The following is a 288,358-nucleotide window of genomic DNA, read 5'->3' as shown; positions in this document are numbered from 1 at the left end:
ACTGGCGGGAACTCCCTCAGCTCTGAAAAACTGATACTTCGGGCACCGATAGCTGCTCCTTGTGAACCAGCAGCATTTCAAGAGCCCACGTGAGTCTGGCAGATTGCTTTGGCAACCAGGCTTACTACAGCCTATTCCAGTTTGGCATTTTGTGGCATTCAATCCCGTATCCTGACTTGCTGGAAGTGGACACTCAGCAATGAATATCTTATGATGAAGTATTCAAAAATATGTATTTTATGTGCAAAAAATCTCAGTTGGGACTATTTAACTAAAATATATATATCTATAATACACATGATATGTGACAAGATGCTGAGTGTAACATTCTTCAGCACTCATTCAGGATGACTTGCATTGCTTACTCATAATTAAGGGTACGATTTAGTCACGGAGGTCATGGATGTCACGGAATCCATGACTTCCAGCAACCTCCATGACTTCAGCCTGCAGTGGTTGGAAGCTGCAGAGTCTCCTGCCACCTATGGGGCCAGGGAGCTGTGGGGTACCCCCAGAGCGCCAAGGCGCTGGGGACAGCAGAGGGGAACCCCTCAGGGGGGGTTCAAAGGGGAACAACTCCAGGGGTGGCAAAGGGGAACCCCTCAGTTCCCAGCCGCTGCGGGGGCCCCGCAGCTGTGGGCAGCAGGGGTACCCTGCAGCCTCCAGCTGCTGCAGGCAGCTCCTAGCCCCTGCGCAGCTGCCCGCTTCAGGCGATATGGGGACCCACAGATCCCCATTTTGTGAGAGATATTTTTTAGTAAAAGTCACAGACAGGTCATGGTGTCTGTGAATTTTTCTTTTTTGCCCACGACCTAAGTTCCCAGTAAGCTGCATGGCCACGCCACAGCCTATTTAGTACCATGCAGGCGCTCAGGGAACCCACCTGAGGACCCACTGCGGTGGTGGGAAGGGCGCCTCTTCCCCGGACTTGAACCCTGCCGTGGCCAGGGTGGCCTGGCCTGGACCTGTCACGGGGCGCCCCTCCCCGAATCCAGCCCCAGCCCAGACCTGCGGGGGCCAGGGGAAGGGCGCTTATCCTGCAGCCCCAGCTCCCAAGCTGCTGCAGCAGGGAGAGCTGTCTCTCCCCCTAAGCCCAGGTGCTGCTGCGGGGGGACAGAGCTTGGGGCAGTCCTCTCTCCCTGCCATAATCCTGGAGCACCCTCCATCACCGGCCTCACCCCAGAGCCCGCACCCCAACCCTCTGCCCCAGCCCTGAGCCCCTCAACACTGGTCCCACCCCAGAGCCCACACCCTAAGCCGGATCCCTGACACCCTTGTACCCCAGCCCTCTGCCCCAGCCCTGAGACCACCCCCACTCCATTAATTTTGTTATGTGCGCCAATATGACGGTGATGTGTCACACATCAACTCCATATTGGTGCACGTAACAAAATTCATTCCGCACGTGGGTGGGAAAAATTCGAGGGAACGCTGCCCGTGACCTGTCCATGACTTTTACTAAAAATATCTGTGACAAAATCTTAGCCTTATTCATAATACTATCTGGTGGTAGTAGCAGCAGCAACCTCGTCTCTCTCATTGGAAACAAGAGTTTCTATGAATATGCAATCCTGTTTGTAACTTTCATTTGGAAATGCTCTCTTCACCCCTCTACCAGTTCCCTGTAAACAACAGCTGTTTGTACTTACCTGTAGGCCTGTGGCCACGGCTTCCACACTTTGCCATTCCCAGGTGCGTTTTTCAGAAATAACACCAATTTTCACCAGCAGTGCAATAAGTACAGCTTGCCTATAAAGATTATTTATATTATAGTAGCACCTAAAGGCCCCATTATACTAGATACTGTACAAACACATTTCAAAATAGTCCCTGTCCTAAGAACTTACGATCTAAACAGATGAGACAAAGAACAGCGGAAACAGGCACAAAGTAGTACACTTTCACATGGGATCACACAAAAGAACAGTGGAAGAGTCTGGACAAAAACCCCAAGCTTCCCAGAGTCCCAGATTCAGTGCCTCTGCACTAGAGCACACTGCCTCTCATAATAGAAATAGAGCAAGTTATTTGTTAACCTTATGTGACCTAGCACTCATACTGATCTGCTGACTAGCATACAGAGTCATGCGTAAGGCTTTGAATACAAAATTCTAGTTTTGTAGGTGAATAAAAAGTAACAAATCTTAGTCTCCCACAATACAAAGTTTGCCTAGATACTCAGTATTTCTTTTAAACATGCTTGCTAGTTAAGTCTTTAGACTAATTTAAAAGATAACTTTGAATTTCAACAATGGTAGATTTTTATGGTTTAAACATAAGAACAGCCAAACTGGGTCAGACCAATGGTCCATCTAGCCCAGTATCCTGCCTTCCAACACTGGCCAGTGCCAGGTGCTTTGGAGGGAATGAGCAGAACAGGGCAATTATCGAGTGATGCATCCCCTGTTGCCCAGTCCTAGTTTCTGGCAATCAGAGGTTTAGGGGCACCTAGAGCATAAGGTTACATCCCTGACTGTCTTGGCTGACATCAGTGACCTGAACATTTTCAGTTCTACTGCAATAAGCTCTGGAACAAGCAATACTGATTAAATATTTACTTACCAGAAGGAAACAAAAACTACCATCTTCACACAAAGAAACTTGCCAACAGGCTGGATTGGGTTTAGCTCTTCACGCAGTACTTTATAAAACAGCACAAGGCAATACATTGCAAACTAGAGGAAAAGAAAAATTCTTACCTTTTTACAGTTTTTAAATCATTATGTTTACTTTTGCAAGCAGTTATTTTAAAGCAACTGTTTTTATTATGTAAAATATGTTACTTTACAATGCAAGAAAAAAGCTAAACAGATTAGAGTTTTTCTTTTGGGGATTTAAGAACTTCTACTTTGTTTATCATTTTAAAGACTACACTTTTTAGAATTTGTTTAAGAAATGTGTCATATTGACAGTCCTAAAGAGTAAAGTCTTCTATCCAAAGAATAAGATAAAGCACGGGAAGCTGCCATGCAAACCTCATGGTGTTTCATCACCAGTACAAATCTAACATGGATAGACCATCTCTACTGATACATGGATACAATGCCACACCCATTCAGATGTTGGACTCTGCTGAGAGCGCCAACAAGGCTGTAAATTAATGCCAAATGTGGCAGTTTTTTATGATGTTCACCCAAAACTGGAATGAGTTTTAATTATTTAACTTAAACTGCAAGGAGAAAAAAGTTGCACGACTTGCAGTGACTACGGACAGACTGGACTTGAACCAGTGACCTAGAGGTGAGAGGCTATATATTACCTTACTAAAACACTAAGCCTTTTAGTTCTCTCTCCACCTAACCACAAAGGCAAATTTTGTGTATTTTCTACAGAAGTGTTTAATAATGAAGAAATCAAATACTAGAGAATGACATTTTTTCCTTCCATTATGCAGGTAGAGAGGATTTAGTAGGTATGGTTTTGAGAAGACTTTAATAATTACTATTAATATCTTGAATCAGAACAAAAGTTTCAGGTGATACTGACAATATTTTAAAATTGTAATTTTAAAACACCAAAAAGAGACATTCTTGGTACTCACCAGTTGTGACATGTTGTTAAGAATAACCAAGTAAGTCCAGGCATTTTTGAAGCTAAAGTTTCCTTCATCATATACACCAACCAACTCACAGATTCTGGAAGAAAGTTTGATATTAACCATTGTACAAGTGAGCCTCTTTTCTAAAAGTGCTGCTAAACTGGTATCCCATTGATCAGCTGTCAGAATGTAAAACCTATGCTCACTAATACCAGTGCTGAGAGCCTATACAAGAATGGAAGAAATTACAACTTCCAAAAATTTACATAACACAGCAAAGTTTACAGTTGTACTTCTAGAATGGAAAAGGAACTGCGCCTTCGGATCTGGAAAAAAAACACTCATTCAAGTTTTTTCTGGTGAGCAACAGGAACTTAAGGCAGCAATTTTCTGGCAGAATTTGTTTCCATTTAAAGAAATTAAACTTCTAGCCATTATGGTTGTGAAGGTAACCTTTCAAATATGAACCAACTTTAAACTGAAGAAGAGTTGTCTGATGCTACTCATATTTTTGCCAAGCATAAGAGCAGCTAAATTGGTAAAAGACATTGAAAAGACTGAGGCTTCCCAAGCTCCCTCACCAAGATCCAAGAACAACAGCAAAAAGAAAATCCCAACATCCTCCTTTTTCCTCGGAGCAGCATATGACGGTGCCCCCCATACGCCTTTATGGAAATATGCTTATGAATGTATATATGACATAACTGGAATATGTTTTATGCTACATATGCCACGTAACATATCTCTATAAAGGTTATGATCTACTGACTCTATTCATCCTATTTGTATGCATGTATAATTTTTGAAGGAATATTGGCTGTGTACTGGCTTGATTTTTAAGTAGCCTTTGTAAAGCATTTGGTCAGCTTCTTGAGAAAGGAATGTGCAAATTAAGTGCCCAATTAAGAAGCACTTAAGGGACAATGGATCTTGGGAGGCTCAAATCCACATAAGAAGTCTACATGACATGAGGACTTTCAAACTAGCATGTGAGCTATGGCTGCTACCTGTAAGTTCTGAGTCATGCGACTTGCCCATATGACTCCAAAACTCCATCTTGTAGCTGGACTTTGCATAGGAGAGAGGAGGGGATCTCCACCCACAAGAGAGAGTCTATTTAAGCCTGTGGGAGACCCCTCCATTTTGTCTTCAGCTGGCTAAAGAGAGCCTCTCCACCCCCAAGGATATCTGAAAACAACTGGAACAAAGGACAGTAACTACAGGGGGTGTGAGTGATTGCTGGACCCAGACTAGGAGACTAGTCTGTAAAAGGAAGCTTACTGGGTGAGGTTTTTATCTGTAGTCAGTTTTCTTAGACATAGACTTGCACGTCCTATTTTATTTTGCTTGGTAATTCACTTTGTTCTGTCTGCTATTACTTGGAATCACTTAAATCCTACTTTCTGTATTTAATAAAATCACTTTTTACTTATTAATTAACCCAGAGTACGTATTAATACCGGGGGGGGGGGGGGGGAGCTGTGCATCTCTCTCTATCAGTGTTATAGAGGGCGAACAATTTATGTGTTTACTCTGTATAAGCTTTATACAGGGTAAAACAGATTTGGGGTTTGGACCCCACTGGGAGTTGGGCATCTGAGTGTTAAAGACAGGAACAGTTCTTAAGTTGCTTTCAATTAAGCCTGCAGCTTTGGGGCATGTGATTCAGACCCTGGGTCTGTGTTGGAGTAGACTGGCATGTCTGGCTCAACAAGACAGGGTGCTAGAGTCCCAAGCTGGCAGGGAAAGCAGGGGCAGAAGTAGTCTTGCCACATCAGTTGGCAGTTCTCAAGGGGGTTTCTGTGATCCAACACATCACACAGCAAATTGGTGGAGCTCGGCTTTTCACCTGGCCACTGTCTCAACTATATATTTCATATCTACCTCTGGTCCACAGTAAATTCTTTTGAGCCCTATTACAGGAGGCCTGAACTGAAATACATGTTTACCACCTGCAATGGATATAAACGTATAGAAAGAGTTCCCATTTGTTACCATGTGAAACCTGACATTGACACACTTTATCTGTCCACACACATACAGCTGGTTTAAATAAGGTCTATACAATTCACAAAGGACAGAGATATTTGGAAATTACGCAACACTAATAGCAATTACCGTAACTTTAAAGTTAACTCAGTTTTTACAGGTGACATCATTCTGTTATGACTAAGTTTAGAATTTAAAATTATTTCAGTTCTCCAAGAGGGCACACAGTCAAATTGCTTGCATGCATAGTTTAACCCACCTTCAATGACTAACATGTAATCTGATTGAGAAATACTCATTTTTCAAAAAAGCAAGGGGAAGCCTGCCCATCCTTTAAGATTTTTCAATTCAGCGTTTTTATGGGAGATTTTATATGTTTCTTCTTTCTGAATCAGAAGTTAAATACTCATTACCAAAGCTCAGGAAATGGTGAGCAGGGGTCACAAAGAAGTCACAGGTTGATATAGTTAAGTCAGCTTCAGCTCCACTTACAACAGAGCAAAACAAAAAAAGTTATGCTTTTAGATTCCATCAATTCAAATATAAAAACCAACTGTGTAAAAAAAGTCTTTTCCAGTGTAGCTCAAAGATTATATCCTAAAGACAACATAAATTCTTTATGGGCATACTTACAGAGCAATAATGGTGGTAAGTGGTCTGACAACAGTGTATTGCAGCACGCCTAGTTTACATCTAAATAATAAAACTCTGCAAACAAACACAGAATTCATCACTTAAGAAACATAAGAAAAATCAATTTATGAAAATTCCTTACCTTAGTGTGTTCACTAAATTAAAATTTTACTTCAAGCTAATCTACTTCCAGAATGTTTCAACATTTAGCTCAAATATCATACAACCATTATGCAACAATTCAGAGAATCATGGAAATGTAGGGCTGGAAAGGACATTGAGAAATCATCCAGTCCAGCCCCCTGCATGGTGACAGGCCCAAGTAAACCTAGACCATCCCTGACAAGTGTTTGTCCAACCAGTTTTTTAAAAACTTCCAATGATGGGGATTCTACAAGCTCCCTTATCTATAGCAGAGCTTAACTAGTTTTTCCTAATATCTAACCTGTATCTCTCTTGCTCCAGACTAAGCCCATCACTTCTTGTCATACCTTCAATGGACACAGAGAACAACTGATCATCATCTTCTTTATAACATATTTCAGAACTTATCAGGCGCCTCTCCCCACCCCCAGTCTTCTTTTCTCAAAACTAACCATACTCCTTTCCTTATAGGTCAAGTTTTCTAAACCTTTTATCATTTTTGTTGCTCTCCTCTGGACTCTCTCCAATTTGTCCACATCTTTCCTGAAGTTTGTTCCCCAGATCTCGACAGAGTACTCCAGCTGAGCCCTCACTAGTGCCCAGTGTAGTGGAACAATTACCTCCCCTACCTTTTAAACAGCACTCCTCTTAATGCAGCCCAGAATAATATTAGTCTTTTTCAATGATTTATTAATCATTCAATTTGTGATCCACTGTAACCCATATATCCTTTTCAGCTGTACTAGCACATAGCCAATTATTTTCTCTTTTGTAGATGTGCATCTGAATTTTTCCTTCTGAAGTGAAGTACTTTGCACTTATCTTTACTGAATTTCATCTTGTTGATTTCAGACTAATTCTCCAATTGGTCTGAAATCATTTTGAATTCTAATCCTGTCCTCCAAAGGGCTGGGCAACCCTCCCAGCTTGGTGTCATCTGCAAATTTTATAAACTTACTCTCCAGTCCACTATCCCCGTCATTAATGAAAATATTGACTAGTACCAGACCCAGGACTGACCCCTGTGGGATCCCACTAAATTTGTTATAGAAATGCCCAGTTTGACAGCAAACCATTGATAGCTACTCTTTGAGGATGGTCTTTGTACCAGCTATACACTCACCTTAAGAGTAATTTCATCTAGACCACATTCCCATAGTTTACTTATGAGAATACCATGTGGGACTGTGTTAAAAGTCTTTCTAAAAAGAAAGATAAATTACAACTACTACTTTTCCCCCATCCACTCAGCCAGTAACCCCCTTAAAGAAGGAAATTACGTTGCTTTGGCATGATTTGTTCTTGACAAATCCATGCTGGCTACTTCTTATAACACTATTATCTTCTAAGTATTTACAAAGTGATTAATAATTTGTTCCAGTATCTTTCCAGATATCGTAGTTAGACTGACTTATCTAGGATTCCCTAGGTGAAGACAGGTACTATGTTTTCCTCTCTCTAGTCTTTTGGGACCTCACTCATCCTCAAGTAACTCTCAAAGTTAATTGCTACAGGTTCTGAGATTGCTTCAGCTATTTCCTTAAAGTACCATCAGATGAATTTCATCAGGCCCAGCCGACCTGAATACATTCTAACTTACCTAAATATTCTTTCACCTGTTCTTTCTCTATTTTGACTCGTATTCCTTCCCCCTTGTCATTAAAATTAATTGTGCTGAGTGGTCACCAATTAACCTTTTTAGTGAAGACTGAAGCAAGAGGCATTAAACACCTTAGCTGTCTTCATACCACCAGTTATTAGCTCTCCTTCCCTGCTAAGCAGAGGACCAACACTTTCCTTTCTGTTTCTCTTACTCCTAATGAATTTAAAGAAGGTCTTTTATTGCCTTTTACATCCCTTACTTTTTGGGTTTTAGCCTGATTTTGTACCGACATGCTTGTGCTATACTTTTGTACTCCTCCTTAGCAATCTGTCCTGATTTCCACTTCTTTTAGGATTCCTTTTGGATTTTTCAGGTCCTAATGGAGCCATATTGGCCTCTTACTGGTATTCCTACCTTTCCTTCGCATCAGGATAGTTTGCAATTTTGCCTTTAATACTGTCTCCTTCTGGAACTGCCAAATCTCCTGAACAACTTTTCCCGTAGATTTTCTTCCCTTATCTCTCAGTTCTCCGAGTTTTCACGATCACTTTCACCCAAATTGTGTCCCACCTTCAGATTTGCTACCAATTCTTCCCTATTGTGCCAGAATCCAGTCTAAAATGGCTATCCCCCTAGTTACCTCTGCCACTTTCTGGAACAAAAAATTGTCCCGATTACGTTCCAAGAACTTATTAAAAATTTTCTATTTTGCCCTATTACTTTTTCAATGGATGTCTGGGTAGTTAGAGTCCCCCATTACTATCAGGTCCTAATGTTTTGGATATTTCTGTTATTTGTTCTAGAAATGCCTCATCACCTCCTCTTCCTGATTTGGTGATCTATAGTAGACCTGTACCATGATGTCACCCTATTTTTTAGCCCCTTTTATCTTTATCCAGAGACTCTCAACGGGTCTGCCTCCCACCTCCCTCTGGATCTCAGAACAAATGTATATATCTTTGATGTATAATCCTACATCTCCTCTCATTTTACCCTGCCTGTCTTTTCTGAAAAAGTTATACCTCTCTACACCAATATTCCAGTCATGAGATTTATCCCACCATGTCTCTGTGATGCCATTATACATTACACAATGGTGGTAGCTCTCAACCTTTCCAGACTACTGTACCCCTTTCAGGAGTCTGATTTGTCTTGTGTACCCCAAGTTTCACCTCACTTAAAAACTTGTAAAATCAGACAAAAATACAAAAAAGTGTCACAGCTCACTATTACTGAAAAAATTGCTTAATTTCTCATTTTTACCATATAATTAAAATAAAATAATGTAAATAATTTAAAATAAAATAAATCAATTGGAATATAAATACTAGTCTTACATTTCATATACCGTAAACAAATCAGTATAAACAATTCATTGTCTATGAAATTTTGGTTTGTATTGACTTCTCTAGTGCTTTTTATGTACACTGTTGTAAAACTAGGCAAATATCTAGATGTGTTGATGTACCCCCGGAAGACTTCTGATTATCCCCAGGAGTACATGTACCCCTGGTTGAGAACCACTGCACTATGGAATATAGACAGGCAGATTGTTCTGTAGGGTAAGACAAAACACTGACATATAGAAAGAAATATTTAATGCTTCCTTTCCATCAGCCACAAAAAACCTATTACACAGCACAATAGAGTTCTATTCCCGATGTGTTTTAGGATACATTCACTAACATATCAAAACATTTGCTTAGTCATAAAACAAGGTCATTCTGAAAAACTCATGATATTCCAGCTTATCAAAATATCAAACAGGAGAAGGAGGGCACATTATTCATCAGATGAAGCAACTAGAAACATGATCAGTTAGTGGGCCAAATCCTGCTCATCTTACTCACATTAGTTGCTGAAGTGAAGTCAATGGAGCTACACTGCATGAGTAAGTCTACAGTAACAGGATTTGGCCCCTGCTCTAGGGTACTGCTGGAAAATAGTGTGCCCCAAAAAGAGGCAAATTCAAGAGAAGCACCTGTTCTCCATGATGAATGTTGCTTTCATACCTATTTTTGGAAAATAAGGAAGTCTCTTTCAGTATCATATAAGTTAATTAGTTTATCATCTAAAAACATCTAATTCTGTAATTTTTACAGCTAATTGAAAAGACTTTCCACAACCAGCTCAGAAGTGGTAAACCAAACCCTCTGTACTGTGTGCACATTATAATTGACTTAGCCAGGTAGCATCAACTATAGTACTAAATATGAGCAACAGTATCTTCTGTATCAAAGTACACAGTATTAAACATTCAAGATATTATTAATATAAAGATACTATAATATACTTACTCTCCCATAGCCCATGATGGACAACAACAAAGGGGAGGTAGATGTCTCTGCTGATCTTTGGCTTCTATGATTAATACCAGATTTGGATACCGGTTGGTTAAATAATTTGAAAGGAATACCATAAAATTGTAGATGACGTATGCTTCATAGCATTCTCTACAGGTATCCACATATATTGCAATGTTGGGATATTTCAAAGCTATCCACTATAAGAAAACAGGGAGACATTAAAAAGTTGCATTCAAATAAAACAAATGAATCCAAGTATAGACTGAATACTTTTCATATAAATTACTTTTATGGACAGTATCCCTGGCATACCCAAAGACACTACCATATGCTATGCATAGGTATTTAAGGTTGCGGAAAATTATATAAACAACAGTATGCCAAAGTAATTGAAAACTGTGTATTATACAAGGGAGGGAGTTAAAGTTGCACTTTTTCATTCCACAAACTGCCACTAATTGGCTAGACAATACTGGAACCCTACCGTTGTTGCCTAACACCTTGGTCAGAGCTTAGAATTTCCTGTCTAGTGGACACCTGGTCTGAGAGCCCCACAATATGGATTTATTCTCCCATGGGCTTTGTGAGAAATAGCATTATCGCCATTTTACATATGGGAAACCGAGGGACAGATCAAGTAGCTTGCCTAAGGTCACACAGGGAAAGAGTTAGAACATTGAACTGAACCCAGATCTGAGTCCCAGTCCAGCGATTTAATCACAAAAGCATCCTTCTTTTTCAAAGGAGCTAAAATAGATTATGAAGTGCAGAGAATTAAGGCCAACCAGTGAGAGTCTGAAACAGAACTTGTGACATCCCAATTCCCATTCTTTTTCTCATTGCCCAACAGTAAGCAGTAGCAGGCTCCCTTTTGCCAGGCATGACATTCCCCCAAACATTTGGAAAGAAGTCCCAATTATTCTACAGTACTAGAGGACTTAGAAGCTGTATGTATGCATTCTAGTGTAGCCTACTTCACTGTTTTAGGAAGTTCTATAGACCAGTAGTATTTTTTAATATATGAACAAAGTTCAGTTTTCAGAGGTTCACAGCTCTTTCAAAAAAAACAATTTCCCCTAATGTACCCAAGCACTTTGCAGTGATAGCTATTTCCATGAAAATTTCAACTGTCTACTCCCCTGTTTCAGGGATGAAGCTCTTAAAAAAGTTGCAAGTTTTTAATGTAAAAAGCATGTTTCACACAGAAACCCCATAACTCCACATTAAAGATTTTTGTTTAATGTAAGTAAGAAATCTTACTTTCAGATAGACTCCAAGACAAAGTTTCAGAAATGTATAAGCAACCAAAGACAGAGGATTAGACCAGAAATTATGCAACTGTATCTTAGAGGGAGCCATACTTATGAACTTCTTTGGTTTTTTCCCCCCCCCAATTTTGCCACCCACTTGGCTGCCAGCCTCTGTGCTTCAGTTAGACCATCCATAATGTGGGTATAAGTTTTAAAATATGGTCGTCACATTTCTAAAAAGATACTACCTTTTACACAGCTGAGACATATTTGTAGCAGACAAGTCATGTAACAACGTGAGCTATAACAACAGTATTTGTTTAAATAACTAATAACTTCCATTAGGTTTGCCTTCCTGCTCTTTGCAGATATAAGCTATCTGAAATATTCAAGTTTGGACTGAAGTTTTCTAAACTTGGTCTCTAGCCAAAGGCAAATTTTTTGTAGAAGTCTGAGCAAAATCCCCTTCAGTTAAAGAGGGGGAAGAGACAACTTCTCATTCAAAAAACCCACACGTCTAATTTTTTTGTGTATCGAAAACACTGAAGAAACTTGACAAGAACACAGTCCTCACAGAAGAATATGATATTTGTGATTTTATGCAAGGCAAAAATGTACAATAATTTTCCTCTACCACCTCCTTTTCATGCTATTCCTCTTCTCAGAATGTCCCTGCTAGCCTCTATTGCTGTTCCCTCCCTCCCTCAGCCAGCTAGCTCCTTTGCTTGGTCACTCCACATTCCTCTCTTGAAAAGAGATTAAGAAATGGAAGAATTAAGTTCTTTGACTGCAACACGATGTACTACCAGGGTGGATCTAGAATAGCGACTGTGACCCTGTAGTATCTGAAAGGGATTTGGAATGTTGCTTGGCTCTGCTAACAGAAACGGTGTATTGTGCAATATACTTATTGGGAACCAAAGGAGTGCACTCATGAAGACTGGCTCTGCTAAAAGAGGCTGACACGTGCGATTCTGCTGTGTCCAATACCATGATCGGATGGCTTAGGATCCTTTGGTACTGATGGTTTTGTTTTCACTCCAGGAATGGAGAACAGAACTTTCAGTGGGATCTTAGGCTGCTCTTTTTATTCTCCAAGGTGAAAGGAGCCAAGGAAAACCTTATAGTATTCACAAATTCTGAGTATCTGGAACCAGGTTAAGCTGCTAGAGCCTCCTAGACCAGCAAGATTTGGGGCTCAATTTAGTACTCCCTGTGAGCACTTGGAGTGAAGGTGCTGTAGATTGCATGCTGCAAAAGGTACTATTTTTCTTCCAAACATGCCAGACACCTCATATGGGTGTTCAGATTGGGGAATACAGCATGACAAGAAGCACCCCTCTTGAATCCAGGCCTCCTCTCTCTTTTGGATCTGTGAACTCATATCAAGATGCACGAACTAATAAAGCTTAAAAGAAATACCTTTATAAATAAAAAACAAAAATCCTACCAAAAATTACGAATCCTGACTTATTAATAAATATAACTAAGGCACAGCATCTCTGACGAGGCTGGAGAGGTTCCTGGACCGTCTGGTACTGCAGTTGAAAGGAACCGAGGACACAGCACCATTCCCCTTTTACAACCTTGCCCTCAGAAAGTTCAGGAACGGTGAGGAGAAGGCTAGGAGGGTACATGAGAGTGCTCCAGCAGTCACTGCTAGAAGAAGGTTCCACCACCAGACTGCATTGCTGGCACACTCCACAAGTAGGAACGTGCAGAGGCCATTGAAGAACCGTCAGGTTTATAGCCATGATTTCACATTAGCATTGTTTCTGTGAAGTGTTACACTGGTTTCCATTTCCCCCAGAGCAAGCAAAATACACTAGTTCAGTGACTCCAAACTAGAGACTAGAAAGAATACACTTACACTGTCTAAACTGTAAATCGGCACCATCCATAGAATCCTGTATTGATGACAAAAGAACATCTGAGATTACTGCAAGTATTTTCATCACCAGGAATGAAATGTAATATTAGCAGCAAAGAACATGTAAAGTGTTACCTTATTATTGGTTTCTGTAATTCAGGTTGAGTATAATGAACTAAGTGTTGCAATATATCCCAGAGAGAAATTGGTATAGTCATCAGTAGAAAAATTCCAGCAATAAACCATGCCTTGGTATGAATTCCAACCTTAGAAAGGAGGGAAGGAAGAACAGCATAAATAGAAAAAACGTAATGTTAATTTACTGTACCTGTATCACTACCATTTTAATCAGTTTTTGAAGTATGGGTTTTTTTAAATGGGAGTAGCCTCTTACATGATACAGCAGGATTACGCACTGAACATATAAAATAAAGTGTGAAGAGCGGGAATTCCGCAAACATCCGTGAGAGTGAAACTGGTGTGTTTAAGTGTTTAAAAGTGTTGAGCATCAGGAAATAAGAATTACCAAAATAAAATCAGAGCATCAACATTGATAAATGGGAGAAACAAAACCAAAGATAGAAATATTGATAGTTCAGTTATGAGACTAATCCAGGGAGTGATCCCACATTAAGTTTCCTTTAGTTCTTCTTCTCATACAGTAGGGGATGCCAACCAACCAAAAGAAACTTAACTTTATAATAAATTAAAGTTGTTAATAAAATTAATAATGGAAGGAAATTAAAATGAATATGGGAAATATGGTTGAAACTATCAGAGAAAGTAGATGTATTACACAATGTAAAAGGTAAATTAATGATACAATATGTTGATTATATAAAAATATTTAACAAAAATAAATTAAAAAACTATCAAAAAATAAAAATTAGCATAAAAATTCATTGAAAATTTGAGGAAACAATACCACAAAGCAAGTGTATGTTCAACAAAGAACTACAACTAAATAACAATATTATTCTATTTCATTTATGACATGTCACTTTAAAGAATCAATTAAAAGAGCACAGTAGTCAACTGAGGTAGACAACCCTCCAAATCTTTAATGTAATTTAACAACCATACTTAATTAATGAGTATAGTATGATAAATATAGATTAAGATGGGGGCATCAGAGTCATAGACTTTGTGGATGCAACTTCACTTCATACCACTAGGTTTCTATACACTACTGGTTTTCAACTTTTTTCATTTGCAGACCCCTAAAAAATTTCAAATGGCGGTGCAGACTTCTTTGGACACCTTAGACATAGGGGGCCCTGGACCACAAGTTGAAAATCACTTCCATACACTAATGCAGTTGAGCTTTACTAGATCATTAAACTGAGTCAAAGGGATTCAATAAAACTAAAAGCCAAAACCACCATTAAACCAAACAAGCTTAGTATGGCCAAGTGGTAACTTTTGAGAATGCTTTTAGAAAAGCACTTTTAACATTGCCTGTGAGATTGAAGAGAACAACTTTAAATCAGGTAGTCACTCTAAGCTCAATGCTAAAATTTTAGTGCACACACATCTAATTATTGTTTCAATAATAATAGCCACAGGATGTATAGATATTGAATAGAAGAGCCTCAATATCATAAAGATTGTGCAGGGTTAGTTAGCAGGTGTTAAAGGTTTGAAGTTACTGTCCAATGCAACGGTATAAAGCTGAAGCTTAAGTCAAGCAAGGTGAGGTGTGCTTAAGAAGCATGGTGGGATGAGACAATGCAGTCCCAGGAATATATAGAGAGGAAGATAACATTTCTGAGAGAAGCTTTTACGTGTGAACAGAGAATGGTCAAATTTAAAATGCAAAAAGGAATACTGAAATGCAGCTTGCTCTCAGAGCTTGGGTAGAACAAGGAAATTTGAGTTATAATCTAAGAAGGAACACAGCTGTCTGACTAGTGAGAACTCACACTTTAGAATGAATTCTGATAGTCAGGAACACTTATAAACAAGATAAATAGAGAAGAAAGCATTTCATGATCTGGAAAACAGATAAGGTTGAAATAAGGTAGAAATTATGAGAAGTTATTTTCTCTCACACACACACACACAGCATAAACAGCAGGCAGTGAAAGTGGAGGAAAAAATGGAGATTACTTGTCTCTTACTCACTTAGGAATGGTCTAAACCAGTGCTTCTCAAGCTATCTGATGTGGGGGACCAGCAATTTTTTTTTCCAACGTGCGCACAGACCGGCAGCCGATGGCTCGTGGACTGGCACCGGTCCGCGGACCACCACTTTGAGTAGCACTGGTCTAAACTACAGTTAGGTCAACATAAGACATATGTCAGCGTCTACATTACAGCCTTCCTCCCACCAATATAAGCGCTGCACTACACCAGCATAACGCCACCTCCATGAGAGGCATAAGGCTTATGTCCCTATAGTTAGGAGGACATAGTGTCTGTGTAGACTGCTTCCCTTTACATCAGCTGTTGGTTCTCTTGTCAATTTCATTGCAGGAGCTGTGAAATTGACAAGGAAGCTGGGCAGCTAGAGCCCAGCTGAACCCTGCTCCAGGCTGGGAGTGAGAATGGACCCCACTCCCAGCTCGGAGTAGGGGGCAAGAAGCCCTGGTGGCACCCCAACTCCTGGCTCCTAGCTGGGAACAAGCAGCCCCAGCACCTTTGGGCCCAGCTCCCAGCTGGGAGCCAAGGCAGAAGCCCCAGTGCCCATCCTCAGCTGGGAGTTGAACAGCCTTGTCAATTTCAAAAAGAGGGAGCAGGGTAGAGGAGCCAAGAAGCCGGTGCAGCTGGACCCCACTCCCCAGGGGTAAGAAGCCCAGGGTGGCTTCCCTCAGCTCCTGGCAGGGAACGGAGAGGGGAGAAGCCCTGGTCTCCCAGCCCTGCTGGCAGCTCCCAGCTGGGAGCCTGGCTGGCCCACAGGCTCCCAGCAGGTTGCCCCCCGCTTTGGCTTCAACAGAAATCAGTCTTTATTAAAGTGTATTTCTAGTTTAAATTAACGGTTTTTATTTTTATACATATATACAATATATGTTTTGTTAAAAAAGTTGACTTTTTAAATAATTTATTTGATTAGACTATTAAACTAGTATAAAAGCTTTGAAACTTGTTAAGCATGTTGCACCGACAGACTCCCATCCATGCTTGAGTGGCAAATGACATCCCTTTTAAAGGGAAACAGTCAACGTAATCACTTATGCCTGAATGTTTAACCCACTATTGTTAAAATACTTAAGAATATTGATCCTGAAGGGGAACAAAAATCTTTTTTTCCATTGTTTACTTTGTGCTTTTATCAGCACTTAAATACACTTAGTTTTCAGTTTCCATTCATTCGCTACTGTTTTTGTTATCTTTAAAGCCACAAAAATTGGCATAGCCTCAAGAGAAAGGAGTAACTTTAATTTTTTTTTACTTAGCAGATTTTGAGTCTGTGTCCTTTCAAGTAAGTTGATACTAGCACCAGGCAGAGAAATTTCAGACTTCTAAGAGACCTGGACTTCATAGTTAATGGGCTTTACATTGAGAACTTTCAATTAACTTTTCTGATGTCACTATCTTTTTATGACATCACACAAACTATAAGTCTACAGACAGGGTTTATAAATAAGATTTTATATTTATGAAGGCAACATTAGGTTTAACTACAAGGAGTAAATAAGAGGAAATGAGCCTCAAGATGATTGTTTTGAACAAGATATTAGATTTGTCACTGGAACAAATGTAAGACTGAAATAGGAGACCTATTGCCAAGATGCTCAGCATGTGCCCCTGTGGACAGGAAAGCGACAGGATATTACACACGCACTTTTATTCGTGGCAGCTGAAGGTGTGAACGTTAATTTTGTTTTCAAAGCCTAGCGCTCGTGCTGATGCCAGCCTACCAAAGGGGGAAGCCCATCGGCGTGTACGCAGACCAGACGAGCCCACGCTACGGCTACAGCCTTGTTTATGTCTTGCCCGGAGCCATGCCGCGGTGCTGCCACTCTCGCCCGGCCCAGCCAGGCCCCGCACACGCACACCCCGGCCCCTCGGTTCTCCGGGGGGAGGGAGGCAGCGAGGGCCGCTTACCTCCAGTTTCTGCAGCTCCCACACGCACAAGGGAACCGCCACCAGCAGCCCCACAACGTAGAGAACAACGACCAGCGGCCGGATCCACCTCCGCCAGTTGCCGCAGGTGCACGGCATGGTCCCGGCAGCGAGCGGGGCGCGGCGCCTCCCGGCCTCCACCCACCCCCGGCCCGGACGCGGCGGGCTCAGGTGCTGGGAGCCGGCCTGGAGCGCGCGAGAGACGGGGACAGCACCGGCCGAGACTCGTCGGGCGGGCGGCCCATCTCACCGCCCCCTGCGGGGCGCAGCCCGGACCTGTCCCGCCTCCTCTTCACTCGGGATCTCGGCTCCAAGCAACCCCTAGCACCACTTCCGCCCCGCCGCCTAACCACACTTCCGGCTTCTCGCTCAACCACGTCACAGCCCAGCGCTGATTGGCTGCCTGTGCGGCGTACCTTTCTCTAGCCCGCCCTTCGGGTTCTCTGATTGGGCAGCACGGACGTCAGTCTCTGGGATGGAGGGGTTCTATTGATCCAGGAATCAGTGATTTGTTTATACGTGCTTTTATCCTCCCTCCACGCTGGTCTCTCCCACCTGCTCCCCCCCATCACTCCAGAGCAATGGTTTCCCCTAGCTCCTCCCAGTCGCAGACTTGGAGTATTGCTCTCGGGCCGTTGCTCGGGCAGCGCCTGCCCCAGGGGGCCCCTACTCCCCCCGGGCGCTGCCAGCGCATGCTCAGAGCCGGGCATCCGCCAGCAGCAGGGCTGGCTCTCGGGGTGACTTGTTAAGTGAGAAGCGGGGGATGCTTCAGCGCTAGAGGTGATGGTGGCCGCTCCCTCCGGGATGGTGCTTGGTCTCTACAGCCTGTTCGGGGTTAAATCCCTTGTGCTCGCTTACTGCCCAGTTCAGTAGTAGGGAGGTGCCGCTATGGGCACCTGTTTTTGTGTTTTTGCTTTTTGTTTTTCAACATTCTTACATTGTTTAAAAGAAAGTGGGCTGGTTTCAGTCCTCTTATTAAAAAACAGGCTCAAATCACCATTGCCCCGCACTGTAGACTGTGGCTAGATTAGGGTAGAGCAGTATGGTGTTAGATTGTGTTAGCCAACTAACAGCTTCTAGCCCTCTGGTCAAGAGGACAAGGTACTTAAAACACATGCTAAACTGGTGGGGTTAAATGCTAAACTCCTGCCAGATTTTAATTTGAGCAGTGCAGCATGTTAAGGGAGGCAGGCTTTATTTACCTTTGACTTTTCTAGAAGGTGGTAGCTAACACCAGCTAACCTTTCAGCCTTTTATTCTAAATTAGATAATGTTTAAACGACTACAAAAGGTACTGGGTAAGCAAATTGGGGGCTAAATCTTTTTATCGCTATTGGTAATTTGTGGACATGTGTTTTCCTGCATCACAGAGAGCAGGAGCTGGGAAAGCGCTAAGGGATTAATCCTGCAAGTATTTACCCACATAAATACTTCCACTCAAGCTACATATATAAGGATTGGTTAGATTTGACCCTAGCTTTGCATTGTGCAAACTGTGTTTCCGAACACTCATGTTCCCCTGGCATTTAGGCATTGAGGGAGAGAATTTCATTTCACAACATAACATGGCAGCAGGAAAACCAGAAACTTGTCAGACTGCTTAGCCAGAGGGCAAGCTAGTAATATGGAGAACTGGCTGCATCTGTAATATTCATTCCATGCATCTGAAGAAGTGGGATTTTTACCCATGAAAGCTTATGCTCAGATAAATCTGTTAGTCTTTAAGGTGCCACTGGACTCCTTGTTGTTTTTGTGGATACAGACTAACACAGCTGCTCCCTGATACTTGGCTGTGCTCTGTTTTCCTCCCACCACCCTAGATTTAAGGAACAAAGCAACCTAAAATACCAAAGATTACATCTCAATAATTTACACAGGTTTCCTAATGTGAGGAGAGGAAAGAGAAGAGAGAGGTTGAGGCCTGAGGCAGGAGCCATTGCTGTTCAGAGGATGGAAGGAGAGCTCCACACAGATGACTCTTCCTGTATGCCTCCCCCACAAAAAACCCCAAACTATATGGATTACTAACATCCAGGCATTTTGGTTCAAAATCACCAGCAGCTTCTGCAGTGGACTGGGAGAAGCAACCCCCGCAATGGATAAATGAAAAGGGTAACTGCACATTCCAAGATCCACAAAGGTACTTATGCACCCAAGTCCCTTTTTTAGATGCCTCTGCAATCCACAAAATTCCTGCTTGGCTACCACCTAAACTTGTAGATGCCTAAACTTACTTGGCTCCTATTTGTTTCCATTTGGGCATGAGCATGACAGCCTCACTCTTAGGTGCCCAGGCACCTGTCTTCTGCATAAGCTGCAGAGCGAGTCACAAACTGAGAATGACAGGTGTTCAGCTGCTCCAGTTGTATGCAGGGGCCTGCCTACTAGATTATGCCCCTCAGGCAAGTTCATACAAAGCAGCTTGGGAGGGGGGAAAGAGAGAGGAGTCTTTACCCTTTATAATCTTTACCTTAGTTGTTAGGGTACTCACCCACCCAGGATGTGAGAGACCCCCCAGCTTAACAGGGATTTGCCACCTCTTAGGTGAGTGCTGCAACCACTAGGCTATAGTGTCCTTCTTACTCTTTATCTAGCCCAATTCATGTTTAAGTATAACATTGTTTAGTTAAAGTGGAACAACTTCAATAGCAGAGATTGAGGGAGATTCACATCAGACTATCCCATAGCCCACAGTGACTAGAGCACTCATCTGAGAGGTGAGAGATCACAAGGGAGCTTCCTCTCCCCCCAGCTGTTTTGTTTCAGGTCCTGCATACAACGTAGGTGGCCAAGCATCCATCTTCCCCCACGTTATGGATCACTAGCAGAGCTAGGCACCTCTTTCCGAGCAGGGGTGCTTGTCACGCACCCCTCTGGTCAATGTCTCCCACCGGCTAGCTTAGGCAGCTCCCTTGTAGCTTGCATTCTCGTGTGCCTGTCTCTCCACATTCATTGTATAAGAGCCTAAGCACCAAACTCAGGCTTTGTGGATCACAGTGATTTTCCAGGTACCTAAAAGCTAGGTGCTGTGATGCTCAGTTTTGTAATGCCTAAAACCCCTTGTGGATCCAACCCTGTGTCTTTAAGGCATAACCGTTACTGAGTTTGTACTGCTAACACTACAGCCCTAGAACACATATAAAAGGGATGATGGCCAGACCTGTGTGGAAAATAAAGCCAAGACTGAAAAGATCCTACCGCTGCGAAGGAACCCTCTTCCCCCCTAAAAAAACAAATACACAGAACCAAAAAAACCTACTGTCTTCATATTCATAGGTATAGGGGTGGAGAGAGTAGGAGGTTTAATACAAAAATTCTGGCAGCACCATTGCCATTTTGTCAGGCAGTCACTGAGTTTTACAGCTGGGAAATCAGAAGCACAGCGAAGATATGTAGTTTGCCCAAGGTCACACATGAAAGCAGAGGCAGAGTTCAGAACAAAATCCTGTTCTCTGGTGCGGTCACTAGACAACAGCTTTTCTGTAGAACCTCAGAGTTACGAACTGACCGGTCAGCCACACACCTCATTTGGAACTGTAAGTGTGCAATCAGGCAGAAGCAGAGACAAAAAAAAAAAAAAAGCAAAGACAGTACAGTACTGTGTTAAACGTAAATTACTAAAAAAATAAAGGGAAAGTTAATAAAATATTTGACAAGTAAGGAAACTGTGTCTGTACTTGTTTCATTTAAATTAATATGGTTAAAAGCAGCATTTTTCTTCTACATAGTAAAGTTTCAAAGCTGTATTAAGTCAATGTTCAGTTGTAAACCTTTGAAAGAACAGCCATAATGTTTTGTTCAGAGTTACGAACATTTCAGAGTTACGAACAACCGCCATTCCTGACGTGTTTGTAACTCTGAGGTTCTACTGTAGTTGGGATTATGTTTTCCGGTGTACATTATTTTGCATTAATCAACATTGAATTTTGCATTTTGTTGCCCAGTCATCCAGTTTTGTGAGATCCCTTTGTAACTCTTTGTAGTCTGCTTTGGACTTAACTAGCTTGAGTAGTTTTGTATCATCTGCCAATTTTACCACCTTGTTGTTTGTCCCCTTTTCCAGCTCATTTATGAACACATTGAACAGCACTGGTCCCAGTACAGATCCCTGGGGACACCACTATTTACCTCTCTCCATTCTGAAAACTGACAGTTTATTCCTCCCCTTTGTTTCCTGTCTTTTAACCAGTGAGAGGATCTTCCCTCTTATCCCATGACTGCTTAGTTTGCTTAAGAGCGTTTGGTGAGGGACCTTTCTGAAGGGACCTGTTTGTTTGGCAGGTTTCCTGTTTCTGATGTAGTGAACATTTTTTTTTGCTGTTAGTTTTTGAGTCTGCTACTAGGTGCTCTTCCAATTATTTTTTGGCTTGCCTAATTATGTTTTTATACTTGACTTGCCAGAATTTATGCTCCTTTCTATTGTCTATTAGAAAATGTTAAACAGAAAAAGTTCTCTTAAGGAATTTATTTAAAAGGACAGTTTCTGGAATAACTAGGGTAAAGCAAACCTGCGAGTATATTAATCTCCACAGTGAATTTTCCATAATAAATACATACAAACTGATAGCAAGCAGTTTTATTTCTTGGTAATTCATGATTTAACAATGAATTTAAAAATTAACACAATTTTTCCCATCATTTTGGCTCTTTGAAGACCAAACCCTCCTCCCTGTTTTAGTGTAGTATAAGTATAAAACTAAAGTTAGTTTGTTTCATTAAGAAAATATATATATGTTGTAAAGAAAGGCCCTGACTAACAAGTAGAAGGAAAACCTTGAAAATAATAAGGCCAGAAGGAATAAAGTAGGGAGGATGTCTGGTTCAAAGACTAACTAACAAGATAAGGGGAAGTTTCTAAAATGAAGGCCTCTGGCCAGTAGGGGTGACTACAGATGGTTGTAAATTAAAGAGAATCTGTCTTAAAATGAGCCAACACAGCCATTCCCCAACCCACACACTAGTGTTAAAGCCTCTGTGAACCCAGATAAAATTGGGCAGCAAGGAGGAGAGGAAAGGCCTTAGGAAGAAAGGAGGTTGTAAATCTTATCTAGATTAAGACTGGAAATAAGGGTGAACTGTCTCCAATTGGTTTCAGAGTAGCAGCCGTGTTAGTCTGTATCCGTAAAAAGAAAAGGAGTACTTGTGGCACCTTACCTGAAGTCAGTAATTGGCAGTGACATCACTAGTTTGTTAAAGGGTATAAAAAGTAAACCCTTAAAGGGTTCATTGCTTGTAGTTGCCTGACCATGCTGGAGTCAACCAATATGTGTCTAGCACTCCTGGGTTTAGCCCATTAGTAAGTATCTTGATCAAATGCTATTAAATGTTTTGTTACTGCTTGGATGTAGTAAATTGCTTATTGTTTGGTCTTTTTAAGCGTATATAGAGCAACTGCATAAAATACCATTTGGCTTTGGATTGAATAAAGAAATGTATGGCTAAATTGGTGTTTAGAATTATTAATGGGAAAATCACCAATGCCTAGTGATATTAAAGGAAGCTGAGAAGCTGGTTATGATGAGTCTTCCTTAAAATTACTCCTAATACCAGAGCACAGCACCAGTGCCCCCTCAAAATCTGCTGCTGGAGTGGGAGCAGGCTGCCAGCAGTCTTTGGGCATAATCTGATTCTACAACAAGGAGACAGGTGCTGGTCACTAGTGGACTCCTTCAGGTTTCTTCAGCAGCAGAGCCTACTGGTATAAAACTCCTCAAGGATTGTGCTGTTCACGGGGTTTGGCATAGATTTTTATTCTGAGCTCTTGCAGTTCTTATCTGTTGCTCACCGTTCTGTACCTTTTTGTTTCATGCTTCAAGGCAGCAATATCTCCCAGAACTAACCCAGTATCTTTTTAAGGTTCTGAGCCTAACTGGGCACAGCTGACCTGATTACTCCCTAGCTGGGAGTTCCTCCCTGAGCTGACTTTTAAAACTTCTGCTTGGCTATAACCCAAAGAGCCCCATGCCACTTATACAGCCTTTTTCTGTATAGCCTCCTGCACATCCTCTGTTCCTGAAGACTCTGAGGTTCTGTTTAATTTGCAAGCCTCCATCTCTGTCAGACTATGATATAGTTTCTCTTGGTTCCACATTGCCTTTTTTTCTGCTTGATTCTCAGGGGTGTAATTCTTCTTTTCCCTGCTACTACATTTTATTTTTAAAACAATACAAGGGGTCATTCCCTTACTGATGACCTGCAGCAAGCACTGTTCTTTAATGCAGGAGCTGAGGAAAATCAGTTCACCATCACCCCATTGTTACTGTTTCATGCCTTCTCTCTGTAAAGAACTTTTTTTTTTTTTCCCCCCCCTTCCCCAACTCTGGTCCTCCTGCAACAAAAAACCAAGCCCCCTACCTCTTTTAAACTAGGGGAAAATTTCTATTCATCCTTTGTAGTGTGCAGTCTGTAACATGCTGTTGATTAGTCCTGATTCCATCCAGAAGAGAACACTGTTATCATATTTTTATTTTATTAAAACTTCATAAACCATTTTAAAACTGAAACAAAAATAATTTTTAAAGTACCATAGGTTCCGTCTTTATCAACACAAACCATCCCATTCTTTCCCATCACTGGCTTCTGTCATGTTTGAATATAACAATAGTGACACCAGTTCCAGAAAGTTTTGATCTTTGCTATGAGAATCTGGTAAATTGCCAACCTTGCCTGCCTGCTTCCTTGTTTTTTTTTTTTATGGATGGTGACTGAGGAGAATGGGTGGTGTTCAACTCCAGAAGCATCTCTCACCAGCAGCTTGTGTGATAATTTCCAGTGTGGCTCCTTTGCTCAAGGTTACACTGATCTGGGGACTTGTTTCATTATTATTATTGCTAGGTTGATTGACACTTTTAATCATGAATTCCTGTTATAGTGAATGAGCATCTGTATTTCCTTGGTACAGCACTTACTTAGTTTTATTTTTTTTTAATTTAAGTACAGTGACTCAAAGTATATTATTGAACATAAAGACCAGAGGCTGTGTAACACAGAAAATAGTGGCCATAAAGCAATCAAACATAAATAACTCCTCTCACACCAGCCCTCAGAAGGGCACATCTATCAATGTTCTGACTTGTTACAATATACAAAGGATGGGTGCCAAGTGTTCTTAAATTCAGCAAGCTTATTATGAAGTCTTGCTCCAAGGAAGTAATGTCACACTCCTGTCAAGTTCAGTAATATGAAAACCTTTCCAAAATTTCATCATCTGTGTCTAGCAGCATAGAACAAATGTCTTTTAATTGATCCCATATATCTCTTAGCCCAAAGCCCAACAGTCACCTAGGCAGCTCCAAAAGAGTGACAAGTTAGGATTCACAGAACGTTGGAATGCTTTCTGTAGTGAGGAGGACTGTTGGGTATGATCTGGTTTAGAGTGGTGTTTAATATAAAGGAATGAAATCTTGCCCAGAATAGCACAGGCAGGGGGTAAGCGATGCTGTCTAGCACATCCTCAGCAAACAGACTTCAACCAACTATGGCAGAAGGAATAAACCGTAATTGCCCTCTCACCTGGCAAGGTCATGTGACGAGTAAAGAATCCGCCCCCCTCCAGTTGTTTTTCTAACATTAAACAAGGAACTTTATTAGTCTACAGAAAATATGCTCTCCCTCTTCTAACAAGTAATTACCTATTATGTACTTATTGGTGAGAAGATGGCAGTTTCTGTGTCTCTCTCCCTTTGATTCACTGTTGAGCTTTTGTTTAGAACATTTTGTTTTCTGCTATAGTTTTAAGGAAGTAGAACACCTATCTACCTATGGTTGGTGCTGGAATTAGAGCTGCTGGGATTTTATTTCCCATTCCTCTTTCTAGGGAGGGAACAGATGGGTGGGATCTTCACATCCCTCCCAGCCCTGGAAGGAGCTCATGAGCAGGGGGTCTTCTCTTTCATTCCATAGCCCTGTAGAGGGATCTGTGGCAGATAGAAGCAGATGGGATTGCTTGCAGGAGAAGATTGTTGGGTTAGAACAGGGGATGCTGTTGGCTCGACCTTCACCTCACCCATATTGGGTGAGAGATTGGTAATACCAGTGATGTTGGATCATATTAAAGAAGTTCTGTATTAAAATCACAAATGAGTTTGATTCCCCGTAGTTTAAATTCCAGGGTATTACTAATTAAGAGGGAGGTCTCTTGGTTTTTGGCTGCTAATTGTGTTAGTACATCCTAAGACAGAGTCTGTTCTCAAAGCAATACTTTGTAACAACAACTACTCACACACAGAGAGACTCAAAGCGTTACTTTGTAATAACAGAAACAGCACAAAGAGGCTCCCCGCCCTTTTGTTGTATTTATCTCGCTTTGTTAACAATTGTGATTAAAATAGAGAGAGAGGATGTATGTGGATGGATGCTTGGTGTGGATAATAAATGAATGATCAGGGAGGTGCCAGCCCAAGAATCCAATGTCCATCGGCTGAAGAAGGCGTCAAGTGGAAACAACTAGAGGACCGCCGGAGGGCAGACTAGAATCCAACAGCCTCAAGGATGGGAGAACCGAAGAACAAGATAACATCTGGCAGCACGGAGCCATCAGGAATGTGCCATCTGCTGATTGATTCAGCAACAGCATGATGAAGCAATTCCCACTGACTGGCATAGGAAGAAATTCCTATAAAAATGGACTCTAGAAAGTGAGAACTTTGGGATCTGATTCTGCAAACCAACTTCCAGGAGCATCAGATGAGCATCTGACAAGGCCTTGCTCCCTCCTTGTGTCCAGGCCGCCTGGCCAGTGGCTTGGCACAAGCAACTCTAAGGCTGGTAACTATGATAACAACCTTGCAGAACCTGTGTGTATGTGTATGAATGAATGTGTGAATAAATATGAAATTGAATGGAATGTTAGCTATAACTAACTGCTTACTATGATTCTTTCTGTATTCACAATAAATGTGGGATTTTGCCTTTTCCCCTTTAATAAGATCCTGCTGGTTTTTATTTTATTGGTATAACAGTGACAGTGTCCAATATTTCAAAAACATGTCAGGCACCAAAAAATCATGAAGCTGGCTTAAAAAGTCTGAGAAAAAAGACATCATTTATTTATATCGTCTTATTTGCTTTCTGGATTTTGAGTCTTTAGGAATCACCTTTTAAATCATTTATCTGAAATCATGAAGATTAGAAATGTACTTGTTTAAAATGAAAGTTGATCTGTAAGAATATGATTCCAGGAGCTAGCACATTAAGAGAAACACTAAATATCATGAGCCTTGCAATAAAAGTATAAGGGTTGCCAGCACTGAGTCAGAAAGGAGCAGCAAGGAATCCAAATAAGAAGGAACAGCAACTGGGAAGGGTCATGTCCCTGAGTGACCTGCTTCTCCTCCACAGCAGCAGCCCCTGCTGAAAAGGATTCTTGTAGCTAACTAATACCAGATTGGGAGAGGGGACTAGACCAGAAGTGTAGCAGCAGGAAGCAGACCGTTTACCAGGCAAATATCCAGCTGGCCTGGTGGCTCAGTCCGGACCTGTGGGAATCATTTTAACAGGGCAGGGCAATGTGCTGTGGAAGACAATTTTTGCTAATTCTCTGAACAGGAGTAAAAGCACAGCCCAGGCTAGTGTGTGCTGCTAATGGCAGGATTGGCACTAACCAGCTGGGGTACAAAAGATACCACATTCCCCTGGGGACATGGGCCACCATGGTGCATTAACGGGCAAGTTAGCCAGGCCCACCTCTTGTGGTCACCCTCTCTGGGATACTATGATAGGGTCCTACCCTACTACTTACCTGGGAGGAAGATGCACCTTATGCCCTCTATCCCACATGCCCAACAGAAGTAAAGAAGGCAGTTTTAGCCCCTATAATAATATATAAATAATACTCTATTTACAGATCTATTCCTTTGTGCCAGGTATAATGTATACTTGCTAGTCTTCTGGAAAGAGAAATACTCTTATAAACCCATTATCTGTGTTATCAGAGACTCTGAGGTATATACTGTTCTGGGAGAACGTTTTGCAGCCATCTAATCACACTGAAGTTACCTGGAATGGAATTGGGCCCATGATGTTCAAGATTTTCAGTGGGTTTAACATTAAAATATCTAGTTATCATTCACAGTTTCCCACCTCAAAAAAGATACCTAAAAAGCTACTAAATTGGTGTATTCAGAGATGTCACTTATTTGTATTTTAAAAAGATCACTAAAATATTTTTAAATATTTTTAAAACTCTCATAATAACTCATGATTCATCACTTCAACAGACTGATTTCAATGATATAACTGTTACAAAATGCATTAAAACATTTGATACCCTTCATTCCTCAGGTTAGCATTATAGTTTTATTCAGGGTGTGAACTTTTAATTACTATCTTGTACAACCATTCTCCCCAATTACCTAAAAAAGGATGCTCAGATAGAAACAAAACTCATATAAAGGATATCCTTTATGAGAAAATGAAATTTACTGGGTGTATTGTGCCACTAACTACTGTGAATTCTGCTTAAAAACTAATGATATGACAGAGAGGTGTGTTTTGAACTTAAAAAGACAAATAAAAGGACCTGAATACAGCAATATCTAAAACCTCCATACTCCTGGATTATCTCAGTTCAGTCATTTAACCCTTGTTACTTTTAGTTCATTAATAAAGCAAGGACAGGAAAAGACCTGAAGCCTTCCTAGTGCAGAAAGGTGACAAATAATATGCAAGAGAAATGCAGTAAAACAGCAGTAATAACCACTAGGGTGTGCTATAGTTCTAAAATTGAAGCCAGTCTATGTACAAGAGGTGAATACTGAGAAATTCTCAAGTGTAGTGTAAACATAATACACTAGTAGTCTCTTTTAGAGACCTCAGAAAAGAAGTACAGAATACAGATTTTCATAAGGAAAGGGAATAGAGGATTTGACTGCTGAGAGAATCTTTTAGTTTTACAGATATGTATAGCAGTTATGCATTAAAATGGGATTTTTATTAAAGGATGGTCACTGCTGTAATGACATTAATTCAATGTTAATCCTATTATATACCCTAAATTACATGTGAATATACATACAGTAGATATATCAGATTACAATTATGCTAGGAAAATATATTGATTCCTCCATTGGAAACCAAATGTATGTGTACAAAACAGAGGCAAAAATTTGGATAACATACATATGTAATCTGTACAAATATGTATAATGCAGAGAACTCAATTTGCGTTCTGTGTTCAAAATTTTCAGGTGACATAATAGAAACTCTGTTGTGTGGGTCTTCTCTGGTTTGCACCAAATGTAAGACTATTTATTAAACAATGGTTTTGTAAATGATATTCATAAGCATTATTTCTCTTTTTATGATTTTACATTGACTTACTGGGTATGAAATAATTCATGTGTTTTTAATGAAAATGTTGGAACCATTTGTGATGATGGAAATATTGTTTTTAGAATTAGCCCATTTGTGTTGTTTTTGGTACGTTCATCTCTAGAATGTTTGTTTAAAATGCTAGAGTTCTTCAATGTTAATTTTAGATGCTGTCACTGTGGACAACACATTTTTAAGCAGTATAGATGGAGAAAGAAGATACAAAGGGACACAAAAAATACAAGTAAAATATTTATTCTCTCCTGTATGAAATATTTTAACAGTTTTTAAAAATAAGACACCTTCTCATTACAAAACCAGTGGAATTATTTTCTAGTTTATTCTATCCCTGATCTTGCAGTGCTGATTTCCAATCTTCTATCTTTAGATTTGTTTTAAATAAGCAACTTTAATAAAACAACAGCACAAAAGAAAAAGGATTTAAGGATCTATCATGGCTCTACAAGCCACGGCAATGCTGTGAACAGGCTGGAAAGACCTTTGAACCAGCATCGGTTCCCGGAGACATTCAGCTTGTGGAAAATCTTGGGATATGCAATGCCTCTGAAGGCATGGGGGAGAATATGCTACTTCATTCCCTTTCTGGACTTTCGCTTAGTGTTGTAAGTTATACAGCAAAAGCATAAAGCGTGGCAAAACCCTGTCAGTGGTGTTCTGCATTACTCCAATATATTGCAGAGGGCAGAATGGGCAAAATGACCTAGTAGGTCTTTTCTGTCTTTAATTTCTATGTTTCTCTGACTGCTGTTACTTTCACCACTCCCTCAAAAATGTTAAAATAGAGTACTTCCAATCATCCTCCCTATCACCACCCAAAAAGGTACAGCTTATTAAAGATAAAGGTCTTGATCCTGCCCTTTGAAATCAATAGCAAAACTTCCTTTTAATTCAATGGAAGTGGAGTGTTAAAGAAAGAAGAAACTGTATATCTGTGGGGAAGGCATACCATTTTGTACCTAGTTCTTGAGGCTCCTACATTTCTGCCAAATCTATGCAGCTCTCTTCACTTTAAAACAAATCAATTAAAAGGAATTACTTTGTGAATTTTAACCTGAATCCTTCCCAGAAGTGTTCTGTAAAGTGGCTCAAAGAGCTGCTGAAAAGAGGACAAGAAAAGTAAAAAGGCTTTTGTTTTCAGAATATGTGCACGATTCTTCTTTTGTCCTCACATAGATTTATTTAGCTAAAGATACTGTAACAGCTTATGCATGTGATTAGATTTAATCATTCATTATGGAATAAAATTATAAAGACAAATGCTCACTTTCTTTATAAACAGGAGGATAGAAAAACCCAAAGCCATATGAGGATGACAATAGACTCTGATCCCAGCAAACATATAGTATAAGCAATCGTGACTGGAAGACATTCTTGCTAAATACATTTCAAATGAATAGCTATTACTGGAAAAAAGTTTTAGTAACCATGAAAACAAATAAAAATAAAAACCTCCTTTTGAAGTAGCAACACTGATTAAATATAGTAATACTTGTGGGTTTGTGGGAGCCTGTAGCAAATTGTTAGCTTTTGTGCTGCAGTGTAAAGAAATCTATGAAACAGATTGAAACCCCTGAACTGGGCCCCTGAAAAGGAAAACTTCAATATTTTAAAGTGACTTTTTGGGCCTCCTGAGTCTTTCTGGCACATCATTCTCAGATCCTTATGGACTGGGACGCTGCCAAACAGCTCTTTTCCCACAAAACTCTAGTAAACTTTGAGTGCTGGACAACAGGGTAGTATGTTTCCCAAAGAGAAATATATTGTTTTAAAATACCTAAATTACAGGAATTAGCCTTCAAATGAATCCAAGGATCTTTTCCTCTGTTTTTGTATAAATACAAGAAATTAAATATCTGTGTCTTGTACTGGTTCAGTATTTTTCTTGCTCATGCTGAAGAATTTTTTTTTTTTGCATTGATTTACATTGTATCAGCAATGTGTTCATCTGTCCATCCTGTTTGATAAAACAGACACATTTATTTTAATCAAAAACATGGTTTGATTTTATCAAGTATTAAAAGCCTTTCTGAGGTAATTACAACCACATTAAAGTACTGTGTAACTACAAATATTTCAACTCATCTTCAAACAAAAGAGGAAACGTTATAAATATTATGGGCCAAATTCTGCTCTCGGTTACCAAGGCTAGTTCAAGCAAGTCTCAGACTCCTTGCATTTAGCTAGGCCACTTGCTATGGGTCTTAAGATTTATGACTAGATTTTCAAAAGTGATCAGTACCCAATAACCTTCCTTGAGAATAATGGGTGATCAGCATGTCTGAAAATCATGCTATTTATGTGTAATTTCATTTGCACCCACACACTTGCTTCAAATGTATATGCCAGCTGAAGGAGGGAGCTGTTCAAGCCCACAATGGAGTGGCAAGGAATGTGGCATGTATGTGTAACAGTGGATGGAAATTTCCTTTTAAATAGATTGAGGGAAGTTGCTGTGATGTGCTCCCAGCCAGCTACAACAAAGGGGCAATTTAAGTTCTTAGTCAATGTGCCACAGCTTGTATTCCACACCCCACAGAATTGGGGAAGGAATATTGAACATTAACATTTCAACTTGTCCCTTGTGCTTTCATACCCTCGTGACCCAGGAGCCCACTGCTGTGATGGGTTTGACAGCATTGTCTGAACCAGCACTGTCAGTTCCCTGAGTACAGTCCCTACTGATTTCACTGGAAGTTGTTCACCTGTAAGTGAGAACGGAATTTGGCCTTTTGGCATTTGTAGTAGTGAATGTCACCGCTAAAAAGCTAAATTCAGCTCTGAGATATACCAGTGCAGTATCTGAAAGGAGAAATTGGCTCAAATTCTAAGAGTCTGATTCTACACTACTTTACTCAGGCAAAGCTTCCATTGAGTCTGATTCTCTGAAATCAAAGTATAAAATTGCATTTAAATCAAATGTAGTGAGAGTAAAAGTGCATGACTGGCCTAAAGATTACACACTTCCATTGTAAAGTGCTGTTTCATTTGTTCATACATTTCTGAGAAATTATGCTTTGCAGTCAAAACTTTCTATGCTTCTTTCAGCCCACAGATGATTTTTTTGAGAAAGTTTGAGGAAAACCATTCAGCTGTAGCTGCCGTTATTGTCAAAGGATAAAATGTACTCCTTCAGCTTTAAAAAATGAAGACATTTTTGCTTGCCAATACTACAAAAACAAACAAACAAAAACCCAATCTTGAACACAATTCACATTTGATATTCCTCAGTGAGAAGCTGTGCCTTTGTAGTTTTGAAGAAAAAATACAAATTTTTAAATTAATTCTTTTGTGTGCATGAGCATTAGCTAACTCTAAAAACAGTTGAGTCTGTGTGCTGCACAGCAGTCAGATTGAGCTGGAATGTGGTGGTGAACAGGACCAGATCTTTAATATCAAGTTTGAAGAATCTATCTTTCACTTAGAAAAAAATGAGATGATAGCCACAGTGGTTGTGAAGAAATCCTTCCAAATGTAAACTGAATATGACATGATGCTGTAATATCTGAGTCCACAGGGAGCCAGAAAGCTCAGGTCCTAGAGGTGTGAAATGTCCCCTTTAGCTGGACGTGTTAATTCTGAAGCCTAATTAAGACAATTTAAATAGGGATTATACACACAAATGATTTTAAAAGAACATTATTAAAGCTGCAAAGTCAGTCACTCACAAGTTAGTCAATACTAATATTAAAGTTGCCTGTATAGCCTTAATTTGCTTTTGTGTGTGTTTGCATTACTATAAATCTTTAATTACATGATCGCCTACTGTTTTTTCCATATGACCGCTGCATCATTCAGTGATGGGCAGTGTTAATTTAATGAATAGTTATTCAATATTTTGTTTTCTCCTTGTTCAATGTGTGGCCTCATGTCTTATTTACTGTACATTATTTGAAACCTGTTCTGAAGACAGAATTATTAATTTTCTTTTTTATGGCACTCATACTCATCAATATGGTATCGGAGTGCTTCACTACCATTGATTAGTTTATCTTCTCCACACTCCTGTGAGATGAATATATCATATTATCCCAAGTTTGCAGATGGGAAGCAAAGGAACACTGATTAAGTTAAAATTATCCACTAATTTGGGTGCCCTGTGTGAGACCATTAGGACTGGATTTTAAGAGTATTTAGCATTATATAACACTTACATGTTCAAAGCACAGCTTCCATTGACTTCAACTGCACTTCTTCAAATCAAACGCTGGGATCTCAAGTCAGGCACACAGAAACAGAGGAACAAACAATTAGTGACCAGGCATCACATAGGAACTCTAGGAGAGAGGCAGGGATTGACTCCACTTCTTCAAGGCAGCATTCAATTGCCTTATCCATGAGACCCTCCTTTCTCTTCCAGTAATCTCATGCCTCTTTCACTACACACCTTCCAACTTCTGGGACAAAGGAAACCAGGGTCCTGCACACAACAGCCTCCTTTACTACACAACCATGAGTCATCCCCAGAGCAGGTACATCCTGGGCACTGAATGAGGCAAGGGTCCTGAGGAAATAAGAGTATGTGATCATGTAATTAAGTATCATAATGCATGCACACAAGGGGGCCAAATGAAAGTTACATAGGCAACCTTAATTGTAGCATTTCCTAACTTTTGAGTGCTTGACTTTGCAACCTTAATATTATTCTTTTAACATAGTGTCATGTGTCTAGTAATTTCATAGCAATTTTTAAAAAGCAACCTGAAAAACTAAAATTCTATCCTGTGGCAGCTTAGTGACACCCCATGCAGTGTTGGAGCCTTTAGATATACTGTACAGACCTCTGCCACTTGAGCTAATGGAGTAATTGATCATCGTAGTAGGTTGTCAGCCTCTATATGGACCAGTGCTAAGGGGGCTGACATATGAACTTTGCAAGTAGGTTTCACAGATATTTGCTGACAGCACCAGAATGGCAAGACTGAGAAGTCTTAGGTTCTGTTTCAGGCTCTAGTGGGCCCAGACTCTTTTGCCTGTTTCTCTAAAGCTTGAGCCCTTCTACGTTATCCCTGCCTCAGTCCTTTCTCTTCCCCGTCCCTGGGTCCTTGTTCCAGTCTGATTCAGGTCACCTAGCCAGTCCCAGTTTCCACTTCTCAGGCTCTTCATCCCACTCCCAGTGCATTTTTACTGATTAATATGTACAAAAATATTATCTGTGTAGCACCCTCCCATCTGGATCAGTTCAATAGGTCTTGCATTCAAGCCCAGAGCTAGAGCCACCGGGCAAAAAAAGATTGCTACATTATTGAAGATCCTGTCCCTTGAATGAGAGGCTAAACCCAGATTTCATCATCCTGTTTTGTATTTGTCGAGGTGGACGTCAAAGATGCTGCTGCTCTGTTTACAGTTACTGGAGGATGGTAGTTTTCAGGCCAAAATTCCTTAGTAATTAATACATCAAAGAATATTTGGAGTCAGTCATTGTAACCATTGAGGATTTGACATCTGAAACCACTTGTTAACTTGCTGGCTGATGCAAATACGTTAAACACCCTTATTCTCCTTTCCAAAAAATTTAATGGAAAGAATTACCAATTATTCATTATGGTCATCATAACCATAGTTATACTTACAGGCAAATACCAGTGTAAAGTCTGCAGGTATTTTCCTGTGGGACTTTTAAGATTACTTTCTTGCCTTCTTCCTTGTGACTGTGATAGAAAACAGAACCACAGACTGTAATGGTGTCAGCATTACTGCAGCCACAAAACAGAAATCTGGCCCCTCATGGCAGGAGTGCCTGGGGGCCATGAGTTGGAGGCAGCATGTAATTCCTGAGGAACAATAAGTGAAAGAGCTGAAAGATAGATAGTGCGAATCATAGGAGCTGGTTCAAAATACCCAGCATCCCTAGGAATGAACTTGAAATATCCTGTGAACATGTAACTAAAAATTGCATAAAACTGTATGTCTAACTACTTATATGGCTCTCCATCACTGTAGTATCAGAGCATCTCACAAACATTAATTTATCACCATTTTACTGATGGGGAAGTGAAGCAGAGAAAAATTAAGGCCAATTCTGTGCCCCTTTACAGTGGATTCGCTGCTGCAAAGATGCTGCAAAGTCAGTTTAATCAGTTCTTGGGGAATTCTTCCCGCCTGGGGTATGCCAGGACTGCTTTACATTCCAGCTAATCTGGGACAGTGGAGCAATCCATAGGTGTCTCTTCAAAGACTCCCATGGACTGCTCTAACTTAGGGCCAGAATCCCTGAGCTGCTGTAGTAACCTTTAAGTGATGCAGCACAGAATCAGGACCTAAATGTGTTATCAAATGTCACACAGAATTCTGTGACAGAGCCAGCAATTGAATCCAGGTTTCAGAGTAGCAGCCGTGTTAGTCTGTATTCGCAAAAAGAAAAGGAGTACTTGTGGCACCTTAGAGACTAACCAATTTATTGAATTGTTGAATCCAGGTCTCCTGAACCTTAGCCCAGGGCTGTAACCACAAGACTAGCTATATTCAGTTTAAGAGCTGAGTCACATAACTGATTGGTGGGCTAATAAAGAGACTAAAAAATCCCTGTCAATCATATAGGAAAGGAAGAATGAATGTATCATCTAGAATTCAGTGGAGTTAAAGGCTGGGTATCAAGTATCAGGGGTAGCCGTGTTAGTCTGTATCCACAAAAACAACAAGGAGACCAGTGGCACCTTAAAGACTAACATTTATTTGGGCATAAGCTTTCGTAGGTAAAAAACCACTTCTTCAGATGCATGGAGTGAAAAGGCTGGGTAGTGAAGTCTGAAGAGTGGGTTACATATATTCTCTTGCAAAGATCTGGTTTTTCAGAGGAAATGTCACGCTCTCATTAAAATATGCTGATCCAGCAACTTCTTGCTCAGGACATCTAACAGGAAAGGCTTTTATTATATTTTTGTCTTATTTCTTAATTCTGTTGGTTTTGGCATCACCCAGTAACCTTCTAAGCAACAGTGCCTTCTGCAATACCAGGCTGACAGCTAAAGATGTTGAATGCAGATGAACGTATAAGTGTACAGCTGTTACATCAGCTTTAATTAAACCAGATATGGGTGGGTGAGAGTGTTAGGCTGAAACGCTTGCTGTTCTTACCTTGCAGATGATCCATTAAGTAACCTACAGAAGTAAAGGTTTGATACTCCTATTTGCTCCTATTGAATTGAAGTCAATGGACCAAGTTCCATCTACTTCAGTAGAGCAGGAGCAGGCCTTAACTGCATAAAATACAAATATTTTTTAAAAAACACTGATTTTTTTTCTTGAAGGGATGAGGAAGAGAGAAAATGGTTAGTTAGGAGGAAATATAATTTAACTCTTGAAGGTACAGTATAATAATACTTTCATATTATTCAACAGATTACAGTTACCAGCATCACTGCAACAGTTCTGTTAGCAGGGGGAGTCCTGGATATTCCATATCTATTGTGTAAACTTAATCTAGATGAGGATAAAGTCAATCCATTCTATCTGCTACCCAAGATCCATAAACCTGGAAATCCTGGACGCCCCATCATCTCAGGCATTGGCACCCTGACAGCAGGATTGTCCGGCTGTGTAGACTCCCTCTTCAGGCACTACGCTACCAGCACTCCGAGCTATCTTCGAGACACCACTGACTTCCTGAGGAAACTACAATCCATTGGTGATCTTCCAGAAAACACCATCCTGGCCACTATGGATGTAGAAGCCCTCTCCACCAACATTCCACACAGATGTACTATAAGCCGTCAGGAACAGTATCCCCGATAATGTCACGGCAAACCTGGTGGCTGAACTTTGTGACTTTGTCCTACCCATAACTATTTCACATTTGGGGACAATGTACACCTTCAAGTCAGTGGCACTGCTATGGGTACCCACGTGGTCCCACAGTACTCCAACATTTTTATGGCTGACTTAGAACAACGCTTCCTCAGCTCTCGTCCCCTAATGCCCCTACTCTACTTGCGCTACATTGATGACATCTTCATCATCTGGACCCATGGAAAAGAAGCCCTTGAGGAATTCCACCACGATTTCAACAATTTCTATCCCACCATCAACCTCAGCCTGGACCAGTCCACACAAGAGATCCACTTCCTGGATACTACAGTGCTAATAAGCGATGGTCACATAAACACCACCCTATATTGGAAACCTACTGACCACTATACTTACCTACATGCCTCCAGCTTCCATCCAGACCACACCACACTATCCATTGTCTACCGCCAAGCTCTAAGATACAACCGCATTTGCTCCAACCCCTCAGACGAACACCTACAAGATCTCTATCAAGTGTTCTTACAACTACAGTACCCACCTGCTGAAGTGAAGAAATAGATTGACAGAGCCAGAAGAGTACCCAGAAGTCAACTACTAAAGGACAGGCCCAACAAAGAAAGTAACAGAACGCCACTAGCTGTCACCTTCAGACCCCAACTAAAACCTCTCCAGAGCATCATCAAGGATCTACAACCTATCCTGAAGGACGATCCCTCACTCTTACAGATCTTGGGAGACAGGCCAGTCCTCTCTTACAGACAGCCCCCCAACCTGAAGCAAATACTCACCAGCAACCACACACGACACAACAAAAACACTAACCCAGGAACCTATCCTTGCAACAAAGCCTGTTGCCAACTCTTTCCACATATCTATTCAGGGGACACCATCATAGGGCCTAATCACATCAGCCACTCTATCAGAGGCTCCTTCACCTGCACATCTACCAATGTGATATATGCTATCATGTGCCAGCAATGCCCCTCTGCCATGTACATTGACCAAACCGGACAGTCTCTACGTAAAAGAATAAATGGACACAAATCAGCCGTCAAGAATTATAACATTCAAAAATCAGTCGGAGAACACTTCAGTCTCCCTGGTCATTCGATTACAGACCTAAAAGTCACAATGCTGCAACAAAAAATACTACAACTTCAAAAACAGACTCCAGTGAGAAACTGCTGAATTGGAATTAATTTGAAAACTGGACACCATTAAATTAGGCTTAAATAAAGACTGGGAGTGGATGGGTCATTACACAAAGTAAAACTATTTCCCCATGCTTATTTTTCCCCCCTACTGTTACTCACAACTTCCTGTCAACTGTTGGAAATGGGCCATCCTGATTATCACTACAAAGGGTTTTTTTTTTTCTCCTGCTGATAATAGCTCACCTTAACTGATCACTCTTTTTATAGTGGGTACGGCAACACCCATTTTTTCATGTTCTCTGTGTATATCTATATCTTCCTACTGTATTTTACACTGCATGCATCCGATGAAGTGGGTTTTAGCCCACAAAAGCTTATGCTCAAATAAATTTGTTAGTCTCCAAGGTGCAAGTACTCCTCGTTCTTTAAATTTTCACTGTGATTCATCGTATACACTTCACATTAGAGTGGTGTAGTGGCACGCTCTTTTGAAGAGTATCTTCACAGAGCATTTTGAATGCTTTTAAAAATGGAATTAGAAAAAATACCTATTTGCATATATTGATTTGTTTACATTACTTGGCCAATGGAGCATAGAATTCTACGTCTATTTTGGAGAGGAAAAAAAGACAGAAAATAATGCTTTTACTTCTCAGCAATTTCCCACATATTCTATTTACTGACTGCATTCAGCATAGTTAGTTAACAGAATACATTGAAATCCCCCTCACATCCCCAAATCACCTCCTGTTAAATAATATCATTAAATAGGCAAGGCACACATTTAACACAGAGGGATCTTTTGTAGTGGAACCTACTCCCCATATAAATCCAAGAGGTGGTTTAATGTCTAATTTACAGATAATCCTTGTTCAGATCCCTGGATCTTTTGCTGGTTAGTGGTGATGGCACAAGTCATAACTTGATTGATGGGAAAGATTAATCTCAAATGAGCATACTGTCAGTTCTCAAATGTAAAACTTAGTTGTACTCAAAAAACTGGAGTGGACAAGTTAGATTGCGCCATACTAAAATATAATTATGGCAATACTTAATCCAATGACTCACTTGTCCTGGCATGGAGGCATGTTTAACTTTATGTACAGATGATCAGTTTTTAAAGAACTCATTTTATCTGTATTGTCTTGTTTTATTCTTTCACCTAATTTTTTTATGAATCACAAAAGGTATAAATTGAAAAGACCTATTAGGAGATTAGCTTGTCTACCCCTTTGTGAAATGGTGTACACTCAGTTTCTCTGTTATCATGACTGAATGTGCAAATCAAGGGATCAGCTCAACTGCCTAATTGGACACTTAATTCTCAAGCTGCGCACACAACCATCAGGACTGGCCTTAGAGGTGGGTGATCAGGGCTGCTGCCCTGGCCACCAACATTTGCGGGCACCAAATATCCTGTCTCTTTTAAAAAGTTTTGCTTGTATCTTTTGGATGTACGGAGGGATGGTGCCAAAAACATTTTCTGCCCTCAGTGACAAAACACCTGGGACTGGCTCTGACAGTTGTGATAACTGCATATGTAAATTGGGTATAAAACTGAACACACATTTTTCCACACTGGCCTTGTGGAAAAACCTTTAATAAAAAAAAGCTGGGGCCCTAAATGGCCAAACTAATGGGACTTCCATTACTTCCCTTGGGAGACTATTCCACTGCTTTCATTCAACAATGCTAAAGAATCACAGAAAGAGTTTCTTTCTTCTCACTGTGACCAAAAATCTTTATTAAAGCAAGGAAAAACCATCTTATCTCTAAATCTATACTCTGTCTCTCTGATTCACTGTAGAACTTCTGTCTAGAAATTCACCAGCCCCTCTACTGCTTGGCTTCATCCTCCAGTTTTAAAGAAAATGTGTGCATATAAGTGCAACAGCCTAATACATACCACTGTCACAAAGTTTTCTTCATAATAAGCCAAACATTTCCTTTTCTTAATTTAATTCCATTGTTCCTACTTATATCCTCTTTATTATCCTAAATAATTCCTATCCCTTTTTGGTATTTACACCTTTCAAATATTTGTGGACTGTTGTATTTGGGAGACTGTTGCCTCCATTAGTCATTACTTACCTAAGTTATAACATATTCAGTGCTTTTAATCTTTTTTATAAATCAATCCCTTCAGCCGCCTTAAAAAATATGTTGCTCTTCTCTTTGTATCCTCCAGTTTGTCTGGTACTGTGGTATAGGGATCTGAATGCATTATTTTACATACTGTCACACTGCAATCATATTTTAAATTCCTGCCCCAAGACATGATGTCTCTGCATGTGCAGCTCAAAATTGCATTTGTCTTTTTTGCTGCCATCTCACATTACAAACTCATAAGTTATTTGCTGTTCACTGTCAACAGTAGGTCTATTTCACATACGTCCTAGGTTCCATTATATAGCAACTTAATTTCCCCCTAAATGTATTAGTGTACATTTTCCCAAATTAATCCCTTTTATTTTCTGCCCATGTTTCTCTAGGTCTAATCTCTTCTATGATGCTAAAATAATCCCACTTTCATTTACTTATTTCAGTGTTTTTATTCAATCCTTCATATTCCCACCCCTCTTTTTTAAATTAACGTAGTGCTTGTGAAAGGTGCCAGATCAGCAGCACTAGAACCTGAAATTCCCTCCCTAGTCTGAGAATATGCACAACACAACCACTATAAGGGTAGTTAAATTCTGGAATAGGCTTCCAAGGGAGGTTGTGGAGGTTTTTAAGAACTTCATTGGAGGTTTTTAAGAACATGTTAGACAAACATCTGTTAGGGATGGTCTAAGAGGTATACATAGGGGGCTGGGCTGGAGAACCTCTCGAGGCCCCTTCCAGCCTTACATTTTTATGATTCTCTGATATGATGCTTTACAGAGGAAAGAAAGACATGAAGCCCAAATTCGCTAAGACTCCTTATGCCATTTTGATAGCATAAAAGAGCCTTAAAGGGGATGGAAACAGCCACCAAGAGTAACCCCTGCTCAGGGCCCTCCCTGGTTGATGTAGAATTAAGATAAGAGCTCTGTGCTGGCCCTAGCAGAGGGGTGTTTCAGGGGTGGGCTGGAGGAGAAAAAGGGAAGGCAGGGCGTAATTTAATGCAACTCGAGAATTTCAATGGCAGGCATTATTGTTGGACAGAAAATGGAAAGAGTTTTGAGGAGGGATTTGAAGGAGGAGACTGTTCGGACATATAGGATTGGGGAGCCATTTCAGCCATGGGGGACAGCATGGAAATGCCTGTGGGACAGAAAATGAAGAGTTGTGTGAAAGGACATGGAATTAGTGGAGTTTGAGGCCTCTGCAGGAGCTGAGATATCACACTGACAGGTTTGGTATGAATCCCAGGTAGAATGAGAAGGTGATGGGAGATGTGAGAGACAAGTTGTAATCTGGGGGAAAGCCTTGAGGCTGAGGAGTTTGAATTTAATGCAGAGCTTGTCACCTATTCTGCTGCATATAGACTATTCAGACAAAAAGAAAGAGATTTTATTGTTATTTGTATTGCAATTTTTTAACCAAAGCAGCACTTAGAATACATTTCGTAAAGTCCCTGGTGAGTTCAGTATTGGTCCTGAGCAGCATTGTTTGTTTATTTAGTTAGGATAAGCCTTTCCATTTTCTCCTGGAACCCACAGTAAATAAATTACTCCTCACCAATCTAGCCGATATTAGCCAATGGTAGGAAACACTGTAATGGCAGCATAGTTGCAAAGCAATGCACAGGGCAGATCTAAAATTATATTTTCAAATCAGAGATAAACAGATAATCCATTAAAAAATAACTATTTGTATTCAACTGGGAGAATGAATGGAGAAAAAGGCAGTTAATTATCCAGCAACTGAAACATTGCTCTACATTCTGTTCTTATCTGAGGCCCGTTTTACTCCAAGGATTATTTAAAAGTATATAGCAGAACTCTGTGGCATATGGTAAGAAGTGTGTCAGTTTGGTTAATTCATAGGAAGCACCATTTTCTGTGTGGCATAATTCTTTCCCCACTTGACAATTTTCCTTGCATACAAAGCAAGGTTTATGAGATCACTTACACATGGTAAAAGCTGCAGAGTGGGAATGACTGTACATTTCAGTTCTCATGCAATGTTTAGTTAGTGTAAACTGTATTTTCCCAAAGCCTACATAACACATCTTTGGAACAGCTAAATATATAATCGGCCACAGGAGATGAAACTTTCAGAAAGTGCTGTATACATTTAATAGGGAAACTGAAAGGATGCCAAACCCAGAGGTCAGGTCTATATCAACAGAATTGAAATGGTAAAACAGGATAAAACCCCACTGAGATGCTTTTTTTTCGTTTGTGTATCAAGTGCTTCAGGAATAGAGCAGGTTATATCCCCTGCAACAGCAAATACTAAAGCCTGATCTTGCAATCCTTCTTCTCACGACTAGTCCTAGTGATGTTTATGGGATGATTTGTATAAGTAAGGGCTACTCATGTGAGTAAGGGTTCCAGGATCAGGCCCATACCCTTTACCTGAGGAATATAAAATTCTACAGTGCCTCCTGGGGCTTCATGATAATGCAGGCTTTGGAGAGAAATCTATGACCCTCCTTTAAGGAGTGCAGCATGCTTCCCCCCTCCATCTCTCATGCGGCTAATTATGTCATTCACTGTGGTTGCATGCAGATCTTTGTGTAAGAAAATGAAAATATCTTGAACAAATGCAGCTAGATTGGCTGAACCCCGCTGACTTTTTTATGTTTTTTTTGGCTGATCATTTCCAAATAGAAAAGATTTAAAAATGTAATATGGCCCCTATCTGGAAAAAATAAATTAGTTATGCAACACAAAACTAGGATACAGTTGATATACTATTTTAGGCCATTTATGGCCCAAAGAGTTTGGAAGTCTTGGAAATGGGTCTGATCATTGTTCAGCTGGGTTTTGTACTAAATACATTGTTGATAATAATCTTTTATAAATTAGCTAGCAGTGATCAAACTATTAATTGTGAATAAGTTACCTTAGGATAGTAGTCATTTTTTTTGTCTTGTGAATTGTTAAAACAGACTGATTTTTATGCATGTATTCACTATTTTTCCTTGCTTAGCAAAAGCTTATATGAACAAAGTTTAGACTTTTGGCTGTCTATGAACTGTTCACGTAAACTAATTACTATTTGTGGTATGTGACTGGTCATTTAAGTCACATGGCACTGTTCCTGCCCTCTGACTGAATAACTGACACTTTTTAAACAAACAGAACAGGTAATACCTTAGTTCAGACACAAAGAGCTTGTTTTTTTATGCGAATAAAAGGTATTTGCATGAAGAATAACCATTCCCTAAACAACTGTGCAAAGAAAATCTCATTTGTGCAAATGTTCACAAAAAGGGACAAATCCAGCATTTTCCTCTGAGGGGAAGGGCTCCTTGGCATTGGAACCATTGTGTTTCCACTGTGGTAAAGGAGAGTTAGATATGGGGACTGGTTGAATACTGTTAAAGTTATTAATCAGATAATTTATCAGGTACAAGAAAGACAATGTTAGTTGAATAATACATTTGAAAATAATATTTGACCAGCTCTAATGACAAGTCACAAATAGATCAGAATACAGGAACTACCATCAGATTAGTGGTCCACACTGTTCAATATCTTGTCTCTGACAATGGCCAATACTAGATGCTTCAGAGGAAAGTAGAAGAATCCTGTACTGGACACTTATGTGCTTGTCCATAGAGGAAATTTCTTCCTAATCACAGGAAGTTAATAGTTGGGTTATGTCCTGAAGTATGAGGATTTATATCCCTTATTTTTTTATCATAGCTAATTTAACTGTGGATGTTCTCATTGTCCATATAAAAGTCTAATCTCATTTTTTAATCCTGGCTGAATTGGGAAAAGTGATGTTGGCAGGGACAGTAGTTACTTTTCCTGGAAGAAATCAGTAAATTTCCCCTGCCAGTGACAAACAGTAGTATTCATCTGTCCCCAGAGTCATATATTACTTTTCTGTTTAAAAACTGATCCTAAGAATATGTGACTTTTCTGGTCATGTGATTTATTGGTGCTTCTACATTGCTATATACCATAGACCATAAAGATGGATACTTTATTGATATTTTTGTAACTATTTAAAACCAAACAAAACAAGAAATGACATGAACTTTGTTCAGAGGCACTGTACAGGAGGAGGTCTCTTTCTGCATATTTAATATTTACAAGAGCTTAAACCTTGGTTCCCTCTATGTCTAGCGAATTTGGAATGAGATGGGATATTTCCACCAGTGTTCTATAGGGTGAGTTCCCAATTGCTGAACTGGTTTAAAAAAAAGGGGGGGTTGGGTTAACCAAATTTGAGTTGTTTACATAGTAGGGTATCAGAACTTTTAATTTTAAAATGAAGATTGTGGGTTATACCTTCATTATTGGATCCTGGTATTTTCTCTTCACTGTACAATGATTTTATGCTTAAAGAGGTCATAGGTAGCCCACTGTGGCAAAGTTGTGCATTCCTCTAACTGTACTTGCCACTGAACTTGCACATGCAGTTGTAAAGCTGCTTATTTGCCAACTTTGCCCACTAATCCACTTCAAGGACATGAATATTGCCCTGATTTTTGTAAATTTAATTTTAATCCATGTGGGGCTATGGGGTAGTGACTACAGAAATCTGTTTCGTAATTTAACTTTATTCTGAAATAAAGGTTTTAAAAGTACAGTATCTTTCCTATGACTTCTGCACAGTTCCAGGATGTGGAAAATTATGGACTCTGTAGCCATAAATGACAATGATGGCCAGAGTTTCCCAACTTGCCTGGACTATTAATGAGGATTGTCTCTGGGCTACTAGTGATATGTAACAGCTATTGCAACAATATGGTGTAGTGTGGAGCTGAAAGGAAGCTACTCCTCTAGGCCACCTGTATGGGCAGCACACAGTCAGCAAAAATGAAAAAGTAACCCTATCATACATTAATTACTGCATGGACTTATTGGGTGCCAGAATGGACAGGAACATATTGGTCATTCTGTCATGTAGTGATACTAAATACCATGGCACTTGCAGTTACTGGATGACATTCTCCTGACAGTATGCCCTGCATTTTACTGTTTAGTCTTATGGCGGTTTTATTCAGTGAGTAACTTCAGTCATTTGACCAAATGCCTGATCCTAATTTTCAGTCATTAGACCAAAGGTTTGGTAGTTTTAATTATTTAGTGAAATTCACAAGTGAAATGTTCATTTGACTGACTGAAGTTTGACAGAATGTTGATAACTTACTGTAGATAACCAAACTGCAGGCCTTGATTCTGAACTCCTAGGGAAACCTTAGTAAAAGTATCAAAGAATCCCAGTTTAAAAGCTGCTTTGATAGAGCTTAATAGTGTTGAGTTTCTCTCTATTCATGTCTTGGGTAACTGACTTTATCTGTACTTTATTCTAACAGAGCACAATTCAAAGGTGTAATTCCTTCTTTCCCTTTTCTTTTTGGTTTCCTGTGACTAATTTAAGAAGCCCTGGACATAACACTGGTACATTAACTGAATGCTCAGAAAAAGTATGTGATATTACTGTGTTTGAGTATGAGATTCAGGGGATAAATGGAAGGGCAAGAAATGAGTTGGACTAGGTTTGTTCCTATGCTACTGAAACAGCAGCATTGGAGGATGAATTCTATGATCTAGGTAAGAGGTTTGTCAGTGACCCTGCTTGCTGTAGCTGCTGTTGACATTGTTCACATGGGCGGTCCCTTCTCTTGTCCCATGACTATAGCTGTAGCTGTTGCCTCCTTGCTTTGCAGTTTAGGAGAGGAGTCTCAACCTGTTCAACTGCTGCTATCTGGAGATTGTACAGAGACCTCTGCCTAGGGTGGGGCTAATAGGCCCTAAAATCATAGAATCATAGAACCATAGGGTTAGAAGGGTCATATAGTCTAATCCCTTGCCAAGATACAGGAGTTGCTGTGTCTAAGCCATCAGATGGCTATCCAGCCTTCTTTTGAAAACTTTCAGTGAAGAAGATTCCACAACCTCCCTAGGCAGTCTGTTCCATTGTCCTACTGTTCATACAGTTAGGAAGTTTTTCCTGAGATTTAATCTAAATCTGCTATGCTGTAGTTTGAACCCATTGCCTCTTGTGTTGCTCTCTGTGGCAAGAGAGAACAACTTTTCTCCATCTTTTTGTGACAGCCTTTCAAGTATTTGAAGATCTCTATCATGTCCCCCCCTTAATCTCCTCTTTTCCTAAACTAAACATACCCAGCTCCTTCAGCCTTTTCTCATATGGCTTGCGTTCCATCCCTTTGATCATCTTTGTCACTCACCTCTGGATCCTTTCCAGTTTAGCTACATCCTCACTATACATTGTTGACCAAAACTGATCACAGTACTCCAGCTGAGGCCTAATCAGTGCTGAGTAGAGTGGTACTATCACTTCCTGAGACTTGCATGCTATGCCTCTGCTAATGCAACCTAAAATTGCATTTGCTTTTTTTGCATTAGAATTGCATTGTTGACTCATGATGAAGTTGTCATCCACCACAACTCCCAGATCCTTCTCAGCAGTGCTGCTCCAAGCCAGTTAGTTATCCCCCATCCTGCATTTGTGCATTTGTTTTTTCTTCCCTAAGTGTAGAACCTTACATTTGTCTTTGTTGAATTTCATTTTATTGTCTCTAGTCCAGTTCTCCAATGTATCAAGATCCCTCGGAATTTTAGCTCTATCCTCCAAAGTGTTGGCAGCCCCACACTGTCAACTTTGTGTCTGCTGCAAATTTTATCAGTTTGCTCTCTGTTCCTACATCCAGGTCATTAATAAAGATGTTACACGACACCGGACCCAGAACAGATCCCTGTGGAACCCCACTTGAGACCTCCCTCCAATCTGACATCATTCCATTCATTCCACTCTTTGTTTGCGGTTGTTTAACCAATTATGTATCCACTTAATGGTAATTCCATTGAGCCCGCATTTCTCCAGCTAACTTATCAGAATTTCATGTGGGACTGTGTCAAAAGCCTTGCTAAAGTCCAGCTATATTATGTCCACCACATTCCCCCTATCCACCAAGCCAGTTACCCTGTGAAAGAAGGGAATCAAGCTGGTTTGGCATGATTTGTTCTAGTAAATCCATGCTGGCTGCCAATGATCACCCTTCATCCTCCAGGTTCACAAACTGAATGTTTTATGTATTGCTCTAGTAGCTTCCCAGGTACCGAGGTCAGGCTGATTGATCTATAGCTCCTCTTTTCCCCCCTTTTTAAAGATGGGCACTACGTTAGCCCTTCTCCAGTCTTCTGGGACCTCTTCTGTCATCCATGAGTTTGTCAAATATTATTGCCAGTGGCACCAAGATTTCTTCAGCTAATTCCTTCAGCACCTTGGGGTGACCTGGGGTAGGTGGCTAGCCTATGTGACCTGAAATCACTGGGTGTGGTGGGCTTGGGAGTAGAGTGGTGAGAAAAGTGTCAGAGAGGCCCTGAAATAAGAAGGTGGGGTGGTGGATCTGGGAAATGAGATATGAGGTGTCAGTGGCATGGAAATGAGTAATGAAAGGGCAGGAGAGTCTTGTGCATGTGAGCCATAACCAGTGACTCTTGTTCCTTTTGAAATCTTTATTAAGCAATTAATAAATATGATTGTATAAGATTTCAAAAGGAATAGAGTGTGAGGGTTCCTGAATGTCATGTGTTCACTGTGTAGAATAATGGCTTATTAATAGACTTGGATAATTGAGCTGCTTTGGAGTTATGAAGTGTGTTGATTGTGTAGTGTTATAGGTTTATAGAAGCATATGCAGACTAGAGCTGGGCAACATTTTTTGTGCAACTCCCCACCCCCACTTTATGCCAAAAAATGCAGGGGGGAAAAACAACAAACATTCCAGAAAAATGAAAAGTTTGAAAATGTTGAAACAAAAATTAAATGTTTCTATTTGTTGATTGGAAATAACTTTTTGTTTTGAATTTTAGTGCAGTTTTATTTTTAAAGAAGTGAAAAACCTGAGAACAAAATGAAATGTATCATTTGGAGCTAAACAAAATGTTTGTTTTACCCAAAACAATTTTTTTCCTAGTTTGGCCACCAAACTGAAAAATCAGTTACTCACACAGCTCCAGTAGAGACCTTTCAAATGTATATTTTTAACTATAATATGTAGCAGCTAACATAGGTAGCTTTCTTCTAACTGTAGATATTAGTATTTTAATATACTAGAGATTGATCCCTTGAATAGCAAATACATTTTATAATCTCCTAGAAATTTATTTTGACCTTTGTGTATATTTTTCCACATTTTAGGAAACAATATTAAGGTTGGATGAGACATATAAGTTAGGTGGGATATTAGTAAGTGCTGAAGGATTATGTGTCATTGAGGAACAGGCTGATTCCATAACTATTCACTTCCAGGAGTCCAACATTTGGATTTTTAAAAGATGCATTTTAATCTTATAAATGTTAATTTATTTTTGGGTGTTAGCTGGACTCCAGTGAAGCACACATTTGGCCTGAAGTCTTATAGTATCTCACCCTCTGCTTTTCCCTTTCATGGTTTCAACTTTCCTTCCTGATTTTATGTCAAGATGTATTGAATTACCATAGGCCGATTTTATTTATACAATACTTTTAGATTACTAAAGAGCAGAAAATATTTGAGACAGAGAGAGAGAGAGAGAGAGAGACTCCTACCTGTTTTGCTGAATTGTGTATTAGCAGGAATACATGTAATGCAATACTTTCATTTGAATATAAGGGACAAGAGAATTACATTTGCAGCTCTTGGTAACAATTGCAGGAGGGATGTGATATACCTTCTGTTGATGCACAGGCAGTATAACATAATCAAATACCATGCAATGGCTTGCAGTACACGTTAATGAAATAAATAAAGTGCAGAAACAAACTTTTCAGGTTACTTCCATGAATCTAAAGTGGCACTGTTCTGACACTGTGTATGCAGTTTGCTTTACTTCTAAATCGGCATTTCCAACAGTACTACAGTATGCAGCCTTTTCAAACTGGAGCAATTTGTTCCCAGGCCAACTCTATCCTCCTGTTGACACTTCTGACTTCAGTTCTAAAAGATGTGGTGAGGCAGCACAGAGGATAAGAATTCTAGAAGCAGAGTGAAACGCTTGGTGTGTCCTTTTACATGACCTTATGTACAATGCTTTTCCAGCTCAGTGATTTCGTGTCACTACTGGCATAGAGCTGTGTGTTTGTATGTGCAGGGAGCTCTTAGACAGTGTGCTTTGTAAGCAGCAAGGAGAAGCCTTTTTGAAAGAGGGAAGGAAAGCTTGAGGTATTAATCTTTAGGGTCTAAAAGCGGAAAGTGGCTACTACTATATGGACAGCTTGTGAGAAGGTTCACAGTATCTTATGCTGAAAATCTGATCAAGTCACACTGGGACTACTTGAGTTTTGTGGTGTCTGGCTATGACCAAATCTTACAGGTAAACAAAACCTGAGCATCATGATCTTTACCTTACTTCACTGGTTGCAAGTAAAAGATGGACAGAACTGGAAAAATACAGAGCTACAGTTTAATGTTTGTAAAGGCCCAGAGGAATTTGGAATTTAGAAACAGTATTTTTAGACAGAACAACAACCCGTGAGTAACAGTAGCTACTGTAACCTATGAGACTGCAGAAGTGTAAATCAAGAAGCAATTGATTTTGGCAGCAATCACGTCTGCATAGAGTCTTGCTGACTGAAGGTGGAGTCTCGGAGGTCATTTTGTTTCATCTTCCTGTAGAGAAAGTGCAGGTAACCTACATTTTAGATCCGTTTTTCTTTCCCTTTGCCCACACTGTACTGTGTTTATTTTATATCAGCATTATAAACATTCCATGATTTTTTTTTCTATATAGTTTGGGGTGGTAGTTATGGTGGTTTCTGTTTTTATAAACCTTTTATGCTGCTTCACACACTCACATTTTGAAGATAATTGCCCTTGTTGAGTCTTTGGCAGGCTGAGGAGTGTAAATTAGGGATAATTGCTGATCCAAGTTTTGAATGGCAGCTTCCCTTGAAGGAATCAGGGCAATGTTAGTATGAGGCCTGAGTGTGTCTTCTAATGAAAATGTTTGTCGTGCCTTGAGGAAATTTCAGAATATTCAAGCAGAAATCTTTGCTTGTATATAATTCTATAGAGTTTGATTTTGTATCATGTCTTCATGCAAACTGTATCCCACAATGCTATAAGAAACAAATAATACAGTTACAAAGTTACAGTAAAAATGAAAACAGTGGGAGATGGACAAGCTTGTAGAGCCCAGTCTGCCATACCTTCACTGCAATTGGCCACACTAGCTAAACTGGAGCTAGCATGGATATGTCTACACAAGGGGCAATCAGATCTCTCACTGCAGGATAGACATCGTAAATAAGGGAGTATAGGTCAAGAGAACAGAGTTTACTAGAGACATCAATTCATGTTGAACTTTGTCACATCAAAATGCATTCAGTCACTGTGGCACTGGTGATGTCAGAGTACAGAGAAACTCCACTATGCCAAAACTTTCAGAGAATTATCATTATTTGTTCCCTCTGATTATTGATACAGTTTGGGTGATAGGCTGTTTTGAAAGAAATTCATCCAGGTCTCATTCAATAGCATGCTCTTGAGCACCATTACAGAGCATTGTCAGATTATATTTAAGTTTTTAATATATTAGCACACATTCATATGTGTATGTATATAGACATGCAAATATGCCATAAAGACAAAAGCACACAAAAATACATAAAGTAATTTACGGAGCAGTTTTTTAATATACACTGTGCATGTAAACATTTGAGAAATTGTGCAGTGGAAGTCACTGTAGTCACTTAATATTTTGACTTTGTGAATAATGTGCAGGCTCATGTCTTCCACTTGAAACACAACTGGATGTTAAGAACTACATTGTGTAGCTGTGGCTATTACCTTTCAACCTGGCAAAACAGATGCTATAAATCTTATGGCAGATTTCTGCAGCAGGCATATTGTATATAATAGTGCTATATTTCATTCCACTATTTAGTAAAATGCGACCTAATCAGCAGATGTAACAGCCAGACAATGATTTTCATGCCATGTAACCAAAAAGTTGACAATAACAAAGAAAAAGTTATGTCACATGTTTACATGTATGCGAGCAATAGCATTTATACATTATATTGTCAGTTGCATTTATATGGTTAATAACCCCAATGAAAACATCAAACTCATTTTAAATGTTTGAACTTTGTAAGCATCTCTCTCTCTCTCTCACACACACACCCACCCCCTTCCCCCCCCCCGCTTCAGAACATACGCATGCACAACTCCTATGGACTCCAACAGGAGTTTTGCCCACGTGGACTTAAACTTCAGGTCCACAATTTGTAAGCAGTATTCTGCATATCTGTAATTTAGTGACCATCTTCTAAGAACAGTTTTGGACACTTTTTGTAACACTTTACTGTGTTCCATTGATATTGCTGCATTCCACTTCAATTTCAATCCAAAACAGATACAGTCTCTGCAGAATAACAAGCCTAAGAGATAAACATGACTGGCTAATTATAAATGTGCTTCAAGATTCTCTTTTATAAATGATTGCTCTTTTGCTGATATAGAAAAATATATGTTTATTTTGTAAAGAGGGTTAGAATAAATAGCACATTATAATACCCTGCTTTTGGTATCAGTCTGTGCTGTAAGTGCCTAATGTTGGTGCTATTTTTAGATGGTCTATTCCTATCTTTGAATAGTGAAATGCTAATTTCCCAGCTAATGGATTGTCTCATTCTGTAAAATTAAGTAAATAAAATACAGGTGTGGACTGACACATTTCCAGATAAAAGCTTTTAAAATTCATGCTAAACATACTTTTATACAGAATATATTCACCACTCAGTTAAATGTTTCCTTTAAAAAGTGGCAGAAAGACAGAGATAAACTATATCCTCACAGATTCCACATTCAACATCTTCTGAAAATCCCATGGTGACTAATTCTAATCGGCCATCAAGTAAAAAGATGGCTAGGTCCAGAACACTTCGGAACACTTCCTGCTTGGGTCAAAGACTGCAAACATCCTGCACAGTGCTGTGTGAGACTTTCATTTTTCATAAGAAGGTGATGTAATTTTCAGAGACAGCAACATTGTCAAGAGGATCCCTATTTGCAGATCTTTAAATTTATAGTCAATCCATTAAATCACCTCTGAAATTAGGTAGAAGGGCAAAGAACTTCTGAATGGATTATATTTTGTGGAACACTCAGTGGATTCCTGCTTAAACAGCTTTCATGTGACATTTTTTTCCTCCTGGATTCTGAAGTGGTCTCAGTGTCCTTCAGTCTCAGTTTATGCTGTCCTTATGGCTGCTTCGATCTGTATTGTGGTTATTTAGTTCATGGTTTTTCCACTGAATGCTTGTTCCATTCATTGGCACTGACGTCACTAGACTTTTGGACTGGTAGCAGCAACAGCAGAGACATGACTGGAAAGAAAAAGGGTTCCAAATAACATAAATCTAGCAACTCTCTATAGAACTATATTCTGTCTTCAGATGTGTGCATAGGATTCCAAGTGAAGAAGTGGGAGCTGCACATAGGCAGAGTTTGGCCTTAAAAATGCAGGTGATTCTGTAGTTGCCCATCTCTATGCCACAAAATTAAGGCCTGACCTTACACTCCTTATTTAGGCAAAATTTTCACTTCACTGAATAGGAATTTTGCCTGAGTAAGGTGTGCAAGTTGAGATCCCACCACACTTCTGAAGTGTAATGCATTGGGTGATACATTCCACACTACAGCAGATCATCCCTTCCTGTCCTGCAAACTACGGCAGTGTTCCAAGACAAGGACTAGTAGTAGCAGACTGGCGGGGGTGAGGAAAACAAGAGGAAACCTTTAGATCCTCATCCTCTGCCTTTCTTTCCCTCCTTCTTCTTTCTTCCCATCCTTTCTAAGAAGCAGAGAGAGTAAGAGCAGGAGCATACTTTTTTTTTTTAGCCAGGGGAATGGCGAGGATGGTGACTCAAGCCTATGCTGCTGGATTCTGCACTGGCTGGGAGTCTCCATTACCTCTTTTGAAAAGTGCAACAGCACAACCTGCTCCCTCAGGCTTTCTCCCCCTCTCATGAAATACAAAGTCTGATCCTAGGCACCTGGGATTTCTGACTGCTCTGGAGAGGGAAGGGGAATGAGGACTGGGATTCCAGCAGCAATAGCAGGACTAGTGACCTCTCCGGGACATAGCAGCAAAAGAGCTTTGCAGACAGGCAGAGCTAGACTCAAGTTAACTGTATTGCGTATCTGTGGGTTGGGATGTAAAATAATTGTATTGATAATGCAATTTAATTTAATTGTAACATGGGAGAGTGGATTGAATTTATTGTTTTTGGTATGGGAGACAAGGGGGTGGGTTGTAGTGAGGGGATGAGAGGCATAAATTAATTGTCTGACAGGGGTGGGGGCTGGCCTGAACTAATTGTATTGGGGCAGGCAGAGGGACTGAATTAATTATATTGGAGGCAGCCTGGGTAGGTCCAACTCTATTTCCAGCCCCATTTCTCCAGGTATCCAATGAGAGGTCCAGGCAAAGATCCTTTCCACAAACCCACCAGTCCCCAAGCACCCTGGGCAGGGATCGCTCTTGCAACCCCCCGCAATTTGTAACCGCTTGCAAACTTGGTTTTATTTCATTCATACAGTGTGGAAGTATCCTAAAAACCCCCTCTAAATTAGTGCACGTAATGCTGAACAAAACACAGGTGTTCCACATTGTAACCATTTGTCACATGATTCATTGGCTTGGGTCACACATTGGCAGGTTTGCTTTCTTTCCTTTACTTATAATCATAGACTCATAGAATATCAGGCCCGGGTAGAGACTGTTGAATTGTGGAATTCAACAAATGGCTATGCAGGTGGTGTTGGAGAGAAGGCTTTGGATTCTTTGACCATGGAATGATGTTCCAAGAAGAAGGATTGCTAGGCAGAGACGGGCTCCACCTAACAAAGAGAGGGAAGAGCATCTTCACAAGCAGGCTGGCTAACCTAGTGAGGAGGGCTTTAAACTAAGTTCACCGGGGGAAAGAGACCAAAGCCCTGAGGTAAGTGCGGAAGTGGGATACCAGGAGGAAGCACAAGCAGGGGAGCACAAGAGGGGAGGATTCCTGCCTCATACTGAGAAAGCAAGACGATCAGCAAGTTATCTTAAGTGCCTATAAAAAAATGCAAGAAGCCTGGGAAACAAGCAGGGAGAACTGGAAGTCCTGGCACAATCAAGGAATTATGATGTGATTGGAATAACAGAGACTTGGTGGGACAACACACATGACTGGAGTACTGTCATGGATGGATATAAACTGTTCAGGAAGGACAGGCAGGACAGAAAAGGTAGGGGGAGTTGCATTGTATGTAAGAGACTAGTATGACTGCTCAGAGCTCCAGCATGAAACTGCAGAAAAACCTGAGAGTCTCTGGATTAGGTTTAGAAGTGTGAAGAACAAGGGTGATGTCGTGGTGGGAGTCTGCTATAGACCACCAGACCAGGGGGATGAGGTGGACGAGGCTTCCTTCAGGCAACTAACAGAAGTTACAAGATCACAGGCCCTGGTTCTCATGGGGGACTTCAGTCACCCCGATATCTGCTGGGAGAGCAATACCGCAGTGCACAGACAATCCAGGAAATTTTTGGAAAGTGTAGGGGACAATTTCCTGGTGCAAGTGCTGGAGGAACCAACTAGGGGCAGAGCTCTTCTTGACCTGCTCCTCACAAACAGGGAAGAATTAGCAGGGGAAACGAAATCCTAACAGCTAAGGAAACAATACATATTTTGAAGGGTCAGCTGGTTTCACAGACCCCACCCCACCATTCTACTTCTTTCTACTGTGCTCTTCACTCTCATCTTCTCTCTCACTTTACTACTTTTGTTGTGAATGGGTACTTTAGGAAACACCGACAACAGCAATCTGGAGGCACAGTGTGATAAGTAAAGCAGGTTACTTTAGCCCAAAGTTTTCAGGTGTCCATTTTGAGTTCATGTGAAAAATGGACTATACAGCTGTCCAGCAACTCTGAAAGCCATTCCACTTATATAACTTCCAAAGTTTTGGTTTAGTTTCCTAACTTTGGGCTTCCAAAGTTGAAAATTTGAGCCAAAGTGTGGTTTCCTGATCACAGGCAGATTGGGATTTCTGCCAGACATATTCATCATTCTAAATAGATGCTAATATTGGGAGAAATGTGATCAAATGAATTCCACTCCATGTATGCGCATTAAGTGGGTAGACAGTACCTAAGATGTACATGCATAGATCACTGAATGTTTGCCTTGGTGGAGTTTGTCAAAATTCTGTTTTACTGGTTTAGTGTCAACACTGCATGGATAGTTCCAGCTCTCAGTCTGGTATGTGTGCTATGTGACCTTCTAGCTAATAAATTAGATAACTTCATACCTTTACATGCTCTTCCTTAAACTTTATAAATACCTTTATTTATCATTAAGTACATTAATGGAGCATGTCTGCGGGACATCTACATAAAAGTGTCTCATGCCAGAAGTCTTACCTGGAAACAGTTTTTAAACTTCTTGCTCACAAAATAGAGAGCTATGGGGTTTATACAAGAATTCATGGTTGCCAGGTTAATGCTGATGTAATCCAGTGGCAACAAGAAACTAGGCAACGAAAGAGAAAGTAAAATAATTACAACTCTTTACACATTGTAAGGGCATAAGCATAGCACATGGATACTTTTCTCTGATGCATAGGCCAATTCTCTACTGTCTATACTGATCTTCTTCTAGCATAGGCAATGTGTCAGCAAAGGCCTGTCTGAAATAGCTAGTCAGACATTCCAGTTTGGAAAAATGAGAGGAAGGTGAACAAATAATGGCAGTGGTCCAAATTCTGCTCTATCATGAAACCTCATTGGAATGGAATCCCCTAAAACTGAAGGATATAATGGAAGAATCAGAAAATGGAAGAGTCAGCAGTTATAACCTTCTAGTGTCTGGCTCTGACTGCTTAAGTTACCAGTTCTCACAGCTGCATGAGCAATCACATTAAACTCTAAGTAACATATCACCCTATATTTTTTCATTCTAAATGGTTGAGGTAAGAAGATACAATACCTGAACAGTTCACATCTGTTAGGGTCCAATTCATTGTATACCATTTTCTTCAAAATTCGGCTCAAATGGAGAGGAAACCAGCAAAGGGCAAAAATCACTACCAGACAGAAAACTGTCTTTGCAACTTCTCGACGCTGAAGGAAGAAAGCAAAGAAAAAGATTACTGATACATGTCAGTCACATTGCTGTGTAAGGGCAGGGAAGTGATAGCAGCACAAAAATAGGCAGTCTAGATAAAAGCATGCACTTAAGATTTCTTGTGCCCAATCCTGCAGTCTTTGCTCATGCAAAACTCATGTTTATTCAGGGACAACTATTACACCGAGTGGGAGTTTTTCATGAGCAAAGACTACAGGCTCAGGCCTTTACAAATGGTTTCACCTTGTCAGTGCACACGTCCTGTCCAACAGGTGTGGGTTAGTGAAAGGAATTGTGGGGGGGGGTTGAGAATATAGCTGTTGCCTCTGCAGCTGCCACTGGAGTATAACATGCAGGTTAAGCCTCTGTCATTACAATTTTCAACCACGTAACTCCAGTTAATCTCCAAATATGACTTAATATTATTATTGCTTCTTTCTTGTAATAGCAGTTATCAAAATATGAAAACTGATGTAACTTTGACTTCTGTGATAAGAATGGGGCTGCTGCTGCCATGAGCACAATTAAGCATTAATGTGAGGAAGGGGAGAAAGTGAGAGAGCAAAAGTGACAATTGAAAGGACACATTTTTATAAACTGAGGCACAAATCCACTTTGGCTGGGCTTTGGAGATCACAGCAAGGGGGAAGTGGTGGGAGGAGTCTGAAATCTGCATGGTGGAGGATACAGTCTTTCCTTTGGGCCGCCTGACTCTGGCTCTATCCCCTTTCAAGCACAGCTGTGGAGAGCACTCTCATAGAGCTGACTTTGTATTATGAACAGGGTATAAGCCCTAGCACTCCCCCTTGTGCAGTGAGATTGCACTAGGTACAGCCTTTAGAGGGTCATTCACAGCTGTAGACAGAGGGTCAGGATTTGAGGGGGTGAGGAAGCAATTGCAGCCTCCTCTCAGACCATAATTGCAAGGACTTGCCTAAAGGTTTTAAAACAGCAGTCCAGAAGGTAATCTAGAAAAGAGCTGCAAACCAAGCAAAGTACAGTCTGATATTACTGTGAGTGACTTTGCACCGTAATCAGTGTTTACACTAGACTTCTTTTTGCCACTCATGGTTGCAATGATGGGAACATCAGTGTAAACAAGACATGGGTGTTTTTATCACTATCTAAAACTGTTCAGAGTAAGAAGAGATGAGAGAGTGGTAAAAATGCTGATGGCAGCCCGAACCCTATCTACACTAGTACTCTTACTGTTTCTACCACCAGTACAACAAAGGGTGATTTCCCCAAAAAGTCTAGTGTAGACAAGGCCAAAGTGTTTATAACCAGGATGCATGATCCCTAGCTCTAGCTCTTTTCAAGAAATGTAAAGTATTCAGCTGTAGTTAAAGTGGAAAGGACCAGCAGAGCTTTATGTTTAGGGGCAAAAATTCAGAAAACATATTTTTGCCAAATCTTTGTAGCAGCATTCCAAGGAATTTAGCCAGTAGAGATTTAAGGTTAAAGAGAGGGTGAGCAAGACTCTCACACTTTCTTAGGAAAGGAAATAACATGCAATCTCCAATATCTACCTAGTCTATAAATTACTCTTGTGTTCTGGGTTTGGTTGAATACCTCATGATCAGAAGTCACCGGTAGCCTCACTTTCTATTTCTGGAATTTATTTTATTAAAACCTGTTTTGAAATGTTTATAAACTAACTGCAGACACAGCAGCAGTGTTTTCCCGACATTGGATTCCCTAATATTTACCTGCTTAAGATGTTCACTGAGGGCAATTCTCAAATTGCTGTTCCTTCTGTTTAACATTTCACAAGTCATTAGTGTGTAAAAGACAGCCGTACATGCTAGTGGCACGCAGAAATAAAATCCAAACAGCCACCAATCCTTTGCGTTTTTGTAAAACTGAAGATGAGAGGAAAAAAAGAGAATTAATTTTTTCCAAATGCAATGCAACAGACAACAGAATATAACTGAACATGTGGTGGTTGATAGTCGTTCTTCTGAGCCTATTAACTGGAGTGAACTTTGTGCATTCTTGTTCCTTCTAAGATGTGTTTGCGGTGGAGTAGGATTCTGACTGTTTGCAGAAGATTTTTTCTGAGGCATCATCAAGACATTCTCAGGGAACAAGATAAATATATCTAATTCCTACTCCTGATTTATCATCACTTGTTAATTAGCCCGAAGTTTTAAAGGGTTTGAATTAGTCATAAACCTGTATTTTAATCTCCATAATGGTGTGACTAAACTCATCCCTTATGCTAAACTGAGTAGTTACAAGGTATTCTTTCACCAAGGTTTGCACCTAGCATATTACGCCCTTGATTACCATGCTATTTCTATATTTAATATAGAGGAATCAGGGAGATGACCTTTAGTCTTGAATACTTTATAGAGATAAAACAGGCATTTGGTGGCAGCATAAACATTCAATTTACCCTGGTGATAATCTGTCTATAACTTTGTTTCTATCTGTCTTGGGTTGGAAATTGCTGCTTGAAGAAGTGCTTGCTGGGTATTTATGCTCATTCATGTAAATCAGTGCTCAACGCTTACCACACAACTGACTTGCCGCATTGAAACAAGCTGCAGGTTGACTCCTAAGTCCCAATAATAACACAAACACTAAACTGCATATTAAACCTCTAGGATAACAGGACTTGATAAGAGCCTTTCTCAGCAAAAGTAATTTACCTTTTAAGGCTCCTGTAAACTGTTTTGGATTCCAAAATGGGCAGGTTAAAAATGTCTTGTAAGTGTAATCATCCTCAGCTATCAGTGGATAGATTACTAGTTGGTGTGCTTATGTAGTGGGCAGATAGAGGCCACTTAATGTGTGTTTGTCTGGAAAATGTGAAGCTTAAGACTGGCTGCTTCCAATGGCTTCAGCTGCCTGGTTAGTTTTACCCTTTATTTACCTGATACGCGTGCTATGTGACTTTCATGACAGGAAATCAGGCCCAACAATAACTTCCCAGTATTTTGCTACGTAAAGTTAAACTGCTGGTAGTGATTTAGGAGGCATATTACGTTTGACAAAACATTTACATATTTTATTCCTCTGTTGGCAGCTATATTTGCACTCTTGAGGACATGCTGTATTCTATTTTCCCTTTTTAAAGAAGAGCTGTTTTAATCACCAAAACTCTCCATTGAAATATGACATTTTAAATACTTCCTGTCTCTAGGTTATTAGTCGCTGAGCCAGATGTGTGTAAAAGGGGACCACCCCCTTTTTTTTCAAACTCTTTCCCGTAGCTTCTTTATTCCTAATGGATGTGATCTTACTTGTAACATCACAGTTCCCACACCAAAATATCATGATGTTAATAATGGAGGATTATGTGTCTCCTAAACTACTGTAGAAAGAAGTCAGAGGTCTGAGATCTTGTTTACGTATACTTCTGAACAATGCTCAGCTTCTGAAAAGGAACAAAATCAAAGCTATATTGCAAATTAATTGACATCAATTTAATGAGGTTGATTTTTTATCCACTCCATCAGTACAGCCATGGGTTACATGAGAGAAAATATACGTTACTAAGGGAACGCTTTCTCTTTGGACAGGTAGAAGGAAAGGAGGGACCACTGGTCATAGGCCTGATTGTGAAACCTTCATGCATGTTGACTATCACACAAATATTCCCATTGAAGCCAGTGGGACTGTTAGTAAGAAAGTACTAGTCAGAATAAGATTTTCAGAACTGGGCCCAATAGCACTTCTCCTTTAGAATGATTTTGGGTGTTAAGTAGGGTTTTAAAGCCCAGTGCACCCACCTTCCAATGGACCTCCCCACTAGCTAGGATATAACCAGGTCAAACTTTAGTGAACTTACTGCTTCTCCTGTTGCAAAAATAAAGTCCAGAACTGAGATCTGAGAGGTGGTATTGGGAGGGAGGGAAACAACTTTACATTCCAGATGGGACTTCATAGGAGCACACCTAGAAAAGCCACTCAGGGCATATGATGAATCAGCACAGACCCCTCGTGCATTGGCCAAACTCCCTTCGCAGCTGACTTTCTGAATTGTGTTAGTTGGCTCTTTTCTCATCATCAGCATGTGGAGGAGGGGATGGTGGGCTCTTTGCATAGCTGTATTCTCTGTGGGCAGAAGTTCCACCACTAGGGATGCACAGCCTGGATTCTGGTAGCAGAAACCCAAAAGAGAGTCAAGCCTCACATTTTAAAATTTTTGCTGCCTGGGCTGGGCATTTGGAGATTGCCATTTGTCACCTTTTTGGCAGAGAGACAAGGACTGAGAAGACACACACAGAGGGAATTATTTTCCCTGCTCCAGGACGTTCCTCCAGGTCATGCTTGAAGCATCTTGGTAGGGGAATATAGGAAAACTTGCACTGCTGTTACCCATGATGGACCTGTTCTGTGCTCAAAAGGAACACCTCACTTTCTACAACTCCCATGAGGACTACATGAGTGTGAAAAGAAAAGTTCAAATGAACAACAAAAAATACCCCCAAACCCTGACCAACTTGTAGACTCTGTATGCAGCATTTACTTATTGACATGTCCAAGTTATAAAACCTACAGCAAGATGTCTGTAAATGATTAATTAAGGAATCTGAGCTGCAAGAAGCTTATTACAAAGTACAAAACTGGGCTGATTTAAGAGAAATAAGGATCCTTTTGTTTGCCTTGTAAGTCCACATGGAACTAGTTTTCTACAGGAAATGTGCATTTTAAACATGTTTCCTAATGCTCTCAGCCTCCTGGGATTCATGTCCTCACACGAGTCTTTCAAGTCTTTCAAAGGATAATGCTTTGGGGTCAGATTTACTTTTATTAGCTGCGGCTGAATATGGGAACTCATGACTAAAACTGAAGTTCCCTATCCCAGTTAATCTACTTTTTTTTATGAGTCTCAAACTTTAATGGATAAATAAAGCTTTGTTTCACTTTTCAGTCCGACATCCTGCAAGTGTCTATATTCTAATCTGTTGATTGCAAAAGAAGGAACTTTGATTACTTTAAAATTATACATACCATCATAAACTTGTTTGTAGCATTGAGCATGCAGGTAATATGATCTTCACCTTTGTATTTGAAAGGTATCATGACAAAACCAATTGCTTCTGGAATAGCCAATATAAAGGAGAGAATCCAAATGGAGAAAATTTCAATAGCAGTGATCATGGGGATACCAATTCCCTGAACACGACTCCAGGAGGCAACTGCTCTGTACCTAAAATAAAGAGATAAGCATGACATTCCAGACTATTTTCTTTATTAAGATCTAGAGCTCTTGGGTTGTCTTAACATGTCAGGAATGGTTCTAGATTCCTTAAACTCCCTCAGAATGGCAGCCTGAGATCTGTGTTGCCTATGTAATAACAGAGGACCCTACTCATCCAGGAAACCTGCCACCCATAATGCCACCAGCAGCATTGTGGAACAGATCAGGAGGCTGGTGGTAGACAGCTGAATGCAAATGTTTACATAGGGCAGCACTGTATCTGCAGGCAGTTAACTAATATTTTATATCCAGAGTAGGGTTGTCAATCTTCCTGGACTAAACTACTGGGAAAAAAACCAAACAAACTCATCACAAGCAGGAAAATACGTGTGTTTTGTTTACTCTGCTTAAAGTGCAATCTTCCATATATTTTAAATGCTAAAAATACTGGGTTTTATAGTATGGGGCAATTTCTAGCCTGGCCTCAGAATACAAATAGTAAGGGTGCTAGATAGTGCTATTGACAGCATGTCAGTTCAGTCTCAGTACCTACATCACTTTTCCTATGAGAAACTGCAGCACAGGGTAAGAAAGTCTGAAAATAAAATCCATGCTAAAAACAGTACACTCTTTTCCATAACGTTATCCATTTAAAAATAAAGAGGTTATTTTCCAGAAACAGGCTGTGGTTCTCTGGCAGCAGCAATTCACATGTACTTAGCATTTGTAACAGGTTAGCAAAGGCAGTGCAATGTCAAAAGCTGGACTTCATCAAACATTGTCCCCCTGTAATAATCTAAAGTGGCCTGGTGGGCAGAATTCTTTAATCTGTTCAGTTCTGCTTTGCAAACTGTTTATGCTTAATTTGTTTGTTTACTTCCCCAAAATAGTAATAAATAAATATAGTATAGTAATTCCAGATGGGTTTATCATACTGTCTGTTGAAGAAGCATTTTTCTGAAGTTTGGAAAACAAAATAGGAATCCTAGAAATACTGTCCAACTCCTTATGCAATAGTTATGTACAATATGAATATGGGCCCACTGACACAGTAAAAATACCAATGGGAGACGTTGTTAGTCATTGTAGGGCCTGGCGTATGTTCCATATACAGTCTCATTAATGTGATGAATTCATGTCTCATACAGCAAGGATGTTTGGGAAATAGACTGAATCAATGGATGCAGGATTGGGCCCTTACTCTCAGAGGAAAACTATTGGACAGCAGGACTGTAGAATAATAGCAGAGAATATAAAAGTGGTAAGGTGCAAAGTGCTCAGTTTTTCATCAATTTAATAGTATACACACTAGAATCTCTCTCTCTGGTGTATACTGCCGGGTCATATAGCATACTTGCAAGACATGCTGGGGAAAGGCTCTTAGGCTTAAGTTATATAAGCTATTAAAACAGCCTAGGCCATTTTAGACTTGTGGGGGGGGGGGGAGGAGGAGGAAAAACTCAAAAAACCCTTATTTTAAATGTATTCCTATGCTCTGAGAAGGCCCTAAGAGTTTCAGGTGATCGCTCAGTCCCTGGAGGGCATATGAGACAGAGCTATAAGATCATCTAACTGAGCAAACTGTATTTGAATGATTTAAGAAGTTACCCTCAGTAACAGAGCGACTGAATAGCGAAAGAAATGTTGCCGTAATATTTATTCACTTTCAAAATCAAGTTTGTTTGATCACATCTTTGACCCTTTTCGATGTTGTTTTGTGAAAAAAATTTCAAGTGCTTGAATTTTATTAGCAGGATAATTTCAGCACATGTACATGAATATTCACAGAAACTGAACTTTGAATTGTATGTTTGGTTGTAAAATTCTCATTCAGTCATGTGATATTATTTCAGTTCCCCAATTGTATGATGTATATAACTAATATTGTGTAATTGTGAACTGCAAATTACAGTCAAATACACTATCTGAAGTTCGTGCTGTTAGTTACTCATGTAACTTTTGTAATTGAGTGAATTGCAAGTTGTGAACCTGATTCTCTACTTCCCCACACTTTGTGCCGTCAGTTACACTTCTGCAAAGTAAACTATTATTCAGATTTGGTCATGTTTTACAACCTTTTTGCACAGCTGTAAATCACTATACAAGAGGGAGGGCAGTGGAGAATTGGGTCCTGCATATTCAGTTGTGATTTTTGCAGCTCACAATTCAAACGACTCATCAGACCAAGAATTATTTATTGAATGTGAATAATTTCAAATAAAGAAGAAATTTAATAATTTGATTATCAGAATTTGTTGAATACATTTTCATACAGAAATTATATGGTCAGCTGTACTCAATTGGTACGAGGATAACTTCAGTAAAATAGTGGTACTTTAATTTTACAAGTGTGTGTACTATGAACTATTTAATACACAGGATCTTTGTCTAGCCTCCAATGGCCTATGATTAGGAATGTGAAAATGTTGCAGAGTTTGATGCCTTCAAACTTACAGAAATATAGTATGTATATGAGGGAAGTATAATAAAACAAAGGAGCATAATACAGTGCATTAAATTCCCCAACCTAAAAGCCATGTGTGTGTTTTCTGACTTTTCTTTTTCTTTTGTTTTTATTTTCTTTTTCTCGCCATTAATGTCCAACACATTCTATTCATCTCCAGATTGTTTTCTTTTCTCTTTTTCTGCATTTGTTATTCTCTCTATTCTTTGAAAAGCCCGTCTTCTTTCTTTTCAATCTTTAGCTTTCCTATTATGTTGTTTACCCACTTGCTTGCTCTTATATTGTGTCCATCCCTTGCTGTCCTTCTCCTGTGCTCTCTGCTTTCTTTTACTCTACACAGTCTTAATTATTTATCCTCACTTGGTCTTCATTGCCTCTAACCAGTCCTCCCTATTATTTGGCATGTATATAATGCTTTTAGATTCATAGAGTTTAAGACCACAAGGAACCATTAAATCATCTAGTCCAGGGGTGGGCAAACTACGGCCCGGGGGCCGCATCTGGCTCTTCAGACATTTTAATCCAGCTCTCGAGCTCCTGCTGGGGAGCAGGGTCTGGGGCTTGCCCTGCTCAAGCAGTCCAGCCAGGGAGCGGGGCCGGGGGCTTTCCCCACTCTGTGCATGCCGTGCCTCCACACAGCTCCCAGAAGCAGCGGCATGTCCCCCCTCCAGCTCTGCACACTGCTCCGCCCCAACCCCGCAGCTCCCATTGGCCTGGAACTGCGGCCAATGGTAGCTGCAGTGGCGGCGCCTACAGACGGGGCAGCATGTAGAACTTCCTGGTTGCCCCTCTGTGTAGGAGCCAGAGGGGTGACATGCCTCTGCTTATGGAAGGTGCTTGAGGTAAGCACTGCCCGGAACCTGCACCCCTACCCCTCTCCCATCCCGTGCCCCAGCCCTGATCCCCCTCCTGCCCTCCAAACCCCTTGGTCACAGCCCAGAGCACGCTCCTGCACCCCCAACTCCTCATTCCCAGCTCCACCCCAGAGCCCGCACCCCAGCTGAACCCCGCCCCCTCCCCCCGCATCCCAACCCCTATCCCAGCCCAGAGTCCCGTCCCGCACCCTGAACTCCTCATTTTTGGCCCTACCCCAGAGCCTGCACCCCAGCCGGACACCTGACCCCCTCCCACACCCCAAGCCCCAATTTTGTGAGCATTCATGGCCTGCCATACAATTTCCATACCCAGATGTGGCCCTCGAGCCAAAAAGTTTGCCCACTGATCTAGTCTGATCTTCTGTATATAACAGACCTTTAAATATAACCCAGGTACCAGTGTTCCCTCTAATTTTTCCCACGTGTGGAATGAATTTTGTTATATCACCTTTATATTGGTGCACATAATAAAATTCATGGGGCGGGGGAGGGGCTAAGGGGTTCGGAGCGTGGGTGTTGGAGGGATAGGCGCCCCTCCTCTGGCCACGTCAGGTCTGAGCCAGGGCTGGGTTGGGGCCACGGGAGGGGCACCCCAGTCACGGCAGGTCCGGAGCTGGATTGGGGCTGGGGAAAGGGCGCCCCAGTCACGGCAGGTCCGTGCTGGGATTGGGTTTGGGCCACTCCTCCCCCGGCCGTGGTAGGTCCTGACTGGATGGGTTCCCTGAGCGCCTGCGTGGCACTTCATAGGCTGCTGCACACCTGTGCAGCCGCACAGCTTACAGGGAACTTAGCTGGGTACCCCTGCATTGATAGTTTGCCCAATAGTTTGTGTTTGGCTAAAGTATATGCTCCAAAAAAGCATTCCGTCTTCATTTGAAAACATCAGGAGTTGGAGAATCCACCACTATCCTTGGCAGTTTGTTCCAATGGTTAATCACCCTCACTGTTAAAAATGTGTGCCTTATTTCTGATTGGAATTTGCCTCACTTCATCTTCCAGCCAATGGTTCTTATGCCTTTCTCCACTAGAATAAAGAGCCCTTTAGTATCCGGTATTTTCTTCCTGCAGAGGTACTTCTACACTGTAATCAAGTCAGTCTTAATTTTCTGTTTGATAAACTGAACCGACAGAGTTTTTAAAGTGTCTCAGTGGAAAGCTTTTCCCCGAGGCTTTGAATTGTTTTTGTGCGTTTTTCCTGCACCCTCTCCAATTTTTTGAAATGTAGACATCAGAACTGTATGCAGTATTCCAGTATAAGTCTCACCAATGCTGAATACAGAGGTAAAATCATCTATCTGCTCCTACTCACTCCTCCCTGTTTATATAGAAGTTAACAAACATTATGTAATCATCACAACAACCCTATTGTAGTTAAGTACTACCATCCCCATTTTACAGAACGGGAAACTAATGCAGAAAGGGGAAGTGATTTGACCAAGGACAAAGAACGAGTTATTGTCAGAATCAAATTTAGAATAGAAATAATCCCTTGCTTTCAATGCTGTGCTAACTCCACTAAACCACATTGGTTCTCTGCTATTGATCTGGTTTTTTTGGGAAGAGACCACAATGACTGCTCACTAGAAAAGCCAGCTCAGCTGCAGCTGGCTGGTTGGTGGCTGGGAGGATATTTATGGTGACCACTCAGTGCTGTGGTTTATTGGCATAATCTTGCCCATCTGCATAGATACTGAAAACTTGGCTACCAGATGAAAGCATATAACCTGGAGTTAGTGTTCCACACAGTACAGTATGCAGCAAAGGCTAAATAAGACCTTACACATAGGGGATGAGATCCTTACCTTTACCCTTCACCTTACAATCATTGTCTGGGACATGAGCAAGAGTAAAAAACTCAGTGGGAAAAAAAAGCCCTGAGTGACCTAAGTTTTCCCAACATTAGGCAGTACTGTAGATATAGCCTTAGTCACAGTCAGGCACTGTTTAGAAAAGACTCAGACTGTAGCCATCAGCATGAACCAGAATTTAAAAATGCCTGACAGGGAATTGCAACAAATGTGTGTTTCCTTTGAAGGGTAAAAGACTGGTGTGGCACTGTCTGTCAGCCTCTAAAAACCTTCTCCACATATGAACAGTATTGTCTCCCTGGGTATAAACAGTTAAACCTTAGTTCACGATCCATGCAGGCCAGTTTCTGTGTGGGCCTGGGTAATGGGTAGGGTTTCATAATAGACAGATGTAGTTAAAGGCAGGGACAATCTTGCAAAAAGGAGCAAACATATGGTTCCTAAATCAGGGTTAACATCCACAAAAGATGATTAGAGGAGCAACAGTGACCAAAGATGTGGAACACTGGGTTTTTCTGATTGTTCTGCCATTTGAAGTCAAGGATGTATGTGTAATTGACACCAACTGTGGGGCTTGAGGCATAAAACAAAGCTGTTTTATTAATGACCATGTATAACTTTTTCAGATATTTAATTACCTATTGCTCTAGAGAAGTAGTAGTTAAAGCAGCAATGCTTTGTCTTGACTTCCCTTTCAGACAGAATTTCACTGGAGTTTGAATCAGTGTTCAGACTTCTTTTCCAGTAAGCTCTCAGATTTATTTTGTATTTTAACAAGGCTTTTAATATGACAAAGGAGTTTGGAGGGTTGGGTTTTTTAGCTTGTTACTTATGAAGTGAGCTGTAGCTCACGAAAGTTTATACTCTAATAAATTTGTTAGTCTCTAAGGTGCCACAAGTACTCCTTTTCTTTTAACATGATAATAGTTATAATGTTTATGAATACGGTTATTTTACCCCCAACCCATGTTCCTGTGCTTTGCACAATAAGACCAATTAATTTGGCAATAACAAATGAAACCTTTACTTATGTAAAGGCTTCCTTATTTTGTTCTCTGCTTTACTTCCTCAAGTTCTAGTTGAAAATGTTGATAACTTTGATACACAATTTGTCCACAAATATAAGAAATGATGTGTTAATGCAATGATGCCAAGCTCAAAGCAGCACTTCCAAAAACTATGTTGGCTTAGTTTTGCACCATGAAAAACAAGATGCACAATTAAAAAATTTATATAATCCACAATTAGCATGGGTAACTTAGTAGTATCTGTATCTGAAATGGAACATAACATTGCGCTATTACCTCATATTTCTTTAACTGCACCCCAAAACTGAAAAACTTAAAACTCCATCAAGTTTTGGGTCTGAGCACTGGAAAAATAATTTTATCTCCCAAAAGATGTGGGAATGATATTTGCCTCAGTGTAAAACTTTGAAGTAGAAATGTGAGATCGTGAGAGAGTGCTCTAAGGAACAGATCCTATATCAACAACGTATGTGGAATGTATAGTTTATGGGATACATTCTGAGCAGTGCGATCCCACTGGGCCCTACGCTACTCTCACTAATACTACAGTAAATTGGGAGTAACTCCATTATAGTCAATTATCACATATATAATACTTTACAAACATTAACTAATTAATCACCAAAACAACCCTATGCTATTTCCATTGAAGTATAAAGCTAGTGTGGGATTAGAATCAGTATTGTGTTAGTTCTCAACACTTAACATTCCTCACAAGGGTATTGTTATCCCCATTTTATATGCTTTGCCAAGGATACATTATTTAGCATCTCATGCTACTACAGTAAATATTTGCAGGGAATATGTTGGGGGCAAACAGATATGTAGGGTCCGATTCAAATTTCAGTTGCACCAGAGTAAATCTCGATTAACCCCAGTGAAATCAGGAACTGCCCCAGAGAGTCAGTTTTCAAAATTTTCAAATGAGGGTGTGTAAAGTTAAATACTTACATAAAAGTGACCTGAGTTTCAGAGATGCACTCAGATCTCCCACTGACTTCAACACTTTTGAAAACCAGGCCCACTTTATTTAAGTCAATTGGACATCTACTGACATCAGTAGGAGCACTGGATGCTTTTTGAGTGCACCCCTAAAAATAAGGACACTTTTATTTAGGGACCTACAAATGGATTTAGGTTCTTGACCTTAGGCACCCAGGTTTGAAAATCTGGGCATGAGTGATTTGTCCATGGCTACAAAGGAAGTAAGCGCAAGCCAGGATTAAAACACAGGGATTCTTTGGCCCATGCTGTGCTTTTAGATCATTGCCCACAATGACTTGCGCCTAGAAAGCTATTTGTCCTTTGAGTGAGGAAAAATTGGGATTTTAGTACATACATTTAGTACATACATACAAAAAAGACGAAAAATTGCCACACAACAAATGTTAACAGTAAAACTGAATCCTATATGTTTTTGAGAGCATGAACAAGACGTATTGTTAAGGTATGCACTTATACCTGTGGTATAACCACACCATTCACGGCTCTCAGTTTTAGAACAAGCGCAAGTGAAAGGTCTCAAAGAACAGTGTCCAACAAAAGGATGAGAGATACTATACCTGTCCACACTAAGGGCACAGAGATTGAGGACTGTGATGCCCACTGATGCCTTCTGTATAAAGGGGAGGAATTTGCAAAGAAACAGCCCGAAATCAGAATCCGCAAATGGCCACCGCTGAGCATGAAGCTAAAGAAAGGACATAAGATAATCAGAAATGATAACGTAGACAGTGAATATGTAACAACCTGTAATCATGACCTATCTTCGGATCCAGCCCTGATAGCCCAAAATTCTAAATGTTTAAGCAATTCTCTTGGTAATGAATGAAAGTGGGAGGTAATTCTGCTGCCGTAGAAACATGGAGGAATTAAGGAGAGTGTTTAAACATAAGCAGTGGGAGGATGTATTGATCCTCTCCAACTGAGGTAGTAACAGTTTCACTGTTAAAGGATCCTTTCCTAAAATGCTTCAGACACTGTTATGCTCACAGAAAATCAAATTCAGCCCTACCTTGGCATAAACTGGAGCAAACCCCATGTGTCTGCTTTCATCAGGGCTGAATTTGGCCCAGAGTCTAGCATTCAAGGCATGACTCACACCTCATAATGGGACACTTAAGAGCCTAATTCTCATTGTTGCAAACAGATTCTTATCATTTTAAATTTACCACTGGAACTTGTGACAGTTTTGGATGTTGGATTATGAAACCTGTGGAAAGATCATTATTACATGTATACAATTTGTATCATGTTATATTTTAAAGGGCAGGCATCCCCCAGGTGGGCTGCGGTAGGTGACAATAGAGAGGCAGTTTTAAGTGAGTATATGCATGAGTGGCAGCAGTTTGGACTAACATTTTTCTCCCCTAGGATGTATCAACATAACAAATGTGAATAAATTGATTCTTGTGCACAATTAGGGAACCAACAGTAATCTCCATCCCAGCTGTCATTTATGCTTTGAACAAGTAAAGATGCTTGCAAAGCTTTGCTCCTTGTATTACAGTTTTTTCACATCTATGAAATAGGTTATATAACTCAAAGCCTTATATATAAAATTGAAATACAATGCATCTGAGCCTGGGATGAGATTCTGTCAATGTCCTGAAGTCTGCATAACAGCATTTTTTGAAGGAAGTACAGAATAATAACAATACGTTCATTGTTTTATTTATACCCGAACTTACTAACTAAAGGCATGGAACACAGAGTATTTATATGACACTCTGCAAGTGGTGATCACAAATGTCTTCCATTTGTTTCAGGGGAAGGTGGGAAGTAATACCCAGTTACTTTGGAGAGTTGTAGAGACTATGCTGAGTTTCTCATTGTGCATAACTTAACTAACAGCAATGATGGGCCCAACCAGCCCCCATGGGTCCTAATCCTCTGAACATTTGAGGAAGTTCAGATCCAGATCTAGATCTTAATTTTGTGGATGGCTGAATTAAACCCTGAGATTTGAATATCCCCAAGTTTCACCTCAGAAAAGACTAGTCCCTGCACTTGTGCTTTTCTTCCTCTCTGCACACAAGCACCCAGGTCAGGCACAGTCTGACCAAAAACCTTAAATCAGACCAGCCTTTTCTAAACATTGGCCAACCACAGTGTGAACTGGTGCCAAATTAGAATTGATAATGAAATCCAAAACCACATGAGTTTCATGACATTTAGGTTTTGCTGTGTACATTTCCTACATATCTGCTAAGCACACAGAATATTATTTTCAAATGTCAACGTAATAGCCTACAGATACAACTGTGGCATTTCCAATCAAAAATTTGTGGAACGTCATATTCCGGCTGCCACTGATCCAGGGCACAATGGTGAAATGTGGGAGCAAGGAGTCATCCTTTCCCCTTGTACAGCTACACAAGAATCAGCTGGAATCTTGGTGCTTTTGCCTTTTGAATACAAAAGGAAAAGTGAGTGTTAGTGGGTCAAGACTCCATCATTGCTGCAGTAGGCTTAAAAGTCATAGAATAATCTTGTATATTAACTCTGCTACTAAGAGAGCAACCAGATGAGGTCTTTGGTATAATGTCTCAAGGATCTTCTCAAGATAAAATCACTCAGAGAAAAAAATTGTATAACATCTTTTCTGGTCGTGCTTGTAGAATTGGAATAGATCCCAATCTCTCCAATTCCCAGCAGAGCCTTTGGGTCTCTTTGTGCTCTCTCTTATGCCAGTTTTACATCATTATAACTCAGTGGAATTACTCTGATTACATTGGTACAAATGGTAGCAGAATGAGACTTCATCCCTGTAAACTGATACTGCCTATCTGTACAACAGCCCACCGTCTGAGTGCTAGCTTGAGCTTGCTTGTTTTTAGATTACAAAACTCTTGAATTTATTTCCACAAATTCTCTTTTTTCCCCCTCTCTTCCTTTTTATTTTCAGCCTGAAATCTGGGGAAAGAGAATATCTTGGACACTTCCCAGCCAGCATCTTTCCTCACGTGAGCCCCAAACAGAACTCTGGTCACTGTGGAGGCCAGGGAACTTTTTCCAACCCTTATTGTTTATTACTGGACACCATAAAGGCATCTATTCCTGAAGTGCTTTTATACCGAGATTGGCTCCTCAGGTAAGTCTAATTCAGAGCTTTGACAATCAGATAGTCCATAAACATCTGTCCTCTTGTTTCCTGACTGGAGGCCAGACAAATGATTACTCTGTGGTATTAATTGGGTCATTCATCAGTGCATAATTGTTTGTTATGGGGTTTCTTGCACCTTCCTTTGAAGCATCTGGCTTAATAATGACAAAATCTTGGAATAAACTGGACAACAGGGTTTGATCTGGTATGGCAATTCCTATTGTTCTCAGCCAATTCTAAACATCTCTCCACTACACTACTTTGTTGCTAAAGCTTTTTATCTTTGGAGATATTTTGAAAATCTGTCTCTTCTGTCTATGCACTTTGGTTTCCAGGCCATCAATTCTTCTATCCACCTTGATTATCTGGTTAGTAATTTGGACTGTCATTTTTTTCAAGATTACATTCCGGAATCCACATATGATGTGGATGACCATCAATGTTGGTAAAGGGAAGGTGTGTATGTACCTTTGAGCACAGGACTGAGAATCATGACTCCTTAGTTCTATTCCCAACTCTGCCCTGACTGCGGTGCAAACTGGGCAAGTCACTGCACGGCTCTGTGCATCAGTTTACCATAACAGTGTTATGATAAGCCTTTGTTAACCAAGCCTGTGTTAACCAAGCCTTTGTTATACTATAACACTGTTATGGGTAACATACCTTAGTCTCATCTCAAGCTCTTTCCACCTATGGAATGCTCTCTGGTGATTTGCTGCCTCCTCATGGCATGCCAGATTTCTAGCCAGATTTTTCCAGTCCTTTGTTCCTGTAGAATGCAATGTGGCTGGAACATTAGACTGGAAGAGTTTGCAACAAAAACAGCATGCAGCATTCTGAGATTTTGAGTACATAAGCCACGGCCTCTACACTTTGTCACCATTGGGGATTTCACACCAGTAATGTGTTGGATGGAAACTTCTATTTTCATTGTCTTTGGGGAACATGAAATTTTTCACTTGCTGTTGCCCATGCAGTACAAGGAAGTCCCTCAGGCTACTGCTCAAGAGGGTCCACAGTCCTGCATCATCTAGACTTAAGGAACTAAACTCAGCAGCAGCTGTTTCTTGTGCCTCCACCACAGTCTTCTCTGATCTACACTTTTCTTCAGGAATGTGCATGGTTATATCCATTTGAGATGGAGATATGGATGCTGCAGTAGCTGCCAGGTCACCTGCACTCTAACTGGAAGATCAGGTATCGCCTCACCACTCACATCCTCACTGGGGCCAGAAGGCTCACCATGAACATTTGTGTCTATGTATCTCAGGAGAGCTCCTTCCTGCTTAGATAGAAAAGCTTCCTTTGCTTGCTTTCTTTTTCTGAATGCTGCCCCAGAGGGGCGTTTTCTTCTTTCACTCTTGACTGCTGTTCTGTGTCAGCTATAGTGGCTCTCAACACTCAGTTGAAGGGGACAAATAAGCAGGGTGGTAGCAGGGCCTGTGTGAGGGAAGATGTCTGTGTCTTAAGGGCCTAACTGACTCCTACTACTTCAGTTGACTGCCTGTTTTCCTGAAGTGGGTTACGGGAAGCAGCAGGAAACAGGAAGCTTCCTGAGAAGCTGGTGTTAATCAGTCTAGGCTCCTGGGGTGCTAGAGAAGTACATAAGAGGGTCCCCCTCCTCTCTCTCCCTGCAGCTCCTGCTGCTTTCTGTTATTCCCTCTCACCTTTTCTCCTGCCTGCCTGTTATGTCTCTTGTGGCCTCATTCCTCCAGCACAGCACTCCACCATCTCTGTGCATCTAGTGCAGGGAGAATACATATGCACCAGCAGCAGACACAATTTTCTACACTCTGGGTCCTAGTGGCGCCCCCCACAGTCTGGCACCTGAGGCGACCACCTCAGTTCACCTCAAGGTAAGGCCAGCCCTGACTGCATTTTAGAAGCTGGATGGGAAGTGGGTGGGGGAAGCTCAAAGTTTTGATAGTTGGAAGTTTTACTGCCTGGGAAATGCAGGAGGCAGCTTAATATATTGGGATAAGCATATTACCTGAATGCTTTTTCTAACATAATAAGCAGTAAAATAGTTAATAATGTTGACAATCAATGTCATTAGGTTTCAGAGTCAACACCCAGTTTCTGTTTCGGGCTGTCTGCATACTTGGATAGACTCTACTACTTTGGCATATAGTAAATTCATATTCTGAAAGTTATCTTTGCAGCCATATGGCTTAGAACCCTTTTTTCTAAAAAAATGAAAGCTTAAATTTTGGAGCACAATTCTGCAGCATGTGTGGGTGAATGCTGCACCAAATTCTGCAGCAGCAGAATTACAGAATAGACACTGGTAATAGCTCTGCATTGTGACATCCAAGGTAAACACTTTTTTTCTCTCTATTAATATGTTCCAATTGTTAAAAATTATTTAATCAGAATACGACAAATGATATATTAAATATTCCTATGGGGTCAGCAAAATTTACATCTGGTTTAATCTTACTTATAGTACAGGCTACTTATCTAGTATTTCTGAATTAAAGTTCACAGCTTGTTGTTGTCAAAGCTACTGGCTGTTGAGTGGGAAAAGTTTGCATGACACAGCAAAATATTCAGTATTCATTGAATACTGAGCATTTAGGTATTCATCCTGTCCTTTAAGGATAAGTTCTGATCTGGCCCATTGAAATTTTGCCCCAGTTTACACCCATCCGCCACAGTCACTCAGAATACTTGAATTGCTTCTATTTATGCTTTTTGGCACATAATAGTTTTTTTTTTTAAAGTGCCCCTTCAAACATTTGAAAAAAATCAGTGTGTGTGTGTGGAGCATCTGCTTTCCTTCATTTCAGGCCCACCTCCATGTTCTAATTGGATTACTCAGATTTTGAGAGATATTTTGATAGTTCATACCTTTCAGCCCATTCGAACGTTTACATTGTTTAAGGCCAATGACATGTTTCTGTATAAATCCAAATCCTTCACATCTGAAGGAAGTTGATCGTGTAACTGCAAGTTGAATGGTAAGAGGCATCATTTGATATGTATAGTTTTAACAGGAATATTTTGTTCCTTTAACTGTATATAAAATATATAAATACTAGAGAGAGAGAGGGCCCCAGACTCAGGTCTCAGTACCCCCTACTTCTGGAGAGGTTAGAATATAAGTTTGGTTTCACTTGCTATTATACTAAAGGCATGATTCTACAGAGTGCTGAGCACTTCACCTTCCCCAGGAAATGCTCAGCACTTTCAGGTGTGATCTGTAAAGCAGCATACTTGTATTTAACCAAACCACAGCAGACAAAATGCTGTCATCTTTCCAATGGTTTCCCACTTTGATGAAAACATACACGCTATGTACCAACTGCTGATATCCTAACTAGGATTTGTGCTTGAACCATTGTAAAGAATAATGAATGATAGGATGAAGTTTCACCAGCAAGTTATTGATCAGTTCCTCTGATTCCAGCTGAATTTACAGAATATATTTAACAAACTACAAGCCCCAGTTTTGTAAAGGGATTATTATGTGCACAAGAAACACACTCTACCTACACTCCCATCTATTAAACAGGGAGGGGTGGAGTCTGGCTCCCACTCATTGTACTCGGAGTAGCCCAGTTAACTTCTTAATGACCACTTTTCTACAGCCAGCAAGAATCTATTCTATATGGACTGGCAGTACTCCAACAAATATTTGCCAGGTGTATATTTGGTTTTTTTCAATAACTCTTCTCTTGGCTGAGGCCTTCGATTCATTTCAGAGGCCACAGAACAGCTGCTAGAGATGGAAGGGCCTAATCTGTAAGATTTCGATTTCCAATGCCCCACAAGATAATTGCCCAGCCAGTTATGGAGACATGGCTCCAGCTGCAAAATTCAGATCTAGGTTTTGATTCCAGACACTCAGTGTTTGGATCTGGGCCAAATAACTATTGCTTTCAATTCCTACTGCTGAAGGTAGGATTTGAAGTGGCACTGTCAAGGGGAAAGGCTTTGCATGCTGTTATCAATCCCCTTAGCCGTCCAAACATTTATTTACCATTATAGTTAACACTTAAGAGTTAGTAGAAAGAAAGTCAGATGTTCTTTTATTTGCACTGTATATGGCCCCAGCATATTTCAAGCAATGGAAACGAATGTGCACTTTGTAGTGACTATCTGAAACTCTGCTACTACAAAGAAAATATTGGCATCAAAAAGAAAAGTCTTGTACTTGAAAAAGGTTCATTTAGTCACTGGTTTTCACAGTGAGACCCTGTCATAGCTGCAGCATGTACACTTCCTCCTGACACCCCAGGAATCTCTCCTTTTGCAAGATGAAAAGTATTTTATTCCTTTTGTTTTGTCCTTTCTATTTTTTCCTTAACTGAAGTAACACTAGTACTGAATCATTATACATCCCTTTTAAGTTGATTTTAATAAAAATCACTGGAATCAGAATTAATTTATTTCATTTTTCAGATGAATTTTGCAATTATTTTGGTGGGTAGTTTCCATTATTATTCAGCCCTGCTTATGCATTCATTGCTTTCCTTTGGATAAGGTGTCAGATTTTTCCTCTTCAAATATCTTTAGAATCAGTAGGTCTGATCCTGCTAGCACTTGCATTAGTTTTACACCACTGCAAGTCCAATGCCCTCTATTTTCCCATTAGGGTACGAGTAATTCCTAAAAACTTCAGTACGAATTACTCATATCCTTTGCATGGGACTTTTGGACCCATTGATTTTAATGGAGTTACTTCTGATTTACATGGGCATGAGATAAAAATCAGACCCACTGAGCCTGATCTTCCACTGCCTTGCATGTTATATAGTCTGCGCACAGTGGATGTGTAATGCTACCTAATCAAAATGGCACTCAAAGGAACAAGACAGTGGAGAATCAGGCTCAGTATCTCTCCGGGTATTCTGACACTCCATAATACAGGCCACATCTGCCGCACAGGAACTATAGGGACACATCTACAGCACCACAGCTATGCCAGCATAACCCACTAGTGTAGACACAGCCTACAGCAACAGAAGGGGTCACTGTTGGAACCACACCTCCCTGAGCGATGGTAGCTAGGTCAATGGAAGAATTCTTTCATTGCCATAGGTGAGTTTACACTGTGGTTATGATGGCACAGCTACAGCACTGAGGGGTGTGGATTTTTTTACCCTTGATTGCCATAGCTATGTCGACCTAAGTTTTAAGGCCCACCATCAAATGGATTCTGCTTTTGCAATACCATTAGTAAAGTCTCCAAGGTTTCAGGACAGGAGAGTTCCCAAAAGAAACATGTTTTCCCCTTGTGCATTTCACAGCCACAGGGTAATCTGTAAATCAATCGATGGTGCAATTCCTTTGAGAGAACAGAGTGTCGTCAACAACATATTTTTACACTGAAATCAGAAACTGAGATGTCAAGGTTCTACTCTTGGTATTCAGAAAAATTGACCAACCAGCCACAACTTCCAGAGCATCCCCCTCTCTTCTTACAACAGCCTCTCCACCCAGATTTTGGAGAATTGACGCAAACAAGGAAGAAGCGTTGAGAACATTCCACTGGAATGATTTTTAAATGTCACCCGGTTGGTTTTACTTTGCTGTTCTTGCTATTTGTTAAGCACCATTAGTGTGCTAGCTGCTGTACGAAACACAGATAAAGACCCAGGCACCTAATCCAGGTCCCAAGCAACTTACAATCTAAGAGACAGAATGTTATAGTCCTCCTACATGTGTACACAACAGTACATATTCACATAGGAAAATCTTGAACCTAGAGACAAGTACATGGGCTGCATTGGGTACTCAATGTGAAATGGCTCTGGGCTGCTCTGTAGGTGCAGGTGGCCACTGCCACATCCCCAGAAAACCAGACATTCCAGTATTTCTAGGAACAGCGTGGGCCCTCCCCTGCCGGTGTGACCTCAGACACATGGTACATATAAGGTTACACCACATGGAGGATGCCATTTTTCAGAGGATGCCAAACTGGACCTGGCAGCATGACCTCATGCTCTCTTGAAGCTGAGCTCTGTTTAACAGAGGGTGTGTGCTTTTTATGTAGCACACTTTCCCCTTATGCAGTAGAATTGCATAGGTTCCTTGGCCAAAGGACCCTTTGTTGTTGTGGAGGTGGGGCTGGATTTGCCCCTTAGTGAAGATATCTAGATGGAGCTTTGTTAGGCATTGTACTCTCCAATGGCTGTACTTCTGGGACTGCAATCTGCTTGTCGCAACTTGCTAATATGGCCCTCATTTTGAAAAAGTCTCAAAACCCTTGAAATGAACCATGCAACCTGAAGCAGAGCAATGTGCATTTTTTGCTTGCAACTCTGCTGTTTGTATAGTACAAGAAGATTATTTTGGCCCTTATTTCTCTCTTGCCCAAAACTGGATGGATGGGGACAAACTAATATAAAATATCTTTAGCTCTTCAAGAGCCACAGTCCTGGTGTACCCTCCACCTGGTGAGGTTAGTGTTGGAGTATGGACGAGAGACAGGGAGTTAGTCTGGGACCCAAGCTATCCCAAGCCTCAATATTGCAGATACCCAGCCAGCTATGTGTTGGGACTCCCTCTACATGTCTCTCTGGTCCTCCACCAGGCACTTCTGGCCAGTATGCTATCACTGGTTGTCTCCCCTTATGTTTTATAGGTCAGTCATTCTCAACCAGGAGTCCAGGGACCCCTGGGGGGCCCTGAGCAGGTTTCAGGGGGGCCACCAAGCAGGGCCAATGTTAGACTTGCTGGGGCCCAGGGCAGAAAGTTGAAGCCCCATCACATGGGACTGAGGCCCGGGGCTCTGAGTCCCACCCCCCGGGGCTGAAGCTGAAGTCTGAGCAATGTAGCTTTGCCAGGACTCCTGTAGAGTGGGGCCCCAGGCCATTTCCCTGCTTGCTACCCCCTATAGCCAGCCATGGCTTTTATATGCAGAAAACGAGTCATTGTGGCACAGGTGGGCTGTGGAGTTTTCATAGCATGTTGATGGGGGCCTCAGAAAGAGAAAGGTTGAGAACCCCCGTTATAGGAAATCAGAAAGCATGGAGCTTCAAACAACACTAACTCTCCACAGTGCATATTGCAGTTCTTTGTGGGGAGCATATTGTTAGTTTTGCTCCTCCCTCCTATTCGATTTTCTGCGAGGACAATGGGCAATGCAATTTTTTTGTGAGGGGTGAACAGTCCTGTGGAGAGGTAGGGAGTATCAGCAAGGCCATTTCATTTTCTCCCCTCTGCACTGTCCCATCACAGTTTTTTCTGCAGCTTTTACTCCCCTTTGTCCTGCTCAGCAGAGGTGGGAGTGAGCAACAGGGCCTCTGGCAATAATATCCTTGGATTCCTAGTTTTTTTCTTCCCACTGAGGCAGTGAGATGTAAGTATGGATGGGGCTGTACAGACCTCACTGTGAAGCAGAAGGGTTACATTTCACAGAGATGCTGAAAGCTCAGATAACGAATGCCTGGTTCTGAAGCAAACAGCAGGTAAAAGTTTTTGAGTTTGTTTTTAAAATTCTTGTACTATTATTTTACAAAGTCTGTGTAGTGGTAAAGCATTCCTTACAATTCTAGACATCTCCCTTGTGGTATTTTTATTGTTTACACAGTATGATTAGTTGCTCTTTTTATTTGGTCTGTGGTGTTGGCAAACGTCCTCTTCTTTTGAGGTGTACTGTACTTCAAGCTGTGCTGCTCTTCTTCAGAGGAATTATCTGTTAGGTATGCTTGTGTGCATGGTGGTTTGTTGAAAAGATTTTTTTCCCAATCCCTGGGCAAAGTGCCTCTTTTATTTTATTTCCAATTGTGTTGCCTTTTGTATGTTGCTAAAGGAGAGTGACAGTATTGCTAACGAACTACTGCAGAACTCCTGAACCCTGGATATGCGCAATCAGAACACTCCCTTGTTATCTGTCTATTTCAGCTGATTGAGGAAGGAACAGAGAGAACATTCTAAAACATTCTTGTTATACCTAGGGCACCTAGCTACTACAGTGATCAATGCACTACAGATCCACAGACACCATATATTAGAAGGAAGGGCAGGGAGGAATTGGTTATGTGCGGGTGAGGAGAAGTTACCTCTCAAGGGGTCTCAATACTGCCTACTAGGTACAGCTGTGAGTAAGAGGTGATGCAGCTCTGCACCACCACAGGGGGAGCTCTGGTAGGGATTGTACTGCAGGAGGCAAAATCTCTTCCCCCAGCTCTTTGGAGTGCAGTGCAAGGGTACATGTTGTACTTTCTTTTAGGTTGCTATAATCTGCTTCCACAGTGCAAATGGGGAAGACAGATCCTTGTTTCTGTCTCTTCCTGGCCCCTGTTGACCCCATTTGGGGTGATTTGTGCCACCAGGTATGTTTGGATGGAGCAATTCCTGTATCCTCTCAGGACTGCTTTTGTACCCGGCCATTGCATGTGGGCATCAGGAAGGGAAGACTCATTTTGCCCCTCCTCTCCCAGACACCCAGACTCAGGAACATTCTTACCATTACTGTACCGAGTTATGCGTAACTTGCAGGTACCAAGCCACTACTTCTTAAAATCACTGATCTGAACAGAGTGGAAGTTCAGATGCAATCTGTATGCAATCTACCCTTGAAGGAGCTAATACTTAATGGAAAACATGTATTGCACATGGGCGAAATCCTGCTTTAAATTGGAGTTTCTCACCCGAGTATGGATGGTGGGGTTTAGATTTATATTTGCAGTGGGCTTGGTCCTACACCCCTTTTGCACATGCAAGTCCTTTAGACTTCAGTGGATGCTACTTGCTTAGAAGGACGATAGGATCAGGTCCATTTTGTTTCATTATTATCCATATTAATTGTGATGGTAAAAAGAAACCCAGCTAAGTGTACCAAACTGTTAAACATTGTGACTTTTAATTAAATTCTTGTGCAGGAGGTAGGGATAGGTTGGGTTAGCTCCTCACCCCACATTCAGACTTTTTGCTGCCCCAAAATGCTAATGACTAGGAGTGCTGCAGCATAAGACTTCGTTCAGCAGAAAGAAAAAGGCAGAGATTTCATGCTATTTACCACAGGCTGGTCACATGCTATTTACCAGAGGCGTGCCATTCACAATACTCCGCCTAATGCTACTCTACACGAACCGCTGAGGTTTGGATGCTGGTGTGACTAGGATATGAACCTACCAACAGAAAACCTCAGTCCATAAAAGATAACACCCTTTTGTTCAGCTTGAGCACTGGAGATATATATCAGCTCTCTGGATTGGGGTCATTGACTTCACCACCAATGAAATGAATATGAAAAATACCCTGTTAATCAGATTTAAAGAAGAAAGGTACAGAAGGGGCCAGTTTGGCCTCAGTTATTTGTATGTAACCTAATGGTCCAGAAAGTTAAAACTATTAAATGTAAGGCAAGGAGTCATACATCAACCTTATTTCCTAGGTTAGATTTGAATGATTAGATCTTTGTTTTAAGTATACATTAAAAACACACAGAGGGTGGAAGGTGAGCTCATGTTAAAATTGTAACTTAATGCTTTCCAGGGAAGCTAGGTTGCATTAGACTATTTAATTTATGTTTTAATCATAAATATTTATGAAATCCTATTTCAACCTCCATCAAATATTACTCAATCCCGAACACTTTGCCATATTTTACATGTTATGTTCACGGCTCCAGCAATTTTTTACAAAAAATAGTGATAGGTTTTTTTTATTCCCTTGCTGGATTCAAGTAACTCTCATGGACTTGTAGGCATCGGGAAGGGATCCCTTTGCAGGGAGATTTGGGCCCCAGCAGTGTAAACACAATAGAAATTTGATTAAAAACAAAACTAAAAGTTGTCTTAAGACCAGTGTTTCAGTCTGTTATGGCTCAGGCAAATTAGTGAATATTGCTAATGTCTAGAACATTTTTGTAAATCCTTAGGGAGAAGCAGTCATGAGGAAAAGAGGTTATAGGGTAATAGTAGTTGGAGTCAAAAAAGTCCTAGAAGATATTTGAGTCCATCTTCCTGACAAGGCAGGTTTAGAAAATAACTTAAATATAAAGGACCAGATCCTTAGCTGATATATGGCTCCACTATGTCTGTTTGCAGTATTGCTTCACATTCAATTAGTTCAAACTGCGAATTACAGGAAGGATCTCAATTGGTAATATAGTGGTAGACTCTTCAAGAAGAGATAAAGGTTCAGATTGTGAGAGTAAATCCCATAATTTATTTCCTGGAAACCACTTTCTGGCATTTTGATTAGGTTTATGGAAAAATATACCCAAGTTCTGAATATATTCTTCACTTTTTATGATTGTGTGTGACTGGCAATTAGTAAATTTGCTGTATTTGAAATTTACATTTTATGACTATAATACATTTAGGTTAATTTATATTTTCATGATTTCATATACCTTATAAATGCAAAGAAACACAAAAGAAACAGATTTTGATACAGCAAACAATAATGAAATAACCTGCCCATAGAGGAAGCTTATTCTTAGACCCAGTCAGTTAGTGTATGGTTTATGTCTTGAAAATTTCTATCTCTTATATATTTTTATCCTGTTACCTAACTGTGGAAGTCTTATTATCTAGATAAATGTTTGCACTCTGATGTCCAGGAAAGTTTGTCTGGCTAAACAGTGCGGGATCTATAACTTACAAAACATTTGAAATCATTTATACATAAACAATTGTGTTATATTAATTTGTAATGGAAACAATTAATACTATCGACAGCAGAAAACCGTTCTGGTGCCTCCAACTCAAACTGGTATGGCTTTGCTGAAGTTTATATGGCTCAGCATGAAGCTGACTTCTGAAATATAGACGCTTAAAATTTAGATCAAAACTGAGTGCAGAAAACCTTTCAACTGGTGTTTGACCCACGAGGAAGAAAGCAAACTTTGTTTCTCTGAATTCTGATTTTTCATTAAAAACCAGTCACATCCATTTCCAAGTTCCAATAATATTTTCAGCAGGTCCCAAAGAAGATGCCATGAGTTGCAGCTGTCAGAATGCAGTTAAATGCTGCTGTGGATTTTAGGATTCCTGTATGTCCTAAAGACAGAGCGTATTTTAAACTAAATTATAAAGTAGAACATTATTTTTAGAAGTAGTTACTATTTAAAAACAACTCTGCCTTTGACTAGTAATATCACCATGTGTTTTTTAAGTCATGGAATGGTTTATATTAAAAATGTACTATAATAACATTAACATTTGTTAGGGGAATTGCCAAGGTGCTCAGTTCTAATAAAAGCTTCTCAGCCAACTGACAGTACACTTCAGGGATAGAAATATATAATATATTATATTTCAAAAACTTGTTCAGGTTGCAAAGTCAAGCACTCAAAAATTAAGAAGTAGGAGAATTTACTTTAATGCAACTTTAATTCTGCTCCCTGTGTGTATGAATTGAACACTGGTTGAAATCCTAGCTCCAGAAAAGTAAATAGCAAAACTCCCACTGACTTCAGTGCGGCCAGGATTTCAACTACAGTCTTTAATTACATGATTATATACTATTTTTTCCACAGTGCCAAAAGGGTATTTTGATAGGGTGAGCAAGGACCATTTTGTTTGTATTCTGTGTGGCTGCTTTAGAATGATGCATGAGATACAGCAGGGCCAGCAAGCATGCATAGTGCCAGTGGAATATTCAGAGATATAGGGCGGGTAATATCTTTTATTGGACCAACTTCTGTTGGTGAGAGAGACAGGCTTTCAAGCCAGAGAGAGCTCATCTCAGGTCTGAAGAGGAGCTCTGTGTGGCTCAAAAGCTAGTCTCTCTCACCAACAGAAGTTGGTCCAATAAAAGATATTACCTCACCCACCTTGTCCCTCCAATATCCTGGAACTGACATGGCTACACCTACACTGCACACAATAATGGAATATTTAGAAAGTTAATGAACAAATCTCTAACAGGTTCTACGATGCATCTAAAAACGACAACTTTCTCTAGCTTGTAGCTTGACTACATTTCAATCGATTTTCATAAAACCGGCAAAATGTCCTCTGATCCAGGACTATCCTCCTCCCAAATTTCAAGTTCATGCTCTAAGTCAAGGAGGCGCTAGAGCTCCTTAAAAAATAGCTTGAGGAAAATTTTTAATATTATCAAAATTACCTCTAAACTCATTCTCAAAACACCTGTACCACTTCTGCTGAAACTTTCCAGTAAAATTCCATCTCAGGCAAAAGCAGAACATAGAAAATATTCCAAGATGCACCATGGCAGTTCAACCAGAGAAAGACTAGAGATCATATAGGATGTAGTCCAGCCCATGGAGAAGAATGGGAGCATGAGGCACCTGAATTACATCTCCCATAAGGCACTAAAGCAGCTCAGGCAGATGTATATTAATGTCAAACTGACCCAAATCTAAACCTTTAGAGTCTATTCGATAAGCTAAAATATTTTGATTTGGGTCAGCTCAGCCTGAAACAAAATATTTCATTTTGATTTTCCCAATGGAAAATTGAACATTTTTGGAAAAGTTAAAATTTTGCCACAGAAGATTTCGATTTTTCAGAATTTGTACTTTCCATTGAAAAACAATTTTAATGGAAAATTTTCATCCACTGTAGTTGCTACCAGCTTCTAATACAACGCATGTATTTTTATGACCACAACTTTGGCTTGATTCTGATTTCACTGGTTTAAAACCAGGGTAATGCTATTAACTTAATAAGCTTTAATCTATACCAGTGTAAGTGAGATCAGAAACAGGCCCTGTGTTTTATTTCATACATATACACATATATTTGATTAGTTTTATAAAAAAACAAAGTAGAATTTCTTATAGCCTTGTGGTATGTACAACTGTATTATAGTTCTGCCCCTAATTATAATTCATAGTATACATTTCTAGAGAGAGAGATTTTCAAAATCTGAGCTATTTTCTTTTTATTTTAAAACCCATTTTTAAGCCCTAATAGGCAAACATTTACTATATATTTTATGAATGAGAAAAGATATATATGTGAGTGTGAATGAAATCAGAAATTTACCAAAAATCTTTGGAGGTTAAATTGTTTATTTTATAACAGTGGTTTTCAACCTATGGTTTATGGACACTTGGGGGTTCACAGACTATGTCTAAGAGGTCCGTGAAAGGTTGTTGTTATCATAGAACAGTGGTTTTCAACCTGTGGTCGGCAGACCCCTGGGGGTCTGCAGGCTATGTCTGAGATTTCCAAAGGGGCCCACACTTCCATTCAAAAGTTTTTAGGGGTCCACAAATGAAAAAGAGGTTGAAAGCCACTATTTTATAATATTATGCCTTGTTTGAGGTCCTAGGGAAAGAATAGTCATAATAATCTCAGCAGTGTGTTTGCTTTCCAGACTCACAAGGCTAAAGTGAGAAAAACTTTACAAACATATTTCAAGGGTTTCTAAAACACATTCAGGCAAGTTTCAAGATCAGCCAAATATTTTGATCCCCATGAAAATAACCAAGGTACAATCCTGTTCTTATTCACATCAACAGCAGCTATATTAGGTCCCACAGGAGTCTTTTGCTTAATTAAAAAAAAAATGTGTCTTTTAAAATCTATTTCTAATTGTAGTTCTGTCCTTCCAACCCACAGCATATATCAGTGAAGTCTAGACCTCTTTGGGCCCAATATAATCATATGATATAATCATGCAAGTTTATGGTCAAATTTGGGCCAGTAAATGTACAATTCAATATAAAAAGAAGCCTTTTATGGGTTTGCTTATTATATATTAAATCAAGGCTGCACTGCGTAATTTAGTTACATTTAAAAGAATTGTTTATAATCCTTCATGTATTTTGACAAATCCAGCTGCCAAACAGTACTTAAACACTATTCTGATGTATAAGTGGCCTTAACAATCATAAACTGATTTGAGCCTCTGCCATGACTGAATGTTAAATTCAAGCCCTACCACTCAACTCTATTGACATTCTGGAAGGGCTAATAAATCATCACATAAAGACTGTGTAAATCATGGGAAATATTTTCTGTATAAACAAAGGAAGACTAGGATATGTTCCCCAAATGGTAGCTATCAATCTGATCCATAAAGAGAACAGCCGTCTTTTCAAAAGCTGCTCTCTTCATTTGTTTAATTCTGTCCTCAGCTAGTTGTCTGAAGGACACCATCCAAAATCTAAAAATGATGTCTTGACGTTTGCTTTTGAACATAGACTGAGTTACATTTCCCTTTCCTTTATAATTAATAAATAGAAAAGCAGTAATTAGAAACAAACACACTGATACGTTGTCACCCTGTTAAAGAACAGCAGTTAAAGTGTACCCGTTGCTGCTTCCTACCTTATATACATTGATAGGAATATCAATGACAATATAGATAAGATCTCCTAGTGCCAGGCTAGCTATCAGCGCATTGGGGCCATTCCTCATACACTTGTTCTGGTAAATGATCCTCAGCAAAGTTGCATTCCCAACCAATCCAACGATGAAAATAATACAAGCTATCACTGTGTTAACGTATTTGAAAGTGTCAACAATTTTAGTCCGTTGGGAGCAATAGTTTGTTTTGTTGGGTACCATGGGTCGGCTAGTAGTAAGGAGTAAGCTGGGCTCTATTCCAGAGTACGTGGTCAAATAGTTTCCAGAATCACTCAGATTGGTGTAATATCTGTCAGAACTGTCGCTGAGGACACATCCAGTGACAAGCAGTAGCAAGGAGACTCTTAAACAAAAGGTTTCCATGCTAAAGTCTTGAATAGCAGGCACATTCAATGAAATAGTTCTTTCAATATTTCAGTATGATCCTTCTCACTTCTTCACCTATATGGAGAAACAAAACATAAACAAAACACAGATTAACAATTATCTTATTTCTCATTTCAAAAGAAGTGCTTGTTCAGCTTGTTTTTTATACTAGTTAAGCTATCTTGAATAATAGATTACAAAATGAGACAGAAAATCCCCATGGCATCTGAGGGGTAGTGCTAAAGGAATCCTGCCATATCACAAAAGTGTGTAGGAGTATTTGTCTATATAAGGGATAAAGCATTCCAGACAACAAGTGATGGATAAGAGTTTTGTCACAAGACTTAAGCTTCCCAGTCGAGTAAATCAGCATGGGGTGTCTTGGCAGCATTACTGATACTTTAATCAAAAGAAAATTTAAATTTTTCCATAGCTGGAGTTCTGCTAAATAACAAAGCCACAACCCTAAATTCATAAATTCTATTTAAGGCCAGAATGTATTGTTATTATTATTTGTTTTAATATTTGTTGGTTTACTGCAAAAATGATGCTATAGACCTATTTTTCTTTGCCATAATAATTAGCTGGCTTTTCAAATTTAAAAGCCCTGAATATATCATTTTCAAATCCAGTTCATGAATAAGTAGTTCATTTAGTGCCAGATCCAAAGCCCTCAGAAGTAAATGGAGAGACTCATATTGACTTCAGTAGGCTTTGGATCAGGCCCTTAATGCTTTTAAATCTGCTACATATACTAGTAGGCTAGTAGAAATTTATCCTGGATATTTCAGAATTCCAATGCAGCTCATGTTCAGATGTTAATGGTAGATAAGTTAATTATAATTGTATAAAAAGCAAACATGATAGATATTGCATACTAAATACTTGGCATGACATCCCAAGGAATAACCCATGAAATCTGCTGCTTTTAAAGGGCACATCAGAAGTAGGACATTCTTCCACCACAAGTGTGACCCTGAGTAACAGAAAAGTCTGTGGCCTATTTACTGCAGTGGAGGATGGTTATCATCAATATTAGTAATGCTGCATCATGCTTCAGGTCATAGAGACCACTCTGGGATTCTCTTTTGTGAAGTTTAGTGCACACTCTCAAGCCCCAAAGATTTTTTCCCCTTCCCTTCAGCTCAGTGTGACAAACTATCACAAGACATCTCTGTGTGAACTAGGATAAAGTCAAGGGCAGTGCTGAGCCAAACTGGAGATTTGAAAGTCCAGTGCTGCGTAATATTACTAGGAGAACTGGAATGAAGGATTTGCAGAGGTACTTTTAAGTTAATTAATTCCAGTATATGTGGAGATTCCTCTCCTATTTTTCCCTAAAGGATTATTAAACAGAATAACAGAGAAGAATTTACAGTAGAAGGCAACGAGAGTTCACTGACACCGGGCATTTGGGCACTATCATAATACAAATATTTAGTGCTACTGCCTACTATGCTCTTCCATTCCAGTAGGTGGTATGTAAAGAGTCTTGAGTGTGTAACAGGAGCATACACATCCCTAATGTCTGTATGCGTGTATTTTGCATAGAGTATGCCTGTGTTTGTCCTCAGTGGTACACATTCTGACCTGCTTCAGTGGTGTAGCTAAAATCACAATCCAGCTCACTATCTTAGTCTATGTATATGATCATAAACCCAACTAACTGGTATCTGTCTAAGATGTTTATTTTAAAAATGCTTGTTCTACTGATGTCTCAGGACCACTAGCACTACTTTGCACTGGTTTAGTGCTTTCAGTTTAGGATTCTAACGCACTTCATAATAATTTTACAACCACAATTTTACAAATGGGGAAAACTAAGTCACTGAGAATTGCAGCGTCTTGTCCTGTTCATACAGTAAATCAGTGATACAGCCAGGTAGAGAATCCAGATTTTCTAATACCTAGTCCTTTGCTTAAACCATGCCACTAACCTTCTCTTTCTCAGTTTATGAACTTTTTATGTGCAGATTTGATATATTACTTATATCCCACATAAATGTGATGTCAACATGGTAGTCATATAAACAACATGATGAATGATGTACAGAATACCCAAGACCCCAAGAAGAAACTTTTCCTGAAGAGGTAGCAAAATCAAAATAAAAAAAATTCCCATATACTAATTCCAAGAACATGGATTCATGATATACATATTCCAAGATATGGAGTCACTGACAAATCCTCCACTACTGTGTGCGTATTTTCAGAGTGCCTGTATGATGTGTAAGAGCAGTGCAAAAGCACCCCACTGCATGCAATATAATAATACTTGTGTTAACTGTCTGTGAGACTACAATATAATAGCCCATTGTATTTACGTAATCTCAGTATCGAGAATAGCTAAGGAATTTCTGTGCATCTACAGGCCATATGCATGTGGTGTCAGTGTGTCACTAACACAATGACAGGTTTCAGAGTAGCAGCCGTGTTAGTCTGTATTCGCAAAAAGAAAAGGAGTACTTGTGGCACCTTAGTACACTTCGTACTACAGCTCACTTCATCGGATGCACGAAAGCTTATGCTCAAATAAATTGGTTAGTCTCTAAGGTGCCACTAGTACTCCTTTTCTTTTTACTAACACAATGGTACACAAAATTTCTTACAACCAGCATGGGACGCTGAGAATAAAACTCCTAACTTCCCAGCAACAAATATCCTGCTAGGGAGAGTAAAGCCAGGACAGTCCCCATGTCAAGATTTTCAAAACCAAACCGGGCAGTTTGAAATGAATTGTTTAATTGATTAAACACTATTGAGATTTGTAAACATGTAATTCATTAAATTAAAAAGGCCAAAAGACACATGAGGTTTAAAATGGAATCTAATAAACTTAACTAGGACAGAAGTTTCAAAGCAATTACAATAAAAAGTACTGAAAAAAATAATTTTCTCCTAGTTAGATCTCACTAAACAAAGTGTAGTTGGTTGTGGGATATCTGCCCTTTTCCCTTCTTCCAACACAAAAGAAAACACCCTCCCTTCTAGCACTGTCAAAAGATCAATTCCAAAATGCAAGTGGCAAAGCATTACCATCCACAACTCCCATTCAGTACTGGGTATCTGTTATGCTCTATACATTTTAAACTTTTTAAAAAAATATTTATTGCAAAGGTAAAATAAGATTCCTGATAACTAACACACACTTTTATCATCATCACCCAATCCCTTTCTGAATTGTTAAGGATAAGTGCTAAAACCATACCATGAAGCTCCCTTGGCTCTCTTCCAGGGACCATACAGCTGCTTCTGCCCCCAATTCCGTGCATAGAAGACTGCAAACTCACTCCAAGTGTAGTTCAGGCTGCTGCTGAGAATTTCCTCAGTGTGGCTTCTTCTGGGGAAGCCTTACCAAATCCTTTCTCAATGTGACTGGGTGGGATTGGAAATCTCCACCTCCGCTGTATCAGCAAGAGAGAGAGAGAGAGAGAGACAGAGATGTCAGAACGTCCCCTCTTTCTGTCCCCTCCCCCATTTAACCCCCCCCTCCAAACCTTCAGCCCAGACTGAGACCCTGCCAATGTTAAACACAAAGGCTGCTTCCCGGGCACAAGGGAACAGTGAGTTGTTTAACCATTTCCTCCCTGAAATGGAGTTAACCTAATATGCTGGGTTCATTTAAGCAATAGATCATAGAAATCCACTACAGTAGCTTTTTGCTAAAGAAGCCCAGACAGTCCATTGAAACACTGGACAAAAGAGCGAAATAGGAGGCATAAGACAGATAAGCACAGTGGGAAAACATTGGCTCTTGAAGATTTCCATAACCTTTGCTTTGTAATTTCCCATTTGTTATGATTAAAAGACTTTTACAAGAGAGTGACTAAAATATGATTTGTAAAGTGTTAAAAAACCTGAATCCAGAAAGTCAGATTGCCCAGAGGCAGAATTCTCCAAACTGTGGTCCATGGATAGCTTGGTGGTCACATGTTGCTATATCTCCTCCTCCCGATTTCCAAAGGCTAAACATTAAAAAAGTCAGTGAAAATACATTATATTTCCTAATATTGCTGTGTTTCCTAATATTTCCTGGTATTATTCTTCCAGGTGAGCAATATCTTGTGTAGGTGAAGTTGCCTCAGAGATGTTAAGCATTTGTGAATGGGAGGGTGTACTGTCCATGGAATTGCAGATGAGAGGGGAGGTGTCCATGAGACAGTCGCTCTATTCAAATGAAATCCATGCTCTCAAAAGTTTGAGAAGCCCCACCTTATGGTCATGAACCTTCTTCACTCTGAGAAAAGTATGATTATCTCACCGAAGGCACCTGTCTCCACTCATAGGGCCTTCGGCACAGTAAAAAATTTGGGCTAGGATAAGTGTCGTATTAAAGCAGTCGAGGAATGCAAGCACACTACAACCCAGGGCTCTGTGGGTATGGCTACACAACAACAAAAACAAAACCCCTCGGCTGGCCCATTGCCGGCAACTTGGGCTCATGGGGCTTGGGCTGTGGGGCTGTTTCATTGCTGTATAGACTTCTGGGCATGGGCTGGAACCTGAGCTCTGGGACTCTCCCACTGCACAGAGACATAGAGTCTGAGCCCTAGCCCGAGCCCGGACTACACAGAAATGAAACAGCCCCGCAGCCCGAGCTTGAGTCGGCTGTCGTGGACAAGCCATGGTTTTTTCTTTGCTTTGTAGACATACCCTATCTGGTCCAGACCCCACCTGTGGTTGGTATGGCAAGAGCAGAGGGGCCCACTTCTCTCTCAGAGAAACGGAGGTGTCAGGGCCTTTCTCCAACCCCCATGAATGGCAGCAGAGGCCCATGTCTTTTTGGGAGAGCAAAGGTCCTCTTTTCTCCAGTAGAGAGGCAGAGGAAGCGGAAATTGATAGTCTGGTCCTTACCCCAGCAGTTGAAGTGCACCTGATTGTGTAGGTAGGAAGGTCCTTCCCAGAATGTTCTTCTGGGATGGTGCTGATAGTGCCTCCCCATCCCAACCTGAACACCCTGAGCAGTAGGTCTTGGAGTTAACACCCCCATTTAAATTAATAGGGCAGTTTACTCCTCTTGGAGCTATTGTTTCAGGCTCTCTGCAGACTCATGCAGATGTCACAGTATCAGTTACATTTTAGTTTATGTTTTCAAACTTTTCTTTTAAACCACGAGAGCTGGAAACATTTTTAAAATGAGAACTCAGATTTTGATGTAACCACATGACTCCGAGAGCCTGGGTCTAGGCAAAGGCCTGTAGTGCCCATGTTTTCATCCGGCTCTGGCTGAGATGATCTGATACTCCATGAAAGCTAACCAGTGTTGTCTTTGACCCCTGGCTGAAGCATTTTAAGATCTTCATTTCAAGAGCTAATTTTGGCTTCCCAAGTGGTTACATCAGAGGAATAGCTTTATAAACTTTTGTGAATTCCTTCTTGAGCACTGAAAGACAGCCCTGCTCAATTTGATGTCAACATTTGCAGTTCTAAAAGATTAGGAACAGATTAGGAAGAATGGATCAAGATGGTGGAGCCACACAGTCTGCAGAACGTGGAGATTTGGTAACCAGGTCATATGAGAAATTCATTTACACTTGCTCTGAGTATTGGATAGTAAATTTTCAGAAACTGAAATTTCTCTAAAATACTCTTTTAGACCAACTAAGTGAAAAGATTGATAGATTTCAAAATCGGCTAACAGCAGTGGGAAAAAGAGCTGTGGCATCTGAATCAAGTCCAAATGACAGGCACTTTTATGTATCTCCTAGAAAACCAGCTCACTTACTTGATGAGTAAGAACACTGACTATCTTAAAAGAAACAAAATCCCTTGTTTAGAAACTCTTCAGAAGCCTGAAATTTGAAAAGTCAAGCAGAAAAGCTTAACTCAACATATCTTAAGGTATGTTTTATATTAAATTAATGCCGGTATGTAATTAAACTGGAAATATTGTTTGTTTAAATGAAAGATATTTAAATAATTCATATTTATTAGTTTTATTGTACATACTTAGAGTCACTGATATGTTTTTATTAGGAATCATCTCGTGCAAAAATTGTATTGACAATTATTGATGATCCAGACTGAGTGCAGTCTGCACTTTCCATGTAATCAACAGACTATGTATTCATTAAGGAGTACCATTTATATCTTTCTCATAGACTCTCTAAACAGTCTCAACATCCTGTTCCTTTCCTATGGCCTATTGATCCTTATGCCTAACTTGCTGAATAGGAGTAAACTTGAATTTCTGCTGTCATTCAAGCCCACATCTTACCTTACTGATTTATAACTAATCCAATCAATTTGGAAGGTTCAAACAACACACTCCAAATTATGCCATGTTTAATTATATGTATTGAATATTAAACAAAATAAAAAAAATTCATAGTACTTGTAAAGCTCTCTCCTACAAATTACAATAAAAATATAAAAAGAGAAAAGAGAGAGAGGGCTGTTATCGTAGGACATAATTCTATTATTGCCAGTCAGCCTATCTAGTGTTAACTATGCAGTATGACAATATTAATGTATGGTTAATAATGGTTCTGTGTTCTTTAATGACTGGACCTTTGTTCTGTCTTTAATCGCGACAGTTTACCCTCAGCAGGGTTGTGTATTTAGTTTTAATGTATATAAAATCTGGTTTAATTTAGAAGTTTCATATAATTAGTTAACCAATTACCTGCTAGTTTACCAATGGACAAGGCTCTTAAGTTTTTGTTTTTACCGAAAAATTCCCGACGTTTACAAAAGTTATTTGCTTTTCACCAGTTTTCACCTGAATTTTGAGTACATGTACTCAAGTACATGAAATTACTGCTTATATCAAGAAAATAGAATAGATTACAGTAGATAGATGTGTTTATGCTAATAAATTAGTTTAATTGTAAATGTGAGGCTGTCTGTAAAGTGAGGAAATGTAGTGGAAGGTACACACATGCAGGCATATGGCAAAAACAACTCCCCAGACCCAGCTTCCCTGTGCTGCAAGGAGAGATGGCAGCTTGGTAACTTGGGCAGACCCTATGGGAGACCAGGGGGATTCCCCCATACCCAGCTCTCCCTCCTCCACCACATCCCACCCCCCGGAAAGGGAGATAGCTGCTTGGTGACATGGGCAACCCAGGTTATCAAATTGCCATCTCTCCTTCTGGAATGGGTAGCAGAGTCAGAAGTACTCTTTCTTTTCCCTGTTTGTTGCTTTTCATCTGTTCTCCCATCCCCCAATACTGACCTTGATATTTGCCCAGAAACTCTGAGTTGATTTTTTGTAGTGTTTTTCATCCATTTTTTATTTTTTGTAATCAAGACATGGAAAATTTTAAATTAAATAAAAACCGAAAATGAAGGGCCTTACCTATGAAAGGTACCCTACAAAGTAAAACAACATTAAGCAAAATGCAATCTGCCATAGATGCTGAGAAGGTATTCTATACGGTTCTTTGGGCCTACATTCTTTTAGTACTAGAGAAATTTTGGCCTTTGTTATCTGTAAGTCTCTGTATGCATTCCTTTATTTGAACAGATCCTGATTAGAGAGTTTCTCCTGAAAAAGTGGCACAATGCAGGAATGTTCTCTCACCTCTCCTGAACCACTTGCAATAGCTTTAAGAGATTCAGCGCATCATAACATTCATGATGACATAATTATTGGCTGTGCTGATAGACATCCTATTATATTTCAGTGAAACACAAGCTTTCATTCTATACCTTAAATAATTCTTAAAGGCGTACAGGACTATGTTTTGAGAGCTGAATGCGATTGACCTTTCAATGAGATGCTAAGTACTTTCTTATGCTGATGGTCCCCTGAGGAATTCAGGTGTCAAAGGGGCACAACTTTCACCCAGTTTAACTAAACTAATAATGCCAAACCTGCAACCCCTTTTATAAACTTGCCCTTCAAAGGTGGCATAATTTATCATTATCTATGTTTGGATGAGTTAACTGGATTAAAATGTATGTTACCTGGGTACTCTAGTACCCACAAGTCTTTCTAGTACTGCTACCTGGTTGGTATAAAAAAAGGAGTAGATAAAATGAATATGCTACAATTTTTATAGCTTGAAAAGTGCCCCCAAATCCATTTGCTGAGGTTCAAAATAAAGAAAACATACAAAGATACTAACACCCTCCCTGTCATTGCAATCTGGACAACTGTGATTTAAGATGTTTGGAACAGGTTGGATTTTACAGAAACTCAAAACAGCCCTCCAGGGCAAAACACTGAAACAGCTTGTTACTCTTATTCTTTCCAACTTGATTTATGACAGATACTAGTCTCCCTCAGGAGATCAGACAAAATCCTATCCGAGGGACCATTCTGCAAATATGGAGAAAAATAATTGGTTACCTTGGTGTAGTGCCAGAACTCACAGTGGCTTCCTGGGTGTATGGGCTGTCAGGTTTTCCTCCAGGACCAGATGATGCTAGCTTTAAAAGATGAGATGCCAAAGGTCTGTGAATCATTGGAGATATTTTCCATGGCATAACACTAACAGAACTTTGTACAGCTCAGAATAAAATTTAATCTACCTTCTTGAGCTTTCTCTGCGTATCTACAAGTTAGCCAGTGGTTCTCAACCTATTTACCATTTTGGGCCACATCCAATACTACCTATATTGCCCTCAGGATGTCACATGGGTCGCAGCTCTGTGTTGATTGGGCCGCAAGTGGCTTGCGGGCCGCAGGTTGAGTTAGACACTTCCTAGACCAGGTTATTTAAAAAATAAACTGAACAATGAAGAAGAAGCAATTAGAAGATGGTGGCTAAACCAAGTAAGCTTCTATCTCTCCCATACAACTGCATCTCTGAGAAACACATAATGGTGTATAAGCCAAATTCTATAACCTGCACTCAAGACATTAAAATTCCTCTTAAGAATAATGAATAGCAGAAAACATTTGAAAACTCCATTGAGGTCTGTATTTGCAGCACCCCAAGCAAGTGCAGTACTTTGTGGTGCATAGACTTTAGTATTTTCCTCCATTTTTGAAGGAAAATAATCCAGATATACATTTGTTCATGTTCCTAAATGTGATTATCAACCACCCTCACTCATACGTTATATATGAAATTGCTGTAACATAAACCCATTTTGGGCACTGATCTCCACCTTTTCATATATCCAGCATGGCAACTGCCTCAAAGTTTACACCTGTGATGGGGTATACAAACCACGTACCACCAAGGAAGGGGTTAAGCAGCTGCTCTGGGCCTCGGTAGCCCCAACCCATCACACCTGGAAAAGCATGCATGGCTTGGAGGAGGAGCTTAAAAGGGGAGCAGGCCAGCTCAGTAAGGCTGCAAACTGTGGAGGTGAGCTGACCTACATTTCTGAGCTCCTGCAGCCTGAGGCCTGACTGTAGTGTGGCCAAACCCAAAGAGAAGAGACTTGGGAGTTGTAGAAGGTCTGAGAATTTATCTTTGATTTCCACTTATTTGATGTCTTTACTTTACCCATTGGAAAAGAGAGGACTGGTAGGAAGTGTGATCTAGGGAGGCAATAGTATAGCACTTTGGTAGTGCAGGATGTAGCTGCCTACACTGGGTCCTGCATCGGAACACGGTGGATAGGATTGGCCTTGGTTCTCGTACCATCCCCTAAGGTGTGCCAAAACAGAAGCAGACCCCTGATACCATGAGTCTAAGGAAGAGAAGGTCCTGAAGCCTGAAGGACAAGACACTGAGACCCTCAATTAACCCAGAAGGCTACTCTTTTCTTGAACTCTTTGTGTACCCCAAAAGGGGCAGACCTGAAAAACGTGACCTGATCGGAGGGGGCCAGGTCATGGAAGGACCAGATCTCCACAGCACCAGAGCAACTGTCAAAAAGGACATACTCTGGATCCCTGATTTTGTACTTATAACCCTCATTCTTGACCCTGTTCTTCATTAGCTGTCCACCATCCTCATTTGAATCCTGGGTCCAGTAGCTCCCTTAGGCAGGGGGAGAGGCCTTCAGATGTGGATGGGCTTGTGCCCACTCGGCTCCCAGACTTCAATAGGCGTGAACTGGGGTACCAGGAGAGAAGAGGACCTGTCACGCCCTGCGTGACCACTAGATGAGTGAACCCCTTCACAAAACCATTATTATACATTCTGGGAACCAACCTTATCTGTGGCTAGCATTGTAGGTAACGGAATATAATGTGTGAGGGAACGTGTATATTAGTAGAGATGCAAAGAATGAAATATTTTAACTGATCTAATATCATACTCATTGAAGTTTGTAAAAATCTGATTGCTTTTCATAAAATACACAGAAAATCACTGTTTCCCAGTAAGTGCTTCATTTACAGTATGGTTCCTGTAATGACATATTTATTAATCCTACTCCACCTAAATGATAAGCACAAATAAACCCTCTATTCCTGTGCCAAGTGCAGTTTATTCTCTCCCTCCTTTCATCACGTTCCCAGAGTACTACAGCCACTAATAACATTGATTTATAATTCAAAGTAAATTCTAAGGAGGACATTTTTATATTAGATCATCATAATTAGGTAGATGTTCAGAGTAGTGCCACTGAAGAATCTCCATGATGACCTTGTATGGGCTTAGGCAAAAGGCTGTGGTGGAATTTGAGGAAGGGATAGAGGATCCATGTTTACATGACATAGTAGAGCCAACACTTCATACAACTGGTTCTGGAAGAGCTGCAGCTACTATTCCAGCCCATGGATGAGAATATTAGTCAGGGGCTGAGGATGTGGAATGGGTTTTGGAGCTGTGTTGCAGCCTGTTGTGGTCTCACCATCCCAGAGCATCGCACCAAGGTGTGACACAGTATTTCAGAGACACTGCTTTGCTCTCCTCCTCAAGACTTCAGTGGTCTGGTACAGTGGTGACTAGGTCGTCCTGCCAGGTCACATTATAGTTCCACCCCTTTTGGGGTATTTATGTGCCAAACAAATAGTGTCTGGCAAATAGTGATAACCTACACAACCTCGTCTGTCCCTCCTGGGCTCCTCTTCAGCCTCACTTTTCTTCCAGAGTAATGGAGTCCCTAATCAAATCTTAAAAAAAACCCCAAAACATTTCTTCTGGTGCCCTTTGTCTTGAGCTTTTAGTCCATTTTACACTCTTCCCATTGCTCCACTCTTCTGCAGAACATCAACCTACCTGGCTACCTCCTTGGAATCTTGCCACTGTTTCAAGGCCCACAAAGAGCTAACTCCACCCCTTTCCCATAGATATCTGGCTACCTGGCTTCCATCAGGCCTTTCCCACAGAAAAAGAAGTCCAGGCCACCTCTTTCCTGGATCTACTTTTCATACAGCACTGAACTCCTTCCCTTAAAATCCTCCCTCCTGAGTCTGTCTCACCCTCGAGATGTAACAAAATGGGGCTAAAAGAGATCTTGGGCTCTTGGTTACTGTGCAGTTTATACACCCCATCACACAGCCTCACCCAGTGATCCTGATTTGGGGGTGTGTGAATTTTACCTTCCAAATCTCTTTGCACTCCACTTGTATAGAGTGTGACTTCTCCGGCTTTCTGTGAGTGAAGTGGATTTCACCCTCTATTTCAGCGGTGGGCAAATGTTTTGGCCCAAGGGCCACATTGGGGTGTGAAACTGTATGGAGGGCCAGGTAGGGAAGGCTGTGCCCCCCAAACAGCCTGGCCCCTGCCCCCTATCCACCCCCTCCCACTTCCCACCTCCTGACTGCCCCACTCAGAATCCCCGACCCATCCAATGCTCCCTGCTCCTTGTTCCCTGACTGCCCCTCCCAGGACCCCCCACCCCAAACCGCCCCCCCCAGGATCCCACCCCCATCCAACCCCCCCGCTCCCTGTCCCCTGACTGCCCCGACCTATCCACACCCCCGCCCGCTGACAGGCCCCCCGGGATTCCCATCCAACCCCCCCTGTTCCCCATCCCCAACCGCCCCAGAACCTCCGCCCCATCCAACTGCTCCTTGTCCCCTGACTGCCACCCCGAACTCCCTACCCATCCCCTCCACTGCTGCGCAGGCGTGTGCACACGCTGCCGCTGACCCCTTACCACGCCGCTCAGAGCGGCAGGAGCTCGCAGCCCCGCTGCCCGCACGGTGGCGTGTCTGCGGGGGAGGAGGGACAGCAGGGGAGGGGCCGGGGGCGAGCCTCCCTGGCCAGGAGCTCAGGGGCTGGGCAGTATAGTCCCGCAGGACAGATGTAGCCCGCGGGCCCTAGTTTGCTCACCTGTGCTCTATCTGAAAGATGTAAAGCTCCTTCAGTTTAATATACCTTATTACAGTTGTGCTAAACTTGGTTACCCATAGATTACATTATTTGTATATAAATGAAATGATTTTAGAGAAGAATGATACAATAGCTATAATAAGAAAGGAGATCACTGGCCGTTTAGCATGCAGCTTGGAGAATCGCTAACCTGAATCATTTCCTGTCTTCAATTCTGACCCTTTCTGCATCCCCCAGGAATATTTTTGCATATTTTGTTTGATATTATAGTCTAAGAATAAACTCAGGAAACAATGTCTGGGAGAGGTAGGAAGTGCTGCTCTGTGTTATAGTTTGTCAGCATCAAACCACTGGGGATATAAAACAAAATGTTACGTTTATTTTCCTCTTTAAACTTGAAAATTGTTACAGTAGTTTTTCATTTATTGGAAAAAAACTATCATAAACAGAGAGTCTCAGCATCACAAAGAATATACCATGTCAAATCATGTCCCCTCCTGCCAAACATATTTCATCCAAGATCCATGGTTTGCAGAGACGGGAGGGGATTTTGGGAAAGAATATAAGTAGTAATATCTCTATACTTTTACTCTTTGTATATTTTTGACAGGTTTCTATGCCCCCTGTTTTATTTTGTCCCACCCCCTTTTTGCCCCAAGAGTTGACTGTATGGTATCAAAGTCCCTCTTACCTGTCCCAGGAGCCCCAGGTATCATGTTTGGATATGTGCATTTTTGGTACTATTGGCCATTTTGAGGGGGAGGGATTTTTAGATTTTATTTAATTTATCCTTACTGGAATCATTAAAATAAATAAATACCTATAGATTTCATGCCTTTTCCTCATTTTAAGAGGAACATGTACTTGTTATGCATTTAGTACACATCTAAAATTATTAAAATTGTACAACGTCAACAAAGGAGAAGTGTCAATACATATATCCATGAAAGTTTTTTTTTAAAAAGCACAGAAAGGAAAAAAGGCAGAGAGAAGAGAAAAGCATCTCACCTCACAGACTGTTACTAGCCAAATGACAGAAATCCCTGTTCTTTAATCAGATGGAATTATATATCATAAAATATTAAATTGCATTACATTTCATGAAGGTTTTTCTAACCCCATGGCCTTTTGTGGAATTATTCATTGTGGTACATTAAATTGTAACTGAAAGATAAAATACCATCCAAAATGAGCATGTATGTAGATTTCTTTAGAAAACTTTTTACAAAACTTATGCAAATTTAGCACTTAGCCTTATTTGTTTTTTAATTCTGGATCAGGAATAACATTTCCTCTTTTTATACAATTCCTTTAGCAATTGTCTTGAAAAACAGATAGAGAACCTAATGTAGTTAGATGCCGAACCCTTATTCAAATTTCCCTTATTCCATTTACTCAAAGTAATGTCTTCCTTCATAACATTGCATATTTACTAGAAATTAGGCCTCTTAATTTTAGAAAAGTTTTTGAAGGACAGATAAATTAAAAGAATATTTTAGCAAAATATACAACATACGTTTTAGTAATAAAACAAAAATGGAGTATTCGGGACACCTATATTTTAGTTTTTGGGAGGCAGTAGATACATACAAAATGTTCTCCAGAAAATTCTGTATATCTTTTCTTGACTTTTTTAAATTAAAAACTGCCATTTTTTCCATATTTCTTCTGTTAAACATACAATTTTTAATCATGTCTATGAAATAAAAAACATCAAATAAAGTCTTAAAAAATAAACTATACTAAACTTTCAAAAGTTTAACATGTAAAAACAGAGTATGGGGATACGAGAGCTGACTTGGATTTTAGGGGAAACTTTGACAATGGATTGAATTTTTTTTGGTTTGACATTGTTTTGTACCCATCCTTTCATAGTTGTCATGCTATAGCATGGACAAGTGTTTGTCATGCAGAAACTCTACCAAACTTCCTGAGGCATTATTGTTTTGTCAAACTATCTAATTGCTCTTTCACAGGGTATCAGAATATATATGGAATATATAATATTCAATAAAAGCACTGGGCAGATGACCTACTTGGTGATACTTTGTAATAGTGCCTGCAAAGCAACTATTACATTTTATTTGTTTTTGTTTTATTTTTCGTCACACTGAAGGGGCCCTAAAGAATTATTTTTCCAGTTCTTATAAACAACTTTACATTATACTTTTATACAAGATGTAACTCTAGTTAATTTACAGTGTTAAATAATGTAAGACAATATACAACATACATGAGAAATTACTGAAAAAAAGAGGACTAATGGTGACTAAAGCCTTAATGCAGGTCATTAGACCTTTTATGATAACCAGTATGTCTAACAGAAGGATATGGAGAAGATGGAAGTTTTTGATTAAAAAAGAGAATTTGGGAAAAGAGGAACGGAGTGTGGGGGGATAGCCTTTACCTCTATCCTTCATGAAGTTACAAAGCTATGGCTTGTCTTTTTATTTTTATTTTTTAAATAGTAAAACCCCTGGGTAAAGGATGGCTTTTTACACTGTATCCCGGAATCTTGAATTTTCTTCACAATTTACAAATGATGAGCCTTTAGTACAGTTATCTCCTATCTTTGTATTTAGAGAAAGTTTTGTTTGGCTGGTTTTTTTGTTTGTTTGTTTTTTGCATGCTGTGCAAAATTTTAAAAACAAGCTAACACTATTTTTAAAGGTTGGTAGAATGTATCTTTTAAACATTATAATGGAATTTTTGTTTTATACCACCTCTTCCTCTTAGATTAAGATAAAATGTTGATGAGAGGTGTTGTGTATGCGTGTGAGCTGGAGGTTACAGTTTGTGCAAAATGAACCATACAATTTAAAGTTTTATACAAGTTCAGAAAAATTAATTATTCTGGGCTGCTTCACTATGATGATAAATAAAATGGAGAAAGAGTAATTGGTTTGCAGATAGTTCTATTCTTCTGCCTTTTTATTGCAAGAGAGGTGATTAACAGTCAAATAACCAAACCCAGATTAGTAAACCAGTGAATAACTTTGGAAGTGGATTGGTTTAGCTTGGTGGAGTTACCTTGTAGCTATAAAATATTGCTACAAATGTAAAACTGTTTTGTTTCGACTGTAATACAGAGCTTTTTTATCAGTCAAAAATGTCTGGGCTTGGAGATGTGCACCAGTGTGGCTCCCAGTGCTTTGCCAATGGCTTTCCACCCCATCATTCTGTTAGGTTTCATTGTAAGTCACAGCTATTCTTTTAGGGTCCAACATGTGTCTAATATACAAAAGTTGTTGCTTTTGAGGTACTTCTGTAAAATACCACTAATGTGTAATAATGAGCATATTTGTTATGTTACAGTGTTTTTCTTCCCAGTCAGAAATGTCCATTTGTGCTTTTTTGCCCTTGTATATATGCCCAATCCTCCTGATGCAAATTTGCAAAGAATATCATTTGCAATGAATAATTTGACTGACTCTATCAATTATATGCAGGGTATACTGGAAAAATGGAGCTTGCTGTGGCTACTTGTAATTCAGTCAATTGCAGTTTCTTTTGGAGACATTCTGACTCGCCTATGCTTGACTGATTTCTACTAGAAGCTTACTTGTTCAGATGATGAAATCTGTGTACAGAAGCCAAATGCTCAGACGAGCAGGACTAAGAGTCAAAAAGTTTTTGAATAGTAGAAAACTTTCTAACAGCAAGAAGCCAGGTTTTTTTTTAAAGGGCCTTGAGGTTAGGTTGGTCAGGCCGAATGGTTATTTATGATTACAGTAACTCTTCAGTGAAATACCCTAATTCATAACTATGCAGCGGAGAAAAAAACCATTCTAATGTCTCAGGATTAACAGGCTATGGAGCAAAGAGTTTAGGGATCATTAGTGTCTTTAAGGTACAGTCATGTATTGGGGGCATTAAGAAATTGCACTGCTCTAGGGAGAGCATGCTTTCTGATACACTCTTCAGGATTACCGCATATTCACCCCCAAATGGCTGACCAACTCTGTGGCCAATGTGTGAAATGGTAGGCTCCTGACAACTCATCCTCCCTACCCTTTTTAGGGTAGCTTATACCTGAGGAGGTTCATGGAGGGCTCAAGGACTGATATTGTGCCCCCCTGCTGGGCAGGCATGTAAAGGGAGGGGCTTCTTGCAGCACCCCCTCCTCCCCCCTACTCTACACTTGTGAAGCAGCTGGGCGCAATCTGGCCTGATCCTAATCCCTTCAGCCCTGATTCAGTAGCCCATCCTAATTTAAATTCATGTTTGACTTTAATCCAATTGACTTCAATGCACTTAAATTCTTTGCTGAACTAAGATGAATTTTTGTATGTACTTAAATATGCTTTTCTGAATTGGAGCCTTTGAGGGCAGTAAGAGTTTTTCTATTGAGCAGGTTTGGTTCCTTTTATCATAAAATCACAGTCCAGAAATGATCTCTCTCTCTCTCTCTCTCTAAAAAAAACAACAACCTGAGTTTTTGTTCTGTAGGGTTAGATTTTAGTGATTGTGGTCTGGATATACCAGCTAATTCAGGATGAAAGTCATAAAAGACCTGGAATATTTCCCAGTAGATAAAGCTCTTAAGTTAAAGTCTCCGGCTATGGGTGCAAAATGTTTCTTGTCACACAGAGCACAATGTGTTGACTGAGTCTATGCAAGCGATGTAGGAAAATAAATATGAATGACCTTTTAAATGTTGTGGGTTTCAATGTTTAAAATCATTATTTTCTTTTAAAAATTGTGTTTATTGGTATTTTTTTGTCTGCAGAGTATGTTAATAAGTAGACATATGCCATTGCAGATACACGTAATATGTAACAATTGTTTATTTGCAGAGTGAAATGATATAGGTTCTCTATACATTGGTCTCCTAGTTGATTTATAAAGCTTTGGTATTGTTTGGCAGTTTTACTTCTTCTCAGTCTGGCTCATTCCATTTAATTTCCGTTAATCTAGTATGTATCCCTTTCTCATCCACATAGGGACTGTTCACTAAGGATATTTTTATTATTGCTATAAAACATATTCAATCACATCAAAGAGCTGGGAGACCAAGTATGGGAATGCCTGAACACTGAAGGGGTCATGCCCCTCTCAGCTCCCACTAGTTGTGGTGGTGCCTCTGTACATCAAATCGTCTTTACTTGTTCTATATTACAGAAATACTGATACTGTAATTCCAGGCAAAAGAACCAAGAGACAGTTTCGCCATTTTATTTTTTTACTGCATCAAATCAAACATTTCCTGGATACTTGAAATTAAACTGCCATTTCATTTGGAAACCTATTAATGATATGCATTTACAATAAATAATATAAGATCAAAATTAAGGAATTATTTTGAGAACCTCCACATTGATCATGAACACCATGCAGAATTATGCTTGGTTATTTACTGTAACAGAAGTTTTATGGGTTTGGATTTTATTGACTCAATCATAATATTTTTACAGCGCAGCTATGGGCCTTTTTCCCATTGGGAGCTGCTCAGTACTGATGAAAGTCAGGCCCTGTATGGAACTAATTCACTCATCAGTACTTGGCTACATTAACAGAACAAAATGTATGTTAAGTCTTGGAACCCTCAGGATAATTGCACTTATCTTGAGGATTCTAAACTAGGGGTTGGGAGTCAAGGAGAATTGGCTCTCATTTCACTCTTCTTTTCCCTACCTCCCAGATCATCAGGAGCCTTGTTTCTCTTCCTGCTCCTTTCTCTCTAGCAAGGCCCTCTCATATCTTTTCTTGCTTCATATGTGTACCAGAAGGCCCCACAACCCCAGTTGGCTGACATCCTCACATTGTTGATCCCCATTCCCTCTGCTGAGGACCCAATGACTTTTCTCTTCCCAGTCTCTCACAGCACTGGAACTGTGCCAGTTCCGTCTGTCACAGATCCTAGAGATTACACCTTCCTGGCCACTAGGATAGCTGGGAGGGGAATCGAAGCCTGTGTCACTCTGGATCCTCAGGGTGTTTCAAGCTCCTGAAGGCTGAACGGAGTCCAGTCACTGTCCCAAATTTGAGGACCCTAGGAACAGTCTCCAGATTCAGACTTTCTATCTAGCACCACTCTTTTGCATATTGGAATCCGTCGCCCAGATGCCCTCTGGGCACAGCACTCACCCTTCAGACTTTCCAGTACTTACATGCACCCCACACCAAGAACTCCACCCAATAGGTGTGAAGCTTTAACTCTCTCAGGGGAAAACAACATTTGTGAAGCAGTCAATATGCATACACTTGTACAGTGTAACATCTTTATACTCTTTTATCCTTAATCATGTGAAGCAGAGGAGAATAGAAATGATAGGAAACAATAAAACATCCTAAATGCAATGTCCCTCAGTAGCTCATCTTTCCCTTTGGAATTCTTGGGGGACAATCTGTGTTCTGGCAGGCAGGGTCCTCTGCCCCCTTACTTACCCTGTCCTCGCAGCAACCTCCCTTATCTTAATCTGGTACAAAATGGCTCTCACTCCCAGTTCCCCCCTTTTATTAGACTGCTACTGTTCTGCCTTTTGGTGATTTTTCCACTGCTCTCCAAACCTCCTCCCTTCAGACAGGAGGAGGAAGAAGTATCTTCTCCCAGTTAGAACAAACCCATTGTCCCAAGGCGTTTAACTTGAATAGACCACCATTGAGTGGCATGGTACAATCCTGCTAAGAAGTGTTGTTGTAGCTGTGTTGGTCCCAGGATATTAGAGAGACAAGATGGGTGAGGTAATATCTTTAATCAATGGACCAACTTCTGTTGATGAAAGAGATAAATGTTTGAGCTACACGTACCTGAAGAAGCTCCATCACACCATGGGGGTAGGGTGGACCATTTTGAAGAATGCACCGCTCCTCCCCTGCTGGCATTCAAGGTCACACTGGAGAGGGTGGAGTGGCACACTCTTCAAAATGGCATGCCCCATCAAATACCAGACAAAACCAAACCATGTCTGGTTTTGTCTGGTATTTGATGGGGCATGCCATTTTGAAGAGTGTGCCACTCCACCCTCATGTCTGGTTTTGTCTGAGTACTGTACGGGGGACAAATTCTAGAAAAGCAGGACTGTCTGGTTTAATACCAGATGAATGGCCTATCTAGGTTAGGCATGATCAGTGGAGGAAAGCAAGGATATACGGAAGGTATGCATGGGAAGAAATGGGGTTCCCAGTAAGACCGCGGTAGAGTCAGTCAGGAGAGAAGAAGTGGGGTTCCTGTGGCAGGTTCTACTGAGGTTATAAACATTCTAAACAAGAGATCCAGCCTAGTCCTGCCTCCCGTTGACCAGAAACACTTTCTCCTCTGGGGGCAGTCACCTTTAGTCACTCCCCCAAAGTATTTTGAAACTGAGCAATCTTCCAAGTGTTAAACAGTTGGGAATTAGAAAGTATCTTAAGAATTAAAAGAAAATTATGGAAGACCTTTCATACTAAGGAAAATGGTTAACCATACTAGACCTAATTATACGCTCATCATTTACTTTCTATTTGGTTTTCATTCTTTTCTTGCCACAAGTGCTAATTCTCAGAAAGACTGTTTTTAAACAAGAAATCTGTTCCTTCCCAGTCTGTCTCCTCTTCTTATTTGATTCTGCAGTGAAGTCATATGAGCATGACTTTTTTAGAGGCACGAACCAATTGTGACTCCGGATGACGGCCATAGGAGCTGCTGAAGCTCAGCACTTTACAGTCAGGCTCATAATATTACATTTTTGACAGCACATCAGTTTCAGAGCAACAGAATTACATGTCACAAACAGGAAAAAACATTCACAACACAAACAAGGCCACATTTGTCTGTCAGGATGAAACAGAGAAGAATTTGATTCACTGTAGAAAAAAAATAATAATAAAAATCAGGCACTGTTGGGACCTGTGCAATACCTGGACACAATAGGCTGCATAATGAAAGGAGCTTTCGACTTTATTCAGAGTTATTGTGAATACAGTCAAAAGCACTGCCATTTTTTTGCTATTGTTAGTAATTAAATAGAACTGTATATTTTATTTGATGTGACAACAAGCAGAATAACTTACATTTTTTAAAAATTAACTTTTACTTCTATTTTTCTCAGTTCCTAACTTTAATTTTATTAACAGTAATTGCTTTAGTGTGTTGCCCTACTTAACTTATTAAAAGGCAGGTTTTTTTAATATAAGGAATGAATACACAAATATGAGCATATGCATGCTTTGAACCACTGAGTTCATAATTTGCATCATACCTTCCTAAGGAGAAACATCTGGGAAAACACTTTCAAGTGCCTCATAAATATAAAACTCATCTTTCTTAATCCATAAGTAAATGATGTCATGCTAAACCTTAAGTAGGCCAAATTTAAGGCAGTGGGAATTAAATTTTCTCTTTAGCAAGATGCAAGCTCTATGGCTGTCTGGCCTTTAGCAATATGAATATATGAAGACCATACAGATCCAAATCATATTTTGCTCAATGTGAGGTTTCATCTTATTTCCACTTCTGTATTAGGAATAAAAACACTAGCCTCCCTGAAAACCTTTTTCAAAATGTTGTTCACTCAAGTCCCACTGAAATCTTTATGGTGTAAAGTTTATGCTTCTAACCCTGGTAGGTTGTGAGATGTCACATCTTACTATCATCAGATTCTCAGTTGGTGTAAATTGGCACAATTCTATTGAACAAAATGGAACTTTGCTGATTTGCTGACAATGTTTCTTTATAAGCAGAAAAGTAATTTTAGGTTAATTTTTAGGGATTTACAAAATTTATTCTTCCTCTTCCTCTTTTGGTATTTACAAACCCCAGAGATAAAAATATAGTTTCAATAGTTTAAAAAAGATGTTTTGTAAAACATTGCTAAAATCGCTTTTCTTTAAATATATATCATATAAAGAATCAATTATGTATGTGTTTGCCACTTTGGAGTGATTATGGTCATCTCAGACTCACGCCAAGAAGACTTTATTCAGAACTACGCCATTGTGTGCATATATATATGTAAATATATTTGGACCTGGTCAAATACTGCAAACAGTTTTTCACACAAAGTTATTTCAGTTTTTAAATAAATGTACTTCAACCACATTCATAACCCTTTTGTGTTTATATTTCATGAATGTTCTGCCAAATGAATTTATTATGGGTGGAAATGTTTGCCTATATCAATAGTGTTGAAAAGTTTTGGTAATCTCTGCGTTTCTGCCAGAAACTTTATTCTAAGAAACAGAAATTTTTGCCTTGCGATCTGGGTCCAGTCAAACCAGCTTGAATTTCAAATAGTGAATATGTGCACTGAGCACTCTGTGAATGAACTTTAGATAATATGTATTTACAGAATATTTTCTGTTCAATAATTTAAAAATGAATACGAGAGATGAGAATACAAGAATAATGAATTGAGAAAAAAATCACAATTTTAATAGATAATTAGCAAACAAAGAGATGAAATTCATTAAATGAGTTATTTGTAAAGGAGGGATTGAAATCATGGGGGAGGAATAGCTCAGTGGTTTGGCCTGCTTAAACCCAGGGCTGTGAGCTCAATCATTGAGGGGGCTATTTAGGGATCTGGGGCAAAAATAAGGGACAGTACTTGGTCCTGCTGTGAAGGTAGGGAACTGGACTCAATGACCTTTCAAGGTCCCTTCCAGTTCTATGAGATAGGTATATATCTCCATATTAACTGGTTATTTGCATAGCTGTATCATGAATAGATGAGGGGCCAAAACAGAGACTGAATCTGAATGAATATAGGTGTCAGAAGTATTCAGATTCAAATACCTGGATCAAAAACTGCAGCTAGTGTTTTTGATCATGTGTTGCATCCATTTAGAAAATTCCTATTTTCTAGTTCTTGTTTTGTGGCACTCAAATCACATGCAAATCACTTCTTATGAAATTTTGGTCAAAAAAGAGTGGAAAACTCACAAGAACCACTAATCTCATGAGAGTTTAATCCATTTAGGACTGAAATCTCATGGGAACAGATTGTAAGATTTTGGTAAAATTGAATCAAGACTAGAACCCTAACTCCAATTTGGCCTTGAACCTGCACTTCAGATCTGAAGCCTAACCTTTACCTGGACCTGGGTTTGAATACTGATTCCACCTGTGGAATCTATATTAAAAATAGAGCTAGTGGGGCGGGAGGAGCAGTAAAAATGAGAGAATATATTTGGCATTTTTTACTGTTTTCTTGACATTTCAAAAAATGTTAAAATGTCAAGATCTTTCTATTGTCAAAAAAATATTTACCAGCCATATAGCTGGTTGAAATCCCCAAAATATTTAGACACACTTTTTCTCGTTCTTTTTTGTTTGTTTTTGTTTTAATTGAAAATTGAATTTTCCCAACAACAAATAATCAAGAGCTCTATATTTGGGAAATCGTAACCATTTCTATTAAACAGTATTCCGTTTCCAGCTACTTTCATGGTTTATTGCTTTCCCTTAGATTAAAGAACTTAAATTCACATCCATGTATATTTAAATATGCATATCTGTATAAAAATACTAGATTATTGGAAGAACTTGCCTATTGTTCAAATTCATATATAAAAATACCCTCTCAAGTTATACAGAAATAGAAAGAAAGCCTATATGATTGTAGTTGCTAGCATTGGCTAGATTAAAGAGAAATGAATCAAACAGATATCCTATTGACTGTCAAAACATAATGAGTGTGGTATTAATGAACATGTCTCGACGAAGTACTCTCTGCAGATAGTGGCAATAATTGTTGCCTCCACAGAAGTCACGTAACTAGTCTGTACAGTTTTCTAATGGGTACAAATACTCAATTGCTTTTTATTTTTAATAAAAAACTGCTCTTATTATAACATTGTCTGCACATTAACTAACAGTATCTAATGTTGTATCTCAGAGAACAAAAAAAACTTTTTAAAATATAGTGAATAGAAGCTGATAGTTTAATGCCTTATGTCCTGATGGGATTGCGTAACATGGTATGTTGAGGAAATGCTAGTTTGAATAGACGTGTTTGGTATCTTACTCTAAAGGTGATGAAATTCAGGCTTAGCCTGTTTCTCTGTGGAAATTTGTTCTATAACGGTGGACCCTACCTCCACCATCATAATGGAGCTGTTGGTTACCAGAGTGTCCTGACAGAAAGTAGTAAGTGTGTTGGGGACTGGAGTGTGTGACTGTCCCAGGGACAACAGGGCCCTGTTTTATTCAAGGCTTTGAATATGAGATTGGGAAACTTTTAAGCGTCCCAGAATTCTATTAGCGGCTAATACAGTGTGCAGAGCAGTGGTTTTAACCCTAGTTCGCATTGTTTAGAAGATAAAACATAGCTTGTTGCACCACCTATAGCTTCTGCATAGCCCTTGGGTCAGTCCCAAGTAGAGGGAATAGTAGTAGCCCAGCTTCAGTATGATTAGAAGTTGTCTATTGTGGTAGGAATGGGCATGGCTCATTGCTCTGAGCAGATAATAGGTAAGGTATTTAAGGTCACTCTAGCTACCAGTGTCTGAAGAGCAATGAGGAGCTAAGGAAAACCTTTGATCACTGGGGGCCAGAAATAATAGGAAAGGTCATCTTAAAAGCTAGTTCCTCAAAATTCTTCTTCCTACTGAAGTGGGGTCCATCTTGCCTGGATTGTGCTTGAGCTAGCTGCTCTTCATGTAAGTCCTCATTTCACACAGCCAGGGGGATCACTGTGTCTGAACTAGTTGAGGATGGCTTCACATAGATGCTGAAGAGGAAGCAGGATGAATAGAGAGGGAACAGGATGAATCCCTGAAGGACTCCACATGTGAGAGCCTTTGAGGAATAGGACAAGTTTCTCTGCTCTACTCTGGCATCTCTAACAAAGGAACAAAACTAACCATCTTAAAGGAGCTTTATCTACATCTACCAAGTCCTACTGGTGGCCATATTACTACTACTAATTGTTATTTATTATGTTTGAGTGCTTTACAGAATCTCTGTCTAGACGAGTTTGTAACCTAAATTCAGACAGGACACAATAAAAGAAGATAATAAACGGAAGGGAAGGGTGAGATAAGACAACAGTTACAATTGTGAGATCACATGGTGTTTCAGTTAAGTTTTATACATATCTTGACTGTATATATATAGGCACATTTAGGGCACTCAAATGCACTCATAAACTTTGTACAGGGACTCCCAGAGGGTACAATAAGACACTGTCTATGTACAGTTACTGCAGGCTAAAGAACATACTGCTTTATTATTGGAAGCACATACTCAAAATGGTGGTGCAACTCCCACCAACAACAGGAAGTAAGATCAAAGGGTGAAGCATACCTCCATCCCTTAATAGCCACTTTACTACAATGAGAATGACCTCCACACTATCTAGGCAGAATGCAGGTATCTACCTCAGTGCCTTCAGAAAATGTCAAAGAAAGTCACACAAGTAAATTCCTGCACACAACACTTGTTCCCTCAGCTTCTACTACATAAATCAATTATAACTGACACATACACATAACATATAACTGGCATAATCATGTTGGCAAGCTGAGCCAAGAACAAAGGACTGAATGGGCATATTTCAGAGTAACAGCCGTGTCAGTCTGTATTCGCAAAAAGAAAAGGAGTACTTGTGGCACCTTAGAGACTAACCAATTTATCTGAGCATGAGCTTTCGTGAGCTACAGCTCACTTCATCGGATGCATACTGTGGAAACTGCAGAAGACATTATATACACAGAGACCATGAAACAATACCTCCTCCCACCCCACTCTCCTGCTGGTAATAGCTTATCTAAAGTGATCATCAAGTTGGGCCATTTCCAGCACAAATCCAGGTTTTCTCACCCTCCGCCCCCCCGCCCCCCACAAACTCACTCTCCTGCTGGTAATAGCCCATCCAAAGTGACCACTCTCTTCACAATGTGTATGATAATCAAGGTGGGCCATTTCCAGCACAAATCCAGGTTCTCTCACCCCCTCACCCCCCTCCAAAAACCACACACACAAACTCACTCTCCTGCTGGTAATAGCCTATCCAAAGTGACCACTCTCCTTACAACGTGCATGAAAATCAAGGTGGGCCATTTCCAGCACAAATACAGGTTTTCTCACCCCCCCCCTTTCCCAAAAAACACACATACACAAACTCACTCTCCTGCTGGTAATAGCCTATCCAAAGTGACCACTCTCCTTACAATGTGCATGATAATCAAGGTGGGCCATTTCCAGCACAAATCCAGGTTTTCTCACTCCCCCCCCCCCCACACATACACACAAGCTCACTCTCCTGCTGGCAATAGCTCATCCAAACTGACCACTCTCCCCACAATGTGCATGACAATCAAGGTGGGCCATTTCCAGCATAAATCCAAGTTTAACCAGAATGTCTGGGGGGGGGTAGGAAAAAACAAGGGGAAATAGGCTACCTTGCATAATGACTTAGCCACTCCCAGTCTCTATTTAAGCCTAAATTAATAGTATCCAATTTGCAAATGAATTCCAATTCAGCAGTTTCTCGCTGGAGTCTGGATTTGAAGTTTTTTTGTTGTAAGATAGTGACCTTCATGTCTGTGATTGTGTGACCAGAGAGATTGAAGTGTTCTCCGACTGGTTTATGCATGTTATAATTCTTGACATCTGATTTGTGTCCATTTATTCTTTTACGTAGAGACTGTCCAGTTTGACCAATGGGCATAAAAACTGACAATCTTCTCATCACTAGATGTGGTCCCTCCAGGACAAGGTTGAGGCCTGTTGGCAAATCCATGTGGGTGGGCTTAAACTGTCACTGCTATTCTGTTTTTGTTGTGTGGATAATATCAGGTTTCACTCTCCAGGTGTGTCAGTGTGGCATTGTAAGTACTAAATTAACCACACACAAAAATCTACTTACATAATGGGTTTATCCTGGAGAGTCTTCAAAAGAATAAGATAAGTGCCAATTTAAACAGAGTTCTGTTGTTAAGTGTTTACCTTTTCAGTCACCTCTGATATCTCATTCTCACATATGCACACACAGAGTAGTTAAAACTGTTGACATTTTTAAAATATCCTGTTTGTGTCTAATGTAGCTGCAGTATTTCAAGAAAGAGAAAGGTTGTTTTAATGGATGATACTTTGTTTTCACCCACTTAATAAAAGTCAAGCTGATCCTGAGCTTTAAATTGAGACCAAACATGGTTGGTGCCCAGAATAAGATCAGTGCAAACAGTTAACAGTTGCATTGGAGAACTGGTGTAAAATATCTGCTATCCGACTTCTTACAATGACATGGCTCTTCTTTCCTAGCTCAAATTAGAAAAAACTACAAGAAGGGTACAAGGTTGTGAAATAGTATAATTTGATTAGAAAATCACTTAAAAGATATCTCTAATTAATAAACTGATTGATGTATGCAATTCACATCTACTAACAACTGCTGTAACTTAAAACTGCCTTCAGAAAGTCTTCCTCAGTGAATAGTAGCATACATATTATAGTAGCAAGGCAAACAATCTTGGCTGCTTTTACTAAGCACTGGTATATATTATAGAGTTAGGTCAGCATAAGGCAGCTTACGTCACTCTAACTCTGTAATTGTCTACACTAAAATGTAGTTCCCACCAATGTAACTCGCTCACTACACCAACTTAATAACTCCACCTCTGCGAGAGGCGTAACACTTAGGTCGATGTGGTTAGGTTGACACAGCGTCAGTGTATATACTGCATTCCTTACATTGGCTGTTGCTGCCCTTCAGAATCCAGCCCACAATGCTCCACACTGACAGTTAAATAGGTGCAAGTGGAACTGGTGAGAATGCGCACCGCTGACACCAGGAGCATAGTGTGCACATGCAAAAGTGATTTAATTACTGTGGTGGCTGTTTGTCAATGTAACTTATATCACTTAATTTTGTGTAGAATTTCCCTAAGTAAACAGGGTCCAGTTGTGAAGTCTTTATTTAGGCAAAACTGCCACTGAAATTAGTCATAGTTTTGTGTGAGTAAGTACTGTAGGGTCAGATTTACAATACTTATGCAATAGATAATATCAAGGGCTTCATAATTGTTACTCCATTTAGTGATGGCACCTTTTTACTTTTTTACTATAATTTAATATGAAGATTTAGTTGTAAACTAGTTTACAGAGCCTTCCCAGAATACAGGTGGCAGGAAATAGCTATTTACACAAGGAAGCAACTGGTTAAGAAGATTCTTGTATTTCTGGAACACATCTTTTCAATGTAGGGAATGTTTCCTATGTTGGTCAGATCAGATTTGTGTTGAACGGACTTTGTTACTAGACACTGAATCAGAACACAAACTTCTTCCTCACATAATCTTCAGCTGATTCTTAACTAACACAAGGATGTATCGGGCTGCATTTATTTTTGTCACGTTGCAGGACAAATAGGAGGCAGTTCTGCTCACATTATTATCCTAAAAAGGAATATGACATTTAGGTCTGGCTAAAATCCCATTGCATTTGCTTTAAAAACAAAATAAAAAACCCTTACATAGAAATTAGTTTGTTTCTCCACAGATGTTTCCTGTAACCCTATGCCATAGATTCATCAGGTTAAAAGTTTATCTAGACTCAAATGTTTTAATGTCATGGTTGAGAATCAGTCAAATCTGAAGAACTATTTGAGAGTAAAGAGATAATCTTCTACTCTTTGAATGAGTATTTTGCTCAGTAAAATGTACTTGGTATCAGATTGGGAAGATTTGTCTCTTTCCATCTATCCATGACAGCATCCAATTATAGAACACATCCTAGTAAGGGTAATACATAACAGTAATAAGAGGGGTGTGAGGGAAGGGACGACATGGTCCAGTTTCAATGGTGCCAAATAAGACCCTTTAATAAGAGCTCTTTATATTCTTTTGAAATTCACATTACAAAGAATTTTTACCTTGTTAGAGAGGAATGGTACTCTTCTAACTTCTTAGTGCATTTGAAAATGAACTAAATGAAGCAGCATTTTAGTTTTAACACCACAGAACAAAAATCTGAAAAATACCGGGGTGAAGTCCTGGTCTCTTTTGAAATCAATGGGAAAACTCTATTGACTTCAAAGGAGCCAAGTTTTCATCCCAGGTGATTGAAATACCACACTGTATTCCAAGAAGTGTTTTAGAAAATAATCTTTTGATTGAAGTTAGACTCTCCTTTTATGTCATTATCCTGTTATAAACTTTACAATAAATGGAAACCTGAAACGTATTCATACTTGTTGTAGAATAGGTGACTCACTTCAGCTCTTCCACTCATCCATAGATGTTTGAGAGCCAGTAAGGAAGTTTAGTGTTTTACAGTGGATGAAAGAGGTCAAAAGAAGGGTCCGTGCTCCTACAATTGCCGGGAAAGGATTATTTACTGTGGGACTGATCTTGTACTGAAATATCAAGATTATCCAGTACACATCCACAGGAGCAGCCAACTCAAAACATACCACTTCTAATGTGTCAGTAGAGCCTTGGCTATTCCATGTGTTGCACTAGGTAGCAAAGGACTTGCTTACCTGTTCAGTGCTGTACCCTGCAGAGCAACAAAAATAGGTTTGTAAGGGCTAGAGGGGTGGGAGAAGTCAAGAAGACATCATGCTGTTCTCCCAAACCGATTGTTATGCCCCCATTTGTTATGCCAGTTACTTAATTTCCAGACCTGGAAATAACTATGCTTACGCATTTATTCCTGCCAGGAATCTCCCACAGCTTTCTAAGGCTTGTGGAAGACATGACGCCAATTTTGCAGAACCCTAGATTGAAAGGAATGGTTCAATGGATCAAATGTTTATAAAGCAAGGGGTCACTAAATTTATGACTTCACAGAGACATGCCTGTACAAGGGGTCAGAAATATTTGTGAAGTGTCTGGAGCCCATCGGTATGTTTATCGATTGATTATCACCATTTGAACTTCTTACTCCCTGCTCTTTCCAGCTTGAGATCCCTGCAGCTACAGACTTGGTAGCTTGTCTCAATTTGTCATATGACATGCCTGTTCATTTACAATTTTTTTTTCGTTTTCCTAATTTTGATCCTCTTGTTGGGGAGAATTATTTCCCAGTACTTGTGGTTTTATCCAATACTGGAAAGGCAATGTCTCACTTATACCTTCTAATATCAAGAAACAAACAAAATAAGAGTGATTTTCAATCACCTCTATGCATGTGCTTGCCCCTTATCTGTGTAGTTCCTCCCTGATGACTAGTGTAGTACGCACTCAGAGCAGAGAGAGTATGCACCTCCTCCATGCCCTTCCACTCCCATTCCATTATTATTATGGTTTATTATTTGCATTCTCATAGTATCTAGAAGTCCTAGTCATGGATCATTGTGCTAGGCGCTGTACAAACACAGAACAAAAAGACAGTCCCTGACCCAAAGAGCTTATAATCTAAGTATAAGACAAGAGACAACAGATGGATATGAACAGATGGGGGAGTACCAAGAAACAATGAGACAATATTCTTCAGCATGCTAGGCAGTGGTCACTGAACACCAGGGAGCTAACTGTGGTCAATTTTTTTGAAGGCATTACAGCAAAGGAGAGTTTTGAGGAGGGATTTGAAGGTGGATAATGAGCTTTGTGGATGTTTTGGGGGAGCAGCTGCACAGCATGCGGGGCAGCATGGGCAAAAGTCTGAAGGAGTTTGTTTGAAAATTTAACAAGTGAACAGTGGAGGCTGGCCTCATGGGCAGGTCAGAGACAAGCATCGGCAGCTAAATAGTGACTGACAGATAATTGGTAGGACGGTGATTGTCTTTGAAGGGCCTGTAAAGTGAATACAAACAGCTTATGTTTGATGTGATAGAGAAGGGGGAGCCAGTGGAGGGATTAAAAAATACGAGTGACATTGTCAAAACAACAGGCAAGAAAAATTATCTTTGCAGCAGTATTCTGAATGAATGTGAGTGGTGCAGGGTTGCATTTGTCAAGGCCAGAGAGAAGGATGGTTGCTGTAATCAAGACTTAAGATGATGAGAGTCTGGATGAGAGTTTTAATTGTGTGGATGGATAGGAAAATCCATATCTTAGAGATGTCACACAGCAAGAATACAATGATTTAGACATAGCCCACATGTGAGGACCTAAACAAACATTATGCCCAGTTTACAGGTTTCAACCCATCCCAGATCTTGATATGTATTTGTGTGTCTGTTTTTTGCTCGGGTTAGAAGAGTGTACCATGCGGAAGATTTTTCCTCAACATGGAAGTAAACTCCAACATTTCTAAAATGTACAGGATAAAAAACCCTGTATTAATACATTTGTGTTTCTCATTAGCTTTAGTACTGCGTATTCAGTTGACCTAGAGGAATAAAACAAAAGCTACTACGAAGATTCAGTAGGGGGGTGAGAAACACAGCATGTCTCATGGCAAGAAAAGTGATTTCTGTTTCCAACTCTGCAGGGAAAATAATGTGTTACTTAATACAAGTCCACTCCTTTCAACAGCGGGACATATTGTGCAGTATACCAAAAAATGTAGTGCCTGGATAAGCAAAACCAGAATAAGACCACTAAATAGCCAGGTGATGGCTTGCCAAAAAGTCAATGTATAATTGAATGTATAATAATTATTATTTATATAGCATCATTATAGTGGAGTACTGCCTCAGCTACACTTAAGGTTAAGACCAGCTTTTCTTTTAAAATTTGACTCAAAGTGCTCTAAAATTATCAGGGTTACTCAGATTGCCTTGAAATTTGGCACATTTCATGGGGCCATGGGGTTAAGTTACTGATATAAACTTTGGATCTTTTGACCAAGTGGTTCCCGAAATACACTCACCTCCGAAGCTCCCTCCCCTATTCCTTTTTAAAGTTGACGTGTTTTGGCAATGTCTTTTTGTGCACAGATAGAGATCAAATCAGAGCTGAGATCATCACACCACAGCCTCAAATGCTTGAGAGTTACCCCAATAGTACATACTACCCACTAGGCCTTTGGGGGAAATCAAATTGCAACTTTATTAGCCAAAGAATTTGGTTCACCAGTTAAGTTGCATGCCAAACAATTCTAAGGCTCACATGCCAAATGGATAACACTGTGCATGTGCAGAGAGTGACACTAAGGGGGTTGAAAGTCATTTACAACTCACAGAATCTGAATAGTTCAAGTGTTAATGTTATGCTTATGGAACCTGAGTACCAGCTAGACACTGGAGTTCAAATCCAACCTTAGGTAGCAATTTGAAATAAAAGAAAGAGGTGTCTTGCTGCAATTGACCTCTGTCAAAGTGACAGTGGTGGAGTTTTGGCAGGGGAAAATGTAATCTGAGTACAGCAGAATTCTTATAATGTGCTGAAACTCTTTTTGAAAAGAGAATAATTACACATACAAATTCTCACTGGAAGGGGAGGGTGATTAAGGGTAGAAAAGTAGGTGGGAATGGGGGAGAGGGGTTTGGGTGCAGAGAGGGATGGAGTGTGATAAATGGAGTGTGTGGATAGGAGAGGGCTTGGGGGCTAGGTGGAGTGGGAGGGAAGGGATATTGGGAAGGGGGAATATGAGAATGTGAGTGACAGAAGGACTGGTGAAGAATAGGCACAAGGGTGCCTGTGACCCTCACATACAACTTTTTGTCTGCTTAGGAATTTATCATGAGGTCAAATTATTTTTAATAAAGAATGTTATAAATAAGTGCAAGAAAACCAGACAGAAAAACTGAATCTGTCCAAACAGAAAGGCCTACTGGTATAACTCAAGGACTGTGTTAAGATCATGATTGATAAACAAAAAAAAATGTGGGACTGAAAATTAATGAACAAAAATTGGTGTGTCGAAAACTAGGCCTTTGCATGGGACTTGTGGACTTGTTGACTTTAATGGAGTTACTTCTGATTTACATGGGCATGAGATAAAAATCGGACCCACTGAGCCTGATCTTCTATTGCTTTGCATGTTATATAGTCTGTGCAAAGTGGATGTATAAAGCTACCAGATCAAAATGGCACTCAAGGAACAATACAGTATAGAATCAGGCTCAGTATCTCTCCGGGTATTCTGACACTCCATAATACAGGCCACATCTCCACTACTGGGACACATCTACAGCACTGTAGCTATTGCCAGCAGAACCCACTAGTGTAGACGCAGCCTATAGCAACAGAAGGGATTTCTCTGTCACTTCTGGAACCACAACTCCCTGAGCAATGGTAGCTAGGTCAATGGAAGTATTCTTTCATTGCCGTAGCTGCGTTTACACTGCGGTTATGATGGCATAACTACAGTGCTCAGGGAGGTGAATTTTTTATATCCTTGATCGCCGTAGCTATGTCGACCTAAGTTTTAAGGTCCACTGTCAAATGGATTCTGCTTTTGCAATACCATTAGTAAAGTCTCCAAGGTTTCAGGACAGGACATTTCCCAAAAGAAACATGTTTTCCCCTTGTGCATTTCACAGCCACAGTGTAGGCTGTAAAATCAATCTATGGTGCAATTCCTTATAGAGAACAGAGTGTCATCAACAACATATTTTTACACTGAGACTCAGAAACTGAGATTTCAAGGTTTCACTGTTGGTATTCAGAAAAATTGACCAGCCAGCCACAGCTTCCAAAGCATCTCCCTCCCTTCTTATAATGGCCTCTCCACCCTGATTCTGGAATATTGAAACAAACTGGCATCACAGGCTCTCCTGGATGGGGAGGGGAACACCCACTTACATGAATGGGGCAGTTCACGCATCTCTGAGCTATTTTTTGAGGCCTGTATTCATCTGCATGGGCTGTTCTCATTCTGCTGAGGCTATCACATCTCTCAGAGCCTCCCATGGTTTCAGGACCATCCTATACTGTGGTCTGCATATGTAATAAGGCAACTACTAATGATTAATTTAACAAATACTACAGAGGAGCACTAGTTTTGCTACAGTTAAGATTGATAAGATTTTTCTGTTTAAAGGAAATTTTTTCTAAATATTCCAAAATCTTCATGCATATCTAATTGTCTTGAAATTTGCTGTGTTTTATGAGGGGGCAGGGTAGGATTAGTGATCCAAATTGGGGGTCATATGAGCAAGAGGTTCCTGAGATATAGCACCCCAGCTTTTCTTAAAATTCACAGATTTACCAACTTTTTTTGTGCACACATGGCTTTTAAAGTGCTAATGGTTTAATTGGACAGGAACTGGAGGGTGTTCTGGAAATAGTGGCAGGGGAGGGAGGCTAAATGTTGTGGTGAGGAGGAGAGAGACACATCAATCTTCTTTCACATGCTTAAGGTTACTGTAACTACCATGTATTAAAGCCATCAAGTTCTTGGGACATAGACCATGTCTGAGATGTCTCTCACCAGCTCTGTTAGCAATTAAAGAATCAAAACATTTCAAAGCATGACCATTATTCCCACTTCACTACCACAAAGTGTACCTTGTGTGAGGAGGGGGGTGCTTAGGAATCACATGGGAATGATGTGGCCTAGTGGAGAGAACCGTGGACTGGGATTCAGAAAACCTGGGCTTTATTCCTGGCTCTGCCACTGGCCTGCTGGGTAAATTTGGCCAAGTCATGTCTTTCTGTGCCTCAGTTTCCCCATCTCTACAAGGGGAATAATGAAATTTCCCTCCTTGAGATCTACTGATGAAAAGCTCTATGTAAGAACTAGGTATTATCATTACCTGTCCACAAGAGCTTCTGAACTGCATATTGTCATGATAATTACAACTGCTTAAATGACCACGAACCCCTACCAACAACATTTCTTTCTGTTAAAAAAACTAGGAAATTAAATGTCAAAAAGCTTCATTAATACAGATTTAAGATTACACTCAGTTAGCTCGTGCCCTTCCAGAAAGATGAATTCAGCAAAACTCAAACTTAAACCTGGAAATACATAGTTGAGTTACGTGCCCATTCAACCATAACTCTGCTCTCTTTGAGAAATGCCGTAGTGCATAACACATTCTCACACTCTTCTTTTGCCCTCTACTGAGCTCCCTCCACTCATACACTTAGCTTTATCCACAGAAAAAAACACAGATGCTAAATTTTACAGTGCCTTCAAACCCTTGTACAACCCCTATACCACTATGCACATGACATCATCAAACACTACTTTCACTTACCCTTTGTTAAATTCACAGATCAAACTCATCTCCCAACTAACTGCTGACAACCCCCATAGTAGGAAGACCTCAGTGTCCTACTAGTGCCACAGCATACACAATGCAGTGAGAAAATGAGGTATACTGGTTCTCTCAAGGTACCCATGCACTTCTTTCACATATACAGAGCTCAAGGAGAGGGGCTCACCCTGCCCACCCCCCCCGAGAGCGATAGCCCTTCCGCTCACCTCATATCAAGCTTCCAAGCTGCTCCAGCTTATTCCTGTACTATTCAATAAAGCTACAGTTTACACAGTGAATGCAACTGTAGTGCATGCAGAATTCCCAGTGACTATTGCAAGCTCCAAGGGGACTGAGAAAAGGTTTCTTGGGCCTGTACCGTAACTCTGCATTTCCTGGTTTTCATATATGTGAGTTTTGCTGAACTCAACATTCTGAAGGGCACGAGCTATCATCAGGCAACCTTAACTCTGTGTTAATGAAATTTTCTATCATTTAATATGTATACAATCCCTGCCCTCTTGAACCTCAGTGCAGGGTTCAAGCACAGGTTGTATCCATGTGCTCAGGCTATTGTGTGAGATATATTAACCATCCCAAGAAGAAAATGAGGCCAAAGCCAATACATTCTTTCCACTGAAGGCTGGCAGAGGGGAGTTTGTGCAGTATCTTCTTAAGTACCCTCTGAACACTGGGGACTTTATGCAGTATCCTCTACATCCTGAAAAGCTATAGCAGACTTTGTATCTACCCAACAGGGAGCAGTGCCTACAAGATGTAATTCAATCACTGTAACTTCAGTACTGAAACCACACATCCAACAACTAAGTCTTTATAAAAAGGAAATTATATATAAAGTCAATTCAAGGGCCAAGCACCTAACCATACGCAAGCATAAAATATTACAATAATCTTACAACACTATTCCCAAAATACAGAACACGGTGATTATACTGGACTTGGTTGGTGGATAAATGCTGTGATAGAAGAGACTAAAATCATCCTATTTTATAGTTGAAAGAGTGAATCTAATTTGGTACAATAACTTCTGAGGACAATTGGCTTTTCTATGTAATTATTTTTATTTTTCTTTAGAAAAAATACACAGCATATTAGCATATGTATAACATGTTATTTGTGGGATATGTTAACTATCAAAAAGTCTGTGATGTACTTGAATCCAAAAGCCCAGTCCTGAAAAGACATGTGAATAGCGAATGGGGGTGCTTACACAAATAGTTGCTCAAATGTGCACCTTTTTTTTTTTGCAGGATAGCACCCAGTGCTATTGAATCTACTGAAATTTTGTACATTATCAATGTACAGAACTAATGTAGTACCCATACTATAATGATTCTTTTACAGTACAACTCCAAATTTTGTTAGAGCTCTTCCTGAATTATGCAGCTATTGTATTATTATGGCATATAATTTCAGACTCATCTTCAGGGCCAGATCCTCAGCTAGGGTCAATAGATGTAGCTCCATTGACTTCAGTGAAGCTATCCTTACTTATATCAGCTGATGATCTGACTCACTGAATATAAAACACATATGTGGCTTTAGATCACGACCTGCCTCTTATAAGTTCTATGCTGTTGTTTATATTCTTTACAAGAAATAAACTAGTACATAAACACTATTCGAAAATGTAAAATGACACAAAGATATGGGTACAAAATGTACTTGGCTCATGGGAAAAGGGCAAAACAGGCAACACACAAAGGAAATTCCTACAGTTATTCATATCAAAGTGTCCAGAGTTTCTGCTAAGAAGACATGTATCATAATCCCATAATTCTGTTTATGGTATTTTTAGACGATCCCTTTTTTTTTTTCAGAACTGTTCCATTAAGTTATCATCACTGACTTTCACAATTTTTCTTCAGAACAGAAATATACAGCTTTGATTCTATGAACTTAAACCTCAGAAACCAACACAGCTCTTCCATTTTAGACAAAGCAATCGTGTGTTTTGTATGCTACTTTCTCCTGTGTTTATGAGAAGTAGTGTATATATAGCTTCTTTTACTAAGAAGGTCAAATAAATAGTATATCTCCACTTTACAAACCAATACCCAAAGGTAGCCCAATGTATATAGAGGAACTAAATGTGTAGTAGTCCTTTAATACTTCATTAGCTAAGGGCTAGATTGAGAGATTATTCGCAGAGCTGTGTAAGGAGCAGCATGGAACTCTATCATTCCAAGAGTTGCTCTGGAAAGAAACTGACTCAGAGACACCTCTGAGTAATAAATTTTCTATTACTCCTGTTTTGCGCAGGGGAAGTATATGACGTCAGCCCACTACCAGGCACAGCATAATCTCTCTCTCTCTCTCTCTCTCTCTCTCTCCCTCCTCAGCCCACCATTATATCCTGCTAGCTTTTCTGCCTAATATATAGTGGGGGGCTGAGCCATGGATCTGCCTTCTCCCTGCTATTTGTCACATCTCCTCATCCTTCTAGGAATATTGGCTGCATAACTCCTGTTCTCCTCCCCAGGCCTGACCTCAGCTAAGTTCTATGCAGTGGCCATGCATGGGGTGCAGTTGGGCTTTACCTCCTTTATTTCCCCGCACAGCTGTTTAGGACACTTATTCCAGCCCTTAATGAAAGTTTTTGCCTTTTCTCTTTTAGAGGGATTTATGAATTAAAAAGTTGACGCATGCCTTCTTAGCGATCTCACGTTTGAATATTAAATTTGAATTTTATTTAGTTATTTTTTATGAGGCCACTGAGCTTTAGGGTACATGTATACATCTCAATGTCCATTATGGTTCTTGGGTCCTTTAAAGCTGGGAGCAGTAGTTACCAGGCATATGACTAGAAGCAAGCCTGTGACTTACAGGAAGTCAGTTTCAAAGACATACTGAAAGTACATCTTAAAAAGGGAGGCATCAACCCAACAAACTGGGAGGACTCGTCGCGGAACAGAACACAGTGGCGCCACGCCATACACCAGAGGTGAGCAAACTATGGCCCGCGGGCCACATCCGGGACCCTTCTGCCTGGCTCCTGAGCTCCTTGCCCCAGAGGCTAGCCCCCGGCCCCTCCCCTGCAGCCTCAGCTCACTGTGCTGCCAGTGCAATGCTCTGGGCAGCAGGGCTGCAAGATCCTGGAGCAGTGCAGCTGCAGAGCCTGGCCTGACCCGGTGCTCTGTGCTGCGCGGTGGCGTGGCTGGCTCTAGCTGGGAGGCACGGCTGTAGTGCTGCCAGCCACCAGGTGCTCCAGGCAGCGTGATAAGGGGGCCGGGGAGTTGGTCAGGGGGTGGGGGTGTGGACAGGGGTCGGGGTGGTCAGAGGGTGGGGAACCTGGGGGTTGAATGGGGGCAGAGGTCCTGGGGGGGCAGTCAGGAAGGAGGGGGGGTTGGATGGGGCAGCGGGGGGCAGTCAGGGGCTGGGGTTCCAGGGGCAGTCAGGGAGAAGGGGTGGTTGGATGGGGCAGGGGTCTGGTGTCGGGGCAGTCAGGAATGAGAGGAGGGGTTGGATGGGCGCTGGGGGGCATTCGGGTGGGAGTTCCAGGGGCGGTCATGGGACAGGGAGCGGGCGGGGGTGGATGGGGTAGGGGTCCCAGGGAGGGCTCATCGGGGGCGAGAAGCGGGGGAGGGGGAATAAGGAGCAGGGGCTGGGACACGCCTGGCTGTTTGGGGAGGCACAGCCTCCCTTAACCAGCCCTCCATCCAATTTCCGAAACCCGATGTGGCCCTCAGACCAAAAATTTTGCCCACCCCAGCTATACACCAAGCCACAGCTCACTTTGAGGAGAACAGACATGCTCATGAGACAGAGAAATGACAAAGGAGGAAAGAAAGGGCACAACACTCCAGCCAACAACTCTATCTCCTCTAAGATTACACCGTGACTTCTGTGAGAAAATCTTCAGGGCAAGAATTGGGCTCCTCAGCCACTTAAAAACTCACCAATGAACCCCCTTGGCAGACATCATCCTTGCATCGAGAGATAGATGAAAAAGAAGTTATAAGACTTCTGCTTCTTAGGCAGGGGCGGCAGATGGGAGAGCTGCCAGGAAGGGCTACTAAAGGGTGTGTGCTCTCCCCACGAAGCCAGAAGACCTTGGGTGGTTCTTACCCACTAGTTTGAGTTGATTTGTTCTGGTTTTGAGTTTGTGTTTTAGGAATAAAGCAAGCCCTGAGGAAGGTGATATGAAGAGACCTGTAGTTGGGACTTAATTTTTCCATCCCTGGTTGGTGAATCTGCACAACCAGCCTACACTGCTGTCTTTGAGTTTTTGATGAAGCATATCAGAAATGCATTGCATGAATAAACTGCAATGATATTTCACAAACTGTTGTGCTGCTAAAACTGTAGAAACATCTAACTAAAACAGCACCCTACTACAAGTATAGAAGTCCGTAAGATCTACTTTGGTGGAGCAGATAGGCAACAAGAGGGTTAAGGAAAGCCTGTGGACCCAGTTGTCCCTGTCCTGCTATACCTGCAGACATTGTCAGGCAAGGAGAGGAGAGTTAAAAGAGGAGACCTAGCCCAGTTCAAGGCTGACCAGGAAGGCTCGCAAAGTTATCCTACACCCGCAACAAGGGAAGCCTGGTTTCAGCTAAAAGCCTCAAACAGCTTGTTACCCGGATGAGACATTTGGTGAATGGGGTAACTAGGCCAAGGAAGATGGACAGTAAAGGATTCACTGCACAGAGACAAGCCTAGAGCAGAAGGATAGAGTCCTGTTGGTGCGTTCTAGCATGACTGATTTTTAGTTTGCTGTTTTCCTTTTTTTTTTTTTTTTAACATTAACATTCAAGAAGCTGTAGGACTTCAATGTTCCTTAGCTAGAGGGCAAAGGCACCATGGCACCAGCTCTGTGAGGGGTGACACCCAACTATCCAACTACCCAACCTGCAGGGGGACATCGTGCCCTGATAAGGCATAAGAGGGCGCCGCCTAGAGAGCTCAGTTACAGGCATAATGAAGTCGTTGGGCCAAATTCTGTATAAGGCAGAATGAAGTTCAGAGGAGCTGCATGAATATACTCAATTGAGCTGAATTTGAACCCTGACGATTTTTCATTCCAGTTCTTCTGGCCTTAGTCACTGGCTTTGAGAAATAAACAAGGTGAAATATATTGGAAAACTAGTAATTTACATTTAGGAGAAATGTTTCTTTTATAATTTTTCTTCTAAAATGTGTTCTGGCATATTAATGTAAGATATTATTAGCTATGTAAATATTACCATTTGCGCCACATGGCTGAAACTGCTCTCTGAGCCTTGACAGAAAAATAATCTGGTTTTTGTATAAACGCTGCAAAACTGAACTTTTTTTTTTTTTTTGAAAATTGGAATAGAAACATGAAAATATTTAAATTTTGAAAGGATCAGATGTCGTTGTGAGAGTCTCTCACACTTCTAATTGGCTCCACCCATCACCTATAGTAGGTTTAGCAGAATTATATATATATATATTTCAAATGATAATATCATGGTGTATTTTAAAGCATTTTTTCAATTTTAATCAATTTAAATTTTCACAATTTTAAGGAATTATGGAGAGGTTGTCAGACAATAATTATTTAATAAGCGTAGATGTTGAGATTCCAAAAGGAAAGCTTTATAACTATCAAAAGGCAAGTTGTCAACCTCACATGTCAAAATAGACAAAATAAATATCCTTAAATCAAACTCTAATAAGTTCTCAAGCAGCATTTTTCTTATTTTGCTATGTGTAAATTTCAATTATTATTGATGGAAATATTTTTCTGTTGGTTTGTGTGTGTGGTGAAATTGACATTTAGCAACATTTACCTATAAAAATCGAATCCTTCCATGCCTATCTATGGGTAACAATTTTTCAGTGGGAACCACAGTATTCACTAAGGGCTGGATTGGTACCTTGCAAACAACTCTGAGTGAAGGACAGCGTGTAGTAGCACTGCCCAAGGAGGAAAGCAGAGACAGAATTGTAACTGAGAGTCATTATTTGGTCTTTGTTTTCCCCTCCCTACATCATGGAGGCAGTAAGCTATGCCAACCCTTTTTGTAGTCCAGTTTACTTTCCCCTTTGTGTTTACTCAGCTGCAGTAGCTGGTGCATTGGGGTGGTGAAACTAAGGTTCCACTCCACTCATCTGCATGCTCTCTTCCTAGCACCATCCATGCTGCTGATAGCCTACACAAAGGAGTATGGGATGCTTTACACCCCTTTTCTGTCCTCAATGGCAGGGGTTCTCAACCTTTTTCTTTCCGTGGCCCCCAGAACAGGCTATAAAAACTCCATGGCCTACCTGTGCCACAACTATTTTTTTGCATATAACAACCAGGGGCCAGCATTAGGGGGTAGCAAGCAGGGCAGTTCCCTCCATCCCCATGCACAGGAGGCCCCACAAAGCTAAACTGCTCAGGCTTTGGCTTCAACCCTAGGTGACAGGGCTCGGCATGGCGGGGGTTCAGCTTTCTGCCCTATGCCCCAATTAGTCTAATGCCAGCCCTGCTTGGCGAGCCCCCTGAAACCTACTTGCAGCCACCCATGGGGCCTTGTATCCCTGGTTGAGAACCACTGCTCAGTGGGACCATAGCCAGGGTTACAGTATGGTCCTAAATGAAAAAATAATCACAGATGTTGGGCAATGGATGTCCCTTGAGTTCCTGAATACCCTTGGTTCCCGATCGGAGTTGAGGGTATTCAGCACCTTGGAGGACCAAAATCTTAAAGCCTGAAACTGCCTTCTTTACTCAAGCTGAATATTGGCTTACTCCAGAAGTGTTGACATATATGGAAAGGCAACACGCTCCAGAGCAAAGATGGAAGAATCAGGCCTTCAGTTATCACTTTGGTTCTTAGATAACATTAATGCAAAGGGCCCATCCTGCTTCAGTTCAACGTCGTGGGTTTCTTGAAATTGGCATTTCAATTTGAAGGGTGAAAGATTTCAAATACTTTCAAAATGGTAACAGCATTGTGGGAAGGAATGTTTCTTGTTCTCTATAGAAACTTGTGGTAAAAGGTTAATAAGCCTTTAATGACAACACAAGAGAAGATAAATACACTGGTGACTTCAGTTCTCAGGTCAGGGACATCTGAAAGCATTTATCTTATGAACGAACTACTCCAACATTGAACTTTCATAATAATTAAGTAAACAGTGCACATTGCTTTATCTTTTCAGGTCCAGGTGGCCAAACAGTTTGCTAGGAGAATGCCAGAGAACTGGGGAGGTGCAAGGAGGGAGAAGAAAGGGTCACCAGTATTATTTGCTAATGAAGTGATCATTTTGGTGTTCAGTCTTTTACAGATAAAATACCTTTTCATGGAAATTTTTGGACATTGTGACATTGAGTAATGCAATGTGTCAAACCCATGGAAAGCCATTCTCACTATTAAAGAGCATTCCATGTGAGTTTAATACGAATGTGGTGGGACCTAAATTGCACATGTTCAGTACAGAGCAAAAGTCATTACGATTCAGAAGGACTGAAAGGAAATAACAAGAAAGGCACATGGTTCCATGGCCTGCAGCAAAGCCAGGGCAGAGGTTAAAGGAGAGGGCACCACCAGCATAAACAACTATACTGAAATTCAATGAATGGTGTATGAATTGGCTGCAGTGGTAGGTTCCATTTGCAGGAGCAGCTATAGGAAAGAAGCTGTGTACATCATTGCTGACTCTGGGAATATATAACATGAAACAATGATTGATTTTCTGCTGCTATTTCAAAAGTATCACACACACACTAGGCCAAATTCTTCTTTCACTTACACTGGCATAAATCCAGAGTAATTCCATTGACTTAAATTAACTTGGTAGGTCCTAAATTTGCAGATATGTTCCAAATACTGTCAGCATTGACATTAATGGGGTTATTCTAGATTTATACCAGGGTAACTGAGAGCAGAATTTGTTCCAGTATGTGTATCACAAGAATGGGGATATCTGTCTTTTAAATAGACCTTCATAATGAAACCCCATGCTGCCTAATTTTCAGGTTTTATTAACTACCAGAAATTCAAGCTTAACAAAAAATTGAACAAGGATTGTGAACATTTCAGGCAAACCAGGGCTGAGACATCCTTTTTCACATGTACCAAGTTTGGATTTATTAGTTTCAGGCTGAAACCATATGAAACCAGTTTAGGCTGATTTTCACTTTTGTTTGAACCTAAATATCAAAGCAAAATTCAGTGGGTTGTGGATTAAAATCTAAAGAAAAAAAATATTTACCAAACCCAACATTAATTGAAACAACTGAGCTTCACACAACTTTGCTTTGAAATTGAAAAAATTGTTCTTGATGCAGCCAAGTGAAAACCTTTCAAGATGTGAAGGAGCTTGTGCTTCCAGCAAACTGTTTGAGATCTGTATGGATCATTGGGGCTTTTTAGAGTTCGGTGATTGAAACCCTGCTACTGCCCAAACCTCTTTTTGTCATGATCCCACAGGTCTCAAACCCAGCTCTACAGAGTTTATAGGCATAGCCCTGTACTAATGCTATAGCTAGCAACCTGTTATGATTGCTTACTTCAGAGTCATGAAGACCAGCCCCAGTGTGAGGCTCCGCCCCTGAGATCCAGTTGGCAGAGTCTCAGAGCAGCTGATTAGCCCACTAGCCCTATTTAAGCCAGCAGCAGGAATAAGAGGCTGTCTAAACAACTGGGTTATGCCTTGCTCTGGACTATGTGCCCCCTTGGCTTGATTTCCTGGTATCTTGTCCCAGTGTGACTCCTGGCATTGGACTTGTGGTTCTGACCTCCAGTTTGTCTCCTGCTTCAGGTATCTTCACTTGTGTCTCTGACTACTAGGTATGTCCAGCCATGATACTTTTGCTCTTTACACAGCAAATACGATATGAAGGGAACACAGGGGGATGGTGGGGTCTAAATACCCATGTTTGCTAAATATATACAACATGCAAGGCCTACCTATCTATACACTACTGCTGCTTTAGCTGGTAGAACACAGAACTTGGCTAAAGGGCTTACAAACTATTAAAAGAGATACTACCCAATTCCTGTACAGTGTGGGTGGGAAGTGGCAAAACAGGCCCATTGCTTCAGGGAATTTTTCTCTCCTTCTCCCAACCCCCTTTCCAAGGATTTTTCCTGAGATAGGTTGGCCTGGCTCCTTATGGTGGATCCAGCCTCCCACTTGTTCTATATGCCCTAGAGCAGTGGTCACCAACCAGTTCATCGCGATCAACTGGTCGATCCTAGAGGATCTCCCAGTCGATCACGATCTCTGGCAGTGCAGTGTGGCTGCCACTAAGGCAGATTCCCTGCCTACCCCAGCCCCACACTGCTCCCGAAGTGACCCGTGCAGCCCCACGGCCTTGGAGGTGGGGGGTAGGGGGTCTCTCTCTGTGCACTGCTCTTGCCTGCAATCACTGCCCCTGCAGCTCCCATTGGCCAGGAGAACTGCGGGGGTGGTGCTTGCAGAGAGGGGCAGCGCGCAGACCTGTGTGCCCCCCACTTTCCCGCCAGGGGCTGCAGGGACACGTTGGCCCCTTCAGGGAGCGGTGTGGGGCTGGGGTAGGCAGGAAGGCTGCCTTAGCCTCTCTGTGCCCACTGCTGACTGGGAGCCGCCGGAGGTAAGTGCTGCCCAGCGGAAGGCTCCAGCCCAACTGCCATTCCTGAGCCCCTTCACAGAGCCAGGACCCCAAAACCCCTTCTGCACTCCGAACACCCTCCTGCACCCCAAGCTCCAGCTCAGCGCCCCCTCCCAGAGCCAGTACCCTGTACTCCCTTCTGCACCTCAACACTTTGCCCCAGCCCGGAGCCCCCTCCTGTGCCCAAACTCCCTCCTAGAGTTTACACCCCTCACCTCCTCCTGCACCCCAACCCCCTGCCCCAGGCTCAGCCCAGAGCCTGCACACCCCACCCCCCCCCCCGGAACCCCAACCCTGTGAAAGTGAGTGAGGGTGGAGGAGAGCGAGCAACGGAGAGAGGGGGGATGGAGAGAGTGGGACAGGGCTTCGGGGAAGGGCAGGGCCTTGGGGAAGGGGCGGGGTAGATCCTGGGTTGCCTTTAGATTCAAAAAGTGATTTGGGGCATAATAAGGTTGGAGACCACTGCCTTCTAGGCATGAGGAGACTTTAAAGAATGTAGGGAATGGTATGATTTGCACATAAAATTATTCCCTAGTTCCTCATTTTTAAAAAATAATCTCTGCATAGCATACAAGAGAAGCAAGCCAAGTAAAAGGTGACCCTTAAAAAGTTCCAAGATCAGCTTTGATTTGGATAAATGACCAGTTTTTGGATGTGCCTCTGAAATGCATCCAAACCTCTTGGATGAGCAAAATTGGGCTGGAAGCCTTATGGCTTTCTCATAAGACTTCTGGCACTTCTGTGTCCAGTCCTAGCTGGAAGTGCCGTAGGAGCTGCCTTCCTACAGCATTTTGGCACCATCCGTTCTGGCTCAGTCTGGGGAGGTTTCCTGAATATTTCAGAACCTCTGTAAATTTAGTTCTGTAAATGAACAAAGGTTTGGGGTCAGTGGGGATACTGTGTTTAATACGGAGTAATTTTCATTTTCCTAATAAAATTTTAATTGTCTTCTTTATGTTCTGTTAAGAGCAGAATACAAGTGTCACACTGAACTGTGAATCAGTCTTTTTTCTTAAGTTTTATTTTTGACTCATTCTCTCAGCTGTTGACTATAGTTTTAACTGAGTCAAACTCCATGTTTTCTTCGTAACATTTGGAAGCCTTAATATATGGTGCACAACAGACAAATGTGAACACAAACAATGCATTTATTTCACTCTGTGTTGACTGACTTAGCCTTTAACTTGTGCCTGTGCTAAGCAGACTGAGTTTACACTATATTTGAAGAAAATAAGTGAGATATAATGGTAGATAACATGACCATGAGCTATATGGTTATACTTCTGAGAAATATCAGTTTACTTTTGCTGGCAAAGAATTATTAAAACAACTCAACTTAAAACCCCTTGATTTCACCAAAAATCATTGACTATACTAAACCCTTCAGCTAATTCTGTTTTGTGTCGCAAATGCTGACAGTCCACTAACAGCGACTAATACTTGAAAATTTCTATTTGGGCCAATGAAATACCTCAGAGGCCTCATTAAACTCGCTTTGTCAGTCTGGGTCAGATAAGGCAAAACCTCTGTCTCTTTGCTTGCTGTTATTCATGATTTTAAGGTTAATCCATGTACATGTGTACAATGATGTTTAATTCAGATTGCATTTTCCTACTGAGATGTTTTTTAGCTATGTAACAATGTCTTTGCTTTTTTGTGTGTATCATACTCTTAAAAATAAGATTTTCAAAAATAGGTACCTGGAGTTAGGACATGTCTTCGCCACAAAATGCAGAAGAGAAGAGTGAGGGGGGATTTGATAGCAGCCTTCAACTACCTTAAGGTGGGTTCCAGAGAGGATGGAGTTAGGTTGTTCTCAGTGGTGACAGATGACAGAACAAGGAGCAATGGTCTGAAGTTGCAGTGGGGGAGGTCTAGGTTGGATATTAGGAAAAACTATTTCACTAGGAGGGTGGTGAAGCACTGGAATGGGTTACCTAGGGAGCTGGTGGAGTCTCCATTCTTAAAGGTTTTTAAGGCCCATCTTGACAAAGCCCTGGCTGGGATGATTTAGATGGGGACTGGTCCTGCTTTGAGCAGGGGGTTGTACTAGATGACCTCCTGAGGTCTCTTCCAACTCTAATATTCTACAACTTGCGTTGTCGTACAGCCACCTCAGTAAGTACATCACTTGTGCATGTCTACACATTGCTCCTTGTGTCAGCAGCGTGTGACCTCACCAGGAGCGCTTATAGTGATTGAACTGTCAGTGTGGGGCACTGTGGGAGGGCTTCTGAAAGCCAACAAAAGTCAATATAAGCAATGTAGTATCTACACTGACACTGCATCAACCTAACTACATTGACATTGATTCTATGCCTCTCATGGAGGTGGAATTATTAAGTTGCTGTAGCAGGTGAGTTATGTTGGCAGGAGTGAAATTTTAGTGTAGACACTTACAGAGTTAGCTCGACATAAGCTGCCTTGCATCAACCTAACTCTGGGCTTAGGCTTGTACATCCACAGTGAGGCACCTAAATAAATACCTTGACTTTCAAAAAAGAGCTGATTGCCCAACAACTCCTAGTGGCCTCAAAGGAAGTTGTTGAGGACTCTGCATTCTTGAAAATCACACCCCTTAATCAGGTCATTTTGAAAATCTTAGCCTAAATCTCTAAGGACTCTGGGGTGGAAAGTCAGTGGGACTTATGCTTCCTAAGTCACTTCTGTGCTTTTCAAAATCCCAACCATGGAGTTTGCAGAAACAGGAAGTCATTTTGCTTTACAGAGAACACACATACATTGGTTTCTTCAGAGAGAATTTACTTTTGTTTACTGTTAGATTTATTGTTTGTTCTCTTGATCTAAAAGAAAGCTCATTCTTAAAAGAGGGACTCGCAATACATTAGTATATTTGTACCTTGAAAGGAATGGACTGATCATGCACTCCATGGGGGCACCAGCATACTGCTCCCACATTCCATGTAGTACAAGGAAATGGTTACATACATGCTAGTTAATAGCTGACACATTCCCATAGTTAGACAAAGCTCATCCTGTACCATCTGGTGTTCACAGGATTCCACTTTGTACAATCAGGCAGCAAGCTGCGATGATTCCGTGGCCACCTAGCACTTCACTATGTTTACTACTCTGGGTGATACTGTTGTGGGTGTGGTGAGATGTCACTGAAGCTGGAATGTGTAACTGCCTTTCATTTAAGATAGCTATAAGTAACTGTTAAGCTCTTTTATGAAACCATAGTGACCTCCACACTAAACTTAGGCACATGTAACTGACCAAAGCAAAGGCACATTAAATTATGTGAGAGGGGCTTGGGGTGTGTGTGTGTGTGTGTGTGAGAGAGAGAGATATGCAGAAGGAATATCACAGAAATAGAAAAAGAGCAGAAAAGCCAGAGACAGCCTGAATGAGCCCTGAGAGCATGGACCTGAGAAAAGCCTAGAGATAGAAATGCTGGGCTGAGTGCTGGCTGAAAAGTGGCTTGGAGCTGTGAGGAAATAAACTGTCTTCTGTTTGATTCCTCCTATGTTCAGGGGAACAGAACTTCATCTATTCTTTGTAAACAAACATGATTTCATGAAAGCCATACCTGACTTCATCATCAAATTCTCCTCCTAACAGAAACAACCACAGGGCTCTGAACTTTGGTTAACCACTAGGATTAAAAGGGGTAACTATATATAACCTGAACTTTCTAGTTGTAAGGAAGTAGTAAACTTGCTTCTGGAGATTCTCCCTTATCCCCAACATTTGATGAAACTTCATGAAATCCCGAAATCAAAAACTGTATATGACAGTCTGGGCAATTTTTCAGTCTTCCCCTTTTTTGAGAAATTGCTTGGCTTTAACTCTTTGTTTGTTTTTTAGTTTGTTCCAAGGTTTTTGTTTTATTTTTCTGTCAAACTGTGAACTTCAGAAAATTTGTGATGAAACCTTTCTTTCTCTATGGCCACTGCAGTTGCTGCTTACCTGTACTTAGCAAAGTTACAGCATGCTCTCTGCTCACAGTTCAGAAAGATGCACCCATCCTCGGTCTAAGTGGGCCCCAGAAACCTCAACTGTTTTTCATTTGCTTTTTGTCATTGGCAAAAAGCCAACTGTTTGCAACCCATTTTGTAAATACTTTTCTTGAGATAGGTTTACATACAGATTACAAATCTCAAGGTTATCATTTGCTTGAGCAACTTTAGTGAAATTGGGGTGGGGGAAATCAATTAATGCTGACTCTTCATAGAATCATAGAATATCAGGGTTGGAAGGGACCCCAGAAGGTCATCTAGTCCAACCCCCTGCTTGAAGCAGGACCAATTCCCAGTTAAATCATCCCAGCCAGGGCTTTGTCAAGCCTGACCTTAAAAACCTCTAAGGAAGGAGATTCTACCACCTCCCTAGGTAACGCATTCCAGTGTTTCACCACCCTCTTAGTGAAAAAATTTTTCCTAATATCCAATCTAAACCTCCCCCATTGCAACTTGAGACCATTACTCCTCGTTCTGTCATCTGCTACCATTGAGAACAGTCTAGAGCCATCCTCTTTGGAACCCCCTTTCAGGTAGTTGAAAGCAGCTATCAAATCCCCCCTCATTCTTCTCTTCTGCAGACTAAACAATCCCAGCTCCCTCAGCCTCTCCTCATAAGTCATGTGCTCTAGACCCCTAATCATTTTTGTTGCCCTTCGCTGGACTCTCTCCAATTTATCCACATACTTCTTGTAGTGTGGGGCCCAAAACTGGACACAGTACTCCAGATGAGGTCTCACCAGTGTCGAATAGAGGGGAACGATCACGTCCCTCGATCTGCTCGCTATGCCCCTACTTATACATCCCAAAATGCCATTGGCCTTCTTGGCAACAAGGGCACACTGTTGACTCATATCCAGCTTCTCGTCCACTGTCACCCCTAGGTCCTTTTCCGCAGAACTGCTGCCTAGCCATTCGGTCCCTAGTCTGTAGCGGTGCATTGGATTCTTCCATCCTAAGTGCAGGACCCTGCACTTATCCTTATTGAACCTCATCAGATTTCTTTTGGCCCAATCCTCCAATTTGTCTAGGTCCTTCTGTATCCTATCCCTCCCCTCCAGCGTATCTACCACTCCTCCCAGTTTAGTATCATCTGCAAATTTGCTGAGAGTGCAATCCACACCATCCTCCAGATCATTTATGAAGATATTGAACAAAACCGGCCCCAGGACCGACCCCTGGGGCACTCCACTTGACACCGGCTGCCAACTAGACATGGAGCCATTGATCACTACCCGTTGAGCCCGACAATCTAGCCAGCTTTCTACCCACCTTATAGTGCATTCATCCAGCCCATACTTCCTTAACTTGCTGGCAAGAATACTGTGGGAGACCGTGTCAAAAGCTTTGCTAAAGTCAAGAAACAATACATCCACTGCTTTCCCTTCATCCACAGAACCAGTAATCTCATCATAAAAGGCGATTAGATTAGTCAGGCATGACCTTCCCTTGGTGAATCCATGCTGACTGTTCCTGATCACTTTCCTCTCATGTAAGTGCTTCAGGATTGATTCTTTGAGGACCTGCTCCATGATTTTTCCAGGGACTGAGGTGAGGCTGACTGGCCTGTAGTTCCCAGGATCCTCCTTCTTCCCTTTTTTAAAGATTGGCACTACATTAGCCTTTTTCCAGTCATCCGGGACTTCCCCCGTTCGCCACGAGTTTTCAAAGATAATGGCCAATGGCTCTGCAATCACAGCCGCCAATTCCTTCAGCACTCTCGGATGTAACTCGTCCGGCCCCATGGACTTGTGCACGTCCAGCTTTTCTAAATAGTCCCTAGTTCATGTAATGGATTCATTCCTTTCATCTTTTGATGGGGGTTCAGTATGAAAATCTGTTTTGTCTTGGCACAGAATATGTTCTTTGCCTTCCCCCCTTTCTTCCCTTTAACCAAAACATCAGGATCACTGTTAATCTTTTATTGTGGTAGGCAGTCAAGTAAAATAGATCTCACTCATATAAATACTTAAAGTTCTGTAAGGCGGTTGACTTGTTACAACATGACATTTTGATTAAAAAAACTAGAACAACATAAAAATAACATGGCACACATTCAATGGGTTAAAACCTGGCTAACTGATAGGTCTCAAAATGTAACTATAAACGGGGAATTGTCACTGAGTGGGGTTTTCAGTGGGGTTCTGCAGGGATCAGTTCTTGGCCCTGTGCTATTTAACATTTTTATCAATGACCTGGGGGAAAAAAACAAAAGCATCACTGATAAAGTAGGAAGTGGATAAATTGGGGAGGGTTCAGAGAAGAGCCACAAGAATGATTAATGAATTAGAAAACATGCCTCATTGTGAAGGTTATGATTCTGTCACGGAGATCATGGAGGTCATGGATTCTGTGTCTTTCCAGGACTTCCAGGACTTCTTCTGGGGCCGGGCTGCAGCAGCTGTCAGCCGCAGGGCTGCCAGATGCAGGTGCAGCGGGGGGTGCGGGGGGGTGCGGTGGCGTTGGAGCAGCTGCAAGCCCTGACAGCACTCTGTTTGTCTCGCCGTCCCACCCCACCTCAGAGTACTTTTAGTAAAAGTCAGGGACAAGTTGTGGGCTTCTGTGAATTTTTGTTTATTGCCCGCAACCTGTCCCTGACTTTTACTAAAAATACTTGTGATAGAATCTTACTCATAGTGATAGACTCATGGTGCCCAATCTATTCAGCTTAACAAAGACAAGGTTAAGGGGTGACTTGATTACAGCCTGTAAGTATCTACATGGGCAACAAATATTTAATAAAGGGCTCTTCAATCTAGCATGATCCAATGGCTGGAAATTGATGCTAGACAAATTCAGTCGGCAAATAAGGTGTAACTTTTTTAATGGTGAGAGTAATTAACCATTGGAACAATTTACCCAGGGTCATGGAGTATTCTCCATCAGTGACAATTTTTAAATTAAGATGTGATGTATTTTCTAAAAGTCATGATCCAGGAATTATTTTGGGAAAGTTCTATAGCATGTGTTATACAGGAGGTCAGACTAGATGGTCACGATGGTCCCTTCTGGCCCAAAAATCTCTGAATTTATATCTTTACCCACATACACATGTGTGTGTGTGTGTGTGTGTGTGAGACATGTGTGAGAGATGTGTGTATGTATAAGTGGGACTTTTTTTTTCCCCTAATATTCTTAGTCTCCTAGGAGGACTAGGGAATCCAGCAATGAGCTGTAGCCAGCCTGTGGAAGAACAGTAGTGGCAATGGCAGGGAATTGCTGGCGGACTTGCTATCTCTGTGCTATGTATTCGTCACACTCTCACAGTGTTGTGTTTTCAGTACTCAAAGAGCAATAGTATACTTTCATAGGAATGACTTTCAGATTAAAACATCAAAGGAAAACATCAAACAAGAATCAACTTTACTTTAAAGTCTCCCTGAAATAGCCCAGAGTGTGTCCCCGTAACAGGATAAATTTGCACTGAACACAAAATAGCAGCTGCCTCCAGCAGACTTGTAGAAATATAAAGGTGCACATTTCATAGGCGTTGTGTATTCTATACCGAAAAGCAAACAGCACTGGAGCTGTAGCAGCCAAAGAGAAGCACATCAGATGGGAACTAAAGAAACAGGGCTTTTGAGGTCCTGTCCCTGTCCCTTGTTTTGCAGGAAAGGGCGTACAGTGCTAAACCAGCCTGGACATGGAAGTCTTAGCACCATTTGGTGGACTCTGAGCTGGGTCATAATTCCAGCCATAGAGATTATGAGTTTCACTTTAAAAATAGAATTAAAACAGGTACAGATTTAAATCTGTCTAGATTAAATCTAGGTATAGGAAGGTAAATTCCCTCTTCTATGTAAATACAGGTTATTTATGTGCAAGTTATATCTGCCGGTAAAGTAATGGTAATATTTAGAAAGGTTAGATCATATGTAGACCTTTTTATAAGCGGAAGGGTCATGTGTTTAAGCTCTTGGTGGTCTCTTTTACCATGTGTGTATAATTCCCCTTGTGGTAGTCTCATGGATTTGCCTTTCTTAACATGTGCCAACTTCTCTAACTAAAAGCTTACTAAATAAACTTTTTTCTGGGCTATACCTTATTTGGAGAATCTTTCCTCCCTTTGGGAAGAAGCCAGCACTTGCTCTTCTCAGACATGTGCAGCCAAACTCATCACTTTCCCATATCCTTTCTTTTCCTCTTCATCCTTTAAATCTTCCATTTAAAATAATGGCTTTCTGTAATATTTACTTATCTTATATTTACCAAGTGCCAGAATACTAGGTGTTACTTATACTTTCAGCTTTGTTTCAGTCTTCTCATTCTACCCCTTAAGTGAACAAACAATGTGATAGATGGTAGTGGATTATCTGATTACCAGCTTTGATCACTTGCCTACATGAGTCATGGCTGGATATTGATTTCTGATTACAAAATTTTGTGGTGAGCCTATTTCTTCTCTGTCTGGGATATGAGATAAATAAATAAATCCCCTCAGCAATTTATTAAAATGTATGTAGTTATTTTTACATTTTTTCTCTACGTCAGAACATCCCATTATGATGAAAGTCTCCAGAGGACAGCACTCACCTAAACTAATTACAACAAAACCAATATAATGCAGGGCACTTAATCTAAAACAGAGGCAACAGTATTTCAAAATAAACGAAACATTTCATTGAATTCAATGGCAGTTGTGACACTGCAGCCCATATTCTTCATAGTTGTCTGTTTATGATGCATCTTGTACAAGATGGGTCATGTAAGGTGTCATTGAAAAAGTTATGATTTGTTGAACGATTATCCTATTTGTATGTATGTATCATTTTTGTATCTGAAGTTATGAATATTGACTAGATATCTTTATTTCAAATGTGCTTACTCTGGAAAACATCCACAGCTAGACTTTTGGGTACAACTATGAAGAAACCACAGTGCTAATGGCTCATCAACAAAGATAATGGGCTATGGAAGAGTTTAGCCTTCCTGTAATGTTTCAGCAGGCCTGTAAGTAATGGCTGCTATGATTCAGCAAGGGCATGTGACCAGACCACATGATACCATTTTGGGTTCCTGTATTTTTCCTCAAACTGGATGGGAACTGAATTTGGAATGATGGGTTCCCCCCCATATGTTAAAGGTATATAAGGTGGGGTGTGACATCATCTAGTGGCCTCATTCCCCACACAAAGAGACTTCTGGAAATGTCTGAGAAACAAAGACTGAACTGGGGGACGTGTTGGTCCCAGGCTGAAAGGATTTCTAGCTGGTGTATGGAAACCTGGTGGACTGCTTGTATGATCAGCCAGGGTGAGACATTGCTAATTCAGATCCAGTCTTTCTAGTATTTTAGGCTTAGTTTGCAGTTTTGTTTATTTACTAGTTAATCTGCTTTGATCTGTTTGCTGTCACTTAATCTATCTTTTGTAGTTAATAAACTTGTGTTTTGCTTTATCTAAACCAGTGTGCCTTTGAGTGAAGTGTCTGGGGAAAAAATCTCAGCTTGGTTAACACAGGCTTGTTGCATAGTGTGATGTTGCACTCCATATGTTTATGGAAATATGCTTATGAGTGTGAATATAATGTAACTGGAATATGCTTTATGCAAAAAGACTCATGTAAGATACCATTACAAAGCTTATAATCTACTGAGCGTGTTCAAACTATTTGTATGCATGTATCATTCTTGTATCTGAAACTAGAAATATAAAGTATTACTCTGAAGTTCTATTGTAATTATGCAAAGTGTGGGCCATTAATGGTGGCTTGGAATCTTGATGGCTCCCATTGTTTAGGAAAATAGGTTCTGAATGGGTGTATTTACCTGCAAGCCTTCCTGTGTACGTGAGGTGGGTAATGAAGAATGAGGTCTTACAGTGATATGTGACCATGTAATATGATACTGGAATCCATCTCAAATCTGGTGCTTTTCCATTTAGAAGGAGGGGTGGGGACCCAGAGATACAAAAGATTCCTGCCTTGGGCAAAAGCTGTAAAAGGGGTGGAACAGAACAAAGGGGGGGGCATACATGAGAAATCCCCTAGTTACCACCTGAGCTGGAACTAACAAGGACTGTACCAGGGGAAGGATTGGGCCCAGACTAGGAAGGAGTCTAGTCTGTGAAAGAAGCATATTGGAACATCTCTGAGGGTGAGGTTTGTCTGTATACAGTTTCTTAATGTATTAGGCTACAGTTGCATGTTGTTTTATTTTGCTTGGTGACTTACTTTGTTCTGTCTGTTATTTCTTGAAACCACTTAAATGCTACTTTTTATACTTAATTAATAAACAAAAGTGATTTTATTAACCCAGAGTAAGTGATTAATACCTGGGGGAGCAAACACCTGTGCATATCTCTCTATCAGTGAGGATGAACAATTTATGAGTTTGCCCTGTATAAGCTTGGTACAGAGTAAAACATATTTATTTGGGGTTTGGATTCTTGACTGGGTTCTGGAGATCGAAAACCACTCAGCAGGTTACTTGTTAAAGCCTGCAGCTTTGGGGGCATTGTTCAGACCTGGCTCTGTGTTGCAGCAGGCTAGCATGTCTGGCTCAAGAAGGCAGGGTTCTGGAGTCCCAAGCTACCAGGGGAAATGGGCTCAGAGGTAGTTTCAGCACATCAGTTGACAGTCCCAAAGGGGTCTCTGTGACCGAATCCATCACACATAGCCTCTCCGCAGCGTGGGAGTGGCAAACTAGGTAATAAATTCATACTGGTCTGGGTTTTGACGAGGGCAGGACAGTATAGCTCTGGGGTCTTAGGCTGGGAAGCTGGGGGTTATCTTGGCTGTAGCCTCTCTATTGTTGGTTCATGCAATGGCTGGTTGGAGTCTGTATGTAACTGCAGCTGGGTGTGTCCCTGCCTCTGTGAATGCTGGTGGGAGTATAGGACTGGGAGCTTGTCACAGCAGCACAGTGGGAAAGGGAGCCCAGGTTGGTGAGTCAGAGGGCTTGGTGCTACCCAAGTTCCAGGTGCACCCCGGGGAGAACCCATCACAGGACTTTTTCCTGGATAATATTTATTTTTTAATATTTATATTACTGTTGTGCTCAGGGATTCCAGTCGGGACTCCATTGTGCTAGGCATTGTTCTAACACTTACAAAGATATGGTCCTTGCTCTGAACAATTTCCAATATAAAGAGATGAATAACCTGTGGAGAGCAGAAGAGAGGGATGCAAACAAATATACACAGTTGTTATATATTTATATACATTTTCAATTGAAAAATATCATAAATAGACAAAGTAGATACTTCATCCTAATCCTCATTAATGACCCAATCTAGCAAACACTTATAAAATGGTCATAAAGTTGAACACATGTGTAAATGTTTGCAGGAGCAGGGCCTACTTGAATAATTTTTGCATAGATGTCATGCCAGAGGTTGATCTTGAACAGAGACCTGAAGGGAGAGAAACCAGAAAGGATTACTGGTTACATTAACAGTCCTTCTTTTCTTTTAATCATTTGAAAAATATTGACTTGAAAATGTGCACATAGTTAGTCTGTGTATCTGCATGTACCAGTCACTGTAACCCTAGCCTTCTCTTTCCCAATGTTTGGTCCTGATTCAGGAAAGCACTTAAGCATATGCTTAAAGCTAAGCACATACTTAAGATTCCTTCCTGAATACAGATGCTTTGCTGAATCAAGGCTTTTGTTTGTTAAACCCACGTTATCTGTCTTAATTTAGATTGCAAGCTTTTAAGGGCAGGGACTTTTACTACAGGTCTTCACTGCAGTGTTAGCTTGAGATATAACTTGAATGTTGCCCCTAATCTGGCTCCTTTACACACACAAATTTCTAGCGCAGGTAAGAGCTTTAAACTCCAGCTAGCTGGCATGTCAGCGAGTGTTGGCTGAATGCTTGAGTGCCATAGGTGCTGGAGCTAGTAATGGAGTGGGTTGCAGCTACTCTGTGATGCTAATACAATTACTCTGTGCACACTGGAGTGTCATTTAATAGTTTGGTTGTTCTCACTCCAGCTAGACTAAATCAAGAGGAGTTAACTTTGAGTGTAGTTAACCCTACAGTGAAGGCATATTGTGATGGGGTATATAAATCCTGCACTGACAGGAAAGGGGCTAGGGACACTGTGTGCTAAGGTAGCGTGGTCAATTGTGCATGGTAGGGAGGAGGTCTTTAAGAGGAGGAAGTTGAAGTCAGCAAGGGGGAAGCCCTGAAGCACAAGTTGGAATATCCATGTCAGAGAACCTTCAGCTCTGGGAAGAGTCCAGCCCAACCCCACAGGCAAATCAGGTAGGGAGAGACTGATCCAGCTCTCTTCCTGGAAGAACTCAGTAAAGCTGCTAGGCAGGCACTCCTAAACTAAGGTGGTGCCACTCATCTTTTTCTCTTTTTGCTAACCCTGAGAGGGGCTTGTTCTGTGAGTTTGAACTTTTGCTTTCCCCACATGTAAACAAAGTAAGAAAACCTGCAAGGATGGGGCCCATTGCAAGGCTGGGCTGACCCTGTGGTAGGGTTGCCAGCCCTCCAGGAAATAAAGGAATTAACCTTTAATTAAAGATTAATCGTTATGTCATGCGATGAAATCTCCAGGAATACATCCAACCAAAATTGGCAACCCTACAGGTGGTATCTGGGTGTGGCAAGGGGCCCCAGCCCAGCTAGAGAGCTGCCCCAGAAAGACTCTTTTGCACATACGCTATGTGATTATACAGCTCTCAGCACAATGGGCTGCTGCTCTGACTGGGTCCTGTGGGCACAACTATACTATGTGATTTATGAGGGCTGGTTTATGCTACTGCAGTAAATGGATCTAACTTATGCAACTTCGGTTACGTGAATAACATAACTGAAGTTGACGTAGTTAGATCCAGTTACCACAGTGGCTACACTGCACTGTGTCAAATGGAGAGCATCTCCCATTGACTTCCCTTATGCTTCTTGGGGAGGTGGAGTACACAAATCGAGTGCTCTCCCATCGATTTAGCGTGTCTTCACCAGACCCACTAAATCAAGACTTGCTGCACGATTGCAGCAGTGTCGATATACCGGTAAGTGTAGACTTGCCGTAAGAACAGCACACTGAGATCTATGGATGAAAAATGCTCTGAAGACTTAAGTCTTATTACCGGCAATAATTTGAATCTAATCATGAAATAATCTAAGTATAACAACATCGGGAGTTTCCCACTGAGTTGAGTATTGTAACAATATTGTGACAGGGTCGGGCCAGATGGCTACAGGAGAGTAATAGAAGGCAGATATATTAGCCCCAGGTTAAGTAGGTCCCTTTTCCCTGGGTAAGGTGACAGGGAAGGTTCCAGAGCAATCAGGAACCTCCTGGAGACAATTAAGACAGACAGACTGATTAGAACACCTGCAGCCAATCAAGAAGCTGTTAGAATCAATTAAGGCAGGCTAATCAGGGCACCTGGGTTTAAAAAGGAGCTCACTTCAGTTTGTGGTGCGCGTGTGAGGAGGTGGGAGCAAGAGGCACTAGGAGCTGAGAGTGAGAACGCAGACTGTTGGAGGACTGAGGAGTATAAGCATTATCAGATACCAGAAGGAAGGTCCTATGGTGAGAATAAAGAAGGTGTTGGGAGGAGGCCATGGGGAAGTAGCCCAGGGAGTTGTAGCTGTCGCACAGCTCTTCCAGGAGGCACTCTAGACAGCTGCATTCCACAGGGCCCTGGGCTTGAACCTGGAGTAGAGGGCGGGCCCGGGTTCCCCCCAAACCTCCCAAATCCTGGTCAGACACAGGAGTCATGGACCTGGGCTGTGGGTTCAGAAAAACGACCAAGCCGAGGGCTGGTGTGAAGCTCCAAGGCGAGCAAATCTGCCAATAAGCGCAAGACCCACCAAGGTAGAGGAGGAACTTTGTCAATGAATATTAATATCTAATTCTTCCCACATCTCCTTCTCTCCATCTAGATATGTATGCTTACATATTTTGTGTATGTGTACAGTTATACTGTCTTTCTTGTCTGGAAATAGTCATTTTTCACCAGCATCTTTTGATAACTTCTCTTTGTGATTTTAATATTTGGACCCATTAGTCTTATATCTTATCAAATGTTGATATTAATACCAGAAAAATATATTTGGCAGGCATATTGTACATGTTCTCATATTTTAAACAGCTGATGTTCAGTGCAAAGCCTTTGTACTTTGGATCTCATCATTAATATCCATGTGTAGTCCTTTCACAGATACTCAACCACACATCAAGCATGTCAACAATAAATCATTCTCACTCATTCATTTATCTCTTAATTTCTTGGGTCATGGAAAATGAGCTCTTTTTAAAGAGTTCAACTTTTGAACCAATGAGTTAATAGAGTTAGATAAACTGTGGCTGGAAATACTTGTTAAACTACCTATTCCATCCTCCTATTAGGATTTGCAGGCTTGTGCCCTGTAGAATTCTGTGCAGCACATTGTCTACTGCAAGTTTAAATGATCAAAACAATGGGGTTTCCACCACTTCCTTTAGGAGTCCATCTGATGGTCTAATAAATATCATTAAGAAAATATTTTGGTTCCATTGTCTTTAAGGTATAAGCTGAAATCATCATTATATCTAATGAATCCCAAAAGCTACTGGATAACTGCCTCTTCAACGGAGGCACAGTGAAGAAATCAAAGTATAGTTACTCTGCAAAGTGACCATAAAAAATACGGTTCCATGTCTGTTCTCTCTCAATGACTTCTATATCCAATCTGCTCAATTTACAAGTAAAAAATATACTTTTTCTAATTGCCAGCCCTGCAAATTCAGCTTGGGATCCGTAAATAAAGCTGTGTTCCGTCTGGCTTGTGTAGTAATTACACAAGATCGTGCATTTGGAACTTAATTATCAATTCTGCTGATGGGTGAGTCAGAAAACAATCCAGGGTGCTCTTGTGTGTAGCTTTATTCCTGTTACTAGGCAGAACAGCACTCTCATTTATAACAGCTTGGCTTTCCCTGTGCTCCCTGTCCTGCACATCACTCTTTGTCTAAAGTTACACACCCAGCACTCCACCTGCACTGTACAGGTATGGCTACACAGCTCATGGCAGCGAGTCACCCAGCCCAGGTCGACAGACTTAGGTTAGCAGGGCTCCCACTAGCACTCTAACAGGCTTCAGAGCCTGAGCTCCAGCCTGGTCTGCAACTTCAAAGCACTGTCTACCCAGCTATTATTAGAGGGCTAGCGTGAGCCCTGCTAGCCCAAGTCTGTCAACCTGGGCCTGGAGGCTCGTTGCTGCGTGGAGGTACCCTGTGGGATCAAGCCCACTCAATACAGATGTCATCTAGAGCTTTACCTTTCTTGTGTCTGTATGTAACCTCAATCCACACTTATACTGGAGTGAAACAATGCTGAACTTTCTTTTATATCTTGCAAGGAATGTTATAATCGAGGCCTTTATGGTATCTCCTACTTATATTATTTCCCTGCAAGGTAATTATAACTTTTAATGATCTTCCTTTAGATTTAAGAGCCTAGTTGTCAAAGAATGCAATCCAAACCCCACTGATGTTAATGGGAGTCTTTCAATTGACTCAGTGGACTTTGGATCAGGCCCTTAAGGAGTCTAAGGGAGCATTTTAAAAAGGTACAAGTGATATTAAAACTCATCTGTTTTTAATCTGTTCATAGGTAGGATAATCTGTGTACTCCCTCTGATATTTCTTAACCTCTATATTCATTACATTTATATGTGTTCTAGATGTTTGAAAGTACAGTTACCAGATATGTCTAAAGATCTGGAGGTGTCAAATGCAGAAAGGTTCACAGCAACATATTAATGTATAAATGAGAAATGGTAAAGAATCTTTATAAATAAAGATCACAAAAGAGGAAATACCATATTCAAAATGTCAGTACATGAGTCTGATACCAGTTTCACTTGTGTAAATCCTCTGAAGGCAGTTACCTCCTAACTGAAGTGTGAATCTGACTTGAAATTAAGTACAGTAGAACCTCAGAGTTACAAACTGACCACCCACACACCTCATTTGGAACTGGAAGTACACAAGCAGGCCGCGGCAGAGTCAAAAAATAAAGCAAATACAGTACTGTGTTAAATGTAAACTACTAAACTGCTGCTTTCCCTTTATATTTTCTTCTGCATAGTAAAGTTTCAAAGCTGTATTTAGTCAATGTTCAGCTGTAAACTTCTGAAGGAATAACTGTAATGTTTTGTTCAGTTATGAACATGTCAGAGTTACGAACAACCTCTATTCCCGAGGTGTTCATAACTCTGAGGTTCTACTGTAAGGCAAATTTTCAGAATTGATCAATTATAGCTGAGCTTTAAAGCCATATTTAGGCACTTCTAATGAAATGGAGTGATTTTCAAAGATTTTGAACACTTGTAGATTCCACTGAAGACCGTGGGAATTGTATACACTCTGAAAATCAGGCCACTTTATTAAGATGCCTAAGTGTGGATTTAGGAGCATAACTTGAGAAAACCACTTCTGGAAATTTTAGCCTTAATGGCTTCACATCCAGACAAGAAATGAATAAATGAATTAGTAGCATGAAATCCCATTTTGTGAGTGTCTGATCTGAACTTATCTTGTGACTTGAAATATACTATAGTTCCATCTCATTAACAACTTTATTAGCCAATGTGCTTTAATTACAGAGGTCAATTACTGCTAACTCATTATTTGTCTCCATAATCTATCGAAATATATACAATACCCTTTAAACTTTGCATTTGTCTCTTTCATATGGTGAGAGAGAAATCTGCTGTCCATTTGTGTAATGTAATAGGTCAGCTGAGACACATTACTAATTTCACTCAGCTGTGTGCACCATTAAATTCTTCTTCACCCCCATGTTATACATCTACAATGCAAAAGAATCTGTCAGATTCATGAGATGTAAAGTTATGTTTCTGATTTTGATGTGCATAACAATTAAATAAAAATCATCCATACATATTGATAGAATTATCCAAGCATTCTGATGCCACAGCTGCGAGGCATATAATTGTACACAGAGCTATAAAAATAATAGCTATTTTTTGTTCTGTGTGGTAAGATTTTCTCATTTCAAAGAGTTTGTGTATGGATACACCCAGAATTATACATCTGGAAGCCTCTTTCTTTTCAATAGTGTTTTTCACTGTTTCCAGCATTGTTCTGGCCTTAGGTCTCATCCCACTATAGTCAGTGTACCGATAAATCCCTTTTGGACTTGATGATCTCTGAGGTCCCTTCCAACCCTGATATTCTATGATTCTATGTCACAATACCTTTAGTTACATAGACTGAGACACCTTTGGGTAGAAATGGAGTACTAGTTATTGAAAGGTTTAACTTTGGATGTATATCCAGACTTTGTTGTTCTGGAAATTAAGAACAGGCTTTCTTACTCATTTTTATTACTTCTATGTATCAGCCGGGTCGGAAATACTATGAGAGTAACCTTACTCATGAGCCTTTTATTTCACATTTTTTTTCTTCTCATATTTCGTTCACTTCATGCTTTGCATATTCCTTAAGGGAGAAAGGTCTGAGAACAGTTCTGTATTAGAATGTGTAGGCTTATGTGCTTAGCTTTAATCCTAAAGGAAGAAAATAGTTGTGCATATTAATTACCCTTGTGTATCAGAGATGGGCCTGAATCAATATTCAAGAACTGAACTTTGTGGGAAGGGGAGGAGGAGTGTTTGAATTCCACACCTAGATCAAGAGAAATGTTTACAGATGGTCACTTTGGGCCAGATTTTCAAAGGTATTTACTCACTTAAAGATGCAGAGAGGCACCTATTAGGATTTCCAAAAGTGCCTAAGATGGTTAGGCACTTAATCCCATTGATTTCAGTGGGATGCTGGCACCCAACCAAATTGGGCATTTTTGAAAATCCCACTAGGTGCCTACCTGCACCCGAAAGTCCCAAAATGCCTTTGAAAATCTGGCCCTTTGTCAATAGTGGACCAAACCAAACCCCAAATCTAAACACTGCCAAACGTCGGTCTGAAATTCATATCCAGATCTGAATCTTACACCATGAACTCACCTCTCCTGTACACCTGTATACATTACTTGCATATTACATTTCAAAGTACTATAATTGAGTTACGATAGACTTAAATAACAGGTATTTTTCCATTCAAATATTTTACAATGCTGATTGTTTGTAGTATCTTACCCGTAGAATGGGGTCATATAACCTTAATGGCTAAAAGAATTGTGCTGTACATGCAGTTTTCCAATACTGAACACGGCTTGAGGTTTGTGGTCTGCAATATTGGGAGCTGAGTGGTCTATGTGCTTTCATCAGTGCCATGATGGCTTTGGTCTGCTTACAGTACTACAAACTGCTGGAGTGTCTGGCATAGTGATTGGCAATGTTTTTAGCTACAATTATTTTTATATGAAAGGCTTAAACTTGCAAGTTTTTAATATTTTGTCATCTGAGGGTCTAAGCTGATGAAAAAATTTCCATAATTGGCTCAACAGGAGGTATGATTAAGGGCCTGACTTACAAAGGCCTGTGTACACTGCTAATATAAGTGTACATGAGCAAATCAAATGATTGGCTTGGGCTCATGGCCAATAATAGTATGTCCAGTGTGTCACCTCCATTTGCAAGTACTCATTTTGATACAGTTGTGCTCTGGAGCTTTGGCTCAAGGACTCATTTTATAAAGGGTTTCAAGTGAGTAGTCCCAAAAATGTTTGTTATTAAAATCTTCGAACAAAGCACTGTTTTACTACTTCTGCTCTGATCTCAACATCTGCAGGTAACTGGCTCCAACCTTTGTACCACCTTGACCCTGAGAGGTGCAATATTATCCACATGACTAGCTGCCTTCAGTGTCAGTGGGAATTAAGAGTTCATTGTCTACCAAGAAGAAAAAGAGTACTTGTGGCACCTTAGAGACTAACCAATTTATTTGAGCATGAGCTTTCGTGAGCTTTCGGATGCATCCGATGAAGTGAGCTGTAGCTCACGAAAGCTCATGCTCAAATAAATTGGTTAGTCTCTAAGGTGCCACAAGTACTCCTTTTCTTTTTGTGAATACAGACTAACACAGCTGTTACTCTGAAACCTGTCTACCAAGAGGTGCTCAGCTCATTGTGGGATAAAGCTCTTAGAGACTTCTGAGAAACTAATGGTCTCAGCTCATCCTGATGGTTTTAGGCTTGCTTGCATGCACATACAATGGTATTTATTTTTGTTTTTTTTCCTGTCATTTCCTTTGATGCTTGCTGTGCACTTGTGAAACAGAAGGTGTGAGTTATGTTTATGCTTCCAAACTTTCAGCTGAAATTTACTTTCCCTTCTTACTGCTGTCTGAATTGATGGTGTATAAATGTTTTATGTTAGGCAATAAAATGAAGGAATTTTGATAGTATTGGGAAATGCCTTAATGCATCCAAAAATGCAATTTCATTAACTTGCCCAGAGATGAAATATTGCAACTGGGCACTTGTCTGGAGACAGATATTCAATATGTAGTTTCTTTTAGATTACATGAGGAAAATCTATCGCGGAGTGGTAGCGGATGCCTCTTCCAGGGGAAAAAAAAAAAGACTGGCCGAACCAGGAATTAAATGTTTGTATGTACATGTGAGTCTTGAAATAACTGTCTCCTGAAGACTTTTGAGGGCAATTATAGTTGAGAACTGAGAGATGTGGACAAAGTTAGTTATTTACTGATCTTCACAAACTGTTTATTGTATTACCACTTACAATTACTCCTAAAAATGGGATCCTATCTTCATATTTTTCTGAGCTGGAACAAATATTTCTATTTCTTTGGTGAGCATTTTTTTTAATTGTGACAAAGTTTTATTTTCAGTAAGCTTCATTCTGATCCCACTTACAACTGACTTACTCTGGTACTTCACACGGGGCTTCAGCTGATATACTCCTGAATTATACTGGTGTTAATGAGAGCAGAATCAGGCCCTATTCTTGCAGTGGGCATCCTGGCTTGTAGGGACCAAATTTGGCACTTACTTACACACATGAAACCCCCTTGATTGATCACAATAGGCTGATTAATAATAAAGGGTTGCTATGGGTTTAACTAAGGACAGAATTTGGCCCTAGCCGTTTAACTTACTGAATATCTAGATCCAGATATCACCCTATTCCAGACAATTGCTGTGAATGACAATAAATAATAACATGCCAAACTGAATTGCAGTGTTTTCACCAGATTCTCACAGTCCCATTCCCTTTCTCATTTTTAGTGGGTTCATGAACTGTTCAAACTTCGCTGGACATAAGTACAGCCCTTCAGTTAAGTCATTAGTAATTGTAGACAACAAAGGAAGCAGGGCCTCTGTCTGGCAACAATTACATTCCATGTTTGTTTCTTTATCTCTAACGGTTTGTGCTCACCGTTGCTATGGCCTTGTGCTAAAGGGCCAAGTGAGTTTACATGTAGGTCAAGATACACTCGTCTAAGGCCACGCTGTATCAGGTACAATGGCATGTAGAGAATTCCCCTTGCAGTAGGAAATTCTCCACCTTTGGAAATTCGGTGGAAGCAGCACTGCTGCTTCCTGCACCAGCCTCCCCTTGCACTGCTGATATAAGAGGAAGAAAGAGGCAGGTTGGGAACAGGGTGTAGGCAGAGCTGGGGATGAGGGGATGAGGCAGTGTGGAAATCCACTACACCCTATTCTCCACTGATGGAAAATCCTCAGGGCTGGGACTCGTATGCCAGTGCTGTATATTAAGGCTTTCCTTGTGCAATCGTAACTTCTGCTGGAGCTGAACGGCTCCAAACCAGCTTTGCAGCCCTTGGCAAAACTCAGACAGAGTGAAGAACCAAGTCCCTAGAGAACTGTGTGGCACAGTTTCAGGATAATTGCACCTGTATTCCCTGCCCCCTCCCTGTGGTCTACTCCAGGAGTGCGCAGTCAGGTCTCCAGCCATCACCTGTCTCTGGACAGGGACCCTTGTCCCATGGTCTTCTAACTGGAGGTTTTAGGGTGCACAGCTCCCTGCCTTACACTGTAATATCCCCAGAAAGCCAGTCTACTTAAAGGCTGGTGCTTGTGCTTTGTTTAATCTGAGGGCTGTGACCAGTGTATTGCCAACAGTTACATGTTACCACACAGATCTTTCTAAGCAAGCAAATTTATTCTTAAAGTTAAAAGCATTACAGAGAAAACATAAAACCAATAGAAGTTCCTCTGTGGGTGCTAATAGCATACTAGCGGTCACCCATTTGATACACCATTAGTCTTATGGGACTGTAATAGGTCAAAGACTTTCCAGCCCTTCTACAAGGATTGAGATCCCACTTTGGGCAGAAGGTTCTGTCTGTTTGCTGATCAGACAGAAGTCATGTGTTAGTTCAAGCTCATCCTTTTACACAGCCTTGAAAGGATTAGATTTTTATTGGTAAATGTTGGTAAACATCAATTTCACTATACACACATAGACAAAAAATATTTCCATTTATGATGATCAGAATTTGAAGATGGGCAAAAAGAAAAATGCTGCTTGAGAACTTATCAGAGTTTGATTTAAGGAAATTTACTTTGTACATTTTGATATGATGTTGACAGTTTAGTTTTGAATGGTTATTAAGCTTTAACTTTCTGAATCTCAATGTCTGTCATTAAATTGCCCCCTCCATAACTTCCCACAACTAAAAATTTAATAGATAAATATTGGTATCTGTCAAATTATTAAAAAATATATAAATCGATTTCCTCTAAGCCTACTTTTATACTAAAAGCTCTTTCTTTGTCTCCTAGTCTCAGGAAAACCTAGCTTGAACCAGTATATGCAAACCACTCCAGAAGGAGTACCTCTCTAGAGTTGTTTAGTCTCTTAATATCCCCACCCCCCCAAATTGTTTTTAATTCTTGTAGGAGCTGTGGTACGCCTCTCCATGAAGTAAAACATAAATTTTGAAAGGTTTATGTATGATTAATACACTGGGCCCCAAAGATACTGCCGGGGTTGCGATATGTGTCACACAATGCATTATTTAGGGCATCCATATTACAGAAAGGAGAGAATTGGGTAGGGCACTGAAGAGGGAACTATTGTATCACAATAAAAGATTTCAGGGGTATTAGCTTTGTGGAGTGGTAAGAAAAAATAGCTGCATGATCATTAGAAAGGAGAACAACAACTAAGAGGAATAAGAAAGATCATCTTCCCAATCCTGTCTGTTGAGTAGGCCTTTCAAGACACCTGACTGAAGCAGAAATGTCCCACCTTGGACTTTTCTTCTGCTCCTCTCAAGCCTCCTCTAATTTCTCACCAGTACCTGTTCAGGTAATTTTTTCCACTCACTTTCGTAACGTGTGGCCAGCACGTGGAGCTCAGTACTGAATAGGTGTATTCCTTTTTCTGTTAACACAGACATGAGCATTGCCCTGACTAGCACTCAGCACCCTGCTCTGGCTGAGTAGAGTGCTGATGATTGGATTGACTGAAACTGAGGGGACGACTGATAGTTTCTCTGTAGACTACACAAAATTAAATTTTGCTTAGTTCTTTTCTGTTGTGAATAAAACCAAAATCCACAACCTCATAACTCACACATTCCTCCAAACCACTTCAGCTCATCTCTCGTCACATTTCTGGAGTCGTAGACATTTGATTTCATGGAGAGTTCCCATGTTGACCATCCCACTGAGTTTTGTGAAGCTCTTGCTAATGGGATTACTTTTGTGCTGCCAGTGCTGCGTGGGCTTTCATATTCTGCATACAAATCCTGAGGTGCATACTGAAGGTTCCTTCCTTTCTATGTAAACAAGGCAATGAGGTGATAAATCCAGTGATTTTTCTTGAATATGGGGTCTCCAGCCAATATTCTGATGAGAGAAGATGAGAAATAAAATCTATCATGTCTTTTCTTCACTTGAATCACCAGTGCCTACTATCTGTCTTGCTTTACATTAGATTTCAACTCCTCACTCTTCTCATATGGATTCCTGAGGCCTATGCCATAGTCAGTTTTTTTGTTTTAAAATACCTTCTAGGAACTTCCATGATCTTATAAAATATTCTTTGTACATTGCTGCCTGCAGTCATCTTTTATGAAGATGACACTATCCTTTAAGGTTTCAGAGTAGCAGCCATGTTAGTCTGTATCCGTAAAAAAGAAAAGGAGTACTTGTGGCACCTTAGAGACTAACAAATTTATTAGAGCATAAGCTTTCGATCCGATGAAGTGAGCTGTAGCTCACGAAAGCTTATGCTCAAATAAATTTGTTAGTCTCTAAGGTGCCACCGTACTCCTTTTCTTTTTATTATCCTTTAAAATGTTAGTTCAGCATTGACCTTCCATTGTTTTGACCTGCTCTGAATCAATATTCAATGATGCAAACAGGGTATCAAATCCCACTCTCACTTACAGAGCTGTAGCTCTACAGAAATCAGAGGGGTTCTGCTCATGTAACTCAGCACAGAATTTGGCCTAGAATGTATAAAACTCCTCTGGGAAATCCTATAGCTTGTGGGAAACATCTAACCTCTTACATTTTCCCATTCACTGCCTTTCAGGTTTCCTGAAGGACTGCTGGGATTCTCCTCTCAGAAATCCAAGACATATAGTCCCTAATATAAATAACCTGAAACAGAACTAGGCATATGGCTTATCAGCTTTGGTGGGTTTTTTTTCCTCCCCTCAAAGGAAAAAGTGGGTATAAATTCAAATTACTTCTGAATCCCACATTAGCTCTAGCTCAGTTACTCAATATATTCTGTATTTATGAACAATAAATATGGAAAGTCATTCAAACAGAGTGTGATTTAGCTACTGTTATCTTCAGCTGCCTGACAGAGCAGAATAATGGCCTGGTTCTGTCTGCTGACTATAAATAAACCGGAAAATAAAAGGTCAGATTTTCACACCTTTAGCCAGTCTGAGTAATACCTTACTTTATGAGTAGTCCCAGAGCAAATCAGTGTCACAACTGGAATTAAGTCCTTGCTCAGACAATCGCTGCAACTCATGCTATTGAGCATCTTCACCTTGTGATCAGAGGTCATGCTATCTGCTCAGCTGGTATAGAATTGCTCCTTACATTTCTTAACTTGATTTGGGGTCTTCCCAAAAATCAAAGTATCACAGGTTAGATGGTACTGCCAACTCCAAGTATTCAAAAATAATTAGTCAGGTCCCTAAAAATCATGAGATTGGCTTTAAAAGTGAGATTTAAAAACTACATCTAGGAATATTTATATGTGTTTTCTGGTGTTGGAGCCTGTAGGGGTCACTTTTCATTTTTTCCTCTGAAACCACGAGGGCTAGAATCTCCCGCTTTTAAAGTGAGAGCTGAGATACTCTTCTAATAGCATGGCTTCAGGAGCTGCAGCTTGTAGGAAAACACCAAATAGAACTAGACTCACAATAACATTGCAAGAGTTGACAACCCTGTTCATGAGTTTCTGTACTGTAAGGGCCCACTCTACCTGTCTGTGAATAACTTGTTTTCTTTAGGCAACATCAGTGACAAGCTTTCAATCGTAGGTATTGGTTTGCATCACTTTATATTTTCAAGGTCATATTTAAAGGAAAAGGGCTAGAAACGTACTCTAAAACAAACTTTACATTTCCTGGATCTCCAAATGAGGGAGGTCCACAGCTGCTGAATGTATATATCATTACAAAAACTTGGCTAGGAATGATTTATTAAATGACAAAATGGCTAATCCATTTTTAAATATTCACAGGCCTGAGGTCAATGGTCTTTCTATAGCTTTTATCTTACTGCCATGTTACAAGGAAATTAACACTCATGGGGCTGGTCTGAGGATTTAAGGTTTGTCAGGAATTTAAGGTTTGTCAGGGCCTGCAGTGGAGCCTTATTGGAAAATAGGACATGCAGAAGTGCATTGGGCAACCTAATGAGCGCAGTTGGTCTGTAGCAGGCTGCCTGATTGGCTGCACCAGCTGACTGGTTGTAAGAGTCAGTTTATCAGCTCTTAAGCCCAGCCACAGCAGCTACTCAAAATATTTGGCCCTGGGTGTGATAGTTCTGCCCTAGTCCAGTCACTCCAGGTAATCTGGGTGCGATCTTTGGCTCTGATTTCTGACTTTGGCTCTAGCGCCTGGCCCCTGACTGTGGCTCTGACTTCTTCTCTAACTTCTCTAACAATTTCCTGGTGCAAGTGCTGGAGGAACCAACTAGGGGCAGAGCTCTTCTTGACCTGCTGCTCACAAACTGGGAAGAATTAGTAGGGGAAGCAAAAGTGGATGGGAACCTGAGAGGTAGTGACCATGAGATGGTCGAGTTCAGGATCCTGACACAGGGAAGAAAGGAGAGCAGCAGAATACGGATCCTGGACTTCAGAAAAGCAGAATTTGACAACCTCAGGGAACTGATGGGCAGGATCCCCTGGGAGAATAACATGAGGGGGAAAGGAGTCCAGAAGAGCTGGCTGTATTTTAAAGAATCCTTATTGAGGTTGCAGGAACAAAGCATCCTGATGTGTAGAAAGAATAGTAAATATGGCAGGCGACCAGGTTGGCTTAACAGTGAAATCCTTGCTGATCTTAAACACAAAAAAGAAGCTTATAAGAAGTGGAAGATTGGACAAATGACCAGGGAAGAGTATAAAAATATTGCTCGGGCATGCAGGAGTGAAATCTGGAAGGCCAAATGACACCTGGAGTTGCAGCTAGCAAGAGATGTTAAGAGTAACAAGAAGGGTTTCTTCAGGTATGTTAGCAACAAGAAGAAAGTCAAGGAAAGTGTGGGCCCCTTACTGAATGAGGGCGGCAACCTAGTGACAGAGGATATGGAAGAAGTTAATGTACTCAATGCTTTTTTTTGCCTCTGTCTTCACGAACAAGGTCAGCTCCCAGACTGCTGCACTGGGCAGCACAGCATGGGGAGGAGGTGACCAGCCCTCTGTGAAGAAAGAAGTGGTTCGGGACTATTTAGAAAAGCTGGACGAGCACAAGTGCATGGGGCCGGATGCGCTGCATCCGAGAGTGCTAAAGGCGTTGGTGGATGTGATTGCAGAGCCATTGGCCATTATCTTTGAAAACTCACGGCGATCGGGGGAGGTCCCGGATGACTGGAAAAAGGCTAATGTAGTGCCCATCTTTTAAAAAGGGAAGAAGGAGGATCCAGGGAACTACAGGCCAGTCAGCCTGGAAAAATCACGGAGCAGGTCCTCAAGGAATCAATTCTGAAGCACTTAGAGGAGAGGAAAGTGATCAGGAAGAGTCAGCATGGATTCACCAAGGGCAAGTCATGCCTGACTAACCTAAATGCCTTCTATGACGAGATAACTGGCTCTGTGGATGAGGGGAAAGCAGTGGACGTGGTGTTCCTTGACTTTAGCAAAGCTTTTGACACGGTCTCCTACAGTATACTTGCCAGCAAGTTAAAGAAGTATGGGCTGGATGAATGGACTATAAGGTGGATAGAAAGCTGGCTAGATTGTTGGGTTCAACAGGTAGTGATCAATGGCTCCATGTCTAGTTGGCAACCGGTATCAAATGGAGTGCCCCAAGGGTCAGTCCTGGGAGCTGTTTTGTTCAATATCTTCATTAATGATCTGGAGGATGGTGTGGATTGCATCCTCAGCAAGTTTGCAGATGACACTAAACTGGGAGGAGAGGTAGATACGCTGGAGGGTAGGGATAGGATACAGAGGGACCTAGACAAATTAGAGGATTGGGCCAAAAGAAATCTGATGAGGTTCAATAAGGACTAGTGCAGAGTCCTGCACTTAGGACAGAAGAATCCCATGCACCACTACAGACTAGGGACCGAATGGCTCAGCAGCAGTTCTGCAGAAAAGGACCTCGGGGTTACAGTGGACGAGAAGCTGTATATGAGTCAACAGTGTGCCCTTGTTGCCAAGAAGGCCTATGGCATTTTGGGATGCATAAGTAGGGGCATTGCCAGAAGATCGAGGGACGTGATCGTTCCCCTCTATTCGACATTGGTGAGACCTCATCTGGAGTACTGTGTCCAGTTTTGGGCCCCACACTACAAGAAGGATGTGGAAAAATTGGAAAATGTCTAGCGGAGGGCAACAAAAATGATTGGGGGACTGGAACACATGACTTATGAGGAGAGGCTGAGGGAACTGGGATTGTTTAGTCTGCGGAAGAGAAGAATGAGGGGGGATTTGATAGCTGCTTTGAACTACCTGAAAGGGGGTTCCAAAGAGGATGGATCTAGACTGTTCTCAGTGGTAGCAGATGACAGAACAAGGAGTAATGGTCTCAATTTGCAGTGGGGGAGGTTTAGGTTGGATATTAGGAAAAACTTTTTCACTAGGAGGGTGGTGAAGCACTGGAATGCGTTACCTAGGGAGGTGGTGGTATCTCCTTCCTTAGAAGTTTTTAAGGTCAGGCTTGACAAAGCCCTGGCTGGGATGATTTAGTTGGGGATTGGTCCTGCTTTGAGCAGGGGGTTGGACTAGATGACCTCCTGAGGTCCCTTCAAACCCTGATATTCTATGATTCTATGATTCTGTACTGGGGATGCCTGTCCACTTCCCATGTATCCACATGCTCTATTCTTGCATGTTGTTATTTTGAGGTGCAATGGCAAGACAGAATATGCATGTCATGGACAGCAATGAAGACAAATGAGGACAGAGTCCTGCACATTAAATGACCAGTCAGTGTAATCCAGAGATTAGATCTGATATGTATTTCAAATTATAATATTTCTGACCCTACTACTGAAAATTACATTTGTTTTTTATTTAAATGTCATGGCTATCTGGCTTATCTTGTATTTATAATGACACTGAAATTCTTGCTTCCCACATTAATTTTTTTCTTGCAGTAACCACTAAATTTTCTATCAGCTGTTTCCCCTCCCCTATATCCACTCTTTTTAAATTACCATATGTACAAAATTCAGCTGTGAGATTTCTGACTCACCCTGGGTCCTGGGAACGTACTACCCTTGTTTTGATTTCTCTGAATTAGCTTCCTGGACAATTTCCTGTCAAACATCATGAGACTTGTCCTTGAATATGTGAGTGATCCTCTCTTTTCACTGCACTTAAACTTTCTCTGCCTTGTTAGCTGAAGCCTATTCCCTGAGCCTTTCTTATGTGGGCAAACACAAACAAGCCTTCCTCTACTAGGCATGTACCAGGTTCTTGGAACTGGACCCATAGACATATTCCAGGTTAATACTCAGCACATAAACATTAAGCAAGGGGTGTGTGTCTTTTTAAAAAAATTTCTAATATAGCATTTCCTGGCATCTTAGAAGTTATTTTGATATTATTTATTAAGATCTCAGCTGTATGAACTTCGTTACATATAGATAACATAAAACCAAATTGCAGGAAGGAAGCATGGCCTAGTGGTTAAAGCACAAGACAGGGCTAGACAAGTCAAAAATTTTCCAAAAGTAGAAATTAATTTTGGGTAAGTGTATGGTATCAAGATTATTTGGGTCTGATTTTCAAAGTTAGTGCACACTGTGGCTCCCATGGACATCCGGTCTCAGGTTGGACATTGAAAGCCAGCAGCTGGTTTTGAAATGTTTGACCACAGGAGTTTTGTGAGGCTTTATTCTAGAAACAGGTGTGGACCAAAATTCTTAATCTGAAGATCTAGATCCAAATATCCCATTTGATCCCTACAGTCCCCAGATCCAAATTTTGCACCTCACAATGATCTCTAAATTTATGCTATTTTAAGTCACTGGATGGAAGGCACTTACATAAGGGCCTAATCCAAAGGCCATTGAAATTTATGCATGTGTTTCCACTCTTTTTCAGTGGGCTATGGATAAGGTTCCAAATCTGAAATATAGATTTATGCCAAGTTTTGCTCCTGTGTGTTCTGGTGTAGCTCTGTAGAAATGCCATCGATTTATACCAATGCAACTCAGAGTTGTATTTGGCTCATTATTATCTGTTCAGTTTCATGGACAGTGGTATTAATATCCTCACTATCCAGTTATCAATTTAATTAAAAATTCTTCTAGGCTGTGGTTAAAAATATAGATTCAAATGGAAACAGTAACTGGTTACAAATTGCAATTAAAAATGGAAATAAGTATATTTTGCTTTTGAAATTTCTTAACTCGACCTAGATAAAGTGGAAATACGGGGCCTGATCCAAAGTCCACTGAATCAAAAGGAGCCTTTCCATTGGATTTTGTATCCTGCTCAAGCAGAATTTTAGAACACCAATCAACCAAACCTCACTTGCCTCAGCATCCCAACCACTCCTCTCCAACTTTCCAAATACAACAGAAATCACTGCTAGTTTGTTCAACCACTTAGTATTATCTGTTACCTTATTCTTTGCTGCTTCATATCTTTTTCTATAATTTGTTAAATCTGCTTGTTGTCCCATTGTAAGCCATTTGGGGCAGGCAGAACCTCTTATTCCAGTGGTCCCCAAACTTTTTACCTTGCTTGCCCCGCCACTTACCCCTGTCTGCGTTGTCTCTTCCCCTCTCCCCCACAGCCAGGGCCGGGAGCAGGGCTGTGGCTCTGGGAGGGGGGATGTAAACAAGGATAAGGGTGCCGAAGCTGGGGCAACAGCTTGATTGGTCAGGTTGAGTAGTATCTTACTACTGAAGCAATCTTGAAATTAGTATGACTACGATAATACTCTTTTTGTACAGCGTATCAGGGCCATAGAAAAGACTAGTACTATATGGTACAGCCCTGATATTGCTGCATGCGCTTACTAAGCACAGAATTAAGTGTGACTCTGGCCAGGTCTATTCTACAAACTTACATTGGTATTATAATGTTGCTCAGGAGTGTGAAAAATCCACACCCCTGAGCAATGTACCAACCTAACCCCTGGTGTTAGGGTGACCAGACAGCAAGTGTGAAAAATCAGGACGGGCGTGCGGGTTAATAGGAGTCTATATAAGAAAAAGATGCAAAAATTGGGACTGTCCCTACAAAATTGAGACATCTGGTCACCCTACCTGGTGTTGACAGGATGGCTTCTCCCATTGACATAGCTGCCACCTCTCGGGGAGGTGGATTAATTACACCCACAGGAGAAACTCTCCTGTTGGCATAGTACGCCATGTCTACACTACAAAGGTACTCCGATTTTACAGAAGTCGATTTTTGGGAACAGATTGTATAAAGTCAAGTGCATGCGTCCACACTAAACACATTAATTCGGCGGTGTGCGTCCACAGTACCGTGGCAAGCATCGACATTCCGAGCGGTGCACTGTGGGTAGCTATCCCACAGTTCCCGCAGTCCCCGCTGCCCATTGAAATTCTGGGCTGAGCTCCCAATGCCTGATGGGGCTAAAAATTTGTTGCAGGTGATTATGGGTAAATGTCGTCAGTCGACCCTCCCTCCCTCCGTGAAAGCAACAGCAGACAATCATTTCGCGCCCTTTTCCCTGGATTGCCCGAGCAGACGCCATAGCATGGCAAGCATGGAGCTCGTTCAGCTCACCATAGCAGTTATGACCATTGTAAACACCTTGCGCATTATCATGCAGTTTATGCAGAACCAGCACCTGAAAAACCAGGCGAGGAGACAACGGCAGCACGGTGATGAGGACATGAACGCAGATTTCTCTAAAACCGCGGTCCCCAGCGATTTGGAGATCATGGTGTTACTGGGGCAGGCTCATGCCATGGAATGCCGATTCTGGGCCCGGAAAACAAGCACAGAGTGGTGGGACCGCATTGTGTTGCAGGTCTGGGATGATTCCCAGTGGCTCCGAAACTTTCGCATGCGTAAGGGCACTTTCATGGAACTTTGTGATTTGCTTTCCCCTGCCCTGAAGCGTAAGAATACCAAGATGAGAGCAGCCCTCACAGTTCACAAGCGAGTGGCAATAGCCCTGTGGAAGCTTGCAATGCCAGACAGCTACTGGTCAGTCAGTAATCAATTTGGAGTGGGCAAATCTACTGTGGGGGTTGCTGTGATGTAAGTAGCCAATGCAATCATTGAGCTGCTGCTAAGAAAGGTAGTGACTCTGGGAAATGTGCAGGTCATACTAGATGGCTTTGCTGCAATGGGATTTCCTAACTGTGGTGTGGCTATAGATGGAATGCATATCCCTATCTTGGGACCAAATCACCAGGGCAGCCAGTACATAAACTGCAAGGGGTACTTTTTAATGGTGCTGCAAGCACTGGTGGATCACAAGGGACATTTCACCAACATCAATGTGGGATGGCTGGGAAAGGTTCATGATGCTCACGTCTTCAGGAGCTCTGGTCTGTTTAAATGGCTGCAGGAAGGGATTTACTTCCCAGACCAGAAAATAACTGTTGGGGATGTTGAAATGCCTAAAGTTATCCATGGGGACCCAGCCTACCCCTTAATGCCCTGGCTCATGAAGCCGTACACAGGCACACTGGACAGTAGGCTGAGCAAGTGCAGAATGGTGGTAGAGTGTGCATTTGGACGTTTAAAGGGTCGCTGGTGTCTGACTCGCTCAGACCTCAGCGAAACCAATATTCCCATTGTTATTGCTGCTTGCTGTGTGTTCCACAATCTCTGTGAGAGTAAGGGGGAGACGTTTATGGCCGGGTGGGAGGTTGAGGCAAATTGCCTGGCCGCTGAATACACGCAGCCAGACACCAGGGTGGTTAGAAGAGCACAGCAGGAAGCACTGTGCATCAGAGAAGCTTTGAAAACCAGTTTCATGACTGGCCAGGGTACTGTGTGATACTTCTGTTTGTTTTTCTGTGATGAAAACCCGCCCCCTTGGGTGCCTCTAAATTCCCTGTAAGCCACCCACCTTCCCCCCTTCGATCACAGCTTGCTTGCAAAGGAAATAAAGTCACTATCATTTAAAAAACATGTATTCTTAATTGATTATAAAAATAGGGAGATAACTCACAAGGTAGCCCGGGTGGGGTGTGGGAGGAGAGTAGGAGGGAAGGAAAAGGCCACTTTAAAACTTCTTGAATGACAGCCTTCTGTTGCTTGGGCTGTCCACTGGGGTGGAGTGGTTGGGTGCTTGGAGCCTCCCCCCAACGTTCTTGGGCATCTGGGTGAGGAGGCTATGTACCTTGGGGAGGAGGGAGGGTGGTTAAACAGGGGCTGCAGCGGCAGTCTGTGATCCTGCTGCCGTTCATGAACCTCCACCAGATTCCGGAGCATGTCCGTTTGATCCCGCAGTAGCCCCAGCATTGCCTCATGCCTCCTCTGATCTTTCTGCCGCCACATCTCCTCACGTTCATCGGCCACTTTCCTGTACTCTGCTATTGTGTCCCTCCACACATTCTGCTGAGCTCTGTCAGTGCCGGACGACTGCATGAGCTCAGAGAACATTTCATCGGGCATGCATTTTTTTCGCTGCCTTATCTGCAATAGCCTTTGGGATGGAGGAGGGAGGCTTGAAACATTTGCAGCTGCTGGAGGAAAAAAAGGGAGTGAAGTATTTAAAAAGATACATTTTACAGAACAATGGCTATACTCTTTCACGGTGAACAACACTATTCACATTAGGTAGCACATGTGATTTTGGTACAAGGTTGCATTTTGCATCTTATATTGAGTGCCTGCGGCTTTGGTGTTAGAGATCACACACGCAGTGCCGGGCAACAGAATTCGGCTTGCAGGCGGCCATGGTGAGCCATAGTCTTTCAGCTTCTGCAACCTTCATAACAGCAGCGCCCTCCTCTCCCATACCAAGCAAAGCACGTTGAGTTGGCCATTTAGTGCTGCAGTTTTCCTGTTAACGTGCAGCAGCAGAAACCAAAGTAACCCCCCACCCTCCATCCAATTCTCTGGGATGATTGCTTTACCCCTCACCCCACCGCATGGCAGGTATCAGGGAAGATCCCTGCTAGCCAAATGCGAACAGCTCAGCGCCTGTGGCCCCCCCTCCTACCGCATGGCTAACTGCGGGGAGGATTTCTTTTCAGCCACAGGCAAACAGCCCAGTAGGAACGGCCACCTCTGAATGTCCCCTTAATTAAATTCCCCTATTTCAACCAGGTTACTATGAATGATATCACTCTATGATACTATGAAGGATAACACAGAGAGATAAAGAATGGATGTTGCTTGAATGCCAGCAAACACTGGGACTGCCAGGCTTTGTCATGCAATGATACCAGATTACTTGCCACTAGCATGGCGTGGTAAAGTGTCCTACCATGGAGGATGGAATAAGGCTGTTCTCCCCAGAAACCTTCTGCAAAGGCTTTTAGAGTACCTCCAGGAGAGCTTCATGGAGATGTCCCTGGAGGATTTCCGCTCCATCCCCAGACACGTTAACAGACTTTTCCAGTAGCTGTACTGGCCATGAATGCATCCCAAGTCCTCAGGGCTACTTAATCATTAAAAAACACTTGCTTTTATAACATGTATTATAGTTAAAAAGGTACACTCACCAGAGGTCCCTTCTCTGGCTTTGTTGGGTTGGGAGGGTATTTCAGTCAGGGTGATAAAAAGATCCTGGCTGTTGGGGAGAATGGTGTGCTGTGTGCTCTCCTCAAGCTTGTCCTCCTCCTCCTCATCTTCCCCGTCCACGAAATCCTCAGGCATGGCGGAGAGTACCCCATCATCAGAGTCCACGGACAGGGGTGGGGTGGTGGTCGTGCCCCCCCCCCCCAGAATTGCATGCAGCTCAGCGTAGAAGCGGCATGTCTGGGGCTCTGTCCCGGAGCGTCCGTTTGATTCTTTGGTTTTCTGGTATGCTTGTCTGAGCTCCTTAAGTTTCATGCGGTGCTGTGTTGCGTCCCTGATGTAGCCTCTGTCCCTCATGGCCTCGGAGATTTTTTGAAATGTTTTGGCATTTCGCCTTTTGGAATGTAGTTCTGATAGCACGGATTCCTCTCCCCATACAGCGATCAGATCCAGTACCTCCCATTCAGTCCATGCTGGAGCTCTTTTTCGATTCTGAGACTGCATGGTCACCTGTGCTGATGAGCTCTGCATGGTCACCTCTGCTGATGAGCTCGCCTGGCCAAACAGGAAATGAGATTCAAAAGTTCCCGGGGCTTTTCCTGCATACCTGGCCAGTGCATCCGAGTTCAGAGTGCTGTCCAGAGCTGTCACAATGGTGCACTGTGGGATAGCTCCCGGAGGACAATACCTTCGAATTGCGTCCACACTAACCCTAATTCGAAATGGCCATGTTGATTTCAGCACTAATCCCCTCATTGGGGAGGAGTACAGAAATCGGTTTTAAGAGCCCTTTATGTCGAAAAAAATGGCTTCGTTGTGTGGACGGGTGCAGGGTTAATTTGATTTAACGCTGCTAAATCTGACATAAACTCGTAGTGTAGACCAGGCCGTAGTGTCACTAAAGCCCTACAGCAGTGTGGCTGCACTGGTTCAGCACTGTATCTGTATGTGCAGATGTGCCCTCTCATAGTTGAAGTTAAACATGTGACTAAGTGGTTGTAGGATCAAGGCCTACATATCTTTCTAACCTCTGTGTTCCTATAATTCATTAAGTAGGAATATTAAAAGCAATAGCAACTTTTACTAAGTCAAATGTGAGCAGGATTTACAAGAAGCAATTTTCCAGTGAACCACTTCTGTTACTATTCAGTACAAACACTACCATGATTCCAGTGTGTAAAATATCAGAGTTGGAGGATGACTCAACACATGTGGAGCTAGTTAAACATCATCTCATAAAAATCCGAAGTGCTGCAGTCTGGGGGCACTTGCAGTTTTGTAATAAGATGGAGTTCCGTGTGAAATTCTACTTTGTGGCTTTAATCATTGGAGCGCCTTACAGAAATCAATCTGTTAGCATGGTACAACTCTCCCATATACCATGTGTTCTCCTGCATGCATTGGTGTAAGGCCAAAACTTTAAACTGAACCTTTCTGTGTTTTTATATTCAGATGTCCTTAATGGAATTAAACATCTGATACTGGGTCTGGTAAAATATCTGGTATCTACAGAGTGTTCCATACCCATAGGTATTGGATCTCAAAACTCTTGTTTATTCTCCTGTCACAGTTCTCCCTTTATAGGAGATGTATCTTAATGGATCATTCCTTGAGGTAAAGAGTAAATAGATTTTTACATGGGAGATGCATATGTAGTATTGAAGGGGAGTGGTACAACTAGAGTTGTTGTGTGGTGATTTTTTTTAAAGCTTATCAGAGAAGCCAGCCCACATTTACGGCTGCTACTTGGCTTGGTTGGTTGAAAGACAATGTGTCATTGCTATGAAGACAGCAGCTACAAGAACAAAATCTGTTTCTCTTTCATAAGGAACTTTTAGACACAATTTCAGTGGGCAATAAGCAAAAATACCCAAAGAACTTTACTGAGAGCTTCCATTGTACTCAGGTTTGTACTGTAAACCTTAGAGAGAAAAGATGGGTTAGGAAATGTCTTTTTATTGGACCAACTTCTACTGATGAGAGAGACAAGGTTTTGAGCTTACAAAGAGCCCTTCTTCAGGTCTGGGAAACCTTATGTTATGTTATGTGGGAAACCACAGAAATATCCCATGAGTAGATGTCCTTGCAATTCTCTCTGCTGAGAATCTGAGAGATTTTTATTTCCCTGTGGAAAGGGAAGGATAGTTATGTATTTGAAAAGTTAATTCAAGGAAGATCTATATTTTTTTCTCTCTAGTACCTGATATTTTACTTTCCATTGGGTAGAATGAGGGCTGGTGTACTGAAAAATGGTAATTTGTGGCTCAAAAGACATTATCAGCCAATTTTTGTTAAAGATAGACTACGGGAATCTAAGTCATATCCAATCCCACACTCAAATACTAGTGAGCATATGTATGTACAGCTAACTGCACATCTAACTACCTATCTGCTCTATTACCTGGTCTGCATTTTCAAATGCCCATTTTGCACTTGCAAATGTAGGACTTTTGGGTGCAATGAATATGGTAACTTTTTCAGATGCTTTTAGGAGGACTAGTGCTTTTGGGTGGATTGGATATATAGTAAGACATTGTCAAATGCAAAATCGGAACCTATGACCACACCCTTAATTTGTTTGTAAATCACAATTTTCATACACAAATATAGGATGTGTGAGAATGTTGAATGGGCATCACGTTTTGTGGGTTCTATTTACATATAAGCTAGATCTGGTTGAATAATCATGAAAGGGTTTGTTCAATTAATACTGATACTTATTTTAATGTATGTCCCTATTGCATTATTTTCATAAACAAAATCTCTGAATAATTTGACAAATTTCAGGACATTTTTCAAATAAAATAAGAATTATTTTTATTTGCCCAGTTTTTGTGCCAGACTTTGAAAACACAGCCCTATTATTATTATTATTATTTTGTTTGTATTTGGTGTATGTTTTTTCCTTTGACACAGTGTGGCTGTGTGTATCACCTGCTGTGTGACTATATTTCAAGCATGAGAACTCTCCATATTTAGTCTATTTGATTGTTATTTTTGTCTGTGATAAATCCAAACTTTTTTTTGTAAAAAGAAATAGTCTCACTGCAAGAGGATCTCACTCTGCAGCATCAAAAGTGGGGTCTGAGCAGGAGCACACATTTAAACATATACTTGCCTATAATTGCGGAGGGAATATGCTGAACATACTCAGGGACTCTAGCATTGTCTAGCACTTTGGCTGAGTTTTAAATCGGCTGATGTAAGGGTGTAATGAGTCGTCTGTGAAGCTCAATTGCAGTAAAGCATCCCTTATGACATTGCAGCTGAATAGGTTGGCCTATAGCAAAATCAAGCTCTATGACCTATTGTGTGGAATGAAAAGCAAGAGACACTTTTTTTTTCTTCTTCAGCTAGCCTTAAGGAACAATAGACTATATAAATCTGACTGTCTTGTTACCTTTCGTTTTCTATTAACAAAGTGGTATATGTGGATTTAGTTGCTGAACTGACAGCCCTTGAGTCTGAAGAATGAAATCCTCTATCTATCCAAAGCAGATATAGCCAAGGCAACAGCAATGGCATTTTCTTGCACTCATCCAAGTATATGTGTGTGTTCTGAGATGAAGAGACAACCTTTAGTAGTAAGCGGGGTAGTTCAGCCTCCCTGCTCTTTAACTGTTTTATCCCATGCCATTGTTGTCAAATGGGGTTGGATTGGGCCTGCGAGCTTTGCCCAGTCTGCTGAGACTTCCAACAATTAGTGCCAATTCTGAGTTCTTCAGCGTGTTTCTGAACTAATGGCCAAACTCTGCTCCTGGATGCAAGTTTCCAGTGAGGTCAGTCTGAGGGGAGGACCTGCATTCAATGGCCCTAACAGCTTTCTACATATCTTATCTGAGAATGCTGTAGTGCTCTGACAATGTGTGCGCTGATGGGACAAAAATATTTTTGCAGTTAAATCAAAGTTCAACAGCTTTTTTTATAATAGCAGGTATACGGTTGACTGATTAACCTTCCATGCTGTGACAAGAAAAGGGGCTCAGAAAGGTTGGTATGCAGTAAGCAGAAAAAGTCTTGTACTGTCTAGCTGCATCTATATTAACAAGCTTTATAGTCACAGTTCACAGTGCAGCTCCAATGTTAGTAAAGGTAAAATCTGTGGTATAGACAGAGCTCAGGTGTTACTAACTTAAACCTACTCAGACAATCTTAATCTACTGTATGGTGGAAAAAGCATGTGAGACCTGTCTATGCTGTAGCTTTCTCCACTTCTACCTTTTGCTAGAGGGTGGAATTATAGCTACAAAGTGTGCAAGTGTAGATGAGGCCATTAATAAACATGACTAATCCCATCAGATTCTGATACTGCTACTGCTGCTTGACTAATGAGAGACCTTTGAAGTTGACAGTTTTTTCTTTGCTGCTGCCAACATAAAAATACTAAAAACAAACAAATCCGCAGCAAGATCTATATATTCAGTAAAATAAAAAATGAGCAAATGTGGTAAGAGCTAATATTCCATCTGGTGTCAGGGGGAGAGGGGTTTAATCTTGCGGTTAATAATGTCAACTCCAAAAGTAATTCTCACGTTTTGTTTTTACTAGATGTTGTAGTACAAAGAGAGTGTATGGTACACAAAGAAATAATCCCAGATGAAAAAGGTAAGCCTTTCTCAAATAGTTATTGATATTGGACCTCAATTTGGAGGTCAGTGAGTTTTTTGCCTTAATAAAACCCCCACAAGTTTGGGCTAGTTGATACTGAATCCAACCCATATCTTTGCCCATCTTTTGAAATGAAGAGGGTTTTTGTTGTTTTGTTTTGTTTTGTTCCATCCTTTCCCATCCCCCTACCCCCAATATACTTCCATCTCTTTACTTCCTGAATATAGATGGGGCCAGAATTGAAAGCACTGAAATAGTTTGAGAGGCCGATCTCATATTTCCAGCCACATGAGGAAAAACTGGAAGTTATAACAATAATTTATACTCCTCTTGTACTTACTGTCCTATGATGTGCTAGTGATTAAGAATCACGAGTGAATTGAGGCAGGATGGCCTTGTGATTAAGGCACTAGATTGTGACTCAGGTGACTTGAGTTCTCTTCCTGACTCTGCTACAGACTTCCTGTGTGACTGTGGGCAAATCAGTTCATCACTTTGTGCCCCCTCTGGTAAATGGGGATAATATTTCTGTCCTCACAGGGACATTTTGAGGACAAATTCATTAATGTTCACAAAGTGTGGTAAGGAAGGCTGTATAAGTATAGCTAAATTATAAGTATTATTACCACACTTTGTAAGTGTGGAAACAGATGCCTAGAGAGGTTAAGTGACTTGCTTAATGTCACACAGCAAGTTGATGGCAGTGCTGGAGATATACCTCTGCTCTTCTGACTCTTAGTCCCATGCCGTAACTGCTGGATCATGTTTCTCCTGCTGGAATGCTTGGGAAACAGCCTGTTTTCTGGAGGCTTGAGCCCGATTTTGTGTAGCAAACTGATTCAGATAAACTTCAGGAACGTCAAGGTTCTTTACCAAACCAAACTTTTAAACATTCTGGGTTTTGTCCATCACTACTGAAGGTGTGAACTGATTAACTGAATTGCAACATCGAAGTCTCTTCACCTGGTGACTAGGGTTATTCATCATAGGAAACCATGTCCCTGCTGCCTAAACATTTTTACAGCTTTAATAAAATTGTGTTTCTTTTGAAGGGGGAGGGGAAATAGTCCAAGGCAAAGCTGATCATTTTCTCATACTTTAACAATACTATTTTTATAAAATAGGGGCTGGATTTGAAATTTCGTTAAAATATATTGAGGCTGTTGGAATGGACACTGTTATAGGAATCCATCAGTCAAGAGTGGTTTTAATTTACTGTAAGGACATCAGCCTGTGATATACCTGTTCATTTTCTTTTCCTTTTTTCTTTTTTCTGTTTTGTTTTAATAAACTTTCATAAAAACTTTAGTTGAAACAGAATGTTCCTTGTATGTCCAAGACTATAATTCATAGTAAATAAAACAATGGGCTATTGTTCTGGTGTACTAAATGAGCAGAAAACATGTAAGGGAATGCTAAATGTGGTTCTGAGAACTGGAACACAAAATTTGTATGACCTCATGACTGATAGGTCTCTATTCCTAGTGGGATTGTGTGTCTGACTGGGAAGCCATGATAGCTCCTCTAAGGTTTGGCCAGAAGCCCAGGAGCAAAACCAAAACTTTGTTACATATTGTATTCATTCAGAGATCATCAAAACTTTAATTTTAAGATTAGAACATCAGCAGCAAATAAGAGTGCAGCTAGAGAATTCATATTTCTGCTTTATCATACACCTATCTAAATAAAAATGATGAACTATTCCTTTTTCCTCTGGGGACCAAATCCTCATTGTAGTAAGTTTAGTTGAAAATTTTTGAATGGATCAGGAAATGCAGTTTTGTTGAAATTGAAATGTTTCTCAAGAATGTGTGGATCTTAACTAAATTTTCAAAGGAAAAAAGTCTAATTGTTTTGAATCCTTTCATTTTGAAAATGTTCATTTTAATGTTGAAACTCTTTAAAATAAAAGTCAAAATATTAGCTTGAATACATCTCATGTAATAGAGCAATTAGTGCACTTGGGGCACCTGGAGGGTGGGCCAGGCCCAACTGAAGATTAAGTTTATCTGGGGGAGAAGATGGGTTGCGAGCATGAAGGGAGCAAGCCCAGATGAGAAGAAAATGGTACAGAGGGGCAAAGGAAGAACTCTGCAGTCCCTTCCTGGTTCCTAGAGTGGAGGAAAAGCCTAGATGGAGGCAGACATATGGAAAACCCAGGGGAAAGGACCTGAAGGAAGGCCAAGATAGAAGAAGTCCAGGGAGGCAGCAAGGAGTCTGAAGGAGCAGACCATAGCTGCTTGCCACAGGGTCCCTGGACTGGAATCCGGAGGAGAGGAGGGTTTAGGTTTCCCTACCGGTCCACCAGGAGAGGTACAAGGAGAATTACTGAGTTTGGAGCCTGGTCTCCTGTGAGAAAGCCCTCGATTCCCACAAGAGCAGGAGCACAACCCTGCAGAGCCTGGGAAAGGGTGAAGTTATGTTTATTTTATTTGGCCTTTGTTCACCCTGAAGGGCGGGAGCAGGGAACTAAATGTAACCTAGGTACAGGGCCAAATCACAAGAAGAGGCAGACCACCATAAAGCTGCACTGGCTGTTAGCAGAGGGGTGTCAGAGGAGGAGACACTGCTATGCCACCCCCAGGGAAGAGGTGTCTGCGTGTGTGCTAGTGGTGAGTCTACTCTTCTACAGTGATAGATATAGTTAATATTTTATTGTTTTGACACTATTAAAATGTTTCAGAATTTTTGTTCCACAGGAAACTTCAAAACTTGGCTTTTTGTTCCAATTTGGTACAATTGGGTCGTGCCCCTGAGCTGCTCCTCCTTCTCTCTTCCCCCCCGCATTGGAATTTCTCATCTTGCTGGTCAGAAACCAGAATCTCTGTTCCAACTGTAGTGTCCAGGCTGAGCAACTGGGATGGGCAGATGCACAGGAAGCCAGAATTAGAACGATCCACCCACCAACACAATCTGCTGTGTAGCTGCAGCGTGGAAGCTACTTCTGCCCAATGACTCTGTGCTCTTGTACACCCCACAAGGAGTGCTGGGATGGACAAGTGGACACTCCACATAGTAATTCAATCTCCTTGGCTTGGCCCTGCCTCCACCCACCTTTGCGCGAACTGCAGGCATGCCACCTAGCAAGCCTTCCAAACCCACCCCCAGTTGCACAGCAAATCTCATCTGGCTCTGCTAACAGTGGAGATCCTCTGGAGGCAGGAGGCAGCATTTCCCCCCCTTTAAATCATAAAAGTTAAAATTAAACTAAAACGCAACAACTAAGATGTCTGTGTGTCAGCATAGTTAGCATGGGACCTGACATCTGTGAGTGCAGCAAGACTTAAAATGATCCTTCTCCAAGCCTACCCGCACCCCATCTAAAGGCTTTCTTATCGCAGTATTGTTCGGCACCTGTTCCCTCTGGGGATCATGATCTACTACTTTCTCAAAGACAGTTGGAATTTAAGGGCTTCAAGAAAGAGCGGGCCATGTACAAAGAACCATTTTGTAAAATGCCTCTTATTCCTATTTTCAGTGGTCAGCACCATCCTGCATAGACTGTGGAGAAAACGCACCTTGGCAAATCCCATGGCCTGAATGGTTACCCAGGGTAATTTAACCCTTTAATTCTAATGAACTACCTCAATAGCTCATTGTGAACTACCCAATGATCAAAAGGTTCCCCTGTTCTCAGAGGACTGGAAATGCTTTGCTCATGGAGAGCCAGCTCTCAACTAGTGCTGGGCCAAATTTTTCGTCAAACATTTTTCCGCAAAAATGTAGATTTGGCAACACCAAAAACATTTCATGAATTTGTGTGGGTTTTGCTGAATTGTTCACACTGGAGAAAACAACCCCCCCCTTTTTTTTTTAGCATTCCAGAAACAAAATATTCAGATTTTTTTTCAGTTCAAAATCAATTTTCATGTAGAAATTTCCTTCAATATTATTAAAAAGCAAACTCAAAAATGGTTGAAATTGAAACAAAACACTTCATTTTTGTGTTAAATAAAACACTTTCTTTGATCCAGAATACTTTTTCTGACTCTCCAGTTAGCCAAAAATTTCATTCTGGGTTTGACACAACTTGGTTTTTATTTTATTTTTTTCAGAATTGCCACTGATCTGAAAAATCTGTTACTCAGATGGCTCCTCTGCCAGCTGGCTCTTCAACTTTTCCCGTACTTATCTCAGTCACCTTCTGGGCCTGCCCCTTCAGAGTCCCCACTCTGTAGGATGCAACTTCAGCTATCTGTGCTCATCTGGCACAAGTACAGCTCTGGTCTTCACAACTGCAGCTGATCAGTGCATAGTGTCTAGCTGGCCAGCCCTCCTTCCGGGTTATCCTGCTATGTACCCTTCTTGTCTTGCTATACTTGCTCTCTGCACAGTCCATTCGTCCCACCTTGCCTCCTGCTCCTACTTCTCCTTTAGCTGCAACTTTTTATCTGCCATCCCTTTAACTCCTGAAAAATATTCAGTAAAGAAGGGTTAAAATAAACCTTCTCCGTCACCAGCCATCTGTTTAGAATTATAGCTGAAGCAGAAGAGATTTTTTTTTTTACAGATGGGTTTGTGGCAAGTACAAAACTGCTTTGCTCTACAGACTCATTATCGCTCATTTAATCTTTCCTTTTTTGGTTTTACTAGTCAAACCATCTGTGCCTCTGATTTTATCAATTTATTTTACTTCACTATGCTTTTTTCCAAATTGTTCCTTTCTCTCCAGCACTGGATAAAGTGTCTAAAAACCCCATTGATTTGGACATTGGTGTACCTTATTGAATACCAACTTCAGTTTGGAGATGAAAGGGTGTTGAGGGCAAATGTTTAAACCAGCTGCAGTCTAAGGCTGGATAAAGGTTTTTAAAAAGGTTTTTAAATTTAAAAACTTGGCACTCAAGCTACTTTACAATAAGGCCTAGATTATCCCTGGAACTTGCATGAGTCCTTAGGGAAGGAGGGAGGGAGGAAGAATATGAAAAGAGCTTTCCCTATCTTGAAGATCCTATGATCTCTCCACACCTCTCTTTTGGAGGTTTGCACAGAGGGGAGGGGCAGAGGAGTTGGGTCCACAGACCTTCCCTGGCCTGTGGAGCTGGCTGGGCATACCATGGGGAGCAGAGCATAATCTCTTCCCAAACTCCAGCTGTGCCAAAGGTCTAGCCCTAAATCACACTCTGTCCACTAAATCCCCCTAAACTTACAATAAGGACTGACTCTTTGGCCAGATGAGTGGCTTGTTGGTTGTGTTCAGCAGCAACACAAAATCAGCTTTCCATTGCTGAGCTCTGTAGAAGGATGTGATCCAGGACAATGCCGGCATTTTGGGATGAGCCAGTAAAGCTATTCTTCAGGCTTCCCATCAAACTTAACTAACTTCTGTCCAACTGTACACCACTACACACAGGACTAGGCTTAGGAAAAGGTCAGTAAGATGATTCCTTGGGGCCCCTCTCAAAATTAACTGACTTTTATATAAAAGTTAAGGGATCTTCAGGATGCCACCCATCTCCTCTGTGTCAGAAGTGTCTGCTGCTCTTTGGGTCTGTGAATAACTGCCAACAGTTACACTATTTTATTTTCAAGGGATAATTCTCCAAACAACAAGGTTTCTAGAACTGTTAAGGTCTTATCCCCTTAAGGATTTCATGGGCATTCTGGTGCACCTAGCACGATGTTGGCAGCACGGAACAGTAACAGTGAACAACAGAACCTAAAACACACTATCTTTTGCTCTGTGAATCTTAACCACAGAATCCAGAGTAGCCAGAAATATCTCTATAATTACTGGTCAAAGTTGCCATACATGCTGGGACTCTCTTTTTGGTCTCCTCTCCATAGGCAGTTAAGTCTGAAAATGTGATTGTCCCATTTTTGGGGCAGCTAGTTAATTCTCCTTTTCTCTCAGTTAATGAAGTATGGTTGCTGCTGCAATTGTCTTAAGGCATTTCTCCACATGCTGTTTGTTTTTGAACTACTGTTCCCTAGGCTTCCCGTTTTTACTCTCTTGGCTTTTAAGTGTATTTGGTAATCATTTGTCTAATATGTTTAGTATGACCTTGCTTTAATATAAATCAAAATACCAGTCTGAGTCAGAACTGAGACTAGAACTTATTTCAAATGCAAGCTAAAAGTCTAATAGCTCAGTGGTCCTCAACCTTTCCAGACCACTGTACCCCTTTCAGGAGTCGGATTTGTCTTGCATACCCTAAGTTTCACCTCACTTAAAAACTACGTGCTTACAAAATCAGACAGAAAAAAGACAAACGTCACAGCACACGATTAGTGAAAATTACTTATTTTCTCATTTTGTCTGTATGAAATTTTAGTTTGCACTGACTTCGCTAGTTGCTTTTATGTAGCCTGTTGTAAAACTAAACAAATAGCTAGATGAATTGATGTACCCCCTGGAAGACCTCTGTGTACCCCCAGGGGTACATGTACCCCTGGTTGAGAACCATTGCTATAGATAATGTCCGTCTGGTTTGAAATCTACATCCAGTGACATAGCCCAGCATTGCTGCTGCCACTGCTGTTCAGTGCTTGCTGTATTCATCAATGTTTTGTTGCTGGTTCCCTTCAAGTCAGGAGAGAATGGCTTGATGAGGCTGGAAAGCACTTGGTGCAGATATGAGTGACTGGCCCAAGTCTAGTGTGTGTTTTGCCATGTGCATGTGTGGGGGCTTGTTTTGATTATTTTCATGGTGGAAAAACTATATTCTCCCCCCAGGAGTGATACAGGACAGTAAGAACATTATTTATATCTAGCACAATACATCTTGAAAGGCAGGTGGCCTAGTGATCTGGAGTTTTGTCAAATGTGCATGTGCATTGTTTGTGAAAAATATGTTTATGCCTTCAAACAGATCACCCCTGAAGATAAACTTTTGGAAATAAGAGTCAAGATGATCTCCTTGCTGTATCTTTTAGTACTTCACTTTCTAACTCTTGCAGAGTCTCAAGCAACAAGAGATCAACTTGAAAAGTAACAGACTTCATTGACAATGGGAATAGAGTCAATCATGAAATAAAAAGTGCTGACACATTTACCTGGCTTGATCTCATTAAGAATAATCCTTACTCAGGTTCCATCAGTTCACAGCTCAGTTTCCACAGTGTGTTCTAAATGGGTGACAGTCATATTCTAAGTTTGTGAGTACTGTTTTTAGTGCTTAGCATGGACTGGTATCCCAGCATGCATGATAGATACCTCTGAAATAAGTCATTGCTGCCTGAAACTATCAATAAGAGCTTTACAGAGCTGTAATCTTTTGGAACCTAAGTAGTAAAATTTGATGAGATATTTCAAAATAAACTCAAACTTTGAAGTAAATCTTTTCTGGGATCCAGAAAAAAAAGATCTAGCAAAAAGATCTGAAATTTGTGGTTGGTGTCGCCCAATCCCATGAGAAATAGTCTATCTAAACTTAGACTTCACTCCAGTTGAGCTACTACAATTCCCTATGACATATTCCAAAGTCAGGTCAGCCTGTTTTGACTTCTTTTCCGCCTTGATTCCCCACAACTCCTGATGCTGTCTTTATTCCTTGTGTGATGCCCTCAACTGTCTTAGCTTCCAAAACTGCAAGGTTGTGTAACTCTTCTGCTAGGTGCTAATGGCAGCAACAAGGACTGCAATCAATCGGTCTAGTGGTCCTTTTCTAAAATGATGGCTTAAGCCCCCTACCCACAGCTGTACTTCTGCTTCTACCTTTGGACAATTAAATGTACCCTCCCCCATTAGCTCTGTAAGTGCACTTGAGTCCTTGGGAGTAGGGAACTATGCATACCTTTAGTTTTCTCCAAATAAAACAAAAGAAAAACCAGATATATTTTGCACATTGACTGGGTGGGTTTTGCTGTATCAGAAGTATGGCCAACCCCATAGTTTGACGTATAATCGGCTTGTTGAACTGCTGAAGTCTTGTTCAAGGCAGTTTCCACCCACCTAAAACCCTACTCACTGGTTCCATTAGAGTCTGGGGCTTTCCTCTGCCTGTCTGTCCCTGTCCAGAGAAGTTGGCACCGCCATGTTTGTGACACAGAGGTCCATTGGTGTCAACTGGCAAATAGTTCACTCCTCTGTGTCAGCAACTCATATCAGCCCTGACAAACTCACTATCCTCAACATGTTGCTTTCATGGTATTTATCCAAAATGTGTCTTGTAAGATGTCTAATAAAAGCTTGTGTCCTACTAATCTTCAAAATTGTTGCAAGATGTAGGTATCACTCCCATGTAAAGAGTTGTGTATGTGTATATACTGGAAATATGTTCTTAAAAAGTCTGTATTAAGGCAGAGTTGACAAACCAGTTTCTTCCAGATAGGAGATAAGATGTGTGTATCTTTCTTTGACATGTGAATTAAGTCAACACCATGGAAGCTCCATCCAAAGTACATGAAGTTCACAGGTAAAACAGGTTGACTTGAGGAGTAGGGAATGTGAAACTAACAGAGGAGAGCATACCAGAGAACAAGCAGTGGGAAAGAAGAGTCTTAACTGAGAGTGCCCCAATCAAAATGGGCATTTCAAGGGCTTACTAGAAGGAAGGAAAAAGGACAAACCCCTTTTCTTATCCTTCACTGAGGAAGCAAAAAAGGACATTGCTTTCTGTATTCATGAAAGTTGGATCCTGGCCATGTGGCTAGTGATGCTGGGATGTTGTTTTAGGTGAGAAATTGCTTTAGACAAGGATTTTAGTCTGTTAGAGTCAAGTTTAGACTCTACGAATTGTGTGAGATCTTTTGTTTTATATGTAACCTGTGATTATCTTTGCATGCTTTCCCTCTTTTTAATCTTAACCTTTGTTAAAACTGTATCTATTTTCACTATAAATAGATTACAGGGATGTGCCATTCCATTGGAATGGATACTCCGTGGAATCAAACAAGCTTGTGGCTGTTGTATTCCCTTTGGAATAGTGAACCTAATAATTACTGTGAGTGCCCAGTGACGGGTTGGATATTGCAGTAGGGAGGCTGGCAGATGGGCTCTGGGGTTGGTGTGTGTCTGTCACTAGCCTCCACAGAGAGGGCGAGGTCTGTGGAGACCTGGAAATCTGTGCTTGTCTGTGGCCACAGGCTGTTGGTTCCAGGGAGCTGAGCTACAGCAGGCGGCAGGGAAAAAGTGCTTCATGCTAAGTGCAGTTGTACCATGGGGGGGAGGGCGGGCGGGGGGACATATCACAAGATTCCACTCATATGTGCTGCTTCCTGACACAGTTTTGTGACATCAGCTCTGCTGCCACTGGCCTGCACAAGGCCTGTTGTAAATTCGACTCTGCTTTGCCACCTCTGGTCTGATTGTGCCCTTGCTGTGACATGTACTGCCACCAGTTCGGCTTAGTCCAGTCCTGCAGAACCATTCCAGGTGGAGAAATCTGAACAACAGAGGACCCTGTAACAGAGCCCTCTGCCCTCCCTTGTGGAACTTCAGTCCTGTTCCTAAACCAGAGTCTACTACCTGTGCATTCAGGATGACTCACTCAACTCACTACAGAGCCTACCTTGCACGCTTCCTATGCCCGTTCATGAGTACAGTTACAGGAACAAACTAGTTTCAGAGTAACAGCCGTGTTAGTCTGCATTCGCAAAAAGAAAAGGAGCACTTGTGGCACCTTAGAGACTAACCAATTTATTTGAGCATAAGCTTTCGTGAGCTACAGCTCACTTCATCGGATGCATACTGTGGACAAACTAGTATCACTTATATGACCAGAACATACACACATTCCAACTAAAGCAACACACTGTATAAACTATGCATCAGCAACATTATAATTAATAAAAGCGGCAAAGAGTCCTAGTTTATAAGGTGCCACAGGACTCTTTGCCGCTTTTACAGATCCAGCCTAACACGGCTACCCCTCTGATTATAATTAATGTAAATGAGGCTAACCAGAGCAGGCTTTTCCCCTAGAGAGGGAGCTGAGAGTTCTAACTCTCTAAGCCTAATATCTAGGGCTGACATCAGGAAACACTTTCCAGTCCTCTACAAATCTAATGTAATCTGATTCTTGCTCAAGTAACTAAGCACAGTAACAAACTCCCCGAAGACTTCTGTCAGCCCCGATCTCACTTTTTGTCAATGCTGAACTAGAGAAAGTATTGGTTCAAAGAATACAACAGACTTCAGTGACACTATTCATGTGCTTAAAGTTTAGGCACCCTGCTGAATCAGGACCAGACAGCAGACAATTTGAGGGTAAAGATTTTGCAATAAATAAATCGCTAACAATAACAAAAATATAAAAAAAAATCTTTTGCCACCTTTGTTCTCAGCCTACTCTATTACCATACTCCCCCATGTACCTTCATCTCATATTTCCCTCCCGCTTATCCTCTGCAAACTAGCCCAGGTTTGAGCTGTGCGTGCTGACAAGTCATGAACTAATACAGTAGAATCCTGATTCCCAAGACTGTATTGTACATTCAGAAAAGGTGAATCATTGCTTCCTCCACCTGCATCAGCATGTTATTTGCCAAATGGTTCCCTTCGTTCATGGACTGATTTTCTAAGCAGTGTTTGAGTTGGGCAGTAAGTCAGATAACCATCTGTACAGCACACATGAAAACACAAAGGAGGTCACTTATCAGAAGTAAAAAAAGATACAAAGGATGAAGCATTTCTCTCTGACAAGTGGCTAATTGGGATAGGGCAGGTCAGTTCTCTTTCTGTAGCCTATGGCATGCATACAAAGCCACAGCCATAAACAACTTTAGTTTTCATCCTTTTTTTTTAATTCCGATTGGTTAATACTTTGGTTGTTATTGGGTTCCTACAATTTTTTTGGAACTGTTGCTCCCACACAACTGCTGAAGTATGGTTTTTTCATAATATTTTTTCTAAGCAACATTTTCCCCTGCTTTTTTTTTTTATAAACTTTTTTTTAAAACCTTCTAACTTGTGTCTTTTGGCAGGACCTGAAGTGTGAATTGTGATGCTCATCACTGACAGAAATTCTCTGGATTGTCCTTGACAAAAACAGCAGCTGATTTTTAACAGACAAAAACAAGAGCCTATTACTGAATTATGGCAAATTATGATAAATGTTATCCATAGAGGATCTAGTCCTGCTCCCACTACAGTCAATGGCAAACGTCCTCCAGTGGGAACACATTCAGGCTCTGTATATGTTAGGAGACTAAGAAATTCTGATGACAGCCTGGTCTATGCCCAGTTTTTCTTTCAATAATCTTACTAGGTAACAGAGTAGCAGCCGTGTTAGTCTGTATTCGCAAAAAGAAAAGGAGGACTTGTGGCACCTTAGAGACTAACAAATTTATTTGAGCATAAGCTTTTGTGAGCTACAGCTCACTTCATCAGATGCATTCAGTGGAAAATACAGTGGGGAGATTTATATACGTAGAGAACATGAAACAATGGGTGTTACCATACACACTGTAATGAGAGTCTCTAAGGTGCCACAAGTCCTCCTTTTCTTTTTGCCGGTAAGGTGAGCTATTATCAGCAGGAGAGCGGTGGGGAAAAAACCTTTTGTAGTGATAATCAAGGTGGCCCACCTTGATTATCACTACAAAAGGTTCCCCGCCCCCCTCCTCCCCCCACTCTCCTGCTGGTAATAGCTCACCTTACCTGATCACTCTCGTTACAGTGTGTATGGTAATACCCATTGTTTCATGTTCTCGTGTATATAAATCTCCCCACTGTATTTTCCACTGAATGCATCCGATGAAGTGAGCTGTAGCTCACAAAAGCTTATGCTCAAATAAAATTGTTAGTCTCTAAGGTGCCACAAGTCCTCCTTTTCTTCTTACCAGGTAAATGGATTTTGACACCCCCCCACCTTTTTTTTTAAGTTGACCAGACATAAAGAGACATTCCTACAAACTCTAGATAATGAGGAGTGCCTAAACCATATTCCACTACATAGGAGCCCACTCCTTCGATACACAGAGGTTGATGGGAGTTCCAGGACTAGTTATCTCCCAGGCAGTGTTCAACACCTGAGTGAGGTGTCAGTAAAGAACCTGCTTTAGCATTGAAAAAGTCATCTTCAGATATAGCACTAGAATCAATATATTTGGCACTTTTTCTGTGGATTTTCTGTATGAATTCTTGGCCTTTTCAAATTAAGATTGGATTGGCAAAATCCAAAAATATATAGCATATGTTGGCTGCTTCATAGCCTATATGAAATGAGCTGGGGGGTCTCAGTCAAATTCCTAAATGGACACAATAGCACAGACTCCCTGCCACAAATAACAAAAACCAACACAAGTGTCAAAGACTACATGGGTATTATATTTTTTGTCTGCTCTTGTTCAAGTTATTTAAATTGATCCTTGCTCACCTAATTTTTAGTGCATATTTTAAATGAGGTAAGAGAAGGACATGAAAAGTGCACAATTCTGGTTGGTGTATTCTCTCTTTCTTTTTATAATTTCATTTATTTTCACTTTTTCTCACTGCCTATTGTTGGATCTAGGTGCTTTGATATACAGTATTTAAAACAACCAACATTTCATTAAAAAAAGTTGGCTGTTTAAGAAATTCTTGCAGAAACTTTTACCTGTTATCTGTTTGTTTAATGTAATAGAAATGGTTTCCCACATTATTATTACACATTGAGGCTGCAGTTACATTCAGGGCTTTATTGTACTAGGTGCTGTACAGACAGAGTTAGACACAGTTCTTATCTGGAAGAGCAATCCAAGGATACTTATGTACATAAATGTTTGTGGATACTCATTTGCAGGATTAGCCCACAGGTTACTGAGAAAAAATCCACCTTCTCTGAATTCACACTTTAATGCAAAACAAACCATTAATAATCAATCTATTTGTGGGTTATTGAGAGACTGCAGACCCATATAGCAACACTATTGGCTTCTCTTTTCTTTTTGATCTTTACATACTTATCCCAATTACAGCGCTGTTTTTTTGCACAACTTCTGAACACCATCACGGTCTGGTGGATGACAAAATACATATTGCATAGGACCTGTGTGCTTTTAAAGATCGAAGGGGAAACAAATGTGTATATATGTAAATATTGTGACAGGGTTGGGCCAGATAGCTACAGGAGAGTGATAGAAGGCAGATATATTAGCCCCAGGTTAAGCAGGTCCCTTTTCCCTGGGTAAGGTAACAGGGGCAGTTCCAGAACAATCAGGAACTTGCTGGAATCAATTAAGGCAGACAGGCTAACTTGGACACCTGGAGCCAATTAAGAAGCTGCTAGAATCAATTAAGGCAGGCTAATCAGGGCACCTGGTTTAAAAAGGACCTCACTTCAGTCAGTGAGGGGCGTGCAAGGAGCTGAGAGTGAGAGGGCATGCTGCTGGAGGACTGAGGAATACAAATGCTATCTGGCATCAGGAGGAAGGTCCTGTGGTGAGGATACAGAAGGTGTTGGGAGGAGGCCATGGGGAAGTAGCCCAGAGTTGTATCTGTCACACAGGTGTTACACAAAACACTATAGACAGCTGTGATCTACAGGTCCCTGGGCTGGAACCCAGAGTAGAGGGCGGGCCCGGGTTTCCCCCCATCCTCCCCAACTCCCTATTGGATACAGGAGGAGTTGACCTGGACTGTGGGTCTCACCAGAGGGGAAGGTCTCCGGTCTGTCCCCTGACCCACTAGGTGGACCAGCAGAGAGTGTGGGGATTGTTCTCCTTCCTTTTCCCCATGCTGGCCAGTGATGAGGTTAGCTGAGTGAATGGCAGGTTTGAGCCACTTGCAAAAGTGGCCAAACTGAGGGCTGCCGTGAATCTCTGAGGCAAGAAAATCCGCCAATAAGCGCAGGACCCACCAAGGCAGAGGAGGAACTTTGTCACAATATGTGTGCATAAAATGGACACTGAGTCCAAATGCTGTCCATTGTCTGCTACATCTAAATGACTCCTAATCATTTTAGGCAATGTTACATGATTTGATTATTATGCTTCCTTTGTATTGCAACATTTTCCTGTTGAAACAGACTCATACTAGTATTCATGCAAACTTACTTTCCTTCACATGGCATTGAGGGGAAAGTGAGCTGTAGCTCACGAAAGCTTATGCTCAAATAAATTTGTTAGTCTCTAAGGTGCCACAAGTCCTCCTTTTCTTTTTGCGAATACAGACTAACACGGCTGCTACTCTGAAACCTGTGTTAAGAGAAATATTCATTTCAGGAAAACTTTAAAGATGAACTTTATTTAACTGATGTTTGGTTCTCTGATCCATTTTTTCTTTTTTTTTTCCTTCAAGCATTCTGAAGTATTTATATGTAAGGTAAAAAGGCTGTTCAAGTTATGTTAGGTAGCTTGAATCTATGTGAGATCTATTTTTTTTTTGTTTAAAAAGCCACGGTATTTCAGAATAATAGTTCACCCTCTCAGAGCATGGTTGGAGGGTTGTTGGCCAATGGCGTTACAGTAGTGTGAAAGAGGGCTCACTGATGAGAGAATTGAACCCAAAGCCCTTATGCAGATGCATAAATTAGTTTGACAGTGGCAAATCCACTGACCATCCATACATCTTGTATGAAACTTATTTTATTAAATGTATAAATGCTATTCATCCACTTTCTGAACTTACCTTGAAAGAATTCCTGGCAGCCCACCTTCATCAGTTAGATCCTAAATCCCAAGGCACATGCCTGAGAGAAAGCTGTATGCCTCCCACTCAACCCCCTTAGATCCTTTTTATAACCTTTCTGAGGAAGCAGGATTTAACCCCAGAAATAAATGCTGTACTCCAACCAGCAGTTTGGTTCTGTCTATGCCAGGGATCTCAAACTCAAATCACCATGAGGGCCACATGAAGACTAGTACATTGACCCGAGGGCTGCATTACTGACACCTTTTCATACAAAGAAACAAAAGCCCCCAGCTCTGCCCTCAGCCCTGCCCCCACTCCACCCCTTCCTTGAGGCCCCACCCCTGCCCCACATCTTTGCACTCCTTCCCCGTCCCCATTCCAACCCCTTCCTCAAAGTCCCCGTCCCAGCACCACCACTTGTCCGCCTCCTCCCCTTAGCACGCCTGCTCCTCCCCCATCCCTCCTGGAAAGTCCTAAGTGCCGCCAAACAGCTGCTTGGTGGCGGGAAGCGCTGGGAGGTAGGCAGAGGAGTGGGGACGCAGCGCACTCAGGGGGGAGAGGAGCTATGGCGGGCCGCAGGAAATAACTGTGTGGGCTGCATGCGGCCATGTGTGTGAGACCCCTGGTTTATGCTGCAATTAGACAGCCATGGCTGGCCCATATCAGGTGACTGGGGCTCGGGCTAAGGGGCTGTTTAATTGCAGTGTAGACACTGCAGCCTGAACTCTAAGACCCTCCCACCTTGCAGGGTTCTAGAACCCAGGCTCCAGTCCGAGCCTGAACATCTACACCGCAATTAAACAGCCCTGTGAACATGAGTCAGCTGGTACAGGCCAGCTGCAGGGTTTTTAATTGAAGTGTAGACATCCCCTTAATCTGCCCAGAGACAAAACCTCAGTTAGTACAAAGGACCATTCAGGGGCTTCTGTGAGGAGTCTCCCAGCTCCAGTATTTGTCATGTGCACCTTGTACATGGTCGGTTGCAGGGCTGCTACTAGCAGGTCAGGCTGCTGTACCAGATGTGGACTGGCTATAGAGCTTCCTTCATGGAAAGAGACACAAGATGTGTTCTCTTCAAGATATTTTAATGCATTGCCAGGTATGGCTGTGAATAGCTCAGGTAAGGTATGTTACACATCATGTCACCTTGTGGTTGAACATTATAATACAGTGTTAGCATTCCCTCACAGCAATAGTGCAACGTACCGAGTCCCCAACACGTACATACTCTCCAACCCTACTAACAACCTCTTGTTAAAAACCAGGTATCTTCTACTGCTTGTAGTCACTGATGCTTGGCGCTCAGTTTCTGCTGCGTTGCCTGGTGTCCATCCACACACTCACTGTGTTGGTTCAGAGCTCTTCTGCTGTATATAGGCTGCCTCCTCCTCGTCCTCCAGCAACCCACGCTCTCACATCAGGCATATATCTCCTCTTTACAGCCCCACCCTGGTGCCAGTTCATTAGCTTAGACCCAACCAGCTGCCTGCACCTACCTGTCCCTATGTGGGCAGGATGGAGCTCCTGCTATGCAGTGACATTCCTGTCCTTACCCCGTGGGAGGCAGTCTGGCAACAGGAATTCTTCCTCACCCTACAGCAAACTACGGCTCGGGAGCTGGCTCCCTTTTCTGACCCACTTGTATACAAACAGGACTCCTCCAGTAAGGGCTGTACCCTTCACATTGCAGTGGGGTGCCACATCACTCAGATTTCAACCTGCTTTCTGATATTATACTTTATACAAGGCTGCTGGGAGAGCTGGTGAGAATACACAGACTAAGGTGTTAGTAGTTTGCAAACAACACCCATCTTCTGTAAGAGAGAGCAGAGATGATATCACCCCCCTGGATGGCTGAAGCTGAGACCAGGTAAATCTGAGGAAATGCCATTGGAAGAGGGAAGTGCCTTTAGTAACTCACTCATGCTATAATTTCCCCCACTATTGAAGATATCTGCTGTCATATTGTCAAGTTGGACTGCAGCCTTGGAGTCCTCTTGGGACTCCTCAGTGCTGTTGAATGCCCAGATAGCTCTGATGGCTGGCTACCTATGCTGCCATGGCCACACTGCTATTTTTTTAGCAGGCTAGCTCCAGCAGAGGTAGGGTGTGTCTGTCTGCCCACACTAAGAAACACACTACCAGCTGCAATGTGGACGGACCCTTACTCATAGTTAGTTCTCCTTTAGCTGAAGTGATAGAAGCATGCGCATCTGCTGGCGAAGGTCCTAGGTCAATTCCTGCTGGTGACTGGGTTGTCTGCATATACGTGACCATAGATATATTACAAAGCGACTTGGCTTTCAAGTCTCCTGTAGATTTAGCAGCACCAGCAGTCTCCTGTTTATTTTGGTGTAGGAGGAAAAGGGATACTGTTGTTTTAAATGTTTGAAGTGAGCAAACAGAACAGAAACTCCTACATTAATTTCTCTTGGTGAGCTACTCCCTCTGATACTACTGTTCCAGACTCTTTTACTTGTAAAAGCCAGAGCATATTATCCTAGTTGAACACAGATCAACCATCTCATGCTATTCTTTTTTCTGTATTTGTGAGTGGTGATTTATTTCTGTTTGACAATTATGGCTTTACTTGATTCATTCATAGAATCATATTCATCAGTGTTTGTTCAGTGCCTTGAAACTGAAAAGTCCCACATAAAAATTGTTTAATGTAAAAGTATATGGCATTGTTTCCTATTAACAAAGCCATCTATATGCAACAGTGACCATTTCATATTGTTCAGACATGTGAGCATGAAACTGGTCAGATAAATCAGCAGTTTTATTGGATTAATAAACAGCAGTGTAGGATGAAATTCAGAGAAGTATTCAGCTGGATAAACTAGGCTTTCAGATTCTTTATATTTATTTCTCCACACTAAATGTATATGGGATAAGCTTAGGAGGTCAAGAGAAAATAAGCAAAAGTCAAAGAGAGACTTACAAAATAAACAGCACCATCTGGTAAATGACTTCCTCCTTCCTTCACAGGAAGAGCTCTTGTTCAATGCAGTTCATGTGAAATGTTTTTCTTGGCATGATTATAGGATTAATGTCCATCAATCTGGGAATGGGGTTCATACAGGTTTATTATATTCCTATTACTCTTATAAAAGACTACAAAGCTGGATGGTTACATTTAGAAGTCATGTGCAGCAAAGGACAACAAACTAATGTTTTATGTTGAACTATTATCAAATAAATAGGGTTTATCCCCTTAAAACTTGGTAATTTTATGAAGAATTTTCCCATCTCTGTTCTAAATTACATGACTATGCTGAGGAGTCATAGCATCACAGTTGTTCTTCTTTACGATTAACATGCACTTCAGACCCATCCTCAATTAAACACAAAGATACTAAACTCCTAGGACCAGATGGAGCTCAGAGCTACAGCAGCTCCCACTTAATGCATGAGGACCCTGGGTGAAGAAAGTCTTCCCAAAGAAGGTTGGTGGCACCAAGCATCAGTGGCATTGGATATGAAGGGGACATGGCCAAACTGATAAGTCGATCCACTGGTTCAATGAATTCCTTCAAAAGCTTCTGCTGACAGGACTTCTAGGGAGCCCAGGCTGTAAGTTAAAGCTGCCCTTCCCAGCAGAATTGACCCGGATGGGTGGCAGTGCAAACTCGGTAGTGAATCCTCCCTGAGATCCATTTTCCCCAGGGCGAACATGCAATTTTAACAGTATGGAAGAAAAAGTCCCTAATCTCTACAAACAGAGGTTTAAAAGTTCACAGACAGTTTGTTTCCTTAATCAGAATCCACATAGCAGTGCTCAGTCATATGAGTACTTCACTGAATTAATCTAAGCATGTTAAGACTTTGGTAATGAAGTTTCCTGTGCTCTTTTACACTGCTTGGACTTTGTTCAATAGTAAATAGTTTAATTGGAAGAACAAAAATGATCCCCTCTGAACTAGGGTATGTTTGGACAAAATGGAAACCAAAGGACCTTTGTGAGAGCAGCTGGCGCCTGGGCCAAAATCTGTGCTTTAGTTCAGCCTCGCATGCTGCGTGAAAGGCTGTTTTTAATGGTTTTTCAGTGATGGGCTGAGAGATTAACTCTCATTCATGAGGCCACGCAGAAGATACCTTCCCTGTGCTTGCAGGCAGTGGGGAAAGGAGATGGGGAAAATGATAGAGATGTATGAAAGCAAACCCCTCTTTACTATACATAATTCCCTTGATATACAATATTAAAAATTACAGAAACAGGGAGTTGTAATTTGGCAGCATCTGCATTTGTACTGTCAAATTCTGCCTGCTTTACTTGAGTAGCCATGATGACTGCAACAAAGCAAAGTGTGGCCCACACAGTGAAAATACCATAAATACAGTCTAGCAGACTGTCCAGATTAGTTGCAATGTGGTCCTGATGCCAGTACACCAGGTTAGCTTCTTCAGTCGAGTCACTCCTGATTTAAACTTGTGCAATGAAAGCACACTCAGGCCCTCTGCTTTTACATTTATAATGAAATGTGTCTGTGGTCTTTGCTGAAAGCAGAAGAATCCTCTTTGTTGTCAATTTGGGGTGAATCATACAGTTGTCCTGATAACAGGAGATAGTTGTATTTAACTGTCATCTTGGATTGATGTCCTCTGGTTACTCTTTATCTACCAAAATATGACCTCTCTATGGGCTTCCTCAACCTCATGTCAGCAAGGGCAAAAGCCAATTTCTTGGCCTTTGTAGCTTGGGCTAAAGGAAGGTATTGGGAGCAGAGAGCCACAATGGATGAAAGTCTGGGAACAATTATTTCTAGTTGATCAACACACCAAAAAGAGCAGGAAGCACGCTTATTTATGGAACAGCTTGTCTATTAAGAAACCTTCAGTAGTTTTATTTCTCTCCCAGCCCCAACCCACCAAAAAGGATAAATAAAAAGCAAGCAAAGGAAAAACATTTGCGCTGTTTCAAAATGAAAACAATCTTAAGATCAACCAAAGGGGAGAACAGTCTCAAACTTGTCAGGGAGTTTCAGTAGTCATCTCTTTAAAATGCAAGACAGCCATTTTGTTTCTGCTTTCTCAAGCACATATTGTCTATTCTTTTTCTAAAGGTGATATAATCTTATACAAAGATAAGAAAATGATTCCTCACCTAGAAAGGGGACATTCCAAGGTGGGTAACATTTCATTTCATTTTAAAGGTGAGCATTAATCAAGTGTATATCCGTGGGCTACTGTGTGCAAATTGTTCAGCCCTCAGAGTTCAGGGCAGGGCTGTGCTGTGCTGCCCATTGGACAGCGTAGGGAGAAATTCTGCTTCCAGGAGGAAGAATTCCTCTGCAGTGCACAGCATGAACATGTGAAATGCTGCAGCCCTTCAGCGGGTCCAGAATAACCACTGTCCTCCACTCCACCCCAAATGCAGTGGTCCTGCTCCACCATTGTCCCATCTTTTCCTTTTGGGGTGGATTCAGCCCCTGGGGACAAAGGGGAAAAAGTGGTATCCGCACTCCCCTGATCCCACTGTCTACAATTGTGGCTGGACCTTGTGCAGATGGTGCAAGGTGAGGAAGATTCCTTGTACTCTTCCCCCCTCACGTCATGTGAGGGTCAGCCACAATCTGGCTCTGTGGCTATTGTCAGTCACATGTACACGGTTCTAGCATTATTTAAAAGACAAAATGAGTAAAGATAAATCATTCTGCTTTTAAAAGTAGTACTATATTGGGCTGATTTATTGGGCAGATTCTCTTTTGACCTGCTCCTTGCATTTTATACCCATTTTGCACAGGTATAAATGATAAGGTAGAAGGCAGTGGAAAATCAAGCCCTTTACTCCCTTTACTCAACTTGAGCAACACCAGGTCATGTGAGGAGTCTCTAGTGACTGCTATTCCATGAAAGGAATTGGACCCTGGATTTTTTGCTTGAAGACTCCGGGCCAAACTGTGAAGAGATGAGTGGAGGAAGAGGGCACAAGCAGCCCGCTCAGTTTCTCCCCTGCACAGGAACTGGGCACTATTGCAGTCCTTGAGCAATATAAGTGTGAAACCCAAGAGGCCAGTAACCACTTCAGCATTAGACTCTCCAGAGTGAGCTGATGGCAAGGTCATAGCCTCACTCCCTTTCACAAGGGCCAGTGGAACTGTTTTCTAGTGTATCAGTGCATGCTGCATCCTGTAAAAAGGCAGACCAGTGGCTTCTAGTCCTCTGTGCTTCCCAGCACTCCAAGAAACTTTGGGCCTCACTCAGCACCTCTAAAAGGCAGTCATTCCTTTGAAATGTAAACAAGAAGAATGTCATCATAAATTCATATTTTAAAATAATTGTATGCAAGAACTGTAGTTATGAAGGATACTGCTGGTTACTTCCTGCTGTGTCTTTTTGAACTGAGATGAAATTTATAACTTTTGGGGGGGGGAAATTTTGGCAGCGTTTGAATTGAATGTCCTGAATATATTTTGGCTACAGCAACCATCTTTTTGTTAAAAGAACAGGAGGACTTGTGGCACCTTAGAGACTAACCAATTTATTTGAGCATAAGCTTTCGTGAGCTACAGCTCAGCTCACGAAAGCTTATGCTCAAATAAACTGGTTAGTCTCTAAGGTGCCACAAGTACTCCTTTTCCTTTTGCGAATACAGACTGACACGGCTGTTGCTCTGAAACCTGTCATCTTTTTGTTAAATCACACCACGCTGAGTTTGTGTGGTGCTAGGCATAACTACTAAGTCTAGAACATTGTTACAAGAGGATGATTTTTAACAAAATGGATTATGTTAAAACATTGGGAAACCACTTTCAACCCACATTTTAAGTACCAAGGACAAATTTAGGATATCAGTTTACAGTGCTACCGATATATTTTCTTGTATATCCTTCATCACGTGGACCCTGAGCACCTCCCACAGTAAAAACAAGAACAAGGGTCTGGAACCTTCTTTGGCTCTGTTGATACTTGGCAAAGAACCAAGTGGCAGTGACAGACTGGGTGGAGGTGGGGCGATGTCTGTGTCACCCATCTCCTAGCACTGGCCAGCACAGCAGGGTGGGCAGAGGGTTGTACAAGTTGCACCCACATAAGGGACATGTGTGAGAGCTCCCAGGGATGTAATGCTTCCAACAGCTCCAGAAGAAGCAGTACAACTCTGCACCATTCCTCAAAGAGGACTGTGCCTATTAGGTATGAATGAGCCCATTCCTCACATCTCCAATCCTTCTACTACACACGCATTGATATTAGTAATAAAAACAGATGTAATCCAGGCTAATGCAGAGAGACAGCTCAGGAAAAATTCCACCAAATGAAAAAATACATCTCTTATGAGGCTAAGAGCTCTAAGACCCTGACCTGATTTATTTGGATGCTCGTCTCATAAAGATTTGAACCACTTTGCAAGATTTTATCCTGTGCAATTGTACTTCTGACATACAAACTCTGTCTGGCTAAGTTATTTATTATTTTTAAACAACTGTTTACTTTTTTGTGTCTGCGATTCAGTTATTTCCTGGGTGTGTAATTTTGGAGAGAAATGTTCTGAAGTAGGGAATGTTAACCATCATATTTGAAGGTAATTCAAAAAGTCATACATTTTGTCTGTGATGTCAGTTACTCACAGGAAAAATTGTTCTTTCTGAAAGAAGGAATGCAAGTCATATCTTTGGGTGAAAAACAAAATGAGAAAAGAGAGAGCATAAGCAAATATCCTTATAAATGAAAGCTGATTTGTTGAACAAGCTAGGATTTCATAGTAATGTCTATTATTTTCTAAACAAAAACACCTTCTCCAGGTGTTGAGTGTGAAGAGAGGGATCATGAGACTTCAGTCTTTTGGGTACAGATGTTACCTCCAGCTTTCAATGTGGATTTACACTTGATAGGACAGCATGGATCATCTCCATCACTCATGATTCTGGGAGGGGAATAAATGGAAGGAATGCTTGAGAAATACATGGTCTTTGGTTGTACATCACATCCTGGGCCAGCTGTAATTTAAACAAATCTTTGCTTATATATTTCCTTCCAGCTCTGGCCTCAGTGCAGGCTGTGTTTATACCTCAGGTGCTTCCTGTGAACTTTTGAAAACTATTGGGCCAGATCCTCAGATGGTTTAAACAGTCATAGCTCCATTGGATCTGACCCAGTGAAATTCTCTCTCACATCCCATTACACCCAGAAGACAGAGCTGCACTTTTAGTCCACTCGACTTCGTATCTCACTTTGAAGCAATCAGAGCTTCTGAGGGGTCAGATGTTTAACACTCCTCTGATGTCTATGGGTTAAATTAAAACACGTGAAATGACATTGTGAGTCTCAGCTGAGACCCCACTGGACAATTGTCTATACCACAAAACCACCAAAGAAATAACATTGAACACAACAAGAACATTAAAATAACAAAAATTAAAAACAAAGGACTAGTCTATCCCAAAATACATTTATATCGCTACCGACCTGTGCCCCCTCAATGCATCAAAGGGCAAACTTGTAAAATATTTTCATCTTATTACTACTACAAATAATACTTGAGTGATTCATGGCAAACCTTCACTCTTTATTGTTTCACCTTACTCAGAAACTGAGCCTTATTGTGCTTGTAAAGCACAGTCCCGTGTGGGGGGGCAGTAGGCAGGTGCACTCTCCTGGGGTGAGCTCCAGAAGGCACTGTACCTCCTTTGGAGATGCTAAAATAGGCAGTGGGGCTAGAACTGAGCAGTTCTTGCACTCTAGGAGCACAAGGACTGCCATTGTGCCCAGCACTGCATGGGGATAGAATGGAGAAAAGCTCCCTTTACTCTCTTCCCGTTTGCAAATCCATACAGAACCTAGACACAATCTTGCTCACTATCTATATGGCTATCCCAATTTGTTGTTCAATGACAGTCTGAGAAAGAAAGCAGTGTCACAGCCTGCTTTTCCTCCTCTTCTGTTAAACATATGGTCATTGGGCTCAGGCTAAGACCAATAGTTTTTGCAGATTTAATGATGTTATAGCAAGTCACACATCCAATGCCAGGCAATCTACATCCCAGTTTAGGAGAAGAGTTTAGAGGCAAAGTCTGATAGTGACTATGCCAGGGGAATAGAGTCTTTGTTCTGAAGCCAGAAACAAGGAATGTGAGTAACTTCTTACAGTGAAAGCAAAAGGAGGTGAGGGATTTAGAAAGAGAGCAAGTGAACAAGATGTCCGTAAAGATGTCAGACAAGTCTGGTTTTCAAATTAATGACCGTTATTGCCAAACAATAACAGGTTTAGAGGCTTCATCCTTACTCTTGTTTTATTCCTTTTCTTGGTTTGTTTGGTGTGGTTGGAGGGGAGAGGTGGTCATTGTCTCAAGCCAAAATGGAGGAAGAGTTTTCTTCTTTGATGGTCCCTGTTTGGTTTGTGTTTGATTTCAGGCTAGTAAGACTTCCCAAGTATAGGCCTTTTTTTAGAACTGGCTGGAAAATGGAGTTTTTAATGCATAGAACATTTTGACTTAGCATTGAAATACTGAAAACCAAAGATTTCCTGTGTTTTTTCCTGAAAACTCAAAATTTTCCATAAAAAGCATTCCCCCCCCCAAATTTTTTGTTTAGTCAAAAATCCAATTTTCCAGAGAAAAACAGTTTTGATGGAAGCTTCTCAACCTGCCTTTGTTGATATGGGGTAAAAGATGGCTCCCTGTGGGATGGGATGTGTGTTCTCCACAGTCTTTGCCTACTTGTCTGTCTACCCTTAGCTCCCTTCTTGAATGGCTAGAAAACACCTAGGACAGCATGAATGGAACTACAAACAAATAATTAAGAATACAGTGATAATAAGCATATTGTAAGAATGAGCAAGTTGATCCATGAGGTCTGAACGTACCGGTTAGCATGATGAAATCAAACAGGCAAAGTTAGAATCTTTTGTGGAAAATGAGTGAGTTATATGTAGAGTCCTTTTATGGGTATCATAGGACCCTCAGGTTTACCAATGTGGTATTATCCTGCCTGAATGCATATAAAATCAAAGGAGGTTGAAAGAGCAACCTACAGGGAATGAAATAATGACAAAGATGAGGTGCTATGACAGGTATTCTAACAGTCCCCGAGGGCAACCATTAACTGGGGGTAATACCCAATGCCTAGTTTCAGCTAGTCTGGTGTATTCTTCTCAGACTAAAAACCCAGGATCAAAGGGAATCTTGAAGATACTGGTCTAAAGATGATGTGGGGGGTTTGGGTTGTCAGCAGACAGACAATGATATCCAGATTGACTGAGTTACACAGAGACAGAGAGAGCATGCTGCAAGCAGGCCAGTCTGCTTCTCCCATTCAGAGAAGTGGAGTTAGCTGGGCTGAGGGGAATTTACAAATGCTTGCAAGGAAAGATTAAGCTGTAGGTAAAGGGAAATATGCATATAGGACTGTTTGTTGTTTTAAACCTTTGCTTAGCATGCTATGTACCTTTGGGTGAAAGAATAAATAATGCTTTGTTTGGAAGAAGTTGTTTTTTGAGTCACTAATAAGCCACTGTCACAGGCTTTTGGAGAAAAAGACTTAGAGGTACCAAACTCAGTTGGGCCTGTCAGGTTAGCATGATTGTGAAGCAAGGAGGGCTGCCACCCAGAGACCCAATCTCAGAGTGGTTGGACTGCATGTTTCCACCCAGAGCGAGGTGCAGGAAACCAGGCCTGTCACCTGAGGGGATGCACTGGGAAGGCACAAAAAAGGATCTAAGGTGCAGCTTGCCCAGTAACCATGACACCTTTCCTAGGTGACCCACTTTGTGAGTATTCACTTTCCCCAAGTGGACCCTAATTTATGTTTAGTATGATACCTAGTGATGCCATGACATGACAAAATATGATGGAGCAAATTCTGCCCTTTGATATAGTATGGATTGACCTCAAAGGAGTTACATATGCCTATATGAGGGCAGAAGTTGTCTCTCTGCAATGAAGACAGTGTTGCTGTTAGTTCAAATTTGCTATTATTATTTATTTGTATTAATAAACCTGTGCTTTCTCCTCATCAGTTATCCACATAACTCCTCCTTTGCTTCCATCTTGTTCCTTCGGGAAGCAGGGTGTATGTGTGTGCACAGTAAGTTACTGCAAGTCTTGAAAGGATGCAGTTTACTTCCCTTCCTTTACTCTGACAAGAGTGTGTGTGGTGTGATGGGGCAGAGTCATGTCTCTGCTCTCCCTGCCTCCTTCCCTCCTGCTTGCTTGAAATGGGGAGTATTTGTGGAGGGGGTCTTGTGTTTCCCACCAGATCTAGTTATGTGTCTTGGGGGGTCTTACTTCTCTGCTCTGGTAAGACCAAGGCACAGTGCAGCCCTTAATATTTTTTCTGCTTGCTGGTGGATGACTGACTGTTTCAGTGAATAACTACTAGCAGGTAACACATTCCAATAAGAACTTTCAGGAAAATATTCATTCCACTAACATTTGTGTAACTCTTGGGATTGGTGAACCTTTTCATGGATATCCAAATACTCATTTAGAACCAAGAATGTGGCCCACAAAGAACAGCACTCAGGACCTGGCATTTTTCTGCACCAAAATAGTTGAGTGGGTTTTTGTATTATTTCTCCATCTCTTAGTGTAAGTCTGGGCAGGCCTGGCGCAGGATAGCTCTCCTACAGCTAGATAGATCAAGAAGAACTGTTACGTTTATCCTCCCCTCTTATGAGATGCTGTAATTTGCTGACATAACATCCCAGGGTGGGAAATGGCTTTGTGTCTCATCACACAGCTACATCAGCAAATGCCTGCCTTAGGTCTCAGGATATGACTGTCAGGGGGATCTGAGGTAATTCCAAAGGCAGATGCTGGCTGCCTCTGCTTGGAAGAGAGTCACTTTAGAAGACCAACAGAAGGCAACAAGATGTTAGAAGTCAGCATCCTTCAGGACTCGGACATTTGAATCATGATTGTGATGAAGTCAGTTGGTTAAAGGATCTGTGAGGTAGTGCTAAGGGATCACAGAGTCAGATCACATGTTTCTTGTGTCTTTCTGTCATTGGAAAACTTCAAAAAGGTTGACATTTCAAAGGAAAATTAAAAAGCAAATTCTGTGAAAATGTTTGAAGAATTCCACCCTCCCCCGCCACACTTTTTGCCCAGCTCTCATATGTTCTCATGCTCAGCATTGCAGCATATATTTTTCTGACTTCCCCCAATGTTGTTCAAATTAGCCAATGACCCCCAAGGCCTCTAGTCTCTCTTTGTGCCCACTGGTGGTCAGGACCTTTTGCTCTTACAAAGACCTGCCTGGCCTGACCCAGCTTTAGGCTGTTTCCGGCACGGGCTGCACAAACAAAAGTTAACTCTGCTGCAGCTTCAGTGCTAGAAAATAGACACAAACACACAGACGCTAAAAGCAATGAAAGTCAGGCAAATTCTTTCGAGGGTTTTCAGTTCAATCACCATAGCCTTACTCAACCAGGGAGCCTAGAGGAAAAAGTCAGGAGTGGAAGGAAGAGTCCTGCCTGTCTTTCGAGCAGAGAAGTCTGACTTCTTCATCCTTTTCAAGGCAACAGAATGTCAAGTAAGGTTGTGTTGCCTAAGGCTGCTATGCAGCAAGGGGATTTAAATGTAACCTCAGCATACAGAAAAAGGAAGTCCCTTAATTCATTCAATATTTTATTAGAAATCTCTTAATGCTGGTCTTATTCCTGAAGGTAAAAATCTCAGAGGCTTTTCAAAGCCTGTATTTCATTATTTAATAATCTGTTTTCAGTAATACAACTCCCAAGGTTGAAGCTTGTAACTACGTCCACAGGCTGGAAATATCAGCAGTCCAGGAATCGTTAAATAATTAAGTTGTTGGTGCCTGAAAGTGTTAGGACTCAAATCACTCATATTTTTATTATCGCAAACTGCTGGGGAAGAAAAGTGCTGTAAAAAACAAAGATAACTCACTAACACTTGTTAGGGAAAATAAGATTTTTGCCTACAAGGAAATATTTTCAAAGTGATGCTTATGGATGAATTCTTATCAGTGGGCCTGATCATAGCCCATCCCTCAATCCTTCATGGAAGACACACTCTCCTGTATGGAATGTGGGCCACACTTTCTTTTGGACCCTCTGTATCCACCCAGAAGCTGTAAAACATTTCTGTGGCCTTTCCTTTGTAGTTGGGAGCTCTCTTAAAGTAGTCACAGGAACAGACACTGGCTGCAGAAGCTGTGACATGCATGAGTCTACTGCAGCTGGACTGCTATATTTTGTGTGTGTGTGTGTGGGCTGCCAGAGACAGAGCCGGTGTGAAGGCAGAAGCCCTCTTTGCAGATGGCCCTGAGCATCTGCAAGATTTGCTCCACAGGTGTCCCTGTGTGTGTGCATGTGCTCATAAATTGTCCCCCAAATGGAATAATTGGAGAGAAGTCTCTGTGAGAACTAAGGGCCAAACATATGCACAGTTGTACAAACATACAGGAAGACCCAATCCCTGTGCTGAAGTGCTGCCACTTAACTCCTCAGTCAGGAACTGAGATAAGTGAGGGATACTTTTGAATACATAGGATGTGACACTGGTTATTGTCTAATTGCGGGATCATGGAGGTGAGGTCAATAGATCCACAAATGTCTGTGGATGACAAATGTCATGAATTTTCTTCTGAGGAACAAGATGAAGACGATGAAATCACTGTACCAGTTATTCCTGAGGGGAAACAGAAAGAGGAATATGAAGGTTATGGTAGGAAAGAATAGAACATGGGGGAGGAGGATAACAGAAGACTAAGGACTAATAATATATACGCCAAAGTATGCTCACAGTAGAAAATGTGCCAGTGACTGCCTTATTTCAATGCAGAACCAGACTGCCTTTTGCCTGAAGACCATTTGACTTCAATTAGTTAACAGGTGTGTATGTGTGTGCGTGTGTGTGTGTGTGTGTGTGTGAGAGAAAGCATAGAATGATAGATAGTACTACTCTCAGTCCTCAGTAATTGGCACACATATCAGAACTACCTTTTTTGTTTGGTTTCATTTGATTATATGATATAAACAACAGTTGTATCCCTCTGTGTCTTTATACATATGTGTATTTATTATTATCTATAAAACCTTACATATAAGATTTGCAGATGGTGAGGGGATGGAAGTTGCCCCATTATTCATTGTATGTTGTGTCATCCTAAATATTTTAGAGCTCATATGATTAGTAGTGGGAAATCTATCTGTATTCCCTTGAGCATTTGTAGTTTGCTGTGTTTAACAGGCCAGTCTATGTTGATGTCGTTATTAAGGAGGAATCAGTTTTGGGAGAATCAGGTGGCTTTCAGAACTCTATACATATAATTACACACAAAAGGACTACTTTAAATATCATTATTAAGGTTTCAAAGTCAAGCCACAAAAAGTTAGGAAATTCTAGAATTAAGATTGCCTGTACAACCTTAATTTAGCTCCCTTGTGTATGCATTATAAGTCTTTAATTACATGATCACATACTATTTTTTTCTTAATTCAACTCTAATTCTGGTATTTCCTCACTTTTGAGTGGCTTGATTTTTTTCAAAGTTAACAATGGTCTCATGTGTAATTTCCTAGATTTTTTTTTAAACAGCAAACTGAGAAAACAGAAAGTCCACCTTGTGGTATCATATTGACACTCATACCGGTCATCAGCAAGTTTGAAATCTTTAGCTACAATGCACAGATCCCTGACACTTGAGCTAAGGGAGTAACTGACAGCAGCAGTAGGTTATCATCCCCAACATGGACTAACACTAGAGGGGGATGGGATGTTTTGCCAGTGGGTTTCACAGATGTTTGCTGATAGCAGAGGAATAACGAGATCCAGGAATTTTGGGTTCCATACCTGGCTCTGCAAGGTAGTGTGCTCTAGTAGGCACAGACACTTCTGCCCACTTCCCCCAATCTTGCTCTAGTCTGCCTCTTCCCCTCCACCCTGTCCTTGTTCCAGTCTTCTCTCTCCCCACTCCTGGCCCATTGTTAAGGTTTCAAAATCAAGCCACTCAAAAGTTAGCAAATCATCCCAGTCCCCTTCTGCTCACCCAGCTAGTCCCAGTCTCCACCTCTCAGACTTCTCATCCCAGTTTCAGACTCCTTGTCCCTCACATCCTGGTCACACTCCTCACTCCCATTCCCAATCACTTTGCCCAGCCAGTTCCAGTTCTCTGATTGCAATGTGACTCCTGTCAAATCTGTCTCTTCTCACCTCCCACTTCCTTCCCACAACCCCTCTGATTTCTCAGTCCCAGTCTCTGCCCCCTGCCCCCAGGTCTCAGTCTCTGTACCATCCCAACACTCAGTCCCAGGTTCCCTCTTCCCCTACCAACTTCTCACTCCCCCAGCCCAGATTCCTTGTCCCCATCAATTCCTCCACCCCAGCTCTTTTCCCTTCTTCAGTTGAATCAAATTACTTTCTCCACACTGTCCGGGCCTAGCAGGGACATCACTGAGAGCACCAGAGAGACAGGATCCCTGTTCTGTGTTCCAGTGCCCAGCATTGGCCAGGCCCACGGCACTCTACAGGCCCAATGCAGGGAAATTTCTGCTCGGCCATGGGCTGGAGCGTGCGCAGCGTTGGATGTAATCTCTGGGAAATGTTAGAGCTTTGTGCTAAAAGTTTCTACTGAGCATGTGTGAATTGTGATTTCTTCAGAGGCTTATACACTGACCAAATTTGGGTGGATTTTCCTGGAGATAGCAAAAAGGCACATCCCTGGCATCAAGATCATCCCCTTTGAAATTTCAAGTCCTTGCTCCAAAACATGGGGGCACTAGAGTTTCTGAAAGTAAAAGTAGTCAGAATTTTTTAACATTGATAAAAGAGTGTAGTTTTTTTTCCCTAGCCTTGTTCTTGCAAACAACTGAACCGTTTTGGCTGAAATTTCTGATGTCTGGTGTTTGCCTCAAGCTAAAATTTGGCAAAGTTATAAGCAACTGAAAACAGGGTCTTATAATGAAAAGTGTCAGGCAACTTTAATAATAACAGCCATGCCTGAACTATGCTACTTCTGCTGTTGCTGTTACATGGCTCCTTTGCTTAATTTATGGACCTTAGTTGAAATGGTTGTTATGCTACTTTCACATTAAATTAATTTAGTTTAATCACATACAGCTTTCAGCTATGTCCCTGACATTCATTTTCTGCTAACAGTGACATGAACAAAACTTTGTTTGTCTGAAGATTCATGAGAAGGGAATACAAAATGGCTGAAGATACGACTAATTGAAATTTGATGTCTAATGTATCCAAGTATTTATGAATAATTTTTCTTCCATCTCCAGCACTGAACTAATTTCTTTAGTCTATTTTTTTAAAGTTTATACTCATTTACTGTTTTGAATCTTTCCATCATCAATGGAAAGATTAATGTCATTTGAAAAAATTATGATAATTTTCAGTTGTCTTGAGCAACCGGTGAACTCCAGATCAGAAGTCAGTAAGCTGTACGCGAATGCTGCAAGCCAATCAAAGAATGTTTCTGCTGTTGCTAATACAACCTATATCTCTAAGTAATGCCTACAGTTTAATTATAAATCATTTACAAATTCTTATTAATAATTGAATATTTGAAGTACAACCTTCGTTCTTATGGTCTCTCTTCTTTTGATCCTTCTTCAACAATAAAATCCTACTTTTATGGTAACTTCCAAAAGCACCAGAAATAAAGAGTAATCATTTCAGTCACATTAACGGAGCAAAAAGGGACAATTGTTATGTATGCCGAGACATCGAAAGCAGTAATCCAGTACTTCCAGATGAAATATTCAGACCTTCAATAAAGGTGAATTGATTTTACTTCTTATTTTGGGGGCTTAAAGTGTGTTTTGCAAAGATAGTGAGTAAAGAACTCTGAGTAGGGCTGGTTTAAATTTTGTATCAAATTTGTTTTTTGGTTTTCAACAAAACAATTTTTTTTCTCAAAAGGTGACTGCTTTCTGCAGAAAATGTTGAATGTTCATCAAAACTCTGGTTTTCACTTTTCAATGAAAAGCCAAAATTTTCTGCAGAGGGAAATAACATTTTCTGACTATTTCTAGCTTGAGATGTGTGTCAGATCCTTTTCTGAGGCAAAAAGAGATTTCCTGAAAAGAACTGGGGAAGAGCGCGGAGCACTTCAAAACAATTTTTGGTAGTGTCTTTCTGGCAACTTTGGCTGATCTTACCTAATGGTCCTACTTGCTTCTCATTCTGCATTTTATCAGGAGAAGAAAGAAGTTAGAAGTGAATGGCTTTCAGACTGTCATCTGAGTCACTGCCAAATTTTATCCCATGTAAAGTAAAAAAACTCAACATCTGCAACAGTAATAGAGAATAAACACCATCAGTTGAAGAAGCAAATGAATTCAGAAAATCTTTGATTGCAAATTTCTGTTCTTAAGTCTCTCCACTGCTCTATGCCCCAGTTTCCCCATCTATAAAATGGGGATAGAATCATAGAATATCAGGGTTGGAAGGGACCTCAGGAGGTCATCTAGTCCAACCCCCTGCTCAAAGCATGACCAATCCCCAACTAAATCATCCCAGCCAGGGCTTTGTCAAGCCTGACCTTAAAACCTCTAAGGAAGGAGATTCCACCACCTCCCCATTCCAGTGCTTTACCACCTTCCTAGTGAAAAAGTTTTTCCTAATATCCAACCTAAACCTCCCCCACTGCAACTTGAGACCATTACTTCTAGGTCTGTCATCTGGTATCACTGAGAACAGTCTAGATCCATCCTCTGTGGGACCCCCTTTCAGGTAGTTGAAAGAAGGTATCAAATTCCCCCTCATTCTTCTCTTCTGCAGACTAAATACTCCCAGTTCCCTCAGCCTCTCCTCATAAATCATGTGCTCCAGCCCTAATCATTTTTGTTGCCCTCTGCTGGACTCTTTCCAATTTTTCCACATCCTTCTTGTAGTGTGGGGCCCAAAACTGGACACAGTACTCCAGATGAGGCCTCACCAATGCCGACGAGAGGGGAATGATCACGTCCCTCGATCTTCTGGCAATGCTCCTACTTATACAGCCCAAAATGCTGTTATCCTTCTTGGCAACAAAGGCACACTGTTGACTCATATTAAGCCTCTTGTCCACTGTAATCCCTCAGTCTTTTTCTGCAGAACTGCTGCCTAGCCACTCAGTCCCTAGTCTGTAGCAGTCTATGGGATTCTTCCGTCCTAAGTGCAGGACTCTGCACTTGTCTTTGGTGAACCTCATCAGATTTCTTTTGGCCCAATCCTCTAATTTGTCTAGGTCCCTCCGTATCCTATCCCTACCCTCCAGCGTATCTACCTCTCCTCCCAGTTTAGTGTCATCTGCAAACTTGCTGAGGGTGCAATCCACACCATCCTCCAGATCATTAATGAACATATTGAACAAAACCAGCCCGAGGACCGACCCTTGGGGCACTCTACTTGATACTGGCTGCCAACTAGACATGGAGCCATTGATCACTACCTGTTGAGCCCAACAATCTAGCCAGCTTTCTATCCACCTTATAGTCCATTCATCCAGCCCATACTTCTTTAACTTGCTGGCAAGAATACTCTGGGAGACCATATCAAAAGCTTTGCTAAAGTCAAGGAATAACACATCCACTGCTTTCCCCTCATCCACAGAGCCAGTTATCTCATCATAGAAGGCAATTAGGTTAATCAGGCATGACTTGCCCTTTGTGAATCCATGTGGACTGTTCCTGATCACTTTCCTCTCCTTTTAGTGCTTCAAAATTGATTCCTTGAGGACCTGCTCCATGATTTTTCCAGGGACTGAGGTGAGGCTGACTGGCCTGTTGTTCCCCAGATCCTCCTTCTTCCCTTTTTAAAAGATGGGCACTACATTAGCCTTTTTCCAGTCATCCGGGACCTCCCCCGATCGCCATGAGCTTTCAAAGATAATGGTCAATGGCTCTGAAATCACATCTGCCAACTCCTTGAGCACCCTCGGATGCAGTGCATCCGGCCCCATGGGCTTGTGCTTGTCCTCCTGAATCACTTCTTTCTCCACAGAGGGCTGGTCACCTCCTCCCAATACTGTGCTGCCCAGTGCAGCAGTCTGGGAGCTGACCTTGTTTGTGAAGACAGAGGCAAAAAAAGCATTAGCTTTTTCCACATCCTCTGTCACTAGGTTGCCTCCCCCATTCAGTAAGGGGCCCACACTTTCCTTGACCTTCTTCTTATTGCTAACATACCTGTAGAAACCCTTCTTGTTACTCTTAGCATCCCTTGCTAGCTGCAACTCCAAGTGTGATTTGGCCTTCTTGATTTCACTCCTGCATGCCTGAGCAATATGTTTATACTCCTCCCTGGTCATTTGTCCAATCTTCTACTTCTCGTAAGCTTCTTTTTTGTGTTTAAGATCAGAAATAATTTCCCTGTTAAGCCAAGCTGGTCGCCTGCCATATTTACTATTCTTTCTACACATTGGGATGCTTTGTTCCTGCAACCTCAATAAGGATTCTTTAAAATACAGCCAGCTCTCCTGGACTCCTTTCCCCTTCATGTTAATCTCCCAGGGGATCCTGCCCATCAGTTCCCTGAGGGAGTCAAAGTCTGCTTTTCTGAAGTCCAAAGTCTGTATTCTGCTGCTCTCCTTTCTTTCTTGTGTCAGGATCCTGAACTTGACCATTCCACGGTCACTGCCTCCCAGGTTCTCATCCACTTTTGCTTCCCCTACTAATCGTTCCCTGTTTATAAGCAGCAGGTCAATTAATTATAAAGCACTTTGAGATCTTTATATGAAAAGCACTACATATTATTATTATTGTTGCTATTACAGTTACTAGTTTTTCCATTTGCAACAACTCCCATCCTCCTTCAGTAAATCAGTTTACAAAACTGTTCTGGGTGTTTCTAAAAATCCACTAACTGTTGAGAACTTTACTGTGTATTTTAAGAAGTGGGAATGAATGCCACATGCAGTTTTAAATGCTATTAAAATGCTTTTCACATCTGATCCTTGTTGTTTTAACTACTATTCTAGCCCGTGGTGTTTGGTATTAGTTAAAAAAAAAAACCAAAGTTTTCCATCATTAACTTTCAACATTTTGAAATTTTCCAACAATGATGTGTTTTCAATATACACATTTTAATATGCCTTAGTTCATTGGAAAGATATCCAGTATTTCCTTCAATAATGCCATTTTATCCCACTGAGGCCTTCCTATTGTTTGCTTTGCAATAAAGTCATGTTGCAGATCACATTTTTTAACTTTTCTCAACTCCAGTGTCATCTTTCTGTTTTTTGCTTCCATAAAGTTAAACCATACATTTCTCTTCCAGTGAGATATGAGTTCTAATCATGCTCCCTATATGAAAGATTAACCCCTGTAATAGCACACCCAGCATAAACATTCCTTGGGAAAGGACTTTTGGCTATAAATTATACAAGAGTATTTATCCACATTTTACCCATATCTAAAAAACCAAACAAGTTGTAATGTAAACACTCCCATCCTCAGAGACCTTTACAGGTTTATAGGGGAAAATTGATATTAAACTCATTATACCAAAGTGAAATTGACAAGAAGGACGTACATTCAAAGAGGTTGGAACATTTACCAGTTAAATTATCTTTACGACAGCAACACTGGAAACCTTGATCTTCCTGTTCTTACTTTATGGGTCAAGTGATACAATTTTAAAGTTATAAAAAGTGATTGTGTTATCTCTGTTCTAGTTCCAGTTTTAAACCCTCTTACATCTTGGTCAGGACAATGGATTCAAGTTTTGCAGTTTTTGTTCTTTTTATTGTCTGTGCCAGGAGAATATGGTACCAGAAGCGGCATGCTGAATACCATGGATGCAGTCTATTGATAATGGGCCAAGCTTCTTTGTTCTTTTCAAAATTCTATATTTTGTTTCGTGACTAAAGACACTTATAGGTACATTTTCAGGATAGCATGTAGGGAGTCAGTTTTCAGGTCCCATTGATCCCGATGAGATTTGTCAGTGGAATCTCCACACAAATCATTTTGAAAATCTGTTCCTGCCCCTCTCTCTTATGGAATACAAAAAGCTAAATGAGCATTCCTTTACTAGTCTTAAAGATTAGTAGTTTTCCCTATTGCATGGGTAGTAAAAATAACAAGCATGTGATGCAAGAAGATCACAGAGCTGCGTGGGAAACTGTTTCCCCATCTTTGGAAAATTTTTGAGATTTTGAAAAATTTTCCATTCTCGGATCAAGATAATCTTGTTGATTTCAAACCAGTTCTCCAATTTGCCAAGTTCATTTTGAATTCTAATTCTGTCCGCCATAGTGCTAACACCCCCTCCCAGCTTGGTATCATCTGCAAATTTTGTAAGCATATTCTCCATTCAAATCATTAATGAAAGTATTGAATAATACCCAGGACAGACTCCTGTGGGACCCTACTAGATACACCCTCCCAGTTTGACAGCAAGCCATTGACAGAACTCTTCACCCACGTAAGACATTATCCTCTCACAGTGACTGACTGGCCTTCTCCTATGGGTTGTCAGAGGGGCAGATCCTCCCATGAAATAACACTGTCCAGTCCTGGGTGGAGTTTTGCTTTGTGCTCCACCATGAAGGTTAAGTCAGAAGCTAGTCCGATGGGCATAAAGAGAAGTGACATCATGAGGAGAGTTGGAAAAATAAAAAAAACCCTTCAAATATAATTAAGTGGACTGCAGTTAATGTATCTCGTATACTGGGCCTTGATATGTTTTCATGAACAGTTATCAATACATGTGACTTTTTGTTTCTAATCTGAAGACAAGGTGATTCCCCAAGGAAACAGGAAAGCTGCAGTTTAAGAGAGACAGTGGTACTCTGACCCTGATTAACAGGCAAAAGGTGAGCTCAGTTGCCCAGGGAGAAAAGTCGAGAAAAGCGCCTGCAATAGAGCATGCAAATGTTGCAAAGGGAATTTAATTATTTTATCCTGAGTTTATTGTGTCCATGTTTATGATTATTTTTGTTGGTTTTCCTGTTCTAAGATAGCTTTAAAATTTTTGGCAAGCTTTTCTGCTGTAGCTGAGATTTTCTAGGCACAGCAAAGAGGCTTCCTGAAGAGTAGGTTGCATTCTCTCTCAGGTTTGAGACTGGCTTTTCTTAGAGCAGTGTTGGTTTCTCTAACCTACCACAATCTAAAAATAGTTTGCAAGGAACCACTGACCATCTGGGGATAAATGGAATGCAATCTGATCTGTCCACACTTCTTATACCAATCCTGCAACAGGGTGAGAGGCTGGCATAGGTGCTGGCTGTGTTGGCTGTATGCCTGCTAGGGACTCCTCCACATATATCTGAGCAGTTTCTGCTCCATTTGCACTGGTTGGGTGATGCAAAGGATGGGTTGGGCCTTTTATTTTTATTAAGTTTTGGTTGATAAGTGCAACACGTTACCTGCCAAGTTTTTAGACAAGCATGGAGTACTCCATGAATATGGACACTTGGAGTAAAATTTTCAAAAATGCTTCTGTTACTTAGGAGCCTCGGTCTCATTGACTTTCAGGTAAAGACCCTATCTTTGAAAATATGAAATTGTAACATGCTTTAGGATTCTTTATGGATGCTCATTCTTCAGGATACTGAACAAGACTGTCCTTCATTGGGGTATGTGACAGATATACTAAAGTGGTTTGCACAAATTATTTATTTGTGTTCTGGTATGTGACCCTAAGAATGCATCAGTGCCAACTGGCAAAGGGTTCACTGTTCTGTACAGTAGTCTCCAACAGGCTTGACAAACTCACTACATCCAACATATTGCTGTCAGAGTATTTATCTGTCATGAATGTCGTGTGAGATCTTAAATGAAAGTGAGGAGCACACTGATCCTCACAATCATTATATGATGTGTGTATGGAAAATATTTAAGAAATTGTGCATATGTACTTGTGATGGGGTGTTCATCATACTAGCCTAGAAGGAGTTAATAAGGCTTAGGGGCCAATTAACTAGATAGGCTACAGCTGAGGGGAATTAGGCGGCCTAAGTAATCCCCTAAATGAAAATGGAGCCCAGCTGAGAAGGTACAGGTGTGGCTAGTATAAAGCCAGAAGCTGGAAGCAGCAAGGGGCTGCAATGAGGGAGCCTGTAGCTGCTTGAGGGAGGCGGAGGCGGCTCAGGCCAACAGCAGTAATGTTTAATATGGTGCAGTTCTTGGCTGCTGATTAGAGGGTCCCTGAGCTGGAACCTGGAGTAGAGGGTGAGTGTGGGTTCCCCTGCCAGCTGGTGGGAAAGTGGCACTCTGGACAGTGGATGGGAAGACTGCTAGAGACAGTGAGTATTGAGAGACTATGATACCTTGGAAGAGGAGGACTATTGTGACCTGACCAGAGGGCCAAGCCAGGAAGAGAGAGCACCCTGAGTCGCAGAGAGAGACAACAAGACATGTGAATGAGCAGCAGAAGGGGTATCAGATCTTGAAATAGCTAATCCCCAGAGCAACCAGGAGGAGGTGCCCTAGACATATTGGCTGGCGATGCTGAGAGATTGCTTTAGGTGAGAACCTACTTTAGACAATGATTGTAGCCATTAAAGTTAAGTTTAGACTCTAAGAAACATGTTATATATTTAGTTCTATATGTAAGCATTGCTTTTTCCATTATCCTTACTCACTATCTCTTAAATCTTTATCTTTGATCATAAACTTATAATCATTTTCACTTCTTAGTGCTGTGATATTATAAAGGAACTGATCCTGAGTTGCACCAGTCAAACTGTGGGTATATTGTTCCCCTGCTGACAGAAAACTGGTAATTTCTGAGTGTCTGGTGACAGGGACTGGACATTACAGGGGTACATTAGGTACACTGTATGTGTCCAGAAAAACCTGATTGTGCAAAAGGGGCTCAGTATTTATAATAGACTCAACTGGTGTTTTATTCACTAGTGTGTGTTATTTCTATTGGAAAGCAGTTAACATAGAGAAAAGGCTACAGAAATGTTTAGAAGATCTGAAGTACTAGTACAGACACCTAACACTTCATACATCAGCTTAGTTGCACACTAAACTATCCTTTATAATGGCTTAAATATTCTTTGTGATCCAGATCAAAATTCTGTATGTCAAACTCTTCTTTGCACAAACTTGTTTTATATTTTCTTTAGTAGAAAATACATTTTTCTTAGAGGACTGAAGCCAATTTGAATGTTTTTGCTTATGTATGTATTGCATTGTTATGTATTGCTTACATTTCTTTAAGGTCTTTAAAAATCTGCCCAGTAAAGCGTCATTAGAATAGCTTTCTAGCACAAAGTGCTAATTGGCTAAGGTGAGCACTCTGAGATTTAACGCTGAATAATGCCAAATAATTATGGTATGAGATGCAACATGAACACCTACATACTTGGGAAAGGACAGAGTCCAAAGCCACAGACAGCAGTAACTGTGTGAGTTTTGGGGAGTATTACTGGAGGCAGGAAAGCTGCAGTCATTTAAAATGTGTAAATAGGATTATTTCAAAAATTCCTTTTGTACAAGGGTTTTTTCCCACAGAGGTCACAAACTGGACCAGAAAGAAAAGGAGTACTTGTGGCACCTTAGAGACTAACCAATTTATTTGAGCATAAGCTTTCGTGAGCTACAGCTCACTTGATCGGATGCATCCGATCAAGTGAGCTGTAGCTCACGAAAGCTTATGCTCAAATAAATTGGTTAGTCTCTAAGGTGCCACAAGTACTCCTTTTCTTTTTGTGAATACAGACTAACACGGCTGTTACTCTGAAAACTGGACCAGGTAACTCAAAACAGATTTTAAATTAGTGCAAAAATATAACATTTTATGAATTAGACTACTGAATCCAATAAAGTATAGAAAGAAAGTTAGAAGGTAAACCCCACATGGAGTCTAAAGAAGGCAACATGACACATGGTGGATTCTGAAAGTAAATTGCAATTGAGAACATCAAAGGTAGTATCAGGAAAATGTAAATGGCTTACAAGGATGAATATGCCCACAATAACTAGCCCATCTGCCTGAATTAAGCTACCATAGTATTGGCCTGTCCTCTCACCCTGCAGTTGAGCCTCACTTCCCTCTGAATCTGGGATCCATTAACTCATGAGCTTTATAATTTCCTGAAGTGTTCCCATTTGCAGTTGTGCTTATATGCCCCCAGAAGAGCATCCACTTTTATTGAGAAATGTGAGAAGAGAGAGCCTTTTGGCACCTTATCACCATTACAGTGAAGCGGGCAATAGATTGAAAATAAGCAGGACCTGGAACATGGGGTATTGCAGGTGGGGAGGGAGAGGAAAATAATATAACAGAAGAAAAAACATGAAGTAAGAGAATGGCACTCTTATATGCTGTATGGAGATGCAAGGCTTCTCTACTGAATTATTCTGATGCTTGGCCCATGAATAAAAATGCAGAATAATTGAGGTATTTTTTATTTAAAAAAAAAGTCAGTCTTTTTCTTTAAGAACTTGTTTGGCACAAATATAGTTAATTCTCTACTGAAATAGCAATCAGTAATTCCATTTCCACATTACCCTTCTTATAGCAGATGTAAAGCTTAAAACCATCATCTTACAACAGTCATTTTACTATTTTAACTTTTAAAAAGTTGCTTTAATATTAACAACTCCTTGTTGGTTTTTGTGGATACAGACTAACACGGTTACCCCTGATATTTAATATTAACAACATTTTGAAAATGCAATAAAATGGGGTGGCACAGTGTGGGGAAAGGAACTAAAAGATGGTGAGTGAACGAATCTGTGCCTTGGAGCTGTATCAGCTCTGTGTTTGGTTCTTTCCTCTCTCCACTGGATTGCTGATATAGAGCTTTGTGAGGAGTACCTTAAATTTAGCATCCCTTGTTCAAATGCCTTTGTTTTGGCAGGAAGAGTAAATTTAGATGATTCTTACTCAGAAATAAGTATCCACAAAACCCCAGCCAAGGGGGAATAAAAATTACTTGATATGATGCAGGAGGAGAATGGATTATGGGAGAATGGGTCTACTCAAGAGTTTAGTCATCATGGTCCAGGTCTCTTTTTTTCCTTTCATAGGATCACAAGAAGAAAGAGAAATCTCCCTGACAAGAAGTTTGCAATTCGCAATAAGAATTGCTAAATCAAGAATGTAGTAAAGACTGATGCTCTTACACTGAACCTTGTGGGAACTGTAAAATCTTGAGAGTTTACAGCAGGAACTTTAAAAAGTGAAATCCAAGTATGCAAAGGCTGATATAGTGTCTTTAATTGAGGAAAACGTTCTGATGTTTAAAGAACTGAAGAAGTTGGAAATTTACTGTTAAGAACAAGAATAAAAGAGGGTAATGTGGAAATTGATTGGAAATGTTGCTGGAAACTAAATTTGAGACACCCATATGAGTAGAGAATGTTTAGGGGATCCCTGGGCTACTATTATGGTGGTTATTTATTAAGCATTGATGATGTGACTTGCTGTATGAATGTGGTGGGCAGTGGCATTGGAACACTTTTAATAGTGGGGGTGCTGTACCCCCCTTTACCACTGTCTGTGCGCCCTGATACCGCAGGAGCAGGGCCACAGGCATGGGGCTGGCAGCTGGGGCCATGGGTGCATGGCCGGGAGCAAAGCATCCCCAAACTCTTAGTTCCTGCACCTATGCCAAGCAGAGGTTAAAGAACTCCTGTGGTTGCAATCCGCCCCGACCTGCCACACCTCTGAGGCTTGTCAGGCCTGGGAGCTGGTCCTTGAAAGGGAGGAATTCAGTACAGTTTGGGTGGCATTTGGAAGCAAGCAAGCAGAGATTGGGCTTCCAGTCTGTAGCACTAACTGATGGATAGCTTGAGAATGCTGCCTGCCTCAGCCCTCTGATGAGCTGGCCTGTTTTTTTTGTTTTTGTTTTTAAATCCCAGGACTAAGCCTGTGTTTAGCTTCACAAAAGAGTGGGAGCTGAGAAATGCCTCTCCCTTACACAAGAAGGAGAGCTGATTTCTTGAGGATGGCAGAAGTGTTTTTCTTTTGTTTGGACTGCTTTATGTCCCCTGGGAGTGGATGGGCTTGCTAAAAGGCTCGGTTGGAGGGCTGTATGCTGTATCCCAGAACTGGAGCACAGAATTATGGCTACCCAGGGTGTGATATATGAGCTAAGCGAGATACCTGCCCTCACTGCAAGGGGGTGACCTTGAGACCTAACTTTTTTGACAACAAGGAACAAATGAAGACTGTCTCTGAACCTGAAGAGGTTATAGGATATGTCAAGATGTGGGGAGAATGAGAGGAAATGGTAACTTACTTTCTCTAATTGTTGAAATCTTCTATTATTGATGTTTCTTACCGGCTAATTACTGCTCATAGATTACTAGAATTACAGAGTAGATCTCAAAGGTTTACTCTTGTGCAGATATTTAAGAACTTTTAATGTATATGTTATGCATCTCAAATGTACTACATCAACAGTCGTCTCTTTACCCAGAGAAGAAGGTATGACCTGGCTAGTGACAAAGCTCAACTTTTGGATGAGGATGATAGTTTGATTACTCCATTTTGGACAGAGCAGAAGAGGGATAGAGAAACTGGGGAGGCCACAATCTACTTGCTGATGCTCCGGGTCCTAAGGAGCTTTTAACAGGGTCTGTTCAGAAAGACTATCATTGTGACTTTTTCCTTTGGCTGTGAAAAGCATGGGCCTGAGTCACCCCCTGTGTTGATGCAGAGGCTGGTGCAGAGAACCAAGTTGGGATAGTTGTGCTTCCATTATCCTGGCACTCATTCAGCACCCAATGAAGGTTAGGACTGCTGGGAGTTGGCTTAGCTTGTGCCCTGGCTGTGTTGGCCCCTGGGCTTTGTGGCAGCCAGGAAATGACAGGGCACAGGAATGCCTTACATATCTCTCAACGTTCCCTGGAATGTGAGCTGTTGCGGGACACCAATTATTCAGGCTCTAGCAACACATGAGTAAGTTCCATTGCCTTCACTGCAGACCAGAACAACTATTGACCCAGTGTGCTATACATAAATAAACAGACCCAGATAATGATGAGGGGAATTTTTTTTTGGGGGGGGGCGAATCAGACATCTGTTTTCTGACTTCCTGTTACACAATTTAGGAAGAAAAAGTCAGACTGTTTAATACCTAAATATTTCCAGACTGGAGTGGATGTTGCAGTGATATACACAGAGATTCCTGTAGGGATTATATTTATTTAACTGGATGGTGCTAAGAAACTTGGATACACAATTGTTGATTAAATTGGGAATGTGAAGAAACAAGTGCTTCCTTGGGAGATGAGCCTGCTGAAACGGAAAAAGACTTGTACATTGGGCCCCATCCTGTTCTCGCTGATGTATTTGACAATGTTCTGTTTGATTTCAGTGGGAGCAAGAGCAGACCCATTTCACAGACCTATTGGAAGGAGAAATTGGCACTTTTTAGATGTGGAATAGGGTGCATTCTAGAGGCCCCCCCCCAACCAAACCCTGCAGGGCTCTCACAAGGGTGACTTTATTGCCTTCAGTGGAATTGCATTGGTACAATTGACAGCTGAACTTGGTCCCATATGTTACCTTTTCAATCAGAGAAAACAAAACTCGGTTGTTACAATTATTTCCTTATTTAAATTGCAGCACATGTAGGAAGAATGGAAAGAGCTTATTTCTTTCAGTGCCTCTCAGGGTCAAAGTTGCAAGATGTATTTTGGTTGCACAACTCTGTACTTCCTGTTTTGGGGTAGGACAGGAAGTAGAAATACTATAAAAAAGAAGAGGCTATTCTTGCAATATTTCCAGCCCCACCTATATAAAAATACTAGTGGTCTCCAATGAATGCTTGCTCTTCTAAGATTTGCAGCCCACTTTCCAGATCAAAACTCAATGAAGTTTCACTATAGAAAACTGAGGGGAAAATGTAAGCACCTTAAGTAGTACCAAGGGGTCAAATCACAGGAAGATGAAAATACTTTGCCTACTGTATGAAAACCTAAAAAGTCTTCCACAAGGGAAACAACTTGCCAGTGCTATCAACTGGAATTTCTTTCTCGTTCAAACTCCAAATACATGCTCCCAAAACTTCTACAATGAAGAGACATTATGAACTGTACAGTCCTTATTCTGCTCTCTAATGTATAGGTGAAACTCTTTCTGAAGTATATGGATGCTTCACTGCTGAGGCTACAGGCAGAATTGCACCCTACCGATGATTCTACCAGTGTGACTGCTGCCATCTCTTCTTCAGCCTCATATTCATTCTTCATGAGATGGTTTTAAAGTAAGATTTGTACTACTAACTTTCTAACAAGCCATTTCAATAAGTGTGTTTTATGTTTGTCAGCAAGCACAAGAGCCAAAAGGAGGCAGGTGCTATCTGTTTCCACTTATTTGATTCTTATTACCAGTAGTATTTGAAGCTGTATTTTAGTAACACAACTGTAGGTGGTTCTAGCAAAAATATAAGTCTTTTGGCTAGCAAATGCAAAACACTATTCACAAAATACACACGGGTATGTGTACTTATGAGTATATCTACATTTGAGGTTTTATTTAACTCTTCTTATTTGATTGCTGAGTCTATCAAGTTAAAAACACCGTTGTACATACTAATCTGCAAGCTAAAATGTGGAGCATTCAGACATGTTAGCAAATTCTAGTTCATTGGCAATCAATTCACTCAATGAAGTGTCTAGTGCAGACATACCCTGTGTATGTGCCTCTGTTGATCCTTCTGCATCATCTCACATGTCATTTGATTCAGAAAAGGTTGGAAGGATTATCCATTAGAGAGAAAAAAACAACAAGAAAGTAAGATCACTGCACATAGATAAAGCGCTCTCCTCTCCCCCCCCCTTACTCAAATTTTATTGTCCCACTCCTTCATTCAATACTCTGGCTGCATTACTAAAAGCTTGTGGGGGAAAAAAATCTTGATTCTACTTCATGAAGTAATTTATTTGGGTACCAAATCCTGTCTCCCATTCTGTCAGGTGCCTGATTATCTCATTAAATGTGGTCATTATTATGTTATTACTTAGTTCTCAAGTTGTTGTTATGGTAACACTCACATAGGGGGCCCATTCTGGTCAACACTGTACAAACACATGAGTCAGTCCTTTGCCAAAGAATTTATAATCTAAACAGTTAAGACAGCATGGGGGAAAGGAAGTATTATCCCCTTTTAGAAGCTCTGACATAGTTAATATTCACTCCGGTCTGTCTCTTCAAATAGTAACACTGTAGTCTTCCTCAATGAGGGAAACCTCAATAAATTGTTGGCATTAATGTGCCTTCAGGTTTCCAGAAGGGTTGAGTATCTTAGATGCTGGATGTTAGGAAAGGAAAGGAGTGTACTCATTTTTCTCTCCTGCTGTTCTATCCTCAAGAAGTGACAGACAAAACTTAGGAAAGAAATGTGATATTTTCTCACCTTAGCAACGACGCTATTCTAAATTCACCTACTGAATATCTGACTTTAAACTGTTTAAAACCACAGACTCAAGCTGAAAAAAGCAGATTATTGTCAACATTTTCACAAACTAGCAGGATTATTTTGCTAAGTGCATAGAAGTGTTTTTTGTTTCTTTTGCTGACCGATACTTGCCTAGTCAATACACACAGTCAGCTCCTCTCTGGCACACTCACTTCTGTTTGACATTTCTGCATAATCTGGAAAAGAAATAAAATTATAAATGACAGTCTACAGCTTTCCCCGTTGCATGATTTTGAATAAATTAAGCAGTTACTTATAGCAGTGGTTTTTAAATATATATTTTAGGGTGTAAAGATATCCAGAGGATCCATAGCCCTTCTGGTGGAGGATGCTGAATCTTTCCAACTTCCTGTCACTTGGAGGGACTAATCACCTCCTGGTGGCTCTTAGCCCATCGTAGGAGCAAGCCCAAGAGCAGTCATGGCAGGAATGTAAATTAATTCCATGATACAGTTTTAACCAATAGCATCCAAAGACAACTGTTACTGCCTCCTCTCCAATTCTGAAGGGGAGGAGGAAGGAAGAGTAAAGAGAAGCCAACAGTTTAAAAGAAATGCCACTTGCATGATGTGGAGTGCTATGATAAAATTCTAATGTTTTTGGACAAGGAACAATGACCTGAAGGAAGGGAAACATTTAGGCAGTAAGAGCAACTGGGTGTGCAGGAATAGACTCCTAAGGGTGGTGACTGATCTTCAAAAACAGATTAGAAGACTTGTGCAAGTCCTGATGATGCAAGGGGCTCAAATTGGGTAGCCCAGGGAGCACCTTTTGTGGGTCTAGATGCATTTTAGGACCATAAAGGCTGAGAACAGTTCACAAAATAAATCTGATTCCTTTTTAAAATAGAAAAGTTATAGAAAGAGTGGGAAGGTTACTACAGCAAATTCATTTTTCTTAACGCTGTAGTCTTCTGATGTGTCGTAAGCTTGTTGTTGCCTTCCCAATAGAAACAGAGCAACATCCATCTAACAGCTGCTTCAGTTGCTCCCTGGGCCAAATCCTAACTCACTCCTTTCTTAGGCAAACTCCAAAACATTTTAAAGAACTTTCCATCTATTCCTTGTTTGTCTCCCTTTTTTTAATGCAATCCCCCCCCTCGCTGGCCTTCTGACTGCTCAGAGCTCACTCATCCAAAATGTGGCCACTGAAATGATTTTTCTTGTCCAATCACTCTTTGAATTCTGCCACTATCTCCAATTCCCCCCATGACCCCTGGGTCAAGTTAGCTGCAATGACCCCTTGGTCAAGTGGAGCTGCAGCTAGCAAGAGATGTCAAGAGTAACAAGAAGGGTTTCTTCAGGTATGTTGGCAACAAGAAGAAAGCCAAGGAAAGTGTGGGCCCCTTACTGAATGAGGGAGGCAACCTAGTGACAGAGGATGTGGAAAAAGCTAATGTACTCAATGCTTTTTTTGCCTCTGTCTTCACGAACAAGGTCAGCTCCCAGACTGCTGCGCTGGGCGTCACAGCATGGGGAGTAGATGGCCAGCCCTCAGGGGAGAAAGAGGTGGTTAGGGACTATTTAGAAAAGCTGGATGTGCACAAGTCCATGGGGCCGGACGAGTTGCATCCGAGAGTGCTAAAGGAATTGGCGGATGTGATTGCAGAGCCATTGGCCATTATCTTTGAAAACTCGTGGCGAATGGGGGAAGTCCCAGATGCCTGGAAAAAGGCTAATGTAGTGCCAATCTTTAAAAAAGGGAAGAAGGAGGATCCTGGGAACTACAGGCCAGTCAGCCTCACCTCAGTCCCCGGAAAAATCATGGAGCAGGTCCTCAAGGAATCAATCCTGAAGCACTTACATGAGAGGAAAGTGATCAGGAACAGTCAGCATGGATTCACCAAGGGTAGGTCATGCCTGACTAATCTAATCGCCTTCTATGATGAGATTACTGATTCTGTGGATGAAGGGAAAGCAGTGGATGTATTGTTTCTTGACTTTAGCAAAGCTTTTGACACGGTCTCCCACAGTATTCTTGTCAGCAAGTTAAAGAAGTATGGGCTGGATGAATGCACTATAAGGTGGGTAGAAAGTTGGCTAGATTGTCGGGCTCAACGGGTAGTGATCAATGGCTCCATGTCTAGTTGGCAGCCGGTGTCAAGTGGAGTGCCCCAGGGGTCGGTCCTGGGGCCGGTTTTGTTCAAGATCTTCATAAATGATCTGGAGGATGGTGTGGATTGCACTCTCAGCAAATTTGCGGATGATACTAAACTGAGAGGAGTGGTAGATACGCTGGAGGGCAGGGATAGGATACAGAGGGACCTAGACAAATTGGAGGATTGGGCCAAAAGAAACCTGATGAGGTTTAATAAGGATAAGTGCAGGGTCCTGCACTTAGGACGGAAGAACCCAATGCACAGCTACAGACTAGGGACCGAATGGCTAGGCAGCAGTTCTGCGGAAAAGGACCTAGGGGTTACAGTAGACGAGAAGCTGGATATGAGTCAGCAGTGTGCCCTTGTTGCCAAGAAGGCCAATGGCATTTTGGGATGTATAAGTAGGGGCATAGTGAGCAGATCAAGGGACGTGATCGTTCCCCTCTATTCGACATTGGTGAGGCCTCATCTGGAGTACTGTGTCCAGTTTTGGGCCCCACACTACAAGAAGGATGTGGATAAATTGGAGAGAGTCCAGCGAAGGGCAACAAAAATTATTTGGGGTCTGGAACACATGACTTATGAGGAGAGGCTGAGGGAACTGGGAATGTTTAGTCTACAGAAGAGAAGAATGAGGGGGGATTTGATAGCTGCTTTCAACTACCTGAGAGGTGTTTCCAGAGAGGATGGTTCTAGACTATTCTCAGTGGTAGAAGAGGACAGGACAAGGAGTAATGGTCTCAAGTTGCAGTGGGGGAGGTTTAGGTTGGATATTAGGAAAAACTTTTTCACTAGGAGGGTGGTGAAACACTGGAATGCGTTACCTAGGGAGGTGGTAGAATCTCCTTCCTTGGAAGTTTTTAAGGTCAGGCTTGACAAAGCCCTGGCTGGGATGATTTGATTGGGGATTGGTCCTGCTTTGAGCAGGGGGTTGGACTAGATGACCTCCTGAGGTCCCTTCCAACCCTGATATTCTATGATTCTAAGTTTACATTTCGTCATCTATAAGGCATAAATCATCAATCTTTACCTACATCTCCAATCTACTTGCCTATTGTGGCACCATCTCTTTCCCTTCCACTCCTTTGTCCCATACCCCTTACCCACCCCACAGTACATTTCCATCTTTCCTCCTCATTCCTTTATGGGCCCATAATGTGCCCATCTTCTGTGGTTTAGAGATGGATGTGGTTCATTCTATTTGTGCAACTCTTTATACTAGCTAAAGGGTGTTGACATGACATCATGCAAGGTGCTCAGTTCCTCTAGAGCCGGAGATGCCTATACAGTGCCCCCATTGCCTGGACATTCAGAACTAAGAATGGCGTCTAAATTTGGTTGCCTGAATGGCAGCCCATGCTGGCGCCATCCCAGATATAGATAATGATTTAAAAGTGTCCAGCTTCATTTTTTGTTTTTCTCTCAGCATCTCTATGAAGACAAGATGTCACCATATTGCCATCAGGGGATTCTGCTAACATCAAAAATATTGAGTGGAAACTTATGGCCAGATCCAATGCTTGTGTAAATCAGGATAGCTCCACTTAAGTAAATTGGACTACACCAATTTACACTGAGTGAGGGTCTGGCCCTTTCATAAATATAAAGGGAAGGCTAACCACCTTTAAATCCCTCCTGGCCAGAGGAAAAACCCTTTCACCTGTGAAGGGTTAAGAAGCTAAGATAACCTCGCTGGCACCTGACCAAAATGACCAATGAGGAGACAAGATACTTTCAAAGCTGGGGGTGGGTGGGGGGATGAAAGGGTTCTCTCTGTCAGTGTGATGCTTTTGCTGGGACCAGAGCAGGAATAGAGGTCAGAACTCCTGTAAAGAGTTAGTAAGCAATCTAGTTAGATATGCGTTAGATTCTGTTTTGTTTAAATGGCTGATAAAATAAGTTGTGCTGAATGGGATGTATATTCCTGTTTTTGTGTCTTTTTGTAACTTAAGATTTTGCATAGAGGGATTCTCTGTTTTGAATCTGATTACCCTGTAAGATATTTACCATCCTGATTTTAGAGGTGATTCTTTTACTTTTTCTTCAATTAAAATTCTTCTTTTAAGAACCTGATTGCTTTTCATTGTTCTTAAGATCCAAGGATTTGGGTCTGTGTTCACCTATGCAAATTGGTGAGGATTTTTATCAAGCCCTCCCCAGGAAAGCAGGTGTAGGACTGGGGGGAGGGGGATATTTGGGGGGGGAGACATTTCCAAGTGGGCACTTCCCCTGTTCTTTGTGTAACACTTTGGTGGTGGCAGTGTTCAACCTAAGCTGGTAAGAATAAGTTTAGGGGGTCTTTCATGCAGGTCCCCACACCTGTACCCTAGAGTTAAGAGTGGGGAAGGAACCTTGACATGGTGGCAGAGCGGTGGGATTAATTTGAAATCATTTTGAGGTTTTTTTTAACCAGAAGCACAGAAGGATTTTAAAAGATTTTAAAGGGTTTTGTAAAAGGGGACAAAGCAACGAGCATAACAAAAGGGAGATTGCTTTTGTGAGCTGGAGTTTCTCTACCTAAAGGCAGGGAAATTCATAACCTCCTGCAGGGAAATTCATAAGTTTTTCACAGACCTGAATATTTTTTTTTTTAAGCTAAGAGCAACTAGAGGGTTTTTCTGACTATTTGCCTGGAGACAAAGGTGATAGTTTTTTGTTTTTAAGGATTTTTCTGTAGGCTGACAATCACTATAAGAGAACATAGGTATCAGGTTACAGCACCACCTATTTTTTTTTTGACAAGCCAAGTTTGTTTGTTTTTGTTTTTTGTTTTGTTTATAACTCTTGGGTGTAAAGTTAGTTAAAAACAGAGAGGCAAACATGACAGAGCCCAAGGCAGAAACAATCAAAGAGGCTGCCCACAGGAGAGAACTGGAGGCAGCGAAAGAGGCAGAAAAAAACAGAGGCTGCCCACAGGAGAGCTATGGAGGCAAAGGAAAAAGAAATGGAGGAGAAGAAAAAAGAGAGGAAGCATGAACTGGAGTTGGAGAAGGTAAGGACTAAGCAGAATTTACTGGATAACCCTAACAATCCTTCCCCAACAATCCACAAATGGGAACAACTATGTCCACAGTATGATGAATCCAGTGATATTGCTGAATATTTTCTCACCTTTGAGAGACTGTGCACTCTCCATAAAATTCCTGAAGCTCACTAGATAACCACATTGGTCACAAAATTGACTGGAAGAGCTCTGGACATATTCAATAAGATGCCTATTGATGAGGCTTCTAACTATAATAAGTTCAAGGATTTGGTTTTAAAGCAATTTCAAATTACACCTGAAACTTACAGAGTAAAATTTCGAACCCTTAAGAGAGGGCCTGGACTAAGTAATGTGGCTTATGTAAACCAGATGAAGGATCTGTTAGATAAATTGGTCCAAGGAGGGGGTGTCACTAGTTTTGACAGAATGTGTGATTTGATAGCTCAGGAGCAATTCCTGAATATGTCCAAGGAGGGAATAAAAGTGTTTATGGGATAAGGAAATGGACTCAGCAGAAAGTCTTGCTTCTTATACTGATCGATATGAGCAGTCCCAGACCACCAGAGAGGTGGGGCAAGCTGGAACAAAGCTGGTGGAGGGAGGAGAGAGGAACAACCCTGGCCAAAGTTGGAGCGGATACCAGAAGGGACACCCTCAGACCACACCCTACTACCGGGGGAAGCCCAAGGCCCCAGCTACACACCAAGGAATACTCCAGACACCTTATCGTCCTGCCACACTGTTCTCCAGCAACCCATCTCGCCCCAGTGACCAGTCAGCTGGACGATGTTTTAAATGTAATGAGCCGGGGCATGTAAAGGCCAACTGCCCCAAGAACCCCAACAGATTACAGTTCATTGTACCGGAATCATACCAGAGGTCCTCGGGTCCAGATACCACCCAGATGCCCTCTGAGCGGAGGGAAACTGTGAGTGTGGGCAGGAAGAAGGTCACCGCATGGAGGGACACCGGAGCACAAGTGTCGGCTATCCATGCTTCCTTAGTGGACCCCAATTTAATTGACCCAGAGATCCAAGTGACAATTCAACCCTTCAAGTCCAACTCTTTCAATTTGCCTACAGCCAAGTTGCCTGTCCAGTACAAGGGCTGGTCAGGAACATGGATTTTTGCAGTCTATGATGATTATCCATCCCCATGCTGTTGGGGGAAGATTTGGCCAATCATGTGAAGCTAGCCAAGAGGGTGGGAATGGTCACCCGCAGCCAGGCTAAGCAAGCCGTCACACCTAGGTCTGTTCCGGAAACTTCTACCAGGACCAGTCAGAGGTGATGGAACTGGACCCCATGCCAACGTCTGCACCAGCAGTAGTGTTACGCCATTGTATAAGCTCTGAAAAAGCTACGCCCATACGTTTGGGGACGGCATTTCCACCTGCAAACTGACCATGCTGCACTACAGTGGCTTCATACTGCCACGGGAAATAACAAAAATCTTATTCGGTGGACTTTAGCTCTCCAAGATTTTGATTTCGACATCCAACACATCTCAGGAGCTTCTAACAAAGGGGCTGATGCACTCTCCCGTGAAAGTTTCCCAGAATCAACTGGTTAAAGTCATCCTTGAGATGCGAAAAATATTGTTAGTCTTTATGTACTGGGTAGTATATTTAGAGGTGCATGTGTCTTTTATTAACTCTGTTTTCTCCTAGAGCTCCAGGAAGAAATCCCAGCCAGCGTATCACTGCCACGTTCTTCGAAGGGATTCCATCAGGCATGGGCAACTTTAAAACCCAGGAGCCCTGCTCACAGCAGTTCATTGGGAGATAAACTAACAACTCATCTCCTGCCCTGGTCCCATCCTATCCATGGCCAAACTTATACATTTTGTGGACTGTGCAGTTCAGCTCCATATCCCCAGCTCATTGGGGTTTGCAGGCAGGGAAAACTCAGCTACTGAGGCTGTGTAGCCCAGGTTCCTCCAGAAGAAACTAGAGGAGCCTAGATAGTGAATCTGGTCCAAAGTTGGGGTGGTTACTGACACTTCAATGAGTCTGATGCTCACATTGGCCACTAATGTGAAAAGTGACATCTGTGACTCCAGCAGTGTAGATGTTCAGAGCCAGAGACTATCTCCGTGTCTGTTTTTAAATTGTGAATGTTAGATTAAATATTAAGGTGCTGATTCTCCACTCCATTGCACCAGTCTTATACCAGTGTCATTACACTGACTAAATGTTCAAATATTAAATCTCTTCTGACAGAATGGATACTGCTATGCAACCTGTGGCACTGGGCTCCAAAGCTGCTGCTTGTATCACTAATGATGCCAGTTGCTAGAAGCATGATTAGCAGCAGTGAGAGATGTTGTAAGATCTGTTTTAATTGCAATCTTTTATTTTGAATTACAATTTACAGTTGATAAATGTCATGAAACCCAGTTTTCAACATAGCTTTCAGAACCCTGCACCAAGCAACAGGGCCTCAACAAAAGTAATTCCCTCACTGTGTGACAGAAAGCAGCTACACCAATCCTGCCAGTCGTCAGCATGTTTTTCTCAACTCAAACTCGGTGGCAGCCTAAACTTTACAGCAGGGATTCAAAGCCTCAAAAGAACACCAGAGGCTCAGACCTCTTCCCCAGCATCCATCACAGAGTTAGGTAGGAAACCAGTGCAGCAGCAGATTCTGGCTTGCACTAAAATAGGATAATGAATGGCTACAGGGCACATAGAGAGGCCAATGCCATCTATAATTAGTTTGAAGGTAATTTAGCAAAATTTTGCTCAAAATTATAAGAATTGCCATCCAGAGGTGGGTGATTTGTTATGTGTCCTAAGCAACAGGAAAACCAGTGTGTAGTCATTGCAAATGTGCTACATAGTGGGAGATTTCAGTGACAAATGGGCTAGTCAAAGGAAGACAGAAAAATGATATTTTACAATATCTGCAGCAGGAATAAGAGGTTGCAGATGGAATGTAAATTTTCCCACAAATTCAGACCCACTAAAGAGAGAAGAAAAGAACATTACTCTTGATTAGAATCAGTTGAATTAATTATGGTGAACAATGTGTTGAATTTAGCCATTTTCATTCTAGGTGAGAACTGTGTGAATAAACCATTAGTTTTACGTAGTCATTATTCAAAAGCTTTGGACAAATATTTGTGACTAAACAGATCATGTATAGGTTGTTCACTGTTAGTACTACTAGTGGTATTCAATATTTAGAATTCTCTATTTGAGCTACATAATTACCCTCATAAATCATATGATATTGTTTTTGAATAATTTTTCCACTTTTGGATCACATCTGCTCTCAGTTCTGAAAGTTCAGCTCATTCTAGTCACCTTTACACTAAGACTAGAATAGTTGAGAAAGGTACACATATTGCCTACAAAAAACTTGACAATGGTTAGGTTGTTGGTATGCAAAGACCACCGTCTATCATGCTAACTTGCATTTTCTCATTGTTCACTTTAACTTCTTTGTCTATCTGTTTCCATCTGTTCTTTTGCCTTAAATTTAGATTTTAAGCTCCTGAGGACAGGGACTATCTTTTTGTTCTGTGTTCGTACAGCGCCTAGCAGAATGGTTCATGACTATGCCTCCTAGGTACTACAGTAATACAAGTACTAAATCTTTTCATCCTGGAACATCTTTGCCACTATTTATTACAGTAGCACCCGCGGGCCCTGAGTGGATGAAAGTCATGTTGTGCAAAGAAGTAGGCCTGGTACAAGGCAGCTGAAGAGTTTGCAGTCTAAATGATTCTTTTTTCTTCTACTTAAACATTTAAGTATTTATTAGGTATACTCATCTATTGGGGAACAGTGCCGCATGACTGTCCGACCACAACTTGAATTTGAAATATCAAGCATTTGTGATCAATCCAAAAAAGAAAAATTGAATACAGATTCATAAAAAGATCATGATCAGCTTGTGGATATTCTTTGAGCAGGAAAACAGGATAAGCCCATTGAATAAATTATTCCTTATGAATGACTCATTGTGGAGTAACTCAGTGTTTTGTAAAGCACTTCAGATATTGGAATGTGCTATGTAAATGCAAAAGCATTATACTATTGCTCAAGACACCTCCTCTGCTTAGATCCGTCCTTGATGATTCCTACTTGCTCTTTTCAATATTCTTCTTTGTTCCAAATAATTGTTCTTAATTTCCCTGTGATCCTCAAGTTCAGCTGCCAGTGTGTGCCTCTTGGTAAAACAATGGAAGGAATCTCAATATGCCATTGCAGAAGCTCATTTTAAAGGGCATCCCATACTACTGGGTATGCTGCTCCACACATTTGACAATTGCTTTGCTGAGGTCAGTTTCGGAAAAGGCATTTGTGTGATATTTAAAAATGAACTGAGGTACCAGGTTTCTATATGTAATGGACTGGCTAAGAGAGTACGACTGATGCACAGAGAAGAAAAAGCTTTAATACATCTGATAGAGAGCAGATTCGCCTTAGGTCAAGAGGTAGAGTCTGCATTTTTTGGAGTCAAAGGTCCGTGGGGTCTGTTATTGATGAAAATTATGTCGTCTGTGTACGTGTGCAGCACTTGCAATTGTGACACAACTTCAATCAGTGTAACAAAACTGCTGTCTTTTGGCTATAGGTGCCATCCAAAGGATGTGTCAGAGGGGAATAGCAGTGTAGCAATTTCAATAGCTAGGTTATTTCCTGGATACTGTCATCCCTCAAGCACTGAAAACAGTCTTCTCTCAGAGGAAAAGCATTTGACAGAGGTATCTTTAGGTAAACCAAAAACATGTTCAGTTTTTAGTATTGGTTTTATGTGGCCATTTCTTTTTGCTCTTCTGAATATACTGCTTGTGTTTAGGCTAGATGAGGGTCAGTCTTGTTGCTGTAAAATTATTTGACCTTTGTAGAAGCACTTGAAGTCAGAAAATGCATGTGAAATCAGAAAATGCACAATCTGCTTTTCCCTTAATGGTCACTGAAATTCCTTACTGCTTTTAGTTGCTTTGTCTTTGTTCAGTGACTAATTCTGTATTTCTGTACCATGCATAACACCTGCTATTTTGATAGCACAGTACAGAGTGTACTAGAAGGAATATGAATGACCTTCATATAGCTCCTGTATTTGAGAGTAGAATAAGGGAGGATCTGGGAACAATGGATCATTAAGTCAATTGAGAGCTAGATTTTGAATATTAATAGAAGGTAAATTTACAAAACACTTAGAACCTTGTAAGTCACCAAAGGAAAGCTCAGGATCAGAGAGAGAGAGATCCTATTTGACAGGCTGCTTGAATTCTTAGAGAACATAATGAAAAATATAAACTTTTTTCTGAATTTAATTAGATCATTCAATATTATACTGTACCCATACAGCAGTTAGTGATGTTGATCATCAAAAGTATGATATGGAGGAACACTAGTGACACAGATTAAAAAAATAGCTAAGGAAGAGGTGTCCGACAGAAGTTTGAAATACGCTTCTGTCCCAGAAAACTTTAAGTGGTAAAGATGTGATTAATTTTCTCTCTTGCCTATGGTTCCTTTTTAATTCAAGAACAGATAGAAACACAATCTTTCCCCAGCTATTTCCTCCCCCTTACCTTTTTTTACATCCCCTTTTCTTTCTCTTTAAGATGCTCTCTGCTGAACTGTGTTTACAGCGGAAAAAAATAAAATGGAGGAGAGACCCTTTATAGAATTAGCTCCACCCAGAGGTGTGGTTACAATAATTAGGGTTGAATCTAAGGGCTTATATATTCAGCTCTGACTGTCAGAACAATTAGTGTGGTTTACTCTGGTGGTGACTGAGTATGTAAATAGTCTGTTTTATATTGTTCTGTTCTTTTCGTTTACTTTTCTTACCTTTTTGAACATGTCTTATGGAGTTTTTATTTAAGTATTATCTGTTGCACCTGAAATTTGGATATACACATAGACTGCTTTTAACCATTCTCCTGACCCCCTCACAAAAAAGAAATGTGTCGTTCAGTAAAAGGGAAGAAAGAGTCAGAAAAGACTCTAGGAAAATAGGCCCTTGGTATTCTACACCATACTTCACATACTTATCTAATTTTGATGTGAATTACTTCAGGCAGGCAGCCTTCTTAATCATCTATATCACTAGCATGTTTCTTCTAATTTCTAGATTAATTTATCTTTTACTAACATAAAGCCTGTACTCTTTTTGTTTTAGTTCTAGAGTCTGGTGTAAGTAGCCCTTTTCTCTCTTACACTTTTAATCTTTAAGAACAACAACAAAAAAGCATTTTAAGAGCAATGAAATGTATATGTATGTACCTGAGAGAGAATTTGAGCCCCTGTATTTATACAGAGTAATCATATTCTCGTCTGAGCATTTATTTAGGTTCAGTTCCTTGAACCTGTCTTTCTAAGACATATTCTGAAGTCACTGCTATCTTTGTACATTGCTTTCAGAAAAATTCAGGGATCGCATAGATAACAAGTGAGGGGCCACAACACACGGTAGTAGGGTAAGTGTGGTTTTCTTTGTGTAGGTGTGCCTAATAGGGGAAAAAACAAGAATCCAAATGGATTTATGGGATAATAAATTGAGATGATAAATAATTTTGGCAGTGCAGTTTACAAAAGGTCAGTACAAGAGGTAAATGACTAAACAGAAACATAGCCTTTAGTGGAGACCAGTTCAAAACACAGAAAAAATTTGGGGAGGGGAAAATCATAGCACATTAAAAATATCTCGACCTGGCTTAGCAGCTGTAAATAATGTAAGCACGTATAAATTATATAGGTGGAGATGCAGAATCTGGGTGATGGGGGTATGGAGTAATCTTCCAGTGTTAGCAGTAAAAGTTATAAGAATCAATTTGAGAGAGCGATACAATTTTGAAATAGGAGACTATTGGGGGCATAATCATCAAATAGATCTTTTTAATTAAGATGCTGATACTGCAGTTTTGGAAAACGCCAGGGAGGTGTATGCCAGTATGTATAGTATTTCTTAAAGAACACATTTATATCATGAGTGGAATAAAATGTTTCCCATTTCCCAAAACTTTCATGGGTTTGCTCGTGCTTTCCTGAGCCAGGACTCCCCCTGACTAAAACTGATTAGTAATCTCAGTTCTTTCCCTCTGAATAACTTAAAATATTGCCCCCACTATAGACATATTGGCAGCTTTATTCAGTGGATGGAAATGTTCCCAAGTAATTTTTTGGCTTTTGAATTCACTTTCTTCTCGGTCCAAAATAGCCTAAATCTGATAACTCTCAGGTAATGTTGCAAAACTCATCTCTTATCCCAGATATTGGAAAATAGGGGTGGGAAATTGTTGGATTTGGAGGGGATGAGCTGTTTAGATGCCTGAATTAATGGCAGTCTGTTATATTAAATTGCCTGGTGCATTTAGGATATTAACAGTTTATTTTTAAAGTATGTCAGTGGCCATCTAGATTTTCCCTATTTAGCATTTCTCTACATCTAATAAACATACCAAATGAATTCCAGCCATCCAGTCCACATCTCATGTTGTAATCCTACCCCCCCTATCTTTTTCCCAATTTTTAAATTATGCACTTTATCTATTTTCCTTTTCCTTCCTTTTCATTACTGACACCCACTTGCAAGAATGGATTGATAGTCCTTTCAGAAGGGGCCAACAATGAAACAGCTCTTCCAAATGGTACAACTAAATTGTTATGAGCTGGGTTAAATCTTCTTATGGGTTAAGGTAAAACCTCACTGAAATTGTTGTGTGAATCTCCCCTTCACTTAAGATTGCAGTGAGAGAGAGCTAAAGGATCACCCTTAAAACAAGGTCTACTAGGGTTTGCCCAGAAAGTAACATGTGGGTGGAGGGTTTAAATGGGTATTGTTCTGACCAGGTGTGTTGGAGTGTGTGTGAAATAAATATAAAGCAAGCTGGGGTGCAGACAAAAAACAGACACCAACAGCATAGACAAAAAAAGCAAAGTGGCAGACTGTAAGCATGATGCAACCCTGGAGAAGCCTAGAGAAAGGTTCTGGGTCAAGGGTGCTGGCTGAAAGCATAGGCCTATAAGTTAAGAAACCACTCCATTATCCTAGAATATCAGGGTTGGAAGGGACCTCAGGAGATCATCTAGTCCAACCCCCTGCTCAAAGCAGGACCAATCTCCAATTTTTGCCCCAGATCTCTAAATGGCCCCCTCAAGGATTGAACTCACAACCCTGGGTTTAGCAGGCCAATGCTCAAACCACTGAGCTATCCCTTCCCTTCCCATCACACCCCCTCCCCCCCACAACTTCTGGTTCCTCCTGCATTCACAGAAATAGGACTCTTTACATTCTTTGTAAATAAACAAGATTGCATCAAGGAAATACCAGATGATGCCATCTATTTCTACTTCCACCTGGAACATCCCCAGGGCTCCAAAGTTTGACTAGTGGCTTGGGTCAAAAAGGGGTAACATAATATTACATAATATGCCACAAGTACTCCTTTTCTTTTTGCATAATATTACAGACTTCCCACCTTTAGCTGTTAAACAGAAAAACAATTTGAATTCAGTCTTAACAGCACATTAAACATACACTACTTCTAAGATACAAATAAAACTTTAACTCCATCTCAGTTAGTGCTAAGAACTCATTCTGCCAGGACCTTACACTGAAGAAAGGTGATAAATCTTAAAGTACCACTGCTTCTTTTTTCTGCTTCATAACCCCTGAAATCCTTTGTGACTTCATAGAATAGTAAATTATTCCAGACAAACCTGACACTAATGTATTGAAGCCTGAACCCAGATACAGTGAAGCAACACTATCTGAGAGTAGTAAGGTACCTGCTTGCATACAGTAGAAGAGATGATGGTTGTCTGATGTGTAATATTTCATATCTTACTAGAAATGACTTTGGTTTTTTTTCTGGGAAGGAGCAGAACTCTTTAAAGGAGCAGCTGATTCTTGTCTGGGAGGAAACATGTTCTTGTATGCTGTGACTTATTGTTACAAATCATACAGAGATGGGTTCAAGCTGCAAAATCTAGAACCAGATCTCAATTTGAACACTACAAAGATCAGGATATTTCAATCTGTGGGACTGATGTAGTTCTATTGTAAGGATAGAGTGGCTACATTTATAAGTTGGGATTCTGGTCTAGGTTTGGAGTTCAGGTCCCCTTTTAACTCTGAGTATGATAGAAAAAATGAGTTTTCTGGTTAAGGCGCAACACTAAATATAAAGCCAGTAGACTTTGGGCCAGATTTTTAAGATACTTAGGTGCTTAAAGATGTGCATGGATGCTTAGTGAGATTTTCAAAAGCATCCAGGAACCTAACTCCCATTTATTTCAATGAGAGTTGGGCACCTATTAGGATTTTCAAAAGTGCCTGGGTGCCTATCTTTATCTTAAGTGAAGATAGGGTGAGGGACTGACTGACTTAGTTGTCTCCTATCTAATAGAAGCTTGGAATCCCACAAATCATAAGACAAATGACATACACTATGGATTCCCCCAAAGGAACAGACAAATGGAGTAGCTAATAATTTCTACAACTGCAGGTTATATGCTTTCTGTTCATACAATACACTATATCTTATCTTCCAGGCTGGGGCAATGTGGTATATGATTTTCTACATCATATGTCATTCCAGTTAGTGCAAACTAAAGCCTTTGTTTCTGTAGTGGCATCTGGAAGCAACAACTCCAAGTTTATTTTTGGAAGAAAATTGCATTATCTCATGATAACATGAACACAATGAAGTGTAGCCTGAGTGATTGTTTCCAATATTTTAACCTGTTCCCTGTTAAAAATTAGTTTTCATTCACAGAATATGAATTAAAACTTCAGTATGGCTCAGATTAGTTTGTCTATTCCAACTAATGTGTAATTACTGTACCTGACAGCAGGGTCCAGATCCTTAGCTGCTGTCATTCATCATAGTTATTTTTATTATCATGGCATTCGGAAGCCCGAGTCATGGACAAGGACCCATTGTACAGAGAACAAAAAAATGGTCCGAGTACCAAATCTTGCAATCTAAGCATAAGACCAGAGACAATAGATGGCTATAGACAGACACGGAAAGAAATTGTGGGGTACAAGCGAACAATGAGACAACACTGGCCAACATGAGAGGTGGTTGTCTTAGTACAGTTCCACTGAAACAAATGGAACCACACCAGTCTACATTAGGTGAAGATCTGCCTTCAGGACTTTAAAATGAATACACTACAATTACTATATAAATTGAGAAAACCTTTAGATGAGAAGCAAAAGGTTATACAAAATATAACAACTTTGGGGAAAATTTTCAAAAGCACCTAAAGAGCTTAGGATCCCAGATTCTATTGACTTTCAGTGGTATTAAATAGCTGTGATACTCTGAGTACCTTTTCCAGACCTGAAGATGAGCTCTGTATCATTTGAAAGCTTGTCTCTCTCACCAACAGAAGTTGGTCCCATGAAAGATATCATCTCACCCATCTTGTGTCTCTGATAAAACATTTGTGAATCTCTCCCTCTCTATCTCTAAATAGTTTACTTTCCTGTTCTAAATGCTATTAAGAGAACTAGTGAATTCTACCAGTGCTGTCTTTATTCCCTAGTGCTTGTGTTAGGAAAAAGAAAAAAGAAAAGGAGTACTTGTGGCACCTTAGAGACTAACCAGTTTATTTGAGCATGAGCTTTCGTGAGCTACAGCTCACTTCATCGGATGCATAGCATATCGTGGAAACTGCAGAAGACATTATATACACACAGAGACCATGAAACAAAACTTCCTCCCACCCCACTGTCCTGCTGCTAACAGCTTATCTAAAGTGATCATCAAGTGATCATCAAGGAAGGCCATTTCCAGCACAAATCAAGGTTTTCTCACTCTCCCCCCCCCCCCCACACACACACAGACACACATACAAACTCACTCTCCTGCTGGTAATAGCCCATCCCTCTTTGAAACCTCTCTTTATAATGCGCATGATAATCAAGGTGGGTCATTTCCAGCACTAATCCAGGTTTTCTCACCCCCCCCCACACCCCCCTCCAAAAACCACACACACAAACTCACTCTCCTGCTGGCAATAGCTCGTCTTACAATGTGCACAGCAATAATCCAAGTTTAACCAGAACGTCTTGGGGGGGGGGGTTTGTAGGAAAAAAACAAGGGGAGATAGGCTACCTTGCATAATGACTTAGCCACTCCCAGTCTCTATTCAAGCCCAAATTAATAGTATCCAATTTGCAAATGAATTCCAATTCAGCAGTTTCTCGCTGGAGTCTGGATTTGAAGTTTTTTTGCTGTAAGATAGCGACCCTCATGTCTGTGATTGCGTGACCAGAGAGATTGAAGTGTTCTCCGACTGGTTTATGAATGTTATAATTCTTAACATCTGATTCTAAACTTTCTAAACTACTACAGGCTACAAGGGGCCACAGCAATGGTCCCCTCAACCCACCCAGCAATATTGTTAACCTATCCAACTATACTCTCAGCCCAGCAGAAGCAGCTGTCCTATCTCGGGGTCTCTCCTTCTGCCCCTCCACCCCCTCGAACATGATACAGTTCTGTGGTGACCTAGAATCCTATTTTCGACGTCTCCGACTCAAGGAATATTTCCAAGATACCTCTGAACAACATAATGATCCACAGAGGCCTGCCTACCAACATTACAAAAAGAAGGATTCTAGGTGGACTCCTGAAGGTCGAAACAGCAGACTGGACTTCTACATAGAGTGCTTCTGCCGACGTGCACGGGCTGAAATTGTGGAAAAGCAGCATCACTTGCCCCATAACCTCAGCCGTGCAGAACACAATGCCATCCACAGCCTCAGAAACAACTCTGACATCATAATCAAAAAGGCTGACAAAGGAGGTGCTGTTGTCATCATGAATAGGTCGGAATATGAACAAGAGGCTGCTCGGCAGCTCTCCAACACCACTTTCTACAAGCCATTACCCTCTGATCCCACTGAGAGTTACCAAAAGCATCTACAGCATTTGCTCAAGAAACTTCCTGAAAAAGCGCAAGATCAAATCCGCACAGACACACCCCTGGAACCCCGACCTGGGATATTCTATCTACTACCCAAGATCCATAAACCTGGAAATCCTGGACGCCCCATCATCTCAGGCATTGGCACCCTGACAGCAGGATTGTCCGGCTATGTAGACTCACTCCTCAGGCCCTATGCTACCAGCACTCCCAGCTACCTTCGAGACACCACTGACTTCCTGAGGAAACTACAATCCATTGGTGATCTTCCTGATAACACCATCCTGGCCACTATGGATGTAGAAGCCCTCTACACCAACATTCCACACAAAGATGGACTACAAGCCATCAAGAACACTATCCCCGATAATGTCACGGCTAACCTGGTGGCTGAACTTTGTGACTTTGTCCTTACCCATAACTATTTTACATTTGGGGACAATGTATACCTTCAGATCAGCGGCACTGCTATGGGTACCCGCATGGCCCCACAGTATGCCAACATTTTTATGGCTGATTTAGAACAACGCTTCCTCAGCTCTCGTCCCCTAACGCCCCTACTTTACTTGCGCTATATTGATGACATCTTCATCATCTGGACCCATGGAAAAGAAGCCCTTGAGGAATTCCACCATGATTTCAACAATTTCCATCCCACCATCAACCTCAGCCTGGTCCAGTCCACACATGAGATCCACTTCCTGGACACTACAGTGCTAATAAACGATGGTCACATCAACACCACCCTATACCGGAAACCTACTGACTGCTATTCCTACCTACATGCCTCCAGCTTTCACCCTGCCCACACCACACGATCCATCGTCTACAGCCAAGCTCTGCGATACAACCGCATTTGCTCCAACCCCTCAGACAGAGACAAACACCTACAAGATCTCTATCAAGCATTCTTACAACTACAATACCCACCTGCGGAAGTGAAGAAACAGATTGATAGAGCCAGAAGAGTTCCCAGAAGTCACCTACTACAGGACAGGCCTAACAAAGAAAATAACAGAACGCCACTAGCCGTCACCTTCAGCCCCCAACTAAAACCCCTCCAACGCATTATTAAGGATCTACAACCTATCCTGAAGGATGACCCAACACTCTCACAAATCTTGGGAGAAAGGCCAGTCCTTGCCTACAGACAGCCCCCCAACCTGAAGCGAATACTCACCAACAACCACATACCACACAACAGAACCACTAACCCAGGAACCTATCCTTGCAACAAAGCCCGTTGCCAACTGTGCCCACATATCTATTCAGAGAACACCATCACAGGGCCTAACAACATCAGCCACACTATCAGAGGCTCGTTCACCTGCACATCCACCAATGTGATATATGCCATCATGTGCCAGCAATGCCCCTCTGCCATGTACATTGGTCAAACTGGACAGTCTCTACGTAAAAGAATAAATGGACACAAATCAGATGTTAAGAATTATAACATTCATAAACCAGTCGGAGAACACTTCAATCTCTCTGGTCACGCAATCACAGACATGAGGGTCGCTATCTTAAAGCAAAAAAACTTCAAATCCAGACTCCAGCGAGAAACTGCTGAATTGGAATTCATTTGCAAATTGGATACTATTAATTTGGGCTTGAATAGAGACTGGGAGTGGCTAAGTCATTATGCAAGGTAGCCTATCTCCCCTTGTTTTTTTCCTACAAACCCCCCCCCCCCCCCCAAGACGTTCTGGTTAAACTTGGATTATTGCTGTGCACATTGTAAGATGAGCTATTGCCAGCAGGAGAGTGAGTTTGTGTGTGTGGTTTTTGGAGGGGGGGTGTGTGTGTGTGGGGGGGGGGGTGAGAAAACCTGGATTAGTGCTGGAAATGACCCACCTTGATTATCATGCGCATTATAAAGAGAGGTTTCAAAGAGGGATGGGCTATTACCAGCAGGAGAGTGAGTTTGTATGTGTGTCTGTGTGTGTGTGTGTGTGGGGGGGGGGGAAGAGTGAGAAAACCTTGATTTGTGCTGGAAATGGCCTTCCTTGATGATCACTTGATGATCACTTTAGATAAGCTGTTAGCAGCAGGACAGTGGGGTGGGAGGAAGTTTTGTTTCATGGTCTCTGTGTGTATATAATGTCTTCTGCAGTTTCCACGATATGCTATGCATCCGATGAAGTGAGCTGTAGCTCACGAAAGCTCATGCTCAAATAAACTGGTTAGTCTCTAAGGTGCCACAAGTACTCCTTTTCTTTTTTCTTTTTACGAATACAGACTAACACGGCTGTTACTCTGAAACCTGTGTTAGGAAAGTTGAAGAAAGCAGAGCTGTCGTCAATGTCTTCCTAAATTCTCTTTATTAGTACAGTTTCCTTTATGGATTCATAACCTCTCACTTAATTTTGGACTACACTGGAGAAAGCACAGGACAATATGTGGCAAGGAGTGCACCTGCAGTGGTAGGAACAATAATGAGTCTTTTCCATCTCTAAATTCTAATATTTTACAACATTTTTGGGATAATGAAATCTGTTTTAAAAAGTAGTTTAGATAGGATTGAGATTTTTTTAAAAAAATTAGTAAACCAAATGCAAAAACCTGCAATACAATAATTTGACTGGGATTTTAAATGCACAAAAGTCAGGAAATGTAAGTTATAGTTCCCACAACTATAATTTGGCCGCATTGTACATATCTCTCTGAAGTCATAAAAGATAATGTCAGCATTTCCCATGATAAGATCCTGTTTTCAGTTGCTTATAACTTTGTCCAACCTAACTGTTTGGGCTGAAATTTTCCATACTTGGTGCCTCTCTCAGGCTGAATTTTTTATTTTTTGGAAAATTTCAGCTACAACAGTTCAGTTGTTTCCAAGAATGTGGCTAGGGAAAAATACATTGTTCTGAACATGTTAAAAATTCTGGCAACCTTTTCTTTGAAAATGTCCACCACCTTCATGCTTTGGAGCAGGGAATTGAAATTTAACAGAGGGATGGTCTTTGTGTCAGGAATGCGCCTATGAAAATCCACCCAAATTTTGCCAAATTATAAGCCTTTGAAAAAATCAGTTTGCATTTTCTCAGTAGAGATTTCTTCTATTTTTAGCATCTACATTTCCTGAAGATTCTGTCTACACTAGGTATGGTCTAGGCCAGGGCTGAGCTGGACTTTCCTTGGGCTGGTGCAAGCTGAACTGAGAATAGGGAGACTGTCTCTCCTGTGCTCTCAGTTACTGCCCAGCTGGGCCCTGGTGGCATGGAGGAGGAAGCTGCCTGATTTGAATGCAGTGAGGACAAGCGTCAGAGTGAGCAGGAGCATGGGAAATAGATTGGGACAAGAGGTCTGGTGGGAAAGACTGGGATTGGAGGCTGGATGGGAGTTTGGAAAATAGGGACTAGAAGGTGTGGTGGGAGAAGACTGAGGCTGGCAGGGCAAGGAGTGAGAGCCAGTGGGGTGGTTGGAATCGGGTGAGGGACGAGGGGAGACTGTGTGCAGGGGAAGAACTGGGGCAGTCTGAGCAAAAAGACTGGAATAAGGAACTAGTGGTGTGGCTGGGATACTGAGATTGAGCAAGGAGCCTGGAGAAAGCGATTAAAACAAGGCTGATGGTGCAGAAGGGCTGTTCTAAAAACATTCAGACCTGTAAACATGGTAATACAATACAACTAAATTAAAATACATGATAAAAATTAATAATTGTCCCTTTGTGTGGTTTCTTTCATCCACAGATTCCAAAAAGCTTTCCAATCTTGTCTTAGTTGAGCCACAAAACACCTTTGCAATGGGGGCAAGTATTACCCCCCTTTTACTAAATGCTGTGAAGCACAGCTGTTATAATAATAGGTCAGATTCTCAATAGCTGTAAATTAGCATAGCTCCATTGACTTCATTGCAGCTACACTGTTTGAGCATCTGGCTGATGATATTTCATTACCATCTGAAAAGTGAATATCTGGTACCAATGATCATGAGAGGATGGGAGGCACACTGATGATTAGAGGTTGTATTTCTACAAAGTGGTGGAAAACTTAAGAACTTATCCAAAAATATAACCAGAAATCTTGTGTATCGTGAAGTCCCAGTTGGAAAACAGCTGTTTGACTGAGACTTAATTTATCAAGGAGATAATGACGCAAAATATTCTTCTAAACTATGTAGACTCTATTTAAACAAAAAATAGTATCTGGGGAATTAATTAGGAGAGTGTAACACTTGCAGCTCTGACCTCAGGCCCATTGAACAAATATGATATTAACATCCCTCAAGATTGTGAACAGCAAATAGATGATTGATTTCATTTTGCTCAAACCTCACCTGAAGTTAGTCTATGACAAAGTTTGTAGTGAATATAAAGGAATTTATCTGTAGAAATTTTGAAAAAATTGCATAGCTACATTGACCCAGAGACCAGAGGTGAAATAAGAAACAGAAAAGATTTTGGCTTTAAACTATGGCTATAACTTTATTAAACTTTAAGGATAAAAATTAAAGGGTTAGTCCAATTCAACTGGGAGGAAAGATGCAAGCCTTCACCTGGAATCTGGACCTAGCTGCCAAGATCCTCTGACCTCTTTACTCACCAGTTTTGAGGGTCAGCCTGGTAGAACCACAGGCTATACAAGAGATTGAGGTTCATACCCTCACTCTTCACTGCATAGGCCTTTGACCTCCCCATCAGTTCACTGGGCTCAACTCCTGGTCCACGCTAACCAGACAACCCTGCACTGGACACCTGCTTCAGTCATGACAAACTAACTAAACTATAAGCCACAACCAACCCTCTTGGGTTCTGAGAGGCATGCAAAAACCACCAAAGCATGGGCCAGTCTAGCTCTGGGAGAAAAGTTCCTTCCTGACTCCAAATGGTGACCAGCTAGCTGACCCTTCAGCTCATCAAAAAATTCAGCAGCCTACTTTGGTCACATGCAATGTTCCCTCTAATTTTTGACAGGCCATGTGTGCAAAAAATTTCTTCTGTGTAAATTGTTGTGCTTTTGTGCACATTTTTGTGCCCGCAGTGTTTCGCCGTGTGCGTGGGGTTTAGGATCTGTGTGTGTGCACACATGCGCACAGTTTAGAGGGAACAGTGGTCACATGATATTTCCAACATATATGGAGAGTAGGGTTGGTAGAAATGCTAAAAGGGCCCTGGTAAGTGGTCAGGCTGTCTCTTCCTTGGAACGCCCTTTAAAATGATGGGGGCCAATCACCATATTCAAATCAGCCAGTCAGGCCTCATGTAGATTGAGTGGCCAGCCAGGGACTATACTAATTTGATTTAATACTGTATTTTAAATGAATTCCAAATTTATCTCTTTAAACATTTTTCTCTATGATAGGTTTACATCCTTCTATATAAATCAAGACATTTTAGAGATAAGGGTCAATCCATATCATGGAATATTTCAATAAGTACCAAATTTTTAAAACTGCTGCCCATTTAAATAGCCAAATTAAACAAGACAGAATTAAGGATGTATTGTTTCCCTTTCTAGAGCTCCCAGCTATGGTGTTATGAATTATGGAGTCCTGGAGCTGAGGAAGGAGACTGGAAGAATGTTTTGTTTAGACTGCTACAATGGCCAATTCAATGTCATATGAAGAATGCTGTAGGTTAGGAGTGAGGTAAACTGGCAGAGCTACTATAAATGTGGTGGGTTTCTGAGTTGAAATGATTTAACTTATATCCACATTTTCCTCCAAATTTCTTTCCAATGTCTAAGGCTTGTAGTATTTACTGCCACTTTACACTAGCAACTAAACACCCCCTAACAAATAAAACTATGTCCCGTTTCCCGTTTTATCACTGCATGCCTCAGATTTAAATATTTTTTACAATTTAGCTTTGATTGATATGTTTGAGTCCCACCTCTGCCACTAGCTTGCTGCATGCCACCAGCTTGCAAGTCACTGCACCTCTCTACACCTCTTTCCTTATCGGTAAAATGGGAATAATGTTACTGTGTCCCTTTGCAAAGTGATTTGAGAGCTACAGAAAAAATACCATGGAGTTAGATATTTATTATTTATAGTTTCCCTAACGAGCAGATCTTGTAAGTGCTCTTCACAGAGAACTCCAAAAGAAAACTTAGTTTTCCCACTAAATTTGTGTGTGTGGCAAATTGCAATTATGTGACACTACTCATAGGGTAGAAATGCAAGCATGTGCACAAGTCTGTGAAGGATTGGGGGCTTAGATTGTAAACTCTTGAGGGCAGGGACTGTCTTCTACTGTGGGCTTGTCTACACGTAAAACACCACAGCTGCACTGCTGTAGTGCTTCAGTATAGACACTATCCACACCGATGGGAGGGATTCTCCTGTTGGCATAGATAGTCCACCTCCCTGAGAGGTGGTAGCTAGATAGATGGAAGAATTCTTCTGTTGATCTAGCACTGTCTATATGGGGATTTAAGTCAGCTTAACTACGCCGCTCCAGGGTGTGGATTTTTCACACCACAAATGGTGTAGTTATGCCGACCTACTCTTCTAGTGTAGATCAGGCCTGAGTGTTAGTACAGCGCCCAGCAGAATGAGGTCACTATCTCAGTGAGGCCTCTGGGAGCTACTGTAATCCAAATAAGAATATTGAGAAATAAGTGAGCTAGATTCTTATTCCAATTACCACAGTTTAAAAACTGAGTCATTCACTATTTAGAACAGTCTGGGCTCAATGTTCTGATCATATTTCTGTTTAGGCTACTGTTTTTGTTTTTTTTTTTAAAGTATGTAATGTGCCATAGATGCTACTCACTGACTATAAAAGACAGTGTTGAACGTCTGGACTCAGCATGTGTGTAATCTAGAATCTGCAGACCAATGCATTCTGTTCCCAGACTCTCGTGAGCAGTCATTAAATCTTCTACTTTATCTGCAGCAGCAGCTTTAGAACCGCATGAAGGGCAGATCAAGTTGAGGTTATGAAAACACTTGTGTCTGATTCACTGAGAAAGAAGTTACATGGAGACAGCTCTGTAAACATGAATGGTTTGTAATCTGGATAATGTCTCTAGCACGCACAGATTCTTCATAGTTCTTTGGTTTTGTTCTCATGTGCACTGCAATAGAAGGATCGAGTCTGGGACCCCTTTAAAGATAATTTTACAAAAAAGAGGAGTCAGTTACTTGGATTCATTAGAAAGTTGATCCACTAACCAATTTTAATAGTCCAGGTCAGCTCTTGCATACCTGTATTATTATTAATCATAATGATGACATATAGCATGCATTTTCAATGTGCATGTGATAAGGTGGGAGAGCGCTCACAAGCCCCAGTGCACTAGGTGGGGATATAAAGATAGAGGGGAAGTGGCTGTGGTTGTGGCTACCTGGGGGATTGATGTGCCTTTTCTCATCCCAGGTGGTTACGAAGCTAGAAAGGTCTGTAGCAGTTGGGACTGTTCTGAGTAGCTTCATTTTATCTGGATTTCTGGATTCAACTCATGAAAACCCAGCAGAAAGGAGCTGAAACTCTGCTGCTAAGGAGACTATTATTCATCTTCCTTGGCTGGAGATTCTACCCATTGGCCTACGGTATTTTACAAATAGAAAGGACTTGATTATATCTCAAAGTCACAACTGAATGTTGGAGCACAGTCTATACTAGTCCCCAGCAAAAGCTCCAGGAAATGTGCCACAGCAGTGTCGTGGCTTGGAAGTTCTTGGGCATGGAAGGGGATGTAGATGTACACAGTCCTGTTCTCCTCCCTGAAGCCAGCCACCTTTCCTGATGAATGCACAAGGGGTGGGAATACAGTCATGGTCCTGCTCCTTCCAAGCCACCTTTTTATCCTTTGGACAGGCTAGTGCTGCTGACGAGGCTGAAGTTGGTTCCTTATTCCCAGCTCCCAGTTCCTTATTCAAAAGCCAAATTTTAAAAAAATTCTCCAGGTATGTTTAAATTTTTAGAAATTTCAACAAAATAAATGAGTTTGAAGTTTGACAAAATGTATTCGGTAACCCAAGAAGTATGATGTCAAAGCCCACAGCATTTTGCACAGGTATAAAGCTTTGGGTCATGGAGTGGCATGTCTCAGCTATTTCAAAAAGGTCTATAGTCATAAGGCCATGTCATTTGGAGTGACATGAGAAGTCTTTTGTCATTTATATATCCTCAAATCTCAGTTACCTTTTCAAGTTAAGGCATAATTATACCATTTGGGACTGAGGTCTTGTTTGTATCTGAGAAGTGTATTCCTTCTATATATGGATATTATGGATATTCCTTCTATATATGGATATTAAAATTTCCTTGGAAGTTTGCTGAAGTCATAGCAAAATCACTGAACAGAGGATTGGGAAAGAAGATGATTCCATAATTCCATTGTCTTCTTGCAGTAAGGATTAACTAACAAGTTAATGCTGAATATTTTTATTGGTGATATTGGAGCAGGCATTGGGACAATGATAATTTTATATAACTGGTTATAATATAGCTTGAAAAACTAGATTTGAGTTCAATAATTTCTCCTTCATTGTTCCAATCCAGTTGCTTAAGGTGGATTAGATGATGAACACTAGCTGTTGATGATGTTAGATGATGAATCCCATAGCTGTTGTATATATTCATTTTCTATCTCCTATGTTGTTTGGAATTTATTGCAAGATACAGTGTTACAAAAAAATAATTTGTAAAGGGTATTTTTATTACAGCAGTGACTGGAAGTCCAAAGGAGATTGGTGCCCTGTTGTGTTAGGTGGTGTTCAAGCATATAGTCACTGCCCTTAAGAACGTGCAGCTTAAATAGATAAGACAGAAAAAAGATGGGAGGGGAAACAGAGAGACAGTGACTCACACAACCTCACAGGAAATAGCAGAGCTGGGAAGAGAACCCAGGTCTCCTGATTCTCAATCCCGTCTGTGCCTTAGCAACTGGGCCACTCTGCTTCTCAGTAATAAAATATCAGAGCCTAAAATTTAGGGAAAGAAAAACACCCTTCAGTTCTATGAAGTAAAGTCAAGGCCTGCAGTAGTCAGCTTATGAAGGGGGATTCAGCTGGGATTTTGTTACTCAGGACTGTTTTTGCTGTAGTACAATGATACAACATTATTTACATCGCAAATCTGGTTTTCCTTTAATTGTTTCCGTTACAAGCGGATCATCCTCCTTTAGCTTAATCAGTGTCTGATTAACTTTTGCGTCTCGTCCTTGCTGTGCTCTTATTTTGAAGGCCACTGTGACAGATAACATTACTCTTTGCTTGTCATAAAGGCACTTAGTTATTAATCAAAAGTATTTTCCTGTTAAAAATAAATGCTATATTTTAAGTGTTTTATTGTACTTACTAAGGATGAGGGGGAAAGACTCTGTTAATGAGAGTTAGTAGTGATTTTTTTCATGCCCTAAGTTCATTATATAGCAGTGTGGTGTGACAGGCCAGATGGCTACAGGAGAGTGTTAGAAGGCAGATATATTAGTCCCAGATTAAGCAGGTCCATTTTCCCTGGGTAAGGTAACAGGGGCAGTTCCAGAACAAGACAGAACTTGCTGGAACAAATTCAGGCAGGCAGGCTAATTAGGACACCTGGAGCCAATTAAGAAGCTTCTAGAATCAATTAGGGCAGGCTGGCTAATCAGGGCACCCGAGTTTAAAAAGGACCTCACTTTAGTTTGTGGTGTGCGTGCGAAGAGCTGGGAGCAAGAGGCACTAGGAGCTGAGAGTGAGAAGGTGTACTGCTGGAGGACTGAGGAATACAAGCATTATCAGACACCAGGAGGAAGATCCTGTGGTGAGGATAAAGAAGATGTTGGGAGGAGGCCGTGGGGAAGTAGCCCATGGAGTTGTAGTTGTCACGCAGCTGTTCCAGGAGGCGCTCTTGACAACTGCAGTCCACAGGGCCCTGGGCTGGAACCCGGAGTAGAGGGCGGGCCCGGGTTCCCCCCATACCTCCCAACTCCTGATCAGACACAGGAGGAGTTGACCTGGATTGTGGGTTCCACCAGAGGGGAAGGTCTCTGGACTGTTCCCCGACCCACATGGTGGATCAGCAGAGACTACAGGGATTGTTCTCCTTCCTTTTTCCCATGCTGGCCAGTGATGAGGTTAGCTGAGTGAACGGCAGGTTTGAGCCACTAGCAAAAGTGGCCAAACTGACGGCTGCCGTGAGTCTCTGAGGCAAGCAAATCCACCAATAAGCACAGGACCCACCACGGCAGAGGAGGAACTTTGTCAGAGTGGTGATAGTTCATGGTCTTTTGGTGGTTTCCTTATAAACTCCAGGCTAAAACAACTGGTGGTATAAATGGGTGGAGCTCCATTGACTGGTTAGAATTTTGCTACTTTGAGGGATTTACACCTGACATTTGGCTACAACATGGATACTTGTTTACAGTCCAAATGTAACACCACCACTGTCCCTCCTCCCTACTGCTGCCTCATTTGTCTTGAATGATATAATGTATTAAGAATAATTAGTTCTAGGGAATCCCATTCCCCACAGTGTGGTTGTGTCTGCACTGTAGCAGATTGCATCTGAGTGGCAATTCCTGCTTCACCTTGGAATGGAGACTTCTCGATATTTAAAGGTTTAGGACACAGAAGACAAATAGCAGTGGTGTAAATGACAGATGGATTTAGCCTGTGGAAGGGGTTATCATGCTGTGGTGGTCTCCTTAACACTCTCCAAGCTAGTAAGTGTGATGCTGGCACTTTCAGATCCTAAAACCTGGCATGTGAACACTGCTGCAAACTGTTTAGTGGTGGTGCATGGGACAGTCTGGTTCCTCACCTGACAAGAATGGAATAATTAATTTTGATCCCCAAAAGACAGAGCAAATAAAGACCAAGAAATATAGCTGATCAATAGCTCTGCATCTTGGAGTCTACAACAGGAATCCAATCAAAGGGCATCATCGTGAAACATGCTCCAACTCAATACTCTAGTAAATGTGAGAAGTCAAGAAGAAATGCAGACTCTGATTACCCAATCCCCACTACTGTGCATTGGACACAATAAATATTTCTGTTCTAGAAACAATTATGTGCAACATGAGCACAGGTGCATCAGATGCAGGTGAAAAGCCTGTCTGTCTCTTAGGATGGAGATGGTTGTTCATTCTTTTGTAAACATTATCTCTTTCATGCAGGCCAGGTCAGGGACATCTGCAGGTTTGGGTTTTTTTTGCTGTTTAAGAGCCAGTTGCATAAGATGACTGGGCTGTTTTAATTTGTACATCTGACTTTTGGAAAATAGTCTGTGTTTTGTTCTGATAAATCCACATTCATTGTTCATTTGGGGTGGAGCTCCTTAGTTTTCTAATGTTTCTTTATCTTTTGGTTTATCTACTCCACACCCTTTTCCCTTGCTTTGAACTGAGTGGGTCATGTTGGATAGCAAATAACTCATGATGGCTCTAATTGATTCCTGTTCCTACACCATTTAAAGACGGATTTAGTCTTTGCTTACACACATTCCTTTTAAATGAGTATTAGATTCAGCTGATTCAATACACAGTATTGACAAGCCCAGTCATTCAAAAATCATGAGTCATGTCCTCAAAACCATGAACGATTTAAATAATACATTCGCCTTCTGATTTTTTGAAACTTTCACATACAGCTGGATGACATTTTCAAACTTTTCTTTACACCCATGAAGATCAGATTTTTTTTTTTTAAATGAACCTGAAATTCTCAGGTATTCATTTGATTCCAAGAGCTGCAACTTTAAGAAGGTTTCAGAGTAACAGCCGTGTTAGTCTGTATTCGCAAAAAGAAAAGGAGTACTTGTGGCACCTTAGAGACTAACCAATTTCTTTGAGCATAAGCTTTCGTGAGCTACAGCTCACTTCATCGGATGCATACCACAGAATGCATACCACAGTATGCATCCGATGAAGTGAGCGGTAGCTCACGAAAGCTTATGCTCAAAGAAATTGGTTAGTCTCTAAGGTGCCACAAGTCCTCCTTAACTTTTAGAAGCACAGTAAATATCGTAAGACTCATAATAAAATCATTAGAGTTGGCAGCATTGAATAAAATCAAAGTGTTTCTGAAAACATTCTCTCAAATAAAGACTCGAATGTATTTTGGCTGTGTCTGCACCCCTATTTCATTTGCTTTTTCTCATATATTCCAGAACATGAACTGACAGGAATGTTCACGGAAAGAGCAAATCTTAAATTCATATTAGAGAATAATTGTGGAAAGTGAATTTGGAAATCATAAGTATTTATGAGCACTCAAGCACTAGAAAACTGAGTAAAAGTTAGTCATCTAATTAGGAAATCAGAACAATACCATGTGAACTGTACCTAATGTAACTTGCACAGCTCAAATTTGAAACCCTCAAAGTTAGCTGTTGACAGACTACAGATCAAGAATTATTGATACAAATTATTTGGCAAATGATTTAATAGAATGAACAAATTCAATACAGTCATAAGTTGCTTGCAGACAATTAGCAAACAGAAAAGCAGGTTGCATTCATTGAATAAATTTATTATGTATTATTTGCTGAGCTCTAGTATTAAAATATTTCAAACAAGAAATATTTACTTTAATAAAACAAAAATGTCTCCATCCAGTTTCAGAGTTGACTATGAAAACATTGATGTACATGGGAAGAGTCCTGAACCAGTCTTGATTGTACATTCATGTGGTGATTTTTCTGGTTTTGTATTCAGACAACTTTGATTCCCCAAATCTGGTCTGTTAATGGGTTCTTAAAATTGCCAGGACCATATAGCTTTCTCTTTGTTGCCTCTCACTGCTAGGCCTACTTCCTTCCACCTCAGCCTTCGGCCCAGACACCCTCCTAACCTTTCTCTCCTGTTGCCTGCTTCCTACCTCCTTTTCCAGATCCTCCCACTGAATAGGTCCTTTTTCTCCAACTCCCGTGCACCATTCTGTTATCATGATTGCTATCAGTACCTGATACTTGTTTTTATAGCTGTAGGACACTGAGAGTCACAACTGGTTAACTGATAAATGTCCATAAAGAAATAGTCCCAATCCTAACACCGTCTGATCAAGGCGAAAGCAGAAATCAGTTCAGAATTTCAGAACTCTTTGATGTAATAAACAAGAATATATGAATAGGATGGGATTAGGTTGCTGATGGTTGTGAAACCTTGTTAATATGTAGTCCTTTTGCACAGTGAATAGCACTTTTTTTGGTTTTTTTTTTTTGCAAAGTGAGTCATATTGAACCAATGTTCAACAAGCTGGTACATATGATAGTTGATTTTTTCATTTTCATAGTCTAAGAATTAGGTTAATTTATACCTTGGTATCTGAGCCTATTCTTGTAAGAGAGTCTCTACTTTTCATGTAGTATGGAAGGACTGCTGCATGCTATGATAAGTTCATTCCATTGTGTTCATGTGACATTGATTCATGTATTGCTATCTTTTCAGGATACTTTATTGTATTTCTATAATGCTGTGAATGTAAAGAATCCTACTATGATGGTCTGGTTGATAAAGTGACTGTTATCTTGGAGCTGGATTAAAACAAACATTTGGATGGCTTAGTGATAGAGTATGAGGACTGGGAGTGGTGCTGTGCCTTCTTATAAATGAAATGCTTCACTGGCTGCTTATCAAAGATCACAACACACACAGCTCCTTATCCTCCCCAAGCCCACCAAGATACTGTATACTGCACTCACTTTATTATCCACATCAATCCTCTCTTTTATCTGTGTGGAGACTGAGATCTGGTCTACACTTAAAAATCAGATCAACCAAGCTACATCACTTCGGGCTGTGAAAAATGTTGTGCCCTGTGAGACATAGTTAGGTTGATCTAAGCCTGGGTATAGATGCAGCTCGGTCAACAGATTAATTCTTCTGTTGACCCAGTTGCTGCCTTTCAGAGAGATGGATTAAGTACATACACAGAAAACCTACTTCCATCACTGTAGGAAGCGTCTACACTCCAGTGCTATAGCAGCACAGTTGGAGCGCTGCTTTAGCGGCTGAAGTGTAGACATGGCCCAAATTGTATACCTAGATGCTATTGTACACCTTCTAGCCGAAGCAATCTGTTCTAACAAAGGACCCGGTCCCTCTTTGTAACCCACTAAAACAGACTCCTGCACCTAGGCAGAGTCCTGTTGGTTTCAGTGGGTCTCTGCCTGTGTGCAAGGCTTAGCAGATTGCACCGGAGGACTAAAGCCATATTGATATACATAGTCTTGACAGTCAAGTTTTTACACTTGGTGAGATATTTAATAGATTATGTCCTTTGTATCTAATGCATACTACTTTGGGGACATTATTTCCTTTTCTAGAAAGGAATTTGTAGATTTTTTACTCTAATCAGTCCCTGCAAGGATTTAAATATCCTTATATATATTAGTCCAGTCCATTTCAATACTGTTATTGGCCCAGAAGATTTAAATGAGGTATAAGGAATTACCCAGTTGTACTGACCTCTGGTAATGGCCCTTACCCTCTGTTAAGAATGTATGCATGTCAGAATGATCCTAAATTGTCCTGATGGAAAAAACATAAGGGGAAGAAATATACACCAGCAAAAAGGGCTTGAATATCATGACTTCATCCAGTGGATGGAGTCATCGTGTAAGAAATAATGTTTGTAGCCTTTCCAGTCAAAAGCATCGTAAAAATTCCTGGTACAGCTTTGGCTAGTTGTGAATGCTGAAGTTAAGGTTTAGCTACGGTTTCCATTTTAACTCACCAGTTCATTTGCTTATACCTTTCTCAGATAAATTCTTGCTTAATATTTGTGATGCCTAGTCTTAGCCCAGTGGTCTAGTTTTTGGAAAATTTGAGCGAAATCAATTCAGCTGTTTGAGTTACAAGTGTATGGCACATGTATAGTCTCCATGTACACCAACTGAAATTTTTGTGCTTACATAACTCAAACAAAACTGCTGTTATAAATAAATCTCAAACTAGGCTTGTTTTACAGTCCTAATTTGAGAATTAAAATTACTTTACATTTTAGAAATAATAGTTCATTATTTTTAAGGCTGATGGTTTTGCCCAGGCATAGTAGAATTTTTTTCATGAGTAAAATAATTTAGCATATTGAACATTAATGGATAAGAACACCATTAGGTAAGGCCATCTGAGATTACAGATACATTTTACATATGTATTTATTAAGACCTATTTTAGTTAATCCCTCCTACGTTTAGTGTGTCTTAACTTAAAGGATACAATCAAAGTACACAATCATGCTTCTGAATTGTTTTTCAAACTACTGTTACAAATAACACCTAAGATTACTACAATTGAATGAACTCATAGCATTTAAAAAAAATCAATGTTTTCTACCCTTTTGCTTATGCATTTGACAGTACTTTGTGCATAATCATTTTTACTGTTTCTCTGTGTAGATTTTCTATTTCACCTGTTTGTGTGGGTCTTTCACACATCAGCAGAGGAAAGGAAAACATTTTTTCAAAACATGAAAAATGTTTTGACAAAAATGTTTCTAAAACTAAAAACTTAGAAGAGCACTCAGGAGCAGGTATAATATCTAAAACTACTTTTAGCTCATTGTTTTACAAATTAACTAGATTTCAAGTTGATTGTATCCCTTTAAATTTATGCTGCTAAAGCAGTTTAACAGCACTAAGGCATCTTGAAAGCAAATTTGCCCCCATTTTCTTCTCTTCCTTAAAAGCAGTCAAGGAAATTAACTACATGAGCTAGTGTTTGTGCACTATTAATGTCATGAGACCAAGCATTCAAAAATTAGAAAAATCCAGCAATAAAGATTTCTACCATCCACTACACTAACTTGACTAGATTATGTACATACAGTATTTGCTACTTCCATTTGCCCTGTTAAATGCAAACCTTAATAAATCATTCTTTGGTATGTAATCTGCACTACAAAGCTATCCAATTTGGCTGAGGTAATATTTTTGTAAAATCTTGAACTTTTGGAACCTCCTGACTTTTGAGTGTGTCGTACGATTCTCAGCTCTAGCATATGCTTACATTATTAATCTTGGTATTATTCAGTGTTTGTATTACAGTGTGTCTACAGGCCCCAACTCTGATCAAGGCCTCATTGTGCTAGGCACCAGGCAAGCATGCAGTAAGAGACAATTTCTGTCCTGATGAGCTTATAATCAGACAAGGGTGTAAGAGAGGAAATATTGCTATCTCCATTTTACAGATGGGGGACAACGTCAGGGAAAGATTATATAATTTGTTCAAGGTCTCCCTGGAAGTCTGCGACACAGCTGGCAACTGAACCCCCATCGCTAAAGTCCCAATTTAGTGCCTTAACCACAAGACATTCCTATCTCTCAGCTCACCTACATTTAATATTAATAAACAGCAATAGTATAGATGTTGTCTCTTCCGTAGAACAAAAATCTCGTGACAAAAGCCAGTGGCCACTTCAGTAGAAATAAACTCGTAGGATAAATAAACTTGGTCAGTGGCACGGTAACTATTTACATGGGCTGGGAACTGCTCCTTAGAATGTAGATATCTTTAGGCATATCAAAATGGTGTAACGCTGTCTATCTGTCTAGAATTTTATAGCACATTCATCACCACGGTGCCTGAGCATTATGTGACTTGGTATCAAGCCAAAAGTTCTAGCCCAGCATGATTTTACAATGGCAGCAAAGACTAGCAGTAACACCCCTCAGTACCCCGCTGCTACACATTTTGAATCACGTGGATTACTTTTCTTTTTCTTAATCAGATTGCTTTATAATGATCTGCCAGAATCTAATTGCTCTCTGAATCTGCTTCCACATCCGGTGAGGCCTTTTTTAAATCATAGCCAAGACAAATTACACCCTTTGTTGTGAAAGTTGGGGCTGGGGAAGAAGCTGGGTGTTGTGTAAGAAACAAGTTTTGTTTAAAGTTGAATTTCCTACTAACGATGGTAAACAATGTCATTATGAAGTGAGCTGTAAGAATAGCTGACAGTAGGGTAGTGCTGATCACGGTCAGATGTTTGGTAAAACTCTGGGTGAATAAGAGAGCCGGTAGATGTTTGTCTAATGAGAAAGCAGGGAGACTGGCCGAAATGATATTTACAGTTCTCATGAAATTACAAAGGCATATGTATATTTTTTAAAAAGCTCAGGCTCAGCCAGGTTTGGGGCCTCTGTCTGAGTTAGAGTTGAGAGGGCTGGGAACTGGAGCCTTCACCTGCTTCAAGGAGGACAGCCTTGCTGGAGTTCATACAGTATGCATGGCACATTGCTGCAGTATAACTTTTATGGCTTTTAATGACTCCGAACCACCTCATCACTTGAGAGGGAATATGTTGGAGTTTGCCTTCACTCAGCCTGACAAGGTGATGGGAGGTATATATCCCCCTTACATGAAAACGCTTGTCAGTTGTATCAAATTTGGTAAGACAAGCACCAATGTCACCTTGAGAAAAATGTAACTCAGCTGACATCCGATGCGTATGCGTATACCAGATGCTGCAACACAGCCTAATTTCAAGTGATATATGCAAATACACCCTATTTTGCCTTTTTCTGTTTCCACAATGCTTTCTCTCAATGCTGCATCTTTACTGATTAAAAACTTTGTGCAGCTTCTTCTGAGTTCCCTGTTTAAACAGGCAACAGGGGAGAATTCTCTACCATATTGTTGTACAACTTCTTCTAAGTCGTTTCCTGTTTAAATAAGTAACCAGGGAGAATTTTCTGCTATGCTGTTTGGTTTTGTATTTAAAAAAAAAAAACCCACAAAAAATGAACAAACAAAAAACCCCCACCCTGAATTCAGAGCTCTCAACCTCCTGTTCTAATTTTATTTTATGGTTTGGGTTACACTGACACAGCCAGCCAGCCTCAGTTCAAAACACCATGATTAGATATTAGTGGATTATCTGGCTTTGTAAGCACTCTGGAGCATATTTATCCCTGATGTAAGTCCATTGACTTCAGTGGTGTTACTGCAGTAATGAATTTGGCCCTTTCTGTTAAACACTAGTTCATTAATAGTCTGTGGTGTGTGAAAGCCAGACTTACAGTAACCATAGCTTACACACTTTGCTGGGAACACGTTGCCTTCTGCAGAAGTGTGAATATAATAATTGTGCCTGTCTAAGAGCCTGATTCTTCTTCCACTCTGTGCATGGAACTGCTGTTGCATTCCCACTGGGAATTTCCCAGTCTCTTAAGTACTGATGGATGAACCGTTTTGTCCCATTTTATCCACTCTGAAACATAATCCTCCCTGACAACTAAACTTCAAATCAAACTTTTTCTTCAATTTTAGTTTTAATTTCACACATCTTGGCATGTCTTGGTTTTGACTCAAACACTGCAAATACTGAAAAGTGCTAAACCTTCCCTCCCCCATTTATGTGGAAATAAACTGGAGTTCCAGGCGCTCAGCACCTGTCAGAATATAGGAGAGATAGGTGGAGGAGACATTAACCCCCTTAGTTCCTTTACCCACTCCTTGTAGGAGCCAGAGTATCAAGCTTTGCAATCTATCAGTTTTTCAAATGTCTGCACTCGGACTGGCTACTAAGAGCTGTCCAAATACCAGTTAGAGTACTAGGATTGCCATATTGAGATCTGATTGAGATGTAAGCATAACAGGCCAAATTCTGTACTCTTTACTAGTGCTGAGTAGTAACTAACTCCACATTGGTGTAAATGAAACTGCTTGTGGAGTCAAGCATTATTTAAATGGGTGGCAGGATCTGATGATCAGGGCTGGTGGGAGAAAGGAGGCTCTGGGTTCAGGCCTTCCCCAAAAAATCAGTAACTGGAGTGAGATGGGGGTGAAATGGGAGGAGGTGATGTCCCAGCAAACATGTACTTGGGCCCCAAATTTCTTTCTAGGAGCCTACTGGTGGTTATTCCAATGAGATTATCCACAACCCATCAGAGTTCAGGAAATCATACGGGGAGGGGGAAGGATTATAGTTACATAGTAACAGCTATGCACTATTCCTGCATTTAGCATGGCTGGGACAATTCAGTTTGTCTAAAAAATCTTAATTTAAAAGCCACCATCAACCTTAACATTTAAATCTTATGGTCGTGCATCATGTAGTACTGACGACAGCAGAAACATTGTGATTGGCAGCCAATTGATTAAGTTTATAGGTTTTTAGGGGCTTGGGTGTTTATTTAATAAGGATGTATGAAAAAGTCCGAGGGTAAGAGAGGGCAGTTGTGTTGTCTAGGAAAGATTCAAAGGCAGCGGGCAGCAGCAGTGGTTGAAAGGTCTTTATTACACTGCTGCTGTCTAGCCAAACTTGAAAACGAGACATATTTGCTCACATGGCTGGAGTTTATCATGCAAAACGAGTAATTATATTTGAATTGTGTCAGCCAACCACCCTAAAATGAAGGGAAGTCAATGAATGTTACTCCAAGGAGAAGGGGATTATTAGTTATAATTATACTCAGTGTCCAAGAGAAATGCTTCATTCTCCCCAAATCTGTTGCAAAGAGGGGAGGGGGGACTTCAGTACTTCTTTTGATGCTTAAACTTTCTGAAGGAAGCATTTCCTTGCAGAAATTCCAGCTAAACAGAAAGTATTATGTGGCTAGTTAAATATCTGGGGGCCCCACTTGGGCTGTGTGTAACTTACTAAAGACAGTTTAAAATGTGCCCTGTAACAAATCTGCCGATTTTAGCATAATTCAGAATCCACGATTTTCTTATAATAACAGACCTGAACAGAGTTTGCTGTGATTCATTAAATAATAGTTAATCTAGAAATGCCTGCATTAGCCATTTGCAGAATATAGCATCATAGCCACATAACAAGAGAAAACCAAAGGCAAGATTCTTAAATCTGTTGCTATAGGTGGAGATCGCAGAACTGCCTACAGTTAAAGTTCCCTAACGCATTCCATTACAAGACTTTGTTTCCAGTAGTTTATAGCTTCAACCATTCGGGCTGAAATTTTCCATAATGCACATCTGCCTCTGTCTTTTTTTTTTTAAAGTTTCTCTAAAAATGGCTTAGCTGTTGCTGAGATCAGGGTTAGGGGGAAAAAAACCATTGTCTTTCCAATTATAAAAATTCTTATTATTAATTGTTGAGAAGCTGTAGTGCCTGGGGTCAGGGAAGTGTCTTTTACTGTCCCTGGGCAAATCACCTAACAACTGGCTGAATGATAGGCCTTTAATAATCGCCATTTGCACATGCTTAATAGGTACATGTTAGAGTTTGACAGCAAAACTCTCTGAAGATTCAGTTTGGAGTGAGCATACTCCGGAGCACTTCCTGCAATTGTTCTTTTAGGCTACCAGAGGCAGCTATCATGCTGGCTATCAGAACTGGGAGCAGGGCAACTCTCCTATGCTCCCAATTCTCCATCTGCTGGTGTCCAGGAGAAGGAGGAAACAGCCTGAGTTGAACACAGAGCGATGATGAGAAAAAAGTAGACAGGGGCAAGTTAGGGGGTGGGAGAGTAGGCATAGAGGGGGACAGAGGCAGGCTTGGTTGAACAGGAGTGGAGAGAGGTAGCAGGGAAAGAAGTTGGTGTGATAAGAGCAGAAGGGGACAGAGTACAGGGGAACAGGGGGAGAGGATTTCTAATGACCACCAGAGTATACTAGACCCTGGAACCGAAAACAGGAGTTCTGAAACACTACATTTCTTTGCTAGCTAGCTAACAGCTGTGAAACCCACTGGCAAAGTGTGTGTACCATTTGTGTCTACAGGCTGGTCCATATAGAGGATAATAGCCTACTACTGCTACTAATTACTCTGTTAGCTCAAGTCACTGAGGTTTGTGCTGCAGCTCTAAACATTCCAGCCTTGCTGATGAGCCATGGATTTCTATTTCGTTTTGATTTTTTAAAAAAGTAGGAAATGACGTACCAGAAATCTACGTTAAAAAGAATATTAAGTGTACAAAGTCAAATGTTCACAAAGCAGGAAATGCCAGAATTAGGGTTGCCTGTGGAACCTTCATTCAGCCCCCTTGTACGTATGCATGATACATGACCACGTACTATTTTTTCCTCAGGCCCCTAGCTTGTTTATTCAGTGCACGGGATGGGCAGTCCTTAGGGAGTGGTTCAGGGTTGTACAGTGAACAAAGCCGTGGTGTGTGCCTCATTTGTGGCAGAAGTTGGAAGACATGTAGTGAATGAGGCAAGGCAGGAAGGGAAAGCATGGTCTTGCAGTTTAGGCAGGATTTGGACATGGCCCAGACGTGTGGGGTGAGATAGAAGTAAAAGAGGACACCCAGATTGCAGACCTAAGGGACAGGTTGAATGGTTGTCCGTTCAACTGTGAGATCAAGGGACCACCTTGAAGGAAAGATGTGTTCAGTTTTGCTGATGTTAAGCTTGAATAGATAGGAAGATATATAGGAGATGTCAGAGGGGCAAACTGAGGTACAGAATTGGATAGAGGGAGAAAGACCAGGAGAGAACAGGTAGATTGGTAAGCCATCCGCCTAAGGAAGGGGGAGGCTGAATCTAATATTCTCTGTACATTGGGATGCCAAATTCTACAACCACCGCATCACAGCTGAGATCTGTTGGCCCAGTGAGGCTGCACATTGTAGAGAGGTTCTACTGTAGAAAATCCTTTTCTCCAGTAGCTGCGCACATCGCAACTGACATTTTTTTTGGAGTCCTAAATCACTTTCATTTATGGTGTGAAGTATTTGTCAAATCAGTGTTTCAGAGGGGGAAAAATCATTTTAAAGTTTCCAAAGTGACATTGTTCTCATTGTTCAGTGTGTGGTTTTGGACAAAACTGGATGTTATGCAGAGGCTCAACCCATCAGATGTGTAACAGAGATTTAAAGCTGCTCTGGGTAGCTGTTGTTTGCTGGTTCTTGGGTTATTTTCCTGTACAGTCTGGCATCTGCTGAATACTTCAATCTGCACAATGTAATTTTTTTGGATTAGTTGTAGTTTAGTAGTTTATTTCAGCAGACAGCCAGCCTTTTATATCACATATAAATTACCATATGTCACATTGTCTCCATTCATGTCTCAAAAGTTAGTTAGGCCTTTCTAACTCTGTAGTGCAAATTTTGTGTCCGAAAATTAAATTGTTTTCCAGGGCACTTTGCAGGTGCAGAATGGGTCTTCTATGTACAGTACTATTGTAAAATGATTAGCATGTGATTAGAGCCCCTAATAATTTATGGGAAATTTTGCCTAATTCTGCAGATTTTTTGTGTTTGGGTGTGAAAATCTGTTTAAAAGCAAGTTTACAGTATATGTGAATGCTAGTAGTTTGTTTGGTAAATTATTTATATTGTGTTGAAAATCTTAAAATAAAACTTCATTTCAAATTTTAATCCCTGATCATTTTATCCCTTCTTTACCTTTCTGGGAAAGAGAGACTGCTTCTACCAGAGGATGATGTGTCCAGCTCCTATCTTCCCTTGCAAGGCCAAGTCACCGGGTGAGAAGATTCAGGGAGGAAGGTGGTGTGACAAGAAAAACGCCAAAATCTCATTAGAGTTCAGCAAAAGTTGATGTCTAGTGGTCCCATTTTTGATGCAAGCTTTGCTTGAAACGATATACCAAACAGATGGAAATCACCCAGCTGGAAAGCTGACCACTTTCATGTACCCTGAGTGAAATAATTGACATTTAAAACATTTTCTTAAGTAAGTCACAACGTTACAGATTATTGTTCTCCTTAATATCATGGCTGCCAAAAAGTGACCTAACTTTCAGAGGTATTCAGCAGCCCCAGCTCCCATTGACTTCAGTTGTGGGTGCTCCACATCTCTGAAAATCAGACTATTTTTTATTTATGTACCTAAATGTGGAGTTAGGTGCCAACCCCCCAGCCCATGAAACATTAATGGGAACATATAGATGATTGGAAAAAAGTGTACTCCACTGAACAGAAATAGGATGATCCTATTACATGATGTAAGCAAGTGGAATTTCCTGCCATACAGACTATATGTAATCTAGATTTATAGCCTTCCTTGATAGGTAACTCAAAATACAGACTATAAATCACATTCTAAGCTTTCTTTCCAAGCTTAGCTTTTCCTTTACATTCCCTCCTTTATCCTAGTCCCTGGATTTCTCTCCCACAGAGAGACACTTCAGAGCCCCTATAGCCTCATTTGAGCTAATGAGTTTCACCTGCCAGTATAAGTCGGCTATAATCACTTACACATGGCTCTAACACCTGAGTTTAGGATGGCTCACTGGAACAGCCCTGTATTCTGATGTGAGATCCTAGAAACTGTCATCCTCACACACAATGCTACTCTCCTGAACCAACCAGCCAGTTTCAGAGGTACATGTTTACCAGCTACTTTATGGAAATCTTAAATCAACTAGCAATGCTATACGTTATAAGAAACATCACCAGGAGCTCTAACAAGAGAAAAACTGCACCAGAAGATAATCCCAGTAAGAATATTTAGGTGGCTTTACTATAAATAGTAAATATCTCAGGTTAACCACAAATTCTCCAGTGTCTTCTGTCTGCAATTCTTTGTATAGACAATTTAGCCAAATGTCGGGAATTCATGGCTAAATATTTGTGGGATTTACTAAAGACTAAATATATTGTATAATCTCAACACTTCAGTCTCACAGAAAAGGAAAAGCTGTGTCCATCTTTCATGGTTTACTGTTAGCTTTTCATTTAGAAATGCCCTTAAAATCAGAGACTGAAAAGTTGTCTGGGAGAGTGGTGGAAGAGGGATCAAATGGACTGTATAATTTTGTACTTCATATGGTGGTAATCTCCTGTCTGTTGAACCTGTGATGTTGGAAGAATATGAGAGTGAAAGGAGTCTCATTTTCCCTGGCTCTGCCTTCAGGGGTATGTTGTTCTTTCAACTTCTGAAAGGGAAAAAAAGGCAATGCATTCTCAGAGAGATAAAGTAAGGGAATTGAGTTAGAAATTGAAATTTCTAGTGCATTTTCTCTAACTTATTGGAAAATAAGCATAGCATTGTTTCTGTATATTACAAATAAAGGGTCAGACTTTCAAATGGGTGAAAGCTGAGGCTTCCATGCAAAAAAGGTCAAACAGAAACCAATATGTGCGCTAAGTTGACTGATAGCACGCACAGTGGGTACTCAGCAAACTTGCTGCTTTGCATAAATACACGTTTGTACCCATAAATTTTTTCTCAGTCTCCACCATTTTGTAAATGTGTCACAAAATGGTACTGAATTTTAGGCAAATAGAACAAAAAAGTAAAAGATAATTTCATGTGCTGAGTTATATAAACAAAACTTTCCATGTGGTGGAGTCAAAAGGGAGAGGTGCCTCAAATTGATCTAAAAAGTCAGACAAAGGGATATTGCTAGGGGCTTGGGAAGAAATGTGGATTGGTTTTAATTAACATTTTGCTGAAGGTCATGTCATGCTTTTTCAGTTATGTCTTTGGTGTGATGAGGCCTCTTTTTTCTTATGTATGTTTTCAATAACTTACATGAAAAGGATTCAGCTCTTTTCCAGAGGAAAGTGATGTCATGTATTGTTATGTCTTTAGTGAGGGAAATGTGTTTGTCTTTCTTTCATATTTCTAAATCTCATTGACAACAGGGCATCTATGATCAAGCAAGCAAATGCAGCACCATTTTTAAACTGTGATTTTTGTTTTTGATTTTCCCTGGAAATTTTTCTGTTCCAAAGCATTAGAATAATTATCTTCTTGGTGGTTTAATCAGTGCTTTCTTTGAAGTTTCTATATGTTTATCTAACACTTTACAACTTGTTCTTCAGCATTTGGCAGAAATGGCAGTGTCTGTGTTACCTTATTCACCTTTCATTGTATGTTTCAACAGCTCTAAAGAATGGGTACTTTGAGTTTTGCAAATGCAGTGCTCTTTTCCCATTATGGTAACCCTTTGCATTGATTTATTTTTTAAAAAACAATAATTTACTTCCTTTGGCTTCATGTGCTCTGAATCAGGTACCTTTGTTCTCTAGGAGAATGGAATATCTTTTAGGACTACAAAGATCATTGTGGAAACTTCCTCAATAAATTATTTCCCTCCAGTATCAACCTACATCCCTCTTTAGACTGTTATGTATAGAATGAATTCCTCTAATAACCCTCTTAAGCTAAAACCAATGCTGAAAAAAAAATAACAATGATAGAAACATATATCCAACTCAGAAAGAAACACAGTAGGATTATAGTATCCTTCTTCACAAATATTCCCCATATCCCAGACAAGCAATTTGACAGCTCCTACAAGCAGCTGTTGGTAATGGAGTACTAAGCACTGCAGCTCTTTGAGCAACCCCACCCTATGCCTGAACTAGGAAAGCTCATATTGTGACAAATAAAATACTAACCAGGGGTGAAGGAATAGGAGATTATCCAACTATTTCAGCTAATAGCGCTTACTAGTGTAAAAGATGATCATCATCATACATATGTTCTGTAGCTGGAAAAAACTGTTCTGTTGTCAGTACAGTAAGGTTCCCACAAACTTGTTCATTTAAATTCAGATTCAAAGCAATCTAATCACCTGGTACTGCAAGAATGAAGTAAGTCAGAAATGAGTGTTCTCAGTACCTTTCAGGATGGAGCCATAAGCCACAGCATTCTGAAGCTATTACCTGATTCTTTATTTACATTCCAGAGCGTCCAGTCAAATGATTGGATTAATAACCCAAAACGAAAGTAAAACAGCAGTAAATAAAAATCTAATAAGGGTTCTGAGTGTTTGTGGATGGCTGTAGGGAAATATTTATCTTGCCAATAACAGTTTCCATTTCAGGAAGCCTTTTCAAAAGCTTGGTACGTTGTTAATAATTTGTTTATTCTGAGAAAGAACTATAAAAAATTAAGCATGTCTTGTTGGATTTCCTACTGATGTGACAATACATCTGGGGGCAGTGGGGGATGGAGGTATTCTTTTTTTTGTTTGCCATATGTGGGATGTGATGTGATGTGTAGAGGAAGGATGGTCTTATGTCTAAGACACTAGACTGGGACTCGGGGTGGGGGGGCTGGGTTCAACTTTTGGCTCTGTCACAAATGTCCTGTATGAGCTTGGATAAGCCAGGATCTCTGTGCCTCAGTTCCCAATCTGTAAAATGGGGATATTTTTTTCTTTACCTTACAGGAGTGTTATGAAGATAAGGAGTCATAGAAGTATCTGCTAGGTTATCTGCTAGTTGGATGTACAATATATGCAGGATATGTTGGATGGCTGATTCTGGTTTCACTTACATTGATGTAAAAACAATATAAATCTATTGACTTCACTGGAGATACTCTTGACTATATTGGTATCACACAAAAAGCCACAATGTTAAATGTTATTTAGGTTTCAAAGTCAAGTATTCAAAAGATAAGGAATGCCAGAATCAAAGTTGCCTAAGCAATATTAATTCTGACCCTTTGTGTATTCATCCTGGGCTCTAAGAAGAAGCAAGTACTGTGGGAAAAATAGTATGTGATCAGTAATAAGATTGGTATAATGCATTCTTGTAAGGGTGCAGAATTAAGATTGCATAGGTAACTGTAAATCTGGCATTTCTTTGCAATTTTCAAGTGCTTGAATTTGCAACCTCAATAATGTTATTTTCAATGCAGTTTTTTGTATATAACTAGGCTTTTTTTAAAAGAAAAAAGGTAAAAACTAATTCCATTAAGTATAACTGTGACAGTCTTCCCATTGTGCATCATGAAAAATGTTTGAACCTCTAGAATTGCAGCACAGACTCTTAATAATAGAGCTACCTGAATAATTACGTCTACTGGCAGCAGAAGGCTGTTATCTTAGTGGGGGAAGGGGGCTGCTGAGGTCATGTGCTGAGTCTGAGGGCATGTTTACGATCAATGCATTGGGGGTCAATTTAGTGGGTTTAGTGCAAATTTGCTAAATCGACTGCATATCGCTCTCCCATTACTCTGGTACTCCACTAGAATGAGAAGTGTAAGGTAAGTCAACGGGAGAGTTTCCCCCGTCAATCCAGTGCAATGTAGACACCGCAGTCAGTCGACCTCAGCTATGTCAACTCCAGCTACGTTATTCACATAGCTGGAGTTGCGTAATTTAGGTCGACTTATTCCCATAATGTAGACAAGACCTGAGGGTTTGTTGGGGAATCCAGTCCAGCTTTCTTCCCCATTGCTCCTGCAGCTCCCAGGCATTCCCAGTGCGGTGTGTACTGCTGTGTCTACAGCAGTGGTATGGGTCCAGCACTTTAACATATTCATAGCTGTAGTTTTGGCATGCTGCCAACATTTTCCTGTGGCCTGCAAGTAAGGGAAGGGAAACTTCGAAAATCAATTACTCATTAGAGAGAGTTTCATGAGATAAGTGAAAGGCACAACTGTACCCCCCCCCCCCCCAGTATGCTGCCCCTGATGAATTTCAGACAACTGCAAACAATGGAGGAGAGATGCTTAATTGAGCGATTAATCACAATTTATTTTTTTTAAACGCTTGGTAGCCCTAGTTCCTAGCTCATGAGGTTTTCTTTGACTTTTGGGTTCTTGTGAAAACTACAAGTAAGTCTCAAACTAACTGGAAATTTAGACTCTTTCATTAGGGAACAGTTCCCCCTGTCCCCACCCCGAAGATGCTGGAAGGCTTTAAAATGGAACAGGCCAAACTTGCTGGCCTCCTGAAGAAGCAGGGTGTGGTAAGCAGATGGGCCAGGTGTCTCTGGAAGATGACAGTGGGGAGGAACTTCTGGCCCACAACCTCTCCCCAGAAGATAACTTAATATGGGTGTGGAGAAGGAACTATCTGTATTATTTTGTATCAGTAGTATAAGTGCCTCAGTTTACCTGATTTATATTGTTCTAGCTGACTGCATGGACTTAAGTCAAAGGAGGCTGGGGGTTTTTTTTGTGGGGGAGGGGGAGGGGAAAGAGCAAGGAAGAAATGAAACAATGACAGAAACAACTTGTTTCCCGAGGGGTGCTCTCATGAGAGATTTCCAGGGGGGTACAAGGCACCACTCGCTGTGGATTTTATGGCGAGACAGTAATAGGGAGTGTTGTAGCCCGATGATCCAATCTAAAGTGGAATGGACCAAGGAGTTCCTCTCTGGAGAAAGTGCAGGCTGAGGCCTGTCACTAGGAAAGAGTGCCCATGGGGAGAGACTGGGGGAGAGATCACAGATCCAGCTTGCCCCTGAGCTGTCACAAAGGATGGGTTGGGGGAGCCCTAGCCTGTGGGGAAGGGGATCATTGGAGATCCTGGATATTGAAAAGAGGTGAGTTTCACATGGTTTTTGCTTTCACTACAAAAGGTTGGCACAGCTCTGATTGAAATGGCCTTCTGTTGTAATGAAAAGAAAGAAACAGTACAAGTGGAAAGGATTCAAGATTTTACTTTATTTAGAGCCATCATTGCTTTCCTAGTGATATACAATGATCATTTTGTTCTCTTGTAATCCATCTTAAGTTGCTAGTCAAAATTTGCAGTGACTGATGTAGCGCACTGACTGGAGCAGCCTCAGATCTCAGTATTTCACTTGTTTATTAGTGGAGCATGTTTCAGCAATATGATTTTCTTTTTTACTCTGTAGTTTATTTTTTCCAAAGGCTAGTCGCTCTCTCTTGATTTATGCTTTGACACAAAGCATTTATAATCAAATGATTGTTTTGCTTAATGTCCTTAAATCCTGTTTTTTATTTCTTCAGACTTACAGAGAATTATAATATTCATTTGACCTGCTGCTCATTCACCAGCATTAATACCTGCTTCTAGCATGGATTTGTTTATAAGATGCAGCTGAACTCTTCTGCTCAACACATTTTAATGTATCATCCATCTTGATCTGTGACCCTTAGTAAACTCTCTGACCTCTTGCTTTTATCACTTATTCTAAATACTGTTTGACCTCAAATCATTGACACTAGAAGTTGGAGATGCATCTGAGCTTTGATCCTGACAGAGGCATCATGGTCCAGACTTGTGTATAGAGACACGTAGGACCAAATTTTCAAAAGGGTCTTTAAAATCCTGCCCTCCAAGTTCCATGTGAAGATGCCCATTTGTATGTATGTTTTTTTGGGAGGGTGGGGGGAGGGGAGCAGCTGTGCATATGAAAGTGTGCTTACCAGGTTTTGCAGGTACAAGTTTCGAGGCTACCTCCTATAGGAAATTGGGCCCTAATTTTATCTCCTTCCTGCTGTTTGCTATTACAAAAACTTGAGTTGGGCTGGACCAAACCCGCAGAACTGAAAAACCCTAAAATTTAAAGAAGTTCCAATCTTGTAAAATTGGCATTTATGTACAACATTCGGTGCAACAAATATTGAGAATATGATGCAACTTTACTTGTTACCTTTTTATCAAGCTTTTTAGCCATACCACACTGTGATTTAAAAAAAAATTCTTTGCTTAACTCACCTATTAAAGTCCATTTTTAAAACCATTTTCAATGTATCTGGGGATTTAATTACAGCACTTTAATGTGAGCATGGAAGCCTTATCTCTTCTTGCATTGTACCTTTGTAGCTGGCTTTTGTGATTTGTTTTGGACTTAAGTCAGAACTTTTTGTACTGTGCAAAGGTTAATAACTCCGAACAGCCATTTACAGAGCTAGAGTCTGTTCTTGCCATTTCATGAGAACAAGGCAGGAGATAATTTAAAGCACATTGTGCAGCTAACTTGTTTTGTATTGTGTTGTTACAGCAGCACTATACTGGACTGGCTGCGTGCAATGTATCATGATATGAGACCTACAAGATGCCTTTTATCTCTTTTTAGGATTATCGTTGTTGCTAACCATGCTAGCAATAGTACAAGCCCTGATGTGGATCATCCTCAAATATTTTCATAAAGTTCTAGTCCTAACTAAAATAATCCAACAGCCTACATCCTAGGAGTCTTGTGGTAGCCGCAGAGACATTTGTTCTGCAATATCACCAAGATTTTCTGGAAAGTTTTGATATTCAATTCCAACTCACGTTTTAGAGGAGTATCATGCAGCCAACAGCAGAGCTACTGTGTGTTCTCTTCTCTCTTTGGCCACCTGATAAAGTATTTACAAATGACACCTGCCTGAGACATATAGGATCTCATTTTCAAACACAGGAACTCAAAATGTACCTGCAAAATATGGGGTGCTTTGAGGATGCAATTGCATCTGTAGTGTATACAATTATCTATTTGAGCTTGTGCGCACATTTTATAGATGCAACTTAGGTGCATATGTCTGAAGAAATGACCTATAATACAAAGGACACTGGGCCAAATTCATCCATGGTCTGAATCAGCTTCTGCTGCTGTAAACCCTGTTGGAGGGCCCTGGTGCCAATGAGTCGATTTAAAGCTGTCCTCTCCCAGGAATGAATTCCTCTTGGTGTGCAGCCTGCAGAGATGCAGTGTGCACTGCTCTATGCCAGTGGGGATGAATGGATAGACATTTTAAAGTCAGTGTGGCACAAAATACAAGTTCTGATTTATTCACTATACTGCTGCTTTCCTAAATCTTTGCTAAACCGAAATATATTTTAAGCTTAAAACCTTTACCATACTGTTACTTAAACCTTACAATATGTATCATATCATTATTCCAAAAACATGACACAATCAGATTACATTAAGTTGCCTAGTTGCTTAGCATATATTTTAGAATGGGACAGATGTTAACCTACAATATGTACAAGTAAATCATGCATAAAGAAAAGCAACATGCAACAGCTGATTAGCAAAGTGTGGATTTCAGTGTTTTTCAGTGCTGCATTTGCACTGTTAGTATTAACATCCTGGCCATGAGGGTTCTTTTACAGAGATTTTTGTGGGAAGAGAGAAATGTTTATACAGTGAAAAACATGCACTGCCTCCTAACGTAGAAATGAAAGTGCAGCCCACTTTAATGAAGACCAGATATTCTCAGAGAAATAGGCAAAGAAAGTCTGTCAATGGAACATATTTATTGTGAAGTAGATCCTGGCACTCATTACTAGAACTTTTTGCAATGACATATATTGTAAATACTAGAATGGTAATAGAAGAGCCCCTTTACCACACTTCATACTGATTCCTGGACTGGTTGTGGGGTTGATTCCATTCAGCTGGGATTTCTCATTCTTTTAAAATTAAATAAATGTGTACGTAGTCCAGAGTAATGACTCAAGCCCCAATCCAGTAAAGCATTTTATCACATGGTTAATGTAAACCATCTGATGATGTCCATCCCTATTCAGCAAAGCACTTAAACACATGCTTATGCCTGATTGACTGCAGGCTTTAGCGCTTTGCTGAAGTGGGGCCTATGTCTAGCCTATGGCATTACAGTAGCTACACCCCTAAGTAGTGCGGGCTTTGGAGCTGCACTGTCATTCCTTTTCCTTCCTCCTCCCCCTCCCCCAGCATGCAACGGGAGTGCACAATGTGCACTATTCCGGCAACCGCCCAGATTGCAACAAATAGCAGATATTTCCCCACAGTGATATACAGTAAACACTGTGCTAAGACACTCAACAAAGCACAACCTTTTTCAGCAAAGTGCAGCTTAGTGTATAGTTGATTGCCATGTGGTGCTGCTCCTTTCCTTGCTTGTGGGTGAAGTTTTTGTTGTCAAAATAGGAAAACAAATTAATAGATTCTCTAGTTCTTCACTCCTTTGCAGCCTAGGTACTTGGAGCTTAGAAGGCTCACCCCCCTCAAAAACAAACAAACAGTTTGAGAGCCCCTTGATATGATATTAAACATCACAATGTATTAAAAATTGGCCAGCAACATCATTCAATAAATCCTAACTTTTTTCCACTGGAATAAGCAATTATCAGACTATCAAAGTTGTGGTCTTCCAATTAATAACATATGTCGTCTGCCTTTGCTTATCTGGGTCTAAGTCCTGTCAAAAAACACCCTCCTTCTCTCTGGGTTTTTTTTTTTTTTTGTATTTTCTTTTTTAGCATCACTGTTCTTTTCCAAATAAGGAAACTATAGCCACAGAGTGAGTCTGCCAAGCTTTAGCTTAGCATACTGCCTCATATTTGCAGTTCTGAAATCTGCTTTTTATGAGGCCTTTCCTCTTCTGCAGCAAATTGTTCTGTTATTTCTGTAATCCTCAGCCAGTAATTTGGCCTGCCTGCCTGGATCCCCTCTCCATCCTCCTGATATAGTCCCGCTGTCTAAACAAAGGACAGACATGGCATTGGTTCCAGCTGAACCTGAATCAAAACAGTCTAGCGTATAACTATTCCCTCCCAGTGAACCACTTTTCAAGAAATAGATACAAGACACCTTGCTTGATGCATAGAAACAGTGATTATCTTCTTACACAGTTCATGGTGAACTCCAAAACAAAATTGAAATTTTTTCCATTTTGCTGTAATTCAAATAAAGTTGTTCCCAGAGATTTCGGTTAGGACTAGTCTCATTGTGCTAGATGCTGTATTGTTCCTGAAGAATTTGCAGTCTAATTTAAGAAAAGACATATGTGGATGTATCAAATAATTGGCAGTAACTGGAGAGAGACTAGGAGGGCACCAGTGAAAGGAATATGTGGTTACTCATACTAACTATGCTAAACTGGATTCTGGGAATTTCATTGTGCTGTAGCAGCATCCACGTGGGACATTACTGCATGGCAATCTGGCGCACTGTAGATTCACATCCTGGTTTGTCATGTAGATAAGGCCTTAGGCTTAGTTCTCAAGAGTAACGGATTGAGTATGCGGGACAAGTAATACCTCAGCCAGTCAAAAACAGAACCAGACAGAGTACACTTATAAAGTTTGTGGATGATACCAAGATGGGAGGGGTTGCAAATGCTTTGGAGGACAGGATTAGAATTCAAAATGACTTTGACAAACTAGAGAAATGGTCTAAAATAGGAAGAAATTCAGTAAGGAAAAATGCAAAGTATTACGCTTAACAAGGAATAATGAACTGCACAAATAAAAAATGACTGCCTAGGAAGGAGTACTGCAGAAAGGGATTTGGGGGTTATATGGTTTACAAACTAAATATGAGTCGACAACGTAACACTATTGCAAAAAAGCGATCATCATTCTGGGATGTATTAGCAGGAGTGTTGTAAGCAAGGCATGAGAAGTAATTCTTCCACTCTGCTTTGTGCTGATAAGATCTCAGCTGGTGTATTGTGTCTAGTTCTGGGCACATGCTTCAGGAAAGATGTGGACAAACAGGAGAAAGTCCAGAGGACAGCAACAAAAATGATTTAAAAGTCTAGAAAACTTGACCTATGAGGAAAGATTGGAAAAAATTGGGTTTGTTTAGTCTGGAAAAGAGAAGACTGAGGTGGGCGTGATGATAAGTCTTCAAGTAATTAAAAGGTTGTTATTACAGGTGATAAATTGTTATCCTTAACCACTGAGGACAGGACAAGAAGTAATTAGTTTAAATTGTAGCAAAAGAGATTTAAGTTAGATGTTAAGAAAAACTTCCTAACCTGTAAGGGTAGTTAAGCACTGGAAATTGGCTACGGAGGATGTGGCATCTCTGTCATTGGAGGGTTTTAAGAACAGGGTAGACAAACACCTGTCAAGGATGGTCTAGTTAATAGTCCTGCCTCAGTGCAGGGGACTGGATTAGATGACCTATCAAGGTCCCTTCCAGTCCTACATTTCTATGATTGTATGTTTCAGTAGCAAATGTAGAATTAATCTTCAGAATTATCCAAAACCAACAGAAATAATCAAGAACAGGAATCTACAAACGTATCAACAATTCATGAATGTACAGTTCCTACAATGATCATTAAATAGTTCAGCTTTTGGAAGATGTACAGCTTCTGGAATATTTTCAGTCTTCTACAGTGTAGGGCCAAATATCTTCACCAGACCTCTGTACTGCTCTCCAAAAGCAGCTGACATGAAGTATAGCCTGGAATAAAATAAATGGATTTGGTGGATCCTTCCTCATTAACAATAAAGGACCAGAGTCTTGGCTTACATAAATCTGCATACATTTATCAATTTCAAAGATGTTTCACAAATTTACACCAGCAGAAGGTCTGGTCCAGAATTTTTAGATATGTAGAAAAATGTATTCCTTGAGCAATGCAGATCTGGAAATCACCCCAAATCAGATTTGTTGAGAGAGATCCATAATTCTACCAGAACATAATTTGGAGACTGTTTGTTTGCTACTGATCTGCTTGGACTCAAAAGTCCACAGGCAATACCAGGATCATACCATGGATATACCTGATGATAGGATGGAGCACTTGAAAACCAGGGAGATTAGAAATGGGAAGGAGCCTGGCTAAATAAAGCCATTGGCTAAATCACGAATAAGAGAACTAGGCTTTTAAGAGCTGAACTAATTGCATCCATTCCTCAAACAAGAAAGAACCTGAGCATGAAAATGGGAAAAATTGACAATCAGTATGAAATGAATCCAAAATATCAATACAACCTATTAACAGCCATGTGATAAACTAATCAATAGGCAGTAGGGCACAGCTGCTGAACAGTCCACTTAATTCCATCAGTAGTCAATGGGGAAAACTCAGAGAGACTAGTGGTTTGGGGGCTTGGACAAAAAGCAAAATATGAAATAAAACAAAGAAATCGCAATAAGGTAACATCAATAGTCTCAGGTTGAAGCACAACTACCATGCAAATTTAATCTGATGCCATGAGCATGTGGGCGGTAATGTAAGAGAAGAATTTCACAGTCCAAAATAATAATTAACAGAAAATGAAGTAGGAGAAAACACAACTAAGATTGTTGATGCTTGAATATTCAAAAGAGCTCTGCATTGCCCTGATTCCATTGAAGTCAATGGTAAAACTCATCCTCCCTTCCATGGAAGCAGAGGGAGGCTAAACTAATGCTGAGCTCTACTGAAAACCTTACTCTCATTTTCAGGTACCTATTACAACAGTAATGTTTTCTAGTTCTTTCTTTGCAAAGGTATTTAAGGAACATCTTCAGCAAATTCAAAGGAGCTGGATTGGAGGCTTATGGATTTCAAACACTTTCCATAAATGCTTCCAAGAGGGCACTCTGTATTTTTGCCAAATATTTTGCAAATCTATTTGACAAGAGGTGGGTGTTGCATCTGAGAAATACATAGTGCTTGTTTCTATTCCGACAGTTTTTCCTAGTGCCAGAGGCATTCCCCAGGCTGAAAGTGGCCTCTGTGCAGGGTGGCAGCACAGGGTGAGCAAAATACTTCCTTCCACCCATGTATAGCTGTGTGTAGGCCTCTTATATATGAGTCTGTACTATGGCATGACTGCTCATTCCTGCTCCCTCTCACATGCAGAACTCGAAAAGGGGGCAGGGTGGGGTAGGTCCCCCACCAGTCTGCGGGATGAGTCTGGTGTAATGGGTGGGCAGTCTGCTACATCCCAATAGGGGGAAGGCATCCAAGGAACACACTTGTAGCTTCGTTTTTAAAGGTGCTGAGCATAGCAATAGAATGTGAATGGTCATCACCTCTGGAAATCTGACCATTGATGTCTCTGTGGCCCTATTGTACTGTAGCAACCTGAATGGAACTTGGGGGTAGAACCACAGCTCGCAGGAGGGTATCAGTCTGTGTACACAAGACTAGAATGCTAGCTACAGTTGCAGCATCTCTGTAAAAAAAAACAAAACGACAACAAAAAAACGCTCAATAAAGAACCAATTTAGTTTTACAAGAATTAAATCCTTTCATATTGTTATCCAGTACACAGTACATAAAAATAGTCCTGTCTGTATTCCTGAATTAGAAACTTTAAGCAAAGGAACTACTCTGGGTTTCTTATGTTTTTCCACTATCCCCTTTCTTCCAATTTCTTTAAGACTGAGTGGTAGTATGATGTTTACTTGCCCTTCTGGGACAGCTTCTCCATAGAAATAACACAGTGGTTTAAAAAAATACTTTTGTTTACAGAGTTCTTCATTCTGATACACTTCAGTTCCAGCAGCTTGGAGACTGAAAATCCCACAAGGCTTTAAAACAGTTGTAAAAACACAGGCCTCCATTTCTCATTACCAGAAGACTACAGTGAGATTCATGTCTTTAGGTTCCCGCAGAACAACCCATTATTTAGTTTGGAGTCAGTTTGTAACTTTTTTCACTCACTGAGATTTATGTTTAGCTCTAACATTAACAGTCTGTGCACGACCAATTAATGGTTTAGGCATTTTGTGCTGACAGAACACCCAATGTGTTAAATGGCAGCTTTGGTTCTTCTGATATACAGCCTGCTGGCAAAAGCTGCTAAACATAGTCAGGCTTATCACAGTACTAGCACTGGGGAGTGTGGCATTTCTGTGACAGGAAGCCAGCACCATGCACTCCAGACATACGTGCCATTCATCACTCTCCTTTACAAGGACTGAAATGGCATTCCTACACATATCAGCCAAAATCAGTTCTCAGAAAGTGTCATCTGACAAAATCACTGTAATCATTTGGCATGATAGCTACTGAATTCGTCATGTCTTGATTGCTTAGATTGACTTTGCAAACAAAGAGAAGAAACAGAGAGAAAGTAATGCAAAGATAATTCGCAGAATTAGTTCCCATGAAGTTCAACAGCTCTAACACTGCATGTCACTGTGACCCGTTTTCCACTTGATGCAGTCAAAATTAACCTTGGAATAAAAAGGGCCCGCAGCATATAGAAAACACTGAAACCAATGGGATGTGAAGGTGCCTAGCACACTGCCAGATAAGGCCCTTCTATTAGAGTGACTGAGATTCCAAATGCAAGTTTTAATATTATGCTGTGCTAAATTTAAATGAAAGATGATTAAATGAATCTTGAGTACTGGAAGGTTTGGGCAAATTTAGTTCTGCTTTTTAGTTTGAATTTCACTGTCTATAAACTTACACATTTAAAACCAAGTGAGTCTAAGGCCCTAATCATGCACTTGCACACATGCATAACTTTAAGTATGAGTAGTCCTATTGCAAAGACATGTCTGAAGTGTGTGTGTAAAGTGACTGGGATTATATATGTACGTACATATTTGCAAGACTGGGGACTAAGGTATCAGTGATTGGTTCACAGGTTTTATGGTATGTACCTGGAAAGGCAAATCTCAACTCTCCAGTGCTCCTGAGTCTTAAAATTCAGAATATAATTTCTTCCAGTTTGGCCAGAAATAAAATCAGAGTAACAGTCAACCTGTTTGGACCTGGCTGAACAATGGAAACATTTATTTGAACAATTATTTGATGGAAAAATATCCCCAAATTCACAGAATTTGCAACTAATTATTTGACCAGCTCCACTCCAGTTGTTATGGTACTTCCACTGTTACGTGTCTGCTGGAACCTAGAAATTCAGAGATGAGCACAGAGGAAAAGTATAATGAAAAATAAAAACAAAGGTTTTTTTGGAACTTCTTAAAAGGTTCAGTTTGAGTCTAGGGTGAAGGGTTGGGAGGGATTCTTATTTTATCCAAAGCAGTTCTCTCTCCTTAGTACAATCCAAGCTTCAGAGGTGAACAGTATTAAACCATTGTTTCTTCTAGAAAAAACAAGAAATGAAGTTAATTGATGAACCACTGAATTCAGCCAAGTCTAATTCACTCAGAGTGGACTAGGCTTACTGTGAAGAGGTGAACATCCTCCCCAAGGGAGGGACTTGGCTGCCTCTTGCACAAAGGCTGTCTCAGGACTATCCACAAGAGAGGCCCTGGTGCCAGCTACAAAGGTCACTGCTCATTTGCCCCCTGGCTGAAGGAAAAAACATAACCAGGGAGAAAAATGAACTGCAGAGGAGACGATGTAGTATAGGGAGCAGACAAAAATGTGAGTTGTCACTGGGCTGCGGGGAAGAGAGAGAGAGAGAAGCTTGACAAATGGGGAAATGCACCAAAAAGTCTGAGTCCTGATCATCAGTGGGTCCCGATCATCAGTCAGTGGATGGGTTGAGCAGTCCCCCACCATGAAGAATTTTTTAAAAAAAATTCGAAGACCTCTAAAGTCTGCTCAAAATAAAAACCATATTCTCCCATAGCTGCCCAAATGCTATGCTGTAATGTTATCAAAATTGCCAGACTACAGGTACTAATCTTATATTTCCTAACTCCAACAGTTATGCTCTTAAATTACACCGTACTAAATATAGAGTGGTGCTGAGAGCACACTTAGAGGGCCTGATTCTCATACCATTCTCTACATCATTCTGGCCACGTAAAGGGGCTTAAAATGGGAGTTCATTGCATTTACACTGCCAGAGCTGAATAAAAGTATGTGTGTGTGTGTAAAACCATCCCCAGCTCTCAGGGAACTGTTTTCCTCCAGGAGTAGGAGCAAGACATTTAGTATGTTCTTTCAGAGCCATAGCAGTAGTCCCCCAATATCTGGGTCTGGTTTGGAGAGGCAGACAGGCAGGTTGACAAGCAGTTAGACGGAGAACAGCTATAGTGAGTGCAGTGGGCAGATGTGTATGCTTAGAAGTACGTGGCTGGGGGCTCAAGCTGTTGTCATGACAGAACTCTCATCACAAAGCAGTTCATGCTCTGTCCCATGTAGCATCTGGAGATAATAGTGGGCCTCACATTTACAGTGGGGGGCCCACGTAAAATGTAATAGCCAAATAAACCTGGTCTATTTAGGGGGAAACCCTCGAAAGAAGAGGAAATAGATTGCAACACAGGGTGCATCTGTTAGCAGATAAAGGGAGCCAAGGACCACTAGTGAGAAATACTTGGGGGAAAAAAAAGCAGAGTAACTGAACAAGTCATGTGGAGGATTTGCCTTACAGAGTTGCAGGAAGGAGTCAGGAGAGAAAGTGATAGGACAGAGTGGAAGGAGGATTATGAAACAAGTATGAGCTTAGAAGAAAAGAAAGCAGGTAGGCTTTCTGTAACACTGTAAGGGATTTGGAAAACTCCCTACAGACATTGGTCTGAAGTAATTCTTACCATTTATGGCATAGGGAAAGTGTGGGAGTCCTGTTTGCCAGAAGCTGGGAATGGGTGACGGGGGATGGATCACTTGATGATTACCTGTTCTGTTCATTCCCTCTGGGGAACCTGGCATTGGCCGCTGTCAGAAGACAGGGTACTGGCTCGATGGACCTTTAATCTGACCAAGTACTACTGTTCTTATGTTCCTGAAGTGAGGAGTTTGAGACCTGAGGCCAGTAGGAGCCAAACTGTTCCCATGGTACACATAAAAGCTAGTGGTAGCATTAACCAGGTAGCTAGGGTTTGCTGAGAATTTTCCTAGGCCAAGAACCTGCCTTCTGCAGTGACTTGGTGCTGAATTAGACCTCTGAAAGTGATATGAAATTAAGCTGTAAAATGCAGCATTAATGATGGCTGGGCTATGTGTTTTGAAGTGCCATATGAATCTGCCTTAAGAGTTAGAGGCACATGTTTCCTAACCCAGTAAACAAAATTAGAAAAACGAGAGAGAACTGTAGTTTCAGCTGCTCTGTTCTGGTTTATGTTAATGGTTATAAAGTATTTGCAATGTAATCAATACTGCCCTTTGGAGGAAAAATATGCTGAAAAACTGAAGAACTGAGCTGTTCTTGTACTGAAGGCAACTCCCTTAGGCCACAGCTGTGGATTAACTGAATGTCAGCTATGAGATGTTTTTTACCTGATGCTTTTTATTGCTAATCTAATTTTGAATTGCAAAAGAGGATTTATGCCTTTTACTTCCACATCCTTAGATCAGAATCAGCCAAAGTAGATGGGCCAGGTGCTGGCAGCATATTGAGGACAGGACAAAAGGAATTTTCTCTGACCGTTTGCCAAATGGCTATGGAGCTCCATGGCTCCCACTGTAGTCCTGCTGCACTCTCTTTGCAGGGACTGAAAGATGGGAATGGATCCTCAGGCCTGGTTTCACCTTCTAGCTAAGCCCACCCCAATCAGCACCTGCACACTGTCATGCAGGAGCACCCCCCCAAGATGTAGCACACCCTCTGCACAATCCCTTGAAATCATCCCCCACAATGGGACAGCAGAACCGTACTTGTTCTGCTGTCAGGGGACACCCAGTGTAGCTGCAGGGGAAAGGGCAGGATTTGCCACTTGTATGGCACTTGTTTGCATGACTTGCCGTCCGCTATTGTGGTGGTTTAATATTTTCCTTTTAAGGTTTCCTGTAAGTTATTTTATCTCCTAGCTGCTCTAGGCCCATCCTTCTGCCTAGGAACAATCTTTTGACAGCCTTTGTGGCCTGCTGCTCTTGTCAGTTTAACCTTTGTGTTATTAAAAGATTAAATCAGATACTAGTCTCCTTGGGACCACATGGTCCTTGGTGCTTTATTTTGGATATTGGCCTGAGATGACTATGGATCTAGGAGACTATGGATACTGAGATGGATGATGAGTGCAGTAGTGAGATGATTTGGGAAGACTGTGAGAGTGAGGAACAGCAGATGTGCCCTCAGGAGAAACGGAAGCAGCTGGATATGCAATCAATGATGGCAACAGTATTCACAGGTGTTTTTGGCAGTGATATTTAGATGTGGTGGTAGATGAACTACGGCACAGATGTACCCATATATAGATAAAAATGACAGGGACCTCACATATTCTTGTACTTTACTCTGAGGTCTCCTCAGTTCTAGATTTTTTGAAGCACAAATTCCATACTTGATTAAGTTAGAGTACACAATTCCACATGTGAGTACTTAAGTGCCAATCAGAACATATGAATGCAGAATTCAGTATCCTAATTTAGGTGCCTACATTAGGCCTGTAGCAAAGGAGTCCTTATACAATCAGTGTAAACAGAAGAACCACAAATCCTATTGGTCAGATGGACACTCTGGCCTTCTCTAACCTTTAGCAAGGGTTGATTTTCCACTATGAGTGTGAGACTCAGGGCTGGTCTTCACTACACGGAGATCGACGCTACTTCAATCGATGGAGCAGGGATTGATTTTAGTGGGTTTAGCGAAGACCCGCTAAAACAATGGCATGGTGCTCTCCGGTCAACGCCGTTACTCCAGCTAACCGAGAAGAGTAAGGAAAGTTGACTGCAGAGTGTCTCCTGTTGACGCAGCTCAGTGAAGACACTGGGGTCAGTTGACCTAAGCTACATCAACTCCAGCTACGTTATTCACGTAACTGGAGTAGCGTAACTTAGGTCGACTTACCCCTGTAGTGAAGACAAGCCCTCAGAGGTGGGACCAGGAGCAAGATAAACAAGGCTTTTCCTTTTAAAAATTGATGGTGAACTTTTAAAGGGAAATACTGTGTTTGGCAATAGCACAGCACAATGGCATTCTCATGTGGTATAAATAGTTTCTGTGTTAACAGATAGATTGGGATTCTTTTGCCGAGTTCGTATTTTTCAGATGAATGGACATACTTATATGTATAAATAAATATGTTCATGTTAACATCCCAAACCATTAACTGAATACAGGTGCATACCAAAAATTATCTGAGGCATCTCTATAGGTATTTTTCCCCTAGGCATTCTCTAGATTTCCTGGGGCTCTTTCAGCATTAAGTAGGAGATGAATAAAAGAAACTTGGGGAATATATCCTCCCATGTGCTTCTTCCTTCACGTACCAGATCCATAATAATCAACCAATGTGTGAGGTAGGATATCAGGGTTTCTTTACACAGCACTTGGGGATTACTCTTTAAGGCTACAGTATAAAATACTAAAGAAAAGAATAAATGTTTGTGCTTCCTGATCTTATGTTAAATCTTTGATCTTTTTGGAGTTTGTGAATGATACAATTCCTTGTGCTGTAAGTAAAGCTTCTGGAATAGGGTTGCCAGGCTCTATGCTGGCGATAATTTGATATATTTGGTTCCATTTTCTCTGATTTCCCCCCCCCCCCATTTGATAGGGGAACATTAAAATTTAAAATGCCAAAGCTCAGTCACTACAGCTTTTCCAGTGAGGGGTACTTGCATATCACAATGTTTATTGCAGTATGCACATGACAGAGTTAGAAGACAAGTTATGAACATGGAGAGTTTTTGAAAATAAAAAATTATATGGGAACACAATGTAGATTAAAAAAAATCTACTAGATTCTAACGTAGTCTGTTCAAGCTCATAGCCTACTGGCAGCATATTAGGTTCATGTGTGTGTGAGAGAGAATAGCACTCGTGCAAAAACATCATCAACTTCTTGTTAGAATTTGGGTTAACAAGGAAATTGCACCTGACCTAAAGAATACCAATATTGTGACCATTTTTAAGAAAGGGGACAACTCAGTGTGAGGGAATTACCAATAATTACCAATTATTGCCCTCCTCTCCATTGCTGGGAAGATCCTTGCAAGCATCCTTTTGAACAGTCTTCTTCCTCTTGCTGAAATCCTTCTGGAATCCTAATGTGGTTTCAGACCATCTTGGAGTACCACCGACATAATTTTTGTAGCACTACAGATTCAAGAGAAGTGTAGAGAACAACACCAGCCATGCCATAGTTTATGGCATTTATTGGCCTAACTAAGTCCTTTGATTCCCTCAATCATGAAGTATTATGGAGATGCTGTCTAGGTTTGGTTGTACATTGAAGTTCATTTGTGTTCTCAGGCTACTTCAGGATGGGATAACCCCACCATCCTCTGTAATGGGTTGGAGACGGACCTGCTCACCATCCATACTGGTGTTAAGCAGGGCTGTGTTATTGCCCCAACCCTTTTTTCCATCTATCTTGCTGTAATCTTGATTCTTATTCATGACCACCTTTCTTCTGGAATTGGGATTGAGTATCACATGGACGGCCAGCTCTTCAAACTGCAACATCTTCATTCTAAAACTAAAGTCACCAGGGCTGTTGTTATCAACCTTCAGTATGCTGACAACTGTACTATCCTTGCACACACACTGAGGATACACAACAGTACAAGAACCTAGCCCCTTACATTTTATAAAAATCTTTCAGAGGTGAAAGTAATGGGTGAGGAAGCCTCAACGCTGAAAACAGTTCTGATACTCCAGAAAGCCCGCAAGAAAATTAGCTAGAGAGATATGTAGCCTTGCACATAAAGAAAAATCGTTCATAGCTTAGACAGTTTTAGGAGAAAATTATGCTTCAGATCTGCATGGCTGATCTGGACTCCCAATATTCTACTCTTTACAGTCCATGTGGATGCTAGGAACATTTCCATAAGATAAGAGAACAGGGCCAACCTTCAGTTGAGAATGGCACTTCACGCTGAACAATGTGGAGGTCTACAGCAAGAGTTAAATTCAGGGGAAGAAATCATTTCATGTTTTTGAAGCGCTTTATTTTATCACTGCTTCCAATCGGTTAGGAAAGTTTTGCATTCCGCTGCTCTCCACTAAGTCCTTGTTAAGGGAATAATGAGTAAGACACACATTCAGATTACTGCATCTCTTTCTAATTTATTTAGAAATATGTAAACCTTGGACAGGGATATTAGATGGCAAGGGCTGAGTGAATTTTATACCTAACAGAAGTTGGATTCCTTTTTCTTTTTCCAGAGTTCCAGCAAAGATGTCCTGTTTCTCTGCAAGACTTTCTTCAGCTTTGTCTAAACTAGGCACATTTTCTGAACACTTCCCACCATTGCTAACACCAGGACTACACTGACAGCTTTAATGTGGATAAGCCTCCAACTGCCACCTCCATTTTAAGTTCCTCATTAACTTATTTCTAACTTCTACTGCACCTTAAAGGCCTGATGTAACACCCCCAAATGACCCCCATTGACTGACTTAGGCATTGGATTGTTTCCTAAATACTGAGGCCCCGATTTTCCACTGCTTCAAGATGCACTCGAACATAGAGGGCAGTGGTTAGCTGCAGGGAACTAGCAACATTTCCCTAATCCATGGCTGCTCAGCCCTGGTAGAAGTTAGAGCAATAAGGGGAATTCTCCAGGGTGAATCTCTGGTCAGCTGAAGTTGACTTTGCACGACTTAAATATGAGCAGAATGAATTTAGCAGATAGGAGAATTTGATTCCAAGACCCTGATTACACAATATACTTTCAACATGGGAGTAGTTCTGTTCAGTTCAGTATGACTATTAACTTGCTTAAAGTTATGCATGTGGGTAAGTATCCTGCAGAATCAGGTCCTGAGTAATTATGTTCCAGTTGCTGTCTGCTATTTATTAGTACACATTGCTGAATAACATTATGGTGGTTGTTTTTTTCCTGGACAGAATACTTCTGAAGCCCAAATAAAATATTTTAAATCGCTCCTGCTGAAGAAGCTTCTAAAGTAGGGTGTGATGCTTTGAAGATAAAGATAACATCATGTTTTAGCTGACCTGGCTAACGATGGAATTTGGAACATCCAAAAGGGTAATGAAGATTGTGTGCATGATGTTCTAGTGGCGAAACATTAAAACAAAAACAAATTAATCACAATGGCTTTTCTGTCACATTTAGATTCCTAGTGATGTGTGTGAACAATTATGAAATTAATTAATTTGTCTGTACCAAAGATGTGTACAAACTCAAATACTAAAAGGAAGAAGATGAAGGAAAAAAGAGAGATAAATGTGGTAATTTTATGCTACAAAATAGCAATAAATACATACATATTCTCCAGCAATATACATATTTTAGAGTTGTGTCCCTACTAACAAAATAGATTGTGCAGTGTAACATCTTAATAGCAATAATTTAATGGTAATGATTTAATCATATACCACTAAAATGTATGTTGTCTATTCACAGCTTTCCTGTTTTTCATTTAAATGAAAAATGAATCTAAGCTTGTCAGTTCCCTCTTGCTGCAATATTTAACCCTCTTGCAAATTTCATCTTTTGTAACACAATGTGGATAGTTATTTGGTTTTGTTTTTTAAGCAACAAACATTTCCCTATCATCTCTTTTCTGTATGTTTCTGATACTACCTCCACTGTCCAAGATTATATATTTATTCAGCTTCTTTTTAGGAGTGCACTACTGGGTATTGCCATAGCATGTGCAACAAATTCCCATTTGCCCAGTTACTGCATCTTTCTTATATGTGTCTTCATCATTCTAGTTGTCCCAGATGTCCTAAAAATAACACAAACGCTCTCTTATAGAAAGAAAAGGAGTACTTGTGGTACCTTAGAGACTAACAAATGTATTTGAGCATAAGCTTTCGTGAGCTACAGCTCAGTTCATCGGATGCATTCCTTTTAGAGACCCCCCTGGCACCCTTCCTCCCCATTTGACAGTGAACCATTGATAACTATTCTTTCAGTTTTTAGAGTAGCAGCTGTGTTAGTCTGTACTCGCAAAAAGAAAAGGAGTACTTGTGGCACCTTAGAGACTAACAAATTTATTTGAGCATGAGCTTTCATGAGCTACAGCTCACTTCATCGGATGCATTCAGTGGAAAATACAGTGCGGAGATTTATATACATAGAGAACATGGAACAATGGGTGTTACCGTACACACTGTAACCAGAGTGATCACTTAAGGTGAGCTATTACCAGCAGGAGAGCGGGGTGGGGGTGGGGTGGGGTGGGGAAACCTTTTGTAGTGATAATCAAGGTGGGCCATTTCCAGCAATTGAAACTGAGGAACAGTGAGGGGTGGGGGGAAAGATAAACATGGGGAAATAGTTTTACTTTGTGTAATGACCCATCCACTCCCAGTCTCTATTCAGGCCTAAGTTAATTGTATCCAGTTTGCAAATTAATTCCAATTCAGCAGTCTCTCGTTGGAGTCTGTTTCTGAAGTTTTTTTGTTGAAGTATTGCAACTTTTAGATCTGTAATCGAGTGACCAGAGAGATTGAAGTGTTCTCCGACTGGTTTTTGAATGTTATAATTCTTGACATCTGATTTGTGTCCATTTATTCTTTTACGTAGAGACTGTCCAGTTTGACCAATGTACATGGCAGAGGGGCATTGCTGGTACATGATGGCATATATCACATTGATAGATGTGCAGGTGAATGAGCTTCTGATAGTGTGGCTGATGTGATTAGGCACTATGATGGTGTCCCCTGAATAGATATGTGGACACAGTTGGCAACGGGCTTTGTTGCAAGGAGAGGTTCCTGGGTTAGTGGTTCTGTTGTGTGGTGTGTGGTTGCTGGTGAGCATTTGCTTCAGATTGGGGGGGCTGTCTGTAAGCAAGGGTTGGCCTGTCTCCCAAGATCTGTGAGAGTGATGAGTCGTCCTTCAGGATAGGTTGTAGTTCCTTGATGATGCGTTGGAGAGGTTTTAGTTGGGGGCTGAAGGTGACGGCTAGTGGCGTTCTGTTATTTTCTTTGTTGGGCCTGTCCTGTAGTAGGTGACTTCTGGGTACTCTTCTGGCTCTGTCAATCTGTTTCTTCACTTCAGCAGGTGGGTATTGTAGTTGTAAGAACGCTTGATAGAGATTTTGTAGGTGTTTGTCTCTGTTTGAGGGCTTGGAGCAAATGCGGTTGTACCGTAGAGCTTGGCTGTAGACAATGGATCGTGTGGTGTGGTCTGGATGGAAGCTGGAGTCATGTAGGTAGGAATAGCGGTCAGTAGGTTTCCGGTATAGGGTGGTGTTTATGTGACCATCCCTTATTAGGACCGTAGTGTCCAGGAAGTGGTCCAAGCTGAGGTTGATGGTGGGATGGAAATTGTTGAAATCATGGTGGCATTCTTCAAGGGCTTTTTTTCCATGGGTCCAGATGATGAAGATGTCATCAGTGTAGCATAAGTAGAGTAGGGGCATTAGGGGACGAGAGCTGAGGAAGCGTTGTTCTAAGTCAGCCATAAAAATGTTGGCATACTGTGGGGCCATGCAGGTACCCATAGCAGTGCCGCTGATTTGAAGGTATACATTGTTCCCAAATGTGAAACAGTTATGGGTGAGGAATGCATCTGATGAAGTGAGCTGTAGCTCACGAAAGCTTATGCTCAAATAAATTTGTTAGTCTCTAAGGTGCCACAAGTACTCCTTTTCTTTTTGCGAATACAGACTAACATGGCTGCTACTCTGAAATCTCTCGTATAGGTTTAGCAGATCACTCCTTTCTCTGCCCTTATTAGGAGAGGGAGGAGTTGGAATGCATGCTCTCAAAAGTAAGAGAGGGCATCTATCAGGAAAAACTGAAAGGGTGATGCACTTGCAGCAAACAAAATACAGTGGAATCCTTTTGGTGGAGACAAATCGTGCCCCAGCTTCCAAGGTCACAGAAGGCTTTGACAACAGAACTGTTACAGCTCTGTTGCACAAGAGTGGGGCATGACTTAAGGGGCGGAGTGGGTGGGTCTGGAGAATGCAGCCATACTGCTAAAGGGCCGTTGTGAAGTATCTTTGCAGTAGAGCAGGGTGAATAATTGATTTTTCAATTTGCTGGCAGTTTGGAAAAATGAAAAATAATTTAGTTAATCAGAACCAAATCTGAACATTCAAAAATTTTTTGGCAAATCAGAAGTTGACAAAAATATTGTTTCATGTTAAATGAAAGATTTTGTTCAATCCTGAACAAAATGTCTTGTTTTGTTTCTGGGTGCTTTTCTACGTAAGAGAAAAGGAAATGAAGGGATAGATTCACTAAAGGTTGTCAATGGGATGAGATGCCTGGTGGTGCCCATCTTAACTTTTAACCCAGTGGTTAGGATACTCACCTGGGATGCAGGAGACCTGGGTTCAATTTACCCCACCCCACCCGATGCAGAGCAAGAATTTGTACTTGGGTCACCCACATTGCAGCAGAGTGCCCTGGCCTATGGAGTAGGCTGGTGTGGAGGCTCTCTGTCTCTCCCATTGAAGCTGTTCCAGTTTGTATAAAATACTTGAACAGTAACTGCACCCTAGATAGTAAGTAAGAATGACTCTGTAGCCTGATGGTTAGGACACTCACCTTTGTGGTGGGGAAACCAGAGTTTATGTATGTCTCTACTCCAGTGTCTCTCTAATTATGCACAGTGGAACATCTTCAACAGGAGAGATTGAGGGAGCTCTGCATGAAAATATCCCATAGCCCAGGAACTAGGGTAACATTCTGTAATGTGGGAGACCCAAATTCAAATCCCTGCTCCACATTAGGCATAGGGGGAAATTGAACCTTGGTCTCTTACATCCCAGGTGTGTGTCTTAACCAATGAGCTAATAGTTGTACAGGGCAGCACTACCACCTCTTTCTTGTTCTTTTTCCCCCTCACCCCCATGATTCTGCCCAGTGCCTGGCCCAGCTACTCATCCTTGCATTGGACTCAGGGTCTGATCGTAGTGAAGTGTGTTTCTCCATTAAAACCTTTCACTATAGGCAGTTTCATTATGACTAGAGAGGTCCTTGCTGGCAACAGATTCCCATCACCACCCTGCTTCAGATGGAGCTTTTCCTCATCCCCTGTGATTGTAGGGTGGTCTCTGAAAGCCCATATGTTCACTCTCACTGGGGAACTCCCATATCAAGATCAGTGGCTTCTCCTTTTCACTGAAAGAAATGGCACCAAGAACAGGTGCTAGGGATTCCACTTTATACCCCTTCCTCCTGAGGGCATAGAAGCAAGCTTATTCTTCCTCGCCTTCTGCTCGTAATCTGCTTCTAGCTACCTATGTTTTAAATGATGATTTCTGCATTAAAATGGAAGCCACACGGTGGAACCTTGAATATAGTGGAGTGAAGCTTGATTGGAAGAGGAATGACAATACATTAATGTATTAAAGTAGTTAAGGACACTTACTCCGCTTCACCGTCCATTAAGTTTCACTGTAACCATATTCACCATAGGCAGGTTCCTCTGTATTTCATAAAAATAGGGAAAGTTGCTAACCCTCTACGCGGCTTCTAAACTGCTGTATTATATGTATTAGTGATGGGTAAAGCTCCAATGGCCTGGGAGTTCAGTTTGGATAAGTAGCCAAAAATGTAGATGCTTAAAACTGAAATATTGGACCCTTTAAGGCCTGTAAAACTGGGCTGGAAATTTCACAAACACAGATTCTTGTGAGAGTTTTCATCTTTGCTGCTTCTGGTCAGGCTATTGAGACTATTGGAATAGCCTTTCTCAAAGAATTCTGGTCCTTCTGTTTCTAGGCCTGGTCAGACACCTCCAGAAGTGTCATTTTTTTCCCCTTGAAAGAGAGCTTGTAGGTAGAGTATACATGGAAGGTCTAAGCTTCAGAACAGTAATGGGAGCTGATCACCTGAAAGAACCAGATTATGTCAGACAGTGGGTGACTAGAATGCCGAAGGAGATTCAGAAGACCCGTAACATGACAGTGACCGAATTAGAGCAATATATTTTAGAGATAGTAACTTGTATAGGTTGAAAACATCTATTCTACCTGCAAGCTGCCTTATGCTCTCACTATTTAGAAATATCTACAATCATCACAATAAAATTGTTGCAGTAAAAACAAGGTTGAATCAAGGAAACTGTCTGATCTTATTTTGAATCTTATTTCAAGAAAAAGTACTCTAGAAGTTGTAAACTTCTCATTGGAACATCACAGAATAAGCCTGTTCCTAGTAGCAGATAAGAAAAGCCTGAGTCTGCACCCTTTAACCCAGGCTATGTGACTTGTAACACTGATTGCAGAAGGCAGCATATCTAAAGGAAACCCCATGGTTAAATCCTGGGAGTCATATTCATGACTGATTAGTTTTAAGGTCCCTTTCATCACTTTGAAAATTAGCAAATTATGTTCATGACATGGAGTAGAAGAAAATGGCCTGCACTCACAGATAAATAGTAATTCCTTACACTGTCAGTGTCAGGACTGTGGATGTGACTCCTAACATAAACAACAGTTTGTTCTTAGTGGCCTAGCACACTAAGGCCAGCATAGCTGATCTAACAGGAACCATGTGGACAGGGTCAAAAATGCAGCTTCTAATCTGACAGATGGGCTTGTGTGTATGTGCTGTCCTCTAATATCAAACAAACCTTGCACGTATACATGGCAATTTTCTTTATACTGTCTGAGATAATGGAACTGTGTTATTGCTCAGTGTGGAAAGGTGCTTGTTTTGAGAACATTTGTTCTCTTCCCATTTTTGCATGTCTGACAGCTATCCTTCCTCGCTGATACCTGAAAATAGTTGGACTACCAGCCACAGACTTCTGTGGGTTTCTGTTAGAGCCACAAAATCCTGGCCATCAGTGTGGATTCATTCCTCCGAGGAATGAATTCCTGAAAGCACTCTTCAAGATTTGTTTTTGCGTCGTCCTTGATTAATAGGCTGCTGCTAGTACAAAATACATCTGGTAGAATGTTCACTAGTGCGGGAAGGCATGATTATGTAATCCCCATCTTTGACCAGTTGCCAGACTGTGCTTATGTTTATGCCAATTTATAAAGTTCTTCACAAACAAGGGCCAAATTACCTCACTGAGTTGGTGACTCATTTATCTCACTTGCTGCCGTCTAAGATAAGCAGATTGTCTCTACATCTCAATGCCAAAATATCAGTATGGTGGTTATTCTTATGCACCTGCCTGTCCTGATTGAGGGGGTCACCCTCAACTGAACCTTACTTCCTAAGCAGGGGATAGGGAGGCTAAATCCCAGTGAAGAGGAGAGTGGGTTGGGGAGAGGTGTTTTTTATGTCATTTGACTGGCTTCTCTCCAGTGTTTAAAGACAGCGCTGATAAGACTCAATGAGAGTCTTTGTTTCTGGGTGGTGATTCCTAGAGCTGACATCACGGCTGACCAGGTCTAGGGGCTAAGCCTTAGACCTTGTGTGGGGACAGTGTTGCTGCAAAAGACCACACAAAAACTGCACTGGCAGTGAGGTTCCCCGCTATCTGCTGAAATCACTAAGAGCTGGGTTAAGTGGTGGAACCTTAGAACATGATATGGCGGAGAGGCAGAGGTGGTCAGCAGTGGCAGAGAGACAGCGGCAGTTGTGAGCTAGTTGCAGAGATGGTAGCAGCGGCACAAGCATTGCTGAAAGCCCTCCACCCCTGCAGAGTGACTGGTGAACCCCCACAAACACACCCCTGAACTAATCTTCGGCTAACTTCGACAACTGTGAGTGGGCTGCAACAGAGGCAGAGAGGAGTGGTATGTTAATGCACATTTATTTGTTGGACTTTCATGCTTCAAGGTGAGAAACTGAGGCAAAGGACACTGTCCTAAGAACTGGGGGAGTGGATGTTTCCCTCTGGTCACGTGATTTCCCCCCCAAATTAAATGTTGGGTCCCCTTTTCCCTTTTAATACAATTTTTATTTGTTGTACACAGACTCAGTACTTGAGAGATAGGAAGTATTGCCTCTCAGAGGCACCTAAGGTTGGTGGTAAGTTAAATTTTCCCAGATTTACTGCGTGAAGGGTTGAGTTGGTTCTGTTTTGTGTTGTTAAGAGGAACCCCTACATATTGAACCCGGCCCTTGTAGCTGCCGACTTCACCTGGTACAAGGTTTAAATATATTAATTTTTACTAGCCTTTAGCTTATTTTGATTAGTTATTAGCTCTAGAAGCTTGATTTATTTTTTAATTGTAAAATTATTGCAAAGCACCTTGAGATATACAGGCATTGTGAGAGGCTAGAAAAGTTCAGTTGTTGATTCTGCTTGAAAAAGCCTGCATAAACACAGTCGATACTCAGAAATTGCTTTTTCAAGTGAAAACACAGCTTTTAAAGCTTTAACAATAGTCATGGGAATTCACTCCTCTGAGAAGAAAATATAAATGTAGACTGTGAGTGATAGAGTGGGAATTCATGGTGCCCATCAAGCAACATTCTTCAGGAACTCCACCTCATATTATAGTAAAATTGCTTCAACCAGGGCGCAATGCACAGAAATAAATAATTATTAATTGTGTTTGTACTGTACAGAGCCTAGCTGTAAAATTATTTGAGTTTTTACAGTAATACAGATTAAGAGACTATTTCTTTTTTCTAAGCTTCAGAAGCCCACAAAACTGCACAGCGGAATTATATGCCTAATTTTGTGTGTGCAGTAACTGCAATTGTGTTCAAGTTGGGTATTTGTGTGCCAAGCACCAGCTACTATAAATGTCTAACAGTCCATTTGTGCAGAGAGCCCAGGGAAACCAACATACAACCCTAACATCTCAAGATAAACTCACCAATTAGTTGAGCAGACTCTGGGACCCTAAGATATTGAAAATCAATCCTTAAATGGATTACGTCATATAATTGTTCTTATCTTACTTTTAAAATCAGCATGAAACCACAAGAAAGGTTGATCATTATTAAAAATTTTACTGTCGTCTTTGCAAGTAATTAATGTGACAGCAATATTAATAATTTCCTTAGTTGAATATAGGCATTCCTATAGTACAGTTATCTATTTCAAAAGGCAAATTGTAAAGGCTTTAGTGGCTGCCACGGTTAAATTAACATCCAATGACTCTATGAAACCAATAGATTTTTTTAAAATTTATTGTAAAAGGACTAATTACATGGTCATGATAGATTTTAATCTCCTAAGAGCTATGAGCTGTCTAAACCAATCTTTAACGATATTCCAGTGCAGTTTGCTACTGTAGTTGTTTATATTGTGGTAGTGTCTAGAGAACAACTAGGTTGGGCCCCACAGACTTGGTGCAGGTATACAGAAAATAACAGTCCCTGCGCCAAAGAACTTGCAGTACTAAAGACAAAACATAACTGGTGGATGAAGCAAATATATGTCAGGGGGAGGGGGAGGGAGACATGATCAACCAAATAATAGAAAATACAGAATTCTTTGCAAGTCAGGAATAGTACCCATTACTCACCACTTGCCGCTTGATAACAGCAGTCTATTGTATGCATTATGGAAAGGGTGAGTTTTGGAGGGGGGGGGACTTGAAGGAGGATAAGTGGATGGCTTTAAAGATTTTGAATGGGGTGTTTTGTGCTAAGGCATGTGAGACAGCACAAAAGTGGTAGCTGGGGAAGTGGAAAATCAGGTGACTGAGTCTGTCCAGTAACACTTCTTGTACTGCCTCAATATCCTTTAGTGTTTGTATCACAGCATAGACTTCACTTCCTGAGGATTGTGAGATTTGATTTATTTATTTATTGTGACAAGAAAATATCCTGATTGCTAAGAAGAGGCTAATGCTGCAGGTCACTAATATTAGATGTATTTTTAAAGGTTTTACAAACAGTAAATCTGAAGAAATTTCCCATTTTGCTTATGCCAAGATGTCATTTTCCTATTGTGTTCAATGAAGTATTGAGAAATACCACTTTCAGTGAAGACTTTTTTCAATTAACTTTAGATTTTACTCTGTTAAAATGAGTTAAATATTCAAGATCACATCATATTTATATTTCCTTAAAATGTAATATTTTTACACTCGTTATACAACTGAGCAGAGAGCAAAAACATTCCAAATTCCCCCAAAATGCCAACAGGGAAAGGAATGGAAAAATACGAGTGAGGAAACCATTTGATGGGAGAAATAAATCCCAGTCTCCACAGTTTCCTCTATAGCAGGAAGATCAAGAGATGTGAGCTCAGATTCATTAACAAGGGGAAAGAGGAGTTGTGTTTAGTAACAAAGAGCATGCTGCAAAGTGAAACACAAAATGACATGATTTTTTTAGAAGACACCCTTCAGCTCTATGGAGCTGAAATGTTGTGTGTTCAGTGGTGCTTTTTCTTTCTGGAAGACTTTGATTAGCCCTTGCTTTGTAACTTTAATTGAATAAAAGTCTTTTGAATTTATAGTATTTGGTTCTGGTGTTGTTTGAGCCCTATTCTCAGTATCCGCATAGGCTGGACTTACAGGGTTTTTCTTTTTGACATTGCAGGATGGGACTTATGTCCCTATAACCACATATCTCAGTCACCACCCTTCCAGCTAAGGTAGACAGATAAGGAGGTCTTTTCCACTGCACAGGATGGTTTGCCATTGTGTGAAACTTTTCACCACTTCTCCCTGGACTTCACTGGGACTATAAGTAGTAAAAATCAATCTTTAATTTGGCTGCTAATATTAAAGAAATCTTAGCACTGAGTATAGTCAGTACTCCCCAGTAAGGTTGCCAGCTGTCCAATTTTCAACCGAACACCCGGTCAAAAAGGGACCCTTCCCAACCCCAGTGAAAATGAGTGAGTGAGGGTGGGGATGAGCGAGCGACAGAGGGAGGGGGGATGGAGTGAGCAGGGCGGGGCCTCAGAGAGAGGGCGGGGCAAGGGTGTTTGGTTATGTTCAGTCAGAAAGTTGGCAACCCAGGTTTGTTTACAATTGTGATACCATATTGACCTCAGTGGGGACATTAAACGTAAATGAGGGTGCAATTTAGCCATGAGTGTGCAGTATAAGCTATTTAGGCAAATTATTTGTCTATCTTATGAATTTAGTGGCTTTACCCAACAGCATTAACCAACTATAATGCAGTTTGATGTTCATGTCCAATAACTGTCAAGTGACTAAATGGTGTTGATTAGCAGAAATGCTCAGCCTTTTCCATTTGTGCAGAACCTCAAACCGCTTTAAGAAGATGGAGTTTATACAGCAGTTAAACCTTTCAGACTAATGGCTAATTCCCCTCCAATGCAATATTAAACAAGAAGGCTTTAGTGCAAGTATTTATATGCCTGCTCTGAAGTATTCCATCAGTAATTTTAATTTCTGGAAGCATATAATAAGCATCTCTTTTCTGTGATGAAGCCTGAATAAAATGATCCACAAGAACAATCAGGATTTTTGATACAGTTTAAAGCTGCTCTATTATTTTCTCAGTGACATGTACCCATTTGTATAACAGAATTTGCAAATGCAATGAGGAAATATATACCACATAATTCTGTTGTACATAATGTATTTAACTTGACACTATACAGTTATTCTGAAACCTTCTGCTTCAGATGTATTTACTTCAAATTATTATTTTCAGACACTGAGCCATATAATATTTATGATTATTATTCCTGGCAATATACATATATAATCGGATGTCTTGCATAGGGATTTAGCATCTCACCAAAATGTGACCATTTTATACAGTGCGACAATAAGACATTTAGAATTACTGTATACATAAGTGATAAAATACCACATTGTTTCAGTTGTTATCAGATTTATCAAAATTAAACAAACAAGTAGGCTTAAAGATTTTGGTACTAAAATGTTTGCACTGAAACAAAAGATATCTCAAAATATTGACAATTTTACATTATCTATTTGTCTTAAAGTTCTGTATAGCACCCATCACCTTTACCTTTGAGGATCTGGGCATAAGTGTGTTTCCTTGAGTGTTTCATGCAATGCTAAGGGATTGCCCCAATCTCAGAAATGTATGTGAGCTTTGTATTTTCCCCAGATCAGCTGTTCCACTTGGGCTGCAAGTGAAGATGTGATGCTGATCCATGTCTGTGTATTGAAGATTAGTGTTGGAAATGGAACACAAAACAATTACTTTACAATATGGTACCCATTAAATGAAAGACAGGCAGTCTGTGGTTTGAGACATTGGAAACTAGATTGAACAAAGTGGCATGGTGGGGGTTGGGGGAAGGAAATATGGTCAGGAATAATTCTAAACTAGAGGGTTTTACCCAGCTCCAGTCAAAATCACTGGGAGTTGAATTACACCCTAAATGACCTAGTATGAGGAGGTATTTCCATCTCTAACTTTCGCACTCTAAGACGATAGTTCACAATAAATATCCATAAAAAGAAAAGGAGTACTTGTGGCACCTTAGAGACTAACCAATTTATTTGAGCATAAGCTTTCGTGAGCTACAGCTCACTTCATCGGATGCATGCAGTGGAAAATATAGTGGGGAGATTTTATATACACAGATAAAATGAAACAATGGGTGTTACTATACAGACTGTAACAAGAGTGATCAGGAAGGGTGAGCTATTACCGGGGGGGGGGGGGAGCTTTTGTAGTGAGTGCTGGAAATGGCCCACCTTAATTATCACTGCAAAAGTTTCCCCCCACCCCCGCCCCGCTCTCCTGCTGGTAATAGCTCACCTTTCCTGATCACTGTTGTTACAGTCTGTATGGTAACACCCATTGTTTCATGTTCTCTGTTGTCGAGATTCCTTCCCCACTCTGAACTCTAGGGTACAGATGTGGGGACCTGCATGAAAACCTCCTAAGCTTACTTTTACCAGCTTAGGTTAAAACTTCCCCAAGGTACAAACTATTTTACCTGTTGCCCTTGGACTTTCGCTGCCACCACCAAATGTCTAACCGGGTTTAGTATTTTTGGAAAGAGCCGTTTGGAAATGTCTTTCCCCCCAAAATCCTCCCCAAAACCTTGCACCCCACTTCCTGGGGAAGGTTTGATAAAAATGCTCACCAATTTGCATAGGTGACCACAGACCTAAACCCTTGGATCTTAAGAACAATGAAAAAACATTCAGTTTCTTAAAAGAAGAATTTTAAGAGAAGTAAAAAGAATCACCTCTGTAAAATCAGGATGGTAAATACCTTACAGGGTAATTAGATTCAAAACATAGAGAATCCCTCTAGGCAAAACCTTAAGTTACAAAAAGATACAAAGATAGGAATATCCATTCTATTCAGCACAGCTTATTTTCTCAGCCATTTAAACAAACAGAATCTAACGCATATCTAGCTAGACTCCTTACTAAATTCTAAGACTCCATTCCTGTTCTGTCCCTGGCAAAAGCGTCACACAGACAGAGAGAGAGGCTTTGTTTTTCCCTCTCCCCAGCTTTTGAAAGTATCTTGTCTCCTCATTGGTCATTTTGGTCAGATGCCAGCGAGGTTATCCTAGCTTCTTAACCCTTTACAGGTGAAAGGGTTTTTCCTCTGGCCAGGAGGGATTTTAAAGGTGTTTACCCTTCCCTTTATATTTATGACATCTCTGTATATAAAATCTCCCCACTATATTTTCCACTGTATGCATCCGATGAAGTGAGCTGTAGCTCATGAAAGCTTATGCTCTCATAAATTTGTTAGTCTCTAAGGTGCCACAAGTACTCCTTTTCTTTTTACGGATACAGACTAACGCGGCTGCTACTCTGAAACCTGTCAATAAATATCCAGAACCCAATTCTGCAGTTCCCATTGATATTCAGGGGAGTTCTCATATAAGGAAAGGTGTAGAATAAGGGCCCTAGTTCCTAAAATAAATTTAAATAGTTCTGTTAAAAAATGAAAGAAAACTAAAAATGTTCCTGGAAGCCCTGAAATTTTCACCAGGTGTTCTGAATTCAGAAGCCTATGAAATTTAGCAGAGCTTTGGAAAATGTACCAATAGAACTGGACGCATGGGTAAAAATATTCATGTGAGTAAGGGTCTGAGTGGGCCCCAAGCCTAGAGAAGAAACATGCATTATTTTTCACTTTGTACTACCAGCAGGAAAAATAAAATGGAATAAGTATGAGGAAGGGAAGGGTACCGATAATTCAGAAAGCTGAGGTTACTGAAATTTCAGGAATCAAAACTGGATCAGACTCTGCCATTCTTGCTGGTCAGTGATTACTTGCATGAGCAGTCCCTACTAAAGTCAATGAGACTACTCATTTGAGTAACTGCTCACTGCTGGCTGTCCAGAGGTTCTCCAAGTGATGCATAATAAAAGGACCAGGGAAATATAAAATTTACTGAGAATAATTTACTTGATGCAGGAACAACAATGAAAACCATACTTCAGAGTACGGGCATCTACTTCCCCTATCATTTTTCGTTGTATAGCTGTTTTGGGCACTACTGCATTTCCTATTTTACTTCTCTGTTCATCATTAGGACATGCTTTGGCAGATGTAGGGAATTCCTCTTTTCGGTTTATGTTGGGGGGTAACCAAAATGTGTTCCAATAGGCCAAGCATGGTCCCCAGGATGCTGCAGGGTGGCCTGTGGCCACCCTAATCTTTGCTATAGAGGTGTCCCTCCAAAATACAGATCTCAGCAGGAATGTGAGGCTCCATCTTGATCCATTTTTTTTCAGGCAGCATGAAACCCTATGGTGTGTTTTCTCTTTGGGTCACAACAAAGAGGAAGGTGGTTGCACTCGCCTTAATTTTATTACTAACACTTATTCCCACAAACAAAGTTTGGGCACTTTGAGGTCGGGATGCTCACTTGAAGTTCCCACCAACGTAAAAGCTCAGAGTGACTACTACTAGCTCTGAAGGTGTCACAAATATAAAGGGAAGGGTAATCACCTTTCTGTATACAGTGCTATAAAATCCCTCCTGGCCAGAGGCAAAATCCTTTCACCTGTAAAGGGTTAAGAAGCTAAGATAACCCCACTGGCACCTGACCCAAAATGGCCAATGAGGGGACAAGATTCTTCCAAATCTGGAGGGGGGGGGACAAAGGGTTTTGTCTATCTGTGTGATACCTTTGCCGGGAACAGATCAAGGATGCAAGCCTTCCAACTCCTGTAAAGTTAGTAAGTAATCTAGGTAGAAAATGAGTTAGATTTTCTTTTGTTTAATGGCTTGTAAAATTCGCTGTGCTGGAGGAAATGTGTATTCCTGTTTTTGTGTCTTTTTGTAACTTAAGGTTTTGCCTAGAGGGATTCTCTATGTTTTGAATCTGATTACCCTGTAAAGTATTTACCATCTTGACTTTACAAAGGTAATTCTTTTACCTTTTCTTTAAATAAAATACTTCTTTTAAAAACCTGATTGCTTTTTCATTGCTCTTAAGATCCAAATGTTTGGGTCTGTGTTCACCTGTACCAATTGGTGAGGATTTTATTATCAAGCCTTCCCCAGGAAACGGGGTGTAGGGCTTGGGGGGATATTTTGGGGGAAAACATCTCCAAGTGGTCTCTTTCCCTGTTCTTTATTTAAATCGCTTGGTGGTGGCAGCATACTGTTCAAGGACAAGGCAAAGTTTGTACCTTGGGGAAGTTTTTAACCTAAGCTGGTAAGAATAAGCTTTGGGGGTCTTTCATGCAGGTCCCCACATCTGTATCCTAAAGTTCAGAGTGGGGAAGGAACCTTAACAGAAAGGTTAAAAAGTAATGGATTGCTCTAAGGAGTGATGCACAATGAAAGCTATTATTAACCCTACCCTTTGATTTGCTCTTATTCATTACCTTTAAAGGAGGAAACATTGGGTCCTTTGGTACATTTTTATCACCCACATCACATCCCGAAGTGTTTTGGGTTGCTAACTTCCTTAGACTCCTTTGAAAATCCTAGCCTGAATCTGTGTATTAAGTTACTAGCGTAATTTTATGTAATAGAGTGGAACCTGTGACTCTGCATTTATTAATCCATAAACTTTATAATTTCCACAAAATAGGTTAATCTCTTCTCTCATGGTCCCATTGCTGATAAATCTTTACTGATTTGTCTCACATTAACACTACATTTTTAGCAGAATAGACTAGAGTACACTTGAATGCATTTTAAAGTGCAATCATAAATAAATAAACTAAATGACACTTGTCAAAAGAAATGAACAGAGTACATATTGTTATATATATGTCTGTCTTGTTCTAATGTATTTGTTCATTATTGGCTAATTTGCAAAACTCACTCCCTCACAATGGTTCTCCCAGTCACTAGTTCCAATTAGAGAAGTTCTCTGTTGCAATAGATCATTCAGAGCACTTCAAAGAGGGGACCGTATTGTGCTGTTGATTTTTTTTTTTTAAGCTTAAAAATCGATGGCATGATATTGCCTGGGGCTTTTAAACATTAATTTTTATCAAGCTGTATTTTTTTTTCTGCACTCTTACGTAACTGGCCTTCCCTGCCATTTAGTGAGAGGGAGATTTGACATAACTGTGGAACTGACCCT

At 40.9% G+C, this 288,358-nt stretch overlaps 2 protein-coding genes and 1 long non-coding RNA gene across 3 annotated transcripts in view; 1 reads left to right on the top strand and 2 right to left on the bottom strand.

The window, feature by feature from the left end:
• The window catches only part of TMEM184C (transmembrane protein 184C), a 20,437-nt gene extending 2,755 nt beyond the window's left edge, over positions 1-17,682 (bottom strand). Inside the window, exons 1-8 of the mRNA XM_074950965.1 lie at positions 17,381-17,682; positions 13,469-13,599; positions 13,334-13,370; positions 10,205-10,410; positions 6,161-6,235; positions 3,542-3,635; positions 2,563-2,675; positions 1,650-1,749 (exon numbers count right to left, since the gene is read on the bottom strand). Of these exons, the coding sequence (XP_074807066.1) occupies positions 1,650-1,749; positions 2,563-2,675; positions 3,542-3,635; positions 6,161-6,235; positions 10,205-10,410; positions 13,334-13,370; positions 13,469-13,599; positions 17,381-17,497 (873 nt within the window). The 5' untranslated portion in view covers positions 17,498-17,682. The remainder of the gene's footprint in view (positions 1-1,649; positions 1,750-2,562; positions 2,676-3,541; positions 3,636-6,160; positions 6,236-10,204; positions 10,411-13,333; positions 13,371-13,468; positions 13,600-17,380) is intronic.
• A 33,205-nt stretch (positions 17,683-50,887) lies between these two features.
• On the bottom strand, positions 50,888-89,313 carry EDNRA (endothelin receptor type A). Its single transcript, XM_074950964.1, has 8 exons — positions 89,107-89,313; positions 85,494-85,973; positions 68,747-68,874; positions 60,820-61,018; positions 57,567-57,719; positions 55,720-55,853; positions 55,155-55,263; positions 50,888-52,077 (listed from the first exon to the last, which is right to left on the bottom strand). The coding sequence occupies exons 2-8, from the start codon at positions 85,893-85,895 to the stop codon at positions 51,937-51,939; spliced, it is 1,266 nt and encodes a 421-aa protein (XP_074807065.1). The 5' UTR covers positions 85,896-85,973; positions 89,107-89,313; the 3' UTR covers positions 50,888-51,936.
• LOC141986462 (uncharacterized) lies at positions 71,224-251,497 on the top strand. The gene is made up of 3 exons (XR_012639285.1): positions 71,224-71,277; positions 167,280-167,336; positions 251,310-251,497. It is a non-coding gene; the product is annotated as an uncharacterized LOC141986462 (long non-coding RNA).
• Positions 251,498-288,358: the final 36,861 nt, after the last annotated feature.

Source organism: Natator depressus, chromosome 4, assembly GCF_965152275.1.
Source record: "Natator depressus isolate rNatDep1 chromosome 4, rNatDep2.hap1, whole genome shotgun sequence".
In the NCBI taxonomy this organism is placed as follows: domain Eukaryota; kingdom Metazoa; phylum Chordata; order Testudines; family Cheloniidae; genus Natator; species Natator depressus.
Note: the sequence above shows the minus strand (reverse complement) of the source record. Positions and strands in the feature narration are given on the sequence as shown.

Coding starts and splice junctions, on each gene's coding strand:
- EDNRA (XM_074950964.1), bottom strand. CDS start 85,895: ATGGAAACCTTTTGTTTAAGAGTCTCCTTGCTACTGCTTGTCACTGGA. Junction 68,875..85,493: donor TTCCTATCAATGTATATAAG/GTAGGAAGCAGC, acceptor TCCTTTCTTTAG/CTTCATGCTCAGCGGTGGCC. Junction 57,720..60,819: donor CTACAAACAAGTTTATGATG/GTATGTATAATT, acceptor TCTCATCTTCAG/TTTTACAAAAACGCAAAGGA.